This window comes from Motacilla alba, chromosome Z, assembly GCF_015832195.1.
Source record: "Motacilla alba alba isolate MOTALB_02 chromosome Z, Motacilla_alba_V1.0_pri, whole genome shotgun sequence".
In the NCBI taxonomy this organism is placed as follows: domain Eukaryota; kingdom Metazoa; phylum Chordata; class Aves; order Passeriformes; family Motacillidae; genus Motacilla; species Motacilla alba.
This window is the reverse complement of record NC_052046.1, coordinates 9,268,827-9,549,034: the sequence shown is the minus strand read 5'-3', so window position 1 is coordinate 9,549,034 and position 280,208 is coordinate 9,268,827. Positions and strand designations below refer to the sequence as shown.

The window sequence follows — 280,208 nt, the reverse complement described above, 5'->3', positions numbered from 1 at the left end:
ACCCCAGAGCCCTCGTGATTGGGTGGCATGCCCTGTCAGACCCGCCCACTTTCTCCGTTCTGAGTTCCTATTGGTCGCTGAGCTGTCACTCGAGTCAGGTCGCGCCCTGCGGGGGCAGGTACCCCGGAGAGCCAGGCCCTGCGCTCGCCCTGCCCCGCCGTGCGTCCCCCCGGCACCGCCCTGCCGCTTCCAGGGCCGCTCGCTGCACCGCCGCCTGTTGCCACATTTCTCCTCAGGGGGAAAAGCAAGGCACAGCTTTTCCCAGGAATATAGCTGGGACTCACGTTCTCTGAACGTCAGAGAAAGAGAAGCACAGTTCTTATCACTTGCTGTGCCTGTGTTGTGCCAAAGTAGAATGGAATGTGGAGATTGTTTACCCAAAAGTGAGCATGTTTTCTTCCCTGGCCAATCAAGGCCAAGAGTGTGTCTGTGTCGAGATTGTCTGCTGGCAATCTCGAGACAGTCAGAGAGGATCAGAGATGAGTGCAGTTGAGCTTGTGAGTGCATGGCACATTCAGTTGTAGATTTATAGAATAAAGTACTTCATCAGCCTTCTGAAGTCGGAGTCAGATGCCGTGTCATTTTTCTCTCCCCTCATTGAGGGGGTCGCCTTGTTTTGTGATACCCTCCAGTGCCACTCACTGCACCCCCGGCACCCTCCAGAGCCACTCACTGCACCTCACTGCAACCCCCTGCGCCTCCCACTGCACCTCCTGCACCCCCAGTGCCACTCACTGCCACCCCCTGCACCCTCCAGTGCCACTCACTGCACCCCCAGCACCCTCCAGAGCCACTCACTGCACCCCCTGCACCCTCCAGTGCCACTCATTGCACCTCACTGCAACCCCCTGCGCCTCCCACTGCACCTCCTGCACCCCCAGTGCCACTCACTGCCACCCCCTGTGCCCTCCAGTGCCACTCACTGCACCTCACTGCAACCTCTGCGCCCCTCGCTGCACCCCTGCATGGTTCACTGCCACCCCACACTTCCCCCCCACTGCCCCCTTCAATGCACCCCTCACTGCACCTCTCACTGCACCCCCCTGCGCCCCTCACTGCACCCCATTGCACACCCTTCCGTTGAAATCCCGGTTCCCAGTACCCCACATCTCCACTCGTACCTCCGGTGCTACCCCATGCACCCCCGACCTGCAGCCCCCAGGACAGCCGCTCCTGCCCCATCCCCAGTCCTCGCTGCAACACCACCCTCCTCAGCAGCCAGCCCCCTCCCGCAGCCCCTCACTGCCCTTCACCGCCTGAAGGCAGAGGGGACAGCCCACCCCACTGCCCCAGCAGCCAGGGCTGAAGGATTGCTGCTGTGGTGCCCCAGGGCTGGAGGGAGGAGGTGCAGACTCAAGTGAGGAGCATGGCAGAAGGGCAGGGAGCAGGCCAGGGTTGTTGGGGAGTGTGCTGGGACGACGGGGATCAGAGCAGGCTGACTGGGAGCACGACAGGATGTGGGGATACAACGGAGTTGGTATAGAAAGTAATCTTACCCCTAAGGAGTTGCAGCTGGGCTAATTATCAAAATGAGGAGAAGGCCTAACTTCAACGGGCCACAGCTGTAGCTAATGAGAACCACAAGAGCTATAAAAGAGTGGGCTGGTTTGTTAAGAGGATACTCCCCAAAGCAGGAAGGGAACTGGAGTCAGTCGGCTACCTGGTGAGGGAGGAAGGCTGTGCTCAGAGGAGCTGCTCACCAGAAAACACCAAATAGGTATGAAACTTTTGTAAGAAAGAGATAATAGTATAAAATTCCTGTTAAATATATGCATATATGACAACAACAGGACAATCAGTGGAATGATGGGGAACACAGCAGGTAAGTGTGGAGCATGGACAACCACAGCCCAGCCATTGCAACTTTACCTGTGCACGCAGCAGGGCCCAGGAAGGGAGATCCCACCTTCCTCTTCTCTTTGCCCACCCTGATAGGTCCCAGGAAGAGAAATCCGGGGCAGAGACGTTTGCAGGCAGTGGCCCCGTCACTGTGAGGCTTGGGGCCAGAGCTGCTGGCCAGCTGCCAGGTGGCTTCTGCTCCTGCTTGGGAGCACAGAGGATGTTTTGTATGCAGTGGTGGGAGCATCATGCCCACCAGAGCTGGCCCTGCTGCCAGCAGCCCCTGCAGACCCCAGCTCCCTGCCCACTGCATCAAGAGGCCTCTGAGCTTCTGTGGCATGCCTTTCTCTCCAACCCAGGGTACACAGCTAGTATGGAATGAGGGACAGTGCCAGGGGGGTCACAGGCCTTTCCAGAACTACCTGCCCATGTCTCTCCCCTGCTAAAGGATGTCTGGGCTGTGATGTTGTTGCTCACTGCTGCTGTGACACTTGCTGTCCCACTGCCACTTTGCTGTTGGGCCCTTTGACTGTGCCTCTGGTGTGTCTCCACAGCTTGGCCATACGTGGGGTGCTCCAGCCAGCTGGTGTGTGCACCTGGAAGCTCCTGGAAGACGGTGGGACAGGCAATGGGCCAGGGTGTGCAGTAGAAAGCGCAGGAGTTCAGGAACACCTGGTTGGGGAGCTACAGGGACATGTACTGCAACCTCACCCTGAAGGTTATGCACAGCATCCAGGCAGTGGTAACAGATCCATTGAAGGAACCCGTGGGTTTCGGGCTGTAAATCCCCCCGGCTAGCTTGGGATTTACGCCCGCACGGATCCTACATGGACGAAGTAAAGGACGAGAAGCGCTCTTTCCCCACGTGGTTCTGATGTCCTATTTATTAGCTGGAAGGGGACATCTGCATCGTAGGGTTTCCAGGTGAAGAAGAGAGAGAGAACTCCCAACTCAAGGGACATTTATACCCGCGGAATGGGAGGCGGGGACGGAAGGCCACCCCAGTGGGGAGGGGCAAAGGGAAAGGCTTTAAGGGACAAGACCACCTTATCTGAGGGATACACCATCTGAGGAAAGGGGGGAAACATTTGTATAACACAACACCCAGTGCAGTATCCAAATAACAATGTAGTGCATCACAACAATCCATCATCCGTCCATACATCCTCAAGACGGGATGACAGCTGCTTCAACGTGGACTGCTTGCCCACCTTCCTGGCTGGGCTTGATCTGGCATGGACTGGCCTCTACAGGGCCTCCCTCCTCTTCTAGCAGAAGAGGCAGGCCACCTGCCAGCCCTCCAGCACATGGCATCTGGCATGGCACAACCATTTTCCTGATGTCTACATGACGTACACTTCCTCTCCCTGGATGTGGCAGAGATTCTGGAGGCAGACAGCACATTGCCCCCTCAGCATGGAGGATGTACACAAACTGGTGAAGGTGGTGGGGTCCAGGCGAGTCAGTCCCTTCTCTAGGCACACGCAGCTACTGCTACCTAGTCTGCAGCTACTGCTACCTTAATGGTGATCCATGTACTGAAGCTGGAGGATGCCTCCTGGAGCAGGAGGGCCTCACCAGAGCACGAGGCAAGCCCACAGTACCAGCTGTGACAGCCCCAGATCGTCCCCTGGAAGAAACCTGCCAAGGACCTGGACACTAAGGGACAGTGGCTGCTGTACACGCTGCTTCCCCAGCACAGCATTGCCCACCCCAGCCTCTTTCCTTGGAGAAGGATGCAGCCTGGTTTCCTGGCCTCCACTCCTGGCAGGGGCCCTGCTCTGCTCCACAGACAGCAGCACATCTCCCAGGAGGGTGTGATGCCCACCCCAGGCGCTGCTGTAAAGGGTAGGCAAAGTACATCTGCCCCTGCTGTGTGGGTTGGGAGTTTCTCTGAGTCCGTAAAGAGCTGAGTTCCCCTCATGCTCATCTTGAAAGTAAGAAGGGGAACATTCCTCAGAGACGGGCAAAGAACTGGTCAGTTGCCATTGCTGGTAGAAAAGCTATTTTTAATTTTATTAAATGTCTCTCTAGTATAAACTTTCAAAATATCTGGAACCTCTGATATAAACATTTGTGCCACAGCTCTGTAGCGAAGCTGCTGCTCCTGGCGCCAGCGATGGTGGCACTCAGCGGGGGATGCACCTGGCATCAGGGGACAGCTGAAGCCCCTCTTTGTGAGCCAGGGATACTTGGGGAGCACCAGGAGAGCAGGGCACTCCAGAGCCACCTCCAAGAAGGGGCACCTGGGGCACACAGTGGCCAAGGGGGTGAGGATGGGTCTGTGGCTGGAGCAGGAGCTGGTGCAGGGTCTCGCCCACCTGGACGAGGCTGTGGGAGAGGAGCTGGAGGTAGGAGATGGTATCTCTGGCCAGGCTCTCCAGTAGTGCCTGCTGCTGCCGAGACGTCTGCAGGATCTGCACCAGCAGTTGCTGGACATTCTGGAGTAAGCCTGCCATGCCAGAGCCTGCAGTGAGAGAGGGGTCAGTGGCACCTGACCATGGCTCCGAGAGCACCCTGTGAGGCTGCTGTGAAACTGCAGGGAGCACCCACCATGCAGGCTTGTGTCTGATGCATCGTCACCTGCTCCTGGCTGCTCACTCATGGCTGCTGTCCCGTGGGAGCCTGTGGCTGCAGCAGCCAGTGGCAGCACTTCGTTTCCTCTTCCCATCCCCAGGGATGTTCCACCAGGAAAACCTGTCATAAAAGCTTGGCATGGAGCAAACAACAAGAGTGATGGAGACACCCAAGCCCCAGATTTAGCCTGACTATGACACAGAGGCCTGGGAAGGCACTGCCCCTGGGACCCTGGCAGGAAAGGATGGAGCTGTGCCCTGGAGCATGAGGACATGCTCAAAGCTGCAGACACTTACTGGCCTTTCCCTCAGCTCCTTCCAGCTTCAGGTCAGTGTGACAGCCTGGAAGGAGAGAAGGCACAGCCCGTGAGCTGCAGCCACCCCTTGTGCCAGGGCACACGAGCATGGTAGTGGGGCATGGTACTCACCCAGGAGGGAGAGGGGAAAGAAGCAGCAACTGGTGTCTGCAATGAGAACCATTTCAGACCCTGCTTGTGGGGCTGGGGGGGTTTACTGGGCTGAGCAGGGCAAGGAAAGCCTTACGTGGCATGGCAGGGGGTGTGGGTGGCACTCCAGCGATGCGTTCCCCACCAGCTGCTGGGAGAAAGCAGAGAGGAGAGATATGCCTTCTGAAGGGACCTGCTGGTGGATCACCACCAGCCTGGGGTCTGCCCGGCTTGCCCCGGCCAGCCCCTCAACCTGACATGCCCTAGCCACAGCTCCAGAGTGACCTGCAGGACCCCAAAGCACTTCAGAGCTAGGTACAAAAGCAGGAGTGATTCACCCACCACTGCAACGCAGCCACCTCGGGGCTGGAAGGCAGCAGCGGCGGTGCAGCAACGCTGCACAACACACTAGGACTGGAAGAGAAGGAGAATCCCACATCCACTTGAAACTGCAGGGGGAATTTGGGGAGACAGAAGGTAGTTCCCCAGTGTGGGAAGATGGCTGGGGTGCTGTTGCGTTCTCAATGCAAAAGCGTTGTTATCTTATTGCAAGAGTCCCATACCTTCTTGGTGATTTCTCATGGGTAATTCTTCTTCAACACTGCTCCTTCTTCCTCAAAGCCCAGACAGCAACTGGCTCTAGGTCCCAGTGCTCCCTGTCTTATAGGACTGTTCTTCCTTATTGGTTACAGCTGTGAGTCAAGCCTGTTTCTGATCTTGGATAACTGGCCAGGCTGCAACTCTCTGGGGGTAAAGCTGCTTTTTACACATTTCTTATACTCTATTCCCACCACAATTCCCCCCTTTCTTTTAATTACAAAGTTGCAGCATCTCTACAAAGGTATGTTTGAGTAAATTGATCTAACATCAGAAATCCTTATACTTATCAACAAATTGACAATTACATAATTTTATCAATAGCTATAGAACTTGAACAACATTGATCCAGTATCTATAAAGGTACTTATACTTGTGTAATATAAACTGTTACACTTATGCCTAATCAATGATTAATAGTTGCAATTCACAAACAAAGTGCACGTTTCATCAGCAAATACACCATACTGAATGATAGAGCTACTCTGTCTTCAGTTCACACTGCTGTTTTAATAATTCTCTTTTTTTTCTGGGTTTTTTTCCCTTTTTTTCCCCTTTTTTTTTCCCCTTCTTTTTTTTTTTCCCCTTCTTTTTTTTTTTTCCCCTTCTTTTTTTTTTTCCCCTTCTTTTTTTTTTTTCCCCTTCTTTTTTTTTTTTTCCCCTTCTTTTTTTTTTTTTCCCCTTCTTTTTTTTTTTTCCCCTTCTTTTTTTTTTTTCCCCTTCTTTTTTTTTTTTCCCCTTCTTTTTTTTTTTTCCCCTTCTTTTCTTTTTTTCCCCTTCTTTTTTTTTTCCCCTTCTTTTTTTTTCCCCTTTTATTAGTTGGTTGCTGCAAGCCTTTCTTGCCCTGCTCTGTTTTCCATGTAGATAAAATAATCTGTTCTTCACTCGATATATTATTTCTCATTGTGCTCCCAGTGGCTCACCTGTACCCCAGGTGTCAAAATTTGTCAGGTCCGGACCAGGCAGCTTTCCCTGCTGCTCTCAATGCTACACTGGGCTCCATCTCCAGCTGCACTTCCCCGCAGCCCAATCCCGAATCACATCAGGTTCCTGTGGAGATGGCCACTATACAATTTAGTATAGTGCTGTCTGTGCAGCTCTCTCGGTCACCGCAAGCCTCTCTTGCCTTGCTCTGTTTTCCATTAAAATAATTTATTCTTCACTTAATATCTTATTTTCTACTATGTCCCCAGCAGCTCACCTGCACCCCAGGTGTTGAAATTTATCAGGTCCAGACCAGGCAGCTTCCCCTGCTGCTCTCAATGCTATGCTGGCTCCATCTCTGCCTGCACCTTTCCCTGCAGCCCAATCCCGAATTACATCAGGTTCCTGTGGAGATGGCCACTATACAATTTTTGAGGGCTTCTCCAAGCTCAAGCAATCCGTCGGTCTCAGCCTCCTGCGCAGCTAGGATTACAGGCACGCACCACTGCACCCGGCTCCTTCGGATTCAGTGGCTATAGACGTTGTCTGCAGTTCTCCACCCAAATCACCATACGATCATATCCTTGCAACTCTCTCTACAGTTCTTTACCCAAATCACTATGGGATCACATCGGGGTCACCATTTGTTGCGTTGTTATCTTACTGCAAGAGTCCCATACCTTCTCGGTGATTTCTCATGGGTAGTTCTTCTTCAACACTGCTCCTTCTTCTTCAAAGCCCAGACAGCAACTGGCTCTAGGTCCCAGTGCTCCCAGTCTTATAGGACTGTTCTTCCTTATTGGTTATAGCTGTGAGTCAAGCCTGTTTCTGATCTTGGATAATTGGCCTGGCTGCAACTCTCTGGGGGTAAAGCTGCTTTTTACACATTTCTTATACTCTATTCCCACCACAGAGCGCCCACATGTAGGAATGTGCCCCCTGTGGGCAGAGTGACAGAACTATCCTCTGTTCCCCAAAAGGAAAAGAGCCTAGAATTTTCTCCCAGTGATCAGGTAAAAAAGTTACCTGACAGGACCTTTCAGACTTCACCTCAAATTTGGGGACAGCTAATTGGCCACAAGCCAAGAAGTCCCGCTTGGGCCATTTAGAAGAAAAAGAAGAGAACAAAGAAGCTAATCGCTTTTGTGAGGTGTGTTTACCAGGAGCAGAGACCTGTGAACCTGGCTCGGTTTTGTGTTTGTTATTTTGCCTTTTATTAAACCCTTTTTGTTCCTGATGCTGAACATAAGCCTCCTGCTCATTTATGCCTCCAGAAAGAGCTGAGCTACCTGGGGTATAACGTTTGGGTGTTGAGAGCTTATCAGATCGGCTCGAAACCCCAGGGCAAAACATTACACCCACACAAACCAGACTCAGGGATGTATCCTGCATCACCTCAGTGCCAAATCCCCAGCAGTGTGAGCAGTAGGGGTCTGCAGGTTATGCTTGTGGGTGGGCTGAAGGGCAGGGGAGCTGCAGGCAGCTCTGGCCCTCTCACACAGCCCAAACTCACCTGAAACGTTACTGGTGTTACTGGGCAAGTGAGGCGCCAGGAACTGCTGAAGGGAAGCGAGTCACATGCCCTGCAATGCCACCAGCCACAAGATCCCTGCTCTGTATCAGGGCCACTGCCCCTTCCAGACCTCTCGCCTCATGATCTGCCATAGGGCAGCCAGCAGCCTTGCCATGCCCTCAGCCTGGGACCCTCTCCTGCCCTATCCCAGCCATCCCCATCCCCACATGCTCTGGGGCTGGTTTGGAGCCAAAGCCGGCGGAGACAGAAGTCCAAACACACCCATTGTTGACCATCCCCGCCGAGGGACGTGTGATGGATCCCCTGATCCTCTTAGCCTCCCATTCCCACCATGCTGGCATGGGCTTGGGCTGGAGCTGCAGCCATGCAGTCGGCACAGCAGGGCCGCTCAGTACTTACGGCTCTCCGGCTCGTCCTTCACACGCTGCAGTATCGGTGACAGCATTGTGCTGGGGGTGTCCCCGCCAACGTCGTGCTCTGCAGAAGGAGGTGAAGGGGTGCAGAAAAGAGCTTCAGTAACTGGGGGAAGAGGGGTGTCCACCACCTCGCAGCCAGCACAAGCCCCACTCCAGCTGCCTGAGCCCACAGCTACCTGGTGGCTCTGGTGAGGATGGAGAGCGTGTGGCAGGGGCTGACCTTCGCCTTCCGAAGGGCAGCTTCACCGCAACTAGGGGAAAAGAAAGACCATGAACAGACCCTGGATGTCCACACAGCACTGGTGCTCTGTCACCGTGACATTATTATGAAAATCCTTTTGTCAGGATTTTCTTCTGAGAAGCTGAGAGGCCTCAGCTTCAAAATGTAAACAAATTACTATCTGCTACTGCGGAATGCAGCAGGTTCTTCCCTGATTGGTCGATGTTGGGTGTTTCTACTTAATAACCAATCAAGGATGCAGCTGGGTCAGACTCCCTGGTAGGTCACAAGACGTTGTTATTCATTCCTTTCCATTCCTGTCTCGCCTTCTGATGCATCTTTCTCTCTGTTCTTTGTAGTACAGTTTAAGTGTGGCATTTTTAATAAAATATATATCATAATATAATAAACCAGCCTTCTGAAACATGGAGTCAAGACTTCTCCGTCTCTTCCCCCGTCCTGGCTGCCCTGAGGACCACAGTGCTCCACCAGCACCCCACGTCCAGCCACCCTGCTAAGCCCACAAGCCCGTCCCCGGCACCCACGCGCCATCCTCCGCTCGCCAAAGACGGGCCGCCCGGCCGCCTCCCAGATCCTCTTCATGGCTCGGTAGTGCGGCGGCAGCCGGGGCGAGTGGAGTTCTGCCCTCCGGTAGGTCTCCCGCTCCGAGTGGAAAGCCTGCTTGAGCGCCTTCCACTTGGAGCGGCACTGGGCCACGCTGCGCCTGTAGCCGGCCGCCGCCAGGCCGTGGGAGATCTGCCGCCAGAGCGCCTCGTTGGACCGCGACGTGGAGGCCATGAGCAGCGCGGCCTCCCCCGACTCCACCACCAGCGACAGCAGCCTGCTGACCTCCTCCTGCGTCCAGGCTCGCCCGCGGGGCATGCTGCCGGCCGGGGCGGCGGTGCCGCGATCGCTCGGGCCCGGGCCGGCGGCGGGGCTCGGCCGTGCGCTCCCGGGGGCGGCACCGGGAGGATGCCCCGCCGGGAACCGCGCCGGGAGCTGCACGGGGAACCGCCGGGAGCCGGCCCGCGGGCTGCCCCGGGATCCGCGCCGGGCGGCGCCGGGAGCCGCGCCGAGCATGTGCGGCCCCGGCAGGAGCCATGGGAAACGTAGTCCTGGACGAGACAGCCTCCCGCCGCGACAGCCGGCAGCTCGGGGCGGCGCCGTTGTGTGCCCGCAGGCTCCCGGGGGTTCGGGGGACTCTGCCGCTCCCCCGGACGAGGGCACGGCTCGGGCGGCCATCGCGGCAGCCCTGGAGGCTGGGAACCCAACCCCCCCCCCCCCCCCCCCCCCCCCCCCCCCCCCCCCCCCATTTTCCAGGGCTGGGATGTGGGATGCAGCTGCAGCCCCATGCAAAAAGGACTTGTAAGCAAATAGCTCGTGTCCTTGCTTCTTGGAGAGAGGAGCAAGGGAATGTGTCCTTTGTCCCAAGGATTCCCAGTCTTCCCTTGCAGTCCCTAGGGCAGATCAGACCGAGAGAGACACACTTGTTCAACCTGGAGAAGAGAAGGTCCTGGGGAGACCTTGAGCAGCTTTCCAGTACCAGAAGAACTAAAGAGAGGTGGAGGGGGACTTTTTGCAACGGTGTGTCATGATAGGAGGAGGAGGAATGGCTTCAGACTGTCAGAAGGCAGGTTTAGCTTAGATATTCATCACAGAATCACAGAATTTACTGAGTTGGAAGGGACCCACTGGGATCATCAAAGTCCAACTCCTTGCACAAGATGCCTCCACCAATCCCCCTGTGTGCCTGAGAACATTGTCCAAATACTTCCTGAACTCTGTCAGACTTGGTGCTGTGATCACATCCATGGGGAGCTTGTTCCAGTGCCCAACCACCCTGTGGCTGAGAAACCTTTCCCTAATACCCAGCCTAAACCCTTCCTGACACCTGTCACTGGTCACCAGAGAGAAGAGATCAGCGTCTGCCCCTCTGCTTCCTCTTGTAGACTGTGATGAGGTCTCCCCTCAGTCTCCTTTTCTCCAGGCTTGAACAAACAAAGTGACCTCAGCTGCTTCCCATATGACCTTTCCTGCTTTAGGAAGAAATTATTGTGAAGGTCATGAGGCAACAGCACAGGTTGTCCAGGGAAGCTGTCGATGCCCCATTCCTGGAAGTGTTCGAAGTCAGGTTGGATGGGGCTCTGAACAACCTGGTCTAGTGGAGGGTGTCCCTGTCCTTGGCAGGAGGCTTGGAACGAGATGACCTTTAAGGTCCTTTACAGCTCCATGACGTGGCTGCCTCTAGCCCAGCCCTGGCTGCATGTTTGAGCCAGCAGCCATTCCCACTGCTTGCTCCCCAAAGTCAGGAGTGTGCGGTTCCCTCCTGTCGGGATGCCGGGAGGCTGGCCTCAGCAGGGCTGCCCCTCGCCCCAAGCGTGTGGCAGCCCCACGAGCCCCCCGGGTTTTGTGCCAGGTGGTGCCTCTGGGGACCCCACCAGGAAGTGACACTTTCCATTTTGCATCACGCGCGTCTGCGAAGCTGTGCTGGGAAAGGGCTGTTGCTGCCCCTGTGGGCTGCAGAGCAGGAGACCAGGGAAGGGATGGAAGAGGGTGTCTTGTATGCTGACCTGCGCTTTCCCTCCACACCAGGTAATGGCCCCCAACTCTCTCAGTGGGTTCCCTGCCCTCCTGCAGCCCCTTGCCTTCCCCAGAAACGTCCTCCCAGTCCTGCTCCCCCCACTCCCTCTTTCTGGGTATCCTCTCTCAGACGGCTCCTCTCCAGCTCTGTTGCAGACTGCCTGCTCTTGGGGTGGGGGTCAGGAGGGGCTCAAAGGCAGGGAATGTCCACTGCACCCCCATGCCCCAGCACAGACACTTCCCCTCTGCTCTCCCCACCAAATATTGCGTGCGGGGAGATGATTTCTAGGACAATCAAGCTGCTGCAAACGGGCTCCCCCCTACTTTTCCCAGGCTCTCCCACTGCCTCCTGACATCCCATCTGGGATTTACAGACACTTCCTGGCTCAAGGCTCCACATTGCTCCCTCCAAACTACCCCCTCCTCCCCACCCTGGTCTATGTGAACTCTTTTTCTCAGCTCCTCAGCAGCGAGTGCGCCTGCCCTGGTGCTGGGCAGCCCTCAGCCTGGGTCTCCTCTCCCTGATGCTCCTACTGGCACAGATCATCCTGGTCAGCCTGAGTTTCCACTGTAAGTACGAGCCATCCAGTGCCCAGATCTCTGCAGAGGGGGTCCTGGGCTCAGGGCTGGCCCCATAGCACTTGTGTTCTAACAGACTGAGCTGTAGCTTCCCCATGGAGCTGGGTGCTTCTGCCTGGGCTGAGGGCATCGTGGGTTCTGGGGCAAGCAGGAAAATTGGTGAGGCAAGACACCACCTACGTGGCTGGAAAAGGAAGCTGGGGCGACAGCGTGGGCTTGGGGAAAGCCACTCCATCAGACAGCAATGAAAGAAGGTGGGAGGGAGGGCACTGATACTGATACTGAAAGACAGCAGCACTTTCCCCGAAAGCCTGCTGCATGGAGGGCTCCCAAGCACTGCAAAATCTGCAAGGACCTTGGCAGGCTTGGTGTACCTAAAGCAGGGGTCACCTCACCCACAGCCATGAGGCTGCCCTGTGGGAGAGGACACTGGGTGTGCTGGGAGCAGGAGCCCAGAGTTGCTAGGACACAGCTGTGCTCTTCTGATGTAGATTTAGTGCAACAACAAACAAGCTGCACAGATGGTCTCTGGAGAATAGAGGAGAGCCCCAGCTATGGGAAACAGACACTGGAAGGTAAGAGAGCCTGGTGGGCTCCTGGGCAAGGTTTGGAGAGGGCCTTACTGCTGCTTTCAAGCAGCAAGATCTGTCCCTACTCGAGGATGTTTCCCTGAGCTCTATCCCTACATATTCCTTCACCTTTACTGCCTGTCCTCTGGCTTGTGGTGTGGAGAGCTGCCCCAGCACTGCTGAACAGGCTGAACTGCTGAGACCCCTTTAGAAAAGATGACCCCAGACAGCTCAGTGTTACCTGGGCACACCACCAGCACCAGGCTCATGGATGCCATGCATCCCTGTGCCAGATGACATCAGCTTCTGGTGCAGCTGAAACCTTATCTGAGCCACCAGCACTTTGTAAACTGTGTTTGTATCACCTCCCCAAACCTGCAGCTCCCTGCCCTGCTCAATGCCAGCATGTTCCTGTAACTAGCCCCTGTTCCCAGGGCTCTGGGATTGGAAAGTTGGAGCTCGGCTCACAAATGAGGGCAAATGCAGAGTGGTCTCCGTGGGGCAGACATATGAACGCGATGGGTTGGTCGGTGCCCTGACTGCCCGCTGTCACTCTTGTGGTCCCTGGGGCAGGGGGCTGGTGGCAGCCCTGGCCAGCTGCCCCGTCCCACCTGCTGTGTTCCTGGTGTGCAGGGCGATGCCAGTTTTGCCCAGTTGGCTGGCTCTGGGATGCGGGGCAGTGCTACTACTTCTCCTCTGCCAAAAAGAACTGGGAGCAGAGCAGAGAGGACTGCTGCTCCAGAGGGGCACAGCTGGTCACCATCCAAGCCAACACCACCCTGGTGAGTGCACCCAGCCTGGCCTGTCCAGCTCCCTGTGAGCACGGGGCTGTCCTGGTGGCCACCTCACGGTCCCGCAGGCAGCAGTCACCCACGCACAGCATTGCCTCAGCTTCCCGGCCCATGTGCCCAAAGCCTAGCACAGCCTCCAGGCAGGGAGCTGGCAATGCTGTGCCCATACAGCAGAGCCCCCATCACTGACCGTGTGGCTGGGCTGGATGTCGCCCCAGGGGGCTCATGTGGGTCCTCTCCTGTGCTAGGCATTCCTGGTGCGCACAGCGAACATGGACGCTTTTCATGTGGGGCTGAAGCAGGATGGCTTCAGGTCTGAGTGGAAGTGGCTGGATGGCACCACGCTGGAATGGTGAGGCTATCAGCTTGTTCCCAACTAGGTGTGCTGAAGGTCCATCATCAGGGCTCGGGGTGGTGATGGGGACAGGCATGCAGGGATGTGATCCATATTTTGGCCACCTCTTTTCTTCCCAAGACTGCATTGGGGCATTTATGGGAAGGGGCATTTTTAGCAGGAGCCTGACCCTTGTGCCCACGTGAGGGCCACCACGGGCATCTGCCTGTGTGAGGGACTGCAGGGGATTGTGCAAAAGCAGGGCTCCAGTTTGGTCAGTGCTCAGCCCTGCTAGGATTGACCTGGGGGTATTTTGTGAGTGATGGGGCTGGGGGCATCCGGGAATGTGTCTGTGCTCCATGGGGAGGGTGAACTTTGACCCCACAGCATCCCTGTGCAGTATCTGGTCCCTGGCTGCAGGAGCTGCTGATGGGACAGCCTCAGTTCTTCCTGCCCATCCCATCTCAGCCCACTTTCTTCCTCGCAGGATCTTCCCAGTCCAGCGCTACACCAGGTCTTTCCAGGCCTGTGGCAGGGTGTCCGGCTTGGGACTTTTAGGTGGTGCATGCACAGATGTCCTCAGATGGGTCTGCAAGCAGAGTGCAGCCACCGTGCAGTGGCTCCAGTCCTCGCCTCCTGCCTTCCTCTGGGGAAACACCACCTACAGCTGTGTGAGGCCCTGATGGCCTTGGTGACCCCCATCCTGTGCCACCGCCCTGTTCCCTGCCTGACCCCAGTGCACGGGCATCCCCAGGCTCCGCTGCCTTCTGGCCCAGACCTCTTTACCCAAGAGAACTCTGCACTTTGCCAATAAATTCCGCCAATAACTGCAGTTGGCTTTGGGGTGTGGGGGTGGTAGGATGGGGGTGCATCCTCTAGCTCTCAGACTTGGTTGCATCACTCACAAGTGGGAAATTGCATCCCATGGCCAGGAGCCGGCATTGAGCCAGCAGGAATCCAAGCATCCCCATGGCCCAAGGGCAGCGTTCAGCAGCAGCTCCTGTGCAGGCTGGCACAGGTCCCATGAAAGCTCTGCGCTTCTGATCGTGGTGGTTGCCTGGGGCTTTTCCTTCTTGGGTCGTGCTGCTGAGAGGTGACCCTTTGCCTCTGCAGTCCCATGGAGCACTTGGGCTGGGCAGCAGCTTAATTGCTGGTGCCTGCCCAGTCTGAAGAGGTTCCAGCAAACATCCTCACTTTATTTTGAGCTGGGTGATGTGCAAGAGCCTAAAAGGCCTGCTGGAACTTGATTGGGCGTTGTTTGGTCCCAGAGGCTGTTCTGGTTTCATTATAGACCACTGGGTTGTTCCAGCAGCCTGCAGCTCTGGCACAGACCCTGCTGGGACTCCCTCCCAGCACATGCAAAAGACCAAGCCCCCACAGGCAGTGCAGCCTGTCAGCCTGAGCAGGCTGGGAGGTAGAAGGTGATGCATGGGGAAGGGTAGCTCTGCTGTGGCCTGTACCCAGGGGCTTGGGCTCTTCACAACCTGGGGACCTGAACACAGAGGATGCTGAGCAGGAGGGAACTCATTCACCCCCCGCCCCCTAAAATTAGAACATATGCTGGAAAAAAAAAAAGACTTTTTGCAAATAAAGCAACTACTTCTGCTTTTCTGCATACGAAGGTGTCTCTCCACGCAGTATGGTCTTAGCCCCACTCTGCCACCTGACCGCAATGGAGAAGGACAGAGCTGGGTTCCTTCCTGGACTACTGCTGCTGGGCTGCCTGCATGGCCCAGAGTAGGGCCTACACTCCCCTGCAGTTTGCTGAGGCCCCCGCTCGCTGCCCCCATGTGCCCTGCAGACCCCAGTGAGGATGACATTCACTACAAGAAGCTGCTGCAGGGGCTGGTGCTGACAGTGGCCAGCCTGGGGAGAACCCAGCTGCGTTCACTGCCACAGGGATACCCCAGAACAGGGTAAGCGCTGGGTGATGGCAGTGGGACCATGGGGGGGTGCCCATGGGCACTCATCACCGGTTTCCCATGGAAGAGTCTCAGATGTCTCGTTCCACAAAGCCATTTATTCACAGCACAGTAACACAGAAACAGCTCAAGATGGTTCCTCTGAGGAGAGATGCCCAACAAAGGAACACCTGGGCTTTTATCCCCTCAATGTCTGCTTGTACTCAAGCCTTGCTTCTCCTCCTCTCCTCTGCCCCCTCTCTGTGTCCATCCACCTTGCTTTCATCATCCCTCTCCTTCATTATGCAAAAGGTCAGCAATTCCTAGCTCCTGCTGTGCCTCTCAGTGTCCATGTATCTGTCTGGCACCACTCATCTTCCTGCTCTTTGCTCTCCCTAAGGTCGGCCTCTTGCCTCGGGCCCCCACCCCGAGCTCAATCTGCTTTTCCATCTGCATCTCTAACTGTGCCTTGCAAGCCCAGCTGCCTGGAGCAGAGTGTCACGACGACATTTTTATGAAAATCCTTTGCTAGGATTTTCTTCTCCTGAGAAGCTGAGCAGCCTCAGGAAAGAAATGTAAACAATAACTACGTGCCGCTGTGGAATGCAACAGGTGCATCATTGATTGGTCCATCTTGGGTGTTTCTACTTAATAACCAATCAAAGATGCAGCTGGCTCAACTCTCTGGTCAGTCACGAACCTTTGTTACCATTCCATTCTTTCTCCTTTACTCACAAGCCTTCTGATAAAATCCTTTCTTCTCTTGTTTTAGTAGAGTTTTAATATAATATATATCATAAAATAATAAATCAAACCTTCTGAAACATGGAGTCAACATTCTCATCTCTTCCCTCATCCTGGAACCCCTATGAACGCCACCATAGCAGAGGTGTTCCTCAACAAGGGGACGTCTGTCGCCCTGTCTGGGCCTTCCAGCCCAGCTCTGCTCCCTTCCACTGGGGTGGTTTGGTGGAGGTAGGTAAGATGGTGTCATTGCTGTCCTTTTGAGGACTCTGTTAGTTTTCCTGGCTGCCCCTTGCCTCTGCCACTATTTGCTGCTGGCTCCCGTCTTGCCCTTTCTTACCCCGACATCACCTGTCCGGAGCTGAGCTTTGTTGTCCCGCCTCAACACCAGGAAGAAGATGCAGCAAACCTCCTGGGCATGTGACCATCCAGTGCGGATGGGGAAAGCCAGGCAGGATTTACGAAGGGCAGGCCACGCCTGTCTGACCTGCCTGCTGCTGTGGCAACAATGGGCTGTGCATAAGGGGAGAGCAATGGGGGACATTTATCATGAACCTTTCAGGTCTGGGACTTGGTTTTCCATGGTATCCTCACTGGCAAAGTGGGGATATATGAAGTCAGGAGTACAGGAGAGGAGGAGAAGAGCTTGGGTGGAAAACCTGAATGGTGTGAGGGCTGCAGTGGGTGTCAGTAACACCCTTTTTCCCCTGGCAGTCACTGAAGGGTTGATCCTGGGGTTTGTGCTCCTTGTAGCCTTCATCAGTGCACTAGATGGTGGGTAGGGGGTGGCCTCAGGCAGCTGGGGGGCAATACCAAACCAGTACTGTGTATGCTGGAGGGCAGGACTGGGGTACAGAGAGGCCTGGAGAAATGATTTGATGGGAGCCTGCTGATACTGGAGTGGGTAAAAGTGCAAATCCTGCAGCTGGCAAGAAAGAAGAAGCCACATATCAAGATGGGCAAGTAAGCAGCCATGCTGAACCAGCCCAGGGAAACCATGGACCAGAGGCTGGATGGGGTCTGCAGTGTGTCCTCGGAGTGGCAACTGCGGGGGAGGGGGGTGCGGGGCTGGAGCTCAGGGCTTTAGGAGCAGGGAGGATATCTGGACCCTCCAAGACAAGCCAGACACAGCAAGTCTTTGCTTTGCATGATAGCTGAGACTGTAGGGGACCCAGCCTTGCCATGCCATTGGGCTGGCTCCACCAGCCACCTTCTGTGGAAGCTCTCCTAGGAGCTGCCCTCTCAGTCTGAAGCCGTTTCCCCTTGTGCTTTTGCTACAAGCCCTTGTGTAAAGTCTCTCTCCAGATTTCTTGCAGCCATTTTTGGTTGTGGAAGGGCACAGTAAGTTTTCCCTGAAGCCTTCTCCTCTCCAGGCTGAACAATCCCAATCCTTCTCACAGCAGAGGTGCTCCATCCCTCTGATCATCTTGGTGGCCTCCCCTGGGCTCACTCCAGCAGGTCCCTGTCCCTCCTGTGCTGGGAGCCCAGGGCTGGGTGCAGTGCTCCAGGTGGGTCTCAGCAGAGCAGAGCAGAGGGGCAGAATCCCCTCCCTCCCCTGCTGCCCACGGGGCTCTGGATGCAGCCCAGGACACGTTTGGCTCTCTGGGCTGTGAGTGCCATGGCTGGGCCATGTGCAGCCTCTCACCCACAGCACCCCCAAGCCCTTCTGGGCAGGGCTGCTCTGGGGCTGTTCATGCCCAGGCTGGGCTGGTACCAGGGGTTGTCCCAGCCCAGCTGCAGCCCCAGCACTTGGCCTTGTTAAACCTCGTGATGCTCCCATGGGCCACTCCTTGAGCTTGTCTGGGACCCTCTGGATGGCATCCTGTCCTTCAGGTGTGTCAAACCACCTCAGCTTGGTGTTACCTGCAAACTTGGTGAAGGTGCAGTTGATCCCACTGTTCACATTGTTGACAAAAGTACTGAATAACATTGGTCCCAAGATGAATCCCTGAGGTCCAACATCATCACCAGGATCCAATGAGGACACAGAGCCATTGGCCACTATCTTCTGGATGGAGCTGTCCAACGTTATCCACTGAACAGTTCACCCGTTGAATCCATTTATCTGAAATTTAGCGGAGGACTGTGTTGAAGGCTTTACAGAAGTCCAGACAGATGACACGTGTTGCCACATTTCTCCTCACGGAGAAAAGCAAGGCACAGCTTTTCCCAGGAATATAGCTGGGACTCATGTTCTCTGAAAAACAGAGAAAGAGAAACACAGTTCTTATCACTTGCTGTGCCTGTGTTGTGCCAAAGTAGAATGGAATGTGGAGATTGTTTACCCAAAAGTGAGGATGTTTTCTTCCCTGGCCCTGTCAGGGCCAAGAGTGTGTCTGTGTTGGACTGTCTGCTGACAGTCACGGACAGTCAGCAAGAGTCATGGAAGAACGAGGATGAGTGCAGTTGTGAGCATGTGAGTGCATGGCAGATTCAATTGTAGATTTACAGAATAAAGTACTTCATCAGCCTTCTGAAGACAGAGTCAGATGCTGTGTCATTCTTCTCTCCCCTCGTCCGGGGCTGCCGTGATTTTTGTGATAGACACGTGCAGCCCTTCCCTTGTTCACTGATGCAATCACTCCACTGTAGAAGGCCGCTGGGTTGGTTGGGCAGGACTTGTGGTGAAGCCGTGCTGGCTGTCTCACGTCCAGCTTAGCAGAATGGTCGCCAACACATTCCCCTCTCTGCAGAAACACTGACTGAAACAGGGAGGGTCACCCTGGGGCCTGGACTGGATTCTCTCATCACCCTCCTTTGACAGATAAGGTCCCACCACATTCTTAAGGATCTTTCCCCCTTGGTGGGAGGGGTCTCCCTTTTCCCCCATGTTCCCAAGTCTCCCTAGTGCTCCTTCCTCTGTCCCACTGTCTTATCAGTGCACCTCCACATTTTCAGGACCACCCTAATTTGCAGTTCCACTGTGCTCCCTTTCTTTCCATGGTCTCAGGATTCCCACATTCACCTCCCACGATTTTAGGGCTCTTCATTGCCCTTGTTTTCCTCCCATGGTTTCAGAGTTTCCTCATTCATCCACCATGTTCTCAAAGCTCCCCAGCACTCCCCCACTTCCTATATGGTCTCTGGGCTTCCCAGCATTTTCTCATGGTGATAGCTCCACTGTCAGCACCCTTTCCAGGCAGGACCCAGGGCAGGTGATGGAGTCAGAAGAAAGGGCAGGACGAGAGCTGTCAATGCTGAGAGAAAGGGGCAGGCTGTAAATCCACAGGTCTCCCCAAAATGGACAGGTTGAGGACATGAGTGTGTCATCCTCAAGCTCCAAAAATATGCAAATAGCAGATCCTGCACCTCTGGCAGCCTTGGGATAACAAAGAAGGTGGGAGGTGGGCTCTGCACTGGAGACCCGAGTCAGAGATGCATTGGCCAGGCACACAGGCACATGCAGGGGCACAGTACAAAGCAGTATAATATGTGTTTGCATGAGTCTGGGAGAGGGGAATAAGGTCTATTTTCCATAATCCTTGTTTTAAAATAGAGACACTTTTCTGCAGCACTTTTGCGATGCAATTGAGGCAAAGCATGCACCGGGGACAGGATCTCAGGGTGCACACCCGGGTCCTGTTCCTGAGTCCAGTGATGGAGCTGGGGTGGCAGCAGTCAGTCCTTGGTCAGAAAAAGAGGTTGAGTCTCAGATGCAATGTTTAGCCTTGGGGATTTCTCACAGATCCAGGGCAAGGGATTGTCACACCGCTTATTCCACATTTCCCCGTTAACTACCGACCAGCAGTCAGTATGGTGTTTCCTAGGAAAGAGGGCACGTCTCAGGGCAGCAGTGACAACCCCCTCACCATGGACACCACTTCCCATAGATCCCGGTGCTGCTGGGGCAGGCAAGGCACCTGGCACAGAGATCAGCCTGAGGAAGTGTCACATTCCTCCTCCTGCTCTTCTTCTCTGCCACTTGGATATTTGGCACTGCACCCCACAGCTTGTCTCTACCCTCACCCCCCTCCCTTGGGGCACTGCTCATGGGAGTCCATCAACCCTTTTATTGAGGGGTGTCACAGGGGCAAAACAGCACCTCCCTAGTATGGCAAAAGGGCAGGTGCTTGTGCCAAGGACTCTTGCACTTACGAGAGGTGTTTGCTGTCCGTCCACATAGATCTCCTCTCTCCATAAAGAGGTCTTCCTCCAATCCAGTAGTGTGCCTTAGACGCATGCACAAAATACTAGGGGGGAGAGAGAAGCTGTCAGCCACCTGCTTCATGACCAGCACTTACCAGGGCTGGCTGTGCTTCTCCCGTCACACTGCCAGGATGGGAACCTGGGGCTCGTGGGGCCACCCTGGCACCGCCACAGATACTGCTGCAGCTGGCCCCGTGGGGCTCTGCCCAGCGCCTCCCTCCCGGGGTACCACAACCCCCCTGCTCTGTACCGGCACTGTCAGCGGTGTCCACTCATCCTGGACCAGCAGCTGAGCAAATCTCCTTTCACAATCTTCCTTGCTCTCCTCCCAGGTCTTGTTTATCACCGAGATGTAGAGACACTTGCTCTTGAAGAGTACCCAGCCCCGGGGGCAGCAATCTGAGGGCAGGGGCACAACTCAGGTGCTTATCCTTCTATGGATGCTTGAGGAGCTCAGCCTGGCTGAGTTCAGCCCCCGCATCTTCACAGCAACATCGCCTGTGCCCCAACTCCGTCACGCTCTACCTGTGTTCATGCAGGCACGCAGGCTGCTCACAGTCCTCTCGCTGGTGTTGAGCCTCCCCTGCACCACCTGCATCTCCTCCTGCAACACAGCCAGCTCCTGCTGGGCACGCCCCAGCTCGGCATTCCTGCTTTTCAGCTCCATCTGGCTGATGTTGCCCTCGCGCCACGCTCGCTGCAGCTCTTCCCTGGCCCATGCCAGCTCCAGTTGTGTCTGCTCCAGGCTCTGCTCCCGTGCCCTCAGCTCCTGTGACAGGCGGCCCTGCTCGGCCATGTGCTCACGGGAGGAGTCCTGCAGGCTGCGGGTGACCTGCCAGTCTGGGGACAGGGTGGGTGAGCTGGACATGAGCACGGGGCCCTGCCTGGGGCATGCCTCTTGCAAGGGAAAGTAGGGTAAGAGTATCTGGCTGCGGGTGGAGATTGTCCTGGGGGTTCCAGAGGGAAGGGAATGGAAGCCCCAATGCTGGCAGGTGGAGGGGAGACATTAGAAGGCAGTGAGGGACAGTGGGAAGACAAGGAGAATCAATTAGAAGGCTGTGGAAGGCAGTGGGAGGCAATGGGAAGGCAGTGGAAGGGAGTGTGAGGCAGTGGGAGGCAATGGGAAGCAGTAGGAAGAAAATGGGAAGGAAAAGGGAGACAGTGGGAAGCAATGGGAAGGCAGCAGAAGGTGGTGGGAATAAAATGGGGAGGCAGTGTGAGGCAGTGGGAGGAAGTGGAAGGAAGTGGGAGGCAGTGTAAGACAGTGGGAAGTCAGTGGGAGGGAGTGGGAGGTAGTGATGGGAAGGCAGGCAGAGGGATTAGGAGGCAATGGGAAGGAGTAGAAGGCAGTGGGAGGAAATGGGAGGCAATGGTTGGCAACAGGAGGCAGTGGGAGGACAATGGGAGGAAATGGGAGGCAGTGCTAGAGAGTGGGAGGCAGTGGGCGGGATTGGCAAGCAGCGGAAGGCAGTGAGATGGCAGTGGCTAGGCAGTGAGAAAACCGTGGGAGGCAGTGACAAGGAGTGGGAGGCAGTGGGAGGGATTGGCAGGTAGTGGGAAAACAGGGGCAAGACCACGGGAAAGGGCGGGAGGCAGTGGGAAGGCAATGGAAAGGCAATGGAAGGCCGTGGAAAAGACTAGGGGAGCCTAGTGGTAGGCAGTGGGAAAGGCAGTGGGAGGCAGCTCGTGGAGGCCATGCAAGAGCCCCGGACCCCAGCCCCAGGCACGCCTCCTCCCTGAGAGCCCCCCGCAGCCAGACCCTCGCCCAGCCCCACGCCCACTCGTGGTGCCGCCCTCCCGGCTGCCCCCACGCCGCGGTAGCCCCCGACTCACGGCAAGCCCCCAGGGCCACGACGGCCACCAGCAGCAGCAGCAGCAGCAGCAGGCTGGCTACAAGCAGCGCTGTGGGGACGCGCCATCGCCGGGTCCAGCGCCCTGCAAGAGAGGAGCAGCCTCAGGCATCATCCCGCGGGCATCGCGCCCCGGTCCCCTGCCACCGCCCCGCGGCAGCGGCTGCTGCCCGCTCCCACCTGCGCTGGGCGCTGCTGTCACCGGCCCCAGCGGCACGTTCTCGTACGGACTGTCGTCGTCGTCGGGCACGGTGGATGGGGGCCGCGCCGCAAACTTCAGGTCGGCATAGACCACACTCTGGGCCATGCCCCGGGCGTCCCCGCTGGCCCCGCGGGCTCTGCTCCGCTTGAAAGGGAAAATGCAGCTGGTTTCTGCAGAAGCAGAAGTGTGGTGAGGTGCGACGGAGGGCAGAGAACGACCTCGTCAGCGGCGTCCTGCCATTGGCCAGGCACCACCATTTCGCTCCCCTCCACCCCCCGAAACTGCTCAGTGTCCCCTGGGATGGCACTGGGGTAGTGCAGCTTGCGGCTGGAGCGTGGGGCAGAGCTGTAGGGCTCAGCCTACAGGGAATTCATCACATTTCCTAGGGCAGGGGAGAGCAGGCCTGGCTTCCAGCTGGGAACAGGTAGCTCTGCTGCTGACTCCATCCAGGATGGAGGTTCCCTCTTCTTGGTGCTCTGCTCCAGGATCTGAGCATCACTGCCCTAATGCCTAAAAGAGACTGCCACATTGCAGCATGAGCTTTCACTTCTGCTCTCATCATGGCCACATCTCTCTGCTCTGCCACCAAGTGCACTATGGAAAACCACATCCCAGACACCAAAGGGTCATGGTAAAGGGCCCCGTTACTCTCCCCTCATCCCCAGGCTAGTGCTTCCCAGCAGTAGGAAGTACATTGGGTGGTCCCCCAATAAATCCCACTGGCCTTTCCCCTGCATGTCCTCCCTGGGTCTGGGCCCCTGCATGCCCAGGCGGCCATGCTTCATTTTCTTCCAGGAGGTTGAGTAGAGGCTGCCCAACTTTTTAGCTTTCTAAACTTCCTTCCTGTCCCCTTTGAAGCTGGCTTTGATTTTTGCCTTTCTCCACTGAGGAAGAACTTCCCTTGCTCTTGCAGAGATGATGGACAGTGGCTATGTAACACTGTGCTCCCCCAGTACCACTGTGCACCTCCAGTGCTGTCCCAGGGACTGGCTGTGTTCAGATATGCCCATCTGGCCATCTGAAAGACAGTGGGAGGCAATGGCAAGGCAGTCGGTGGGTTGGAGGCATCCCTTCTGAAACCTGCCCTTCTCTGGATGCAGTTCAGTAGAGACCTCTAAGATGCTGAGGGCCTGGAGGGACCAAGAAGGTCTTGTAAATGCTGGGATTGTGGTCTTGGGAAGGGAAGGCAAAGGAAACATCACTGATTTTTGGCTGTTTTGGAGCAATGCCAAAGCTAGGGTCTTCTTTGGAAGGGACCAGGGAGGGCATGAGGGGTAGTGGAACAAAATACATCATGGGGAAATTCCCATTCTCGGAGGCTGGGAGGGGAAATCTCTATCTGTGAAGACCTCCAGCCCTCCATGGAGCTATCCACATGGCAATTTGCTTCTGTATCCAGGATTCCCCTGCTCTGCCCCAGCTCTCCCATGGCCAACGGATTTGGGTCCATCCTTTGCTCTGCCCCTGCTGTGACATCTGGCTGTGCTGCCCCCACCCTGCCCTGTGCCTGCGGGACCATGAGCACTTGTAGGGCGTGGGAGGAGACTGGCTGGTGTTTCTGGGACCAATGAGAGGGTGCTGGTCCCCGCAGCCGTGCCTCAATAGTCCCATCTGCTACAGCGCAGAGCAAACTTCTGCTTCTGCAGATGCTGGCTGCACTTCTGCTTTGCCCCTCTTGAGAGACGGCTCAATCTCCGGGAGCAGGCATATCTCAGAAAGGCGTCCCGAGGGCGGAGCGGGAGCCAGCGAGGCTCAGGGCTTGCCCAGCGCTCGCCCACATGGCCCAGCTTTATGCTGACCTGAGGTTTGCCAAAGTGATGGGGGGCCGGAGCATGGCCAGCCAGGCACTGGAGGCAGGTGAGAGCCCACAGACCCCGCCACGCTGTCCCTGCCATGCCCACCCCCACGGCCTCAGCTGCTCTCCCCTGCCTTCCTCCAACAGCCTTCGGCATGAACGAGGCAGAGAGCCCCTACGAGAGCACACAGCCAGCACTGGCAGGGCAGGATGGGGATGGAGCAGAGCCCAGCCCAGGTGAGTATCCAGCTGGATTTCCAGCAGACCCAGGGTGGTTCTGGGGTGGGTCGTGGGTGGTGTTTTGGGGTCTTCTCGCTCCCATCACCCATACCATGCCATCTGTGCTGTCATGCCACCCCTCTCCTGCCTGCATCCAGGAAGGAGGTCTGGGGCTGTCAGGTGTTTTCCAGCTTTTCAGGTGATGTCTGTTGTCTGTTGTCTGTTGTCGTGCAGGGTGCTGGTCCCGTCGGTGGTGCGTCCCTGTGGGTTTGCTGACAACTTGCCTGCTGCTGGTGGCCACTGTGGCCCTGGGGGCTTGCTGTGAGTTGGGGGACAGTGAACATTTGCAGCAGGCAGTGGTTGGGTCAGGGAGGCATCTGGCTGGGGTGGGCATGTGGGTGAATAGAGGCATGTTCATGCACACACTGCTGAGTCCCCGTGCCCTGTCTGCCACAAGCTGGCCTGTATCCCTCACACATCCCTCGCACCTCCTTTGCCTCCCATCATCCCTCTTCCTCACCTTACTTTCCATTTCTCCTCCTTTTCTTTCCCATCCTGGCATTATCCAACCTCATATCGCTGCACCCTCCCTGCCCTTAACCTGCTGTGTCTGCTCCTACTGCCCATCCTGTCTTGTCTTGCTCTCTCCTGCCAGATTCTGCCCAGCCCTTAACAGTACACTTCCCTGCTGAGTCCTTCCCTCCCATCTTTCCCATTCATTGTGGATAATTCCCTTCCTTGCCTTGCCCATCCCACCTGCCTTAAGCAGGGTCAGTCCCACATCTGAACTGTGCCACGCTCATGTCCAGCTCACCCACCCTGTCCCCAGACTGGCAGGTCACCCGCAGCCTGCAGGACTCCTCCCGTGAGCACATGGCCGAGCAGGGCCGCCTGTCGCAGGAGCTGAGGGTGCAGGAGCAGAGCCTGGAGCAGACACAACTGGAGCTGGCATGGGCCAGGGAAGAGCTGCAGCGAGCGTGGCGCGAGGGCAACATCAGCCAGATGGAGCTGGACAGACTGAACGTGGAGCTGCGTCGTGTCACCGGGGTCCTGGGCAGGACAGAGAGGGAGATGCAGGAGGTGCAGGGGAGGCTCAACACCAGCGAGAGCACTGTGGCCCTCCTGCGCTCCTGCACGGCTATAGGTAGGGTGGTGATGGAGCAGGGACAGGGTGCTCCAGGTGACTGGCACTGCTCAGCAGGTGCCAAGGGCCAAGAACTGGCTTCTTTGACCACATGGCGGGCACAGAGTGGTCCAAGAGCTGAAGCAATGCCTGGAGCAGACATTGAGATTGTGATGTCTGCTGGGAAGGTGTGGGGCTGTTCCTTGTTACCCCACCAGGGCATCTGTGGCTGAGCAAGACCTTCAGCTGTGCCCCTACCCACAGATTGCTGTCCTTCGGGCTGGCTGCTGTACAGGGGCAAGTGCCTCTTCATCTCCTCGGAGAAGAAGACATGGGAAGACAGCAGGGATGAGTGTGAGAAGACATATTCTCAGCTCCTGGTCACCAAATCCTGGAGTCGTTGGACTGTGCCGGTAGGGCGCTGGGGGAGCTGAGGGCAGGAGATGGTGTATTCAGCCATGAGGTGCCCAGATGGGCTAGCGCAGTTCTGAGGGCCCCCTGTCCTGCCAAAACATTGGAGGGTGCAAGGCTGTTCTCTGGAGCACATGGCTGGTGATAGACGTGGGATAGAAAGGCTCTGGCACCCCTGGATGTTTCCCAAGCTGGAGCAGGGCACATGGGCTCAAGAAACTCCAGCCCCAGGGACTCCCTGGGAGATGATCACCCTGCTGTGAAGTGTATAGTACTGCAGTACATGGGTGCTGTGGAATAAAACATGGAAAAGCACTTTTTCTTCTTCTCCAGACCTTCCTGAAGAATGCAGATGTCCCATACTGGATTGGATTGCAGAAGGGCAGTTTCCCCTGGTACGACTATGGCTGGCTGGAGGAAGAGGACCCAGAGAGTCAGGGAGATGCAGAGGCCTGGTTCTGGGTGGATGGCTCCCTTTACGAAAGGTACGTGGCAGCACTGCCTCTTCCCAAAACTCCTCTCCTCTGGCATGGCTCTAGGAATTGTTTTAAATCCCACCAGTACCCAGCTCCAGGCACAGGCTCTGGGAAACAAAGAGCATCAGAGCAGCAGGGACTGAGGGAAGGTGGGTGCAGTGGTGTGATGAGGTGCTTAGAGGACACGCAAATGGAAAGCCAAGACTAGGGGATGGGTAAAATGCAGGGCATGAGAAGGAGGGGGCAGCAAGAGTGGACAGCAGAAACCTCAAACTTTATTTGGGGCCTAGGCAGGGTGTTAGAGTGCCCGTCTATCTCCCACATGCCTTCTTGATTCCTCTCCAATGGGAGATCAAAGGAAGATCACAGCCTACCTGTCTGTGTAGAATCCTGGGCTCCTCCCTGCCACGTGCACCACCTCCTCAGCTCGCTGCGCTTCCTCTTGCAGTGTCTGAGAGCACTGGGGAGGAACAAACCTGTCTGGCCAGGTTCTGGGTACCTGGCCCTCCATCCTCAGCTCTGCTACGGGAGCTGTGCCCAGAGCAGACCCAGGGCTTGGGCCAGCTCCTCTGGTCATCCATGTGTCTTCAGGGAGGACCTGGCTCTCCCCAGCGCAGGCATGAACAGCCCCCCCCAGCAGCGAAGCTGAGAGGGAGGAGGCTAAAGGGGTGTCACAGGCACTGCAAACCTTTTACAGTGTTTCTCAGCCTGCCCGAGGAAGTGCAGGGATGTATCAGCTGAGCCTTCAGCCTGTGAAATCAGTAGGAGAGGACTGGGAGATCTCCCTTTGATTGCAGCCTCCAACCTCTCCTCTGCCAGTGTACAAAAGGCAGTTGTCAGCAGCCGCAGCTGCCTCAGCAGGGTTTGTAGAAAGAACATGTCAGTGCCTGATGTGTTGTTTGTTTCCCCATTCAGGCCGTGGCAGTCAAAATCGAATGGAACCTGTGCCATAATAAGCCGTGGGAGCATCAAACCCGCCCAATGCACTGGTCCCAGTGACCTGCACCTCTGGATCTGTGAGAAGGCAGCAGGGTCAAGCTTCCCTTTCAAGTGATACTGGCTGCTGGCCCCAGCACTGCTGTGGTGAGTCCTGCTGAGTCAGGGACACACGGGCTCTGTGGAGTGTGCCTGGAGGAAAGCAGGGAGCCCGCAGCTCTGCCTCCGGCATGTTGACTCCCTCTCCCATGGAAAGGGAGAGAAATGCAGTTACCTCCCTGTGCTGGATGGGGCCTGCCTCCATCCCTGTGCTGCCATGGGCACCCTGGGTCTGAGGTAGCTCAAGAGCTGAAGCTGTGGCTCAGCAAAGGGGCAAGATGGGGGAAAACCCTTGGCGAGGTTCTTTCCCAACCCTGTTGCATGTGATGGAGCCTGGGCAGCATCTCACCCTCACCTTCACCTCCACCCTCACCCTCCTCTGTCTTTCCCTTGCAGCCCCTGCACCCTGCACCACCTCTGCTCCAGCCTTGCTGTGTCCCTGCCCAGGATGTCCCATCCATTCCAGCCAACCACTTCCCTCCCACAGCCCGCTGCCCCTGGGCCACCCAGCCCTTCCCCCTGATGCCCAGCAGCATGGATGCCTCCAGCTGATGCGCTTTGGCTGAGTGGTAAAGGCTGCACAGCCGACCCCACACCTGCCGGGACACTTTGGGTCCTCCTGAGCACACGGCTGGTGGGCAGTGGGGAGCTCGGAATCGGCTGCAGAATGGATCAAGCACTGATACTCAGCGCTGGAGCCACGCCACATCCCCAGTATGGAGAGAGCCGAGGTGCTGGCATGTCAGGAGCAGGAGCTGGGGACAGCACGGCCCCACCCCCACAGTCCCCTCCCCACAGCAGGAATTTTCTGCCTGACCCCATTGCAGGAGCAGCTTGGCCATGACTTTCAGACAACCCAGCACTCACCGGCCTCGGCAAAGCCTCAGCACCTGAGGAGGGAAGCTGAGCTCGAACTGGCCGGTGCCTGTGCTGACGTTTGGGGGATATTTTTGCGCTAATTAGAAAGTAGAGCAATGACCTTTAGGGTCCCATGGTGTGATTGTGCCTTTCAAAAGCAAAAGTTAACTCAGGCACTTGTAGCAGGCTGACGCTTTGCAAGAGAACTCATCAGGACTTAAAATAGCTGCTACACGCGTGCACATGTCAAGATTAAGCAAAGCAGCCCTGATGTAACACTGCGGCCAGGTGAGAGCAGAGGAAGTTATGTTCAACCAGGCGAAAATGGTCTCGGTTTATGATAGGGTTGTGTGCCATATATGGTTGATGAACTGCTGTGTGAGTAAGCTTGCATGAAGAGCAAAAGGGTGTTACAGGCAGGCTTTTTGGAGGGGACACGTGTCATTCGTCTGTCTTGTCTGCTGGCTAAACCCACTTTATAGCAATAAAGAGACCTGGTTTGTCTGCTCTTTGTTTTCTTGTGCACCACAGCAAACACTGATTCAAGGGCATGAACCCAAAGAACCTAAATAATGGAAGGAAGTTTGTCTGAAGGCATGTCAGTCGAGATGGGTGCTTTAGGGGAGTTGAGATCTTGGGCTGAGCCAGGCTGGTTTGCAGTCCTGGAGGAGTTCCCCTCCTCCAGGAGAGTGCCCAGGCAAGACCATGCAACCTTCAGGGCCCACATCTTATGTGCATCCAAGAGACAGAACCAGCAGTTGGAGTTGCTGGGACATTCAGTTTTTAATGAACACTTTAAATAAGCTGGGTATATATTACTAGCAATTATTATTAATAATAATAAAAAACACAAAGAGTTCTGCATTCACCAGTGCATTGTGCAGGAGGGAGGAAAGCCGGCTCCCATCCTTGTCGGGGGCCAGGCAGCCTAGCTGTGCTGCCCACTGGCCCCATCCCCATGATGCCAGGATGGCATCCTGGCCCCTCTGCCAGCATCCTGCTCCCAAACCTGCATGCCAGGGAGATGTGAGGTGCTGTGCTGACTCAGCACCCAACCCTCAGCATCAGTCAGGCAGGGACAACCCCAGTGCTGGCAATCCTCCCCGTGCACTGCCCATGGGCATTGCCCCTCTAGGGTCCCCTGCCCTCTTCTCCCCATGTCAGGGACTGGCTGTGCTCCCGCTTGTGGACACACCTGGGTTCACCCACCAGCCCCCCAGGATCCCCAAAAACACACATACACACGCTGACCTCTCCACCCCAGCCCAATCCCTCTCACCCGCCTGGGTGCAGGGAACTCCCAGTTCTCCCAAGGTAGCAGGCTCATTGCATACCCCTCCGCAAGAGCCTGCAGAGGGGTGAGCCCTTGGGGAAAGGGGGTCCTGGATCCAGGGCTTGAGCCCCGTGGCCCCCGCGGGGGACCAGCCCTGCCGCTTGGGGCAGTGCTCAGGGCAGCAGTGTTATTGCACTTTGGTCCCCAGCAGAGACCCAGCCCACCTCCAGGGTTCCCTGCAGATCCCCAAGGCTGATCCTGGTGTGGTGGGTGCCCGAGTGCCTGGGCAGCGCCGCGGCAGCCACAGCACTTGGCACCATGGCCACTGGCAGCCACCACGTGCTGAGTGATGACAGACCGTGGGGATGTGCCAGGCTCCCGCACCGCCCAGTGCTGTGGCTGCAGAGGGGTGCAAGGGGCAGCTGGACTCAGCCCCACTCCCCAGGGTCCCCATCACTAGGACTGTGCCTCCGGCAGCTTCAGGCTGGGCTCAGCCAGCACTGGCCCCGGGGCCTTCTGGTGTTGGCCCCGATCATGGCAGATGAGGCTTTTGGCCTCGCAGTTGAGGTTCTGGTAGCGGGGCGGGCTGGGCGCTGGCCGGTGGCAGATGGAGGCAAAGCTGAAGCTGAAGGGACTCAGGCAGCAGCCAGGGCAGGGCAGCACTTCATCCTGCTCCAGCATGGCACCAGAGCTGTGCCCCGGCAGCATGGCCGAGCGCTCCGTCCGCTCCAGCGCTGCTGCACAGGAGATGCTGAGCTCAGAGAAGCCATGCTCCAGCCCACTGCCCCAGGCCAGAGGTTTGCTGACCATTACGTGGTTGTTGTTGATGAGGAGCCCGTTGGGGGCCCGCACATCTGGCTGCCAGGCCCGTGTGCCCGAGGACGCGGTGCGGATGAAGTTGCTGTTGAGGGGCAGCGGGGTGGGCTGCGGCGGCTCAGAGCTGTCAGGGCCGCAGTCCATCTGCTCCTCTGCCTTGGAGCTGGGAGTGGAGGCTCCTCCCCACGCTGGGGGAGGAAGGAGGGCAGGGGGCTGGGGGTCATCAGTGGGATGAGAGGACCCCATACCCAGCTCGAGGCCTCCCCGGTGGGGCAGCTCAGGAGAGGAGGGCAGAGAGTGGCACTTGCGGGGGCTGGTGGTGGGTGCTGAGAAGTCACACTGCACCTCCACGGCGGGCTCAGGCGTCACGGGGTTGCTGAGCTGCAGCGGGGCGGGGGGCGGCAGGTCGAAGGTGAGCGAGATGACCGACTTGCTCGGCGTATCAAAGAGCTTGATCTTCCCCCCCTTCAGGTCCTCACGCTGGGAGAATGGGTTGACACGGGGGGACGTCTCCTTGGACCTGGCCCCGCTGTAAGGCTCCAGAGGCCACAGCAGGGTGGGTGACTTGGAAGGGAACATGTCAGACTGGCTGCGGGACAGGCGCTGGTCTGGCTGCAGGTGCTGCGTGCCCAGCTCACGCAGGGGCGACTGCTCAGTGTGGCTGGCTGACCTCCTGGCCACCCCTGGGCATGGGCACAGGAGAGTGTCACCAGCAGCCAGCAGCTGCCCATGTGGGGTGCTACGGGCTGTCGGGCACCCAACAACGTAGGGGTGCACCCCAAGAGAGGAACAGGGATCAGCTCTATCCCGCAGACCTCACACACCCCAGTTTCCTTCTCCTACAGCTGATGGGGTGGGATGGGAAACCCCACACTCTCCCCTCTTTACACCCTGATATGGCCTGTCCCCGAGGCGCCCACGTACCACTGAGTGTGGCTGCAGTTCCAGATGCAGGCAGACTCTCCCCGATGCCGAACAGGGCGGTCCTGGCACCCTCGGTGCCCAGCTGGTGCTGCAGGATGCTTTCCAGGCACTGCGTGATTTCCAGGAATGAGGGGCGGGAGGTGGGCTCCATCTGTGGGCAGGAGGGATTCCCCATCAGGTCTGTGCCTCCTCAAGCACCCCAGGGAGCCCTGCACAGCAGAAGCAGCTCCCTGCTCGCCCTGTGAGCAGGCAAGGCAGCCTGTCCTGCCCGCCTGCCCTGGCTGGGAAGGGCACTCAGTGGAGGTGGGAGTCTCACACTGCAGCAGTGAAAAGCCAGCTGGAGGAAGGCCGCTGGGCAGTCAATTCCCACCATGGTGCGGAAAGTGGTGACGTCCAGACCAAAATCCTGCACCAGGGAAAGGAAGAAGAGTAAGGTTGGGTCTGCTGGGGCACCACAAGGCCCAGGGGACCCAACATGGGCTGAGTCCCTCCCCCCTGCACTGTCACAGAGGACTGTGGACCTGGAAGCACCCCAGCAGGGACACAGCAGGGGAGGACCCTGATGTCACCCCAAACTGGGCTAAGGTTGGGGGATACAAGGACACAGACACCGCTTCTGCTCTCTGCCTGAATCCAACTGCCCTGTTCTCCTTTTCAGGCTCACTACGGGTTCTGAGGTTACCGGCAGAGCCCATCCCTCCCTGGGCAGCAAATGGAACACAGCACCCCAGCCCTGAGATGTGGGACCAGTCCTGCACACGGGTCTCTGCCCAACACAGAATGTCCCCCCTTGTTTGATGAAGTGGTCCCACTCCAGTGCTGCTACCCACAGCTCCCTGTTCCCACCCCAGAGAGTCACCTCAGTGCGGGGCAGGTAGTCGGGGTCAGCTGGCACACGAGCGATGGTCTCACACAGGATGATGCCGTATGCAAACACATCGGCCTGCAGAGAGCAGGGAATCATCAGGGCGCCCTGCAGCCCCGCGGTGATGTGCCCACCACTCTGCAAGGCCACAGCCCTTCTCCTCCCTGCAGAGCCACACTGGGGCTCTGGCACCTTGTCACCAGAGGGATGCTCAATTCCTTCCCTCTAGGTGCACCCCAAGACTGCAAACTCTGCAAACCACTGGAAGCACAGGTCTGAGTAAAGCCCCACAGGGCAGCCTCACCTTCTCATTGTAGATCTCCCCACGCAGCACCTCGGGTGCCATCCAGTACGGGGAGCCCACCACAGCCAGTGGCTCCTTCTCGCTGCCCTCACTAGAAAACACAGTGGAATATCAGAGGCTGCCCAGTCCCTCAGAGGTGCAACCTCCCATCCTCCTGCTGCAGCGGCCCAGATCACCATCTCCATCTCCCTTCCTGAGCTAGGCCTCTTCCATGCACTCCACAAACTCATCTCTCCCCAGTCACACCAGTCCCTTCTCCATCCCCTCCTAGCCATTCCCAAACTGCTCCTGGAGTCCCCCCTGCCCGGGACTACCTCACCACCCCCACTCCTGTGGCAGCAGCTCTCTGGCCACAGAGAGCATTATCCTGGTAAAGGCTGTGAGAAGATCAGAGAAAATTCTTATCTTCACTTGCTGTTCCTGTTGTTGAGAACATGCAGAATGTGTTATGGAGATTTGTTTACCAAAGGGTGATTTCTTAATTGACCACTGGTGATGGTGTTTAGATTGAAGGACCAATTGGGTTCACCTGTATCGTGACTGTCTGGATAAGGGTGATGGGTTTCTTAATAAGTATAGTATAATAAAGTGATTGATCAGCCTTCTGAGAGTCATGGAGTCAATGCTAATTACTACCCCTTCAGGGACACCCTGCGGCGACACCATTCCTACACTTTTAGCTGCACCCCCATCGTCCATCCCTCTCCAGCTTCTGCTCTGAGTGGGCTCCAGGGATGGGGACGGACAGGTGGATGCTGCCCACGTACCTGTAGGTGGGGATCTTTTCTGCCAAGCCGAAGTCACCCACTACAGCTGTGTAGCCACTGGCCTCGCAGCGCACCAGGCAGTTCTGTGGGCACAGGAGGACTTGTCACACTAAGTGCACCAGCCCTACCTCCCCGGCCACTGGTTTCAGGATGCTCCAGCACAGCACAGCCTCCTGCTCCCCAGCCTGCCACACCTGGGGCAGCAAGGCAGCAACACAGGTATGGGACAACAAGGGCAATGCGGTGCCTTGGAACATCCCGTACCTTGGAGGTGAGGTCACGGTGGAAAATGCCCTTGGAGTGCAGGTAGCGTAGGCCATGGGCGATGTCGAGGGCCAGCTTGACACGCATGGACCAGGAGAGGGGCACAGGGCTGTCCAGCAGCTGCTCCAGGTTCCCACCGTTGATGTACTGGTGGGGAGAGCCAGGCCATCACATCACAGCATCCCTCTCCCCCATAACACTGGATGCCCATCTCTCATCCTAATGCATATTCCAACCAACCCACACCACAGCCTCCCAGTAGGCCTTGTCTGCACATGTCACAGGCCAAGAATGTGTCCCCATAGGCATCCCTTCCCCAGGCTTGCAGGAGCCCCGAGACTCACGGCCGTTGCCACACTCTTACCTCCGTCAGTGCATGCAGCTGTCCCTGGTGCACACACACCCCCATGAACCTGTGAGACAGAGGGGACCTGAGGGTGGCTGCGGCAGGGAACAGCCCCAAGAGCTTATCCAGGATCAGCAGTAGCTCCAAACCCCCAGGCTAGGGAAAGGGGGGGGCGCTGGCAGTGGGGAAGAAGGTCCTACCTGAGGATGTTGGGGTGCGAGAGGCGGTTCATCAGCTGCACCTCCCGCAGCATGTTGCCCCGGTTGCTGGTCAGCTTGTTCATCTTCAGCACCATGATCTGCCCCGACTGGCGGTGCCGCACCTGGAGGGGATGCAGGGAAGGCTGAGCCCCATGCACCTCTGCAGCCCCCATGCAGACCCGGCTTCACCCGGCTCCCACCCAACCCCAGGGACCACTAGGGCTAGGGGGGCACTCTCCCCACATCTCTAAGCACTCACAGTACTGATGACACACAGCCCCATCCTTCCTGGGGCACCCTGCTTGTTATGCTCCCTCCACCACGCTACACTGCCCTGAACTCCTGAGAGGCAACAACAGCTCCCATAGCTGTGAGCCCAGCCCCACTGTAAGAACAGGCAGGTACACGATTGGGGAGCATCAGGGAGGACTTGTTTTGGGTCAGCACCACCCAGCCAGACCCTACCAGCATGGGGTGGAGAAAAGAGGGGGTACACTGCCCCTCGGAACCAGCTCTAGGTGTGGCCAGCTGTAGTGCTTGGCCCTAGTTTGGCAGGGCATGGAGCCTGGATGAGCTGTATATTTAGCCAGCCCCAGCCCGACACTGTCATGCGATCTGGGGGCCTGGTCTCCCGCCAAGAACAGCAGCTGGAGCATGGCCAAGCACGGACACTCCGTCCATCTGCAGTTCCCTGGCATGTGCAGGGCAAGGGAAGAGCATGGGATGCCCTGACCTAACACTGTTATGGGGGGACCAAACCAGTGCTGAGGGTCCCCTCCTGAGCAGGTGCTGGGGGTGGGATGCCACCCCTGCCTCGGAGCAGCAGCTGCCCAGGGAGGACAACGCAGTGGATCCCAGCTGCCCCTCAGTACACACGGAGCTGTGCACGGAGGCGCAGGCATTCCTCAGCGCTGCCGTCAGCTCCCTGCTCTTCTCCTTTTTAGTCAATGCTGGTTGAGGCTGCTGAGCTGGTGCCAGCCCCTGGCCAGCCCCACAACACCCCCACAACACCCCTCACATCAGGGATTGCCTTCCCAGGAAAAACACAGGGGGTTTGCTGGAGGCAGGATGTCCAGCAACCCCGTGCTGCTCACAGCTTGGCCCTTGTCCCCACCTCAACAGAGGGAGGCTGGCATGCTGCCCCCTCCAGGGCTCTCCTCTCACCCCATGGCCGGCACTGCTCCTGAGGTGCATGCCATGATGGGGATCTATCCAGCAGAAACCACCCAGGGGATGGGGCAGCAGCACATCCCTTCAAAAGGCCCTGGGGAAAATGAGTGCTCTATGAAGGTCCCTCTACATGTCTGTGTGCACTGATGCCAAACCAGTCCCAGTCAGAGTGGAAGTAAGAGGCAATAACTGTGCCGTGCCACCATCAGCTCACTGAGCTCATGGAGAGGCTTTGAATAATTCAGCAGACACCTGCCTGTGGGCATCCCACTCCAGTTACACCTGCGTCACCTCCAGCCAGCCCCAGACAGCCAGCTGGCACTCCTGACCCACCGACAGGGGCCACGTGACAGCAGAGCTCAGAATGGACCCTGGATGAGTGGGAAGGGGACACCCCGGACACCTGCCACCACAGCCCCCTATCCTGGCACCCCACCGTGCTGCAGGGAGAAGGGAGGGTGGATTTCCCCACACCTCCTCCTTGCTGAGTACTGGACATACTGAGCTCCGGGCTCGGGGAGAGCCTGTCCCAGGGTGAAACTGCAGTACCTGCTGTGGGGAGTACCCAGAGCACTCCCTCTAATGGGGCTCCAAGTCCTTCCTGTGCTCACTACCCTGCTCACCACACCACTGTCCAGCAGCATCTGGAACTGCTGCCAATGCCATCCTGGTGCCCTCAGACTCCTTGGTCACACCTGGACCAAGGGCAGGGGACAACCCCCACCACCCCATCCACTGCTGTCTTTCCTCTACCCCATCCCTGTCGGTGGGGCAGCTGAGGGCAGCACCAGAAACAGAAACTGGGCTCTCAGTGCAGGCTTTAAGGAGGTAGCCTGTGAGACCAAAGCAGGGTGGGCACAGTCTCCCTTGGTCCCTCCAGCTCCCCATGGAGCTGAGGGTTGAGGAGGGCAGAGCCTGGACAAGGCCAGCAGGATCCACAGCCTTGCCAAGCCTCTGGTACTGGGTGCTGCCCCGCAAAAGCTATCATTCCTGACCCAGCTCTCCTGGTGGCTGTGCTTCCTTCCCTTCCCACGCCATGTGGGGCTGGCAGGACTGGCTCGGTCAGTCTGGCTGGCACCAGCAGCTGCCAGACAGCAGGACCGGGCTCAGTGGCGCAGGCAGGCTCATGCCCGCTGGGATGGCTGGAGGCGGCAAGGCTCGGGCGCCACGCGCCCACGTCAGGAATGCTGTGCGGCATGCACAATACTGGCACTTGGTGGCCATGTGCCGTAGGGCTGGCCAGCTCCCTGCCAGCAGTTGCAGCCCGGCATCAGGGAGCAGCATCTGGTGGGCACCAGCTCAGCCCCACACGGTTGGGAGGTACCCGTGGCTTAATTCCTCATTAAAAAGCCACCTGCCATTGGAATAGGCTGAGTGAGGTCTGAGTGCAGTCACATGGGGTTGGACACCTTAAGCTTGGAGGAGAGGCAGCCTGGGAGGGAAGGTCTTGCGAAAGCTGCTTCTTCAGGAATTATCCCAGGGATCCCAGGAGCTCCTGGCCAGTACAGCCCTGCCCCAATGACTTTCCATGACTCCATCCCCATGGGGCATGATGTCCTTGAGGTTGTCCAGTGAGCTCACTTGTGAGGCCTCGTTCTGCCATCTCCCCTGCAAAAGGAGCCCATACCTGGGACAGCTCAAGGGCAGCCCATACACAGGACAGCAGGGAAGGAGTTACGCTCCCTTTCCATGACTCCCACAGGCACTGTCCAGTTTACCCAGTCTGTCCATGTGCTAGCACCAGCCCAGCAGCCTGGCCACCCCGTGACACAGACCCAGCAGCACAGAGCATCAGCCATGACTGCAGGGGGCTTGCAGCCTCCCACTATGGAGGTTTTCTTCCTCACCGACATCCAGAGAAGGCAGCAGGCAGCACAACCTCCTCGGGCAGGAAGGTGTCCCCTCTCGCCTCCCTCATGCACTCCGGCATGGTGCCCAGGAATCCCAGCGCATTCCCTGGAGCTGAGCTCAGCTGGGCAGCCGTGTGGGGCTGCAGGGGGAGGGCAAGCCACTTGTCTCCCCCGCCCCAGGAAACAGGCAAGCCCTCACCGATGCTCCCTGGCATGCCACATGGCTGGTCCATCGGGCACTTAGGGGGTACCGCGGGTGAGCCAGGGTGCCGGGGCATGTTGGTCCCCATCCCATCTGCCACCAGCACACAGGGCTGGGGGATGGGCCGGGCTGGCGGCAGCCCCAGCCTGGGCACAAGGGATCTGAGCTCTTTTAACAGCGGAAATTAGAGTCTTATTTAAAGAGCATGCTAATCAGAGCAAGCAGACGGCCTGCTCCCTCCCCACAGCCGGCACTCCCGTCTAGACATGGGGCAAAGCTCCCTGACATCTCCCCATCCGGAGGTCTCAGCAGCCATCCCCCCTGCAGCCTGCACTGGGGACGGCCTGGCACACAGCCCCACTCTCTGCATATTCCCGTGCCCCCTGCCCGACACAGGCAAGGCGCAGTCACACAGGGACACCATCCCGCACCCGTCGCTCCAGAGAGTTCTGCGGGGAAGACAGGAGACAGCAAGGGAGCTAGCAATGCCACTGGTAACCCCACAGCCATGCACAACAACTGCATCTGAGCTCTCAGGAATCCCAATAACACAACTGGGTGGGACTGGAAAGCGTGCTCATCAAATGGAAAAGGCAGAATCAGTCAAGGCAGACTTTCTCTGAGGATGAGACAAAGCACCTGCTCCTGGAGGGTGTTTGAGCATCAGCAACCCCCACCTCCTGTTCTCCCGGGAGCAGCACTGTGGGCACAGCAGGAGCCGGGGCAGTGCCAGTGTTACACAGTGGTGGCAGATCACTGCCTGGCCTAACTGGCAAGCCTGGAGCATGCCCTGTGATAGAGCAGGAGAGGGGCTGGCAGGTCTCCAGCTGGTCAGCACAAAACGTTTCCTGTGCCCAGGACTCCCATGCTGCAACTGCGGGGCCAGGGCTGCTCCCAGCCTTGCCATGGCTGGCTGACCTTGGCTAATTCACTTCCTCCCTGCTTGCCTTAGTTTGCCCATCAGTGTCACGCTGCTTCATTCTGCTCTTTAAAACAAGGCAAGGTCCCTGACGAAGGGCAGCAGATAAGAGGAAGGGACTTGCTCCATTATTTGCACCAGAAAATTGGAAGTAGATAGAAAACCCCAAAGGCTGGTGGGGAAGCAAGCAGAGACAGCCAAGTGACAGTGATGACAAAACCCTCTCCTGAGCTATGCCCGTGCTAGGAGCTGCTAAACCACACAAATACACACACACACAAAATGACATGGAAATGGGGTGCTGGACAGAGCACATCATAGAGCTGCACCCTGGGAGATGGCATTTCCAAGAGGATGTGCAACATCAGGGCATGAGGTTGAGATTCAGATGAGTGAAAGCCTCTGGATACAGCCCCAAGGATGCTGACCACAGCCCCAGTGTCTGCTACAGATAGCACATGGGAAAGTAAGAGATGGATTTGGGGAAGAGATGCAACAGTGGTTTAAGGGCTGGAGAAAATGCCTGGCACAAACAGATCTGGCTCAATCTGCTCAGTCAATTGGAAATAGAGAGGTGGCTTCCTGCAATGTCTGTGTGTCTGAGAAAATGGGGGGGGCTAGTGCCTCTGAAATTGCACAGGGAAAGGCAATGAGAACCAGCTGCTCCAGAGGGAAAACAGCCCTGCTCTGCAGCACAGTGGGGGATCCGCTATGAACAAGCGCCATGAAAAAGAGCAGCTTCTTGTCACTGGTGTCTCCTGTTTGCTCTGGACAGGTTTTCTGAGAGAGGTGCTTGACTGGAGGGGCTAGCTTGGGACACCAGCGCTTGGACACACTGAGCCTTTTGGTTTTAATGCTGAGAAGACAGTCAGATGCTTGTCAGCACCCTGCCTGGCCCTAGCTCAGCTCCACACCTGTTACCTGTGCAGGGGCAGAGATGTCAAGGTCCCCTCCCTGTCCCCTTCACCCACCAAGGCTGGAATGACATACGGCTCAGGAGCCACACAGAGCAGGCAGATCCAAGTGCCCACAGCCTTGGAAAGCTACAGAAGGAACAAGGGAGGTGGGAGGAAAATGGGTCCTGGGCTGCCCTGCCAAGCTCGGTCCTCCTTGCAAGCTCTGGCGGCCAAACCCCAGCTCAGATCCTGGGTTTACCCCACCATCCTGCTGAGCTCTTGGACTCAATCCACCGCACGAGCACAAAGCCCCATCTGGCCCCCTCCCATCCCTGCTTCCTTGCCACCATGCACACATGTCGACCACTGATCCTGATCCCCTTCCCACCCCTCAACCTTTGCCAATCCCCCAAATCCTACGCGCCAGTGGCCTCGCAAGAACCTGAACAATGCATGGGAGAAGGAGCATTTTGTGGCTCCTGCAGAGACTGGGAAAACAAACAGCAAGGCAAGAAGAGGCTGTGGCCTCGCTGAGACACGGGAGCATCCATTATTAAAGAGCCATATCCACGCCTGACATTATTAAATGCCTCCCTCTGCTCCAAGGTGCTGTTGTGCACTCCAAGCCAGAGATCAATAGCAGAAACCCAGCCAGCAGGGAGGTCATGGCTCCACTGGGAGCTCCAGGAGGGAGCAGGGAGGAGAGGGATCTCTCTGCACATTCTCCATGCACATTCTCCATGGCCCCTCACAGGACACCTCTTTTGTGGCTGAAGAGGAAACAGGTCTTGGGGTCCCCCTGCTGAGTGGGGAATGGTGTCAGGGCTGCAGAGGGACCCCAGGGTACTGCCAGGATGTGAATGCCCGAATGGCTGTGCTGCCTGTGACCTCAGTGACTGTGGTGGCAGGTAGCGGGGAGTGTGCCCAGCCCTAAGCTGCTCTTTGAGGGATATGAAGGCAGCATATCACCACTTAAGGGCAGTGCTAGCCCAGTGGCTTATGGTACCTTCAGTGATGCCGAGGCTCAAAACAACACATGCACACACCTCCCCTCTGCCAGGAGAGGTGGTGGTGACACCGAGGCACAGCCCTTCATCCCCAGCAGCAGTGCACTGGCCTGGCAGGATATTGCCACCGTGCACCTCTGCCTCGCTGCTGGAGACCCTGAGCTCCCCACCAGCACTCACACACCCCCATCCTGGGCACGGGCCACACACAGGCATCCCCACCCTGGCAGTCCCAGAGAGGATGGAGGACAAAGGCAGCCCTGGGGGCTCAGCCAGGAGTCAGCCTCCTGCTCTTCAACGGCATCACACCCCTGTCCCACGGTCAAACATCTTCGTGGGGGTCCCGAGGGGAATCCTGCACATCACCTGCTCAGCAGGCCCGGCAACGCCGGACATCACCTTGGAGTGGCTAGGAACGCCACCTGGACTCCCTGCCACAGGCGCACCCCGGGCGGGCTCGGTTGTCCAGCCTTTTGACAGGGGTCCCCGGGGCTCGGCTGCCCGCCACCCGGCCCCCCGCGCAACCCACGGCGCGGCGCTCGGAGCGCTCAGCCTCCCCGGCTGTAAACAGAGCCGGCGCTCCCCTCCCCCTGCTCGGGGGGATGGAGGCACGACGCCCCGGCCGGGACGGGGCGAGCGGCGGCGTCCCCACGTCCGCTCCGCACGGCACCGCCTCGAAGAGCCCCCAGCCTCGCCCGGCTGCCGGGGCCGGAGGGGGGGATCACAGTCCCCAGCCCAGGGCGCGGCCGGGGCTGCGCTGTTGCCGCGGTCCCGGGGGACGTCCGATCCCGGCGGGATGCCCCGCGGCCCGCCATCCCCGCTCCCGCCCCGCACACCTTGAAGACCTCGGAGAAGAAGCCGGCCCCGATCTTCTCGCAGTAGAAGTCGTCGATGCGCGCCAGGGTGGAGACGGCGCTGCGCAGCGCCCGGTACGAGGAGGGCCGCAGCCGCCCGCAGCCCGGCCACGGCCCCGCCGCCTCCCCCTCGCCCTCCCCGGGCCGCCGCGGCAGCTTCTCCCACTCCATGTCGGTCCCGCCGAGCACCCCCAGCGCCATTCACATCCCCGCCGGGGCAGCCGCGCGGCCGGGGCGCCGCCGCTCTCCCGGCCCCCGGGGCGATGCTAGCGGCGGCGGCGGCGGCGGCGGCGGCGCGGGGCGGGCGGCGCTCCGGGGCGCTCCGCGCTCATGGCCCGGCGCCGGCGCCCCCCCGACCCCTGCCGCGGCCCGGCGCTGCGCCTCCGCCGCCCCGAGCGCTGGCACCGGCGGGGCGGGGCTGGGGCGGGGACAGCCCTTAACTCCTTGGGACCCGCCGGCGTCGCCGCCGTGCCCGGCAGGAGACCCCCCCCCCTCCACCGCCCCGCCCCGCCCCGGCGGGCAGCGCGGGGTCCCGCACGCCCCGATGTCCTCGTCCACTGGCACCGGGCTCCGGTGGGTGCCGAGAGGGCGTCTCCCTACGCGCCAGAGTGCGCTGGGAGGCCCTGAGATCCCGGGGCAGAGCTTGGGCACACCCCACGGACACAGGGCTTTGACTGTCCCCAGCCCCTGGATGCGCCTTACAGGCGTGGGAGTCTTCCTCTCCTGGGTCCCACCTGGATGCACATTGTAGGTGCGGGACTTCCTTTCTTCCCTGGGCCCTGCCGGGATTCCCGTTTAGCTACGGGACTCCCTTTGTCTTCGTAGCACCCAGTTCCTGATAGACAGACAAAAGGCACGGAGATCTGATCTGATCTCCCCATATATCCAGCCCCACCCTCTACAGTGTCATGGGACCAGTTCCCCCATACAAGTAGGTGTTGGCAGTTTGAGCCCCATTGGTACAGGCTTGGTTGGATCTCTGCCCCTTGGATCAGGGGCTCTGATTCTCTCCGTGCACCCAGCCTGGGTGGTGTCCCAGAGGCAGCAAATCTGTCCTCCGGAGGAGCAGGCAAGAGCAGCCTCTCAGTGACAGCATGCCCTGTGCCTGCTGCACCCTTTCACCTTCCTTGTTTTCCTGAGCTCTTCCACTTCTCCCTGGTTTCCTTCTGCTTGCTGCTCCCCCACCTCAGGCCTTTTGCTCTGAAGCTGATCTGTCCTGTCCTTCCTGCCCAGGGACTTTCTGCAGCTGGATCTGCCCTTGCTCAGTCCCACACATTTTGCTGACACTCTCCTTGGCATCCACCTGCCTGTGCTGGCCCAGCCCTGCCCCGGCCTCCTCTCTGGGTGCTGCCACAGCCCTGACTCTGCAGCTCCCCTCAACCAGCTTTTTTCCTGTGTGATAAGGCTGGCTGCACATGCCCTGCACCACTCCAGCTGATTTTCCTGCTGGGAAAAGCAGCCACATAGAGTATTTCTTGGTGTGGCTTTTTTTTTTTTTTTTTTTTTTTTTTTTTTTTTTTTTTTTTTGCCATCACTCTTCTCCAGGTGCCACCAAGCACAACAAAAACACCTTGGACCATGAGCTCGGTTTTATTCCTTATCTCAGGAGGGAGAATAACCCTGTGGGCTTGAGCAGGGAACTGAGCCTCCCATTTATTTATAATAGGAACAGTGCCCTGCCCTCCCCCTAGGAATTCATGGTATTCCTGCTCTTCCAGGCCTGCAGAGGGAGTGGGTTTCTTGCAGGGCAAGTTTCCTTCATGTCGGGAGGCAGAGCCTGGGGACAGGGCTCTGCTAGTCCCTGTCTCGTGGGGTCTGAGCCATCCTTCTCCTCACCAGTACCACTCCAGCCTGCCAGGATGTTGGATAGCATGTGCCAGGGAGGCTTTTGCAGCCATGGGGTGGAGTGCTGTGCTACAGGCCATATTCTTACATTTCCTCAGCCTCACATGTCAGTCCTGCTGACAACAGCCTGACAAAATGACAGGAGCAGCTCCATGGATAAGAGGAGAGAACAGCATCTGCCTGTGGGGACAGGAGGCTGTGGTCTGTGCCCTCCTGCCTTGGGGTCCAGCTGTGGCTGCTTAGAGGGGTGGCAGTGGGTGCCTACCTGGGCTCAGCCCTGGTGCCTGAAATGTGAGCCCAATGCCCAGCTCCTCAGTGGTGTGGGACGCTGCTCAGAGGAGCACAGCCAGCTCACCTGGGGCAACAAGGAGAGCCTCTCCCTTCCACTTGAGTGCAGCAGATTCCTGATGGTCAAGGCACTGCAACAGGGATGGGGAGGCCTGATGAGGCATCTTGATGACAGAAACCCAGGACCACTGCCTGATCAGAGCTCCTGCTGCTCACAAGTGACTGGGTTTACATCCAATTAAGTTGTAATGGATAAATTAAAGCCCTGGAGATGGCTCTGACTGTGGAAATTGCTGCTGCAGGATTTGCAGTCCCTTCTCTCATCAGCACTGGTAACTCTACTGTGCTATTTCCATCACGCTCTGCTCCTGCCTGGCACAGCAGGGCTGAGCTGAGACAAGGCTAAAAGTCTCCAGTGCCCCAAATCCCTCCCGTGGTGCAGGCAAGTACACTAAGCAGCTGGGTGCAAAGTCAGGCTGGGCTGAGCCTGCAGCAAACCCTGAATTAAGCTCCTCAATCCCTGGTGAGGAAAAGCAGGAAGGAGGTCTCCCTGGGTGTACTCTGCTCACGTGGATCTGCAGGGGAGAGAGGAGGGGGGCTTTGTCCTCCTTGCCCTTCTCTTCTTGGGCTCTACATCCTTCCTCTCCTGCAGGGAAAAGGCTCAGGGCTTAGTAAACATCTTCACCCTGCCTACTGGGAATGGTGCATCACCCAGGCAGAGCAGGGGTGGGAGCTTTCAAACAGCCTATGGAGGCTGGAGCTGTAGAAGTGCAGAGTTATCCTGTAAGGATCAGGGCACGCTACAGGTATGGGCTGGCCAGGCTCTGTGCAGGGCAGTGAGGGATGCTCTCCACACAGGAAACCTGGTCCTTGCTGCACTCCCACCTCTATTCCACAACAGCACTGTGGCACTGGGGTCCTTGCAGGACAGCTCTGATTGGGATGAACAGTAATAATCCACCCTGACCAAAGCCTTGCCCTGCTCCGAGCCCCAGAGCCAGAACTTGAGCAGTCCCCTCCTCTGCACCCATGTGCAGGAGCACGTCCATACCTGAGACTCCTTCTCTGCAAATGCTCTGGAAAATCAATGGCTGCTGCTGCCAGGGGTGTGCTGCCAGAGCAGGCACAAGGCTAAAGTGCATGAGGGTTTTCCAGCCTGGAGAGGCTGTGCAGACACAGGGGTGAGCAGGACAAAGAGCACTGGCTGGCTCAAATTACTCCCTTTGGTGCTTGTCTCCAGAATGTGTGTGCAGCCTCTTGGTCCCAAGTTTCCTCTTTCCTTCTGTGCCAGGAGATCTCTGCTCTTTTCCCACACTACCACACATCACCCTGCAGATCTCCACCCCCAAGTCCTGTATGTTCCCCAGCTCCCTGTTTATGTGACAGCTGCTCTCTGAAAAACATCTCATGCTTCTGCCCTGTAGGAAATAGGAGATGAGGGCCCAGCAGGGGCCATTTGAGGGTGATAGGAGCCTGGTCAGTTTGAGGAGCCCAGGATAGATGGGAGAAGGTCTCAGCCCCAGCCTGGTGATGTCCAGTGGCACCCAGTCCAGTGATGTAGCAGGATTACATTTGCCAGTGCTCTGTGTGCTGCTGAGCCCGGCAGGGCCATGCATGTTCCACACCCAGCACCATGGCTGCAGGGTGCAGCAGCCCTCATCCAGATGCCAGCAGGGACTGGCAAGGTCCCTGCTGTGCAAGCACATTGCTGTGCCCCCTTTTCCTCCCTGTCACTCCAGATGCAAAGCCATTGAGGGGTTGTGTGCAGCATGAAGACTGCAAATATTTGTTGTGTCATTAATATTCTTCCAGCATAGTCAGCACAGCACCTGGCAGCATTTGCTTGCTGCCTTCTGTTATCTCCTCGATGCTTCTCATGCCTGGGTGCCAGTGCTGTGACATCCATGAAGACAGAATTCACATCCATCCCTGTCTCTTAGTGCTGGACAGTGATTTCAGCTCCCTGCTCTGCTTCTCCTCAAGCAAACACCAGTGCCTGTGCCTGGGGGGCACTGATGCCTGAACCCAGCTGAGTGTGTGCCTGCTGGAAGCTCCATGGGGGCAGTGAAATTGAAAACATTGAGAACACTGATAAAAGAAAGCCAGCCATCACGTCTGAAAGGAGGGACAGGCATCTCTGGCTGTGTAACCTGGGGTGACGTGACGTGCGGCCATGTGAGCACAACTGCACAGAATCAGAGAGTGGTTTGTGTTGGAAAAGACCTTAAAGATCATCTTGTTCCAATCCCTCTGCCATGGGCAGGAACACCTTGCACTAAACCAGGTTGCTCAAAGTCCTGTCCAACCGGGCCTCGAACACTGCCAAGGCTGGAACATCCACAGCTCTGGGCAACCTGTTTCGGTGCCTCACCATCCTCACAGAGAAAATTATTTTCCTAATATCTAATCTAAACTTACTCTTTTTGAGTTTGAAGCCACTCCCCCTTGTCCTATCACTTCACAGTTCCTAATGAAGTCCCCCTCTAATTTCCCTGTAGGGCACCCTTTAAGATACTGGAAGGTTGCTATGAGGTGTCCACACAACCTCCTCTTGAACCTTGAGCATCCCCAGCTTTCTCAGCCTGTCTTCACAGGGGAGATGCTCTAGATCCCTTATTAGCTCCAAAGCCCTTTTCTTGACTTGCTCCAACAGTTCCAAGTCCACATTCTTGCAGTGATTAAGCACTACAGGGACCTTCACCGATCCCCAGCAGCCAGTCACCTCTTGCCGGGCAGGGACAATGCTACCATCTCCAGCATTACCCACCCTGCTCCTGAACCAGCCTGAACACCTTATCTCACAATACCTGGCCATGCTCCCATCCTTCAACACTGCCCAGCAGATAACAGGGCTTTTCCTTGTCCTCTTGACCTGGGCCTAGGAAATGTGGCTCTCAACAGCTCCATGCTCATCCCACGAGGTTTTGTCAGCCTTTCTCCATCTCCTGCATCTTGCCAAGCAATTAGTAACACTCCCCAAGGACTTTGCAGCACACATGAAGGGCTTATGGTTCTGCTAGATGTGAGGCAGGAGCACAGATGGCAAGAACCTGGTCTGGATGCAGTGCTGGGACAAGTGGGGCCATACTAGAGTGGGCTGGCCTCAGACCAGGTGGTGCCTGTGACACACAGCACCAGTCGCAGGAGAGCAAGTGTCCTGTTTTCATCTGGGATAGAGTTCATTTTCTCCCTAGTAGCTGATTCGGTGCTGTGATTTGGATTCAGATGAGAATAATGCTGATAACACGCTGGTGTTTCAGCTGTTGCTCAGCAGTGTTTACCCTGACTCAAGCACTGGTCAGCTTCCCATGCTCTGGCAGGGAGCAGGTGCACAAGAAGCCAGGAGGGGGCATGACCAGGAGATATTCCATGCCATAGAGCACCATGCCTGGGAGTTGCTGATAACTGCTGGGTAACAATAAGTGGGTGGTGAGCAAGTGTGTTGTGCCTCATTTAATTCACTCTGGTTTTATCCTTCTCTTTTTAATTACAATTATAATTTTTAATTTCTATTATTATTAATAACAACAACAACAACAGCAACAGCAACAACAATATTGTTTAAATTACTAAATTGCTCTTATGTCTACCCACAACTTTTTTTCCCCTCCTGAATTTTATTCCCACCATGGCAGAGTGAGTGAGGATCTGTGCAATACTGAGTTGCCAGCTGCAGTTAAACTGTGACATCAGGGCAGCCAGAGCCTTCATCCGTGGTTCATCACTGCCCTTTGATCTGTATGGCTTGATGTTGCTGCAGGGAGGAACTCAGAAGCAGCACAGCAATGTCTAGGGAAAGTCTGGTGAGGGCATGCATAGCTCAGCACAGTGCCTGCCAGAGACCCTAGAGAACATACCCACACGCACAATTCATCCTAGAGATCCTGACACTAACAAACCAGCATCCTCCTGCTTCCCCTGGCTTCCTTACCCATCTCAGAACTCACAAAAACAAAACCTTCTGGGGGAAAGCAATGCTGGAGAACCATTCCCCCTTGAGCACTGAGCTTCTACTTGAGAAGGACGCATCCCACCCCAGCCCCATCAGTGTGAGTGAGAGAGATGCTCCCAGTCTCTTCTGCTCTCCTGACCCTAGGTAGAGATGGTGAAGCCCTGCTTATTCTCCAAGATCCCTGAGCAAGAGGTGGGTGCTCCCCACCCTTGAGCCAGTGGTCAGTCAGGCTACACCTCTCTGAGTAACTCCTCGGCCGGCCCATGGTCCTGTAATCATCCACGCCATGGAATTTTGTTTCCTGACACAGCTACGGCTTGGACTAAATAGGGCAGGTTAAAGGGAGGTCACTGCTCAGATTATTCACAAGAGAAAATATGGACATAGCCACCTCCAGGTAGATAATTTATCTATGTCTGTTGCCTTCCTGTTTGGCTTCCCTTCTCTGTGCCAGGGCACAGGAGAGCAGTGTGAGCATGCTGTACTCTAGATGCCCGTGGGAGCCCTTCACCTTGAGGTCACCATTGCCACAGCCACGTGTGGGCAGTGATGCTGTGTCCAGGTGTTGCAGGAGCTGGAAAGCAAAGGATCAGTTCCCTGTACACTAGAAAACTGGGAGCTCCCTGTGACTGCAGGTACATCCTAGCCCTTTCCCATGTCCTTGTGCCCTTTCCAGGCAGGGCAGGCTAGGCAGCACAGGCTGGAGCATGGCCTCCCAGTGTGGGGAGGGAAGGCAGCTGTGCTGTGTTTGTCGTGGAAGCTGTCACTTGGAGCCAATTCAATCAGAGCTCTTTATTGGTTCCCCCAGCTGTTGAAAATCTCATTATGTTTAGCGAGCTCTGTGAGCAGCCCTGCCAGCCTTCCTTGCGTCCTGTCTTCTTCCATGAGTCCAGGCACCCTGGCTGCTGAGGAAGGGCATCAGCACACTCTGTGGGGCCTGGGATGAAAAACCTGCACCCCAGCATATTTAGATGGATCTGGCATGGGCAAGGTGTACTGGGATTTTCCATGAAGACAAAGGCAAGGGAAAGGGGTGTATGTTGTTCTAAGTGGGGACATCTCAACAGCATGACAGCAAGTGCACAGGGCTACCCACGGACAGCAGCCTTGTACTCCACAGTGGGTCAAAAAAGGTGAAAGAGGGTGGGTCCTGCTTGGCTCTCTTAGTGTCAAATGTGAGGCTGATGGTCCCAGGTCAGTAGCATGATAAGCAGAGGATACTTGAGCCAGGACAAATAGCAGCAGGTGGGATACGTGCTGGCTCCAGCACAAGGCAGAGCTGAGACAAATGGTGCAGGGTTTTGATCCTGCTGTGTCCTGCATGCTGGAGCCTGGTTCCATTAATGCCTCTGATTACCCTGACCTCATTTCTGTCCACCTGTGTCATGGGTGGCTGGTCACCCCGCCCTGCGGAGCCCTTGATCTATAGTGGCTGATTGCACCAGGCCTGGACTGACTGGTCGCTGGGGGGTAATTACAAGAGACGCACGGTACTGCAGGCTGTGGGTGAGCCAAGTGTGTCACCACCAGCCCAGCGCCTGAGATGTAAGGCACAGCACGATGCATGGCAGTCCCTTCCCTATGGGTCATTCAGGAGCATCTCTGTGGATGCCCTGTAGCCTGGGCTCTCCCAAAAAGGGATCATAAAAGGCATTATGCATGTTTCTGCTGGCTGAAGGGGCACAGAGTTCCCCACAGGAGGTTGTGGCATGAGACAGAACCTTCCCTTTTCCCCCAGGTCTGCTGTGATGCTGCTGTAGTCTGCTCAGTATCTTGACCTAGGACTGATCTTGGGCTGTGGCTTTATGCACATATTTATACAACAAAGGGCAGCTGATCTCTAAGCTCTGGGCACTGTTCCACCCACACCACTTACACTGACTTACCAGGACACAGTGCCCTCTTTTCTCCTCTCCCCACCTGCCCAGCTCTGTGGAGGATCATTCCATGCCAGGCTTTGGCCAGGGGCTGAGTGCTGGGGAAGACAGCAGGCTCCTGGGGCTTCTGCAGGGCCATGCACTGAGGAAAGGAGTGAGCAGGGGCCCAGCCAAGACCTTGGCTTTCCAGTATCCCATGCGTGAAGGAAGCTGCTTTGGGGAGCTATAGCATTCTACTGACGGCACCTGCAAAGCCAGGACATGGAGAGGCATCCCAGGATAGGTCAGGTAGGAGCTGTCCTAGCTTGGGGTCCCACTGGCAGCAGTGATGCCTCCTCCAGTGCACCATGGGGGCAGCACCTGGCAGGATGACGGGACTGTGAAGACCACAGAATACCAGATAACACCACCAGGTGGGCCACTTTATGCCCTCCGCCTTGACAGTGGCTTCATTTCACTGGAGAAACCACAGTTTAACATTTTCTTCCCTTTTTGTATGGTTCCTTTTGAGATCACTTCTCTCTTCCCAGATACCTGATTGTCATATGTGGTTTCTCAGGATTTGCTTTTCCTTGGAAGGTGTACAGGCTGAGAACTGTAAAAAGGGGAAGTCCAAGCCCTTTGTTTAATGGGATAGAAGGAGAGACCCCAGTCTCCACCAAATACTCCATCAGTTCTCCAGGAAAGAGAACTGTGATGACTGGGGTCAGCACGCGGGGTGTGACATTTGAATGGGAGCAATGCAGAGAGGCTTGAGTAGTGAAGGAGGTGCAGGGTGAAGGGTTTGTCAAGGAGACAGAGAGCTGCTCGGGCAGCTGGAGAGACCACTGGCACAATATGCCACCCATGATGGAGAGCAGATGGTGGGAATAAAGGGTGTATAAAGCATGAGAGCAGATCAGGAGCTCTGATCTTGGTGCATAGAGTCTTTAGGCAGCAGGGTTTGGGGGGAAGCTAGTCTGACCTGAGATACTGGCCCAAATCTTAAAATTCCCACCTCCTGGGTATAGCCACATTCCCCGTTCAAGAACCAAGGTGGGATGTGTTGAAGATGGTTCTGGGGATGGAAACAGGAATGGCTGGGCCAGATGTGGAACTGCTTGGATGCCAGAGCTGGAAACCCTATTTCTGAGCACATCTTCCTCAAACAAAAATGTAGCATCCAACTCCCCCCCGCCCCCCGCCATTCTCCTGCCTCCCAGCCTTACTCCACTCTGCTCCCAGCTGTGAACTGCTTATGTCCAATTTTATGTGCTAAAAATAGCTTTCTGGGCAGTCAGCAAATGCACAGCCAAATGGGAGATGTTGGCAGTCTGAGCATGAAGAGGATTTGAGGTGTATTTAGGGTTGGTGTGGGCTGCAGCACCAGGCCAGGAGGGCCTGGATGGCCTGGGCAGTGGGCTTGTAGATTTCCAGGGGGATTTTAAACATGGTGGCAGTGCCAGGGCAGAGTCTTGCCTAGCTTGACTGTGTGCTTCTGGGGAGAAGGCATATGCAAGTGGACTCAGAAAGGTGGGGAGATGCTCCTTGTGGAAAGCAGTCAGCAGGTCCTGCTCCCTCCCCTGGGAAGAGGCGATATAGCAGTCATAGCAAAGGGATTGTCCAACCCTCAGGGCCTACCCCTGCTCTGCCCAGCACCCAGAATGCCTTCCTGGGAACCCTGCAACATGCTGGGCTCTCCCCTGTCATGGCTCTACTCTCAGCACACCTATCTTGGATCAGACCTGGCAGCTTCTCAAGCCACCATAGGAGCAGAGGTGGTAGCCTTGTGCTGGCCTTTGTAGCCTTGCATGACCAGTTGCACAAGAGGGAGTCCCTGTCCCTGCCACTGTCACCAACTGGGTGACAACAAAGGTGCCCCTGTGGCACCCCTCTCTCAGGTCAACAAAGCTCCCTACAGACTGCCAAGATATTTTACAGGGTCCAAGGCAGAGCATGATAACTGATCATGACCAGGCTGTCACTTGTCAGGATCAGGGCTGATCCCTCTACACCCCAGCACTGCTGGGGCTCCCCTTCCCCTCCTTCTGCCCATAGATCTGGGGTTCTGCTCCCAGCTCTGCAGGTGAGCTGTAGGGTTTCAGATGTCTGTGTTCTATCCTCATTTTGAGAAAGGGGCTGGACGGTTCCTAGTTTCAGGGTGGCATGGAGTGTGAGCCATTGTCTTGTTGATGGCACTGCAAGATCCCTGTGTGGAAGGAGATTTGGGTCTGGTGGGGTTGGGAAAGTTGCTGGAGTGGTGAGGAAGAACCCACAGTGGGGTTCAGTACTGGGTTCTGGCTGGATCCTGTAGGCATTTTCCAGTTCTCCCTGCTAGAAGATGCTCTAGGTTCTGGCAGCACAGGCTGCAGCCCTGATTGAGGCAGACTCTGCATCCTGGAGAGGGACCAGCACCATGTGGGGACCCAGACCACCAGGTCACACAGGGTCATGTGCTTGTGCTGTGCAGGGAACAGACCCCTTCCTGGCTTTCCCAGGGATGGATCTGACTGGACTACCTTCCTCAGGCCTGAGCCTGACCCAGCAGCTTTGGGTTGACATCCCAGCCTGGCTGTAGCCCACCCCGCTCATCTGACCATCATCTGACACCACCATCTATAGGTACAACCCACAACGGGCTCCCTTGAAACAGGTGTGAGATAGGGAGGAGAATAAGATCCTAATATACTGCTGCTGTTTGTGAGTTCTGACACAGTAATAGACTTTACCATAGGGGAACATGGTGGCTGTGTTAGCAGTGCTTTCCACGAAGCCTGATTCTCAAAAGCCACAGCTACTTCTCCTTTTCCTTGTGGTTTTGTGGATGGTTTTGAGCCCCCAGTGCTCTTCTCTATCAGAAGTAAATCTGATTGTAAATTTCAGGTGATTTGGGTTTTTCCCTCTTCAATCTGAAAGCTTGAGTCCTGGCAGTTCTTTGACAACTGAATGGGCCTTCAGGAAACAGCCCATCAATCACATTTGCAATGATATTGAATTCAATGCATATGGCTGAGTGTGCTGGCTTTCAGAATTTCTTCAGCATTTTTCTAATGGATGCTATACACAAAGAAAATAACAAATCTCAAAACAATGATAAATTTCTAAAGAGGGAGAGACCAAACACAGATTTCCAGGCCTCAGGACAGGGGAAAAGAAATAAACTCATCACGGGTAATAGGAAGCCTGTTGTACCACTTGTGAATTTTTGAAGCTCAGCTGCTTAATTCCATTGGTTTTGCTTCTTTCCCATACCAAAGAGAGTCAGTGAGAGGTATCAGTGTCTGATGCTGGGATTTTTTCAGGACAAGACCCAGTGAGTGCTGGCTGTGGCCATTCTCCTGCACAGGAACAAGAAAAACCTGGTTCTCAAAGGACAGGGATCCACCAAGGAAACAAGAAGGATGTAACTCAGTGCTGCTGTTCCTCTTGCTGAATGCTTTCTAGAAGACTTCACCCATTAACCTCACAACAGCTGCATGTGACACAGCTGGACTTGATGTTCCCAAATGGACCTTAGGAGACATCTAGTTTCCAGAAAGCCCTCAGTGTTGCTGGTTTACTGGGATATTACAGATAGATACACCAAGCACTGTCCTGAGGATGGTGGTTCCTGGGAAAGGAACTGCCAGGGAACTCAGGGCCAACGAGTTCCAGCTGAGTGGTGAAAAAACCCCGGGTGACAGCACCCATTCCCAGAACACTGAGGGTTGCACTGTAAGGCAATTGTGCTTGTCTATCTAGGAAAACACAGAGAGAGAGACTCTGTAAAGCACAGAGTTAAAGGAGAATGGCCTAGGAGAGCTGCAACAGCACAGAGAGTCAGGACTCATGGAAAGTTTAAGTTGTGCAAGAATTTGTGAGCTGAAAAGGGGCTCAAGAGAAGAGCTTGGTGACATCTGCAGGAACAGGAGACTGGGGGAGTGTGAGTGTGCCCCAAATGAAGACCAAATTTAGAGAATTTCCCTAATTTAGGGAATTCTCTCTCGTAGCCAAAGACCCTACGTGACCTCAACAGTAACAAGACAACCTCCATCCATCTCCAAGGAGAGCCTTTTATCCCCACACTGTCCACACTGTCCTTGCTGGGTGCTTCCCATCCTAAAAGGCACTGACAAAGAGCAGCTTAGAGCAGGAAAGGAGAAGAAAGGAGATGAGAACACTTCCAGGTTGAGGAGCTTGTCTGATCTGGAAACTCTACTGATGGGATTCAACAGCAAGAATGTTGCAGCTGGATCAGTTCAAGGTAATAAGAAGAGAGATTTTTGGAAGTACTTAAGATACGTAGATATGGTACTTAGGAACATGTTTTAGTGGTGGGCTTATTGTGCTGGCTTGGTGGTTAGACTTGATCATCATAGAAGTGTTTTCCAACATAAATTATTCAAGGATTTGAAAGAAAATGATGCATGCAGCCTAGGGTGGCCTTGCACATGTTAATCAGGGATGTGTTCCTCAACATCCTCCACTGGATCTGGAAGGAGAGAGGCGAGAGACAGACCTGGGAAGGTTTTGGAGGTGCTTGTTTTGGAGCAGGGCTATGGGAGTCTGAGGTAGCCAGGAAAAAGACTGGACTAAGACACCTGGGAGACTGCATCGAGCCTGTACCCACTGTCTGTGGGAAGATGTGTGAGAATCAACACTGAGGCTGGTGGGACGCTCTCTTTTCAAAGAGGAAGCTTCTTGCACCACATGTGACTCCCCTGTGGGGCTGTCTTGGGGAGCTCTTCGGTGCGAGCACCTCTCCTGCGCGGGGCTGCACAGACACCTTTCCTGAGCGGCCCATGCTGAGTCCAGCCCAGGAAATTCATGCCAGCATGGCCCTGCCAGTGCTGGCCCTGACATTCTTCCCAGCCCTTGCTCCTCTGCTGCTGGCACGGGGACAGATACACCACGGTCCCGTGACTCCGTGGGTACATCAGGAAGCAGGTAAGAGCGGATTGTGCCTCTCTCTTACAAAAATGGTTTTGCTGCTCCTCTACCTGCGTATTTACTACATGGCCTTACCCTGCTCAGCCCAAAGCTGAGGCTGTGGGAGGGCTGGAGCTGGTACCTCTATATGCCTGAGACACTCAGGCATCCCTCATGTTGTGGTGGGACAAAGCTCTATTTAGCATGGAGGGCAGCAAGCTTCAGTGAGCTGGGAAACTTCCATGAGCAGGGGACTTGCAGTGTCCCTCTAGGAAGTGGGTAGTGTTGCTGGGAGCAGGAGGTGGCCGGGTCTTGTTATGCAGCAGACAGATGAATCCAGAGCAATCAAAGCAGTGATGGCCTTTCTGGGCAGCTCAAGCAGCACCCCTGTCACAGGCAAAGATGGTGTTCATCAAAGATGTGATCTGTGAGCTCTGTAAGCTGGGATGCCTACTCTCTCCCATAGTCCCTGGGGTGGAGGGAGCTGTATTTTGGTGGGATTGTTCACATCAAGAGGCTTGTTCTATTCTTTCTCTATGCCAGCAGGGTTAGGGGCAGCTCCTGGGTCTCTGCTAGGCTCTTCCTGTAAAGAATGTGGGCTTTCCTGTGGTGATTATCTGCCGTGCCTGGGCTTGCTGGTACCTGTTGAGGTTCCCATGGGGTACAGCATGGCTAGGGGACCTGAGCTGTGAGTATTCTCTCTGCAGGGAAGTGGCTAGCCAAGTCATCAGATGGGTTGTGAGTCATGCTGCCTATCACTGGTGGCTCAAGGGATTCTGCCCTTCCAGCAGTGGGCAGCTCTCAGCTTTCCAGGGCAGGATAGAACCTCTTCTCTCCTAGTCCATACTCATATCTGGGACTGTCCCAAAAGGATCCTGGATGTCACTCTCGGGCAGGGTGTGTGTTACTTCAGGGTGTTTAATGGAAGGAGGGGTGAAGGTGTGTGAGGGGGATGCCTGATGAGGCTGGGACCAATTCAAGGGTTTCATGTCTGTCAGGTAGTTTTCTATCAGTAAAGTGTGTGCTCTGAGGGCACTGGGAGAGACACTGTTGAGGGGGAAGAATTTTCATGTATGCACTATGTGGTCTAAAAGGATGGGGCTGGTGACCACTGTCCTTTGGGGTGGAGAGCTGGGAAGAGGGTTGCCATGATGGTGTGGAAACCTGCTGCAAGAAAAGGGAAGTGGTGAGTGCTGGCTGGAGGGAAGTGGGCAGCTGTAGCTAAGAGAGATGTTTTATCCTCCTCCAGGGAAGGCCAGCTCCATGCCCACTGCCTCCTCATGGACTTGTTTCGCACTGAGTGAGCAAGTCTAGGTGACATGTCTGCCAGGGCAGGACAAGGCAGACTCACTTTGGGTGAAGTGCAGAGGCTAGGCTGAGCGCATTGAGTAGGGTGTGAGCTTTGTGGCCACTGGTGTGAACTTCGGTGGTCTGAGGGGCAGACTCTAGTTGAAAGCTTCTTTCCCCCAGTGTGGAAAAAGCTGATTAATACACAGAGTCAAGGTATTTGATTTATTTACAGTTCTGCACAGAAAAGTGTGCTAGGTGGCAAATCCACACAGCCAGCACACCGAGGCAGACAAAAGCAGGTATACTGACAGAGACACAATCTTCTTACTGAAGTCACTGCTTGCCTGCATTACTATGACTCATCGTTTCCCTTCTTCACTGTAAAAGCACAGCGTTCCAAGAAATAATGGTACATGCTAGGAGAGTGGTGGTCTTTTTGAGAGAAAGAAGCAAATGAACTGAGAACGTGAGATTTTTTTACTACAATTACGACCAAGGATTCATCACTAGAGGGATGAATAATGTAACAAAACTTGTCAAAACTGGGTGTTTTCTAGCTCACAGGTAAACATCCTGGATGAGAAGGATGTTATTTTTTTTTGTTTTTTCCCCTTTCAAGGACTTAGACGATTCATTTTCTGCCTGCCTCATTCCTGTGGTTACTGCTTCTACTGCAGAATTGCTTGGTTCTTTCTCTTGTTATCTGCAACTTTACTCCTGTTATTCATCATTGCTGCTGGCAGTCACTTCAAGGGACCAAGCTGTGGAGTCTGGTATGGCAGCAGAGACTCCCTGGGCCTGGTGCACTCCCTCAGCCCCTGCATTTGTGGGAGAGAGCAGCATCCCCCAGGCTGCTGGACCCCCCTGGCTGGGGTGTCTCCACAGCAGCAGGTGGGCAGGATAACCTTGTGGATAAGCCTCCTGCACTGCCCCTCAGGGTGTGGGGAGGGATCAAGCATCTGGGGGATGGGGCTCATCCTGGGAGGTGCCATCTCTGCCACCCCTCTGAAGAGAGAGGGATTGGCACCCCTCCAGATGCAGCTCCCTCATCCTCATGGATGCTGCTGGAGCCCGGTGACCCTCAGGCTCTGCCTCCTGGCCTTTGCACACAGGAAAATGTAAACTCCCCTCCAACTGGGACTCCAAACTGCGGTTTGCTCCGAGGAAGAGCGACTATGCCTTGGACGAAGTGGTGCAGCTCAGCTGTGCTGGGGAGTTTTCGCCATCTGTCGCAGAGATTCAATGCATTTCCAGAGGGGACGAGATCCTGTGGAATGAGACTGCCACCTGCAAGGGTAAGCACAGCCCTGCACCAGCCTGACCCAGGGTCCTGAGCTGGTGGCAGACCCTCTGTGACCTGCTCATGCAGATGCCAGTGCAGGAATAGCAGGCCTGGATGCCCTGGCTTTCCCCCATGGCCTGGCACTGACAAGGCACTTTTTGTCTCAGCACCTTGCTGTAGGCACCTGCTGGGGGGTCTGTGCTCCTGGGGGGAGGAATCCCTCCCAGCCAGCATCTCCTGCCTCAGCATGAAGTAGGAATAGCTGCAGAGGTTCGGCTTTTCCCCTGGAAAGCTTCTCTAGGGTTTGGGTTGTCTCTGGTATGGGAGGCTGTTACTGCAGCATGGCTCACCTGTGCATGAGTGAGACAAGAAAATGGGGGCTCAGACACCCCATGGAAGGGGCAGAATCCAAGGGAGGCTTGTGAGTCCTGGAGATGGGGTGATGAGGAGGCCTGTGTGCTTGGAGAGTGCCTGGGCACATGGCACTTTTATGTGTCAGGGTGAATAGCCAGAGTCATGAGAGACCTGTCCCAAGCCTTCTCTCCAAACCTCCCAAAAGCACACCTCACCCAATTTTACCTCTGACAGAAAGATGCCAAAGGCCTGCTTGGTGGGACCCCAGACTCCAGCTGGCACCAGCCCGTGACAGTTACACAGAGAATGAAGAAGTGACTCTGAAATGCAACAATGGTTTCCAGCCGTCCTTCACCCATGTCAAATGTGCAAACAGGGTTCAGCCGTTGAAATATTCTGTATCTCTAAAGGAAGACGTGTGGCTGGGGAGAAACAGCAGTGGTGTGTGGATTCAAGTTCAGGGGAACATAGTGTGCATTGGTAAGCAGGGTGTCAGGAAGTGCTTCCTACCAAACTCCGTGGTCAATTTCTGTCCCATTCATCCATCTCTGAGCTTCCATCATCGCTATGGCCAGGGTTGCAATTCTGATGCCATGTTGGGGCCACTTGGATCTCAGGCATTTGATACCTGAGACCATTCCTCTACTGAATTCTGGCACATCCTTATCCACCACCTGCCTGGACAGGCCCCAGCCCCAGCTGACACTCACCCAATGACAAAAGCCCCATCCCAACTGGCCTTACCAAGGGGTCCCATCATAGCAGATGGATGTGCCACCTTCCCTCTCCTTTCATTGGCTAGAGGGACTGCTGGGGATTGCTGAGGCCTCACCACATACCCTGCTCCTCCTTGAAACCTCCCAGCCCAACTAACATGCACTTTCACTCTGCCAGAAACATGCCAAAAACCCCACTGGGACTTCAGACTCCAGCTGGCACCAGACCAACAGAGTTACAGGAAGAATGAAGAAGTGATTCTGAGCTGTCCCAAGGGTTTCCAGCCACCCTTCACCCATGTCAAATGTACAGGAAAAGTTCTGTCTGTTATCAATGGAAAACCTATACACAGAGAAGCTTGGACTGGAAAGGACAGTGGAGGCAATGTAATCAACATTCAGCCCACATTCAGGGTACAGTGCTTTGGTAAGGAGGCATCAGGAGCATTCCTACTGCCCTGCTCTGCCCTCCCTGAGCAGGGAAGTCAGCCTCTGGGGGCACAGGAAGCTTCTGACTCTGTGCTGCCTGGGGAAATGGCAGGTGCTGCTGAAGACAGTGTCAAGGCAGCTCCTGAGTCTGCTCTGTGCCAGCCCTAGGGTTCCAGGGGTGCCCTGGTGGGGAGATGGCTGATGCCAGCTTTAGTCCCTGAGAGTCCTGGCAGGAGGGAGTTTTGGTACAAAGGTCTCTACCTGGATACCGAAGTAGCCATTTTGGCAGTAACCAGCACTGCCCATGGCGCAGGAGGTCAGGGACCACTCAGGGCTTCAGGCTGTGTTCACAGGGGGCTGGGTGGTGTGTGGGAGACACAGGTCTCCCTAAGGGCTTCTGGCAAGAGTATGTGCTGAAAAGTCAGGGCTACAGTGTTGTAGGTCTGACAGGTGTTTGTGGCACAGGGGACAAGGGTAAAAGCGTATCCCTTTCCTTGTGTGCTGGTTGCCCCTCCCTGTCCTGGCTGCATGCTATCACTGCAGAGTCAGCTTTGGGGCTCAGACTTTATGCCTTCTCAGGAGGAATCAGGGTGTTGCCATCCTGCCTGAGGGACAAACAGGGCACCAGAGCCTCTGGGCAGGCTCTGTGCACAGTACAAACCCCTCTTGGCTTCCCCTCAGACCCTGACTCCAGCTCCTCCTAGCCTTTCCCAGGAGACATCGGGGAAGAAGTTTGGAGTCCTTCCTGTCCTCATCCTCTTGCCAAGAATTGATGTGGAAGGGCTGCTCAGTGCAGTGTCCTGGAGGTCACCTCTTGCTCTGATGGGCCAGGGAAGGGGATGCCCTGCTCCATGCCCTGCAGAGCCGCACTGCCCAGCTAACACTTTCCCATCTTGTTGTTGCAGAGAAATGCCAGAAGCCCCAGTGGGACTCCAGGTTTTCCTTTAACAAAGAACAGGGGACCTTCAACCCAAATGAAGTGGTGAAGATGTGGTGCCCTGAGGGGTACTGGCCTCCACCCATGGAGATCAAATGTGTGACATTGAAGCTAAGGGATGGTTCTGTGATTCCTCGTAGTCACTGGATAGGGAGGAGTGACACAGACACCTGGCACCTTTTGGAAGGCAACTTGACCTGTGTGGGTAAGTGAGCAAGCCAGACACTCTCCCAGTGCTCTCAGTCTGTGCTCCCCAGGCATGGGGAGCAATTCTGCATGTGTGCCACAGTGTCAGTGCACTGTGCTTGGGGTGGTCAGGGCATGGCAGAGAAATCCAGAGAAAATTCTGGATTCATCCCAGGTTTATGTCTGTGCTGTTGGCAACTCTGGCATGTGTAGTCTGGGAGAAGGCACAATGGCTTTGTCTACTCTGTGCTGGGGACAGGCAAGTGAGGGAATGGTGGGGTTGAGGGAGTTTGATGTCAAGGCTTGGATGGGGAGGGAGGGAATGATCCTCTTGGAATGTTCCCTTCACAGATGTCCTCCAGGTTGTCCCTGAGACCCTGGAGGTTTCCAGCACCAGCATCAAACTGAACTGGACCTGCAGACTCCCTCGTATGTGCCAGCATGTTCGGGCCATGTGCCGGCTGGAGCGGCATACCTCCTCAAACTGTGAGGCTGAGGAGGTGAAGGTAGAGGAGATACTACAAGGCCAGGAGGGAACTTTCACCTGCTCCCCTCTGCAGCCCTTCACTGTCTACAGTGTCACCATCTCCCTGCTGCCTAGCACAATCCTGTACACACGGCTCATCACGACAAAGGAAATGGGTGTGTTTATGTGAAATGTCAGGATGCCCTTCACCCTGAAGCTCAGCCAGAGCATCTGCTGTGATGCTCCTGGGATCAGAGCTGCTTGCAGCCTGTGGGGATCTGGCGAAGGGGCTGTGCAGGGCCCTACAGCAGGGCCTTCCCCCTCCTCACCATGCCATTTTGGCTGCAGAGGCACAAGCAGCCTTTGTGAGGGACAAATAATTGCTATCCAGGCATGATCCAGTTCTTCTGTGCTTCTAGTGCCAGACAAGCCAGAGAAGCTGTGGATGGATCCCAGCACAGGGTCCCTCAGGTGGAAGGCGCTGCCATCCTGCAAAGGGAAGATCACTGGATACCAGGTACTGGGAGTCCGTGGAGTGCCCGTGGTCCCCCTCACCTTGCCTGGAGCTCTGTGCAGACAGCCTTAGGAGAGGTGGGAACCCTCCTTGGCCAGGGCCCACAGGCTGTACCCTGCTGGTGTTCCTGGTAGGGCTAGGTCCCCTCTCGTGCCCAGCCAGCAGTAGCAGCCTTTCTCCGCAGAGCTGCCCAGTGCAGAAGCAGGATGTTGGTGCTACTGTCTAGCAGCTCCCTGTCCTTCCTCCAGCTGAACATCACCACCATGAGAGCAGAGGACGGCACCTTCCTTGAATTCAGTCAGGTGTTGGTGAACCAGTCTGTCTCTGAGTATGTGCCACCTCATCAGACAGCTGGCAGCAAATACCTGGTGACCGTGCAGGGCCTGACGGCTGCTGGGGCTGGGGCTGCATCACAACTGGAATTCCAAACCTACGTCCTGGGTAATGGTTGCTCTGTCCTGTGTCTGGTTGGGATGGCCTCTCAAGGGGTGAGTGCTGAGTCTGGAGCAGCTTCCAGACCTATGTGTCCACCCACCCTGTCCCAGCTCAGACAGGGGCAGGGAGTGTGGGCACCTGGCTCAGCATGAAGGGCATGAAGCTGGGGGTGTTCTTCCTTGAAGGCTTTCATTGGCAGGTCTGCAGAGGGGCTGCACTGCTTCAGCCACTCTTTGTGCCTTCGATACCAGACCTGCCCCCTCTACTCTTCCACTGAAGAAGGTGACACCCATCCCTGCATTTGGGTGCACAGGTGGCTCCAGGTCAGAGAGCACTAGGGCTGCTGAGCCTGGGTCTGTGTCCTCCTGCTGTGTGTGGGATGGCAGAGCAGGCTGCCAGGCCCTCCAGCTGGGGCCATGGGACAGGGCCCTGTGCTCCAGAGCCTCCCTCTGCCCTGCCCAAGCAGATGTGCAGGCAGGGGAAGGCTTGCCGCCTGTCCCTGCAGCAACCAGGGCAGCAGGGTCTGGACACGCTGTTCTACATGTGCAGACACCCATCAGCAAGGCTGGGGCCACTGCTGGTGCACGGCCCAGGCTGTGGCACCCACTGCTCTCTGTGTGTTAGTTTCAGGGCAGCCTCTGGGCCCTTGGCCTGGGTCAGCAGTCACTGTAGTGGTGGTGGTGGTGGTGTTGATCCCCTTGTCTGCCGGGATCATCTGGTTCCTGCTGTTCAGGTGAGTTGCAGGAGACCGGGAGTCTCGGTTCTGTCTCAGGCCATGCTGTGCTGTGGGGTGGGTGGGGATAGAGAGGGTTCCCCAGCTGCTCCCACCCTTCTCTGGGTGCAGAGGGTGCAGCTGGCTGGTCCTAACACAAATTTGCTCTAGGGCTCCTAGGTGGGGCTCTAAGTGTCTTCTTCAGGGCTGGGATGGGGCTGTGTGTGCTGAGAGACCCTCTCCCCTTGTTGCTGGTGCAGCCGCCACTGCTGTCCCCTGGGGTGTAGGTGGGCGATGCCTGCCATGGCAGAGGGAGGGTGTGCAGAACCCTCCATGCCACTGCTGCTGGGTTCAGCAGGGTCTGGCCCATGTCAGCCTCTCCCTGACTCAGGACTGCCCTTTGCCTTCCTAGAAAAAAGAAGGCCTTGCCCAGCAAAGCCGAGGAGGATCAGTACACAGGTAGGATCCCCAGCACAGAGGGGACAGTAGGGCTGGAGGTGGGAGGGGAGCAGGTGTCAGGAGGGCCTAGTGGCATTCTGAGGTAGCTCCAGGCAGCCCAGCTGGCTTTGGCTGACCTGTCAGAGCAATGTGTCCCACATCTATTCCCAGCTGGTACCTTGCTCAGTAGCCTCTTCCAGCAGCTCCTGGTGGGGGTGTCCCTGAGGTGCCAGTGAGGGTTGGGAACTGCTCCTCCTCCTCACTCTCTCTGGGGTAGGCAGCAGCTCTTCCCAGCCCTGCTGTCCTGATGGTGTGCATCCCAGGATGATCTGCTGCCCTCAGTGACACTGCCTGCCTGAGGCTGCCCTGCTCCTTCTCCCATAGCCCCCAGGTCCCTCACGCTGTTTCTGTCCTCTTGTCTCCCCAGAGCTCCAGCCCTATGAGAATGTACATGGGGATAATTACTGCGTGATTGAGACTTTTATTGAGAAGGATGCAGGTAGGAAATGGGTTGTCCTGCCTGTGACCCCACATGGCCCAGAGAGAGCGGGGACTGCCAGCTCTGATATCTGGGCTCCTCATGTTGCTGAGGGCATGCAGTAGCCTCTGCCCTGGGTTCTCTTGTTCTCCTCAGGTAAGTATGGCCAGGCTGGAGAGCCAATTCCCCAGCCCCTGCCTGTTCATGAGAGTCAGCAGTGAGGAAGAAGAGCAGCTGGAGTGGACATCTGAGGCACTTCACTTCTCGAGGCTTGGTCCTCCACCACCAGAAGCATGAATTATCTCATGAGTTATTGCTTCCCCCCATAATTTTCGTCTTCATCAAGTTCCAGAATCCTCTGCCACAGCACAGGAGCAGCTTAAGGCATGGGATGACCTCCTCATGACAGCAAGGATATGTCCTGGTAGTTCTCCAGTGCTCTGGCATAGCCATCTCACCAGCATCTTGGTGTCTGCAAATGTTCCCTGAGAATGGAGGAGCTCACAACTCCTCTTTCCAGCCTGTGTCCTTGTATCCATCTAGACCTGTCCTCTGCTTGAGTTTGGCCTAGCTGTGCTGCCCTGGCCACTGCGCTGCTGAAAAAAACAATAAATTGTTCTGGTTTGCAGGGGCTGCCTGGCCCACTAAAACTCCCACCTTGTCATGAATCCTCCTTGTTTTGTGTATGAAAGCCTTGACCCCATGAATCTTCATGGAGGAGCTTGGAGTAGCTTTTTCAGCCCCTGGCAGCTCCAAGGAAGCACACCTGAGGTGCTGCATGCTCCCAGTGCAATCCTTTGGGTGACTGCTTTCCCTCCTCCCCATTCTTTAGGTAACACCATCTCCACTTGCATAGTTGGACCTCTGTGTTGGTCTGTGTCCTCCTCTGTTGGTTCTCATCTCCCATTTTGTGAGGTGCAGCTGGCACTGGCCCTCTTGGGACATCTGTGTCTTGCAGCCTTTGGGATCTGCTGGCTCTTGGCTGCTGCTGCTGGCCCATCTCCTCCAACAGCCACTGTCTCCCACCCCGTGGGGTGCCAGTGCCCAGTGCAGCCTGGATGCTGAGTCCAAAGGCTCTCCTTGATGAGGGCTGCACTCCTGGCAAATGGGGCAACCAACCTCTCTTTTCTCCAGCTCTGTGTGTTGCCTGTGATGATTCCATCTCTTTCTCCTGCCCTTGGGCACAGAGGCTCTCCTGAGCTCCCTGGACTCAGGTGTGACAAGCTGGTTCTGGTTGTGCTTTTTACAGCCCTGAACACAGAGCTGTCATGGCTTTTTGCTTCAGTGTTATCTCTCTCCCCTGTCAAACCTGCCAATACCCAGTGCAGCCTGAAGGCTGAGGGGCAGCCTGAAGGCTCTCCTTGTGGAGGAGTACACTGTCAGAACGTAGAGCAATTCACCTCTCTCTTCTCCAGCTTCTTTACAGCCTGGCATGACTTGCATGTTCTGGTAAAGGCATGTTTTGACAGTTCTTCATACAAGCTGTCTGCCTATCAGCTCAGTACCTGCAACTGGCCCCTTGCACCAAAATATCTCCTTCCCGTGAACTGCTGCTGGTGTGACGTGTGCCTTGATGGAGCAGCTCTTTGTGAGTGTTGGGCAGAGAGAGGAAGAGAAATTCAACACTGTGTGGGTGCTGCTGGTTGAGAAAGGGGAGTGAGCAGGCTTGGGATAGGGGAGAACAGTTGCAACCTCCTTGGCTATCCTGCTTCCCACTCCATCCCCCCCTCCCTAGTCATGCCCTTAGCTGTCAGCCTCATGACTCCAGCTGCTCTGTCCAGACAGTCAGTAAAGGCTTGTGGTTTGGACAGGGCTACCTGCTGCCCCCAGCTCCTGCCTAGTCACTTCACTGCCCTTATGAGGTGCTGTTCCCTGAGCTAACTGCACCTTGTTGAGGGGAGCCACGAGCAGAGCACCCTTTACCCCGGGCAGGAGTGTGTCCTGTGCATGTGCCGCAAGCAAAGCTGAGGGACAAGTATGGTCTCTGTGCCTCTGCAGCCCCTCATGTCTGAACACCCAGCCTTCTGAAATCCGAGACATCCAAAGTGGATGGGAGGTTCTGGGGGAAGAGAAAAGCGGTGGCTGCTGATGAGCAAGAGGCATGGTTTAGTACGTGCTGTGTGCTGTGAGTGTTTTCTCAAGCACACAGCTGGCACTGTAGGGCAGCATGTCCTGCACACTTGGGGACAGAGGAGAGTGCTGCCAGGCTGAGAGGGAGCAGGAGAAGGAGGCAGTTGAGGACAGAGAAGCGGGGAAGGATGAGAGAGGGTGTGGGTTGAGTGTTTCTTTCAGGAGGGCCACAGACTGTTTCAGGCATTGAAGTACTCCTTGCAGTTCATGTCCCCACTCCTATCCGTGCTCTGACCAAGCCTTTATGTAGTTTCTCAAAGGTCCTCCATCTCCTGTCATCATTGAGGGGAAGTGACTCATCACCCCTCTAAAACCCACGCAGTGTCAGGAAGCACTTGAATATTACCTCAGTAACAGGAGTAACACTTCTTGAATGCCCTGGTAACTAGGCAGGTTTTGGGAGGAAACTCTGGGATCTTGTGACAAAGTTCCTTCTGTTGAGTCCCAGAGCCTGGATGCTCCTGGGGCAAAAGATATCAAAAGGCAGAAGTGCTGACAGTGATGGGAGTTTCCCTACCCAAAAAGGAAGCCTCTTGCATCTCATGAGGAGATGTGTCTGTTTCCTTCCTGCGGTTGCAAGCCCTGCTGTCAAATACGGATGCCTGGGCTCAGAGGCGGCAAGTGGGGCTGAGATTTCAGTCCAGCCTGGGGACTTCACGCTGAGATGGCCCCACAGTCACTGCCTCTGAGGTTTCTCCTGGCCCTTGCATCTCTACTGTCAGCACATGGCCAGGAAGAATTTTTGAACATCCAGATAGTGCCCCAGGGAACAGGTAAGAAGTGGCTCTTCCTCTTGGAAGCTTCTGCTGCCTTTCCTCCTCTATGTTGGATATTCATCCTCACTGCCTGCAGCCCTGGGCTGGAACCCAGACAGACCCCTGCGGGCTGTCAGCTGGGGCAGCCTCTGTCTGCCCCAGGGACAGGAGCGACAATGCAGAGTACACTGGGGTTCTGCGGGACAGACAGGACCGGGCTGGATGTGCAGTGATGGGTCATGCCCTCCAGAAAAGCAGTTTGCCAATCATTCCCTGGAGTCAGTGGGCATGAAATGGGCATCAATTCAGACACTGTGAATTAGAGGAAGGGTTTTCAGGGAGGTGTCACTTTCTGTACACATCCTATCCCCAGGTGTGCCTGAGGGACACTGTGCCTGCTGAGGGCAGTGCAAGAAGGAGCTTGCTGCTCCTTTGCCGGACGGATGGATCAGGGCAGGATCAGTGGCTGGCTGCCTGAGCATGGTGGGGTCATGGCCATGTGCCAGGGGGACAAAGCTGCTGGTTGTGGTGCTTAGCTGGGCATCTCTGGTCTTCTGCCATCAGGGATGTTTGAGAGCAAAGCCTCTGCACAAGAGGCTTGTCACAGCATTTCCCTTTGTGGCAAAGTTGGTCTGCACCTTGTGAGATCCCTTGTGTGCCCCTTTGGCAGAAGGCAGATTGTATTTTAAACCCCTTCAGGGCTCATAAACCCTCTTGCAGAGGCTTGAACAGGCAAGGGCTCCTTCCAGAAGCCAGCATCCTTCTCTGTAGGAATCACTGCCACAAAGCCTCCCCCTGTAGCATTGGACAAACTGCTGGGACCAGCTGCTCAGCTACGGCCTACTGAGCCTGGAGCATGGTGAATTTGGTGAGGAGGTGATGAGAAGAAGGAAGGGTTGTGTCAGGAACAAGGGGCAGGGGCAGGTAAAACAGGAGATGTGAATGCACAAGGCACTGCTCAGCCCCTGTCCCCCTGCCCAGCGGTGTGGGGCAGGAGGAGAGCAGCCAAGGCACCAAGTGAGGGAGAACAGGGAGCTCCAGAGTGTAACAGGGGCCTGGCTGATCCCTGTGGCAGGGATGAGCCGTGGCTGAAGGGCTCTGCATGCCAGCAGGAGTGCTGGTGCCATGGCCCAGCAAGTGCCACCTGAGCTGGGCTGGGTGACAGGCCTGCATGAGAGGCTGGAGGGAGTCCCCTGGTGCAGGGGTGAGTGTCCTGGGAATGTCCCTGCTCTGGGCTTTGGAGGAGGGAATATGGTGCCCATGGACACAAGTGTGAATGGGGCAGGTTCATGGATGAGTGATCCTTCACAATTTCCAGGCATTGGGAAAGGCCCTTCCCAACAAGGCTTGTCCTTAGGTCACATCCCAGCAGATGGATGTGTCACCTTCCCTCTCTCTTCATTGCCTGGAGGGGTTGCTGGGGGTTTGTCTCTCACCACTCACTCATATCTCATCACCTCCAGCCCATCTAACACCCACTTTCACCTCTGACAGAAATGTGCCAAAGGCCCTCGTGGGACTCCAGACTCCAGCTGGCACCAGACCAGGTGAATTACAAGAAGAATGAAGAAGTGATGCTGAGCTGTCCTGAAGGTTTCCAGCCATCCTTCACCCATGTCAAATGTTCGAGTGAAGTCCAGTCCTTCTCTGGTGGGAAACCTGTATACAGAGAGGTCTGGAATGTAAGAAACTCGCGAGGTGCCTGGGTCCGCATTCGGTCCAGCGTGGAGTGCATTGGTAAGGAAGGGATCAGGAGCCCTTTTGGCTGCATTGCTCCGCCCTTCCTGAGCAGGGAAATCAGGGTGTGGGGCACAGGAGGTTTTGGGCTCTGTGCTGCCCAGGGAAATTGCAGGTGTCAAGTCCAGCCTGCAGGTCACCACTGGAGGTGTTGGTGATAAGGGTCTCCCTGAGGGCTTCTGGCAAGACAATGTGCACAAAGGAAAAAAGCATGGGAGAGGAATTTGTGGTGGAGTTTGTGGCCAGCACATGGCACCAGTTGGAGCAGTAACAGAGGGCTTTGCTGTCTGTGTCCTCTCAGACAGTGAGGCTGTGAGTACCACAGCTTGTTCCATGTCAGTTGGGCCCCTCCAGGTTCTGTGGCATGGTGGGTACAGGCTTAGCACTCTCTTCTCATAGTTTAGGGCATTCCAGTTCCCTCCAAGGAAGAACAGAGCTGTTCCTGATGGACGGTAGAGAATCTGGGATGCACAGACACCTCAGTTTGGGATGAATGGGGAAAATTTCTTGAGCAGTAATTGTCCACTCGTTTGCCCACATTCATTCCTGTTCAATTCCTCCTGCTCCCCTTTGAGAGGGCTGCAGTGACCACCTTCAGTCTCACTTTCCCTCCTCCCGTGCTGGCTGATGAGCAAGGTTGTCTGACTGCAGAATCCCTGCATGACTGGGGTGGGAAGGGAATAAAGTGACCTTCTGGCAATCTTTCCTTCACAGAAGTGCTCCAGGTTGACCATAAGACCTTTGAGATTTCCAGCACCAGCATCCAGCTGAAATGGACCTGCAGGTTCCCTGATGCCTGCCACGGCATGAGGGCCATGTGCCGGCTGGCAGCACCTTCCTCCCCTCCCTGTGAGGCTGAGGAGGTGAACGGAGAGCAGATGTTACATGGCCAGGAGGGAACTTTCACCTGCTCCCCTCTGCAGCCCTTCACTGAGTACATTGTCACCATTGACTTGCCCCCCAACACAACCCTGTTCTCATGGTTGTTCATGACACGGGAAACAGGTACGTGCACAGAAATATCAGAGACAAGGAGCAGTGCAGAGCTGTGTCACAGAGTGGACAGATGTTCCCCTCACCTGTCAGCTCAGCCTGATCATTTGCTCTGTGCAGGGATGTGCCTGGTTTCAGAGCTGCTTGGGTCCTGTGGAGCTCTGGGGAAGGGGCTGGGAGAGCCCTGAGCAGGGCACAGCCCGTTCTCATTGTCCCACTGCACACCACACTGCCGTGCTTCCCACTGCTGCAGCACACGCAGTCTTTGCAGGGGACAAACCCTTTGCAGGGAGTCCCTTTGCGGCCTGTCCCTTGGCCAGGAGCTGCTGCAGCCTCCTGTGGCCTCAGCCCCTGCCCATGGCCCTGCGTGTGACCCCACTGTCTGTGCTTGCAGTGCCGGACCAACCGCAGCAGCTGTGGCTGGATGCCGACAGGGGCTCTCTCAGGTGGAGCGCGCTGCCCTCCTGCAACGGGGAGATCATCGGATACCAGGTACCGAGGCACCGGGGCAGACCCTCACCTCCCGGCCTGCAGCTCTCTGCAGGCACACTGGGAGGTGTGGGTGAGGGACAGCTGGGATGAGCCGCAGTTCCCAGCCAGTAAATATCTGGCTTTGATGAGCACAAGCATTTTCTGTGCCATTCTCAACATTCTTCATGCTGTGGAGATGCCCAGCAAGGTGTGAGGGCTCCATGTCCTCTGGGCTTACTTCCTGGGTCTGCTCTGCTTTGGGTTTGGCAGGCTTTTGGAGGCTGTTGTGCAACACATGGTGACGTGTCTTCTAGGGTGGCATCCCAGGGTTTCCTGTGCCTCTTGTGTACTTGTTTCTCGTTCCTGCCACAGAAAAACTTGTGGTTTGAGTAATCCTCTGAAAGTCCCTCCTGAAAGCCCCTTCTCCTGCGCCGTTCTGTTGAGTTTTCCTCAGTGCATGGCTAGAAGCATCTCCTCTGTCTCTGGATTTGGGACACATTCCACAGCAAAACCCTGCGCTCCAGCAGTGGGACAGGGTGTGTGTGTGCTGGTGACATTGTTCTCAGAATGCTCTAGGTTCCTCTCTGAGGACAGGTCTCCACAGTATGACAGGGACCTTTCAAGCTGTTTCTTAGCTCTGTCCTGGAGAAACTGTCCGACAAGCTCTTGACAATGCTGTGAGCCTGTTCAGCTGGTTCCCTGCCCCCAGACACCATGAAATAATGAATGCTCTTGAAAAGAATAATTTTATTCCACTTTCATTTGTCTACACTTTTGCATAAACCCAGAATATATTTCTGTAAAGACAGCAAGTGAGAATGGACAGGGATCTCATGAAAAATTCAGATGATGCAGGGGCAAATGGGGACCCTTCATCTCTATTACTCATGGAAACTTTAGTCGTTCTCCTTTTCTCTTGAGAAAGCCTTCAGAGCCCAGCTTTACACAAGAGAAAAGAGAAGTTTAGATTACTCTGGGGGAGGATGTCGCCACAGTGCCTCTGGTGTTGCAATACACCTGGAGTGACCTGTCCTCGGGCTCAGTGCATCTCTCTGCAGCCCTTCAAACGAGCAGCCTCCTCTTCCCCTCTCAGAGGCTCAGGCCTTTGCTCACAGAGGGTGCTGCTCACACATCCTCGGTGTCGGCTCCAGATTCCTCCTCTCCTCTTCTCTGTTGTGAGCTCCCCGCATGGGGCTGAGGCTCCCGCCCGTTCCTGTCCGGAGCCTTGCCCAGGCACAGGGGGCAGGCACGGGAAGGGCAGGCTGGCAGGGACGCCGGCAGCTGCGGGCACCTTGCCAGCGGGCAGGCGGGAGCCGCTGCGTCCCAGCTGCGTCTCCTGTCCGCAGCTGAGCATCACAGCCAGGAACGCCGGGGACAGCAGCGTGCTGGAGAGCGAGCGGCTGCGGCTCAATGGCTCCGTCACCGAGCACCGGCTGCCGGAGCACGGCCCCGGCAGCAGCTACGCCGTGATGATCCAGGGACTGACGGCTGCCGGAGCCGGGGCCGCGCTGCTCAGGGAGTTTCACAGCAACAGCAGCTCCGGTGAGCTTTGCTGGGGGGCCGCGCCAGGAGCCCGGGCGCAAACGAGCCCCGCTCGGCAGCCTGCGCTGCCCGGGGCCGTCCGTGCTGCCCGCCCGGGCCTGCCGACGCTCGTTCCCCGGCTGCTCCCCTGCAGACACCCCGCGGCCGCAGGGCATCGGCTGCCGCAGCGCCCGCGACGTGGCCCCATCGCAAGGGACGGCCGTGCTCCCCCTGCGCCCCATCGCCCGCGGCTCTGAGGCCGCCAGGTGAGCGCAGCCCCGCGCCTCTGCAGCCCCGCCGTGGCTCTCCCCGCGCCGGCGCTGGCCCGCAGACGCCTCCCTCGCCCCGGCGCCCGCGCCCCGTCCCAGCGCCTCTGGGCCCCGCAGGGAGCACCAGCTGATCGTGGCCACGACGCGCGACGCCTCGCTGGTCGAGAGCATCTGCTCGGGGCAGCCGCGCCTCTCCAATGGCAGCGTGTACCTGGCCGCTGTTCTCAACCTCACCGCCCCCACGGACTTCGTGCTGGGCGACGGCAGCCGCGGGCAGGGCCGGCACAACGCTGCGCTCAGCCCGGGCCGGGACTACACGGCCCTTCTGCGCCTCGTCCGCCTCGGCCCGCAGGTACCCATCGCGGGGCTCCTGCTCGCTGCCCGGCTGCCGCCCGGGCCTGGGCCCCTCGCTGCCTCTGCGCCGCCTGGGAGGCCGCGCTCCTGGCCCGTGCCTCGGCACCGCGCTGTCCCTGGGCTCCTGGGCCGCAGCCGAGTCGCTCGCTGGCCCTGGCTGGGGACCTGTGCCTCCAGCCGGGCTAGCGCCGCAGGAGTGGCCTGAGCTCTCCCTCCTGTCTCCTCCAACAGGCAGAGAAGTTCACCTGTGTCTGCTACAGCTTCTCTGTCGGTAAGTGTCTCCTTGCTCATGGTGCCCAAGCCTCTCTCCTGCTGTTCCCTTTTGCCAGCCTGGCAGCTTCCCTGGATGTGAGCTGGCCCAGCACAAGAGCCTTGGGTCTCACGTGGAACAGAGCCAGATCCCCACACACGGGGTGATCCTCTCTCCCAGAAGAAACTGCAGCCAGGACACAGGCGTACACACTTGTACATAGCCTTTGCCATTCCTGGGGCCATTGCCAGCAGGAAACCGGGCTATGGCACTCACCCCTGCCTCTGTGTTTGTTGCAGGCCAGACTGTGGGCCAGTGGCATTGGATTGTGATTGGACTGGTTGTGCTGCTGGCAGTCCTCCTTGTGGTTGCAGTCATCCTGTGGCTTGTGCACTCCAGGTGAGTAGGGAGGGGACAGGTTCAGCAGGTACATACAATGCCAGTTTCTTACCCAGGACTGCCCTTTGCCTCTCCAGGAAAAGGAAGTACTTGCCCAACAAAACTAAGGAGGATAATTAAAAGGTAGGAAAATGCAATTCTGCAGACAACCATCACAGAGGGGACTATTGGGCTGTGGGGTAGATGGGATGAGAGCAGCAATCTCCCAGGAGAACCTGAGTTTCAGGAGAAGCAGCGGTTTGTACACTGCACTCCTGATTTGCCTTAGCTGGGGACAATCAGGATGGCTCTGCCCACTGAGCCCCACATGGAGGCAGAGCCTGCTCCCTGGCAGTGCTCCCTGCCTGGAGCACAGACAGGGTGAGCAAAGACGAGCATCCCGAAGGCTCAGGTCTTGGAGTGACCCATGTCTGTGCCACTCTCCTTGGGGATCTGCAGGGAAGGGTCTGAGGAGGGCCAGGCTGAGGGGCTGCTGCTCTCACCTCAGCACTGACAGCACCTCTGGGGCCCTGTGCTTGGGCACAGCTGGGATGGAGGGGTTGGGCTGTGGCAGGCACTGCCGTGTGCTCCAGCCTGTCTCTGACACGGAGTGCCCTTTTTCTCCACAGGTAAAGCTGGCTAAGCTGGAGATCAGGCACTTCAGCCCCAGCCAGGACCATGGAGACATCCAGAGCAGTGAGGACGTGGAGAAAATGGGAAGGATAATCCCAGCCCAGAGCTGATGGCTGCCATGTCCCCTGGCTCTCCTGTGACTGAGACCAGCATGGGGATCCCATGAAATTCATCCAATTCAGCAGGGCAAGAGGAAAACAGAAGGCCCTGGAGGGCTGAGCTTTTTCATTTTCAGCCCCTTCACCGCCCAGGGTTTGCTTACTGCTTTTCTAAGGCCTTTGAATCTGGCTTTCTGTAATCCTTTTTTCCAGGCTTTGCTTTCATTTTTGCTTTCCTGGAGGCAGCACTGAAATGCCAGATTTCCCAGTCCTAAACTCATGCTCAGGTTGATGGCATTCTCCTGCTGTCCTTTGGGTTCCCAGCCCTTCTGCCCTCTGCTTTGTGACTCTGCCTGTTCTGTCGACAACAAATAAAGGCTTATGGTTTGCAGGGGCTGCCTGTCGCACACAGCTTCTGCCTGGTCCCCTCATTGCCCCTGTGGGGTGATATTTCCCTGCAGGGAGCTGACTGGGCCTTGTTGAGGGGAGCCATGAGCAGGGCTGCTGTGATCCTGTATTCCCCTAGTGCTGCCTGACAGCTTTTCTGACCTACTGAGCTGAGCAGGACAGCTCTAATGGGAGTTTGGAGCAGATGTGTGGTGGGAATCCATCAAGGGCGATGGCCCTCCACACACATTTTGGCCAAGAATGTATTCTGTGCCCACGCTGTGGTATCTCTGTGCTTTCAGCTCCCTTGTTGCCCCTGTACCAGGTCAAACCTGGAAGAAAAGCAAAGATCAGGGGTCACCACCACCCTGGCCTTTATTGGTGAGACACAGGACAGAAAGCCATGGGGTTACTCCTGGTTCCGGAGTCTCCTGCCTTTGTGCAGCAAAGACAGAACCTGTTTCTATGGTGCTGTTTGAAACACATCCAGCATATTCATGCGGAGACAGCGTAACCTGGGATTACCATGGTGCAGCACAGGCTGATGAGGGAGCCTCTGTGGAGCTGGTAGGGCACTGGCACCTGGAGCAGCACCAGGAAGATGCAGCCCCAGGAAGAGATTGTGTGGGGTTTGAAGGACAAGTTTAGCCCTGCAGGACCACAGCTTGTCCCACTCTTGGCTCTTGTTGACTTTGGGCTTTGTGCTTCTCCCAAAGTAGGACACATATCCTGTGCTCCTGAGCACCATGGATCTTACAGCAGTTTGAGACTTCTCTGACCAAACACAATGTGGGTGTTGGTGCTACCCCACTTTCCTTGGGGTACCTGAGGGGACAAGGGAACCTGGATGGGACAGCTGTTCTCTTCATCGGGAAGCATAGGTGAAGTCCTGGTGCCTGTGCTCTGGTCTGCATACTCAGGCTGTGATTCCAGAGAAGTTCCTTCACAAATGCTGGGCAGAGGCTCAGGTTCCCATTTCAAGGCCTGGCCAAAATTTGGAGACAGTCTAGCCTGTGTTCTCCAGCCACAAAGGAGGCTTGGGGTGATTTTTCAGGAGAGTGAAGCATCTTGGGGTCATGCACATCCCTTTTTCTCCCTCTTGCTTCCACTGTTACTGATGAAGGGCTGTGCAGGGAGCAGAAGTCCCATCTAGAGACAGGCTGTGGTCATGGCCCTACTTGAAATTCCCATAGGTTTCAAATGAATTCAAATAACTGAGGGCTAGTTCATAGCAGAGCCCATACTGTTCCTGTGGATAAAAGGATGCACATGAGACTCTGGTGGACCAGCACCTGCAGTGGCCTGTCAGCACTGGTCTCCAGCAACTTCCTGACACACAGCATGCCAGACACAGCTGCAGTCCACCCTCCTCCTCCCAGCTGAGCCCACCTTCCCCAGCTGAGGAATCCAGCCATGTGCTCCAGGAGCTGCAAGGATGGGCTACACCAGCACTGGAGCCAGCTGGTTTTGGCAGGAGAGCCAACATCCATGACACAAAGTGTTAAGCAGCCAGGTGGACCAGAAAAGGGACCACTCATCATGCAGGATGCTTTGGTGCCCCTTCGGTTCTGCAGAACCTGCCCCTGAGGGAGTGGCTATGTCCCTGCAGCAGAAAATGGAGCTTTCAAAGATCTCATTGGCACCTGGCCTCAGGATGAGCTGAGCACAGAGGGGCAGCTACTGGGGCAATGCAAGATATGGCTCTTGTTGTGGTGCTGCCATCCCAGCTGGGTTTGAAGTCAGCACCTACCACATTTCTAATGAACTGTCTCCGCCTCCTCTTCAGCATCCTCACAGCCTGGGACACATCCACCATGCCCTCGCTTTGGATCTGCTCACACAGGAAACTAGCAGCACAGAAGATCCCACTCCGGCTGGCTCCGTCCCTGTGGAGGAGGGCAAGGGGAGCTTCATTTGCTCTGGGATGGCAGGTGGCAGGACTGAGCCTCAGAGGTGTCCCCCTAGCCCCCCACACTGTCAGGATGATCTTGGCCACAGATCCCACACCCAACCAGCCTCCACAGGGAAGCCTTTCCTCCCTCAACCTAGCTGAATTCATATCCACGCATCCACCCGAGATGGAACCATGACCAATGTCACTGACCCAGCCTGAGCTGTGTCCAGCTCTGTGCCATGGCTGCTCCTCCAGGAGACATCACTCACCAGCAGGTGACAAGGATATGTCCATCCTGGCTCTGCCGATGGTGCGTCTCCACCTTCCCTAGCAGGCTGATGATGGTGTCAGGGTGTGGGGGAAGGTGCTGCTGCATGGGCCAGTCCGTCAGTTGATGTAACCGGATTTCCACTGCAGATTTCTTGGGCTAGCGGGGAAGAAAGACAGTGGGCTGGGCAGAGCAGAGACCTGTTGGCTTTGTGGAGGGAAGGGGAGGAACAGTGCATGCCAGTCCTGCCTCAGCTGTGCACACTGGATCAAGGGAGCAGCCCCACAGTGGGACATGCCACTCCAGACTTTGCTCTTCTGCACCAAGTGCTCTGAGAGCAACAGACAGACAGAGCATAAGAGAAGAGCTGAGCACCAGGTGCAGTTCACACTGACACTGGTCCTGTGTCCAGCTGCCTGCAATAATTCCCCTTCCATGAACCACTGAGATGCACAAACTCCATCCACAGCTGCTGTCCTCCAGTTGGAAAGGCACACAAAAACACCTCTGAGTTCTACCTCTGCCTGCAGCCTCCCTTTCTTGGGATTAACCTCTCTGCCGAGGCAAAAGACTCTGCTCTGGCCAGTGCCCTGCCAGGACCCCACCAGATCCCTCTGCCATCTCCAGCTGTGACTTTGACCCCAAATTAACGCCTATTGACAGCTGCTCCTCCCAGCTCGTGCAAAGATTCTTCTCAAAGGAGTTTGCCAGCTCTGAGCAAAGGGCCCACCTGCTGCCTGTTGCTGAGGACAAGCGTCCAGGTGGTGAAGCCAGCCCCAGGCTCCTCTGAGATCAGCTGGACGTGGAAGCGGCCATAGTCATCTTCGCCCTGGCTGGGCCAGAACTGCACGTATGTCTGGGGGAGGGCGAGAGGTGCATGATCACACATGGCCCCCGCCTGCCCGCAGGGCAGGGCTCGGCCCCTCCCATGGGTGGGCTCATACCAGCCCCTCGCCCATAAGCCGCATGCCCACGGCTCTACCAGACACTTGATGGGGAGCAACCCAGTGCTGCAGCCAGAGGACAACACTCCACCAGAGGGGACACCTGGGTAGGGGTCAACACGACCCGAGGGATGCTCGTTTGCAGTGAGACCGAGGACAGACCCCTGCTGTGGAGCTCTGCTGCTGGGACTGTCCTCAGGGCTCTCCCAGCTTGTGGAGCCCCACAGGTTTGCGGTAGGTCCTGGTGCAAGCAGGGCTCTTGTGGTAAGACCCTTGCAGGGCCAAAGGCAGGAATCACACCGCTCGGCCCCACAGGGAACCAGGAGAGGGGAGAGCTGTCCGAGCTTGGGCTGCTGACCTTGTCCAGCTCCTGGAGTTGATTCAGCACAACTACCGATGTGCAAGTGTAATCCCAGACCAGAGCCCAGAAATCCACCAGCGTGGTGGGGAAAGGCAGCTGTGTGATGATGATTCTCTCCTCCTCGGTGTACGTCTGCAAAAGACACGACGATGCCTGTGGAGAGAGCGTCCCTCAACCCCCGAGAGCCCTTGCCACAGCGGGAGCGGCTCCCTGCTGAGATGGAGGAGGCACAGGCCACCGCAGCCCTGCTCAGAGCAGCTCATGCCAGCGCCCCGCTCCCTCTCAGCCCATCGCCGCCGGGCGCAGCTCGCAGCAGGCTGTGCCGGCGCACGGTGCCGCGCTGCCTGCGCGGGCAGGGCTCGCCGATCGCGATCGCGGGGGCCATCTCCTGGCAGCAGGGCCAGCAGTCTCCGTGCAGCAGCCCCAGGCCTGGGACGCCTCCCCCGGGCGGGCTGCTCTGCCCCGGCTGGAGCAGGGCCGCGCAGGAGGCGCCCGGCTGCCCGAGCAGCTCCCGCTCCCGCGGCGGCCGGAGCCTTACGCTGGCGAACACGGCGTTGATGTAAGCTGGCGAGCCGTCTGCGTTCACCGAGGACATCAGGATGGGCCGGCAGGAGTCCGCTGCAGAGGCAAGGAGCACAGGGGGGAAACGATGGCTCGTTCTCTCCCTGCACAGAGGCGGGGGGCTTTCCCTGCAACAGGGACAGCCAACATAGCTCCCTGCAGCATGGGATGGAGAGGACTGAACGGACAGGTACCACCACACCCACGGCTGTGACAGCTCAGGGCACCCTGAGCTGAGGGATGCCCAAAACCCTGTGGCCGGGGGCACAGCAGATCCACCCTCCTCATTGCTCCCTGATGTGCCTCATCTGAGCTTCTTCTCTGGGGAAGTTTAGACCAGGGACATATTTATCCCAGGTGTACCTCATGCTCCTCCAATGGGCTCAGAAGGAATCAGCCTAATCTGTATTTGTTATCTACTAACCAGAATACAACGCCTGGACCGTGAGCCAAACCTGCCATTGTCATGTGCTGGGGAGGGAAGCAGCAGGAAAGCATCGTTCCCCCCATGCTGCTGTCAGGCTCTGGGTTTAGAGCAAGAGGCTGCCCAGCCCTGCCCGTGTTACCTGGCAAGATCCCTGGCTTGCGGTTCTTGGGTTGGTTTCTAGGTTTCTCTGCTTCTCTGCATGGCAGGAGCTGGAACAACTCAGAAAATCTCTGCAGGGCCTGTAGAGATGATGTGCCCAAGTCAGTCCTGCCTGTCAGCAACTCACCTTCTTGGGCCACTGCAGAGAAATGATCCCCATCTCCATCGCACTGCTGGGGAGGGGCGCAGGGAGGGCGCTGGCATCACAGATGAGCCCTCACAGCACCAGTGCGCCGTCTCCTGCTGGTACCTTGAACTCCTTCTCCAGGACCCTGTTGCAGCCTGAGGTCTCATCTTCTCGAAGGGAGTGGACAAGGCTGGCGATGCTCTCCACTGGCACCCCGGTGTTGCCGCAGAGCAAGCCTTCGAGGAGCGCCTCGTACAGGAAGCTGTACTGCTCCTGCGGGAGGACACGGGTCAGCTGCACAGTCTGGAGCCAGTCCAGGAGGAGCTCTGGAACTCCAGATCACCAGCTGTCCTCAAACTGTGCCAGAAGTGAAGCCAGGTTCATCCTTCACCTTCCTGCTGCGGATCCCTGAGGCCAGACACTTCTCATTGCAGGCAGCCCTGCTTTGGGACACAGCCAGCAACTCCAGGCACCCAGACAAGATCATCTTCCTGAGGTTGAGTGCTCCCTCTCAGACCTGACCCTGCTCTGGGCAAGGCAGCCCGGAAAACCTGCGGACCATTTAGACCCTGTACAAGAGGCTGGTTGGGCCAGCCCAACCTGGTTTTCCCTGAAGGAGCCCAGCACTAAGCAGATCATGGGGACATAGTCCCTAGGCCAGGACACTGCTGCCCAGGAGCTGCCAGGAGGGCAGGCATCCTGAAAGCCAGAGGGACAGGTGGACTCTCATTCGTTAGCCTTGCCTACAAGACAGCCCTTGTGTGGCAGGGTGACCAATACATACAAATGCTGCTGATACCTCAGAGAGTCTCAAGGAAATGCCGATTCCAACTAGCGCTGGACACAGCACTGAGAAAAGATCCTTCAGTCTCCATCACAGGGTAGCCCTAGTCCCTGTGGCTAGATCAGGAACAGCATGGCTAATGTGGCTTTGCACATCCCTGGGAAGAGTGGTGTTGACAGCAAAGGGTTAAAAGCAGAAGAATGGTTTTTCATTCAGGAGGAGCATGGTGGATTGTCTCAAGTGGCTTTACAGCTGGGAATACCAAGGTCTGGAAAACGGCAGTGTGAGAAATCCTATATATTGTGTATAAACAGCCTACTGCTGTTTATCCTTGGTCTGCTTTGGGGAGCAGAATCCATGTAGAGGGAACGCTGGTGTTTAAAGAGACCTGGAGGCCATTGCCATGAACATGGTGAGCTCTCTGTTTTGGGAGAGATCAAAGACCAGAGATGACAAAGACACAGAGGAGATCACTGCCCAGCTGGTCAACTACACATGCACAGGCCATTGTTAAATGGGTGAAAAGAGCAGCCCCACTGTCCCCCGGGACGGACTGAGCCTGATGGTGCTGGAGTGTTCCCACGTGTTCCCCGTGGCATCCTCCAGCTAGGCAGGTAATGAAATAAATTTACTCTTGGCATTTCAGCCATGGTTTTGTGGTTGTTCTGGCCACCCGCCTGTGCCGACTCCCACAGGTGGGCATTGGATCTGCAGCCCGAGGTGTGGAGGCAGCAAATTCCTCACCTTGGTCTGCACCATGCTGACCCGCTGCTCCCGCAACTGCTGCACGCAGCGAAACACATCCACCTTCCCCTCAGCCTTGCCCATCTTCAGGAGGAAGTCCAGGGCGATGAAGGTGCCTGTGCGCCCGATGCCTGCGCTGGGGACACGGGAACGCGCGGGTCAGCGCTGCCCCTGCCGCCTGTGCCCCAGCACCCAAACGCCCCCAGCGCGGCACCTGCAGTGCACCAGCACGGGGCCCGCAGGCGTTTCCAGCACCCTCTTGTTCACCGCCTCCACCAAGCACAGCAGCTGGGACGGGTTTCTGGGCACCCCGTGGTCCGGCCACAGCAGGTAGTGAAACTGCTCCACGGCTCTTGGGAGAGCACAGCCTGCCTGCAAAAAGGGAGACACGGCTGGCAACAGGCAGCTGGAAGCGACCAGGAAACTTGTGTCAAGTGATTGCATGCCAACAAGGAGGCAGCAGTGGAGAAATCCACTTGAGAGGGCCACCAGCACAGAGTGCTCCCTCCAGCACCACACCATAAGAACTGCTCCACTCCAGCTCCTCAGACAGTAAAGGGCAGATTCACCCATCACACAGACACGCACTTCATTTTGTCCTCTGCTTCACCGTGAAGCAGTGAACGCAAAGCAGGAAAAGCAGCTCGTGCCCCAGAGGGAAATGATACAAATCACAGCTTAGGGTAGCTCCAGAGTCATCAAAAAGCCCTGGCTTGCCCAGAAAAGATATACCCTAAGGCTGTAACTACAGTAGTGTTAATGTAGTCATTGTTACCAGCCCGTTGTGATTTTCCCTAAACGTCACGTTCACTTGGCATGAACTAATGCTGCATCTTACAATCAGGTGCTCTTGGAGCTTCACATTTCAGCTCCATATTGCTCTGGCCAAGACAAGAAATGACAGGAATATGCGTAACTGCAATTTCTTTCTATTGTACCTGTTTTCCCTCCTTGCAACTCCTTGCGTTTCTGCCCTTTGTCAGATGTGTAACTTCAGCAGGAGCACACATCTTGGAAAATGACCTCATGTAGGCTATCTTAAACCATAAACGATATGCCCAGGTTTAGGGCTGTGAGTGACCAAGGAGCTTCAGTGTGGACCTTGTGCACATTGATTCAGGTGACAGGCAGGCACCTGTCCCATCACCCGGCATGTGCAGAGATTCCATTCCATTCCATTCCATTCCATTCCATTCCATTCCATTCCATACCCTTTATCTGCTTTTATAGCCTTTGTAATCATCTCACCCAAGCCCTCAAGAATCTGCAATATTCCCATGTGCAACATCAGTCCAGACTCCTCTGGGGTGACCACTGGAGCTGACTGAGTGCCTTTGCCTGGCACAGAAACCTGGGACTGATGCCCTGGCATGGATTCCATTTATAGCAACCTGCTAACATTGCTCCTTTTTGTGCTGGAGGCCAGGCTCCCCACAGGGTGCACATCTGACAGCTCCCACCAGCTGCTGGAACCCAAACACACCCTGTATTCCCACCTCAGCTCCATGCCAGACTGAAGCCCAGTCACAAACCAGAACACCTCACAAGTCCTTCTGAAATCTGTGCTGGGAGAGGAGGAAACCCAGCTGTCATTAATAGCTGGTCCTGACAGAAGGCCTAAAAACTGTGGTTTTATACAAGAAATTAGAGACAGCAAGATTGCAAAAGGGTCATGGAGCTGAAAGAAAAAGAAGGCAGTGCTAACACTTGCGGAGTTTCCCTCTCCAATGAGGAAGCTTCTTGCACCATATGTGATTTCTCTGCGTGCCCGTTTCCTTTCCGTGCTCGCACCACTCACAATCAGATGAGTGTGCAGTGAGGCAGCCGGGGTAGCTGAGACCTCAAGCCTGCCCTGGGAGCAGAGGCAAACATGGCCCTGCAATGGATGTTTCTCCTGCTCCTCACACCTGTGCTGGAAGCACAAAATCGTGGTAAGCCCTATCCCAACCATTATGGAAAACCCCAGGGAAAAGGTAAGCAGTGCTCCCTCCTCTGTCCCCAAGAGAAGGTTTTACTGTGCTCCTTTTGCACAGCCCCTGTGCAACTTTATGGCGTGCAGGACACAGCAGCTCTATCTAGGAAGTCTGGGGCACAAGTCCACCAGCTGGGCTGTGGTTAGGCAGAGATTTGTTTGGGGATGGAGGACAGGAAAGCTTGGGGTGCTGGGAGAGCCTCTGCAGAGTCTGTAGTGTTCCTCCATGGAGCTGGGAATACAAGGTGTCCATCTGTCCTGGCACAGTGCCAGGGTACCATGTCCTCACCACAGAGGAGATGGGTGCTGGTGCCCGACCAAGACATGGAGAGCCATGAGCTGAGCCCCTGGGTGTCTAGGAGAGTCTGGGGACAGGACTTATCATATCCTGGGATTGCTCTTGAATGCCCTCCTTTGGTGCTGGAAGGATCAGGGCACCCCCAGGGTTCTGCTGGGCTCCTCCTTCCCTGGCTGCACACTTTGATGCCGGCAGAGTCAGTGGGAATGTGCAGGCTCACATGTTGTCTGTCCTCCCAGGAGGCTGCACTGTCTGGCAATTGAGCTGTGGGTACAGGAACTGTGACCTTGCATTGTCCTGTATCTGTCTTGGAGTATTTGTCTAAACTCATTTTCTTGGAGCTAGGTGATAAAAATCATTAAACTTGGAGCTAGGTGATAAAAATCATTAAACTAGCATCTAATCCTGTCATCCCGGTCCACGGTGGGGTTGTATCTGGGTGGATGCAGGCTAGAGAAAGCAGCTGATCTAGTGGCTGTGACAGAGTACAGGGAATGGCATCAGAAACTTTAATGCTGATGTGAAGTGACACCAGGCTCTGTACTATGTGAGAGGTGTCACAGGAGCCTGTTTCCTGGGAAAATGTGTGTGGTTGCAGAGAGTGTGAGCACAGCACACGGTCACGCAAAAAACAAGGGCTAAAACTGCAACAGAGGATATTCTCCTGCCCAGAGTGTCTTCCCATTGCCCAGATCCCTGCTGCAGCTGTTCTCCCAGGCCAGCATGTGCAACCATGGCTTTCCTGTTTGTTTTCAAGGTGCACACTAAGACCAGGATCTGTCTGTGTCGTGTACAGTGCGATGCTGCAGGGTCCTGTAGGCCTGCAGACTCTTGTCACCCTCTGCAGATCTCAGTCACCCAGCCATGCCCAGAGGAGTCTGGCACTGCCCGTGACACAGATGATATTGCTGAGTTTGCACCTTGGTGCTTGTGAAAAGAGGAACCAAGACAAAAACATGTGGTGGCCACACCCAGCAGTGTGAGCTGCCCCGCCTGCATCCTCAGCATGTGGGCTCATCCCATCCTGGCACCTCTGCTGAGCTCCAACCTGATGGATCAGGGTCCTTCTCTTGCAGAGGCACAGGGCAAGGAAGATGGCTCAAGTGACGCAGGAGGGTCTCTCCCATCTGTGCTAGGCAGGAATGCACTGACAGTGGCAGTGGGGCAGGGTAAAGCTGTTGGACAGAGAGAGGGAACAATAGGGAGGGATCCCTGAGCACCTCCCACACCCCTGGCAGATACAGGTTACAACCCGTTGTGCATAGTGTCACAGAGAACACTGCAGGGAACAGCAGTGCAGCAACAGGCACAGGATGTGGTTTGCACATGTGGTTGGCCCTGCTGCTCAGCTCAGCCCATCATGGGGACACTGTGTACTGAGCAGGGTGCATTGTGTCGTTGTCCTATTGTCACCTTATTGTCTTGCTGTGCTGCTCTCACAGGGAGTTTTTTCTCCCTGAAAACCATACTTGTCTAGACCTCTCCTCCCCTTACAGCCCCACTGCACATGGAAGGCAGGTGGGGAAGCTTCTAGGGCACATTTTCTATGCAAAGACTCTGGCATACAAGCTGGCTCTGACCCCTTTCTCATCAGCCTTGCTTGACACTGTGTGGGGATCTAGTGGCAGCTGACAAGATGTTCTAACGAGGAGTGCAGCTGCAATGACCAGGGGGTGGGAGGATCGTACCTGAAACTAAGCTGCAGCCAATCTGAAAGGTTTTGTGTCAGCTGAATTCCAAACAGGGCTTAGAGTAGATCCTATGGGAAACATTGACTGCCAAGAGGTACTGCAGAGGAGTGCCTGTGGCGTGGCATCCTAGCGGTGGTGAACTGTGTGCTCCACCATGCTTCCACTTCCCATCACCAGAGCATAGATTCAGGAAACACAAATTTTGCCTCCTTTCCTTAGACATGTGTCAGATGTCCCTTAGCACCTGGTGGACCGATACAGGATAAAGTGCCACCATTTCCCAGCTCTTCTCACAATGCCTTGTTCAGTCACTTGCTTTGCCACCCCTTTTTCTGGGTCTCTCTGCTCCATCACTCTTAAAGACCCGCTCAGCAGCTTTGGTTTGTAGTGAGGAGTACAGAGATGCTCTAAGACCCGTGTTTGTGTTTGCAGTGCCTTGCAATACAACTCTCCACTGGTGGAAAGAGTGGCTGCTTTTCTTAGCTCCTCTCAGCAAGCACATGGCATCAAACACAGCAAGACTGCAGTGCACTTTGCTGTCACCTCTCTCAGCTGCTGAGCTGCCCTGCCAGAAGGGTTGAACTTCGCCTACTGCTTCTTAGATTTCACCTTGTCCTTTCCTCTTTGTGTGTGAGATAATATAGTGTAAGAAAGGACACCTTCTGCTGTTAAGCAAAGGGCTGAACCCAGCAGCCTGACCTGAATTATCAGCAGAGCTGTTTCTCCTTTCCCCTTCTGGCCCATGCTGGGCCTTTGTTTAGCCTGCCAGGCTCATAACTCCTTGCAGCAGGGACAGGCAGTCCAGACATTTCCAAAAAAGGCTTTCTATATTCATGGATAATAAACAATACCAGAGAGGAGAGGATTCATTTAATAGCATCAACTAGGAAAAAAACCCAAACCAGTAAATATCTGCCTTTGGAGGCAAATAGACCACCCTTTTGTTACCACTCCTGTCTCAGGCATTCAGTATTTCCCATTTCACAGTGAGCACACATTGCACGTTACAGAAGGTGCCTATTTGGTCACATCAAGTCTATATTTTCCTTGCTGAAATTTCACTTGACTCAGCCTCCTTCCTCTAGCTGGGGCAGAGAGCCTGTGGGTGGCTCTCTGTGTACCACTGTGCAGGGTAAAAAACAGTGTCTGAGAACTCTTCCATTACTCTCCCAGTTGCTGTTAATCCCTACAAGGTTGGAACCTGAGAGTTTCTTTCCCCTTTCTGTCTGAGCACTCTCTCCTTTAGTATGCCAGCCCCACAAATACATCCAACTGCTTTGCACTGGTGGGGAGCTCCATCTCTCCAGAGGAGGTCCCTTGACAGCTTCCCATGGACACCTCCAAAGTACACAAAAAGCCACCCTGGGTTAGAGCACAGGGTCCTTTGCTCCAAGGTGCCAATTTCCCACAGCAATTTTTATGGAAGTATTTGGAAAGGAGGGTAAGGAGCATGAGGACAGAGGTGTCCCTCTCAGCCTGTGCATCCTGAGTGCACCCAGCAGCCATGGATTGGTTTCTCCCAATGAGCCTCAGGTGATAATTGCATGCCTAACAGGCTTGGAGTTATTGGAGATGTGAGGCCGAGCTGGATTGTAACCAACAATGTCCTTGAGACGAAAGCAGGCACGGACTGAAAGTGTCTTCTCTTCCCCATTCTGCAGGGAAGCTGAGCTTTCTAGGCTTTACCCTCAAACAATCATCAGAAATGCCACAAGGAGGGACTCTGAGCAGCTGTATATGCCTGGGTGCAGATGGGGTCAGTGCTGTGACAGGGTGTTCAGCTCCTCTGCAGCAGTAGGAATGTGGGCAGGAGGCAAGCCCTGGAGGGGCTGGGGGCTGTGATGTTTGGGCACTGCTGGCAGGCTGCTTTGTGTGCACGAGGTAAATAGGCTTTGGCAGTCCCTCAGGCTGCCCTGCTGGTGTACACTGCCCCTCGCAAGGCAAGCAAGTTTTTTTTTTGCCATACCCATCCCTCTGTTAGACACTGTTAACTCCCAGGATAATTTCTGAGGCTGGTGCATTCCACCATACAGAGTGGTACTCTCCAGTCACTGGATTCTTGGAGTATGGGAATGAGCTGTGGGCTCTGCCTGCCTTTTCTGATCTCTCCCAGCCAGCCCCTGGGCTCTACTCAGCATGGTCCATGCCCAGCTTGGATCTGGGTGCTGTATCAGCCTCTGGCTGCCCCCGAGCACAACAGGAGCACATCTGGCAGGTCAAAGGGCACAGGGGAGCCCGGGAGGAATTTAAAAAGTGGGGCCAAATGACCACCTCCATTCCCAAATTCAGAGAGATGCTGTAAGACCCATGTTTTGTTCTCAGAGGCTTACAGTGCAACTCTCTAATGCAACTGGAAAAACAGTGGTTTTCTCTGTGGAAACAGTGGTTGCTTTTCTTAGCTTCTTTCAGCAAGCACATGGCATCAAACACAGCTGAGAGAGCTTGGGAAGCAAAGGATGAGTCACAGAGAATCCCCCTGGTGCTTGCAAGGGGCCCTGTGGGCTGAGAAGAAGCAAGGAGGAAGCAAGATGGTTTGCCTGCAGGAGTGCTCTCCTGTGTAGTCTTTGTGTCCAAAGGGCAGACACACTGCTGGCACACATGTGGTCTTTGCAGAAGCACATTTCACATGCCTACCCTTGCCTGAGGCTGTGCTGGATTGTGCACTGCACCCCAGCAGCATCCCACCATTCCAGCTCAGCAGGCACTGACAGGAACACTGAGGAAACCCTGGATCAAGTCTGCACGTCTGTGGAGGCCTTTTTATCTGAAACAAAGACAACAGAGAAGAGGCTAATGTCCCTGCAAAGGATTAAGTCTGATAAGTGCCCAGATCTAAGAAAAATGATCAGCCGGAGTCCTGGTGAAGGTGGACACCTAGTCAGAAATGTGTGGCTGTTATGCCAGCTCAGTTTGTGCAATCCCTTCACACCAGCCCAGGAGTCTTACACAGCACCTTGTAAGGTGTTTTCTTGTGCCCATAACCAAGGAAAAGTAAACTGAGTTGCAGGGGGCAAAAGAAGGGGCTGGCATAATGAAGACCATCCTGCTGTAGGAAAAGACCAGGTTTGAGACCATCTGAGGCACGTGAAGGGGCACTAATCCACCTGATCAGATGCATGTGTGGGTCCTGAGGGTGGAGGAAGTGGCAAAGACACTATCCATCACAGCTGAGAAGTTGTAGCTGGCAACTTCCAGTAAAGCTCCCATGGATGGTAAAAGGAGAAGCACAGCCCCTTTTCAGAAAGGGGAAATGAGGGAGACCCAGGGAACTACAGGCCAGTCAGTCTCCCTTTGGTGCTGGGCAAGATAATGGAGCAGTTCCTGCTGGAAATTATTCTGAGGCACATGGAAGTCATTTGTGATGGCTTCAAAAGATCAAATAATATCTGAGTAATTTGTTGGCCTTCTATGGTGAAGTGACAGCATTTGTGGATAAGGGAGGAGTGATTGACATCATCCACCTGGACTTGTGCAAGGCATTTGACACTGTCCTTCATGACACCCTTGTCTTCAAACTGGGAAGGTGTGGATTTGATGGATGGACCACTCCATGGGGGAGGAGTTAGCTGCAACACTCAAAGTGTTGCAGTCAGTATTTTGATATCCACTGGCACAGGATGCCCAGTGAAGCTGTGATTGCTCCATCCCTGAAAGTGTTCCAGGCTAGACTGTGGATGGCTTTGGACAACCTGGTGTAGTGGAAGGTGTCCCTGTGCATGAGAGGAGGGCTGGAACTAAGTGATCTTCCTTGGGAACCTTCTGGCCCAAGCCCTTCTATGCTTTTATGAAAAACTAAATGAGTCATAAGTGCCTGTAAACAATATTTAGCATAACGCTCAATTAGCCTCATTTCAGTTGTTCAGAAGTAGCACCTTTTAGTAGAAGGAAAAAGTACAAACTTTAAACAAAGACTAGTTCTCATTTTTGCTAAAGTAAGTCTGCTTTATATTACACCTCTAAAGCAGCAACCATGAGGTGTGGCTTTTTCACCTTACCCGTGGCCACTGCAAAGGAAGCCTGGCAAGTCTAGAGAGATTCATTCACAGTTACTTCAGCAGTAAGAGCTTTGCTCTATGAAAAGACTCAGGGAGAGCTGCAAGCAAAGCAGAACTCTGTTGTGCACCTGCATTCACCCTTGCCAGCACAGCATCCATGTTTGTGGAAAGACACTGTCCCAGATACCTCTTGAAATCTGCACCTGTGTCAGCAGAGTGCCTGCAAAGGAGAATTTCTCTTTTCCTCCTGGTTTCCTGCCCAGCAGCTAGCCATGTGTGGTGCTGCCAGTAGGTTTTGGGTGCTGAGGAAGCTGTCACAGCTACCAGTAGGCGTGGAACAGTTACAAAGGAAAAATGGTGAGGCCCCCTCACACTGAAGTCAAGAGTGGGGCCATGTGGGAGAGACCAGCCATGCTCGTGAGCAGTCACAGCCCCTTCAGCTCCTAAGGCTGCCTCCACTGCAGAGTTTCCATGCCCTCAAACTGCTTCTTGCATCAGGCCAAGCCTCACATGGCTCTTTTCAAGCAACTTTCTTCACAGTTCTGTGGCACCTCTAGGATCAAAGAAAACCCATCAGTGAAGAATCTTCCTAGAGGCACAATTCAGGGCCCTGAAATGCAAATTAAAACATGGGAAATGCTTTCATGAGTAGCTCTCACCTGACTAAATTACTTGATGCTCAGTTTGCCAGTCTGGGGATATTTTTTTTTTCCCACTTATTTGTCAGGGGTTTCATTCTGTCTGGGGAGGTGCAGCTATTGTGGTTCGCTACTGCATGAGGTCTGCAGAGCTCTCCTGCTTTCCTGGGGAGTCCTGAAGCCACTTGGGTGTTGTAGGAAGCACTGCAAACTCTCTGTGCCTGCCTGACTGCACCCTGCTAACACTGGACAAAGACTGGGTAGCTACAGCTAAATTGATATGGTAGAGGAACACTCACAGAGAGTTACAATTGTTATGTGAGAAGTGGGGTCTGGTCAGATAGAGACCCAAATGCAGATCCATGCAGAGAGGCAGCAGCACTCCTGTCTAGAATTTAATGAAAAAAAATGAAGATTTACTTCAATCAATTGCCCAATCTACAAGTTGCAAAACACAACCAAATGTGCAGCTGTTGAAATACCTACATGCTGTTAAGCCCCTTCACCCCACTCAGATGAGGGGGTGTCACTTGGGTGAGGATGGCAGGGATATGGAACAGGAGGGAGCTGCTCCTAGGAGCCAGCAGATAATTGTGAGAGAGACAGAGCAGAGGAAATAACAAGTGTAACATCCAGACCAAAAGCAAAGTGGCAACTTGAATGGGATTTTGCTGCAAACAAGTGGGCCTGTGGGTGTGAGCAGAGTCCAGCAGAGTCTGGTGCACTCCCACAGCCCCTGCATTTGTGGGAGAGAGCAGCATCCCCCAGGCTGCTGGACCCCCCTGGCTGGGGTGTCTCCACAGCAGCAGGTGGGCAGGATAACCTTGTGGATAACCCTCCTGCACTGCCCCTCAGGGTGTGGGGAGGGATCAAGCATCTGGGGGATGGGGCTCATCCTGGGAGGTGCCATCTCTGCCACCCCTCTGAAGAGAGAGGGATTGGCACCCCTCCAGATGCAGCTCCCTCATCCTCATGGATGCTGCTGGAGCCCGGTGACCCTCAGGCTCTGCCTCCTGGCCTTTGCACACAGGAAAATGTAAACTCCCCTCCAACTGGGACTCCAAACTGCGGTTTGCTCCGAGGAAGAGCGACTATGCCTTGAACGAAGTGGTGCAGCTCAGCTGTGCTGGGAAGATTCCTGGAAAGTTTGTCCCATCTGTCGCAGAGATTCAATGCATTTCCCGAGGGGACGAGATCCTGTGGAATGAGACTGCCACCTGCAAGGGTAAGCACAGCCCTGCACCAGCCTGACCCAGGGTCCTGAGCTGGTGGCAGACCCTCTGTGACCTGCTCATGCAGATGCCAGTGCAGGAATGGCAGGCCTGGATGCCCTGGCTTTCCCCCATGGCCTGGCACTGACAAGGCTCTTTTTGTCTCAGCACCTTGCTGTAGGCACCTGCTGGGGGGTCTGTGCTCCTGGGAGGGGTTCAAAGGCAGGAACAAGGCTCCCTGCACTGGGGGCCACATTGAGCCTTCCAACAATGGCTGGGTGTATGGCCAAGGTGGTGGGAGCAGATGGAACTCTGTGTGAAGCCTGGGAAGGAATTCAGTCCCTGCCCAGCCTTTTCCAAATGGAGCCTGAGTTGGGAAGCCTGCAAGACTCTAGTAGGCATGGATGGCACTGCTCTTGGGGTGGTCTGCTGCCACCAAGAACTCTGTTCTCGGCTGCAAGAGAGGGATCACCAGTTGAATGTGGTGACCAAAGGAGATGGGCCCTGTCCAAATCAGAGCGAGCGATATCCCAGCAGACCACTTCCCATCCTGCTTACATGAGCTCCTTATCCTCTCCTCTGTGCAGAGAGATGCCCACAGCCCCAGTGGGACTCACAGCTCCAGTTTAACCCAGACCAGAGATTTTACTGGGTCACTGAAGAGGTGTCACTGAGCTGCTTTGTGAACGACGCTCCTCCCCTTGCTATGATCAGATGTGCAAACTGGAAGGGTGTTTGGGAGGTGTTGGACATTTCGGGAAAATGGCAGAGGCTGGCACAGAAGCTGATCTGCACCACGGGTAAGTTGGGAAGCAGTAGGTCTCCCCTGCCATGTGCACTCTGCACTGTGGAGGGGACCTGGACATCCTGCTGTGTCTGTGAGACACCTTGGGCACAGCTCAGAGTCAGGTCCCAGTTGGGAGCAGTCTCCAAGGTGGAGAGGGTTAGAAGCCTTCAGCGTGGGACAGGTTTTCTCCATCCCTGCATCTGCCAGTCTATTCCTGAGTTGTATGTCACAGGGAAGTCAGAGGGGATCCTGATCCTCAATTTTCACCTCTCTCCCAGTGTCCTGTATCACCTCCTTGCCCAGGCACATGCTCTTTTTCTGCTCTTGAGGGTCCTTGGGTTTCCTCATGGTGTTGAATGCTGTCATTAACCACAGCTCATCATGGAAAAGCCTTGGTCCCTCTTCTGCCTGAGCATTTCCTTGCTGAGAAAGACTCTCACACTTTCTCCCTGACAGCAAAATGCCCAAAACCTCAGTGGGATGCAAGACTTCAGTTTTTGGAGGACAAAACTGAATACCCACAGAATAGAGAACTGACACTGACCTGCCCCGAAGGCCTTGAGCCCTCCTTCCCTGAGGTCAAATGTACAAAGGGAATTCAGGGAGTGAGTTCTGGAAAGCCAGTCTATGTGGATGCCTGGTGGGGCAGGAGCAGCGCAGGTGCCTGGACGCGCATTGAGGAGGCTGTCCTGTGTATGGGTAAGTGAGGCTGCAGCAGCTCTCCTGGGTCTCCCCTCTGCCCTCCCCCTGCCTGGGGCTGTGTTGCCTGTGCAAACTGCTGGAGAGGACAGCGCAGCCAGGAGACAACAGACCAGGCAGAACCAGCTGGGCAAGCTGAAATCCCCTGCAGTGCTGCCTGAGCAGGACAAGTCTGGGGCTCCCAGCCGGGTGCCCAGGCCAGGGGCAGGATCCAAGGCTGCCCCCCAGGTGCCCATGGAAGTTACAGGAGCTTTGTGTGCCTCCAGGGGCCACCCTGGAATGCACAGGTTTGCTTGTTCCCCTGCTGGCCCATGGATAAGGGACCTGGGGGACATCTCCTGATCCTGCAGGGGTTGGAGCAGAGGGGAATGAAGGGAGCCCTGAGGATGCTCAGCCCTTGGCACTGGGACAGGAGGCTGTATTGGATGCACCTGGGGGAGGAGCAATGCCATCCATCAGGAGATGGAGATGCAGAGCTGTCCCTGGCAGAGACACAGCTGTGCTCAGTGGGGCATGGCAGTACATGGCAGTGCTCAGGAGAGATGCACAGGGAGAGATAGGATGGGAATCTCCCTGCTTGGGGCTGTGGGAGGTAGATAGGAGTGTTCACAGAGAGAAGTGGGTAGATAGGGGCAGGTTCATGGATGAGTGATCCTTCACATTTTAAAAGCACAAGGAAAGGCCCTTCCCAACAAGGCTTGTCCTCAGGACACATCCCAGCAGATGGATGTGTCACCTTCCCTCTCCCTTCATTGTCTGGAGGGGTTGCTGGGATTTCTCTCCCACCACTCACCCAGACCCATTTCATCACCACCACCTAAAAAACTTTCACCTCTGACAGAAATGTGCCAAAGGCCCCTGTGGGACTCCAGACTCCAGCTGGCACCAGACCAGGAGAACTATAAGAAGAATGAGAAAGTGATGCTGAGCTGCCCTGAGGGTTTCCAGCCACCCTTCACTGAAGTCCAGTGTCAGACTCAGTTCCAGTATGATGTTTATGGGACACGTGTGTATGAAGAATTTTGGCTTGGAAGAGCCTCCAGAGATGCCTGGGTCCCCATTGTGTCCAGTGTGGTATGCATTGGTAAGGGAGGGACTTGGAGCAGGATAATCCTCTGCGGGGGGAGATCCTGAGAACATCTCTGAGGGGGGGCAGCAGGGGAAGGCCAGGGTTTTTCCTTGGGCCCAGCACTGTGAGGATGGAAGCTGTGGAAGCAGCTCCTGCTTCCAGGCCAGGAGGAAATGGCTCCAGTTGTGCTCTCCCCTGGCACCAAAGGATGGCTGCAGCCACACAGCTCAGAGGGTTTGAGGGAGGCAGCATCCCTGTGCTGCTCCCTCTGAGCTGTGGTGCAGCCCAGCTGCAGACACACCCTCCTGGCAGCCCTCTGTCCTCCCCAAGATGTCCTGATGTTTGACTGAACAGGGGCAGTTGTGTCACTGGAGAAATTCACCCAGTGGCTGACATTCGGTTTCCCAGTGCACCATGACCCCAAACTCCTCCTGCTCCCCTTTGAGAGGGCTGCAGTGACCACCTTCACTCTCCCTTTCCATCCAACCGGGCTGGGGTGGCACAGGGACAAAGCTGCTGGCTGTGGTGCTCAGCTGGGCATCTCTGGTCTTCTGCCATCAGGGATGTTTGAGAGCAAAGCCTCTGCACAAGGGGCTTGTCACAGCATTTCCCTTTGTGGCAAAGTTGGTCTGCACCTTGTGAGATCCCTTGTGTGCCCCTTTGGCAGAAGGCAGATTGTATTTTAAACCCCTTCAGGCCTCACAAACCCTCTTGCAGAGGCTTGAACAGGCAAGGGCTCCTTCCAGAAGCCAGCATCCTTCTCTGTAGGAATCACTGCCACAAAGACTCCCCCTGTAGCATTGGACAAACTGCTGGGACCAGCTGCTCAGCTACGGCCTACTGAGCCTGGAGCATGGTGAATTTGGTGAGGAGGTGATGAGAAGAAGGAAGGGTTGTGTCAGGAACAAGGGGCAGGGGCAGGTAAAACAGGAGATGTGAATGCACAAGGCACTGCTCAGCCCCTGTCCCCCTGCCCAGCGGTGTGGGGCAGGAGGAGAGCAGCCAAGGCACCGAGTGAGGGAGAACAGGGAGATACAGAGTGTAACAAGGGCCTGGCTGATCCCTGTGGCAGGGATGAGCCGTGGCTGAAGGGCTCTGCATGCCAGCAGGAGTGCTGGTGCCATGGCCCAGCAAGTGCCACCTGAGCTGGGCTGGGTGACAGGCCTGCATGAGAGGCTGGAGGGAGTCCCCTGGTGCAGGGGTGAGTGTCCTGGGAATGTCCCTGCTCTGAGCTTTGGAGGAGGGAATATGGTGCCCATGGACACAAGTGTGAATGGGGCAGGTTCATGGGTGAGTGATCCTTCACAATTTCCAGGCATTGAGAAAGGCCCTTCCCAACAAGGCTTGTCCTTAGGTCACATCCCAGCAGATGGATGTGTCACCTTCCCTGTCCCTTCATTGCCTGGAGGGGTTGCTGGGATTTCTCTCCCACCACTCACCCAGACCCACTGCATCATCTCATCTCCAGCCCATCTAACACCCACTTTCACCTCTGATAGAAGGGTGCCAAAGGCCCCTGTGGGACTCCAGACTCCAGCTGGCACCAGACCAGGAGAACTATAAGAAGAATGAGAAAGTGATGCTGAGCTGCCCTGAGGGTTTCCAGCCACCCTTCACTGAAGTCCAGTGTCAGACTCAGTTCCAGTATGATGTTTATGGGACACCTGTGTACAAAGAATTTTGGCTTGGAAGAGACTCCAAGGGTGCCTGGGACGCCATTCAGTCCCATGTGGAATGCATTGGTAAGGGAGGTACTTGGAGCAGGATAATCCTCTGTGGGATGAGATCCTGAGAACATCTCTGAGGGGGGGCAGCAGGGGAAGGCCAGGGTTTTCCCTTGGGCCCAGCACTGTGAGGATGGAAGCTGTGGAAGCAGCTCCTGCTTCCAGGCCAGGAGGAAATGGCTCCAGTTGTGCTCTCCCCTGGCACCAAAGGATGGCTGCAGCCACACAGCTCAGAGGGTTTGAGGGAGGCAGCATCCCTGTGCTGCTCCCTCTGAGCTGTGGTGCAGCCCAGCTGCAGACACACCCTCCTGGCTGCCCTCTGTCCTCCCCAAGATGTCCTGGTGTTTGACTGAACAGGGGCGGTTGTGTCACTGGAGAAATTCACCCAATGGCTGACATTCGGTTTCTTAGTGCACCATGACCCCAAACTCCTCCTGCTCCCCTTTGAGAGGGCTGCAGTGACCACCTTCACTCTCCCTTTCCATCCAACCGGGCTGGGGTGGCACAGGGACAAAGCTGCTGGCTGTGGTGCTCAGCTGGGCATCTCTGGTCTTCTGCCATCAGGGATGTTTGAGAGCAAAGCCTCTGCACAAGGGGCTTGTCACAGCATTTCCCTTTGTGGCAAAGTTGGTCTGCACCTTGTGAGATCCCTTGTGTGCCCCTTTGGCAGAAGGCAGATTGTATTTTAAACCCCTTCAGGCCTCACAAACCCTCTTGCAGAGGCTTGAACAGGCAAGGGCTCCTTCCAGAAGCCAGCATCCTTCTCTGTAGGAATCACTGCCACAAAGCCTCCCCCTGTAGCATTGGACAAACTGCTGGGACCAGCTGCTCAGCTACGGCCTACTGAGCCTGGAGCATGGTGAATTTGGTGAGGAGGTGATGAGAAGAAGGAAGGGTTGTGTCAGGAACAAGGGGCAGGGGCAGGTAAAACAGGAGATGTGAATGCACAAGGCACTGCTCAGCCCCTGTCCCCCTGCCCAGCGGTGTGGGGCAGGAGGAGAGCAGCCAAGGCACCGAGTGAGGGAGAACAGGGAGATACAGAGTGTAACAAGGGCCTGGCTGATCCCTGTGGCAGGGATGAGCCGTGGCTGAAGGGCTCTGCATGCCAGCAGGAGTGCTGGTGCCATGGCCCAGCAAGTGCCACCTGAGCTGGGCTGGGTGACAGGCCTGCATGAGAGGCTGGAGGGAGTCCCCTGGTGCAGGGGTGAGTGTCCTGGGAATGTCCCTGCTCTGGGCTTTGGAGGAGGGAATATGGTGCCCATGGACACAAGTGTGAATGGGGCAGGTTCATGGATGAGTGATCCTTCACAATTTCCAGGCATTGGGAAAGGCCCTTCCCAACAAGGCTTGTCCTCAGGTCACATCCCAGCAGATGGATGTGTCACCTTCCCTCTCTCTTCATTGCCTGAAGGGGTTGCTGGGATTTCTCTCCCACCACTCACCCAGACCCACTTCATCATCTCATCATCTCCAGCCCATCTAACACCCACTTTCACCTCTGACAGAAACGTGCCAAAGGCCCTCGAGGGACTCCAGACTACAGCTGGCACCAGACCAGGAGAACTATAAGAAGAATGAAGAAGTGATGCTGAGCTGCCCTGAAGGTTTCCAGCCACCCTTCACTGAAGTCCAGTGTCAGACTCAGTTCCAGTATGATGTTTATGGGACACCTGTGTACAAAGAATTTTGGCATGGAAGAGACTCCAAAGGTGCCTGGGTCCCCATTGTGTCCCGTGTGGAATGCACTGGTAAGGGAGGGACTTGGAGCAGGATAATCCTCTGTGGGATGAGATCCTGAGAACATCTCTGTGGGGGGGCAGCATGGGAAGGCCAGGGTTTTTCCTTGGGCCCAGCACTGTGAGGATGGAAGCTGTGGAAGCAGCTCCTGCTTCCAGGCCAGGAGGAAATGGCTCCTGTTGTGCTCTCCCCTGGCACCAAAGGATGGCTGCAGCCACACAGCTCAGAGGGTTTGAGGGAGGCAGCATCCCTGTGCTGCTCCCTCTGAGCTGTGGTGCAGCCCAGCTGCAGACACTCTCTCCTGGCTGCCCTCTGTCCTCCCCAAGATGTCCTGATGTTTGACTGAACAGGGGTGGTTGTGTCACTGGAGAAATTCACCCAATGGCTGACATTCGGTTTCCCAATGCACCATGACCCCAGACTCCTCCTGCTCCTCTTTGAGAGGGCTGCAGTGACCACCTTCACTCTCCCTTTCCCTCCTACCATGCTGGCTGATGAGCAAGGTTGTCTGACTGCAGAATCCCTGCATGACTGGGGTAGGAAGGGAATAAATTGACCTTCTGGCAAACTTTCCTTCACAGAAGTGCTCCAGGTTGACCATAAGACCTTTGAGATTTCCAGCACCAGCATCCAGCTGAAATGGACCTGCAGGTTCCCTGATGCCTGCCACGGCATGAGGGCCATGTGCCGGCTGGCAGCACCTTCCTCCCCTCCCTGTGAGGCTGAGGAGGTGAACGGAGAGCAGATGTTACATGGCCAGGAGGGAACTTTCACCTGCTCCCCTCTGCAGCCCTTCACTGAGTACATTGTCACCATTGACTTGCCCCCCAACACAACCCTGTTCTCATGGTTGTTCATGACACGGGAAACAGGTACGTGCACAGAAATATCAGAGACAAGGAGCAGTGCAGAGCTGTGTCACAGGGTGGATAGATGTTCCCCTCACCTGTCAGCTCAGCCTGATCATTTGCTCTGTGCAGGGATGTGCCTGGGATCAGAGCTGCTTGGGTCCTGTGGAGCTCTGGGGAAGGGGCTGGGAGAGCCCTGAGCAGGGCACAGCCCGTTCTCATTGTCCCACTGCACACCACACTGCCGTGCTTCCCACTGCTGCAGCACACGCAGCCTTTGCAGGGGACAAACCCTTTGCAGGGAGTCCCTTTGCGGCCTGTCCCTTGGCCAGGAGCTGCTGCAGCCTCCTGTGGCCTCAGCCCCTGCCCATGGCCCTGCGTGTGACCCCACTGTCTGTGCTTGCAGTGCCGGACCAACCGCAGCAGCTGTGGCTGGATGCCGACAGGGGCTCTCTCAGGTGGAGCGCGCTGCCCTCCTGCAACGGGGAGATCATCGGATACCAGGTACCGAGGCACCGGGGCAGACCCTCACCTCCCGGCCTCCAGCTCTCTGCAGGCACACTGGGAGGTGTGGGTGAGGGACAGCTGGGATGAGCCGCAGTTCCCAGCCAGTAAATATCTGGCTTTGATGAGCACAAGCATTTTCTGTGTCATTCTCAACATTCTTCATGCTGTGGAGATGCCCAGCAAGGTGTGAGGGCTCCGTGTCCTCTGGGCTTACTTCCTGGGTCTGCTCTGCTTTGGGTTTGGCAGGCTTTTGGAGGCTGTTGTGCAACACATGGTGACGTGTCTTCTAGGGTGGCATCCCAGGGTTTCCTGTGCCTCTTGTGTACTTGTTTCTCGTTCCTGCCACAGAAAAACTTGTGGTTTGAGTAATCCTCTGAAAGTCCCTCCTGAAAGCCCCTTCTCCTGCGCCGTTCTGTTGAGTTTTCCTCAGTGCATGGCTAGAAGCATCTCCTCTGTCTCTGGATTTGGGACACATTCCACAGCAAAACCCTGCGCTCCAGCAGTGGGACAGGGTGTGTGTGCTGGTGACATTGTTCTCAGAATGCTCTAGGTTCCTCTCTGAGGACAGGTCTCCACAGTATGACAGGGACCTTTCAAGCTGTTTCTTAGCTCTGTCCTGGAGAAACTGTCCGACAAGCTCTTGACAATGCTGTGAGCCTGTTCAGCTGGTTCCCTGCCCCCAGACACCATGAAATAATGAATGCTCTTGAAAAGAATAATTTTATTCCACTTTCATTTGTCTACACTTTTGCATAAACCCAGAATATATTTCTGTAAAGACAGCAAGTGAGAATGGACAGGGATCTCATGAAAAATTCAGATGATGCATGGGCAAATGGGGACCCTTCATCTCTATTACTCATGGAAACTTTAGTCGTTCTCCTTTTCTCTTGAGAAAGCCTTCAGAGCCCAGCTTTACACAAGAGAAAAGAGAAGTTTAGATTACTCTGGGGGAGGATGTCGCCACAGTGCCTCTGGTGTTGCAATACACCTGGAGTGACCTGTCCTCGGGCTCAGTGCATCTCTCTGCAGCCCTTCAAACGAGCAGCCTCCTCTTCCCCTCTCAGAGGCTCAGGCCTTTGCTCACAGAGGGTGCTGCTCACACATCCTCGGTGTCGGCTCCAGATTCCTCCCCTCCTCTTCTCTGTTGTGAGCTCCCCGCATGGGGCTGAGGCTCCCGCCCGTTCCTGTCCGGAGCCTTGCCCAGGCACAGGGGGCAGGCACGGGAAGGGCAGGCTGGCAGGGACGCCGGCAGCTGCGGGCACCTTGCCAGCGGGCAGGCGGGAGCCGCTGCGTCCCAGCTGCGTCTCCTGTCCGCAGCTGAGCATCACAGCCAGGCACGCCGGGGACAGCAGCGTGCTGGAGAGCGAGCGGCTGCGGCTCAATGGCTCCGTCACCGAGCACCGGCTGCCGGAGCACGGCCCCGGCAGCAGCTACGCCGTGATGATCCAGGGACTGACGGCTGCCGGAGCCGGGGCCGCGCTGCTCAGGGAGTTTCACAGCAACAGCAGCTCCGGTGAGCTTTGCTGGGGGGCCGCGCCAGGAGCCCGGGCGCAGACGAGCCCCGCTCGGCAGCCTGCGCTGCCCGGGGCCGTCCGTGCTGCCCGCCCGGGCCTGCCGACGCTCGTTCCCCGGCTGCTCCCCTGCAGACACCCCGCGGCCGCAGGGCATCGGCTGCCGCAGCGCCCGCGACGTGGCCCCATCGCAAGGGACGGCCGTGCTCCCCCTGCGCCCCATCGCCCGCGGCTCTGAGGCCGCCAGGTGAGCGCAGCCCCGCGCCTCTGCAGCCCCGCCGTGGCTCTCCCCGCGCCGGCGCTGGCCCGCAGACGCCTCCCTCGCCCCGGCGCCCGCGCCCCGTCCCAGCGCCTCTGGGCCCCGCAGGGAGCACCAGCTGATCGTGGCCACGACGCGCGACGCCTCGCTGGTCGAGAGCATCTGCTCGGGGCAGCCGCGCCTCTCCAATGGCAGCGTGTACCTGGCCGCTGTTCTCAACCTCACCGCCCCCACGGACTTCGTGCTGGGCGACGGCAGCCGCGGGCAGGGCCGGCACAACGCTGCGCTCAGCCCGGGCCGGGACTACACGGCCCTTCTGCGCCTCGTCCGCCTCGGCCCGCAGGTACCCATCGCGGGGCTCCTGCTCGCTGCCCGGCTGCCGCCCGGGCCTGGGCCCCTCGCTGCCTCTGCGCCGCCTGGGAGGCCGCGCTCCTGGCCCGTGCCTCGGCACCGCGCTGTCCCTGGGCTCCTGGGCCGCAGCCGAGTCGCTCGCTGGCCCTGGCTGGGGACCTGTGCCTCCAGCCGGGCTAGCGCCGCAGGAGTGGCCTGAGCTCTCCCTCCTGTCTCCTCCAACAGGCAGAGAAGTTCACCTGTGTCTGCTACAGCTTCTCTGTCGGTAAGTGTCTCCTTGCTCATGGTGCCCAAGCCTCTCTCCTGCTGTTCCCTTTTGCCAGCCTGGCAGCTTCCCTGGATGTGAGCTGGCCCAGAGCAGATGTTGTGGAGTATTGCCATACTTTGGTCTTCATTGAAGTTCTCTATATTTTGAGGCTATCTGTGGTAGTTGGGCTTTGGACATCCTCAGGACTCTTGGGTAGGTGGGGGCCCCGTGGCCGCTGGAAATTGCACATCATCCCTGCCATCACAACATATTTAGTCCTAGTCCCAGTAGTCCCCTGGTGTATTTGCAACCCATCAATGTAGATTTCTTACTTGGCAGTGTCTGGGGCCTTCAGGGACACAGGTTTCTCAGTGGAGGGTATTACACCAAGGAAGCACCTGCTTTTTCTGCCCCAGCTCAGCTTTTCTCTAATGCAAAGCCTGGGGTGGAAGACAAGAGAAGTTGCTTTTCTCTCCATGTCCCTGTGGGATGTCCCAATTCCTGGTTCAGGCTGTGCAGGAGCCTGAGCCTGGGCTGTGCTGCTTGCAGGGCAGGAGCCGTCGTCTCTGCTGTACAGCAAGCCAGTGGTTATGACAGTAGCACTGACTGTTGCATTCCTGGCACTGGGGATTTTGCTGCTTTTTGTGGTCTTCAGGTCAGTATGTGCATCACCTCTCTTGCCCTCTGTGAGGCATTCAGCAGCTTGCAGTGGCAGGGAGTGTCCAAGTGGAGCCCGAGATGAGGCAGGGTGGTTAGACTGGCAACAGCTTCTCTGTCTCTCTCTTCTGCTGGTCTGTGCACCTGACTTGCTGTTTTGCAGGCTAAAGTGCAACAGTTCAAGAGGCTCAGAGAACAGCAGCACTATACCCCTGAGAGGATGTCAAAAAGGTGAAGTATGAGCAAGGGCCCTGTGTGCCTTGTCTGGACAGGCAGGATGATTGCAGGTTCCACAAGTTCCTTGCAGGAACCACCTGATCAGAACTGGCTGGCACAGGGAAAGGGACTCCTCCCAGGAGAAGGAACCTGTGTGGGGAGGGACAGTCTAAGGTTTGGAGAAGTTCTGGCTGCTGCAATGCCATCTCAGTCCCAGCTGCAGAGTTCCAGGACTGGCCAGTTTACCACCAGTTGGATACTTAAGTCCTGTCCTTGTGGTCTCTGCAGATGTCTGCAAGCCAAACACACAGATCCCGGTGGAGGAACTGCTGGAGGCTCTGAAGATGTTTAAGAGGGAAGAAATAGAGGCAGAACAGACAGATGATGAATCAGTCAACAGGCATGGTGCTGGGCTTCTTAGAGAATATCAGGTCTGGTTTAGCTTTGCTTTCCCACCTGGCTGCACTGCCCACTCCTCAGCCCTTCCCTGGATGTGATGCAGTTGGCCTTGGCCAGCCCCAGAATATATCCCAATGCTGAGTGGGCTTGTTTTCTTCCTCTGCAGCAACTGTCCTCCACTTTGTTGCACCCCTGCAATGCTGGAAAGGAGCTCTGTAATCAAAACAAGAACCGCTACAAGAGCATCATCCCATGTAAGCAGAGCTCTCCAGAGACTGGCTCAGGCTCTTGGAGCTGGCTGGGGTAGCACAGGATGCTAGGCTGGTGTAGGTGCCCCTCCAGCACTTCAGAAATACTGAGCTACTCATCTCATCCTCCATGGCCACTAAAACCCAGAAACATTTCTGGCCCCACTCTTTTATATCCTGTTGGAGTATCCTTGTTCTGCTCTTCAAATCTTCCTGCAAACTTAATCAAACATCATATTCCTGTTCCTGATGAACACTGCCTAGTCATTGCTGAACACTGTCACGTCCCATCCAGAGGCAGGTATTTGTGGGAAAGTGGAAGGAGTGACCTAATTTCTTCCAAACTTTAAAGCTCCTCTGGGCCGCACATGGTGTGTACATTTGGCCATTTCATAATCTTCCTTAAAACTCCATTGCACTTCCTGCTGTACCATGTCACCCTTTGTCTCATCAGCTGTTCTTTAACCCTGAACATGTCCTGAGGCCTGGGGTGCTGCTGAGGAGACAACAGACAATTACAGACGTTAATAAATTATGCCTTCCCCCTTAATCAGTCTCTTTGTTGCTGCCCTAAAGCATCAGTCCACCTCCCTTCTCTTTCAGATGATCACTGCCGTGTGGTGCTGCAGTCCTCTGACAGCGGGAATGGCTACATCAATGCCAGCTATGTGGATGTAGGTAGTGAGGAATTGTTACCCTGGGAAGGGTAGGAGAGGTGCCTGGCAGGAGGACAGTCCTGCTCACATGGGGGGCCCTGAGGTCTGGCACTTTCTGCCCTAAAGTTTGGGGTGTTGCTTCCCCTGAATCCCCACTGAGCTGCCTGGACTACTCTGGGTTTGTGTGCAGCTCTCACCTCAAAAAAATGGGACCCATGTGAAGGGACAGGAACTGAGTTGCAGCCCCTGGGTACCCACTGTCTGTGCTGGCCAGGAGAGGTGCTGTGGGACACACTGTGCTGAGAGTTCTGGGCTTCGGTGCCTGGGGGATGGATCCTTTATTTCATTCCCTGTTAAACATTTAACTCATGTGATCAGAGCTGTTTGAATCTCTCCCCTGCAGACCTACCGAAGTCCACGCTTCTTCATTGCAGCTCAAGGTAGGTGCTCCCAAACCTCATCCTCAGGAGATGCCATTCACTACCCTGAGCAATCTGGAAATGGGGAACTGGAATAGCAGCCAGGGAGCTGTGAATGGCTCACTTCAAGTCCCTGTATCTCCAGGGTGTCTGGGGTTGTTCAGTTCTCTCTGAACAGTTGTTACAGGTGCTACAGGGCATGGAAGGTCTCAGTGGTAGCTTGGCAGCAGCTGGAGCTGGTGTCTGCACTGCCCAGTATGAGGACATGGTCCTTCCATGCACAAGCCTGGTTTGTTCCCTTTGGCAGCTTGCATGACAGGAACAATCCTGCAAGTGCCTGACATGCCTGCGCCCAGTGCACTCAGATACAGTCTCCTCCCACTAATGCAAAGCCTGGATGGGTTTGTCTGCTCTTTGCAGAGTGCAATGAGAAGCTCTTGGCTTCTGCAGAGCTCCAGAAATGCTCCTTGGAAAATAGGGCCCCAAATGTGGGAACAGCTGACAATCATCCCAAGGGTCTGCATGCGGGAGCCCCTAAAGCAGCAGTGAATCCCTTACATGGGCTCATCTTCTCTCCCTTCTCCTTGTCCTAATTTCTAACATGGTGATGAAGCTGATGTGGCCAGCACCCCCTTCAGGTGCTGATGTCCCCTGGCTGTGCCTCTGTGTCTAGGCAGAGGAAAGCCTGGGAATGTCCAAAAATGTGTCCATGGCTTGGAAACTTGCATTGCGCTCTCCTCTTCCTTCCCAAGGTCCCTTGGCTGGGACAGTGGTGGATTTCTGGCACATGGTCTGGCAGGAGAAGACCTCAGTCATTGTGATGCTGACAGGCTTAGTGGAGCAGAACAAGGTAGAGAAAACCTCTCAGCCCGTGCTCACCTTGGGCATTGCCAGAGCCCAGGCTTCCACGCCTGCTGTGCTCCCAGTGCAGCTGTCAGTGGGGGCAGGGAGCAACACTGCACCCCTGCAAGGCTCTCCTTGTGAGTTTTCCTGTGCCCAGAGATCTCACTGCTGTTGACAGATCAAGTGTGAGCAGTATTGGCCAGAGCAAGAGCAGGTCTACGGTGACTTCACTGTGACACTCAACAACACCTGGACCAGCACAGGCCTTGTCAAACGCATCTTCAGCCTGCAGAAGGTAAGCCAGGCATGGAGCTGAGGTGGGAATGCAGGGTGTGTTTGGGTTCCAGCAGCTGGTGGGAGCTGTCAGATGTGCACCCTGTGGGGAGCCTGGCCTCCAGCATAAAAAGGTGCAATGTTAGCAGGTTGCTATAAATGGAATCCATGCCAGGGCATCAGTCCCAGGTTTCTGTGCCAGGCAAAGGCAGTCAATCAGCTCCAGTGGTCACCCCAGAGGAGTCTGGACTGATGTTGCACGTGGGAATATTGTAGATTCTTGAGGGCTTGGGTGAGATGATTACAAAGGCTATAAAAGCAGATAAAGGGAATGGAATGGAATGGAATGGAATGGAATGGAATGGAATCTCTGCACATGCCGGGTGATGGGACAGGTGCCTGCCTGTCACCTGAATCAATGTGCACAAGGTCCACACTGAAGCTCCTTGGTCACTCACAGCCCTAAACCTGGGCACATCGTTTATGGTTTAAGATAGCCTACATGAGGTCATTTTCCAAGATGTGTGCTCCTGCTGAAGTTACACATCAGACAAAGGGCAGAAACGCAAGGAGTTGCAAGGAGGGAAAACAGGTACAATAGAAAGAAATTGCAGTTACACATATTCCTGTCATTTCTTGTCTTGGCCAGAGCAATATGGAGCTGAAATGTGAAGCTCCAAGAGCACCTGATGGTAAGATGCAGCATTAGTTCATGCCAAGTGAATGTGATGTTTAGGGAAAATCACAACGGGCTGGTAACAATGACTACATTAACACTACTGTAGTAACAGCCTTAGGGTATATCTTTTCTGGGCAAGCCAGGGCTTTTTGATGACTCTGGAGCTACCCTAAGCTGTGATTTGTATCATTTCCCTCTGGGGCACGAGCTGCTTTTCCTGCTTTGCGTTCACTGCTTCACGGTGAAGCAGAGGACAAAATGAAGTGCGTGTCTGTGTGATGGGTGAATCTGCCCTTTACTGTCTGAGGAGCTGGAGTGGAGCAGTCCTTATGGTGTGGTGCTGGAGGGAGCACTCTGTGCTGGTGGCCCTCTCAAGTGGATTTCTCCACTGCTGCCTCCTTGTTGGCATGCAATCACTTGACACAAGTTTCCTGGTCGCTTCCAGCTGCCTGTTGCCAGCCGTGTCTCCCTTTTTGCAGGCAGGCTGTGCTCTCCCAAGAGCCGTGGAGCAGTTTCACTACCTGCTGTGGCCGGACCACGGGGTGCCCAGAAACCCGTCCCAGCTGCTGTGCTTGGTGGAGGTGGTGAACAAGAGGGTGCTGGAAACGCCTGCGGGCCCCGTGCTGGTGCACTGCAGGTGCCGCGCTGGGGGCGTTTGGGTGCTGGGGCACAGGCGGCAGGGGCAGCGCTGACCCGCGCGTTCCCGTGTCCCCAGCGCAGGCATCGGGCGCACAGGCACCTTCATCGCCCTGGACTTCCTCCTGAAGATGGGCAAGGCTGAGGGGAAGGTGGATGTGTTTCGCTGCGTGCAGCAGCTGCGGGAGCAGCGGGTCAGCATGGTGCAGACCAAGGTGAGGAATTTGCTGCCTCCACACCTCGGGCTGCAGATCCAATGCCCACCTGTGGGAGTCGGCACAGGCGGGTGGCCAGAACAACCACAAAACCATGGCTGAAATGCCAAGAGTAAATTTATTTCATTACCTGCCTAGCTGGAGGATGCCACGGGGAACAAGTGGGAACACACCAGCACCATCAGGCTCAGTCCGTCCCGGGGGACAGTGGGGCTGCTCTTTTCACCCATTTAACAATGGCCTGTGCATGTGTAGTTGACCAGCTGGGCAGTGATCTCCTCTGTGTCTTTGTCATCTCTGGTCTTTGATCTCTCCCAAAACAGAGAGCTCATCATGTTCATGGCAATGGCCTCCAGGTCTCTATAAACACCAGCGTTCCCTCTACATGGATTCTGCTCCCCAAAGCAGACCGAGGATAAACAGCAGTAGGCTGCTTATACACAATATATAGGATTTCTCACATTGCCATTTCCAGACCTTGGTATTCCCAGCTGTAAAGCCACTTGAGACAATCCACCATGCTCCTCCTGAATGAAAAACCATTCTTCTGCTTTTAACCCTTTGCTGTCAACACCACTCTTCCCAGGGATGTGCAAAGCCACATTAGCCATGCTGTTCCTGATCTAGCCATAGGGACTAGGGCTACCCTGTGATGGAGACTGAAGGATCTTTTCTCGGTGCTGTGTCCAGTGCTAGTTGAAATCTGCATTTCCTTGAGACTCTCTGAGGTATCAGCAGCATTTGTATGTATTGGTCACCCTGCCACACAAGGGCTGTCTTGTAGGCAAGGCTAACGAATGAGAGTCCACCTGTCCCTCTGGCTTTCAGGATGCCTGCCCTCCTGGCAGCTCCTGGGCAGCAGTGTCCTGGCCTAGGGACTATGTCCCCGTGATCTGCTTAGTGCTGGGCTCCTTCAGGGAAAACCAGGTTGGGCTGGCCCAACCAGCCTCTTGTACAGGGTCTAAATGGTCCGCAGGTTTTCCGGGCTGCCTTGCCCAGAGCAGGGTCAGGTCTGAGAGGGAGCACTAAACCTCAGGAAGATGATCTTGTCTGGGTGCCTGGAGTTGCTGGCTGTGTCCCAAAGCAGGGCTGCCTGCAATGAGAAGTGTCTGGCCTCAGGGATCCGCAGCAGGAAGGTGAAGGATGAACCTGGCTTCACTTCTGGCACAGTTTGAGGACAGCTGGTGATCTGGAGTTCCAGAGCTCCTCCTGGACTGGCTCCAGACTGTGCAGCTGACCTGTGTCCTCCTGCAGGAGCAGTACAGCTTCCTGTACGAGGCGCTCCTCGAAGGCTTGCTCTGCGGCAACACCGGGGTGCCAGTGGAGAGCATCGCCAGCCTCGTCCACTCCCTTCGAGAAGATGAGACCTCAGGCTGCAACAGGGTCCTGGAGAAGGAGTTCAAGGTACCAGCAGGAGACGGCGCACTGGTGCTGTGAGGGCTCATCTGTGATGCCAGCGCCCTCTCTGCGCCCCTCCCCAGCAGTGGGATGGAGATGGGGATCATTTCTCTGCAGTGGCCCAAGAAGGTGAGTTGCTGACAGGCAGGACTGACTTGGGCACATCATCTCTACAGGCCCTGCAGAGATTTTCTGAGTTGTTCCAGCTCCTGCCATGCAGAGAAGCAGAGAAACCTAGAAACCAACCCAAGAACCGCAAGCCAGGGATCTTGCCAGGTAACACGGGCAGGGCTGGGCAGCCTCTTGCTCTAAACCCAGAGCCTGACAGCAGCATGGGGGGAACGATGCTTTCCTGCTGCTTCCCTCCCCAGCACATGACACTGGCAGGTTCGGCTCACGGTCCAGGCATTGTATTCTGGTTAGTAGATAACAAATACAGATTAGGCTGATTCCTTCTGAGCCCGTTGGAGGTGCATGAGGTACACCTGGGATAAATATGTCCCTGGTCTAAACTTCCCCAGAGAAGAAGCTCAGATGAGGCACATAGGGAGCAATGAGGAGGGTGGATCTGCTGTGCCCCCGGCCACAGGGTTTTGGGCATCCCTCAGCTCAAGGTGCCCTGAGCTGTCACAGCCGTGGGTGTGGTGGTACCTGTCCGTTCAATCCTCTCCATCCCATGCTGCAGGGAGCTATGTTGGCTGTCCCTGTTGCAGGGAAAGCATCCCGCCTCTCTGTAGGGAGAGAACGAGCCATCGTTTCCCCCCTGTGCTCCTTGCCTCTGCAGCGGACTCCTGCCGGCCCATCCTGATGTCCTCGGTGAACGCAGACGGCTCGCCAGCTTACATCAACGCCGTGTTCGCCAGCGTAAGGCTCCGGCCGCCGCGGGAGCGGGAGCTGCTCGGGCAGCCGGGCGCCTCCTGCGCGGCCCTGCTCCAGCCGGGGCAGAGCAGCCCGCCCGGGGGAGGCGTCCCAGGCCTGGGGCTGCTGCACGGAGACTGCTGGCCCTGCTGCCAGGAGATGGCCCCCGCGATCGCGATCGGCGAGCCCTGCCTGCGCAGGCAGCGCGGCACCGTGCGCCGGCACAGCCTGCTGCGAGCTGCGCCCGGCGGCGATGGGCTGAGAGGGAGCGGGGCGCTGGCATGAGCTGCTCTGAGCAGGGCTGCGGTGGCCTGTGCCTCCTCCATCTCAGCAGGGAGCCGCTCCCGCTGTGGCAAGGGCTCTCGGGGAATGAGGGACGCTCTCTCCACAGGCATCGTCGTGTCTTTTGCAGACGTACACCGAGGAGGAGAGAATCATCATCACACAGCTGCCTTTCCCCACCACGCTGGTGGATTTCTGGGCTCTGGTCTGGGATTACACTTGCACATCGGTAGTTGTGCTGAATCAACTCCAGGAGCTGGACAAGGTCAGCAGCCCAAGCTCGGACAGCTCTCCCCTCTCCTGGTTCCCTGTGGGGCCGAGCGGTGTGATTCCTGCCTTTGGCCCTGCAAGGGTCTTACCACGAGAGCCCTGCTTGCACCAGGACCTACCGCAAACCTGTGGGGCTCCACAAGCTGGGAGAGCCCTGAGGACAGTCCCAGCAGCAGAGCTCCACAGCAGGGGTCTGTCCTCGGTCTCACTGCAAACGAGCATCCCTCGGGTCGTGTTGACCCCTACCCAGGTGTCCCCTCTGATGGAGTGTTGTCCTCTGGCTGCAGCACTGGGTTGGTGCCCAGCAAGTGTCTGGTAGAGCCGTGGGCATGCGGCTTATGGGCGAGGGGCTGGTATGAGCCCACCCATGGGAGGGGCCGAGCCCTGCCCTGCGGGCAGGCGGGAGCCATGTGTGATCATGCACCTCTCGCCCTCCCCCAGACATACGTGCAGTTCTGGCCCAGCCAGGGTGAAGATGACTATGGCCGCTTCCACGTCCAGCTGATCTCAGAGGAGCCTGGGGCTGGCTTCACCACCTGGACACTTGTCCTCAGCAACAGGCAGCAGGTGGGCCCTTTGCTCAGAGCTGGCAAACTCCTTTGAGAAGAATCTTTGCACGAGCTGGGAGGAGCAGCTGTCAATAGGCTTTAATTTGGGGTCAAAGTCACAGCTGGAGATGGCAGAGGGATCTGGTGGGGTCCTGGCAGGGCACTGGCCAGAGCAGAGTCTTTTGCCTCGGCAGAGAGGTTAATCCCAAGAAAGGGAGGCTGCAGGCAGAGGTAGAACTCAGAGGTGTTTTTGTGTGCCTTTCCAACTGGAGGACAGCAGCTGTGGATGGAGTTTGTGCATCTCAGTGGTTCATGGAAGGGGAATTATTGCAGGCAGCTGGACACAGGACCGGTGTCAGTGTGAACTGCACCTGGTACTCAGCTCTTCTCTTATGCTCTGTCTGTCTGTTGCTCTCAGAGCACTTGGTGCAGAAGAGCAAAGTCTGGAGTGGCATGTCCCACTGTGGGGCTGCTCCCTTGATCCAGTGTGCACAGCTGAGGCAGGACTGGCATGCACTGTTCCTCCCCTTCCCTCCACAAAGCCAACAGGTCTCTGCTCTGCCCAGCCCACTGTCTTTCTTCCCCGCTAGCCCAAGAAATCTGCAGTGGAAATCCGGTTACATCAACTGACGGACTGGCCCATGCAGCAGCACCTTCCCCCACACCCTGACACCATCATCAGCCTGCTAGGGAAGGTGGAGACGCACCATCGGCAGAGCCAGGATGGACATATCCTTGTCACCTGCTGGTGAGTGATGTCTCCTGGAGGAGCAGCCATGGCACAGAGCTGGACACAGCTCAGGCTGGGTCAGCGATGTTGGTCACGGTTCCATCTCGGGTGGACGTGTGGATATGAATTCAGCTAGGTTGAGGGAGGAAAGGCTTCTCGGTGGAGGCTGGTTGGGTGTGGGATCTGTGGCCAAGATCATCCTGGTAGTGTGGGGGGCTAGGGGGACACCTCTGAGGCTCAGTCCTGCCACCTGCCATCCCAGAGCAAATGAAGCTCCCCTTGCCCTCCTCCACAGGGACGGAGCCAGCCGGAGTGGGATCTTCTGTGCTGCTAGTTTCCTGTGTGAGCAGATCCAAAGCGAGGGCATGGTGGATGTGTCCCAGGCTGTGAGGATGCTGAAGAGGAGGCGGAGACAGTTCATTAGAAATGTGGTAGGTGCTGACTTCAAACCCAGCTGGGATGGCAGCACCACAACAAGAGCCATATCTTGCATTGCCCCAGTAGCTGCCCCTCTGTGCTCAGCTCATCCTGAGGCCAGGTGCCAATGAGATCTTTGAAAGCTCCATTTTCTGCTGCAGGGACATAGCCACTCCCTCAGTGGCAGGTTCTGCAGAACTGAAGGGGCACCAAAGCATCCTGCATGATGAGTGGTCCCTTTTCTGGTCCACCTGGCTGCTTAACACTTTGTGTCATGGATGTTGGCTCTCCTGCCAAAACCAGCTGGCTCCAGTGCTGGTGTAGCCCATCCTTGCAGCTCCTGGAGCACATGGCAGGATTCCTCAGCTGGGGAAGGTGGGCTCAGCTGGGAGGAGGAGGGTGGACTGCAGCTGTGTCTGGCATGCTGTGTGTCAGGAAGTTGCTGGAGACCAGTGCTGACAGGCCACTGCAGGTGCTGGTCCACCAGAGTCTCATGTGCATCCTTTTATCCACAGGAACAGTATGGGCTCTGCTATGAACTAGCCCTCAGTTATTTGAATTCATTTGAAACCTATGGGAATTTCAAGTAGGGCCATGACCACAGCCTGTCTCTAGATGGGACTTCTGCTCCCTGCACAGCCCTTCATCAGTAACAGTGGAAGCAAGAGGGAGAAAAAGGGATGTGCATGACCCCAAGATGCTTCACTCTCCTGAAAAACCACCCCAAGGGTCCTTTGTGGCTTGAGAACACAGGCTAGACTGTCTCCAAATTTTGGCCAGGCCTTGAAATGGGAACCTGAGCCTCTGCCCAGCATTTGTGAAGGAACTTCTCTGGAATCACAGCCTGAGTATGCAGACCAGAGCACAGGCACCAGGACTTCACCTATGCTTCCCGATGAAGAGAACAGCTGTCCCATCCAGGTTCCCTTGTCCCCTCAGGTACCCCAAGGAAAGTGGGATAGCACCAACACCCACATTGTGTTTGGTCAGAGAAGTCTCAAACTGCTGTAAGATCCATGGTGCTCAGGAGCACAGGATATGTGTCCTACTTTGGGAGAAGCACGAAGCCCAAAGTCAACAAGAGCCAAGAGTGGGACAAGCCGTGGTCCTGCAGGGCTAAACTGGTCCTTCAAACCCCACACAATCTCTTCCTGGGGCTGCATCTTCCTGGTGCTGCTCCAGGTGCCAGTGCCCTACCAGCTCCACAGAGGCTCCCTCATCAGCCTGTGCTGCACCATGGTAATCCCAGGTTACGCTGTCTCCGCATGAATATGCTGGATGTGTTTCAAACAGCACCATAGAAACAGGTTCTGTCTTTGCTGCACAAAGGCAGAAGACTCCGGAACCAGGAGTGACCCCATGGCTTTCTGTCCTGTGTCTCACCAATAAAGGCCAGGGTGGTGGTGACCCGTGATCTTTGCTTTTCTTCCAGGTTTGACCTGGTACAGGGGCAACAAGGGAGCTGAAAGCACAGAGATACCACAGCGTGGGCACAGAATACATTCTTGGCCAAAATGTGTGTGGAGGGCCATCGCCCTTGATGGGTTCCCACCACACATCTGCTTCAAACTCCCATTAGAGCTGTCCTGCTCAGCTCAGTAGGTCAGAAAAGCTGTCAGGCAGCACTAGGGGAATACAGGATCACAGCAGCCCTGCTCATGGCTCCCCTCAACAAGGCCCAGTTAGCTCCCTGCAGGGAAATATCACCCCACAGGGGCAATGAGGGGACCAGGCAGAAGCTGTGTGGGACAGGCAGCCCCTGCAAACCATAAGCCTTTATTTGTTGTCGACAGAACAGGCAGAGTCACAAAGCAGAGGGCAGAAGGGCTGGGAACCCAAAGGACAGCAGGAGAATGCCATCAACCTGAGCATGAGTTTAGGACTGGGAAATCTGGCATTTCAGTGCTGCCTCCAGGAAAGCAAAAATGAAAGCAAAGCCTGGAAAAAAGGATTACAGAAAGCCAGATTCAAAGGCCTTAGAAAAGCAGTAAGCAAACCCTGGGCGGTGAAGGGGCTGAAAATGAAAAAGCTCAGCCCTCCAGGGCCTTCTGTTTTCCTCTTGCCCTGCTGAATTGGATGAATTTCATGGGATCCCCATGCTGGTCTCAGTCACAGGAGAGCCAGGGGACATGGCAGCCATCAGCTCTGGGCTGGGATTATCCTTCCCATTTTCTCCACGTCCTCACTGCTCTGGATGTCTCCATGGTCCTGGCTGGGGCTGAAGTGCCTGATCTCCAGCTTAGCCAGCTTTACCTGTGGAGAAAAAGGGCACTCCGTGTCAGAGACAGGCTGGAGCACACGGCAGTGCCTGCCACAGCCCAACCCCTCCATCCCAGCTGTGCCCAAGCACAGGGCCCCAGAGGTGCTGTCAGTGCTGAGGTGAGAGCAGCAGCCCCTCAGCCTGGCCCTCCTCAGACCCTTCCCTGCAGATCCCCAAGGAGGGTGGCACAGACATGGGTCACTCCAAGACCTGAGCCTTCGGGATGCTCGTCTTTGCTCACCCTGTCTGTGCTCCAGGCACGGAGCACTGCCAGGGAGCAGGCTCTGCCTCCATGTGGGGCTCAGTGGGCAGAGCCATCCTGATTGTCCCCAGCTAAGGCAAATCAGGAGTGCAGTGTACAAACTGCTGCTTCTCCTGAAACTCAGGTTCTCCTGGGAGATTGCTGCTCTCATCCCACCTGCCGCACAGCCCAATAGTCCCCTCTGTGATGGTTGTCTGCACAATTGCATTTTCCTACCTTTTAATTATCCTCCTTAGTTTTGTTGGGCAAGTACTTCCTTTTCCTGGAGAGGCAAAGGGCAGTCCTGGGTAAGAAACTGGCATTGTGTATGTACCAGCTGACCCTGTCCCCCTTGTACCTGCTGAACCTGTCCCCTCCCTACTCACCTGGAGTGCACAAGCCACAGGATGACTGCAACCACAAGGCGGTCTACAAACAGCACAACCACTCCAGTCACAATCCAATGCCACTGGCCCACAGTCTGGCCTGCAACACAGAGGCAGGGGTGAGTGCCATAGCCCAGTTTCCTGCTGGCAATGGCCCCAGGAATGGCAAAGGCTATGTGCAAGTGTGTACGCCTGTGTCCTGGCTGCGGTTTCTTCTGGGAGAGAGGATCACCCCATGTGTGGGGATCTGGCTCTGTTCCACGTGAGACCCAAAAGCTCTTGTGCTGGGCCAGCTCACATCCAGGGAAGCTGCCAGGCTGGCAAAAGGGAACAGCAGGAGAGAGGCTTGGGCACCATGAGCAAGGAGACACTTACCGACAGAGAAGCTGTAGCAGACACAGGTGAACTTCTCTGCCTGTTGGAGGAGACAGGAGGGAGAGCTCAGGCCACTCCTGCGGCGCTAGCCGGGCTGGAGGCACAGGTCCCCAGCCAGGGCCAGCGAGCGACTCAGCTGCGGCCCAGGAGCCCAGGGACAGCGCGGTGCCGAGGCACGGGCCAGGAGCGCGGCCTCCCAGGCGGCGCAGAGGCAGCGAGGGGCCCAGGCCCGGGCGGCAGCCGGGCAGCGAGCAGGAGCCCCGCGATGGGTACCTGCGGGCCGAGGCGGACGAGGCGCAGAAGGGCCGTGTAGTCCCGGCCCGGGCTGAGCGCAGCGTTGTGCCGGCCCTGCCCGCGGCTGCCGTCGCCCAGCACGAAGTCCGTGGGGGCGGTGAGGTTGAGAACAGCGGCCAGGTACACGCTGCCATTGGAGAGGCGCGGCTGCCCCGAGCAGATGCTCTCGACCAGCGAGGCGTCGCGCGTCGTGGCCACGATCAGCTGGTGCTCCCTGCGGGGCCCAGAGGCGCTGGGACGGGGCGCGGGCGCCGGGGCGAGGGAGGCGTCTGCGGGCCAGCGCCGGCGCGGGGAGAGCCACGGCGGGGCTGCAGAGGCGCGGGGCTGCGCTCACCTGGCGGCCTCAGAGCCGCGGGCGATGGGGCGCAGGGGGAGCACGGCCGTCCCTTGCGATGGGGCCACGTCGCGGGCGCTGCGGCAGCCGATGCCCTGCGGCCGCGGGGTGTCTGCAGGGGAGCAGCCGGGGAACGAGCGTCGGCAGGCCCGGGCGGGCAGCACGGACGGCCCCGGGCAGCGCAGGCTGCCGAGCGGGGCTCGTCTGCGCCCGGGCTCCTGGCGCGGCCCCCCAGCAAAGCTCACCGGAGCTGCTGTTGCTGTGAAACTCCCTGAGCAGCGCGGCTCCGGCTCCGGCAGCCGTCAGTCCCTGGATCATCACCGCGTAGCTGCTGCCGGGGCCGTGCTCCGGCAGCCGGTGCTCGGTGACGGAGCCATTGAGCCGCAGCCGCTCGCTCTCCAGCACGCTGCTGTCCCCGGCGTGCCTGGCTGTGATGCTCAGCTGCGGACAGGAGACGCAGCTGGGACGCAGCGGCTCCCGCCTGCCCGCTGGCAAGGTGCCCGCAGCTGCCGGCGTCCCTGCCAGCCTGCCCTTCCCGTGCCTGCCCCCTGTGCCTGGGCAAGGCTCCGGACAGGAACGGGCGGGAGCCTCAGCCCCATGCGGGGAGCTCACAACAGAGAAGAGGAGGGGAGGAATCTGGAGCCGACACCGAGGATGTGTGAGCAGCACCCTCTGTGAGCAAAGGCCTGAGCCTCTGAGAGGGGAAGAGGGAGGCTGCTCGTTTGAAGGGCTGCAGAGAGATGCACTGAGCCCGGGGACAGGCCTTGCAATATCACAGGCACTGTGGTGACGTGCTCCGTAAGAGGAGCCCTGAGCTTCTCAATCCTCCTGTATTTCTTCACGGCTGTCCCTTGCCCACACCTCCCAGTGTGCCTGCAGAGAGCTGCAGGCCGGGAGGTGAGGGTCTGCCCCGGTGCCTCGGTACCTGGTATCCGATGATCTCCCCGTTGCAGGAGGGCAGCGCGCTCCACCTGAGAGAGCCCCTGTCGGCATCCAGCCACAGCTGCTGCGGTTGGTCCGGCACTGCAAGCACAGACAGTGGGGTCACACGCAGGGCCATGGGCAGGGGCTGAGGCCACAGGAGGCTGCAGCAGCTCCTGGCCAAGGGACAGGCCGCAAAGGGACTCCCTGCAAAGGGTTTGTCCCCTGCAAAGGCTGCGTGTGCTGCAGCAGTGGGAAGCACGGCAGTGTGGTGTGCAGTGGGACAATGAGAACGGGCTGTGCCCTGCTCAGGGCTCTCCCAGCCCCTTCCCCAGAGCTCCACAGGACCCAAGCAGCTCTGATCCCAGGCACATCCCTGCACAGAGCAAATGATCAGGCTGAGCTGACAGGTGAGGGGAACATCTATCCACCCTGTGACACAGCTCTGCACTGCTCCTTGTCTCTGATATTTCTGTGCACGTACCTGTTTCCCGTGTCATGAACAACCATGAGAACAGGGTTGTGTTGGGGGGCAAGTCAATGGTGACAATGTATTCAGTGAAGGGCTGCAGAGGGGAGCAGGTGAAAGTTCCCTCCTGGCCATGTAACATCTGCTCTCCGTTCACCTCCTCAGCCTCACAGGGAGGGGAGGAAGGTGCTGCCAGCCGGCACATGGCCCTCATGCCGTGGCAGGCATCAGGGAACCTGCAGGTCCATTTCAGCTGGATGCTGGTGCTGGAAATCTCAAGGGTCTTATGGTCAACCTGGAGCACTTCTGTGAAGGAAAGATTGCCAGAAGGTCAATTTATTCCCTTCCCACCCCAGTCATGCAGGGATTCTGCAGTCAGACAACCTTGCTCATCAGCCAGCATGGTAGGAGGGAAAGGGAGAGTGAAGGTGGTCACTGCAGCCCTCTCAAAGAGGAGCAGGAGGAGTCTGGGGTCATGGTGCACTGGGAAACCGAATGTCAACCATTGGGTGAATTTCTCCAGTGACACAACTGCCCCTGTTCAGTCAAACATCAGGACATCTTGGGGAGGACAGAGGGCTGCCGGGAGGGTGTGTCTGCAGCTGGGCTGCACTACAGCTCAGAGGGAGCAGCACAGGGATGCTGCCTCCCTCAAACCCTCTGAGCTGTGTGGCTGCAGCCATCCTTTGGTGCCAGGGGAGAGCACAACAGGAGCCATTTCCTCCTGGCCTGGAAGCAGGAGCTGCTTCCACAGCTTCCATCCTCACAGTGCTGGGCCCAAGAAAAAACCCTGGCCTTCCCCTGCTGCCCCCCTCAGAGATGTTCTCAGGATCTCCCCCCGCAGAGGATTATCCTGCTCCAAGTCCCTCCCTTACCAATGCATTCCACACTGGACACAATGGGGACCCAGGCACCTTTGGAGTCTCTTCCAAGCCAAAATTCTTTGTACACAGGTGTCCCATAAACATCATACTGGAACTGAGTCTGACACTGGACTTCAGTGAAGGGTGGCTGGAAACCCTCAGGGCAGCTCAGCATCACTTTCTCATTCTTCTTATAGTTCTCCTGGTCTGGTGCCAGCTGGAGTCTGGAGTCCCTCGAGGGCCTTTTGCACCCTTCTATCAGAGGTGAAAGTGGGTGTTATTTGGGCTGGAGATGATGAGATGATGAAGTGGGTCTGGGTGAGTGGTAGGAGAGAAATCCCAGGAACCCCTCCAGGCAATGAAGGGAGAGGGAAGGTGACACATCCATCTGCTGGGATGTGACCTGAGGACAAGCCTTGTTGGGAAGGGCCTTTCCCAATGCCTGGAAATTGTGAAGGATCACTCACCCATGAACCTGCCCCATTCACACTTGTGTCCATGGGCACCATATTCCCTCCTCCAAAGCCCAGAGCAGGGACATTCCCAGGACACTCACCCCTGCACCAGGGGACTCCCTCCAGCCTCTCATGCAGGCCTGTCACCCAGCCCAGCTCAGGTGGCACTTGCTGGGCCATGGCACCAGCACTCCTGCTGGCATGCAGAGCCCTTCAGCCACGGCTCATCCCTGCCACAGGGATCAGCCAGGCCCTTGTTACACTCTGTATCTCCCTGTTCTCCCTCACTCGGTGCCTTGGCTGCTCTCCTCCTGCCCCACACCGCTGGGCAGGGGGACAGGGGCTGAGCAGTGCCTTGTGCATTCACATCTCCTGTTTTACCTGCCCCTGCCCCTTGTTCCTGACACAACCCTTCCTTCTTCTCATCACCTCCTCACCAAATTCACCATGCTCCAGGCTCAGTAGGCCGTAGCTGAGCAGCTGGTCCCAGCAGTTTGTCCAATGCTACAGGGGGAGTCTTTGTGGCAGTGATTCCTACAGAGAAGGATGCTGGCTTCTGGAAGGAGCCCTTGCCTGTTCAAGCCTCTGCAAGAGGGTTTGTGAGGCCTGAAGGGGTTTAAAATACAATCTGCCTTCTGCCAAAGGGGCACACAAGGGATCTCACAAGGTGCAGACCAACTTTGCCACAAAGGGAAATGCTGTGACAAGCCCCTTGTGCAGAGGCTTTGCTCTCAAACATCCCTGATGGCAGAAGACCAGAGATGCCCAGCTGAGCACCACAGCCAGCAGCTTTGTCCCTGTGCCACCCCAGCCCGGTTGGATGGAAAGGGAGAGTGAAGGTGGTCACTGCAGCCCTCTCAAAGGGGAGCAGGAGGAGTTTGGGGTCATGGTGCACTAAGAAACCGAATGTCAGCCATTGGGTGAATTTCTCCAGTGACACAACCGCCCCTGTTCAGTCAAACACCAGGACATCTTGGGGAGGACAGAGGGCAGCCAGGAGGGTGTGTCTGCAGCTGGGCTGCACCACAGCTCAGAGGGAGCAGCACAGGGATGCTGCCTCCCTCAAACCCTCTGAGCTGTGTGGCTGCAGCCATCCTTTGGTGCCAGGGGAGAGCACAACTGGAGCCATTTCCTCCTGGCCTGGAAGCAGGAGCTGCATCCACAGCTTCCATCCTCACAGTGCTGGGCCCAAGAAAAAACCCTGGCCTTCCCCTGCTGCCCCCCCTCAGAGATGTTCTCAGGATCTCATCCCACAGAGGATTATCCTGCTCCAAGTCCCTCCCTTACCAATGCATTCCACATGGGACTGAATGGGGACCCAGGCACCCTTGGAGTCTCTTCCAAGCCAAAATTCTTTGTACACACGTGTCCCATAAACATCATACTGGAACTGAGTCTGACACTGGACTTCAGTGAAGGGTGGCTGGAAACCCTCAGGGCAGCTCAGCATCACTTTCTCATTCTTCTTATAGTTCTCCAGGTCTGGTGCCAGCTGGAGTCTGGAGTCCCACAGGGGCCTTTGGCACATTTCTGTCAGAGGTGAAAGTTTTTTAGGTGGAGGTGATGAAATGGGTCTGGGTGAGTGGTGGGAGAGAAATCCCAGGAACCCCTCCAGGCAATGAAGGGAGAGGGAAGGTGACACATCCATCTGCTGGGATGTGACCTGAGGACAAGCCTTGTTGGGAAGGGCCTTTCCTTGTGCTTTTAAAATGTGAAGGATCACTCATCCATGAACCTGCCCCTATCCACCCACTTCTCTCTGTGAACACTCCTATCTACCTCCCACAGCCCCAAGCAAGGAGATTCCCATCCTATCTCTCCCTGTGCATCTCTCCTGAGCACTGCCATGTACTGCCATGCCCCACTGAGCACAGCTGTGTCTCTGCCAGGGACAGCTCTGCATCTCCATCTCCTGATGGATGGCATTGCTCCTCCCCCAGGTGCATCCAATACAGCCTCCTGTCCCAGTGCCAAGGGCTGAGCATCCTCAGGGCTCCCTTCATTCCCCTCTGCTCCAACCCCTGCAGGATCAGGAGATGTCCCCCAGGTCCCTTATCCATGGGCCAGCAGGGGAACAAGCAAACCTGTGCATTCCAGGGTGGCCCCTGGAGGCACACAAAGCTCCTGTAACTTCCATGGGCACCTGGGGGGCAGCCTTGGATCCTGCCCCTGGCCTGGGCACCCGGCTGGGAGCCCCAGACTTGTCCTGCTCAGGCAGCACTGCAGGGGATTTCAGCTTGCCCAGCTGGTTCTGCCTGGTCTGTTGTCTCCTGGCTGCGCTGTCCTCTCCAGCAGTTTGCACAGGCAACACAGCCCCAGGCAGGGGGAGGGCAGAGGGGAGACCCAGGAGAGCTGCTGCAGCCTCACTTACCCATACACAGGACAGCCTCCTCAATGCGCGTCCAGGCACCTGCGCTGCTCCTGCCCCACCAGGCATCCACATAGACTGGCTTTCCAGAACTCACTCCCTGAATTCCCTTTGTACATTTGACCTCAGGGAAGGAGGGCTCAAGGCCTTCGGGGCAGGTCAGTGTCAGTTCTCTATTCTGTGGGTATTCAGATTTGTCCTCCAAAAACTGAAGTCTTGCATCCCACTGAGGTTTTGGGCATTTTGCTGTCAGGGAGAAAGTGTGAGAGTCTTTCTCAGCAAGGAAATGCTCAGGCAGAAGAGGGACCAAGGCTTTTCCATGATGAGCTGTGGTTAATGACAGCATTCAACACCATGAGGAAACCCAAGGACCCTCAAGAGCAGAAAAAGAGCATGTGCCTGGGCAAGGAGGTGATACAGGACACTGGGAGAGAGGTGAAAATTGAGGATCAGGATCCCCTCTGACTTCCCTGTGACATACAACTCAGGAATAGACTGGCAGATGCAGGGATGGAGAAAACCTGTCCCACGCTGAAGGCTTCTAACCCTCTCCACCTTGGAGACTGCTCCCAACTGGGACCTGACTCTGAGCTGTGCCCAAGGTGTCTCACAGACACAGCAGGATGTCCAGGTCCCCTCCACAGTGCAGAGTGCACATGGCAGGGGAGACCTACTGCTTCCCAACTTACCCGTGGTGCAGATCAGCTTCTGTGCCAGCCTCTGCCATTTTCCCGAAATGTCCAACACCTCCCAAACACCCTTCCAGTTTGCACATCTGATCATAGCAAGGGGAGGAGCGTCGTTCACAAAGCAGCTCAGTGACACCTCTTCAGTGACCCAGTAAAATCTCTGGTCTGGGTTAAACTGGAGCTGTGAGTCCCACTGGGGCTGTGGGCATCTCTCTGCACAGAGGAGAGGATAAGGAGCTCATGTAAGCAGGTTGGGAAGTGGTCTGCTGGGATATCGCTTGCTCTGATTTGGACAGGGCCCATCTCCTTTGGTCACCACATTCAACTGGTGATCCCTCTCTTGCAGTCGAGAACAGAGTTCTTGATGGCAGCAGACCACCCCAAGAGCAGTGCCATCCATGCCTACTAGAGTCTTGCAGGCTTCCCAACTCAGGCTCCATTTGGAAAAGGCTGGGCAGGGACTGAATTCCTTCCCAGGCTTCACACAGAGTTCCATCTGCTCCCACCACCTTGGCCATACACCCAGCCATTGTTGGAAGGCTCAATGTGGCCCCCAGTGCAGGGAGCCTTGTTCCTGCCTTTGAACCCCTCCCAGGAGCACAGACCCCCAGCAGGTGCCTACAGCAAGGTGCTGAGACAAAAAGAGCCTTGTCAGTGCCAGGCCATGGGGGAAAGCCAGGGCATCCAGGCCTGCCATTCCTGCACTGGCATCTGCATGAGCAGGTGTCCTAGGGTGACGTTATGATGCTTGTATCCCCATTTGTGTGTTCTGTTTATGCTGGATATTATGTTCTGTGCCTTCAAGACTGGCTCTGAAGAGTGAATATTTTGTTTTGGGTTTTGTTATCAGCCCGCTCCCCCACGGCTGGCGGGACACAGAGACAGGGAGTACATAGTGCGGCTTTTGCTTTTTGCTGTGCTTTTTGCTTTGCTCTTGCTCTGGCTTCTGCTTGCTCCTGCTTCGCTCTTGCTTTTGCTTTTGCTTCTGCTCATTAGCTAGTTTAGCTAAGCAGTCCAATTTTTTTCTCTGGACTTTTTTTTTTCTTTTTCCCTTTTTTTTTTCTTTTTTTTCCTTCCCTTTTTGGAACTACTTGAACCTGCTCTGGACTGGGACCTGGAAACACCGAGAGCTTGCACCTCGTGGATTGTAGCAGCCATCTCCAGCACCAGAGGGACTGACAACAGAGCAACCACCCCCCAAGAGAGACTTTCTGAATTTGTCATCCTTTTCAGAGTGGTGAAGGAGTGTTATCATCTGGTATTGTTCATTCTGTGTGCTGGGGGTGCTGTGCCTGTTAAATAAACAGGTTCCTTCCACTTCTCTCCGAGGAATCCTTCCCGAACCGGTTGGAGGGAGGGGCTGTGTGGGTTTGCTTTCTGGAGGGGCCTCCTTTTGCAGGTTTTCTCCCAAATTTGCCCTAAACTAGGACAGCAGGTCACAGAGGGTCTGCCACCAGCTCAGGACCCTGGGTCAGGGTGGTGCAGGGCTGTGCTTACCCTTGCAGGTGGCAGTCTCATTCCACAGGATCTCGTCCCCTCTGGAAATGCATTGAATCTCTGTGACAGATGGGACAAACTTCCCAGGAATCTTCCCAGCACAGCTGAGCTGCACCACTTCGTCCAAGGCATAGTCGCTCTTCCTCGGAGTAAACCACAGTTTGGAGTCCCAGTTGGAGGGGAGTTTACATTTTCCTGTGTGCAAAGGCCAGAAGGCAGAGCCTGAGGGTCACCGGGCTCCAGCAGCATCCATGAGGATGAGGGAGCTGCATCTGGAGGGGTGCCAATCCCTCTCTCTTCAGAGGGGTGGCAGAGATGGCACCTCCCAGGATGAGCCCCATCCCCCAGATGCTTGATCCCTCCCCACACCCTGAGGGGCAGTGCAGGAGGGTTATCCACAGGGTTATCCTGCCCACCTGCTGCTGTGGAGACACCCCAGCCAGGGGGGTCCAGCAGCCTGGGGGATGCTGCTCTCTCCCACAAATGCAGGGGCTGTGGGAGTGCACCAGACTCTGCTGGCACCACTCATTGGCATTCCTGTCATTCTGCTGGACAGGATCTGTTAAACAGTTGTTTGCAGCAAAATCCCATTCAAGTTGCCACTTTGCTTTTGGTCTGGATGTTACACTTGTTATTTCCTCTGCTCTGTCCCTCTCACAATTATCTGCTGGCTCCTAGGAGCAGCTCCCTCCTGTTCCATATCCCTGCCATCCTCACCCAAGTGACACCGCCTCATCTGAGTGGGCAGAATGGACTTAAAATCACGTAGGTATTTCACCAGCTGCACATTTGGTTCTGTTTTGCAACTTGTAGATTGGGCAGTTGATTGAAGTAAATCTCCATATTCGTTTTCAATAAATTCTAGACAGGAGTGCTGCTGCCTCTCTGCATGGATCTGCATTTGGGTCTCTACCCTCTGACCAGACCCCACTTTTCACATAACAATTGTAACTCTCTGTGAGTGTTCCTCTACCATATCAATTTAGCTGTAGCTACCCAATCTTTGTCCAGTGTTAGCAGGGCACAGTCAGGCAGGCACAGAGAGTTTGCAGTGCTTCCTACAACACCCAAGTGGCTTCAGGACTCCCCAGGAAAGCAGGAGAGCTCTGCAGACCTCATGCAGTAGCGGACCTCAACAGCTGCACCTCCCCAGACAGAATGAAACCCCTGACAAATAAGTGGGGAAAAAATATCCCCAGACTGGCAAACTGAGCATCAAGTAATCTAGTCAGGTGAGAGCTACTCATGAAAGCATTTCCCGTGTTTTAATTTGCATTTCAGGGCCCTGAATTGTGCCTCTAGGAAGATTCTTCACTGATGGGTATTCTTTGATCCTAGAGGTGCCACAGAACTGTGAAGAAAGTTGCTTGAAAAGAGCCATATGAGGCTTGGCCTGAAGCAAGAAGCAGTTTGAGGGCATGGAAACTCTGCAGTGGAGGCAGCCTTAGGAGCTGAAGGGGCTGTGACTGCTCACGAGCATGGCTGGTCTCTCCCACATGGCCCCACTCTTGACTTCAGTGCGAGGGGGCCTCACCATTTTTCCTTTTTAACTGTTCCACGCCTCCTGGTAGCTGTGACAGCTCTCACAGTATTCAAAACTATTAAATAAGGGAGACAAGATCTACCTTCCAGGGATGACGGACATTGGAGTAGACATCACCATCATCGTCCGCTCTGAGTGGCCCCTGGACTGGAAATTGGTACATGTGAATAGAGTGCTCTCTGGGATTGGTGGTGCTGCCACCACCATGAAGAGCAATACAACCATCCTAATTGAGGGACCTGAGGGTGGGATGGCTGTGATAGAACCGGTCATGGTATAGGCTCCCATTATCATATGGGGCAGGGACCTATTATCTCAATGGGGGGCAAGGCTAGAGGCCCCTTCAACACCACAGGATTTCTAGTTGCGGCCACTGTGGAGCGCACCACTCCACCACTCACCTGGACGACCAGCAAACTGGTGTGGGTGGACTAGTGGCCCCTCCCAGCTGAAAAGCTGAAAGTGTTCGAGACCCTCATGCAGGAGCAGTTGTGCAAGGGCCACATCGTACCAACCAACAGCCTTGGAGCACCCCTTTGCCCTTGTTATCAAAAACCTCGGCAAGGACAGGTAGCTCCTGCACAACCTCAGAAAGATCAATGAGGTCACTGAAGATATGGGTCCCCTGCAGCCCAGCCTGCCCTCACCCTCAGTGCTCCCCAGGCATTGGAGGTTGGCAGTCATTAAAGACTGTTTTTTAACATCCCACTCCACCCTAGAGGTGCCCCGCAGTTTGCCTTCTCAGCCCCTCCCTTGAACAGGCAAGCCCCCTGAAAAGATGCCACTAGAGGATACTCCCCCAAGGCATGAACTCTCCGTCTTTGTGCCAGTGGTTTGTCACCCACATTGTCTCACCTGTCAGAACAAAGTTTCCAGATGCCATTGTCCTCCACTACATGGACAACATTCTGATTTGTACCCAGACGGACACATATTTAGATATTATGCTCAAAAAGACCCTCCATGCCATCGAGGAGGCAGGATTTGAAATTGCAATGGAAAAGATTCAGTGCACCTGCCCGTAGACCTACGTTGGACTCCAAATTGGCGAGCGGGCCATCGTACCCCAGCAGCTCACCATCAAAGATGACCCAAAGACCCTGAGGGATTTTCACCAGCTCTGCAGGAGCATCAGCTGGGTCCATCCACTGGTGGGGATCATGACCTTGAGGTGAGAGGACCTTGAGATGCTTTTCAACCTTCTGTGAAGCTGCGAGGACCTCAACTCATGGCGCACCGTCACTCCGGAGGCCAAGGTAGCAATCCAAAAGGTATTGAGCAACGAGATCCAAAGCATTGACCATGAGACAGGCCCACCGTGCAGACCCTAGCTGCCTTTTTGTTTTGAAGTTTTGGGTGAGTCACCCAAATTCCATGGATTAATTTTCAATGGAACCCCACTTTGAAGAACTAACTTCTAATTATAGAGTGGGTGCTCCAATCCCACCAACCAATTAAAACCATTACAACACCCCAAGACCTGCTGGCTTGGCTCATCACAAAGGCCAGGCCATGCCTCTAGACCCTGGCGGGGGAAGATTTCACATGCATATACCTACTGTTGACAGTAAAAGATCTGGATACTTTGTTCCAGACGAATGAGAACCTCCAGTTCACTCTTGACAGCTACCCAGGTCAAATTTCATCTCATTTCCCAAAACACAAACTTTTTAATTCGACCATTAATCTGGTTTCAAAATCATTAAAAAAGTAGAACTCCTCTGAAGGCACTAACTGATGGCTCAGATGGATCCCACAAGTCAGTTACGAGTTGAAAGAACCCAGACACTTAGGAGTAGGAGTCTGGTGTCCGAATTGTTCAGGGATCCCCACAGTCTACAGAATTAGTAGCCGTTGTCAGGGCCTTTGAGAAGTTCAAGCAGCCTCTAAATCTGGTCACAGATTCAGCCTGTGTTGATGGGGTAGCTGAGAGAGCTGAACATTTTTTGTTAAAGGAGGTCTCCAATCCAAATTTACACAACTTGCTCTCAAAGCTAGTTTATCTACTCTCCCACCGAGAGCCACCATACCGTATTATGCATGTGAGATCACACACCGACCTCCCAGGTCTGGTTGCCAAGGGTAATCAGAGGGCTGATGCTCTGGCCATGGCTGTACAAACTACTTTCCTTGATATATTCAACCAAGCGAAGCTGAGCCATCAATTTTTTCATCAGAATGTTCCAGCCCTTATTCAAATGTTTAAAGTTTCACAAGATCAAGCCAGGGCAATGGATGGCTTGTGCCCCAATTGCCAAGATTTTAACCTGCTTTCTATGGGAGCCAGAGTTAACCCCAACAGCCTTGAAAGTCTGCAGTTGAGGCAGACTGATGTCACCCACTGTGCTCCCTTTGGGAGACTCAAGTACATTCTTGTGTCCATCGACACATTCCCTGGGGCTGTGTTCACCTCGGCTCATGCAGGAGAGAAGCTAAAAGATGTCATCAAACACTTCCTCCTTGCATTTTCCACCTTGGTCAGGAAAATAAAAACTGACAATGGCCCTGCTTCCGCCTCCCTCAAATTCCAACAGTTTTTGCCCAGTGAGGGGTGAAGCACACCACCATCAAGCAGGTCCTTGATCAGCAGCATGTGGGAGGTTGAAACCCTATCAAGCATTGAATGATTGAGGCTCTTTATGTTATCAATTTTCTTAAGAATTCATTTGCAGAGCCAAATCCCCCCCACTGTCAGGCACTTCTCATATAATACCAGAGCTCAGCTCATAGAGAAGCCACCTGTGCTAATCAAGGACCCCAAAACCAAACGAATAATAGGCCCTTTCCCATTAATAACTAGGGGGAGAGGGTGTGCCTGTGTGTCCACAGGATCAGGCCCAAAGTGGATCACCCAGCTGTTTTACGTTGGAAATGGGTGTGTGTATTGTATTCCTGTCAGTAAAGTAGTTGTCGTCTGTTAATTGGGCAGTTTTCTTTATCTCTTCCACAACCAATCCTCCCTCCGGGGAGATATCTTCTGTTAATGGGCCATTGAGTGTCACTGCATGACTGATAAAATTACATCATCCCCTTGGGAGAAGCTCTGCCCAGAGGGAGGAGCCAAACATTCCTAACTGGATATAATCAGACATTTGGAAGACCACAGGCAGCATTTTCCACTGAATTCCCAGAGGAGACCAGGCTCATCTACACCACCACTGGATCTTCAGAGGAAGACTACACCCTTTCTACAGGATCACTGCTTCAACAGAACCACATCTGTCCCTTCAGGAAGACTGTAGCGACCATTTAATTGGATTGCTACCAACACTCTGACCAACAGGGTGTCAGGTCATATTCTGACTCTGTCAGTGTTGTTTTTTATTGCATTGTTTATTTTATTTTTAAAATTTTCTTCCCTAATAAAGAACTGTTATTCCTGATCCCATATCTTTGCCTGAGAGCCCGTTAATTTCAAAATTATAATAATTTGGAAGGAGAGGGTTTACATTTTCCACTTCAGGAGAGGCTCCCGCCTTCCTCAGCAGCCACCTGTCTTTTCAAACCAAGACACTGGCAAAAACATCAAGCCATATCTAGAGTCACCAGTCACAGCACCCAGAAGAACTCCAGAAGACCCAGAAAAAGAAGATACAGACCAGACACATACAGCCTGGAGAAGGAGAAAGAGAAGAAAGAAAAGAACCAGATGCTCCACAGACCCGACTTCTGATATCAGCTCTGCCTCACCTGAACTACTGGATTTTCCATATGGGATAAGTTATATCCCATCTTAAGATCTTGTTACTTTTTAACTTTCTTTTCTTTCATGATACTTCTATTTTATGCAATCTTCTAATTTGCTGCACTAGTTTCACTTCCCTCACATCCCTCTAACATAAAAACAGAAAAAAGGGTGGAGTGTTGTGGGAAGAAGACAATAGAAGTTACAAAGTTACGTATTTCCCTAGTTACCAGTTTCCTTTTCAAACTCACAGGAAGAACTCATCTTTCCTAGGACGTGACCATGAGTTACCAACTACTCACCACCACATTCTGGATGTTCCTCACCCTACCACCAGTGACCACATGGATCGTCCCACAGTTGGCCCAAAACATCTGGGTCACGCTGGCAACGACCCTCCAAAAAGACAGTTTGTGTCTGTCCATGGACAACGTGGAAAATCCACTGACAACATGCCTAAGCAGCCATAGATTTTCTACTGCTGGCACATGGACACGGCTGCCAAGACTTCGCCAGGATGTGCTATTTTAACTTATCCTCACATTCAAGGTTGATCCAAGCGAGCATCCACAGGCTGAAAGAGCTCATAGAAAATGTCAAGACTGAGAAAAGCACTGATGGACTTACTGAACTCTTTGAAAGATGGGGACTCACAGGATGGGTTTCATCCTTTGTCAAGGAATTGTTTTGGGTTTTAATTATGATTGTTGTGCTAGTTAGGTTCCTCTGTTTTATTAAGTGTCTGCAGAGGTCCATGGGAGAAGCCTTTTTGATTAAACAAGAAGGGGGAGTTGTGGAGGCCTGTGAGCCCTTTGGGAAAAGGCTAGCGGCAATGCCCTGGAGGCATCCCCTGTAGTTAGGGGGAGACAGAAGGTTTCCCCCACAGTGCTCTGCAGCACTATGCTAATTTACCGCAGTTCTGTATTCCCCATTGGCCTGTTGGCCGTCCCTACCCCTTTTAGCCCTACATGATCTTTTTCTGGAATATTCCCCACTCCCTGTTTCCCCACTGGTTAATGTAACCCTGCCTGTCCACCCTGGCACTCCCTATTGGCTCCTGCCCTTTGTACCACCCCTATGTTCTCAGTTGATTTGTCCTGATGCTTTGCTCCACCTCCTCTTTTGCATATTTAAACCCTGGACCCTGCACTGTCCGTTGTCTTCTGTCCCTGGACTCCTTCAGTGCCAGACCTTAATAAACCCTTGCTGGAACCCCATATAGAAGATCCTCCCGTGTCTCACCTGCCTGCTAGCTGTGGTGTACTTGAGTGCTTGAGAGTGTGAATGTCATGTGCCTGCCCAAACCTTGTCCATCTGAGGACACTTGTGGGGAAGGTAGCGGCACTGACCACCTCACCTCACTGCTACACACACATGTGCCAGCAGTGTGTCTGCCCTTCGGACACAAAGACTACACAGGAGAGCACTCCTGCAGGCAAACCATCTTGCTTCCTCCTTGCTTCTTCTCAGCCCACAGGGCCTCTTGCAAGCACCAGGGCAATTCCTGTCCTCTGTGACTCATCCTTTGCTTCCCAAGCTCTCTCAGCTGTGTTTGATGCCATGTGCTTGCTGAAAGAAGCTAAGAAAAGCAACCACTGTTTCCACAGAGAAAACCACTGTTTTTCCAGTTGCATTGGAGAGTTGCACTGTAAGCCTCTGAGAACAAAACATGGGTCTTACAGCATCTCTCTGAATTTGGGAATGGAGGTGGTCATTTGGCCCCACTTTTTAAATTCCTCCCGGGCTCCCCTGTGCCCTTTGACCTGCCAGATGTGCTCCTGTTGTGCTCAGGGGCAGCCAGAGGCTGATACAGCACCCAGATCCAAGCTGGGCATGGACCATGCTGAGCAGAGCCCAAGGGCTGGCTGGGAGAGATCAGAAAAGGCAGGCAGAGCCCACAGCTCATTCCCATACTCCAAGAATCCAGTGACTGGAGAATACCACTACAGCGGAATACGACAGCTAGAGGAAGGAGGCTGAGTCAAGTGAAATTTCAGCAAGGAAAATATAGACTTGATGTGACCAAATAGGCACCTTCTGTAACGTGCAATGTGTGCTCACTGTGAAATGGGAAATACTGAATGCCTGAGACAGGAGTGGTAACTAAAGGGTGGTCTATTTGCCTCCAAAGGCAGATATTTACTGTTTTGGGTTTTTTTCCTAGTTGATGCTATTAAATGAATCCTCTCCTCTCTGGTATTGTTTATTATCCATGAATATAGAAAGCCTTTTTTGGAAATGTCTGGACTGTCTGTCCCTGCTGCAAGGAGTTATGAGCCTGGCAGGCTAAACAAAGGCCCAGCATGGGCCAGAAGGGGAAAGGAGAAACAGCTCTGCTGATAATTCAGGTCAGGCTGCTGGGTTCAGCCCTTTGCTTAACAGCAGAAGGTGTCCTTTCTTACACTATATTATCTCACACACAAAGAGGAAAGGACAAGGTGAAATCTAAGAAGCAGTAGGCGAAGTTCAACCCTTCTGGCAGGGCAGCTCAGCAGCTGAGAGAGGTGACAGCAAAGTGCACTGCAGTCTTGCTGTGTTTGATGCCATGTGCTTGCTGAGAGGAGCTAAGAAAAGCAGCCACTCTTTCCACCAGTGGAGAGTTGTATTGCAAGGCACTGCAAACACAAACACGGGTCTTAGAGCATCTCTGTACTCCTCACTACAAACCAAAGCTGCTGAGCGGGTCTTTAAGAGTGATGGAGCTCTGGGGATGTTCTGCTTGGGAGTCATGGCAGGGAAAGGAGTGGCAAAGTAAGTGACTGAACAAGGCATTGTGAGAAGAGCTGGGAAATGGTGGCACTTTAACCTGTACTGATCCACCAGATGCTAAAGGACATCTGACACGTGTCTAAGGAAAGGAGGCAAAATTTGTGTTTCCTCTATCAACCAGCCACACTTGCAAACCACATCCCGTGCCTGTTGCTGCACTGCTGTTCCCTGCAGTGTTCTCTGTGACACTATGCACAACGGGTTGTAACCTGTATCTGCCAGGGGTGTGGGAGGTGCTCAGGGATCCCTCCCTATTGTTCCCTCTCTCTGTCCAACAGCTTTACCCTGCCCCACTGCCACTGTCAGTGCATTCCTGCCTAGCACAGATGGGAGAGACCCTCCTGCGTCACTCGAGCCATCTTCCTTGCCCTGTGCCTCTGCAGGAGAAGGATCCTGATCCATCAGGTTGGAGCTCAGCAGAGGTGCCAGGATGGGATGAGCCCACATGCTGAGGATGCAGGCGGGGCAGCTCACACTGCTGGGTGTGGTCACCACATGTTTTTGTCTTGGTTCCTCTTTTCACAAGCACCAAGGTGCAAACTCAGCAATATCATCTGTGTCACGGGCAGTGCCAGACTCCTCTGGGCATGGCTGGGTGACTGAGATCTGCAAAGGGTGACAAGAGTCTGCAGGCCTACAGGACCCTGCAGCATCGCACTGTACACGACACAGACAGATCCTGGTCTTAGTGTGCACCTTGAAAACAAACAGGAAAGCCATGGTTGCACATGCTGGCCTGGGAGAACAGCTGCAGCAGGGATCTGGGCAATGGGAAGACACTCTGGGCAGGAGAATATCCTCTGTTGCAGTTTTAGCCCTTGTTTTTTGCGTGACCGTGTGCTGTGCTTACACTCTCTGCAACCACACACATTTTCCCAGGAAACAGGCTCCCATGACACCTCTCACATAGTACAGAGCCTGGTGTCACTTCACATCAGCATTAAAGTTTCTGATGCCATTCCCTGTACTCTGTCACAGCCACTAGATCAGCTGCTTTCTCTAGCCTGCATCCACCCAGATACAACCCCACCGTGGACCGGGATGACAGGATTAGATGCTAGTTTAATGATTTTTATCACCTAGCTCCAAGTTTAATGATTTTTATCACCTAGCTCCAAGAAAATGAGTTTAGACAAATACTCCAAGACAGATACAGGACAATGCAAGGTCACAGTTCCTGTACCCACAGCTCAATTGCCAGACAGTGCAGCCTCCTGGGAGGACAGACAACATGTGAGCCTGCACATTCCCACTGACTCTGCCGGCATCAAAGTGTGCAGCCAGGGAAGGAGGAGCCCAGCAGAACCCTGGGGGTGCCCTGATCCTTCCAGCACCAAGGGAGGGCATTCAAGAGCAATCCCAGGATATGATAAGTCCTGTCCCCAGACTCTCCTAGACACCCAGGGGCTCAGCTCATGGCTCTCCATGTCTTGGTCGGGCACCAGCACCCATCTCCTCTGTGGTGAGGACATGGTACCCTGGCACTGTGCCAGGACAGATGGACACCTTGTATTTCCAGCTCCATGGAGGAACACTACAGACTCTGCAGAGGCTCTCCCAGCACCCCAAGCTTTCCTGTCCTCCATCCCTAAACAAATCTCTGCCTAACCATAGCCCAGCTGGTGGACTTGTGCCCCAGTGTGGACGTCAGACTTCCCAGATAGAGCTGCTGTATCCTGCACGCCATAAAGTTGCACAGAGGCTCTGCAAAAGGAGCACAGTAAAACCTTCTCTTGGGGACAGAGGAGGGAGCACTGCTTACCTCTTCCCTGGGGTTTTCCATAATGGTTGGGATAGGGCTTACCACGATTTTGTGCTGCCAGCACAGGTGTGAGGAGCAGGAGAAACATCCATTGCAGGGCCATGTTTGCCTCTGCTCCCAGGGCAGGCTTGAGGTCTCAGCTACCCCGGCTGCCTCACTGCACACTCATCTGATTGTGAGTGGTGCGAGCACGGAAAGGAAACGGGCACGCAGAGAAATCACATATGGTGCAAGAAGCTTCCTCATTGGAGAGGGAAACTCCGCAAGTGTTAGCACTGCCTTCTTTTTCTTTCAGCTCCATGACCCTTTTGCAATCTTGCTGTCTCTAATTTCTTGTCTAAAACCACAGTTTTTAGGCCTTCTGTCAGGACCAGCTATTAACGACAGCTGGGTTTCCTCCTCTCCCAGCACAGATTTCAGAAGGACTTGTGAGGTGTTTTGGTTTGTGACTGGGCTTTAGCAGGAAGATGTGCCTTCCATACTCAGATATTCAAGCAGAGACTACACCAGGACAATCCTCATCATTTTACTGCCACGATAATGATTGTGATAAAAGGGACTTCTGAAGGGCACAGATGGTCTTACTTACCTGGTAGTGTGTGCCATGAATGGGAAAGCCACAGTTTTGGCAGGAGTGGTTGCTGCTCAGGGCTGGCCTGAGACCACATGTTTTGGTGAAAGGGGACAAGAGACCTGGAGGCCTCAAGCTCAACTGCTGTGGCACATTGTGTTTTCAAATCTTGGTGGGAGTAGGAATGATCATGAAGGAGTTGGAGGCCAGCACAGGCAGCGGGGCAGAAAAGGGACTGCTGGTAAGGCTGTCTGTGCAGTTGGAGACTGATGGCACTGGCCATATCAGCAGACCCAACCATCAGAGGAGGTCCAGGGCAGGAGCAGATGAATTTGTGTTTCTTCAGCCACCTTGCTGGATGTGCCTGGCCTGCATCTCAACTGAAACACAGAACCAAGAGAAAAACAAGCCTTCAAGTCTTCTCTGAGGCTTCACAGCCAGGCTGCATTCCACTGTGATGGTTCTCCTCTGTTGTGCTCCTCAGCAAGGACTGGTGCTTGCACACCTGGGGTCAGGCTCTGCTTTCTGCTGATTTGCACACTCTGCAACACCTTTATTCAGCAGCGCTAAGCAGGCCAGTTCAGGGTGGCCCTCTCCAAATATATTCCTCCCAGCCATGCCCAAAAACTAACCCTAAGCCAATTATGGTAGAATTCTTGTTTTCTTCTTTTTCTGCCAATATAGGAGCTGCCTGGGGGCAGATACTCCTGCAGTCTTTTACCTCTCAGGGAAAGAGCAGGAGACTGCCCAGCCACATTCCCTCCAAGGCTCAGAAAACCAGTCTCCCTTGTCTATGTTTCACCTCTTCCTGCAACAAAGCTGGCAGGGCCAGGAGTCCCCATGTCCATGAGCCTGCCTTTCTATTTCCTTTGCTCAAATATGAAGCTCAACCATAGGGAGTTCACTGTACTCAAACATATTTGCCCTGGAAAAGGTGTACTGGGGCTGCAAGTGCACAGACAGGACCCTGGCATGGCAGCAGGGCACAGCCTGGGATGTACTTGGGAGGTAGGTGTGCTCTGTCTCAGGTATCTGGCAGGTTTGGGGAGTGGAGGGAAGCAACTGCTGCTCTGCCTTCAGCAACAGCAGCAACTCAGAGGTGTCACCTCTCCTTGCCCCTTTGTGTGTCTGGGCCTTTCAAGAAAAAAATTAAAGAGCTGTGAAAGCAAACGGTGTCAGTAGGAATAGGTTGGAAGGTCTTTGCAAAAGGAGTAGGAGAATTCCATAACTTAAAAAAGTCTAAAAAAATCACATCCCTGGTCCCACTCTGCAACATTCCCAATAGAACAATGGCTCTCAGCTCCTATGTTACCAGTATCTGGCATCTCTGAAAATCCTTCATGGCCCCACATGAAACCTCAAAAGCCATGGACGAGGCAAGTTGTCAGGAAACTTTCTAATTCTTCACACTTGCCCTTGCTCCACATCACAAAAATTCAGCCTTGAGTTTAACCCAGGCTCTGGCAGGGAGGATGGAGGGGTATTGCAAATCAGTTCTGCTTTCTCCAGAGGGTCCAACGTCTTCTGGTCCCACCAGGCAAACTGAAAGCCACACAGACAGCTGCATCCAGCAGGTCTGGCTCAGCAGGAAGCATGGGCAGGCTGGATCTCAGTAGGTGTAGGCAAGGAGCTGTGTCCTGCTGCAGTGCCAGGGTCTAGGCATGCTGCAATGCCAGGATCTGGGCATGCTGCCAGGAGTGTGCCCAATTTCAGTACAAACCTTGCTGGGCTCTGGCACTGGAGCCATTTTTGCAGCAATCGTGTCACCCCAGGGGCGTCACTCTGCTGTGAAGACATGCTCTCCTGTCTACCCTACAGACACTGTAGCAGATCTGGAGTTCTTGAAGTGTTTGCATAAAGGGCTGCTGGCTGCTTCTACAGGCTGTTCTTTGATCACTCTTTTGTTTGCCCTATCAAGAATTTATGTCTTATCTCTCTGATACTATTTTTGTCCTCTAGACATGACTTCTTTTTGAAGGAGCCTCTCTGTTTTGAATAACCTCTGGCCCTGGTTGTTATTCCTGCTGCTTCATCTCTACTTTTTGATACCAGGAGCTCTGAAAGGCTGCCTTAACTCTTTGCAGGATTGCTGGACACTGTGACTGTGCTGCTTTATCTGTTTCCTCATTTCCACATATTTCCCCTTTTTGATGCAGATTAAGATATGCCTGGACTTCTCAGTCTTTGGTAATTATGCAATGTCATGACAACAAAGCATGGTGTGGCTGTCACCAGCAGGCAGCCCTTTCCTGGGAACATGTTTGGCCCATATTTCCTGCAGAGAGCTCAGTTTCCCATCTTCCTCCCAGTCTTGTGGTGCATGTGGAAAGCCACACACTGACATCTTGCTTGCCCCTGCCTGGTGTTGCAAACCAGTCATAAGAGGGCTTGAAGACCAACAGCAGTAGCACTATACCCTGCTCATTTCTTTCATTTGGGATTTCTGTTCCCAGAGGTGTATCCATGGTGCAAAGAGGTCTGCATCTCTCCTCTGAAGCAGTGGCCCCATCACTGGGGCCATGCCTTGGAGAATCACAGAATCACAGAATGAGCTGAGCTGGAAAGGACCCACATGGATTATTGGGTCCAAATTATTTCTGTGCATAGGACTTCTGCAGGAGTCACACCATATGCCTGAGGGCACTGTCCAAACTTCTTGAGCTCTGTCAGGCTTGGCGGTGTGTCCACATCTCTGGGGAACCTGTTCCAGTGCCCAACCACCCTCTGGGTGAAGAACCTTTTCCTAATACCCAGCCTAAATCTCTCCTGACACCACTGCAGGCCGTTCCCTCAGGTCCTGTCACTGGGCACTGCAGAGAAGAAGCTGGTGTCTGAAAGGTCTCGGCCTGCAGCTGGAAGTCAGTGCTTGCACCCATACATGATCCTCCCCTGCATGACGCTCTCCAGGAGCGGCATCTGGCTTGCCAGCCCTCCCCTGACATGGAACACACACAGCTGCTGGCACCAGACTGGCCCTTGTCCCACGAGCGTCCCAGCCAGGGAAAAGGGCCCTGGGCCGTGAAGGCCGTTCGTGGGCAATGCCGCCACTGCAGTTCACTCAGAGGGGGCCTTGTGGGCTTCTGTGAACAGCTGGAGGCACTGAGGCAGAGAGGGAGTCAGAGAAGGGCTCAGGGGGGAAGTCAGTGTGTCAGGAGCCAATTTCAGTGCCGAGCCCCAGGATGGGGCCACAAAAGCAGCACTGTCCTTCCTCCAGCTGGACAGGGCCTCAGCCCTCCTGGCCTGCTGCCGCAAGTCTGGTTGCACTGACCAGGGACCTGGGAAGTGGCTCCTGGGACTTCGGGCTGGGACAGAGGCAGTGCAGGGAGCTGGCCCGTCCACAGGCCAGGCTGCAGCTGGGCTGACCCAAAAGCTGGATGTTCAGCTGTTTACAGCTCACACACAGCTCTCAGGGATTAATATGAGCTTGTACTTGGTGTTATGACCCCAAACTAGTGGCCACAAATATGACAAAGTCACCTGCATGCCCATCCCCAGCCTGGCAGCCCCTGCCCATCATGGTGCAGCTGCTGAATGGAAACTTGTGGGATTTCAAATGTTCAAGGATGGGGCCGGACTGGATGGGCCTTGGAGCAACTTGTTCTGGTGAGTGGCATCCCTGCCGACAGTAGAAGGGGTGGAAGTAGATGATCTTTAATGTCTCTTCAAACCCAAACCATTCTTTGATTCTGTTATTTGTGTATGTGTGTGTCACTGCCCTCTGCACACTTACAGTCTGAGTATGGGATCTGGCTGCCAGGAAGGACATGGGAAGGAAGGGCATTCCCTTCTATCTTCCAGTATGTATCCGGCCATTGCATCGGACACAAGCATTCCAGAGTTCCTTCAGCACTGACACCCAGGGTCCATGGTCAGCGCCTTTGACCTGAGGATGAGCCAGGCCCTGATGACCTGGGCAGAAAAGGTCCAAGAAGACCTGTCAGGAACCCCTAGCACTTGACACCAGCAGGTCCCCCCCTGTCAGCTGGCACATATCCCTCAGATTGTCTTGCCTATCTAGACTCCTATCTGGACTCTCTAAGTCTGCTCCAGCCCTGCTGTCACCCCACGACTTTATTCCGGCCAGCACTGGGTCCCACAGTCATGTGGGTCATCTCCCCCAGCTTCTGTACCATGCAGAGCAGATTCCTGTTCCATGAAACTGTGCTCCTTTTTGCTTCCCACATGAGGAACCTCTGCTCCCAGGGTTCACCCACAGAGCCCAGCCCTTTGCTAAGACCTGCTTTGATATCTGAAAGGAGGCCAGGAGCAACTTTGCTGAGCAGCAGTTCAGTGATACCTGCAAGGAGAAGAGGACACTGCTGCTGCTCAGGTGTCATGAGACTGACAGGACTGACTGCATCTTGGTGCTGCACCAGAGCTGCCCCTGGCCTGGCTCTGCACCTCAAGACATATGAGGGGCCTGGACCAGCCGTAAGCCCAGAAAGCAGGAGCCCCCATGATGAGTATCTATGGACACCCAGTGTCTCTTCTTCCTGCTTAGCATGACCCCAACAGAATTCATAGGCCCATGTCCCCATGAGGATCCTACAGTTGACCTTCCAGGACCAGGCCACCAGCAGGGCCACCCAGTCACAGCTCCAGTACTGACCCATACTGTCCTAATGTCCCATACACATTGCTGTGTAGTTTTAGCCTTGCAGGATTCATGGGCTTTGCGCCTTGTGGCCAGTTCCTTGTTGCCATTGGCTATCTGATTGCCACCAACCTGGATCTGCTTGACTTCAGCCAGATGACCCCAAAGAAGACTTCAGCAGCTGCAGGTTCCACAGCAGCAATCCCAAATCCACCCCGTGACACTGTAACACCACCCTCTGTGCCTCCTCTGCATCCAAGGCTACCCCAGCAGCAAGTACCCAGGGAGCGGCTCAGTGTCAGTACCCACAATGCAGGCAGCTGGAAATCTCCTTTCCTGCCCCAGGGCTGACTCAGCACCCTGGGGGAGCTGTTTGCCAGCACATTGTCTCCTTCCTCCTTTGGGCCAGCCAGTGCACACAGGGAGAGCAGCCTGGCTCTATGGAACTTGTAAACAGCCCTGGCCATTGCCCCCTCCGAGAGCTTAATCAAAGCAGCTCATGTACTGGCCCTGTGCAGCTCCCAGCCAGAAGAGGGGTTTATGCTGCTTCAGTTGTGGATTTTTTTCAGCAGTTTTTGTGCACTGTACATCATTTGTCCACATGGATGTAACAAACTCCAGAATGGTGTTCTTGCAGCGAAGCCTGGAGTCACAAGCAGAATTCTTCCCTTCTCCTTTTGAGCTGCTGAGGGGTAAAGAGAAGTGGCTCCTGGGGTTCATAGTGGACTTGAAGGCCCAATGTTTGTTTTGAGTCTAAGTTTAGAATCTCTGGAGTCCTTCCTTGTGAGTGACCCACAGCCACTGAAACTCATGGCCAGGTTGTCCCAGACTATGGGTCCCAGCCCACAACCCCTCCTTTACCTTCCCATGACCCAGGAGAAGCAGATTCCTGTCTGAAGCCACTTGGGTGGCTGCAAGCAATGCAAACAGTGCTGCCTCTCCAAGACATCATCTGTAGTGCCCACTCCCCCCACCCCTCAGGTCTGAACTGGCAGGTCTGACTGCTGGGGGCAACCTATGTCCTCCTGAAGGTCTGGTGTAGGCTGTTGTGAATGCAGGAGGAAGCCTGCAGTACAGTGTCCCGGCACAGGGAACCCCACAGACCCTTCACAGGCATGTACTGAAATGATAAGTCTTGGTAGCAGGGAGCTCAATCAGCACCTTTTTTATTAATATGCATCATAAATAAAGAAATAAATAAAGGCGAGACACCTCATTCTAACAGGGAGATACAAATTAAATATGGTGCAACATCCGCTAAGCGATGTACAAGCAGGAGGTAACCTAGCAAGACCAGGGCCCCTTGCCATGGTGAAGCCAGCCCAGGCACGATGCTGTGAACAGCGTCAAGCCGGCCATGGCACCAAATACTGGCATGGCCTTTCATTAACACTGTTCCCCACCTGACAGGCAGGTGAAGATCCCCACTACAGCAGGCGGCATGAACATGGCAAGGAAGGGGTTGACTGGCATTGCCTCTACCAAGGACCCCAGGACCTCCAGTATCCCCTTGTGTTTGTGCACAACACTTATCCCCCCCACCCCATGGCACTGCTCAGCAAGACCAGAAACCCTGTGCCAAAGGGAGCACCACCCCTCCCTCCCCAGGCTCCCCAGCTCCCTCTAGGAGCACCTCCAATCTACTTGCTGAGAGCACTGCCCCCAAATCCCCAGCCCAGACAGGGACCCTGCCCTCATTCCCTCCCCTCCAGCACCCTCCACTGAGCATCCCAGGGCTTCCCAGGCACCGGTTCCCTGCTCAGTGTGGAGGGCACACGGCCTCCCCCCAGAGCACCCATCTCTGCACAGGGTGGCACTACCCATCCTGGACCTACATAACACTGAACAACCCCGTGTCTTCCTCACAACCCCTCACACCCCTTTGCTTCACACTCACACACATACCCCGTCCCCCTCCCCTGGCTGTGGCCACGCACAGCCCCAGCCCTGCAGTGTGGCACTGCCAGGACACTTGTCCCGGTACAACCCACCAGGAACCACTACAGCACACTAGGACAGGGATGCTCCAGTGTGAGGTAGCCTACCTTGCAGTGCCCCAATAAACACAAACCATCAGCTCAGCCTCGCAGGGCCCCTGCCAATGCAGGGTGCTCCCACCCCTTCAGCTGAGGATGCCGGGGACGATGGAGGCTGCAGACTGCACTGCCACCCCCAGGCAGGGGCGGCCAGCATCCTGCACCCTCCAGCATCCAACAGCGGGGCAGTGCTTCCCTGGCAGGGACTGCCTGGGTTCCTGTAATGTACAAGTCCATGGCCTGTGGGTGCTTCAGTCAGTGTGGGGCGGAGGGGGGAGTCAGGCGGTCCCTGGTGTGGCTGCATGCATGGCGATGCCTGGCAATACGAGGTGCAGCTCGCAGAAGACCCCGGGGGGCTAAGTTAGCCTTTGGCAGCTGCACAAGGAGGAGCAAGAAGGAACCACCTACGGTTACTGTATTTTGTAATGGCAGGAAAGGTAAGAAACTAGCAAGAAGCTGTGTTTGTTCTTCTGGCAGGGTAGGCTACCCCAGAGGAACCTCAGCAGCCCAGGGAACTGTGCTTGGCCTCCTAAACGTGTCAATAGTCCTCGTCCTCAGGGTGGGTGACGTACATGATGGGCACCAGTCCCTTCTCAGAACCAAGGCTGCACTGCAGCCAGTCACCATCCACCTTGGAGATGACCTGCAGAATATCCCCTTTGTTGAAGCTCAGTTGTCCTGCCTCAGTGGCAATGTGATGGCAAAGGGCTTTCACCTCACTGCAGGCAGAAGGAAAGTAGGGTTAGCTCACCTCAGGACACCCACCCCACCCAGGGACCACCACAGCCCAGGGGGCAAGGAAAACATCCCCTGCTTCCCTCCCCAGCCAGGCTCCCAGCTGCCCCCCCCAGCTTCCCATCACCTGCAGATTGCAGAGCTGTGGTGGATTGATGCACAAGCTGCATCACTGCCCCAAACCATAATCTGGTCCATGACTATAAAGGGGGCCAGGCAAACTGCAACAGGTAGACCCATGCCACCCTCAACCTAACACATTCCAGCACCTGCAGGATTGTCCACTTGGTGTGACTCACCAGGTAGGGTGAGGAGACATCCCCTGGACTGGTCGTGCCACAGCAGGTGCCTCAGGTGGTTCTGGATGGGGAGGGTCTGGCTCTGGGGCTGCTTCACGCCACATGCTAGCCCCAACTGTCTGGGCCACCAGCTGGAAGACGGACTTGTCCAAGCTCAGCCAGCCAGAGGGCAACCTGGAAGGAGCAGACAGAAACAGTCAGTGGCAGGAAAGTGCACCCAGGGAAACAGAGCAGGTGCTCTCATGGCAAGGTCACGCCTTAGAGGTTGGGCTTCATGCACTAAGTACACTGCTAGGCAGTCACCCAGGTCTCCAGGCAGGGAGGGCTCAGATGTAACACCACAGCCTGGACTGGGAAGGACATTTTCAATGGTCATTTTCGGGAGCAGTAAGGATGTACAGAGGGAGAGGCAGTGTAGAGAGGTCTCAGCTACTGGAGGCAACTTCATCCTTCCCCCACACCTTTTGTAAGCAACACAGATGGCTCTGTGTTCTGTTCTCAACATGTGGTTTTGGGAGGGATGGGGTGATAATGGGACCATGTAGCAGGGCTTAGATGCCAAGGCAGTGACAGAGCTCAGGCAGAAGAGGAAACCCTATGAGATAGACTGAGCAAGGGTACGGGAGGAATTAAGACAGGCTGCCAGGACTGAGCAGGGTTACAGACCCTTGATGTACTGTCATGGTGTAGCCCAGCGGTCAGCTCATAGTCTGGCTTCCATCTGTACTGCCATACTCCAGGTTAACCAGCCCGTCTCAGCCCCAAACCACCCCTGCCCTTACCTGTTTGGTTGTCTGGGCTCTTTTTGTACCTTCCTGGACCCAAACAAGTGTCCCCACTTGATGGGCTGGCTGCCCTCTGATGCACTGGTGCTGCTGTCTTCTTGGGGGGCTGCTGCTGCTCCCACTTTTTGCTGAGCCTCCTTCTCCTTGCTGCGCTTTAGCTCTGTAAGCACAGAGTCTGGGGGGCTGCCCATCCAGAAGGGCCAGCTCCGTTCCTTCACCTCTTCACTGACCACTACCTGCTGGGGCTTTTCCAAGGGCTCTTCCACAGCTTCAGGACTTGGCTTGCTGGCTGCCTTGGGCCTCTCCTCCAAGGTGCCCTCAGCAATGGGACAAGCCTCTGCACCCTCCACCACTCCTTCTCGGGGAGGTGGTGCCTTGTGGGTCTCCACTGACCTGGGTGCAGGATTCAAAGCCGCTTTCTTCTTCTCAGAGCGGATGAACTTTGAGCCTTCGGCTGAACTCTCGATGTAAATCTGAGAGGTCTGCATGAGCTGGTACCACCAGCCTGCCTGTTTGTCCTTCTTCCCCTCCCACGTGTTCTCTCGCATCTTGCTCTGCTCTTCCTCCCTGTCACCTTCTCCGCAGGAGGCGCCCACTCCCTTGACCCTCTTCTCACTCACAACTTGCTGTGGGCTGTGCCCTGGTGAGATGTCACCATCCCTGGCACCCCCTTGGCATGTTTCAGGGGCGGTGCTGCAGCCATCAGGATCCTCACTGTTGCCCCGGGTCCGCATCAGCTGCAGGGTGGAGTGCACAGAAAGCAGCAGGTCCTGCTTCACACGCAGCAGCTCCTTTTGCTGCTGCTGCTCTTTGCCCATCTGCATCAGGTGGTGCTCAAAGAGGAGGTCTAGGTTGAAGGGCAGCAGGGAGAGGGGCTGGAGTAGGAGCAGGAGCTCCTCAAAAAGAGGCTGGCAGACACTGTGAGACAGGCACAAGAAGCCCACTGGTTGATAGTGTGCCAGGATGATGTCTGTAGGAAAAAAACCCATTAATTAGAGGAGATGCTCTTGCCACCATTGCCAAGCCACCACAAAGCTGCTGAAGCTATGTGGAAAGGAGATGCACACCAGTTTTTGGTCACAGTGTGAGACTCAGGCCTGGGTCAGGGAGCACCAGATGCTCTGTGATCTCTCAGCAAACTGGCCCAGACAGAGATTTCCAGATATACCTGCAGCCAGGACTTGCCTGATAGACTATCAGCCCTGATGACCTCTGCCACCAAATGCCATGGAAGAAAGATGGGAATAACCTGACAGCCCCAGCTTTTGCTCACACTTCCAGGTCTTAATGATGGTCTAATAGATGGCTGTCTTTTGCTTCAGAAAGCCAGAATAAGCACAGACCCTATTCTATTCTATTCTATTCTATTCTATTCTATTCTATTCTATTCTATTCTATTCTATTCTATTCTATTCTATTCTATTCTATTCTGTTCTATTCTACTATAAAACAGATACATCCAGTAAAATCTGCTTTTTGTATGTCAGGTTTTCCTTTCCATTTCTTCCTATTTTCCATGCCTAAAAAGTTTCAGGTAAGTGTGCACATCTCCAGGCATACAAAACTCTCAGGCACTGGGCAGGGAACATAGAAATTTGGGGAGGTATGTATCTGATCTCCTGCAGATAGATTGAGGGATCTGCACTGAAAGCCTTGGGTACTAGCTGCGGGTGGGAAGGAGAACGGAAGTCCAGGTTCAGGTGCAAGGAGCTGCATGATGCTTGGACTTCCACCTGGGATTTCCCTGCTACATTGAGACTGTGTAATAGCTTAGTCCTTCACCTCAGGCCAGAGAAGAGCAGCCCAAGCTGAAAGAGCAACAAGAGAAACACATTTCCATCCCATGCTCTGTTTCTGTGCAGAGTTTGGCTCCCACTGCAGCCCACAGCCTTCAGGCTCTTACCTTCATGGTTATAAAGGTGGTTGAACCAAAACTCCAAGGACCGGATACTGCAGGAATGGAAAATCAGCAGAGTAAGAAAGAAACAGTGAAAATCTATTAATCCCATCTATCCTCACTGTTCTGCCACAAGAAGTGTGGCTGGAAAAGGGCATTTACAAAGCATGAGCTTGCGAGCCTCAGGGAAAGGACAGTGGCTTGGTCCCATCAGCATGCCCTGATCACAGACACCCAGCCTGTCACTGAACATCTACACTGCTTTATGTGTGCAACTGCAACCATGAACAACCATGTTTGCAGCAAGATTCCTCACTGTTCTGCTCCTATGTCCTTGATAGAGCTTTGTTCTGCTGAGAAGAGGCTGCTGTGGAAGAGGCAAATGATCTACAAAACTAAGACCAGTGCTGGTGGCTCAGCCCAAAATATGCCAGTGGGGGAGAAGGGGGTCACCCTGTGTGGGGAGAGCAGAGCAGAACTTGTTCCAGCCTGGAGGAATTCTACAACATCTGGACGTCTTGGGAACTCAGTTGCCACAGCCAGAGCTCTTGCTGACCACCAGAGAGGAGCAGGGAAACACCATCCTAGCAGTGCTAATCCCTTCACCCACAAAAGCATATCACTACCTTCCTCTGTTAAACACAGCAGAGTGTCCACATTCCTTATGCAAACTAGAAGGGCCAGTCTGAGTCCTGGACCAGGGCAATTTCTCCTTCAGAGCCTCATACCTTAAGATCCACTGCAGCTCCAGGAAACAGTGGTTTAAAGAGTAACTCATACATGTATTATGTCTAACCTCATATGAAGTTGGACAGAGTTTTCTCACCTGATGTTTTGGGGCTAAAACAGACTGACCCAGTTCTTCACTTGGCTACAGCCACTCATCCTCACTCCTGACCTGGAAGGAGTTCTCTGAGGCTTACAACTTCTTCCTTCCCTAGCCTGCTTCTGGGAAGTGGCTTCCCAGATTTTTAAGTTTTTTTCATGGTCAACTGTGCCTGCCTGCAGTAAAGGAACAACAGCTGCTGCCAGCCCTGGATAGGGATGTGCAGCCACCCCAGGGGTCCTGCTTACTTGAGGAGGCCAAAGATGAACGCGTTGAACCGCATGGTGTGGTTGGTGAGCTCTGTGTACTGGCTGATCTTGCTGTAGAGGCTGTGCAGCAACTTTGTAGAGGGCCCTGTAGAGAGAAACAAATTGTTTAGATTAGCTGCAGTGAGCAGAGCCAAAACTGCATCACAGGATGGAGCATCAAGCAAGACGGGCATTGTCTGGGTGTCCATGTCTGTGTGTGCACTGTCTCTGCACCATGCCAGCATGAGCTCACTCCACACCAACACTTAAGACTACACATGGAAGATGGGCTGTGATCCATCCCAGACCACCACTCCAAAACTCTGGGAGAGTTTCATTCCCACAAGGACCTGCCTCCCACACTTCACTTACAATCACAGCCACTGGCTCAAAATCAGCGTGAAAAGAGAATATTGTGGTGTGGGCTTATAATTTGGGGTGTCTGCAATCATAGAGATAACTGCAGAGCTGAAGGTTTGCCATAGTCAGGCTATGAGGCTTCCCAGTATGATGTAGAAACCATCAAATGTGGAACTAATTTTGTTGGGCTTTTTTCTCCTTTTTTTTTATTGGTTTGGCCTGTTATGGGAAAATTTGCAGATTTCAGGGGAAATGACAATAAATACTTGGGAAGAATAGTGCAGTGTCCCTCCCTTCTTGCAAGAGATGGTACGTGTGCACCCTGTTCCAAGCAGGAAAATGGGTGTTTTGCACTCCCATCCTTAGAGCTAACCTTCCCCAGCACCTCCCAACCACAACTACCACAGGCACTGCTGCACAACATCCATACCTAGCTGTGTGGATGCCTCCACCACGCTCCAGGGGATGTTCCTCCTCTGGCCAATGATCATGTCCAGGACGTAAGCCTTGAGCCCATCACTCAGAATGTCCCGGACAGCTGGACACAGGTATTTCAGGATGAGATGCCCCACATTGGGGCTCACGGAGCTGTTCCCAAGTTTGGCCTAATGGACAACAGGCAACAGGGAGAGTGTTGCTAACTGTGTTCAAGGTATAGATGCATGGAAACAGTTCAGTCTCACTACAGACACCCAGCAAGCAACATACAGGCAGCTCCTTGAACATACAGGGTCTTTGCTTTCACTCCTGATGCTTCATACACCGGTTCTGGATTGCTCTCTGCAAGCTCTTCCCCAGGCTGGGAAGAGGCAGTAACTTGAAAAAAGAACATCCCAGACTGGGAAGAGGATATCCCAAGTAGAAAGGATGCCTGGCTCTCCCAAGAGGGATAACAAGGCTCTCCTGCTGGAGGAAGAAAAGAGCTGGGGATATTCCTGCTGCTGCAGATTTTCTTGTAGCTGATTTTGGATTAGGAAGCACCAACCCACATAGAACTACCAGCATTGAGGGGTTATGGAACACTTAACTCAGTGACATGTCGAACTCCAACTCCTAGAGATTACTGTAAATAAACAGGTAAGGGCAAAATGGATGGCCAGAGCTCAGACCGAGGTGAAGAGAAGGCATGTAAGAGCCCAGCACCAGCAGAGCAGGGACACGTTCTGCTGCTTACAGTCTTTCAGCTGCCAAGGGGTCTATCCAAATGGGTCAGGCAACAGTGCTCAGGGCACAGATTTTACCAGCTCAGCTGGAATTATACTGACCAGTTGGCACAGGTTCACAAAAGCCCTGAACTGAAACTGAACTTGGCTCAGGAATAATCCCGTCAGATCCACTGAGCACGGCAGCAGCAGGGATGGATGCTGCCTTTTGACAGGTAAATGCTCAGCCCCTGCGGCACTGATGTATAAAAAACCCCGAGGTTAAAACCACAGCATTGCCTGATAAGCAAAGTAATGGGGGAATGTTGCAATTATTCCAAAAACCTACTCTGCAAGTATTGGAAATTCACAGTGAAGCCCTAAAAAGCCATGGGAATCTCAATAGCTCCAGTTATGTTGCACAGCAATCTCTGCATCAGCAACAGCCGTAATTAGGACAAAATTACACTGGGCTCTGAGATAAGACTGAATGGTTTTGGAATCTGTCCTAGTCAGGTTTCTCCTTGGGGATGGCATGCCCGGGGAGCCGTCATGTCCAAATAGTGTCACATTGCTGCCCAGAGCTGCCTGACTGAAGCCAAGCATTCAGCACTGAGAGGAGGCACCACAAACATGCTGGGTGTCACAGGACTGCAAACAATGCCTGGTACAAACACAAGCAAAATTGCTCTGCTGCTGTGTTATTCCAGAAACGGGGGATGAGGGAGCACAGGCCAAAGACAGCCAGCCCCAGGGAAACCTAGATGAACTTCTGTGTTATTCCAGAAATTGGAAATGAGGGGAGAATGGGCCTAAGACAGCCAGCCCTTTAGATGTACTGTAAATACTCTAATGTATTCATGGTAAGGCTACCATGGGTGTGACCAACTGCCCTAGATGGGTGAAGTCTGATGCACTTTTTCATCATTATTAAAATGACATGGTATCTCATATTAAAATGTGAAATCCTGAGGGATGGGGAACACTGCACTGTACCCTGGCACCAGTGCCAGACCAGAGTCATAGGACATGTGAAGGAGGGAGACACATCTCTTCACTGTGTGAGAAAAAAGAGCTGCATCAGACCAGAAGGGCAGCTGGTCTGGTGTTTTTTCTTATAAAGAGCCATAGTTAGTACATAAAGAAAGTGTTAAACAAGAACAAACATATATAATACTTGCCCTTTATACTTTCACAGCCTACAACTACTTCCAACTCAAGAGTCTAAGCTGGACATTATTCCTATGTGTTTAATAAACATAATTTCCCTGTGTTTTTCTGATCTTCCTTTAAATACATCTACTTACTGCATCATGCAGCAGGAATTGTAATAGATTTACTATCTGCTGCATGATGTGCCATCACCTTTGTTTGATTTGTTCTTGGTACTCCTGCCTTTGTTAGATAACCTGTAGTTTTTGACTGGAAGAGAATGGAGAGGCAGTCTTGCTCGGTACTCTCCATGCTACCCAAAATGGAGGTGGATGCAAGACATACCTTCACCCCTGGATCCCTGCTGGTTCCAAAGTGAGCCACAATCAGGTCAACAGCAGTGTTGATAGCCTTCACAAGACCTAGTGGAAAACAACAGGTCAAAGAACTGCTTGAGGGGCTGCTGGGATGGACTCTGACAAAACACTCCTGGAAGTAATCAGACAGGGCACTGCAAGCCCATGTCTACACACAAGCCCTTTCTGCCAGAAGAGATGCAGAGACTCTCCTAAATCCTCACTAAAACTCTGCCTGCTCACCCACCTATCAGACTGCCAGTAGGAAAATCTGTCAATATTCCCAAGGGACAGGGACCAGCACCTCCACACCCCATGCCCTGAGGCAGCAGACATGGGATCTGAGGCAATGTGTCTTTTGCTGCCTTGATGCTACAGGATGGCGGGGCAGAAGCCTTGTATTTGGCAGGTTATGTCATGACTTTCAGTAACAAGCCAGTGGTGTATAATCTGTCACCTGCACCAGGATAATGTGAGAACAGAACTGAAACAGAAGGGAAAGCTGCCATCTGGTAATCATGAGCACATAGCTGGCAAAGGCATGGGAACCTTTCTGCACTTCCCTTGCGTCTGAAATGATTAACAGCTGTCAAGTCCTGCCAGCCCTGCCTCTAGCATGAATCCCACCACAGCCCTATCTCATCCTGCTCTGGAGTCTTTTCTCCTGCCTTTTTACATAATTGATACAATTTTATACTACTTATGTAGGACTGAACAGACTTTTAACCTAAATTACAAAATCTCAGCACATCTGCAACATCACACAGATACACACAGGTCTACCTTTGTACACAGAGCCTGGGGGGGCAGCATGCCCTGCCTTAGGGTCACACATGCCTGTCTGCTCTCTCTGCCCATTCCTGTGCACCTAAGATCCTTTCTAATCATGTTTGCTGGGAGAAACAGCTCAAGCACACTCCATGGCACATTACATGGTCCACCAGAGATATATGGACTCACCCTTCTTCTGCAGCAAGTCGATGGAGATGGACTCTGTGTTACCATCTGGGGAGAGGCAGAACTCAGCAGGAGGTTTCTCCGCTAGCGAGAAGTAGTCAGGGAAAAAGTCATTGTAGGTAAGCTGGAGTTGCCTCATAGACTGTCCTGCATGAATAAGACAGAAGGGACAAGAATCAGCCCCAGTCCCACACACCAAAACAGCAGTTTTCATGCCACCTGTCCTCTGCTGGGACGGTGAGGCTATAGGCTTGTTGCTACCCCAGCAGTGGTTTGCACTGTGTGCCTGCACAACTGATCCCCATGGCCTACCCAACACCACCTCCAGCTTGACTGGGGGCCCACAGGCTCTGGAAGATGCTGTGGGAGCTTCACTCTCACGGGCTAGGGCTAAGGGAAACCTTGCTGCACCAGACTCCCCACGCTGCTGCAAGCAGGGTCAGAAGTCAGCACAGAGAAAATAATTTCTTGTTGCACACAGGCATCCACAGACAACAACCTGCATGTTGGTTGCCTGTTCTCTGAGATGGCCTCTGTTTCCAAGGGGTGACATACATAGGAGTTCTCCCATGTGCTTGACTTCCACCTGTTTGACTCTGTGCTATGCATTTTCCCTTGAAGAAAGATGGAGAAACTGTCTGGGTTGGCAGAGTGAGGTATAAGGCTTTGAGGAACTCCCTCCAAGGCTTGAGGTTAGCCTGTAGAATGCTCTTCCTCCCACAGACAGAACACACTGTTCTCGCTGCAGGAGTGTTGGAGGTTCAGTCAAAAGCAGCCTGCCCCTGTCAGCCCCTCCTGCACAGGTTTTGGAGGACAGGGAAGACCTTAAGGGCAAAGCCTGGAGAAGACAGAGTCCTGTGAAGGTCTTTAGTGTTGTCAGCTGCCTCATGAAATCTACAGTTCAGCACCCAGCACATTGTCAGGGCTGGGGCAGAGGATGGTCAGGCACCATGGGGCACAGATATGAGATCTCCAAGGGCCCAAACTCCTGTGTGAGACAAACTACAAGCTAACCACAATCCAGGAGCAGTTACTGAGGTCTAAGTGGGCTCTTGGGCCATTCACTTTGCCCTTCAACCCAGCTCAGAGCTGGACCTGACTGCTCTCACCTCATGGAGAAGGAAAGCTCCACAAAGATTTGAACCTGTGAAGCAATTTTCACCTTCCTCTTGAACCCTTCAGCCTCACTGCGAAGAGATGTATTATCACTCCTGCTCTGAGCAGGCAGAGCAGTGATGAATCCAAGCTTAACCTGAGCCTCAAGGAAACTGAGCCTGAGTCCCAAAGTCACCTCCCAAGACCCCCCAGCAGAAAGGTGGTGCGCACCGTTCAGCTTGCAGTGGAAATGGCTGGTGCTGAGAGCGCCAGGGAGCTCAAAGATGGGGTTGGCCCGGTTCAGCCGAGGCTCTTGCTGCCTCCTGTCCAGGCTGCCCGCTAAGCTGGGCAGCCCTGAAACGCGGTCCAGACCCAGGGGGTTCCTCCGCCTGTACTCCCGCCACTTCAGCGCTTGGGGGGAGAGGTGGTTCGCTGGGATGCCGCAGGCAGTGAGCACCAGACAGGATGACGAGAGCACATGGGAGGATGCGGAAGGGAAACGGGAAGGGAGAGTAAGAGAAAGATGGAGGACAGAGAAAGAGAGACAGCACATTACTCAGAGGTCCAGCAGCATTTCAGGACATTAGCACACGCACATGGAGACAGGTGGATGCCACTGCCTGGCAAAGCAGGGCAGGAGCTTGGGTGCCCTTGTGGCTGCAGGGACAGAGGCAGCAGGTTTGGGGTGCAAGCACCTGGCATGGCGTGGTGTAAGACCAGCAGCCCACACTGCCCTCTCTGGAGACACAGTGTAAGAGTTGGGACTGGAGGGACATGCTCTTATTGCAGGTCTTCCTGCAGCATCCAGACACAATTTTATCCTGGTCTGTGGCTATAGGAAATGGTGGCACTATAGGAAGCAGACATAGCTACAGGGAGCTGTAGATGCTGCAGACTAGCAGGTCCTGGAGGATGGGTACCTACCATTGACAGGCCGTATTCCCATGCTGCTCAGGGGACCAGAGCTGCTGGTCTCACTGCCACTTCTCCAGTGTGAATCTGCATGGCCTCCTACTCTGCTCATGGACATGCCACCCACTGAGAGGGGTGGGAGGGATCCACTGTGGAGTCGGTATTCAGAGAGTGGTGGGCTTGGCTCAAGCGGGGCCTCCTTCTTGGGAATCAGCTTGGGGTTCTCCTTTTGCCTCAGGGTGTCAGCTTTGGTGGCTTTGGAGGGCTGCATGGCGCTGACAGCAGGAGATGACCTCGTGGGAAGCAGGTTAGCAGAGATGGGACAGGACCTGCTTCTGGGCGGCTGGCTGTCTTCAGCTCTCTCAACGGTGGGTGAGGAAGAGGAGTCCACGCTTTGGAAGAAAGGCACGTTGCATCGCACAGGGGAGTAACTGCCCAGCGGGGATGGACGGGTTGTTTCGGGGCCAGGCTTCTTGATGCCCCCATCACCGCGCGAGGCAGCTCCGTCTGCTGCGCGCTGGGTCACAAGCGTGCCATGGGCTTGGCTCCCCGCCACTGCTGCCTGCTCTGCCGAGGTGGCCAAGGCTGAGGACTGGGAACTGGAGATCTGCTGGCTGGCAGGCCGGTTGCTGGACAAGCTGTAGAGCTGGGAAAGACTGGAGGCAAAATGGCTGTGCAGGGCACGTGCCTTGGGTGGCTTGCTGAAATGGTGCTGAAAAACAAAGGGCTGGATGGGCAGAGTTGTGGGACGCTGGTCCTTGCTGTAGCGTACCACAGGCTTGCTGTCTGTGCCACCACCTTCAGGGAGAGAAAGGGGAAGAAAGTGTGAGGAATGAGCAGATCAACAATCATCCTCAGCCAAACAGAATACAGGCAGAAGGGAATGTACTCTCTGTTGTAGGAGGAAGAGGATGAGCTAGAGGCCAGTTACAGAGTGGTCCAACTCTGAACTGGTTACACACATCAAGAGCTGGCAAGATAAAAGATATGTGGCCCCAAGTGCAGAGTTCCAGACGTTTGGAAGAGCACAGCACTGTACCAGGACCTTGTCTGTCCTGGTAGGGTCACCAGCTTCACATCCTTTCCCAATCTCTTGCCCCCTGGACAGCACAAAGCCATGGGAGCAGGTGCCTGCCCTTGATCTGCCTCTGCCCAAGCAGTACCACAAAGTCAAGGCCCAACACTTTGTAGTAGAGTCAGATTTCTCATCCCAAAGGACTGTCCCCTCCCACATGCACTGTGGACTTGCACAGCCCAGCACAAGCATTACATGCAATAGCACTGCAGCTCTGCATCCTGCATCTCAATATATTGGTGCTGTTGCAAAGGCTGCCTGCTTCCCTTTCTCCCTCTTCTTTTCCCTGTAACTGCCCCCACTTTGGAACACAGAGCTTCCTTCATCCTTCATGCCTCTACCAGACCTAAACAGGACATTCCCAACATTCCACCTCCAACCCTGGAAACTGCCAGTCTGTTCCAGCAAATGATGTGCTAGATGTCCTGAGGGAGTGTGGTGGGCTGATCTACATGCCTCCAGCTCCTGACGGAGCCACAAAATCCTGAGGGACGCATCTGAAGTGTGACACACTGTGCATTCAGTGCAAAACCTACACAGCACTGGGTGCATACGTGGGGCTGACTGAGATCCCGGTGTACCCGCTGCCTGTGGGGTAGTCCAAACCTTTCTCCCTGTAGCCAGCTTTTAGTTGGGCTTGCTTTCCCTCTAGCCCCTCTCAGAGCCTCTAGGCTTGCATGCTGCTCTGGGCAGGAGCACAGCAGAAATGCCTTCGTCTCCAGCTGCAGGCAGGAGCTTCCTGCACAGCCCTGATGCCTGCCTTGCTGTCACAGCGCAGAAGGAGGGACCCGACTGGCATGGTGGGCAGCAACTGCTGGGATATACTACCCTGAAAGCTCCTGTCTGCCCCCTCCTCCCTGAGCAAGGCCTGCTCCTTCCAAGCCCTCCCTCTGAAGCTAAGAGGGCTGTTGCCATGCTGCTCTCTCCCAGCAGAGATCTGCCTTCACTGCTGTCCCACACCAAGCAAACATCCAAGGCTCAATAAACAAACAGGACAATAACTAAAACCTTTTGCTTCAAAGGCCAAAATCTCTCCCACCCCTGCCATGGCAATAAACCACATGTTCTCACCTCCTGCTAGAGATTTTCAGAACATTAAGTGCAGACAGTCTGTTAAGGCACAACAATTTTTTGACATAGCAGGGGCTATTTACTGCAGTGATCTGGTTAGAGGCATTTTAGAAGGGTTTTACCTGTGAAGCAGGTATAATATCTGCCTAGGGCAGAGACAGAGGTCTCCCACAGTGCTGGAGAAATGGCCATACTTCCAATGGGAATGTCATCCAGCTTCCTCATGAGAAAAAGTGACAGCAATATCAAGGTGGAATACAACTCACCTATTACAGGCTTCCCCACAGAGGTAACTGTGACAGAGGCTCCCCCTGGGAACCTTTGCTGCAATCCACAGCACTGTGGGGGATTTGACCAGGACATTCCAGCAGAGACATAGAGATTAGACTCTGCGGGACTCACACTGCTAAGTCCTAGCAGAAATTGTGTGAGCTTCCAGGACCTGCATGGAAAGGATACTGCTGGCTATTCCTCTTCCCCTTCCACCTCTGCCCCACATAACTCCAAAAAAGAAAGGCTGTGACTATGACTCTGCTGAGCATTTTAACATCTCTGTCTTAGGAGCTAAGGGTAGGTGATTCTCATGGACAGGCACAGTAAATACCCTGGAAGGGATACAACCCTTCAAGCTTCATAGACTCTCTCATTAGTAATAGCATGTCCTTGCTGACACCACATGTGAGAACAAACCCTCAGGAGGCTTTACAAATACAAGGACAAGACACTTGCCCTGATACGAGACGGAAAGGCTTCTGTGACAAAGCACAGCAAGGCTTTGTCTCAGGGACTGGCAGACCAGGAACCAAACTGCCCCAACACTGGTCTCTCCTCACCATGCAGGTTTCCCTCCTGCTCCCCTCATTTCCCAACGAGCTGCCTTCCTTTCTACTTCTCCCTTCTCCCTAGTTTGGCTCCTTACCGTCTGCTCGGGCTCTAACATCTTTTTGTCCGTGGCCACTGGCAGAGCCACCCGAGAAGCTGGCATCTGCCTCCGTCAGCAGGGAGAGAGAGGCTTGCTCACCTGCCCCATGCCCACTGGGGACCTTCTCACTGGAGACGGAGTCTTTGGTGGAACACAAAGCCTGGCTGTCGCCAAAAGCATGATTCAAACAGAAGCCCTCGCAGCTCCGGTTCAGGCCATGGATGAAGGGCATGGGTGGAAGACTCTGGCTGCGCCGAGCTCTTTCTTCAAGGAAGGTTGGGCAATCCCGCTGAGTCTCAGGGATAGGAGAGAACTCCAGGGAAGAATCACCACTGGAGCGGTGCGGTGGGGAGGTGCCGTTCTTTTTCCGTCCTTTAGCCAGTTCAGCGAAAGATGTCACCCTCTTGGGGGGAGAGCTCTGAATGGGTATTGCTGGACTTTCACTCAGCTTGACTGGGCAGCTCACCATGCGCTCCAAGGAGCCCAGCCTGCTGCCAGGACTCCTGTCCAGGTTCTGATCGTAGCTCCTGGAGCGCTGCCGGCTTGTGTTGAGGTTCGGTGGTGACACATTGACATAGACCTGACCCTCAATCATGTTCTGGCTGGATTCTCCCTTTGGCTCCTCTTCACTGCACTCTACATTGCTTTCTTGTCTCAGGTCAGGCCTTCTGAATAGATAGTATTCTGTGGGCTGGGCTGGGCTACCCTTAGTTTGATCTTCTGAGCAGCTAGTTATGGAAGATCCCGCAGGGCTGGGGGATGACTGGGAAGACAAGTCACACGTGACTAACTTATAGTAATTCTGAGTAGCCACAACAAGCCGTGCTTGGCTCTGGAAGCAGGCAGTGAGGTCTGAGCTCTCCGATGTGCAAGGCTCACAGTGGAGGTGGTAGGAATTGCAGTTAGCATCAAGGACAGGTGAGGAGGAGTGTTGACACCCACACACCTTCCCTGAACTTTCTGGGTTATGCGACTCGCAAGACATCTTGGATTCAGTGGGTGATGAGTGTAAATCCAGGTAAAAAGCTCCTGTGTCTGAGTGGCTGCAGAAGGAAGAGTCACAGGACAGGTTAGCTGAATTCAGGTTGGATTGGGGCTGACCATTCATTTTGTTGTAGAGAGCACTGAAGTTCACCAGGACCCCATCAGAACTGTTGCAAGAAGAGTCGCTGATGTAGCCCATCTGTTGGTCAATCACTTCAGACTGACTTGATGAACTGTAGCAGCGACAGTGCTGGATCTCTGAGCTGGAACAACTGCATGTCCTGTGCAGGGCATCCTGATTCCTCAGTGGTTCACCCATGTTCTGGTTCCACTCCTGGTCACCACTGTCGAAGGAGAAGTTGGAGGAGCTGCCGCGATGGCAGCTGCATTCATCCAGCTCCATGCGTTCCGAGGCCTGATGGCACCTGTTTGCATTGTTTCTCTTCTGGATGTCATCACTGCTGAGTTTGTCCTCTTGCCCATCCACCACACCAGACCGGCTGGCCATGTTCCAGGATTTCACAATGTGGTTGGAATCGTGGAGGTGGAAAGGGGGCAAGGCCAGATCCTGCAGATGGAAGGGAGGCTTGCCATCAACGAGTGAGTTGTGAAGGTGGAAAGATTTTTGACCCAAGTCATCCCCAAAAATACTGAGGTCTTCACCCTCACTCAGCAGGAAAGGGTTGTGTCGCTTACTGACACTAGGGACAATCAGATCCCTTGCTTTCCTTTCTTTGTGATCTGAGGCCTCTGCTGAGGTTTCAGAGGTCTGGAGAAAGCTGCTGTACACCAAGGAGTCAGTCTGTGAGAGGTCTCTGTCTGGAAGGGCAGAGGTCCGTGTGATGCTGAGCTCTGGCTGGCAGAAGGGGTTGGTCCTTTTGCTCACGGAGCAGCACTGTCTATCGGGGACCTGGCAATGCACCAGGGGAATGTGATGGACAATCAGCGTCTCACCAGTCAGTTTGGGTGGACTATCCATGGTGAGGAATACTCTTCAGGGCATCAGTGAAGCTGGTACCACCCATGAACAGGTAGGGCTGCACATGAGAGGCAGGGAGGACACTTCTCATGAGGGAATTCAGATACCTACAGAGAGACAAAATCACAAAGGAAGTCACCTCTCAGGAAAGGCAGTGGCTATTTAAAGCATCCTTGGTTTGACTGAGGATTTCATGTGTTGACAGGGATCAAATGGACTAGTTCCTTGTCAGCACAAGTCCCTGAGCATGAGGTCCTTCTTCTGGGAAACAAGCCATCACTAAGTAAAACAAACATGTCACCCTCCATGCAGGCTCCTGGGACAACACTTGTGGTTTCACCTGACACCTCTCAAAGATATCTGAAGAGAGTAACTGATTTCAGTCAAGAAGCCAAAGGGCTGTACAGGATTTGGGCCAAACAAAGACCTCACTGCAGATGGCACTGTGTGCTCACAGGAAAATTGCACAGGGTCTGAAGTGAAGCACTGCACTCTGGTGAGAGCAGCCTATCTTCTCACACTGGATTGAACATCTTTGCTTCCTTTTAGGTACATTGAACTTTCCTTCAAGAACCAAACATGGCAAAGTCTTGCAACAGACACACACAAATGTCCAGGAAGAGACTGAAAAGCAGGAGCAGACTGGAACATAAAAACAGCAACAGTCATTCCTTTCCAAAATCCAGGAGCCTCCATGAGATCCTGCACCCTTTTAATGCTGCGAGGGGGACAAAAATATGCCAAAATAGGCAACTACTTATGTACTAAAGGATCTCCCCAGTGAAAAGGTGTGGATGACCTCAGCAGAACCATGGAGAGCCACTGACATTGGTCAAATAGGTCCCATACAGCACACTGACTTTTGCTGACCTTTGGCTGATGGTGAAACCTCAGCTCAAACTGGTCCCTACTGCGGTCTGGGAGGGGATCATATCTCTCTGCCACATTATCTGTGTCATTTACCTGCTTATTACCTGCTGCACTTCACAACAGTGTGACTGCCACAGTCCCAGGAGCCATACAGGCAGGGCACTGCACAGGCAGGGCACTAAGAGCCCCATTCTCCCTGTGTTCGCAAAATAGTAGGTTCTTACAGAGCCAGAGGAATAACAAACTGGTTTGGGCTGAAGGGACCTTAAAGAAGATCTTGTTCCAACCCTCAAAGGACCAGGCTGCTCAAAGCCCCATCCAAAGTGGCCTTGAGCACTCCCAAGGATGGGGCAATTTCTGAGTAACCTGTTCCAGTGCTTCTCCACCCTCATGGTAAAGAATTTTTTCCTAATATCTAATCTAAACATGCCATCTTTCAGTTGAAAGCTTTTCCCCCTTGTCCCATCACTCTCTGCTCATGTCAAAAGCCTGTCATCTTTCTTGTAGATGTTCACCAGTGTTTGACATGGGAGAACAAAGGACAAACCCAGTTCTCCCACCTCACCTAACCCCAAGGTCCAGCCTACAAGCACCTCCAGCACAAGTCTGGAGGGGGTTTTCTCTCTTGCCTTCTCTTCTACAGATCGAATAATCCAACACGGACAAGTGCATCAGCAGGAAACTAAGGCAGCAAAGAGAGGGAGAAACCACAAAAGACAGCAGTGATCCAGGATGAGTGATTAAAAAGAGAGAGATTAAAAAGTGAGAGATTATAAAATGACCTAATGTTCTCACAGATCAACCACTCGTTCTGAAAACCTTGGCCCAAGCACCCTCAGTCAGCATTACACATCCCGTAACTCATCTAGGCATCCCCAGTGATCACTGCACCTTGAAAATCGCATTCTGGGATCCTGGGATTGCTCTGGACTCTGGGGCCTCCACCACTGACTTTCAGACTCCAGAAAGTGGTATTCACAGTGGCTTTTGCCAACCTTACCTCAGCATTTGTTACTGTGGGGTGATAATGGATTTGGAGCAGAGCTGCAAAGGCACATGGGAGCACAGGAGGGAAAGTGAGAAATGTGGGTTAAATGAAGTTAGAACAAGAGTATGAGCAATGAGACAGCTACACAGAAACATCAGGAACTTCACTTTTTTCAAGGTGTAAGAATAGCAATTAGAAGATGATAAAAATGATCAAAAGAAATACTTTCCTCCCACGCACAGTAGTGTTTCTCACAGACATAGGATGATGCTGGCAGGAAATAAAACCACAAAGACAGACACAGATTTAATGTTTGCAGTAAACATCCAATAATGCAAAAGTTAATGCTAACACCAATGTCAGAGAACAGACAGGCCTTCTGGTAGATGCTACCAGAGACTTACATGCCCGGAACACTCACCTACATGTCTGCTTCTCTTGGGATATTTCACCCAGGTTTAGGCTCTGAGAAAGAGAGGACCACTTGGACCAGGTGGTGGACATCCAACTGGACTATTAATTGTACAACCCTAAACTCCCCTCACCTGCAGTCTCCCTAAAACATCTATTAGCCTTTATGCCTCTTTCAGGGGTGTAAAAAGCCTTTAGCTTACAAGCCGAAGTCTTACAAGCCTTTGGCTCCTTTCCCACAGCTGCTGCCACAGAGGTTGATGTCTACTCAGCTCAGATCCTGGGGGGCAGATTTTCTTCGTCAAGGACTCCTGAGACCCCATTGCTCATGATCCACTGTGGATAACAGCAGCTCCTGACCCTGAGAGCGAGCGCACACACACACACAAACACACGAACACAGAAAGACACACACACACAAACACACGAACACACACACACACACAAACACACAAACACACAAAGACACACACACAAACACACAAACACACAAACACACACATGAACACACACACACACACATACACACACACACACAAAAACACACACAAACACACACACACACTCTTGCTGGAGGGGTGTTCCTGCCTCAATTTGGACCCTATGCACCACTGATGGCACAGCAGGAGCTCTGAGTTTATCTGAGTTTATTTCTATTGCACTCAGCAGAAGCTTATCCTGTCTTTCTGCTCCCACCTCACAAGCATTTTGGGTAAAATGCTGGTCTCCCAGTGCCTATCTACTCATGTAGCCCACCCCACCTTTGTTATGGCTCTTGTGTCTGATTGTAATGCTCAGATCACATCTCTCCACCAGGCTTTGCTGTATTTTAAGTGCTGCCACAATGCAAGCACCTGAAAAGCATCATTTTGAAGATACAGACCGTGATGGCAGTGCATTTCATTGCTGAAGCACCAGGTCTTTGCTGCCTCTGGGAAATGGCTGCTTCGAGCAGGCTCCCAGCACCAGCACCCATCTGCTGACAGGCCCCGCTGAGCAGCACACAATTCACGTCAGCACAGGAGCTGCTGTGGGAGGACTGGCTTGCACAGACACACTTTGACATTTGACGGCAAAATGTCAGAGCTGACACGCAGCCATTTCCCATCTGTCTCTGTGGTGCTCTGGCTGCAACACGAGGCTCTACCCAGCTCTCTGGCTCCAGCAGCAGCACAGGCTCCCCAGAGGGCTGTGATTCACTGCCCACCAAAGACCCTGCAGCAGACAGATGCCCATTCTGCCTGCACCCACGACCTGCTCCCAGTGCCAGGCTCCGAGGTGCAGGATCACAGGTGACGTGCAGACAGCTCCCGCCAGAAGACATTCTGATGGCTTCTCTAGGGATAGGCATGACATTTTGTACCATGGCTACTCCTTTTCCCTCCCTTGCAACCTCTCCTGGCTTCCTCTGGACTTAGGAGTGCAGAGAGGTTGGCAATAGCACTGCCAGCACAGGGATAGTTCAGTTCCCAACACCAGAGCATCCTTCCTGGCTGCACCATTAGTTGACCATTCCTTATTCTGGAAGACTGCAGAAGTATCCTTCCTCTTCCTACTCAGGGTCTGCTACACTGGGATTGATGTTGGGGAATAAAATGCAGCAAGCAGACCAGTTTCAGATTTTGCTGGTATTGATCAGGTCTTTGTAAAGCCCTCACTTCCCTTTTGCAACAGGAAATTTACAGATGTGGATAGGCAGCTCATATCTGAGCATTTTTTGCCAAATCAGTTCATTCCTCTTATTGTTGTCCTGAATCCTGCTCAATGCTACAAACACAAGAGCAAACGCAGCAACCAGCACTGATTCCTGCCTAGAACAGGGTGTTAATAGCAGTACAAGGCAGGCAGGCATGCAGGGAGCACCATGACTCTAGACACGCCTGTACATCAGCCATTTTATTTTCAAATGTTAGAATTCTTGCCTTCTCCATACTGACACCATCTGCTGCAACATGGCAGATATGCATTGTTTATTCAGGGAGCTCCTCCTTGAGGTGCTAAGGGTCACCCAGAGAAGGTGTGGGCCACATTGTGGATGCTTCATTCCAAACAGGATAATACAGAGGAGGGAAAACAGCTTTTTGTGATACACTTGCATTTGGTATGGGATTGCTCATGAATGATTGTACCCCCATGGAAATAAACACACACAACAAAAACTCCTTAGCTGCAGCAAGGCTCTAGGTAAAAAGCAGGTGAGTGCTGAGCAGCAAAGGATGGCTCAGCACTGATCTGAGAGCTGCCTATCAGGTCACGAGCTTTAGAGAGGAGGCTGCATGCTGCCGGTAACAGGAGCATGCAGAATCCCTTGGGCTCTGCGCGCCATGCCTTTTAAGTCCTTGCTGACCACTACACAGAGGCCCTCAAATCCCTCTCTTGACACACCCCTAAGACTGAGGACACTGCTCATTTAAAAATGGTTGGTGCAGCTTCATGGCTCCTCAGCCTCGGGTACCAAGCCCTGCCTCTGCAACACTGCTGAGAAGATGCAGAAGCCACCAGACCTGGCTGCAATTGCCTCCAGGGACTGACGAGTTATGTGTGGTGGCTGCACACCTCCAGGCATACTCTGATACTTGTTATGGCTCCACCCACGATTTTGGAGTTCTAGAGCTGAACCCTTAATACCCTGCTCTGCTCAGAGCTGTCCCCTGCACAGACATGGGGCGACAGGGTTCAGCTCACAGTAACACAGGCTTCCTCATAAAATGTAATGCATTGGAGGAGGCAGGAAGAGATATGAGAGATAAATGTGATTTTAATGTAAAAAGACTGTACATAGAGCACAGAGAATGAGGATGCAAGCGCAACATCATCAGAACTGTCAGCTGGAGGCAATGCTGGCTTTTTGGAGGATGGCTTTTCTGAACGGATTATTGTTTCTACAAACCTCAGTCACTTCATCCATGAAATTGAGTGTCCAAAGGAAAACTTTAACTGTGAGGGTTATTGCTGACTCCTTCTGTATGGCTATGGTTTCACTGCCATCACCACCTTCCTCAGGCAGACCAAAATTCATCATGTCATTCAAGGGTGACATATGCAAAAGCAGGGTTAAAAGCTAGGCGTTCATTTCATAGAAGAAGCAGAAAAAATTATTTTGTATTAGAGCTGCTTGTTCTTTGAGGGTTGTTCCATGTGAACCCCTGACTCCTACAGTGCATTTGCATTAACATGCCTGAAGAAACCTCACAGCCCTACAAAACAAGCACCAGTAGGAATGCTGCAAAAAGCAATGGTTTGTGTGATCTTGCAGACAAGGCACAATACAGACACCTCCTTTTTGCTACATGGGGAGAGATATTTTCAGTTTACTCCCTGTATGTCTACCTCCAGGCAAAAGGGCTGGGAGATTGATCTAAACTGAAAACCACCCTTCAAACAGTGTGGGGGATCTCAGGGCTCACTGCCTCCAACACCAATACTGCAGCTCATCCCAGCCCCAGCTCTGCCACTACAAAAGCTGCCAGAAAGTACTGGATGGTTTTAAACAAAAATTTATTAGGAAGATTCCAGAAAACTGGAGGGCATTCAGGGAGCAGCATCAGAGAAGAGGATAAGTGGTTCAGGGTGAGTGGCCTGGGGATGGGTCTGAATCTTGGGAATGTGTAAGCAGAGGGAGGAGGTGAGGAAGCCTGTAAATTCTTGCAGGATGAGTCTATTTAGTGATATTTGTTTGGACACCTGTTTTTTTTCTTGCCAGCTAATACATCTCTATCAAATTCACACCTTCATTAAGTGCTTTATTAAATCATCCAGTGAGTTTAGTGGAAAAAAAAAAAGGTGTAAAAGGAAATGTTTATTGTTTAACTCATCCTAAACCTCCAGCTCTCCTTCTCTGCCTCAGGGGACAGGGAGCATAGTCAGGGCGCTCTGCATCCTCCCAGGGTGAATATTCCAGCACTTTATCTTTAAAGGGAGGTGCAGAAAAATAGAAAGACTAAATACTTCCTAAACTTCCGCCTCTGCTCAGGCTGATTCCTCTTGTGATGCTGTGCAGTGATTCCTGAAAAGACCACTTCCCTTTTCTTTCCACAAAGCCCTGCCTTGGCCAGGGCTTTTTCCAGTGGTTTCCAGGACAGCCTGACTAAGCCCATGATTAATGTATCATTACATCTCAGAACTATATGGGATTATGATGTGTTCCAAATGGAAACCACAGCACGTGACAGTCAGTCACAGCCCTTGTGCTGCTGGCAGAAAGGAGCTGCATGGGCCAGAGGTTACCAGCACACACAAAACTAAGCAATGGGTGTAGTGTGTGTATTGCTGATGATGACACAAGCAGTGTGAGGCAGGTATTGCCTCCCAGCCAGACGACAAGAAGCCCCAGCTGGTCAGTGCATTTAGAATTACACAAGACATCAGAAACAACTCAAGCAGCAGATCTATACCAGCTAACACAGGAGCCAGGACAGTGACTGAACCAGTTTCTCCCATTTCTGTGCTCCCTTGCTCCGTGACTCATCATCTGGCATGCGGCACTCGGCAAGAGCCATTTACAGGCCATGACTCAGAGCATCCACTGAGGTGCTCTGGGATGGAACCTGCTCCTCCTCCTCCTCCCGGCCCCAGCCCCCAGCACATATGCTCCTAATTACTTTATGCAAATCCGCAGAGAAGAAAAAGATTGATGTTTCTAGCTGTTCATATCACACAGAAATCGCTAATGAATTAAACTGCAGATACAGTAAATCCTTTCTTATCAGAGACTCTCAAGTAGCAGCAGCAGTAGCAGCAGGAGGGACTATGCTTGCATAGCATCTTTTTGCCTGAGCACTCCGAAAGCTTCCTGAAGATCTAACAACAGCAGAAATCACACAATTCCATTTTGAAGGGCAGATCTGACTGGGTGCTAGAGCCTGGGTTTTGCAGGGTCACCAGAGCACTCAGGAACCCACAGAGAACGAAAGAAATCCTGTAAGCATGTGAAATTTTTGGGTGCACTCACTATTCAAAGATGCCAAGACTACCCCTCCCTAACTGCACAGCTTTGGTCAGGCCTTAGTGATCCTGACCTAATGGGTGGCTTCCCTGTCCACGGCAAGGGGGTTAGAACAGGATGACTTTCAAGGTCCCTTCCAACCTAAGCCATGGTATGCTTCCATGATTTGTGCAAAGCAGGGCTGCCAGCTGGTTGCCTCACCAATGTGCTCCTTCTACTGACCTGCCCAGCTGAGGACCCCACAAACCAGCAGCTGCAGCTGAGTGGTGACAAAACCACAGCCATCAGCTGTGGGTGAACCTGAGTCAAAGCCAGCAGAAATCTGGAATGAAGGTTTTTCCACTGCCTTCTATGCCTGGGAGCTGTGAGCTCAAAACTCTCCACCACAACAGCCACAGCAGGCAGGGAATGGAGTGCTTGGCTGAGCTTGGTTTCAGGAATCAAGGCCAGCTCCCTGACCTGTGCCTGCACAGGGTGGCAAAACTAAGTCTGTCATAGGGCTACATGCAATGGTGAATGGGCAGCTGTTCTTATTCAGGTGTCCACAGCAGGGTGAAGGCTCCTGAGATGATATAAAGAAGTGGAGAGAACACGATAGTCTCAACAGCACTGGAGATTTCTGGGCTTTCTGAGGATCTATAGCATCCCTATAATTAGAATCACAGAATCATAGAATATGCTGAATTAGAAGAGACCCATCAGGATTATCAAGTCCAACTCCTGGCCCTGCATAGAGCACCCCAAGAATCACACCACTGCAGAGAGAAAAGGTTTGAAAGAGGAAAATTTAGTGAGGAGGAAAAACAGAGTTGTTTTCACTCAAGACCACCTGGCAGCTGTGGGATGCTAAGACTATTCAGTGTGGGAAATTTCATGTATTGTGTTTGCTTTGTGTTGTTTTCTGTCTATCTTGAGAAATGGAACTTCTGTAGGAGACAACAGAATGCTGTCAGTGATTTAAACCTTGTTCTTCACACACTTGGGTCTCCCTGCTGGGAGAAAGAGAGATAAGAAGCTTGGATGTTACAGAAAGCACAGAATTGTGAAGCACTGCACACGGGCCAGGCCCTTCGAGATGCGGAGGCCCAGGAACAGGTCCGTGTACTTTTGGACCCTGCTAAGATGGAGTGAGCTTAGCAGGGTATGTGCCCACATCTGTTTTTGAAAACTTTCCAGCCAGCCAGGTGATGGGATAAATCTACTCTTTGCACTTCAGCTGTGGATTGTGGTCACCTTGGTCACTTGCATCTATCAGTTCACACAACCCTGCACCACGCTTTGGAAAGACCTCTCAAAGAGAAGTGACATATCACTTGCATTGGATTTTCTTCCCTAACCCTTACTGGAATCTGGCCTCAGGCAACATAGTGCTGGCCAGACCATGGCAAAGCAGATGACCTACTTATCCAAAGCTTATGGGAGGATAATTTCAGGAGCAGTCTTCATCTGCACAAAAAAAAGCACACAAGGCCAGCTCTACTTCAAGCAGTCCTATGTCTTCTACCACCTTCATGACTTGGGGAAAAAGGACAAGCCAAGTCCTAAAATGGACAAAGAAAGTCTGTCTTCACTGTGAAGAAGGTCTAGCTGCAGTACAGCTCAGCACATCCATACAGACTCCAGCCACTCTGTGGCTGCATATCTTCCCTACTGCTCCCTTTCTGTGCAGATTAAAACCAGCATTGCACTTCTGTTCAGACTATGCACTGCAGGAATCACAGCTGCAAAACAATGCCTTCAAGAGCAAGAACTCTCCCTGCAAGACAAAAGCATTAGTGACCACTTGAAAAAGCCTGACAAATAAAGAACTCAGCCTTAGGATTACTCTGTAAAAAGAGGCTGTAAAATTATGTTTACTGTCTCTTCAGCCCAGAGCGCCACATATGTAGGAATCACTCTCAAGTGAAAAACAAACATTTCTGGGATGGCGGTATACACATTTTCAACCTCATGCAGCTCAACAGCAGAAACAGAACAGACAGCAAAAGTGGCTACAGGGGAGTCAAGTAAAACCACAGCCAGGCCAAGCTCTTGAAATAACAAAAAATCACCCCACAAGCCACAGTAAATAAAGCAGCTAGAAATGTCAAAAAGTGCCAGCAGGATTATTTTCAGACTGGAACACAGCAGCGCTGCAATGGTTTGCTGCCACATCCCAGTGAACAGGAGAAGCAGTGCAGGTATGGCATTACCTAGGAGTGATGGATCTGCCAGGCAGCCTGAATGCCTGCATCTGCAAAGCTGTATTAAATGATGCAATCCTACACGAAATTTAATGCACACTGCGTGCAAACAAATCAGGAGCACCAAAATCAGGCACAAACAGAACACATCCCAGCAGCAGCCTGCTTTTACTCGATGTTCCTTTTCTACACTGCACATCTAAATGGTTTTTCAATCAGCAGCTGTGACCAACAGCTGACTCCTGCTAAGGCTGCAGGAGACTTTAACCCTTCCTAGCCCTAGGCTGTTCTACCAAGACCTGAAGAAATGCCTGGATACACAGCAAGACATTTTCCTGCGTCTCTTTGCAGGAATACACAATGGTCTGGAGGCTGGCAATTCCCTGATTTGGGGATGATAGCATTGTACAAAGCAAAAAAGCTCAGTAGCCCAATAAAAGCAGCATCTGAGGAGTTAATACATAAAATTTATCCTGCCTTTCATACATAAAATTTATCCTGCCTTCTGATGGACATTAAGACCATATATAATATAGATGTTGATATTATATTATTATATTTACATATTTATATTATATTATATATATTATTATATTTACACGAATATATATATAATAATACATAGAAATACATTATATAGATAATATATTAATACATGCATATATATGATAATAACATTGATACCTAAATGCTTTCAGACCACAGGCTGGATTTTACAATCCCTTGAAGGCAGCTGGAGGACTAGCACTCATATTTGAAAATGGAAATTGCCTGATTACTGTTAAGATCATGCATATCTTGACCCTATTTTTGGCCAGGTAGCTGAACAAACAGGTCCTCTGCAGTCATGTCTGAATCTCATTGCAGCAGAGTTAAGTGTGGGTAAAAATAAAAAAGGCAGAATTATTCCTGCGATGTTGAGACAAGAAGTGTCTGATGTAGGAACAAATCCTTGGGCCATTGTGAGACTACCCAGTCACAAGCAGCCTCCTTCATTTGGGAGTAGTTTATATTGCAGAGCAGGTTTCATAATCTGCCCATCGAAATTTGCAAGACTATACAATCATCCCTCTGTGTCCCTTTTGTTTTTTGGAATTTTTGCAAATTTTTAGAGCTTGCAACTTCCTGAACCAGTGCCTTCTACTCCAATTTATACGCCACACTAGTAGTAATCAGTCAGTACTTTTGAACATAGGGATATTTAACTACATAACTTGTCCTTGGGCTAGGGCAGGGAGAGGATCATATTTTCTACTCAATTTGCCAACCTTCAATGCCAAGATTTCTGTTCTGCTCAAGAACAAGAATATTCCCAGATCCTTGGTCTGATTACCACCCACTCTCCAAGTGTCCTCCTGATGTGTGGGTGTGTTTGTAGGTTCACATGGCTGGCAGCAAGGCAGAACTCAAGAGATTCTGGATGAAACCACAACATCAGTTTATATAACAGAATATTTTCCATGCAGCAAAACTAACAAAAGGCAAGCCAGAATCTTAATAAAATACTTACGAAGCAGACCAGGCACTCCTAATGATTACACATACTTTCCTTCTGAGAGGGAAACATATCCCTTGTAGGGGCTGGCAACCCAAACCAAGCTCAGTTTGTAAAGCTCTATTCAGGACAGTTTATTTTAGGATATCACTCCACAAGACAGCTCATGTGCTAATTAGGCTTGGAATGACTGGGCTCAACAGAGCATTAAGGGTAAACTAAATCTGATAACCCTGGATTAACCAAGGTCTTCTGCTGATGTTGGGCCACACAGACCTATTGACTAGGAAAAAAAAAAAAAAAAAGAGGGCAAGCAGGGATGATCCTTGACTCTGTACTGGGAGAGCAGTCAGAGTTCCAGGAGACCCATCAAGTCTACTGAAAGGATGACCAGGTTGGATGGGGCTTTGAGCAACCTGGTCTAGTGGAAAGTGTCCCTGTCCTTGAAGGGGCGTGGAATGAGATGGGAACTCCAAGGTCCTTTCCAACCCAAACTATCCTATGATTTTGTGAGCAGTCTGCTTTTAATCACCTCAAGGGTGTTTTAGAGAACTGAGGAGACACTTTAAGACTGCAGGCTCACAGATCTTTGCAGACAGGACATGTTCACATTTGAACATCTTCGTTCTTGAAGCTGTTGCATCCTTTCTGGACCATTAGCACATGTAGCTGAGACAAACATTTGCCTGTGTTAAGCCCTTGCACTGAGATGGGCCTTAACAAAACCACAAGGTTTTAAAGCTCTGCAACTTTTGAACACGTACTATAAATACACTGGGTAGTCTTATTCACAAGAATGCCAAGCCATTTGGGAATACTGCTGGGCTTTGAAGTTTGAAAGCAAGATTCACGGACTAATTAATCACAGTATGTGAAAAGTATTCATATTATCAGTTTCAAAAAATCCTCCTTAATTTCCTGGAATGCTTTCACATTACAATCAGGGCACCTCATAAATCACTATTTTCTTTTTCTAGATTGTTCAGTATTTCATATCACAAACCCCAGAGTTTCCCATTTACCACAAGTAACTTCCATTTTTTCCATCTGCCCTCTTAGGAACATTTTCCAGGAACTTTTTCAGTTTCCTAGGCAGTTTCTCAATTCCCTCCAGCTATGCATTCATGCTTCTCAACCGGGGTGACTAATTTCACACAGTTTTCCAATTGGCAGTGGGATTAGAAGCAGTAAAATAATCTTCCATTCCATTTCTTATGTACATTAACATCCATATGTATGTGCCTGCCAGTTAACGTCCCCTATGACCAGGGTGACAATCAGTTACTTTTTGCAGTTTAATAACAACAGTTTAATGAGCTGGAATGCATTTAATCAGTTTAATAATTTGGAATCTGACAAAGTGTACTTTCGTGACTATCTTCTCTTACACATGCTTATGTAACTTACTATCAAGCTAAAAAATGTCAAGATTTACAACAAGACTAGCCTAGGAGAAATTGGAGGATTTTTTTAAACATACCTGTTCTCTGAGGAAAGCAGTTGGTTTTTCCTTGTCTCTGGAGCTGGGTTTTGGAGCTTGCTCTCTCAGGCTGCATAAATTCTCAGCATGTCAACATGAAATTTCTCTTTGAGGTCCCTCAAGAGGTAAAAGGGTCCTCGAAGTCTTACTGGGGTCTGGGCTGACGGATATGTCTCCATAGTGAATTTGCCTCTCTAAAGCAGTGAGGTCTAGTGGTCTGCACCCTTGAAAGAACGTTCCCCTTTCATTTTGATGGGCCGGCCAAGAGATTGTTGTGGTTTTTCTTTTCAACTTCAACTCATGCCAAGGGGAAAGCAGGAACAAGGCACTGGACCAAAATCCTGGCTGTTGAACGTGCTCTGGTACAGAGCAGAATCACTCCTCAGTGCCTCTGGGACAATTACAAATGCATCATTTCAGTTCAGGGAGTTTCTCTACCTTGGGGTACCAAATGTCACCAGCACAAAGCCTGGGAGAGGTCAGGATTATGGAAACATTCTATGGAGTCTCTGAAACTTTTGCAAAGTCACCGAGAAAACTGGAGATTACAGAAACCTCAGTGGATCCAAAATGACTCCCAGCGTCTCAACCAGATACGGCCAAGCAAAAATTGAATGGCTGTGGCTGGAGCACTGCCACCTTTGTGCATTAACCACCCCCATGCTACTGCCTGTCAGTGCCAGGACACACCTGTTTTCTTGCAGTTTCCCCCCTCCTCCTCTCCTGTTGTGCTACAAACTGGCTAGCCCTCCTCATCAGGGTCAGGGATGCCTGAGGTCACCCTGTGCTCCACGCTGCCTCACCTCTCCTCGGACGAAGTGCTCCATTGAAACCAACCACTCTGAGGAGCACGTGGGAACAAATAAGCTGTGAGGTTTACTGTAATAAGCAGTCACCACCTTCAGAGTGCTTTATACAGTAATTATAAATAGCAAGAGCCTATGGAAATGAAAATGAGGGATATGACAAGGGTCTGAAAGTGGAGGAGACGTCTGTGTAGGAACAATGCTCTCCTCAACAACATTCCGAGCATTACAACCTGCAGTTGGAGGACATATCTCAGCAGCAGAGTAAGTCAGATGCCACTGACAGTGGACAAGTGAGAACAGCTTGTTGCCAGTAGGAAATGGCTAAGTGCAGATACATGCTGAAATCCTCTTGCTGGTTTTCTGAAGGGAGCTACAATCACTGCTCAGGATAAGACACACTTGAGCAAGAAACCCCTTAGAAGCCACAGCAACTCACAGGAGACCAAGTGATGAAGGAGAGGTCAACCAGGGTAAGCCTAACCCCAGGCAGATGTGTCATTCCAGGTATCAATCATCAGAATGAATTAGGCTGAGCCAAGGAAGATACACTGTGTGGGTCATCTTGGGACCAGAGATAAGAGAAATTTACTCCTCTCACTGGATCTTCTCCTTGTGTGGGCTTATCATTTTGCCACCTGAGTTACTGGAAAAGGTTTGAGGGTGGGACTACAGGGGAAAACACCAAGTAAGCAAACATTGTAATGAACCTGCCTGCTAAGAGCAGAAAATTGTGCTAGCACAATAATCAAGACAGGTCATTCTCCCTGCTAAGAAGGGCATCTGGGAGTACAGCTATGCCATCTGAGCTTACACAGGGGCTTACAAGTGACAATGCAGCCTGAGGCACACACCCCTGCTCTTTGCCATGGGAACACCAGAGAGGGACCAAAAGAAGTTATCTTGCTAAACAACCCAGGTGAATTGGGCCTACAGGCAAAAAGAGGCAAAGCAGCCATGGGGCTGGTCCTGCACCAGTGCAGGCAGACCATAACAGGGAAGAATGAGCACACTGAAAGCATTTAGGGCATGTTCTTCCAGAAGCAATGGCAGCTACTCTGAGTTCATAAAGAATAAGCTGATGTTCTGGAGTCAAACTGATGAGATTAGTATAAGTTGGGTAGGGAGCAAGGACTCTAGTCTGAGGTAACAGAAGGTCTGAGGAAAGTGTCAGCTGAAAACCTGGTATTTGCTAAGGTTTTCCATACAGGATCTAATTGAGTATGTTTTCCCTACAACTCTCAGAGCAGAAACTCCCTTCTTCCCAAAAGGAATTGCTAGCATTCATATACTGTGAGATATCTCTGACACTGTCCCCAAAAGCCTAACAGGGCAGTGACACTTGCTCTCTGCTTCCAGAGAGCATTTTGTGTTGGAGCAGAGAGTGGCAGCTTGGTGGCAAGGCCAGTTTCTTATCACCTGCCAAGGGTACAAAGCATTGCTAATATGACTCAAATATTGATTATTTATCACTCAAAGGTACTGCCAGCCCCACAGCCTCAGCACTGCCCAAAAACCAACACACGGTCTCTCTTCCAGGAGTCCAAAATCAGAACTTAAGCATGAGCAAGAAGTTGCCATCAGCCACATTCTGGCCACTCACCGACATTACAGCTCTGCCTTCCCCCTCCATCCCATTTACAGCAGTTAACTAACACAGCAGGTTTTGGTTGGATTTTTTATCCCACTACCTGTAAATTTAGCAACCATCAGCCTTGCCCAGTAAAAAGTACTTAGCATGTGTCTGAGGGGTAGAAAAAAATACTGTCTACATGATCCTGGGGCTGCAACACAACCGTGGTAAGGAGACAAAGAGCTTGTGGGCCAGCCTGCTTTTGTGCTCAACACGTGTCCTTGCTTTGACCCATTTTTTTTTCAGAAAATAAATATTAAAATAATTTTCAAATAAAATAAATATTAAAATAATTTTCATCAAGAGAGAAAACTGAACCAGAATCAGAGACCACAGGTATTTTGACAGCCTATTTCTTTCTTATTGGAGAGTAAGCAACTTTGAGATGAGTGTGAGGGCATGCAGGGAAACCTTCTTGACAGATAATAACAATCATGGCAAATCCCTGCTAAGGCTCATTACCAATACAGCTGTCATTGATCATTTTACCCCCTGCCAGCCAAGCTCTCTCAGTTTCTTCAAGCCTTATCCTGCAGACTCTCACACAGCTGGAATGTCTTGGTGAGCTTCTGGCTCTTTTGGGCTTGGACTGGCCAGCCAGAAGCACTTTATCCACATCAGAACACTGCCCATGAAGCAGCAGAGGTCGAAGACAAGTGAGGCTCTCCACCCCTGGTCAGATTCCAATGGTTTCCACAAGCATGAGGACAAAATCTTGTCCAGTATGGGCCTTGATTCCACAGCTGACAGGAAGGTACCTCCAATCCTCCACCACTCAAGTACCAGCAGAGATCTCCACATCTCCTTACTTTGAATTTACTTTTTTGGGTTCAACTATCAGAACCTTGCCTACTGAGATGAATTTTCACCCAGCACCCATGATACAGAAGTTGCTTTGGATTGAACATCTCAAGCTGACCCAGTTTATATGAAACAGAATGGTAAAAAGCAAACAGAGATGTAATGAAACCTTTTTAATTTTTAAAGAGCAGATCTCTGGCGCGTCAGAGGAAACAATTACAATGCCAACAAGAACAAACAGCTTGGAGAAGTACTGCAGAAAATACTTTGAATTTAAGTAAAAAAAACCCAAACCCTAGACTCATCAAGAAAGATGAGGTGATTAGAACAGAAAGGCTTCTGATCAACCTGAATGAGTAACCACACCAAGAAGGATATTAGTGGTAAGAAAAACAGCACCTTCAGTGTTGTTTTGGCAAAACAAATATTGAAGCTGCAGCAATGACGGGTTGGATAATACAGGGCAAAGAAGGTGCAGAAAAGGAAATGAGCTTTTGACTGGAAACAAATTCAAAAAGATGAAAGCACTCAAGTCAGAAGAACAGGATATTCTTGATCCCAGAACAATGAAAGAATAGCTGGTTGATCACAGCTGGCAACTGCACTATTGATAAAAATATCCATTAGAAAAGAGAGGAAGAAGGTGAAACCATGTGGCTGACAAATATTAAAGGTAAAAGTCTTTAACTGTTCTGCAAAGGCAGGGGAAGTGACCCATGTTAGATTTAACAACCTGCCCTTACTATTATGTAAGTCTTTCAGAAAACACTAGAAAAGAAAAATAAGACAGGGAAATAAATTAAAAACAGGGCAAGGCACAAGAAGGGGTTGCAAAAGTCAGAGTATTGTCTGGGTATCAGGAACCACACCAGAGCGAGATCTTGACTCACCAGGAACATCAGACTGGAAGAAAATGAAGATGTCTGGGACTAAAAATTTGTTCTTTGCTCACACAGCCTCAGACACCTGACAGGCAGTAATGGAGCTGTGGGCAGGCCATTCCTGAATTCACAGCATATTCTCCTGGGCCACCTGCACTTTCTGCAATGCAGGTCCAGGTCCCTTGTATCTAGAGATCCAGCTGCACTTTATCTTCATCATCTGCATTGATGCAGTGAGGAAGACACAGTACTGTGGATGATTTCAGTCAGCTGCAGTCACCAGAAGCTCTTGCCCATCTTTCAAGTGTCTCAAGGCAGAGATTATCTGTGCACTCCCACTGCTTAACAGATGTTCTTGTAAGAGTGGTACCTACTAGCCAGGCACAGCGTGTATGCCTTGGGGACATTCCCACCCCACACAGAGGAGGCTGCTTCACCTTCTTTTTGTTCCTTTAAGCAAGCATTGTACACACAAACCATAGATACGTGAGTTTTCTTCCACACGCTATGCAGGTATGTGTGTCCTGGTGTCCTGTACATTCTGTTGCACATCCTGTCCTCCAGCCCACGATGTGCTGCACACAGTCACGCTGTTGTTACCCACCACCCATCTCCTATAACAACCTCCTGCTCTGCAGCAGCAAACCCAGTCTGGTGCACACCTGCAGGAGACATCCTGCTCCCTGCTCCCATCAGGAGCCTGAAAGAGACAGATTCTGGGAAACACAGAGAGGTTTTTCCCAGGTCCAAGAGCAAGACAGGGGTGAGAAAGAGCTGCAGTTCAGGAAGCCTTATGTTGCTTCCAGGACATTGCCATCAATCTGCAAGAAGGCAACATGCCACTTTGAGATTTTGCTGGAAGCCCTCTCTTCCTCACCTGGCAGCCTGCACTGAAACTCTGGGTTTGCCTTCATCACCAAGTATAAAGGCTGTGGAGCCTTGTTACTCCATAGGGATGGAGAGGAAGCAACTGAATGAGAACCTGCAGCATCAAAATGGTTCCTCAGGAGAACTACTGCAGAAAAAGCTGTGCTGAGGATCACCCCCACCCCCACAAACCCTGCAGGGCTGCACACAGCACTGAGCATCTCGGGGAACACAGTGAGAGGCTGGAGAATGACAACAGAAACAACACATTTGCATTCCCTGACAATGGCAACCCTGAATCTCCCCTCTGTGTGCTCTCCCACTGGTCTCTGACCCAAACCTCCTGCTCCCCCAGCTCTGCAATGCCTCTCATCTGCCTCTTTCCACGGTTCCTCTGCAGCTCTGCTAAACATCTACCATTTTATCTACATTTTTCCTGTGATCCTGTTGGTCTTTATAGGCCTAAAAAGCCTTTTGTGAATTATTCTTGGGTCACTGGCAAATAGGAAAAAATTTCTGTAAATAGGTATGACCTGCCAAACTCACTCTTTAGCAACACTGGTATAAAAGGCTGCAGGTGTGTGGAGATAAAAAGACAGATCTCCATCTCCCTTGTACTCCAGTACACCTTTATGACACCCATCAATCTGCACCTTGTTTATGTTACTCTGTGACTCCCATTTACTTCAGATTCGCCCAAAATCCTGCAATTGCAATCCGAAATGAGAAAAAGCTCAGCATTTTCTGTAACTCCGAAAGACTGGATCTGCTATTCTATTATCTCCTTTTGTTATGACATTCCCATTTGCACATTCCCCTACAGCCACGTCACTTTAACACATATACCAAAAGCCCAGTCTTTTATACTTTTGCTTTATTGTTCTCACTGTCATACTGAACATTGCCCCTGCAGCATCTATATCCTTACCCACATATATCCTTTTCTTTGTTCAAGCCCTTCTCCTATTTGCAGAGGCAATTTAATGGAAGGATTTGTGCAGAGGGTGGGGGAGGGAGGAAGAAAAAAGGAAGGCAGGGAGGGAAAAGAGGGATTTGGCTATAACAAGACCATGTAATTAAGCTCCAGTAACCGGTACCCAGCCTGGACCCCTCATTTCAGTAATTAAAAGCAGTAATTCCTCCATTCCTAGATAACCTTTCTCATCTGATCTGTGAAAAGAGGCAGGGAGAATGCATCCATTTACACAGCCAGCACAGACACACCCTGGCAACACAAAGGACTCCAGCCTGCACAGAGCCCGTGTACCGCTCAGCAGAAGGACAGCGTTTTACATGTCATGATATTTACCCTAATGCCTTTTGAACAAATGATTTACCAGTATTTAGGGGAGGGAAAAAAAGAAGGAAAAAAATAAAAAGCCAAAAAAAAGAAGGCAAAAGCCACAGTGACAGCAACCTTTCCTCTGTCTGAGCCCTTTGTCTCTGTCTTTTCATGGAAGCGCTGTCTGTCAAAACAGCTTTTGAGCTGCACAGCAGCATCACCGCCAGGGATGCACGGAGAGCATGGTAGCTGGCGGGACCACAACAATCCGTGCGGGCTCGGCTGTCATGGCAGGCACAATGGAGAGCTGTGCGGAGGCACTGCCAGGGCGAAGCACGACTCGCCTCTGCACAGCCAGCCCCGGACATGACAACTGCTATTTCACAGCTACAATGGACAAACACACATTCTGCGCAGCAGCCACAGCCTCCTCGCTCGCTCACAGCCATGACAGCCACAGCCAGCTCCAAAGCAATGCAGCCTCTGAAGAGACAAAGCAACCCTAAAATCCTTAAGCTTCATCGGCTAGCTGGCATCCTCCGCAAAAACAAACCGGTCACCGAGCGGCCTGGAAACCAACAGCACAGCTGACACCCACCCCGATAATTCATCCATCTCACCTTTGCACAGATCCTGCGTCCCCCGTCTCCTGTCAGCGAACACACTCTGCTCCAGCACTCCTGAGCGCTCAGATTCCAGAAGGCTCCGTGCTCTCTCACCAGGATGCTGTGGGAAACACAGAGTCAATTTTTTTTTCTAATTTTTTTTTCTTCACAGCTGCATCCCTGGCAATGCAGAGGGTCTGCGCAATCACATCTCCGATGCTCCTGCCGCTGCTGCTGCTGCTGTGACGTTGCTGCGTGTGAAGGAGCAAGCATGCCCACAGCACCGCCACTTCAGCTCGCAATCAGTCCCCATGGAACCTCAGACAAGGCAGGGGATGGGAGGGAGCAGAAAAGGAGGGGATGATGGAGGATTGATTCTTACAGGAACAGGGAAATCAGGTAGGCAGCATTAGGAGAAATAAAAAGAGCGAAGCCTCTGCCATAAAACAGAGCTGTAGCATCCTATTTCGTGATGAGACTGGATTTTGGATGTTGTGTGCTTGCAGGCTGCCTGATCTTTTCACCCTGTCTTTGCAAAGGAAAGCAAAAGGAACTGGAGTGTTCCTACTGTTGATAAAGGCAGCTAGAACCCTTGGAGATAAAATGGCAGTCTGCAAAGCAATGCAGAGGAGGAGGAGGAGGATGGGAAGACTACAAGAAGCTTCCTGAAGCTTCTTTAAATTTCTGTAGTGCCTTGCCCGAGACAGCTTCATCTGCAGTGTATACAGCATTCCTGAAACGCAGCCACCTCCAGAGCAAGACACAACCACCACCACTTCCCACAGTGGTGAACCCACCTGGCAGGGGCAGGATGTCTGCAGTCCCTGCTCTCACAGGCGACCTCAAATCAAGGTCCCACCAACTCTTAGCTGCAGGTTATGATTAAAGCCCATGACCTGGGCTAGATCCCAGCATCTTGCAACCCACAGCAGATCTTCCTACCTGAAACAGGGGGTCACCACCTGCAAAGCTCAGGCTCTCTTGCTATCTGGAATGATTTTTCCATATCTGCCTTTCCAGAGGCAGCTGGTGAGAAGAGGTGATAGATCTTGCTCCATAGGCAGAGTAGTGCAGCTCCTGACAGGGTACAGTAGCTGTGCAAGGGACAAATGTGACTACTTTTGCTTTTCTACCTGCTGGGGCACAACCACACACCCCAGAAACTTAGCTGTACTCTGCCCTGTCCCAGGGCAGATATTTCTAGCACTGGAGCAGCATCCATCCTGGAGGGACCACTCACATTACTGCCCTTTCTCATCCAGCCCCGTGCCTACAGCCCCGTGCAGAGCCAAGCACAGCCCAGAAATTGAGCACCCATGCTGGAAAAAGCAAAACCTGTGAGCCCCAACCTCCTAAATTGAGGCTCTGTGGGAAGTGAGCAGATCAAAGCAAGGCAGAGAAGGGGTAAAATTGTTACATTGACACAAAATTCTAAGAAATTAAGAACTGCCACATGGCTGAATACTTTTTACTTTATGCCATGATGTACCCAAAGCAGCAAACAAGTAACACAAGTACAACAACCCAGACAATATAAAACTTTACAGAAGCTTCTGCCTCTGGAGAGGTCAAATAAAAAAAAGCTATGACATAAAAAGCTATGACAGAAAAATGTTAGACTTATTACTGGAAGTGGCTGCCAATTTTCTCAGATCCAAGAATACGATGAACTTTTAAAATGTCTCTTCAAGAAACATTTAAATCAGATTTCTGTCAGAAAACTACGGGGCTGGGGTGTGGTTCCTACCAAGGGCTTCAGAGGCAGGAGTCCAGGATTCCCCCAGCGCAGAGACCATTCTACTGGGAAAAGAGAAAGTGCCTTGGGCTGTAGGCTGTGCAGGCTGTTTGCAGTGCACTGGAGCCAGCATCACAGATGCAGCTCCGCTACTCACCTCCAAACCACAGTGAATGATCCTTCCACCACTCCCAGAGGTCAGGCTCCACAGGCCAGGTCCTTCCCAAGTGTTGGTCCTATCAGCAGCACTTTCTGCTCCCCAGCCCACTGCCTGCCTTTCCTGGGAGAGAAATGCTTGGGACCCACTCCACCAGCTGGTACTGTTCAAGAGGCAGGGACAAGCCCCCAGGAGGATGCAGGAGTGAGGGACCTACCTCCATGCCTGGCCATTACAGCAAGAAAGCCAGTCCTGGCAGGCTCTGCTCCAGCCAAGCTGCTGTAAATGAGACTATTTACTTGTCACCCTGATTTTCTAAGACTTTGCTAAGCCTTCTGATGTTTGCATTCTTGTAACGAACTTTCTCACACACAGTTCTGTAAACAACTTATGTTCTGCATTCTTTCATGGAGGAGGAGAGAATTGATGGACTCTTGGTCTGTCCAGTGTCATTGGAGAGGTGGCACTGTCACCCTCCAATCCACTGTCACTTTTGGAAAACTATAAATGTTGGAGTCAGAAAATAAAGATCCCTCTTTTGTTCACCTGGAGAGCAGCAGTGTCCGTGTCGTCTTTTCGTGTTGTATTACGACATTTACTGTGCTCCCATTAACGTGCAGCCCCAGGACCCCCGCATGGCCAGTGCCATTGTACTGTCAGTGTTAATTAAGGCAGCCTCAAGCAGACATCTCTGGCCCCTTCAGCTGGGACAGTCAGGGAGCAACAGCGAGGAAAGAGACGGAGAATTTCAGCTGTGGAGCTCTGTGCAGAACAAGGAGCATTTGTTACCCAGGAGACTTGTTCCCACAGCAGAGAGGAGAATGGAAACTATTTCAGTGCCCTCCCCAGTCCTCCACAAGCATTGCCAATGCTGACGCCAGGAGGTATAAATGCTGGCAGGCTGAGTGCTTGCCTTCATCCCTGCCCCTGCCACAGGACACTGCCATTAACCAATTCACTGACAGCAATGCCTGTCTGGTGTAGCAGACACACACACCAGAGCAGATGGAGTCGAGGGGTATTTTCTTTAAAATCAGACACACCAGTGAAGCAGACAAGGGGTTCCTGAAGAAACACTCCTATTTACATATCTGTTCCCAAGATAAATGTGTGTACCCTCCTCCCAAAATACATTCTGCATGTTTCCCAGATCTCAAACTCACATGGCCTCGACCCTCTGCAGCACACACCCCTCTGCCGCATCTCCCTCCCCAGTCTGCCTCACTCAGCAACAGCGCCAGGAACTGACAGCCTGTCCCAAAGCTTTGCAGGCAGCAAGAGATCTCAGGTACTAATTAATAAGGAAGAACAAAGCTCTTCCTTGCAGACTGTCTTCTAGGAGATGACTTCTATTTGATCACAGAGATGAGTCAGTGCAAGAAGGGGAGCATGGCTGACTCCACAGTGTCATGCAAGGAGGAATCAGGGATTCTGCCGGCTAGTGACTTTATTCCTTGGAGAATGAAGGTGAGAGAGACGGAGGTGTCAAGACATGCCTGCTCCTACAGTAACAGGGGTTCCCATCTTGCTTCACCTGGGCAGGCAGGGATAGGTGCTTCTCACAGACTCCAGCACTCTGGTGTAGGTAGCTTGGCAGAAGAAAATTCCTTAATAAGCAATATCAGTCTCACTATGCACAAGCATCCCAGGTGTCAGGCAGGATTTCTGCAATCTCGCCTCCTCGGCGCATGTTCCAGGGCTGTCAGAATTGAAGGCACCACACAATCTCCCACCTGTGCAGTCCAGTAAGGAAGCACATCCTCCTCCCAGTCCCGGGCTGCAGCAAAGCTGACCACTCTGGGGGAGCCACAGGTGTTGCACTCAGACTGGAAGTGAGCTGTACATGTACCTGGAGTTCTTGCTGACAAGAGCTAGGTCACAAATAGATCAACTGGGTGTTAGAAAGCCCAACACATTTCAGTCTTGGGCTTGGGCTTCTTCCTTCATATACTATGCAGGAATTGGCTGGTAAAGTCAGCACATGCCCACGTACAACAAGAACCCATTCCATTTTTGCCACAATTGTGCAGTAAAATCACCCACCAGCTGACCCAGCCTCCCACCTATTTGCTGCAAAGCTGCTCCAGTGATGCATGAACTGGAAACAGCTCAGTCCCAGATTTCAGTCAGCTGTCTGGGCTGTAACTTTGACACTATGCTAGGACAGGTCTTTAATCATCTCTCACCATCAGGTGTGCAGCACAACCTGCCCACCCTTGAAACTGCCAGGCAGCCCCAGCTGCTGCCTCCAGCTTACAGCTGTACCCCAGCAAAGGGAGCTGTCTGCCACCTCCTCCTAAAGGGAGGGCATTTTGACCAATCCCTCAGTACCTTCAGTGTGTCCATGCCGCTTGAGCAAACAGAAGGTGGTACAAGCAACAGCAAGCTCTCCATCACAGCAGAAAACCTGTGCCTCACTATCTGCACATGCAACAGCAGGAACATGCCTAGAATACACATTCTGGCCACATTTGTAGCATGGCCACAGGGACATCTTCACTCTTTCCTATGTGCTGGACCACTCAGGAGCAAGGTGAATGCAGCTTGTTCTTTCCACCCTGCTTACCCATTGTTTGTAGCAGAAATGTAAATCACATGGCAACCCCACCCAGCACCAACACCATCCAGGCTGTTTGGGAAATGCCAGAGAGAGGGATGTTGGTCAGAGTTGAACTAAGAGCATGGGTCTGCTCAACTGGAGCAAGGGGGAACCAGAAAACAGGAGCCAAAACAAAAGCAGATGACGAACCTTCACCATAAAGGAAAACTAAAATAATTCTGCATTCCTTCAAGTCCTGTGCTTCAAGGTCAAACAACATCTCTCTGACATATAGAGATCAATGCAGGCTGATCGTTATTGACATACCCTCGGCATCTTTTCTGTTCAGTGGGAACAGATACAGGAACTTTTAAATGAGGGGTCAAAAATCCAAGCAGACTGATAAAAACATATGTTAGCACAGCGGAAATGCTTGCCCTCAGCCCTCCCATTTCCCTGGGGGATCACAAAGCGATCCACACTGAGACTGCTTTCCAAGGGGAACTGAGGACAGAGGCACAGGAGTCTGTGAGGTTTTGCAGGTCAAAGACACATTCTCAACATCCGAATTCACCATCCCACCATGATGACCCTGTGCCCCAGTGAGCCCTGCCCACTGCCCACAACAGCAGTACTGATTTCTTCAGGGCTAGCAACCCAAGGCAGGAGGCACACCTCCAAATGAGGAAATGGCTTCAAAGGAGAAAGTTGTTGCTGTTTTTTTTTTAAATGTTGGACATTCCTTGTTCCTTGCTGTCTTCTAACAGAATTAATTCCCCAAGCTCAGTCCTCTGTTATTTGCGAACATTCTCTGAACTTCCAGCTTATCTTTATCCATGCACAGCTCACCCCCATTCACTCATGTTCCAAAAATGAGCTTTAATGTCAGCATTTATCCAGCCTGTGTTTAAAGTCATATCATTTGAGTTCTCTAATCACTTCACATTAGGTAGGCTTTTCATTCCTTTGATCATACCCATATTCCTTCTCTGGACCCAACCCATTCTGCACATAGCCTTCAGAGAGTGACTGGAAATGCTCACAGTCTTCCAAGAAAGGTCTCCCATGCCTTAATGTACTAAAATTTCCCCATGTCTGCTAGAAATGCTTTGTCCAATGTGTCACATTGAATGACATGTACCTTTTCCATGGCTGCATCATGTTAGATGCTCACAATTATCTTGTACATCACTCTGAGACCCTGAGTTTTCCCTCCACTGCCACTTTCCCCCAGTGAGTTTCCAGACAGAGCTGAACTTTTTTGTTGCTCATTTCTCAGGAACACAGCCACGCAATTTTGAACCATCCAGTTCCCACTGTACTGTTCCTTAAGGAATAATCCCAGCTCTTCCTGCTGAGTAACACTGAACAGCCTCTGATGATGCTTCCTTAGCTTTGTGTCTTTAGGAAATATCACCATTGAAGTCTTACTTCTTTGGAGCACAGAGCATTATTTCATGTATTCACAGCTTCCATTTTGAGGCTGATCTCCACTAACAACTTCCCTTCAGAGCAGTAGTTCCTCTTTCAACATTCCTGTTATCTTCCTCTAGTCTGCTTACTGCCTCTTAGTTCTCAAAGGGTACTATGAATAGAAGAATTACACATGGATTAAAGGCAGGCAAGACAAGCACTTGAGAAATCCATTTCAGGTTATTAAACAAACCAAATACTAGCAAACGTCCCGGAACAAATAGACAGGATATAGTACTTTGTGTCTTGCTCCCACTCTTTGCTGACCATCTGCAACCACTTCTATAAAAATCATACTGGGCAAGGTGGTTCCTCCATCCCAATCACCATCTGAATTCCCAACTTCCACTACTGAGGTCAAATCCTTCCTAGTGCTGGCAATTGATGCTTCACTGCCCAGGAACAGAGGCCCTCACAAGCTCCATAAAAAGTCACAACTCCCAGATAGGGCTAGTGCTGGCACGGCTCTGCACAGGGCTGGGCTCAGTTCCACATACCTCCACACTACTGAGGCTTCTTTGGGAAAACTAAACCCTGCCCACAACCAGCTGCCTGTTTCCAGTCCTTTCCAGCTCAGGATTCCAGTATGTTTGCACCCCAAAGGAGGCTGGGGTAACAGGGAAATGTGAATCACTTGGAATTCTGTGTGAAAGGGAGAAATGACCCTACAAACCAACTCTTAGTGCGCACCTTCTACTCCTAATACTTAAGTACTGCCCAAGCAAGAGCACAAAAAAGTAGCTGAATGTTTCTAGACATAGGGAAATCAGAACACAAACAGCAGAGCAGCTCCTGGATCATGTCTGAAGGCTCAGCTTTGATCTAATAAACCAGGCTCATACAGCTGCACAGAAAATCTTGAATTAAAGCAAAGCCTGGACATAACTGATCTAGACTGAGGCTTCAGGGTGTTTTAAGTAGGAGCTCAGCTCTAAGAACAAAGCTGTTTCTTCAAACACTCACACAGATATTGATGCTACATTTACCGGGAATATAAACCCTCGCCAGTCAAAACCTTGGCAAAAGAAGCAGAAAGGGTATTATTAAAAATAAAAAAAAAAAAGCCTTTTAATCTGGCAAACAACTGCCTGGAATCACTCTGAGCAGCCATGGTAACAGTGGATATTAAGGTGTTAATGGCTTCACTCCTATTAAAATTACTTTTCAATGCTGCCCCCAAAGCACCATTTACCTAAATAACTAGTTTCACAATAACTTAATGGTTCCCCACTGCCATGAGGAAAGCCTTAAGTTGCCACATAACATAATACACTGGGGCTGGTGAACTTGGCACCCACAGCACTGCTGCATTCTGACCTCAAATAAAAATTATGTACTTCCAACAAAGCAGATGAAAAGCTGCAGGGCTGAGCTGAATCTGCAGCCCTGAAATGGTTTACTGTGTACACAGCACGCACTGCTCGAGGATAGTGACTGCTTATGGTTCCCATGATGTGCAGCAAAGTGACATTCCCTTCCCACTCCAGGGGCATGGCTGGGCTGACTCAAAGTCAGGGTGACTGCACTGCACACGAGGCTCAGCTCACAGCAACAGCAATGGAAGGGATGAAGCAGAGAAAGGGCAAGCAGAAGAGAAAAAAACATCACTGTTGGATGCACAAGAGGCCACATCCAAGAATGGAAAAAACCCTCCTGCCCTCTTGCTCAAAGACTGAGTCATAAACATTTCAGTTTTCCAAGGCAACAGTAAGTATGAAAACTGTTCTGGATTTCCCTGCCCAGGGCAGGGAGGTTGGAACTAAGTGATCTTTGTAAGGTCCCTTCCAACCCAAACCATTTTATGACCATGTGATTCACACAGAAAACCCTCATTAACATCACTCTGCATGTGCCAAACTCCTTCCCTCCCATCCCCGTCCTGAGCAACAGCAAAAGTCAAACAGAGACATCCATGAACTCGCCGCAAAGAACAGAAAGTTCCCAACAGACTTCCCAGCTCTCAAACATTCCCACTCCACTTTGCAAGGAAGCCCAGACAGTACAAAACCACTTTATTAGAGACACATGATATCAGTTATGGTTGTTTATACTGATTTTCCCTCTAAGTTTGTCCAGTTACCACCCAAACTGGACACACAGTGCTGCTCTGCACTGTTACCTGCCCCAGCTATTTTAGTGGGAAATAGAGCAATGTCTTGGCAGTTGCAAAGCACTCTGTGATTGAAAGATTCATTCCATCCTCACCTATCAGCAGCAACAGAACAGCACAATATTGGCAGGCACAGGGCTCCAGAGCTATACAATTGACTGCCTGGCCGCCTGAGCACCCACATCCCAGCAGGCACCTAAAAAAGCTGCAAAGGGGAGAGGGAACAGGACCACTGAAAACTTCTCAAGACCCTGTCCACCACTTGTACATTAACCTGCTGGCTCTCAGATGGAGCAGTTGTCTTTTACTCTTCACCTCTGCTGTCTACTGTTAGCTGAAGGGATAAGGCCTATACACAAACAGCACATTGGCGTAAATTATAGCCCCTACCATAGCACTTCACACAGCACAGACTGCACATCCCCACCTTTAATCACTGCGCATCACTTGCTCATTCAGAAGGGATCTGTGGTAACTGCAGATCACAGCCAGAGCTTGAGCAATAGTGGCATTTCGCCTTGAAGCAGGCAAACAATATGTAGGGCTGTATGAATAGGCATGTCTTGCATGTGCAAGACTTGGAGTCATCCTTCCCCTCTGCCCACACTGGCACACAGCTCATGGACGTATCCTAAATGGACAAACTGCAGAGAGCTTGACGACAACATGGAAAAAAAGGACAGAAAGGGGTAAACTGCAAAGCAAGTAGGTTAGTTCTCAGGGGAAAACCAGGGGGTGCATTAAAGCAGCTCCAAACTGTGTAAAAGGCTGCTGCCAAGAGCAAGTGGGCAAGCTGCTCTTAACATCCTCAACAACAAGAAGAGGATCCCTGAGAGCCACACAGGGGAAATGAGGTTAGACATCAGGTATAACAGATAAAACTAACCATTCACTATTCCACCAAAAAAGCATAACAGTCAGGAAGTAAATTTGTTTTCTTAAAATTTTCCATGGTCTTGTGTATCTCAGAAGCTCTTTGCTTTACTTATTTAGAGGTATGCACACCTGTTAATCTTCACAGGCCCTTACTGTTAAAAAATGGGAACAATATATTTTTCCAACTTTACTACAAAACAAATGTCCATGTTACAGTCTTGGTCAACTCACAGCATCAGGAAATATCAATAGAAGGAAGAGATTGAACTGCTAAAATGAAGGATGTAGCAGGTAATGTCCTGATCAATGGGAGCTTCCAGAGACTAAATAAAGAAACCCAAGGAATGGCATAGCCCAGGTCCACTGTGCCTGCTCAGGGAGACGTGATTATTACATGGCTTTTGGAGGTCTTACTGTCTTGTGACTTCTGTTTGACTCACAGAAACAGGAAGCCTCTAATGCAGGATTAAAAGCTGAGAGCAATTTATTCCGTGAGACAGAATACCTGGAGAAACACAAACACGCTCCTGGAAAGACACAGCAAACACACAGGTGCAGCTGCGAGTAGAACAGCATCCTGTGCCAGCTGATCTGGCTGGTAATCCACCTGGCTGTTAAAAACATACTCCAGGTGTATCCTTTCCCTACGTAGAATATGCTCTGTGTGAGCTATCAACCAGTGGATTCATCCCTGTTCATCCAGCAAAGAGACCTTTTCCTCAAGAATTCAGTCCTCTTGGAGACGATCCTTGATCACAGCTGAGAACCCTTCTAAATTTCTCTCTGGTTATTATTAACATCCTCCCATCTACCAGGGCAAGCTGTCATGGATCATCAGTCAGCTGTATTCAAGGTCTCCATGTCAGGTCAGCCCATGATTAAGCAACCTTGTGGCTGAATGTGCTTATTGGTGTACATTTAATTAACACAAAGAGTCTTAACTCACACCTCCCAGCTGCTGTGCAAGTTGTGCAAGGTCTACCTCCTCCAAAAGTCATGTTCAAACAACAGGCAGCCATACCATATACAGACAGGCACACAGAGCCAGAAATGGGAAATTTGTTGTCTGTGGGCAATGATTTCACTCAGGTTGGAGAAGGACCCACAGTGAAGGAAATGCTATAGGGATAAAGGGGATCTGTGTGGGGGAGGAAATCGTGACCTGTTCTTTAAAATAGAAAATAAAAGCTGGCAGAGGCAGCAGTGGTGAAACAGGCCACAAAGGCAAAGCAGGTCACAGGAGATGGCTGACAAACGTGCCAAGCTTGGATTGTGTCGGGCAGACCGAAATAGGGCTCAGCCTCCTGTGAGGCAGATGAAAGAGCTGGGGCAGACCGCTCTACACGTTCCCCATGGAGACATCTTATTGTAAAAATCATGGGCGACCCCGGGCCCCGGACGAGGGGAGAGAAAAATGACGAGGCATCTGACTCCATCTTCAGAAGGCTGATGAAGTACTTTATTCTGTAAATCTACAATTGAATCTGCCATGCACTCACATGCTCACAACTGCACAGCCTGCACTCTCGCTGACTCTTGCTGACTGTGTGTGATAGCCCGCAGACAGTCTGGACACAGACACACTCTTGGCCTTGATTGGCCAGGGAAGAAAACATCCTCACTTTGGGTAAACAATCTCCACATTCCATTCTACTTTGGCACAAGACAGGCACAGCAAGTGATAAGAACTGTGTTTCTCTTACTCTGTTTTTCAGAGAATGTGAGTCCCAGCTATATTCCTGGGAAAAGCTTTGCCTTGCTTTTCTCCATGAGGAGAAATGTGGCAACAATATCTCAGTACCTCAGGAACTCCTGGAATCCCTGGTGTGTGGCTCTGGCACCGCAGAGACTACCAGAGAATAGTCTAGAAGGCTATTCTAGATAGAAGAGCCAATAGAAAACTATCAAAAAACATCCAGCAAAGAGGTGCTTAAGGACAAGAAACAAGACAAGACACAGAAGACACATTCCAGTCACAGGAACAAGAGCATGCCAGGGTGGAAAGAGTCCTAAAAGAGCCCTCAGGAGCTCTGTAATATACGATGATACACAGAGCCTTGGCTGAGGCCTAGTAATAAGCAGCCACCATGGTGACTCAGAGAGCTCTTTGTTGGCTGGACATGGGAGAGCAGCAGGAAGGAACAGAATAACTGAGGAGCAGGAAGCCCCTGATGAAGGACTGATTGCCCAGAGCACGTTCCTGGAGAAACAGAAACATGCTTTTCATCTCCATGACGTACTTCCATGTCCGGATAATTCTGAAGTCCGTGCTTTCAATACGTGCTTAAGAAAGCACTCCACCCTGTGCACACACCCAGCCTGTGGCTCTCGACACACAGCATGGAAAAGAGAAGACCAGCCAAAAGGTGAGAGGGCAAGAATGATGGAGCACTGGAGATACAACAGTACAAGCCAGAAGCCAATCATCTGCTCTGCTCTCTCACTAGCTCTCAATGCAACAGCCAGGGAAAATGCTTGGTCATGATGTTTGAACAGGACCTGCTCTCCATCCCTGGGAACATCTGCCAAAATTAGCAATCCCATATCAGAGGAGGTGAAGCATAGTGTCCAACAGCACTTGTAACCTTTTCAGCAATTTTCACATGCCTGCTGCTTTCATAGCAACCTTCTCTTTCACCTTAAAATAAATGCAGCCCTTCTGAAATTGCTCAAAGAATACAGAACCACAGAATCATTGAGGTTGGAAAAGATCTCCAAGATAATCAAGTCCAGCTGTAACCACCCAGCCCTTCCTCTACAAAGCCAGAAACTGGAACTGATGTATCTGGGCATGAAATGTGAGGCAATGAGCTACAAAGGGGGATAAATGCTATAATCCTGAATTCCAGCATCTGAAAGAGATGTGTCTCTGTCCTTGATACTGCTGCTGTCAACTCAGAGCAAACAGGTGAGCCCCAGCTTTGCCCCTGTGTTTGCATCCAGAGAACATCTCACCTCTCCTCCTGTGTGTGAGGCTTCATGTATTAAGCTGTGTAATTAGGCAATGGGTGCTCTACTCCCACAGGGGCTTCTACATTCCATATGAGACCAGGCCAGAGTGGAGCCACATCATCCATCTGCAAGAGGCATTAGCTCCGTCTTCAGACAGGGCTTCTTTGAGCATGAACCCCTCAAGAAGCCTTTTGCAAGCTCTGGGCTTCACACACCGAGCACAAAGACTAAGGGAGGTCTGCTGCCTTCCAGTGAGGTCTCCTGCTTTCCAGCACACAGCATGATGCTGCTGCAGCTTGATAGTAGCTGAACTGCATAACCAGCAAGGAACCTGACCAACAACAAGCAAAACTCAGCCTGAGGGGAACAAACCACAGCTCCAGTTCCACACTGGCATGGTGCATCCTGCACTGGCTGCACAGCTCAAGAAGCGTGGCTCCCCACGTATTTCTGTTGTGTGGGCCAACTCTCAGTTATAGACACCAACTACACCATGAAAAGTGAAAAAATTTGGGATAATGTTTATGTTTATATGGATGCCAAGAATGTCCAGAGCTACAGCCATAATGCAACACAGTTAAACTGATCTTCAGCTACCAGTCCTCAGGACAAACCTAACCCAGAACCAGAATGCCTCCATATCCCATTCTACAGCCCAAGACTTTCTAATGAGGCAGCAAGCTCTGGCCACCAGCAGGGACCTGGCAGCAGGCTAGATTAAAGCTAGATTAAATTTCCCGTACCTCTCATTAGACCCAGTGATAATACTCCGAACACACAGGGAAAGCCCAGTGGCAAATAACTGAATTAGAAGTGAAAGTCTCACACCTTCTGGGAGACCAGTAGATCTGCTGAAGCTGGGGGTCACAGTCCTTTGTGGTCAGCAGGACAGCAAGAGGATGAAAATACGGGAAGCTGTTCTGAACCCCCTCCTGCTGCCCCCCACCAAGGGTCCAATGCTGCTCTCTATGGAAGATTCCCAACACTTTGGCTGAAATGACGCCAGCACTTGGGCAGGGCTTGGTGTTATTTTTAACACTTGCTCACATAACTCTTTGGATGAATCCTGGGAAGAGCTTGTCACCAAAATAGTACACTGTGGGCACTATTTATACACCCACTGGCAGCATCGCAGGATAAGCTAGAGCACCCCTTTATCCTCCTCACAGGGATATAGCGGGGCCCTAAAACATGGTTTGCTGTTTGGGGTAGTCCTCAGAAGTGAGCCATCACCTGCAGGAGGCCTGGTATCCCTGTCCGTCCTGCTGAGGAGACAGACACTTGTCCATATGGGAGGGAAGCCCAGGTACATTAGGCTCGGGGAAGATGGATGGCTGAGTGCACATCCCAGCTGCTGGGGACTAAAAAGGGAACAGTTGTGCCTAAACACAGAAAATGCTGATGACTTCTTATTTTATCTCTCTTTGGCTGCTGCAGGGAAATCCAGCAGGGATTTGGTTTCTTGGTCATCACATCTTTGCCCGATGTGGGAAAAGCAAAGGTGTGCAGTGGTGGGGGCAGGTGCCCTAAATGTCAGCAAGGTTCACTGGAAAGGAGGCACCAGGCTAACAAGACTTACTGCCTTTTATCCCTAGGGACAGCAGCAGCTTCAGGCCTTTCCATATAAAAACAGCGTGCCCTGAAGCACTAAAGGAAAAAAAAAATCAAAAGCAAACCACCCTTTTGTGACTATGCAAGGAAAAGAGGCTCTTCCTCTGTCTGATTTTCTGGTTTAAAAATAACTTCTCTAAAGCCATTCTCGAGCCTATTGAACTTCCTTGATTTTTGTCTTCAGTGAGTTTCTCCTCCCGCCCCCTTTCTCCCAAGACACATCAGACTGCTCTCTACTTTCACATGTCCTAGAGAAGCAGGTGACATGACCTGAAGAACATGCACAGGATGCTGCATGAGAACAGACAAGACAGAGAAAAGAAGGCTCCATCTTGAAGCAGAAAAGTTTGATTTTTTTCAGTATGTAGGTAAAAAAAAAAACAACAAAACAACTATATACACATCTCCTTTCCCTGCAAGAGAGGCTACAGCCTGAGCAGCATACTGGCTGTCTATCAGAGCTACAGAACAATGCAAAATAAACCCACTAATTGATACATGCTGTAAAGGCAGGGGCAGGACTGGTCACATTATTTGGTCATTAATGGTCACATTACTTTTAGCAGAACAAACGGAAGGGATCAGCTCCTACCTTGCCAGATACAACCACCCCAGGATGTGGGCTCAGCTCATCGCAGCTGGAAGCCGAGTGTTAGGAGCACTGGCATGAGAGCCACAGGAGGAACACAGCATGCAGAGCCAGCGATAATCCAAAGCAAAACCAGCTTGTCCCCGTGCCGGCTCAGGGATCAGCGAGCTGTGCTGCGGGGAGTCTCCGCCGGCTGCTCCCCTGTGGATGCAGGATGGCGGGCAACAAGCAAGATGACAAGGCACTTCTTCCAGACAGGAGCTGGCTGAGGAATTCCTGCTGCTGCCAGCCACCTGCCCGCCGTCAGGCACAGCGGTGCCAGGGTCTCACTCAGAGAGCATGTGGGCAGGAGAGAGGAGCGAGGGCGAGGGCCAGATTGCTAATGAAAGCCTCAGTGTAAATACAGATGCGCACAGGAGAGGGCTATGGCAGAAATGCAGCTCGTGTTACAGAGAGCCATTTACAGCAGGCGCAGAAAGCGGGGAGAGTGTGGCAGGGTTGTGTGGGATGGATCCACTGCCTGCCTGCCTGGATGGGAGCGGGAGGGAGGGCAACTGCCTGCCAGGGGAAGCATGGAGTGAAGTGACCACTCGCAAGGGGAGACCTCCCCAATTCCACATTCTCCATCAGATCCTAGGGTCCACATGCAGTATGTGCTAGCAGTAATGCAAATCGTTCCAACTTCCCATCCTGCACCCCAGCTGGCACATCCCCAGCCCCATGCCTTCTCTGGTGTAGACTGCCACAGCAGCCCACCACGCCAGGAGAAAGGCTGATTGGAGCACTGCTCCATTCACCTGCTCGGACCCACTCCTGTTGTCCAGGCCTTCTCCCCAGGCTCCAGGTCTCCACATCTTTGACACTTACCTGCCTCTCCCCATTTCAATGTCTTTGCTATCTCCTGCCAAGATTCTTCTTTCCCTGCCATCTCAGGGTAATTTATAAGCTCTACTGCAGCTGGATCAGCAAATATGGAACATGGGGAACAGGGACTAGGTTGGCATCACAGACTATTCTGAATTGGAAAGGACCCACAAGGACCATCAAGTCCAACCCTTAAGTGAATGTCCCGTTCAGGGGTCAAACCCGCAACCTTGCATTACAAGCACCATGCTCTAACCAACTGAGCTCGTCTCATGGTTAAGATGCAAGGTGTCAAAGGGTTCAGGGTCTTTTGCTCCGCTGTGCCTTCAACTAGAATCAGCAGCAGAGGAGATATTTGCAGGCTTCATGCACTGCCCATTTAACAAGCCTTGGAAGATCTTAGGGAGAGGCTGGGAAGGAGCTGTTTCAGGACATTTCATACCCCAGCAGGCACTGCCTATAAGCCCTGTGCCAGGCAGGCATACAGCTCACACCAGTGACCTCTGAGTGAAGCTGGCAATGAAGAACAGGAGTTCCTGTAGTTCTCAAGCAACCATGGTCTATAAGGATGTGGGGAATCTCCAGCTCAGCAGTGTAAAACCTCAAGACCACTTCCCTGCTCAGTGCCTCAGTTTCCCCCTTTGAAAAACAAGGATTATAACACTTACCAAGCTGCTGTGGATGCTGCAAAGTTAACTTCGTCATGGGATGCTGGAGCCCGTGAACAGGAATGAGCATTCTGTGGGACTCTCTTCCCACCCATACAGCAGAGATTCCTTGTGGCTTCCCTCAACATACAAGCTACTGCTTGCAGCTTTCTTCACCCTCACCACAGCAGGTACCCTGCAAAGACAGGGATCCCCATTACCCCCAAAAGCAGGAGCATCAATCCCTCTACCAACTGCGCCCAGGCCATTTGCCAGGCAGGAATGCAGTGCACCAGCCCAGCCCCAGCCGAGCTGTCAAAGCAACGGAAGGGCTGAGGCTGCACTGCTCTGGAATTCCAGAAACGCACAAACACCCTGTCAGCCTGCACCAGGAATGACTCCTCCCTGCCCCAGACCAGGCTGAATCACTGGAAATACCAAAACAACAATGAGGTCACGTTCCCTGAACAAAGAACTGGAGCCAGATATAGCTGCATGGAGCAGTGTGCTAAAAGGGGACTCGGTGTAGGGGCTGAAGGCTCTGGCAGACAGGCACCATGGGCATTTGTCTCGTTTAAAAACAGCTCGGGGCTGCCAGGAGACTTTTTTTCTTCTAGGGAACAGAGAACTGGCTTTAAAACTCTATCCTTCCCGCTGAAAGAGGCACAAACATTCTAATGTTTATGAGTTCAAGGAACAAGGCAGAAGTAAAATTATGACTGGATTCTGAGTCCAGTGTTCCCAAAATCTCACTGTGATATGATGATCAGGCTTAACCAGTGAAGAATCCGCTTGCAGCAAACTGAATGGCAGATAAAAGATAGTATGTCCATTACTGCTTTTTGCTTTTGCTCCAGCCTCAGCCAGCTTTCACCAAAAAAACCAAACTAAACCAAACCAAACCAAACCAAACCAAACCAAACCAAACCAAACCAAACCAAAACCAAAACAAAACCACCAAAAAACAAACCAAACAAACCAAAATGCCAGAAACATTGATTTGGTAAGTTTTCAACAGGATGAGCAGCAAGTAAGGGTGGCTTCTGTTAATGCTTCAAAAATGAGAACTTCTGTTAATGCTTCAAAAATGAGACTTTTCAAGGATTTACAGTTCCAAACTTTCACAGTTCTCTGTGGAGAGAGACTGGAGACATTTTGCTATTTAGACTGCGAAGGAAATTGCAACATAAGACTTGGAAAGTATAAAGGAATTCACACTAGAATTTGCAATAGCCTGTTCTTTCCCCTTTCCGTAGGACAAGACATTTGGATGGATAACAACACCACCCACAGTTATGTGAATAAGAAGCTCTAAGAATCCAGACTGTGCTCCATAAGAGGCTCTTAAGAACCCAGACTTTGCTCCATCAGGGCACAAACCATACCTTAATCATAAGCCAAGAGGGAAAAAAGATAGGACTGGACATCTGTTGCCAAGCATGTCACCTGCCTGGTAGGGCAGTGCTCACTGGGCGGGCACACCCTGCAACAACCACAGCAGCGCCAGGCACACCCAGCCAGCCAATGGGCCGTGCCTGCATTGGTCCCCTTCTCTTGAAACTCCATCCAGATTTACTAATAAAAGTGATAAGAAAATCTGTGGTGAGCTGTGCATGACTCCCACAGGAGAGCTGTGAGAGCAGAGGTACTCAAAACCAAATCGGTTCATTTTCACCCCACTGTTCCAGCACGCTCTGGTTACCAGAACCACCTGAGAGGGTTACACCACAAATTCTTCGGGTCTACTGCCCTATCCCTAACAATGTGGCACTGGCACATAAAAATCACAAAGATTTCACTGAGTGCAATCAGAGTGATCTCCCCTAAGGACACATTTTTCCAGCCTGCAACAATCAGGAACTCCTAGAGCTGGAGGTCACACACTGACCATCACGTTTCAGAGACACTGAAACACATCTCTGCCATTGAGGTGTCTGGTTCCTTTAGGAATCTGTGTGTATTTTCAGTCCTCATGCCATCTCGTAGCAACATGTTCTACAAATCAACTGTGTTGAAAAAGGACTTCCTCAGCCTCCTGTGTAATAAATTATTTTTCTGGATGCACTTCCTCTGTGCTGTGAGAAATAGCAAAGTTTATTAAGGTCAGTCTTTACTCAACTTCTCCCTGCTGAATCCTATATTACAGACGTTTTTGCTTTCCCAGTATCATCTCCTTTTGCTTGTTTAATCTCTCTTCCTACAGAAGCTATCCTAGTCCCTTAATCATCCCCATTCCACTTTTCTCTATGATTTCCAGGTCTACATTACTCTTTCTGAATGAGGGTGACCAGCTGGTATGTGATACCCAGATGCAGGCACATGTGTATCTAGTATACAAGAATATATATCAGCAAATTTTGTTTCCAGTGTTTTTTGGCTACAGCTGAACATTTAGCTGATGTGCTCAGATAACAATCCACAGTGACTCCAAACAGCTTGTTGTGGGCAGGGAGAAACTGTTTCCAGATCACCATTACATGCGGCATTTATCAGCATGATCTCCCATTTGCTGTTTCACCAAGCTAATGGTTCTGCAAGGTGCTGCTGTAATTCCTCAAGAAGTTCTCAAACCAACCACCCTGACCAACTTAGAATCACTAGAAAATTATAGTCTTTACTATGTTTTGTAAACCACAGCTAGATGTGATGCAGAGGCACCCCTGGGACCAGGCACTGCAGGTACCAGAGCTGTGATGACCTGCAAAGCACAGCATTTGACAAGGAGTGCTCCAAGCACAGTGACCAGGAATGCTACAAAACCTTTTAGGTCCCTTCCAACCCAAACCATTCTACATTTCCGGGCTACCAGGAACCTGTTAAGAAAATAAAGCTTTAATTGAAAATATGATTCAGCACCATCATCATTCTGCCAAGGATCCCTGAAAGAGCCTGCAGTGTTGGGTGGCTCATCCACGGCTCCACAGAGGACTCAGGTGGAAGTGCAGAGTCCACATCAATGCTTAAGGACTACGAATATGCTCACCAAACACTCACCCCAGGCACAAGAGATGTGAATTGTGGAAACCATAATTTCCAGTCCAGGCAAACACAAACAAAAATGAGGAGACTGAGTGTGATAGATGAGTAATGCAATGACTGACTCTCACAATTAACAGACAAATATCATGTATAGAGGTTAAGAAAACTTTTACAGATTTATAGTTATGTTTTACCCCCTAGAGTTGTTATCAAGGGATAGCTGGGGTTTGGGACATTTGAGAGGGTCGGAGGGTTGACTTGTCACTAAGGTGACATCTGACCTCCAATCAGGATTTGAGGAAGTAAACTCCACCACTGGACTGCAAAGAAGAAGTCGATGGACAGAATTTTATGAGGGGCAAAAGGGTTAAAAGACGAAACCTCCATTGTGTGGGTGAGCCCATGGTGGGAAAAATCCTTTGCTCCTGGTGCTGTAATATTTTCTCTATTCAGTCTTCTGTTGTATTTTTGATAAGGTTTAACAAACATTTCTAAATTTATGAAAAGTGAGTAGCTTTTCATAAATTCATAAAGACCTATAGCCAGCAAACCTCATTAAACACCCTGCTATGAGTCCAGGGCTTTGGTGAGGAGCTGGGAATTTAAGTATTCAGTGGAAGGCAGATTACATAAGGAAAAAAAGAACTAGGGGTAGCCAGCCTCCCTGTACATCTGGGAGGGACACTACAAGCAGAAAAACTCCTCACAACCAAGTTTACCCTGAAGCACTCCAAGATGAATTGGCAAACCAGCAGGTTCTGACACCTGGCCCAGCTGCAGCAGAGGTTACCACAGGAAAGAGCATCAGGCAGCTACAACTACATACAGTAACTTCATTTCATATATTCCCAGAGCTCAAAGCCCAGGAATTGAGTGAAAAGGGTGAAGGAGCACTTCATCTATCCCTCATCTGTTTTGTTCAAAATACTGCTCACACTCCCAGAAGGGACACAGAAATTAGATTTTAATAAACCATAAGCCCTATGCAATCTCATGGTTTGGGACATTACATTCTCCCACTCACATTAAAAAAAAACCAAACAAACGATTGCTGGACAGTGTCCATTGAACACTGCCCTGTCAACAGATGCATTGATCCATCCAAAAGGCAACACAACGAAGACACTGAGTAAGGAAAATGCAGGATACCAGGCAGCCTGTGCAGGAAAATGTGTCAGACAGCATCTGCTGCCACAGCAAAAACTGAAACAGAAGCAGAACTGCAGAGAGACTGCTGCACAGCCACAAACCAGGCTTGCACCTTCTGAATATTCTACGATCCCTTATCCACACCCTGAAGGTTTTTGAGGGATAACTGCCAGGAGGTAAGGAAGCCTCTGAAGCAGCTGCTCTAGGTGTTCCTGTCTAAGACGAAACGATGCAAACCCACTGCTGCCAGCAAAAGGTCACCAGACTGGAACCTTGCCCAGCAGCTTCTACAAAGCACACTAACTAGGAGACTTTCAGACTGCAATTTTTCAACATGAGAGTACAAATTAGTTTTCTAAATACAGACCTGTTCTCTTCATGGAATGAATGGCCTGGATGCCCGCAGGGCTGATGGAGGCTAGCACTTGATGACACAAAAGCCTTCAGTTTAAAATCCAGGGCAGCTACTGACTCCCTGAGTCACCTTGGTGTGCATTCTTCAGGCCCCAGCTCCCTGGTGAACGAGGAAATATTAAAGCTCCCTGCCACTCCGAGGAGCCAGAATGCTCTAAAGCTTAAAAGATCTCAGGATCCCTGCCATAAATCCCAAAGTTAAGGGAGGCAAACAGGATTGCTCATTATGCACAAAAGCCAGGCCTCTTCTATGAAGTGCCTGATTTGGATGTGGAGGCAGGATGCAGCCAGTAACAAAAACATCGGACTTCCCTGGAGATACACTGCTCAGATCAGACGGTGCTTTGTTTGTGGGGTGACGTGTGGGGCTGGTGATGGCACCTGCAGGCCTGGCACTCACGTCTGAGAACAGCTGCTGTCACAGTGCACACAAGGAATTCAGCAGCACAGCCCTCACCAGGACACACACAGCTCCCACAGCCAGGCACGATGCTCACAGAGAACCTACAAAAAGCAAGCAGTTGGGTCATATGTTTTCCTAATTCAGAGGAAGCCTGGCCCAGCTCCGATATCCCACAACATCTCCTGGTGTTGAGAGTGGGGGTTGGAAAAGCTGAGATCCATTTATAGCCGAAAAGTCTAGCAGAGGGCTCAGCACTGGGTGGAAAAGCAGGAGCTGACAGCTCCGCACAGTCAGCTCCACCCAGCTGGAGAGGAGAGGCAGGCTGGGGAAAGAGACAGGGGTATGGAAATCTCTTTCCTTCAATCTGGGAGTGATGGGAGAGAGGTGGCTTCCCTACAGCACCAGGAAGAGAAAAAACAAGCTCTACTTCTAAATGCATTATAAGAAGCAGGGCAGCAGAAGACTAGCTTTGGAAAAACTGAAGAGTAGCTGTGCTGCAGATACGGCCAAAAGCACTCAGAGGTCAAGCCCAGGCTGCAGGGCTCTGCGCTCTTCTTCTGAGCCCTTCATCACATCCAGCCCCGCAGCAACACAGACCTTTATCACAGGGACAGGGCTGTCTGGGAGCTGTGGCTGGGATCTCAGCCCCATGCTTACTGTTGGGAGAAATGGCAGCTCCCTCGCTCCAGCATGTTTACATCAGCCAACATATTAGCAGATGTAGCAGAATGTCCTTGCCAGCCCTCATGGAAAAAGCTTGGCCCTGAGGACAAGGCACCAGTTTAAAGCATCAGCATGTGCAGACTTATTCTCTGATGACTTCAGCTCCTCCCCATGTTGTTAGGCACAAGAGGAGAGGTATTTATGCAGCTAACCTAATTTAGCTAACAGTTGTGAATATTCATAATAAAATTAGGAAAAAGAACCACTAAAACTGTGTTAAAGAACACAGAGATGATGAGGCTGTAAGAAAAGCAAACACAGTCCTAGGCGAGGCAGTGAAATACCAGAGCTATTGTACAGGCACGGATAAAAGAAGCATCATGCAAAAAAAATTCTCGTCACCCACATTTAAAAATTATAAACTCAAATGAACAGGTGCAGAAAGGGCCCGAGGGAAACAAAAAACCCATCAAACAAGAAGAAACTTAAGAGCCTGGCTTGTTTAGCCTAGGCAAATGTAGGCAGAGAGCGGATAGGATTGCTGTCTAAATATATCACAGGAGACAAACAAAACTGCTGAAGCAAAAGTATAAAGCTGGCATGACAACAAGAGAATAAATGCAGTGAACATATTTAGGTTGAAAATTATAGAGAGAGAAAAATCAGCCCTTAGGACAGGAACCTTTCTAACTGGAATACCTGGATTTAGGAAAAATTTTATCAGAGGTCTCATGGGGTTAGAGGATACCGTGCATGTGCCCACAGATATCCAAGAGGGCCTTTATGCTCCTGTTTTTGTTCCAGCTGGTAATTATCATGGGTCATTACTGAGATGTCTCCATTCATTCATACAACAGACTTTGCTGAGTGTCCAACTGGGGAGCCCAGGGCAAGCATGCAGTGCTCCTCTGCACTCCCATTTCCTAAGAGCTGCTCACGAGTAAGGACTTCCAGGCTACACGTCAGTGGGAGAGAGTTGTGTGGATGCACACGGGCAGAGTGAGAGCTACCAGCCAGCCTGGAATGCAGGTGATGCAGTTAGCCATGGAAAACACCCTTGAGGTGCCTCTGGCCAAACGCACCTGCTGCCCCATGGTATTAGGGACAGAGATTGCTCACTGTCACCCTGTGTGGGTTCAGGAGAGAGAGATGTTCTAAGCTCTCTTCTGTTGCAGTGAAAGACAGGGAAACATGTAATCGCTGGTTATCAAAGAATCACAGAATTGTTTGCATTGGAAGGGATCTTAAAGACCACCTTGTTCCTTCCCCCCGCCATGGGCAGGGACACCCTGCACCAGACCAGGCTGTTCAGAGCCCCAACCTGGCCTTGAGCACTCCCAAGGATGGGGCACCTACAGCTCCTCTGGGCTTCCTGACCTAGTGCCTCAACACCATCAGAGCATTATCATTCTTGACCCCCAAACTGTAGTCCAGCAGGGTGGCAAGTATAGGCACAACAGCAAAACAATGTTCAAACTGCGAATATTTATATTATGGAATAATGAGGAAAAAAGGGAGAGGGCGAAAACAAAATCCAAAATCTATTTCAGGGATTATTTTTTGACACATCTATGAAACACCAGAACTTCACAAAAGACGAAATTATAATTTTCAGACACGGCACAGACGATGACACACGGTTTGACCTCCCCCGGGGAGCCAAGCGCAGCACCGCGCACACGAGAAGCAGCGACCCCGCTCCTCCCCGCACTATTCCCGCACAATCCCCGCACTGTCCCCGCGCTGTCCCGCCCGCCCTGCCACCGTCCCTTACCGATCGCCCGCATCGCTCCGCTGTTTACAGCCGCTCCGCGGGGCGGGCTCTCGACGCTGCCCGCCCCCACCGGGTCCTCCGCCTAAGGATGTCTGACGTTTCCTCTAAGTTTCCTCTTAAAACATCCCAGCCAGGATGGAAAATTTCGGGAATTTGTGTGCTTCCCGCGTCAGGATACCGGATGAAAAGGGTTGCAGTCTCAGATCTGTTGTCCCACAGGCCGTCCCCCCACCCCGTGCACTTCTACATATAAACTTGTTACATCAATTAACAGAGTGCCAAGGAATCTATCATCCCAATATTCTCTTTTTATTAAAAAAAACCAAACAATTATTTTACAAAATCAGGAGTGATGTAGGACAGACATCACTGCCAGCTGATGTGTTTCAAATGCTGATTGTGTCAAACCACTGAAAGAATTGTATCTGGTGCAAGCTCACCAACAGCTTTATTATCCCCTACATGTTGTAGCCAACATTTTCAAATCCCCTTTTAGCCAGAAGGTGAGTACTCTGCACGTAAACCATATGAGAGGAGAGGCACAGTGTCAGATTTTCCTTGCTCTGTCAGCAAGGTCTGCCTCTGCTGCTCTGCAATATATTCTGCTGCATCAGATGCCAGGAACAGCTTTGATAGGACTTTCAATCCACAGACTAGTCTGGGTATCGTGGGCATGTCTGCTTATCTGCACAAATTCTCCTTTTTCCCCTAACCCCAGGGAGACTGACTGTGAAAAACATAATCCTCATCAGAAAGCCATGATTGTCTCTGCAAAGTGAATGGTAAATCAGGGGGAGGTGACAAGCATTAACCACCACGGTGGTTTCCTCAGCCAGAGTGCAGGCTCTCACTTTACTTAGGTGTCTCCTAACAGGGGAGATCACCAGATAATTTACTCCTTCCCTAGCAAGCAGCTCCTAGACACTGAAGTCTGGACCCAGTCCCAGCTCCACTTTTGCACTGGCCGTGCTGAAATTTAATACACACTTTGCAACAAGCCTCCCCAAGAAGCAGGTGCAACAGACTAGTATGGTTGGTTGGTTTTGGTTTTTGTTTTTTTCTTTCCTGCACTGAGTTAAAACACAGGTAGATGAAACCTTCTATTAGAGCTTAAACAATCCCATGCAGTAACTGCTGAAACTGGGACCACAGGCAGCAGGGTGTTCCATGAAATGGGGACATGGCTGGCCTCTTGCCATCATACACTGCCTCCTGACAGCTCAGAGACTCACAACAGAGTCTCATAAATATCAACTGCTTACTGCACAAAAAAAAATCCAATTCAAATTAAGGAAGGAGTCTAAATTTGTATAATGGAGCTGAAAAAAACCCCAACCTCAACAAAAAACAAAAACAAACAAACAAAAAAAAAAAAAAAAACAAAAAAACCCCACCCCCATAACAACAGCCAGAGGCTTAGTCCTCAGCACAAAAAAAAGCTGCATTTAGACAGCTCAGCAGTGCTGGCAGGACAGACTCTCACGCTGCCACGCTGGCCTTCCACCCAGTAACCCTGCTGATTATGGAGTTGGTGTGACAAAACAGCGAGCAAATCCCAGTCCCTCAAGATCACCACGTCTTTAGCTGTGTCTGTGCATTTTAGGTCCCTCTGCTGGCAGTCAGACTGGTAGGATTTTTTTCAGCTCTCTACTACCCATGTTTGATAGATAACCTGTTCCCAAGTAAAATTTGAGCCAGCATAGAGAAACACTGCAGCCACGAAACACTGCAGAGACTCCTGAGGCCTCACTAAGTTCCTCTGAATCGTGGCCACTCTGCTGATCAGGGAGGGTGAGGGAGCACCAGGCCATGCTTCATCCCTTACACTGAATGCCAGCACCAGTGGAGCCAGGGCTATTTCAGCTGCTGGCCATGAAACAGCTTTTCTGGCTTCAATAATTCTGTTGTGATCACCATCAAGACAGATGTGCACACACCTCATTCTTTTAAGGGGGGCAGATGCCTCGTGCTGGCAGCTCAGGTGAGCTCTAACCATGGCACGGGCTTTTCAGGGGCCAGATTTCATGGTTTGATCCATAAGGAACCCTGAGCGCCTTCTGCTCTTTTATTTTAAGTCTAAATGAAATGGCTGGTGCCCAGTTACAAAACTTGAGAGAGTTCTGAGGACAATAATCCTTTACAAGAGCAGATTTGCAACCCAGAAAAATCAGGGCAGGCTGATGACTTTCAGCTCCTGGTCCCTTGACCTGCTGAGAGTTTCTCTGAGCTTGCAGCACTTCCTGATGGCAGATGTGGGAAGAGGGTGGTGTTTGGGTACTGGCCATCTCTTGAGAAAGTGGATCACAGTCAAAAGCTACAAAATCACACATGTTACAAAGGTTGTGGATTTGTGGGTTGTGTGGCTGGACCTAAGGCACACCTGGGGTTAATACTGTCACCCCAGTAATACGGCCCAGAGTGGATTCATGAAGAAAAATAGAAGGCACATGACTGAGAAAGACATTGCCAATTCAACCTTTTCCTCAGACTGAAATTCTCTTTGCTCTGAGGTATATAGTTAGAGGGAGAAAAAAATATTAGCATTATGAACAATCTCAGGGAGCAGAGATGCCTCCCACAGCACGCTCTCTCTTGTGCCAGGGAGGCTCTCTGGGATACCATGCAACTCCACACTCCAACTCACCCTGCCCGCCTTCCCCAGCAGCAGCACACATCTCTGGAGAAGAAACTAAAATCAGAGAGTGCATGTGGGTGAAAGGAAAGCCCCAAGTCCTTCATTTGGCAGCCCGGAGGGCAGAGCTCTGGGCAGCCGCTGGCTCGGTGCCTTGCAAGCAGCACAGCCTCCTCTCCTGACAGCCCTTTGCTTTGGTTTGCTTTGTTAATTTTTAAGGGGAACGGAGTGGGGGGAAGGGGGGGTGTGTGTCTTTTTCTTCTCTCCTTTTTTTTTCCTTTGTTACAATCCTTTGTGTTTATATTTGTCACTGTTGGGTGAAAATGTTCCCGTTGTGGCAAAAGGTGATTTTGGCCTCATGTTCCTCCCAGACATGATGAGTGCTCCAAAGCCGTGCTGGTGGGAGAAGGCGTAGCCAGAGCGGCGGGTGCTGGTCCGGCGCAGGCGTCGCTTGGGAGAGGGTGGAGGGGGCCGCTTTTTGGCTTCCTTGATCTTCAGCAGGACCTGGGAATCAGAAAAGAAGGCGGAAAAAGTGGAAGGTGCATCATTATTAACAAGCACAGTGGAAGAGGAGCAGAGAAAGGGAAACAAAAGCAGGGATCCAAAGACAAAAATGAGGAAAGGGCATCTTCTATTCTACTCTAAAAGGTGTTAATGGGAGTATCATCTGTAAGTCATGGGAAGGAATGATTTCCATGTATTCCCCACATCTCTGCAATGCCATGGTTGTGGTATGACTGTAGGACTTTCAGTCAAATCACCCACAATGTGAAAGTCATCTCAACAAGTCACAATACCAGAAAATAAATAAACGTTTAAGGATTGGCATATTCAATATGGTAAACAGACTACTAAAGGGAGTTTCTGATACATAAAAGCTTTTTATGATTACAGTGATGAATGTTACAGAATTATAGAATCGGAGAGTGGCTTGGGTTGGAAAGGACCTTGAGGATCATCTCATTCCAACCCCGCTGCCACTGTATCAGGTATATCAATACCCCATGCAACCTGGACTTGAATGCTTACAGATAATAGATAGATAATATCTATAATATTATAGATATTATTAGATAATATCTAATACGGATAATAGAGAGATTCCTGCATTCCTTGGCAGATGGGAAATAAATACTGCACTTTATTTGCAGGTAGTGGGCTTTCTGCTCCCAGGTGGCCCCTGAGTTAATCTGCTGTCATGAACCTTTTCAGGAGGTCTAATGCAGGAGAGCCTGCAGCTCAACAGAACCCCCAGCTGCCAGACTCCTGTGCCTCTTGCTTGGCACAATGGCAGTGGCAGGTGCTTGGCCTGTCTAAACATCAGGCCTGTCTGCTGCCAGCTGGGGGACTCCGTAGAGCTGGAAAGCTGGAAAGCTGGAAACCCACTCCTCTCCTGTGACCATTCACTTCCAAGAGGAGGCAGAGAAGTAATTTTATGCTACAGAGAGAGGGGGATGCTCAGCCTCAGCAGTGAGGCTGGGATTGTGGGTGACAGCTGTGTTCGACTTCTGCTCAGCTGGGGTAAACTCAGCCCATTTTTACACTCCCTAGTTGCCTCCAACTGAGTCCCAACACCAGAGAAGACTACCCAGCAGTCTTCTCTAACACCTGCATACCCTCACTGTAGGAGCTGAGAATTCCCCTAACATGTTCTCCTACAGTTGTAAAGAACCTGTGGAGCTCCACAGACATCCCGAGGATGACCATGGAGAGCAACAACTGCGGTGCCTTCCCCTGGGGCTGTGCTCTGACCCCGATTATTCTCAGCTGCTCGGCGCAGGGAGAGGAAGGAAGCACGAGGTGGCAGCAGCATTCAGCAAATGCTCCTGTTTGGAAGCGAGCCCGGAGAGCTCTGCATGTGCTGATGTTCTTGAGGGGTGCCTGGGCTGCAGTGAGCAGTGCATTCCCTGCCCACTCCATCACTGCCTGCCTCTCCTTGCCCTGGTGCCCTCATCTTCATATTCCCGGGGATGGGAGGGAAGCTGGTTCCAGAGGGGACATATAGCCATTGGCTACAAAAAGTAAATTGTGAAATAAATTTTAAAAATCCCCAGCAAACATATATTCCCAAGTGAAGGGTGAAAACCTGGGGTCTGCCACGCTAAAAACTACACAGAGTCAGGGCAGGAGGAACATGCCTCTCCTTTGCCACTGAGCCACAGCGCTTAAACCCTGCACCTAAAAATAGTGCAGCTTTTCTGCCTCAGAGCAGTCTAATCCACATCTAAATAATCTCAGCCTTGGTCCCAGCTGCAGATGGTTTGAGCCGTGCCAAACCCCAGATTCAATCCTCCTTCTCTGGGGAGTCAGGGACAGACGGATGGCAGCAGTTGCACCAACACGGACACACACCCCAGGTGATGCCAAGCCCATGCAATGTGGCTCCACGGTGAGCCTAGGCCATGGTAAGCAGGATTTCTGGTTTAATAAGGTATCTCCTTACTTTGTCGCTGGGAGTTGGCTTTAACTGAGCCTTCAGGAATCGAAAGCCAACCACCGGCAGCACGCAGAGGGTGATGCTGAGGAAGATGGCCAGCCACACGTTTGGTTGGCTGAGGGTATTACGAGCCGTACCTGGAAAACAAACGCATGATTAAAACTGTAAAAGCAGCAGCTCCCACCAGTATTCCCTGTTGCTCTCTGTGATTTCAGAGCACCTGGCAAACAGACCAAAATACAAGGCAGACATCGTCTCCAACAGTGAAATCAACTGCTGTAGAGAGAACTGCAAAGCCAGAGTCATTGTCTGAGATGAGGAAAGAAAAATGCAATGTCCAGACATAATTGCAGCAACAACCCAGGTGGACAAGGGTGTCAGAGTGAGTCTTTTCTCTCTGTGAAGAGTCAAATCACAGCAAAGGATTGATATAAACGTTCAGGAGACCTTAAGCAGTAGCCCAGGACTCCAGTGCAAAAGGAAGAATAATCCTTTCTTGCTTCCCAGCACCATTTCCTAAAGGATATGGAGTACTGGCTCTGCCCAGCAGGCGATGGGAATCACAGCCCTTTGTGAGAGGAGCATGTGCTGCTCTGGGGATCTGCACAGACAGTGTAGCCTAATGGGAGTATTGGCAGCACCACTGCCACGTGGTGGCATGCCACTGACACCTCCTTTGAAACCAAAGCGCTCACTTCTGGCTTTTAGAAAATTGAGGGAATGCAAAATAGAACAAACAGTCTGCAAAACCCTCATTACAGGGCTTAATGATGCTGGTGTTGGCAGTATATTTGCTGAATATTTTCTTTCCAGTTGGCCAAATTCTGCTGTAGTACAACTTCACTGAAATTTAAGTAAACAAGTTGTCTTAGTCCAGACTAGAAACACTTTCCTTAAAAATGGTTTCAAACTGGGACCTTATTAAGTAGCCCTCAACATTATGGCTTCTTTGACCAATAACAGAACAGCAGATGAGATACCCCTGGCAAGTGAGTTAGAATCATCATAGAATCCTCAAGGTGGGAAGATCATCCAGTCACCTGATCCTCAAGATCATCCAATCCAACTGTCCACCAGCCCTGGGCAACTGAACAGACATTCTGACTTCTCTCACCCAGCATTTTTGATTCTTAAAGCCATCTCAAACTGGATGTGATCATCTGCTTGAAAAATATGTTGCAACAACTAACCTGCATCTCAGATATTTCTAAGCCCCTTGCTGTTGCAGTGAAGATAGACAAAAGAAGTTTTTACTGAAAAAGTCAGTAAAAAATGAAGGCACTGATTAATACAAAAATTTGAGACTTGAAATAAAAAGTGTTGGGATTTCATAAGTAGAGACTCAAAACAATGTTGCATCTATATTGACTATGGATGCACAGAGCTATTAAAAACATCAGAATTACTTTGAATTACTTGGCTTACATGTAAGCACATGTTCTTCCTGGTCAAATTCTCAGGAGGTGGACTCATTTTTTTATCCTTCATTTTTTGCATGTGTTCAGAAATCTGTTATGTAAAATAACTACAAAGACCTGGTCACCACTGGTATATTTGTTGTTGGGGATTTTGCCATTTAACCTGGCAGAAGGCTCACCATAATCACATGGCATTTTTCTCATGTCTTACTGGATGCCTTCCTATACCAAAATGTTAACTTATTTACAAAGATCACACATCTACATATAAGATGCTCCTATATAGCTGTAAAAATTGGATATCTGGAACCCAAATATAGAAGAGCAACAGAAAGCTCCATCTAGCTCGTTAGGTTTATTTAAAGGACCATTCACATGACTGTATGGGAATCTTACACAAGGAAGGGACACACATTCACCTGGATGGATGGGATCAAAATAAATCCCATCAATTGTCAGAAATATCCAGGCATTTCTTGCAGAAAAGGCAACCAGTATATCCTGAAATATACATAGAGATACTTGGAAGCTTTAAGCCCTGCAGTATGTCCATTCTGAGTGCAATACAGATTTGTCCCAAGGCTTACCAATGAAGGGAAAGGAGGCTGTGAAGATCAGGTACATGCCGTCACTGTACATGGTGAAGGTGATAGCAAAATAAACAGAAAGGCTGCCCCAGATGAAGAACTGGTTGACAACTGTCCAGTAAGAGGTGTCCAAGCCAATCTGAAAGAACAGAGCAATGCAGCTATTGTCAGTGCCTTCCTGATTTAGCAGATCTGTGCTGAACATAGCTTGTCCTCTGCTTTGTACATCTCCCCCTGAGAATGCTGTTCATTCAAGCCCCAAGAAATAACAAGTCACAAATCATAAGATTCTCAGAAACCATGGAAGGCAACATTACTACATTTATCCTGTTGTTGCCCTCTTCTCAAGCATTCACTAGTGGCCAGTCCTGGAGACAGGATATTAAGGGACTTCAAAGATCATCCTGTTCCAATCCCACTGCCTTAGGCAAGGACACCTTCCACTCGACCAGGTTGCTCAGAGCCCCATCCATCCTGACCTTGAACACTTCCAGGGATAGGGCATCCACAGCTTCTCAGGGCAACTTGTTCCTGTGCCTCAACACCCTCACAGGGAAGAATTTGTTCCTAGTGTCTTACTAAACCCACTCTCATTTCAAAGCCAGTAACTCTTCTTCTGTTACTACATGCCCGTGTCAATAGTCCTTCCCCAGCTGTCTTTTGGCCCCTGGTAAATTATGCAAGGCTGCAGTGAGGTCTCCCTGGAGCCTCCTCTTCTCTAGACTGAACAACGCCTCAGCCTCCTTAGCAGAGGTGCTCCAGCCCTCTGATCAACTTCGTGGCTCTCCTCTGGACTTGTTCCATCAGGCCCTCATCCTTCTTATGCTGAGGGCCCCAGAGCTGAGCACAGTAAGTTCAAACAAGTCAGGCTTTATTTCCCTACTCCTTAGCTGTGATGTAGCACTGAAAGTTAGGAGAACAAGCCTGCAAAGACTTCAAACAGCAGGAACTATTATCCAGGGAAGTGTGATTGATTGGTTTTCTTTTAAGAAATCTCTCTCATCCTGATGGTACCATCTGAATTTTCTACCACCAAGTCTTAGCTATTTCTTCCAGCAAGTTCAGGCTGCGTCACACATACATCATGCACTGGGCCAGGCTGCAGAGACATCTCCATAATGGAGAACCTATAAATAACTGCCTGATGGCAGACAGACAGTCCTGTGCTTCAAACCCTTCCCATAAAACTAGATCACCTCCTTCTCTATTCCCTGCCTTAACTAATTTGTCTGTTATGACTGCAATCTTCCCAAGGCAAAGACTCTTCTTTCCTGTCACCCTGATCTTTTATAACATATAGATCTCCTGTTCTGTTGAACTGAGGAGTCTAATCTGGTGTCAAGAGACTTTTTTTTTGCAAGAATGCACAGTGGAGTAGCAAATGCAATGCTGTCAATAGTCCTCCAGATGCTGCTCTCATGAAACAACTAATTCCTAAAAATACTACCTGGGATGCCTTACCTGTACAGACACCACAATCAGTAAGCAGGTCTGGGCCATCAGAGCAAAGGACTGGTAGTCAGCAATGGCCTTCCCATCACTTCTCATTGTATTGTACATGGCCCCATAGGGGATGAAGAAGAGGATGAGGGAACTGTAGATCCCTTGCAACATGCACTTGACAAACACCACCTTGTTAAAGTAGAGGTTTTGCTGGCCAGGCACATATAGCTGAGGGAACAGCATGCTCCAGCGATCATCCACATCCTGAAAGCAGAGAGGAGACAGTCAGATTTGCTGGCAGCTACCCAACCAAAGACACAGACCCAGATAGGGCTGCCATGTCCCTGTGACATGCATTTCCACAAGAAAAGGCCTAGCACACAATTCACCTAGTTGTGCTTACTGGCATGGCACATCCCAAGGTCACCTGGGCATATTTTCCATAATGTATGTTACCTTTTTTGTGCTAAAAAAAATTTGGCAGCTGATAAAAAAGGAAAGAATATACACTTCATCTAAAGCAGACTGCATGGTCTGTTCTCCAGAGAATTGACTGGAAGCTAAGGGTTAGAAAATATCTCCCCACACAGGCAAGGCTGTCTGACTTGGATCCCTTAAGTGTCCAGAGCAGAGCACTGAACCACTGGAAAGTAGCCAATGCCTCTTCATTTAACTTGTAAAATGCATGTAGGAGCAGCTTTATTGCTCCTTTGTCTTGTCAAACAGTAACAGTGAGGTTGAAATTTGTGTGAGATTACCACAGAAAGAACTCACTAGAAAAGCTGGACTTGCGAAATCTGGTTTCAAAGATCCAGTTAATTGATTGTTTTGTCTGGTCATTAGGAAGTCACTTGCCAGGCTTCAGGAACACAGGTAGTAGGGTATGACTGCTCCAGGGGTGGGTTGCTATGGTACCTCGTGCTGAAGGCAGCAGCCTAACCCAAAAATCTCATCACACACTGAAACCTACAGGCCAAATCAGGGTAATCATATTTATCTCAACTCCCTGTTCCTCATAGGACTTAAACCCAAATCATATGACTAGGAGGGAATATACCTTCTGTCTGGTACATTTTTTTTTTTTTTTCTGATTTAAGTTCTCTTTGTCAGATTATTATTTCAGGGGTTACCACAGTATGTAGCCAAAAGGTCAGCTGCTTTTGCTTCATGGAACCAGCTCAAAATACCTGGACACAAAACCCCTACGAATAAAATCCCCAAAGTGATGACAGAAACAGTACCTGATCAAAGAGACTCATTCCTAGCACTGGGAGAGAGGTGTATACCAAATTGTAAAGTGTAATGAACCACTCATCATAGACAGTCTGGGGGAAAAAAACAACAAAGCAAGTGAAGTTAGCAAAAGGTTGTGCTTTCCATTTCTTTGAAAGTATATGCAATTACTTGCTGCAACACCTTGGTTTGAGTTGCTACTGAGACAAAAGGGATGAGATGACTCAAACTCAGCATCCCTAAAGAGGGGAAGGATCACATTATGCCAGCCCAGCCTGCTGAGCTGTAGCCAGAGCAGGATCCCTCTGCACCACCCTGCACCCCTAGCCCCTGGATATCTGCACTCCCCACACCTGTGTTTGGTTGGAGGCTGGTTTGCCATGAACCAACACCAGTTTTTTCATTCTGGATGTGTTTCTCTGGCAAGCTCCTGATGCCCACAGGCATCTCAGGTTAAACTGCTTGCTCCAAATATGGCAACAGCACAAACATAGATCTTACAAGATCTGCACCAAACTCTAATCTGTGTCATCAGCTGATGGTTGCAATCACTTTGAATACTTTTGAAAATCCTGCAAGTGATATATGATGTGCTTCATAATGCACCTAAATGCCAGAGAAGGCTTATACTGGATATTAGGAAAAAAGTCTTCATTGAAAGGGTGGTCAGTGTTTAAAAAATGTGGATGTGGCACTGGGGAACGTGGTTTAGTGGTGAACGTGGCAGTGCTGGGTTCATGGTTGGACTCGATGATCTAGGAGGTATTTTCTAACCATAATGATTATATGATTTTACAATATATATATTCTGTCTCCAGGCATCCGTCCTCCAGGAGCAACAATGGAGGCAGCAATATCTGCTTTATACCCATGTGGCTAAAGAAGGTAGATCTGAGTTTGTTCTGTTTGGTGGGAGGATGGCTTTGTTTATTTCCTTGAAAATATTTCCTGATACTTCACTTGAAAACGCTACATGTAGACTTACAGAGCAGTTTGGGTTGGAAGAGTACTGTAAAATTCATCTAAACCAACCTCCCTCCCATCAGCACAGACATCTTCAACTAGGGCAGGTTGCTCAGGGACCCATCCAACCTGACCTGGAATTTTTCTGGGAAGGGGGCATCAATCACCTCTCTGGGCAACTTCTGTCAGTGTTTTACAAACTTCATTGCAAAAAACTTCTTCATTGTATCAATCTAAGCTTAGTTTAAAATCATGACCCTTTGTCGTATTGCAATAGGCCCTGCTAAGAAGTTACTCTGCAGCTCTCCTGTAGCACTTTTAGGTACTAAAAGGTGCTCTAAGATCTCCCTGAAGCTTTCTCATCTGCCAGCTGAGCCAGCCCTCCACCCTCAGTCTTCACAGCAGAGGTGCTGCCCTCTGACCATCTCCACATCCCTGATGAAACCGAAGCCGCACCTACCTGTGCTGAGAAGCCAGAGAAGAAGCCATACCAGAAATGCACCAAGGTGAAGGCAAAATTCTTGTAGAAGAAGTACTTGAGGAACTTGCACATGCGGATGTAGGACCAGCGTCCGTGGACCAGGAGCAGGCGCTGCAGGTAGCGGAACTGCGCGAAGGAGAAGTCGCTGGACAGGACAGCCTGCATCCCCTCCTGGCCACTGATGCCGACCCCGATGTGGGCAGCTGCAACAAGAAGGTCGTTGGTTCTCATTATACTGAGAATTTTCACTGCCCCATTTTTAAAATGAATTATCCAGCACTGAACACCGTGTTAATTCCCTCACGGCCTTCATAGAAAGTTAGAATGAAAAAAAAAAAAAAAATTGGTGCTCTAATTCTTTCAGCAGCACTGAAATGATTTTGGCTCTGTGATACATTTCCCATAAGTAGTCTTTTATGATTTGAATGAAATTATAGGTCCAGTGACAGTTTATGTTTTTTTTCTGAATGCTTTCCTGCAGCACAAATACTGTTGTTTATAACAGCTGCTATTATGAAACAATAATTTTAATTTATATTGACATGTGACTTTTATTTAACATGCATGCATGTCCTTTCAGGAGCCTTAAAACATCATCCCAGACAGGCAAAACCTTTAAATAATTTTAAACTTTCTCAGACACTGTGCTAAAAGGAAGACTGTAGCCTTTTTATGTTTCCTAGGTTTTATTAGTTTAATCAAATAATAAGATAGAAGAGTCTAGTAACTTGCATTTATTAAACATGGACATAAGTTTAAGGTGACAGCTAATTATACAGCTTTAACTAATTAATACAATCTTAATGGCTGAAGGTTGGTTAGATTCAGATGTTTCCACTGAACTGAATTGATAAAATCCCATAGTCTCAATCCTCTTGTGTGGGGGAGTGGATTAGTTTCTAATTATTATGTACACTTTAACTTTCTTCTCCTTTCTTTGCTGACTGCCTGACTTATCTCCCTTGAAGCTCTCTACTTAGCCTTTTCTTTCTTAATTAAGAGGCTCCAGTTAATCAATTCTTGCAAATTAACACAAGGAATATTAGCAATAGGTCTGTCTGAATAATCTTAATTTAATTATACCTAGTTAAGACTTTTTTTCATAAATTCACTGAGGTAATGCAGCATCAAATGATGCTTAAGGATGGAGAGGCCTGGAAGCCTACCATCTGTAACTCAAGGGAGACAATTAACAAACAGTCCTGACACAAATAAATGCTGAAAAAAGCACCCCCACATTATATTATACAGAATATTTACAGGCACAAAGATTTTATTTCTGATTTGAGTCAGGCCCTCTATGATCTGAACTGTTTGTTATATACATTGCCCTTGTGATGGTGGCCGTGCAGACACACTGATTGACACATCTTTTCATAGAATCATAGAGCCATTTAGGTTGAAAAGGACCTGTAATATCATCAAGACCAGCCATTTTGTCTGCTCTAAGGTAGAAACAAAAAAATAGGCACTCAGTGCAACCTTAGCTCAGGTTGGAGCCCAGTGTGACCCACAAGGCAGGACACAACCTGTAGAGAGAGTGCTCTGTAGAGATCTGCCAAAATCTGGGACACAGACACGTGTTTCTGCAAAGAGGGTGGTACAGGAGGCACTTAGATGTGTGCTGCTGCTGCTAGCCTACCTCACAGAGCAAATACCTCTTTGAGTCAGTCTGCTAGAGCATGCTGGCTGTCGGCCATCACTCACTTTTGATCATACTGACATCATTGGCACCGTCTCCGATGGCCAGGGTCACAGCCTTCTTGAACTTCTTCACCAGCTCCACCACCTGGGCCTTCTGCAGGGGAGTCACCCGGCAGCAGATCACCACTTTGCACATGCAGGCAGTTCTCACCAGCTCCAGCTCCAGGTTCCCTTCCAGCGCGTAAGCCTGGAAAGGAGGAAAGGGAGCGCTCAGGGCAGGCTCGCAGCAACTCCTGGCCTGAGAAAGAGGGTGCAGCGAGCTGGCCACGACAGCTGAGCCAGGCCCTTACACCAATGTGGGTGAATCCGTCCACCCGGTCACAGGGAGCATCCACACTGCACATCACACTGTGCACCCTACACCTACTAGCTTGCACTTTGGGTGCACCACATCTGGATATGCACCACAGCTGGGTATGCACCACATCTGGGTATGAAAAACAGCGGGGCATGCACAGGACCTGCTCTGGCTGATGTGACCTGACAGAGGGCAGAAGTGTCAAACACTAAAAGCAGGAAGCTGCTGCAGGGCCTGAGACAGCCTTGTGTATCTCCATGTGAGAGAGTCTCTGCTCATCTCTCTTGGATTACTATTTAAGCTCTGGGAGATAAATAGGAAAGATTTCAATTTGTTAAGTGCCTAATTAAAAAAAAAAAAGGTAAAAAGTTAAGCTCAGGTGGGCATGACACAGGAAACCACAAAACTAAGGAGAAGGCTGCTTTGCTCTGAGTGATGACCTTTTAAATCAGTCAGCTGTGTTATTTCTATTTGAGAAGCACTGAGATAATTGGATGTCTAGTCACCCCTCCAGCTCTGCATGAGGAGGAGGGGGCAGTGTGAGCTTTTCAAATTTCTTTCAGATCATGCTTTATGGCTCTGTTCTTTGTTGTCTCTTTTTAGTAGACGTGTACGGAAGGAATCTACAAGGCTCACTCCTGCTCAGGGCCATTACAGCAGGGCCCACGGCCTTGTCTGTGTAAGGCAGACAGTTGTTAGGCCACATATTCTTTCTTTCTGAAACAGAGAGCTGTGAGTCACCAGTGTCCCCTTTTTCCTCTGTCATGGCAGCAGGCCTGCTCAACAAGAGACCTTTTCATAGTTGAGCCCGAGTACTGCTGGTCAGTGCAGTCAGAGATGGCTTTTGCTTCAATATCCTTGCTGCACAGCACCAGCAAAATGCTACCACTTTGTATATTAATGGTGCAGCTGCAGCTGCATACAAATAAAGTGGCATGATGATGCCATTAAGGATGCTGACAATTTTCTGTTCACTGCTTTCTTCAGGCAACGCCAGATGTGTGCATCTGCCCTCTACAGGCAGGGATAGAGCACTGGGCAGGTGCTGTGTGTGGGACAGTATCTCACCATTGTTCAAGCTCATAGAAATAAATGAATGACATCTAGATTTGTCTGCACTGTCCTTGTGGTCCCCACCGAGGAGAAAGCCATGTTTCACCAAATCTTGGTGAAACTCATTGTGTCTACTGTGTGGACTGGCTGCTCCCACACAGCCCAGATTGTGTGGGACATATCCCCTTGCCAGGATGTAGGTTAGTGTGTGTTTTTCCAGGAATATAAAGAAAGCTTTGCCGTCACTGCCGGAGGTGTTCAGCTAGCACAGCACTCAGGGTCTGCACTGCAAGCTGAAGAGATGGAGTAGGAACAGGCAAGGGGCTTCCAGCTGATGTCCATGCAATGCATGTGGACCAAACCTGACAGATCTCTTGTCTGCTTTGCAGTGGGAATCCAGGAATTATGGCCCTGGAGTTCAAGGGGAAGTGACTGTAAAAGAGGGAGAAAGGGTACTTAACAACCTAGGCACTGTCTGACAGTGTTTGGGGTCTAAACACATGGCATATGAGCCAAAAGCAGAGAAAGGTGAGATTTTCTTTATTTTCTGGGCTGGTGTAGAGCTGGAAGTGAAAATTTCTGGGCTGTCATTAAGAAAGGTAGCAAACACAGGGAACAAAAGCACCTTATTTCTGAGAGGCAGCACCTCCGAGAACTTTCTAAATATGTCTATTTGCTATGTCTGTTTGCTTTCACTGAGGTCTGGGAAAGTAAAATACAACAGATGAATAAACCTGATATAAATTAAGTGTTCCTTGCAGACATGTTTGAATTGATCTAAGTTGTTTCTTCTTTCCTCAAACTGGTTCTAAAAAAATTTCCTAATAATTTATTGCAGAGTTTCACTATTCTCACCAGGAAGACATTTCACCCAGAACTCTCTTATCTCAGTTTAATTCCATTACTTTGTTTACCTGTAATGATTTTGAAGAGTATTACCAAGACTGATCAGTATTCTCCAGGCTCAGAAATCCCAGCTGACTCAGTTTCCCCCTATGCTTTCCAGATTATTCCTGACTCAGACTCTCCCAGTCTGGTGTTACCTGCTCTCTTTCTAAGCAGTTAATGCAAACACTGAGCATCAAATGATGGGGATAACCCTCTGCAGATGACAGCTAACTGTTGCTTTAGATCAACAGTGAGGCCTTCAGAGCCATGCTTCCCGAGCAGTCTTTAATCTGTCACTTAGCAATTTCATCTAGAGTGTATGGCTTCAGTTTGCTTGGAAGAACATTGTGGGAGAGAGTATCAATATATTAGTTAAGTCATAATATCTATATCCTATAAATTAAGCATATCTGTTTTTAGCTGTATTTAGTAGAATATGTCCTTGGCATTGAAACCCACGTCTCATGTTATCTTCTTGCTCCAAACACAAACCTTGTTATTTTTCTAGTATGTTTCCAGAAATTAAATATAATGTAGCTACTCTATCCCTCTTGTTCACCAAAGATCAAGGCCAACTGTTCTCTGTTCCTGAAACATCTTCTGAAACACTGTCTGTCACCTTTGATGTCTCTGATAAACACTGAATCTAGTCTTCAATAAGGGGGAGAAAACCCCTTGTCCTCTAGGCATTTTTCTGACTTCCAGTATGTCTTGCAGTAAGTTTTTCAGGGAATCCATCCCTAGCAAGGCTCTGAACCTTCCTTACCAGGCTGTGGCCAGTGATAACCAGACCGTACACCCCATTTGCTTGCTCATCAGGTATAATTATTTGCTTTTTCGAAGATTTTTCAAACTGAATGTTGATTTCATCACTGTCCAGAAAGGAGTCTGGCTTCATCTTTTTTCTTGCATTCCTAAAAAAAAAAAAAAAAGAAGAAGCCAGGATTATAATGAAAATCTGAAAACTTTGCAAATATATATCTACGTTTTGTAAGAGCAACTTTAGGAATACAAAAATCAATGCTTCCCTTTGATAGTTCAGTCCAATTTCTATTGTATCCCTATAACAATATGCATTGCTTAGCTACTGCTGTCTGCACAGATCATCCCCATCTCGGAAACTCTAACAAGTGTTGCTAAACTTATGCTGATTTTAAGTCAAACAAACCATGGGAGTGCAATGATGGATGGTATCCCAAAAGACATCCATTTTTCTGTGCAGGTTGTCTGGAAGCCATCTACTCCAAGAGAAAAGGACTGGAAACCTTTCCCATTTTCCACCTTTACCTAAGAACCTGTGTCTACGGAGGAGGTGAGGAAGGTGAATTCTCATGTACTGCCAAAAAGGTATCCAGACAAAAGACATACCCAGACAAAGGACAGCAATGTGAATAAATGGCAAGAGCAGTACAGTAACAGCATAGCTCAAACCTGGAGCCAAAGCCTTTGTAGCTCAGGATTACTTGCTGGTCAATTTCAGCTGATACTTCCTATCTGACTCTGCTTTTAAAGGTATAAACCTTTATTTAATTTGAGCTCTTGGATCAAGAAGCTTCAGCATTTACTCTCAGAGGAGATTTCTACATTGTGTTTTGCTTCTGGATCTTCCAGGGAGGCAGCTCTCCCTTATCTAAAGGAGAGCTGAATGAACTGCAACAAGGAAAGCTGACAGGGAAAAAGAAGGTGGAATGATACAAAACACAAATAGTGCTAGTGCACAGCACTGAAACTGTTTTTCAGCCATTTACCTCAGCTCATTCAGTACGTCATCAGATGTGCTGCCTTCGATAATGAAAACTTCTTCCATGTCATCATTCAGCAAGTTGCAGGAGTAACCAATATTCATTGCTGTCTCTGGGAAAGATAAACCAGGAAGATAATCCATCTCAGCAGCCCCAAATTCACCCTCTTCTGTGGCCTTTTTGTTCACATGACAAGATCTCTCTTTCTGACTCAAAAGAGATTGGAGCATTTCAGAATCAACAGTAGAAGAGCCAGGAGAGTCACTTTGATGGATGTAGCAGCAAATTCAACTTCACAAGACCACAGGAAAAAAATAACTCTACCAAAATGAAAAAGCTTAAAATACCCTTTGATCAACTTATTTGGAGCAACAAAAAAACATTTCATGCTGATTCAAAATTTTTTTCAGGATTTTTAACTTGCCCTCTCCCTGCTTCCAGAAAAGCCCCAAACCACAGCTCTGGGAAAAAAAAATGACATTTTGTCCATAAAATTCTGGAAAAGATATTTTGGTATTTTATAGCAAAACTATTGCATTTGGAACATGACAAAATGAAGTGTTTCATTTTTTGCAAAAATCCTCTGCTCATGTCTTGGATGAAATTATTTGCAAACACTTTTGACCCACCCAAAACACCATTGTTTCAGTGAAAATACTAGATCTCCAAAAGAATTCACTGGAGTCTATTTGCTGTTCTTTCTACTTCCAAAAGCCTATGTTTCCTCTATTTCTATTTGGGATGATAAGAGCCAGAAACAAGCTGAAATGCACCCAACATCCACTTAAACATTAAAGTTTCTGGAAAGCAGGACAAGGTTTTTTTCCACCTTCTTCTCCTGAATGATCAACTGGATGAAGGTGATACCTTTTCACAGATATCACCTGTGAAGTCCTTTTCACAATCCTTTTCACAGTCCTTATGTCAGGGACTATGGGATGCTTACTGTCACCTCCCCAAAGGCACAGGATGCTGCCTTCACCCTGCTTCCACTCTCATGACAGAAATGAAGGACAGGCACCAGCTAGTCATCTGGTCTAACTCCAGTTAACTGAAATTTTGCGTAGCTAGCAATGAAGCAAAGCTGTGTAAGTTTGTCTTCTCTGCAGTTTTCAAAGAATGAGAACACAGGTCCTAGCAGAGCCACCCCACCAGTGGAGGAGAAGAGAAGCAACCAAAGCTGTAGTGCCTTTACCTTGCTTATCTCCAGTGAGAACCCATATCTTGATGTTGGCTTTGGCAAGAGTCTCAATTGTCTGTGGGACCCCATCTTGTAGCTTGTCCTCTATGGCTGTGGCACCTAGCAGCTTAACAGAAATGGCAGGGAGCTAGTTAAGTCCTCCCAGTGCTACCAAAGGAGAAAGCATTAAACCTAATTATTTAAGCAAACACAAAGGAAATCCCCAGGAATAAGGTTGTGCTGATTGTCATTCTTCCTCAGCAAATTTACTGTACAGAGTACAGCCCTGATCCTGCAGATGTTCTAGGCTCTAATCTCCCCAGGCTCTGATGGATTATGCATATGCATGAAATTATTTGCAAGAATGTTTGCAGAGCTACAGGTCTGTGTTGTTCCATGTGTTCCCTTCACAGCAGATAGAGCTTTAATAGAGGGATAAAACCACTCTGGACCTGTGTCCCCAACCCTCCTCTGGTGTGGAACTTGATCCCAGCTGTGCTGTACTGCAGACGTCACATGGCTGCTAAACATCTTCTCTAGCCCTTAAAAGACCTGTGCCCACCCCTGGTCCACACCATCACACAGCTACACCACCAACTGCTCAGGACACAAACCTTCATTATTTTTAAGTTACTGCTTTTTCTGATGTTTGAAGGTAGGTAGTGGCTTTAACCTGTTGTCAAAGAGATATGGAGGTTTCACTGCTACCTCAGGTTTCACAGCTACCACCGACCTCCTGCTGCTTGGACACTAAATTCAGAGGTTGGCTTTAAGCCTGGGATCCCTTTTGGCATCCTGAGATGTCCATCATACCTCAGCTATAAGCCTTATCAATGTAGGTGACAGCTCTGAGGGAACTTCTCTACAGCATCCTCAAAACTGTACAATCCCTGTTTTGCGGTAGTTCCTGATCCAGCTAGACAGACCATGCAGTTTCCAAAGGCCACCCTTTCCCCAGCTCACGCTTGTTTCTTCCCTGAGCACTGCTGGCATTCTGGGCATACAGCTAATGGAAGGAGCAAAGGTGTCTGCCAGGATTTCTGGGGTTTCAAGAAAGCACTGCCACGAGTGCAAAAGCTGGATTGCTCTCTTCAGATCACACACATGCTTTTCATTCATTATTCATGGCACTGAGATACAGGCAAATCCTCCAGGGCATTTGAAAACTGTAACAACACTTAGGGAGAGAAGAATGACCCAAAGATCACAGTTTAGCTCAATTTCAAATTGACACAAACATATTCATGGATATCATCTACCCATCCTGCCCAGGAGTGGAAGAACAAAGGAGACACTCTCATGGGCCCTGGAAATTATTCACTGCCTGCCATTTCAAAGGCTGGAAAATAAATAGATCAGCTATTTGCACATACAAAGGATAGCTATGAAATATTTGTGTCCACGTCATCTCCTGCAGGCTCTGGTATGTCACTTCATCACGAGAAAGCTACTCTGACACCCACGTGAGTTAAAATAAAACCATTCCCTTGAACTGGTGGCTGACACCCCAGTTATGGGCTCCTGATGGAGGTGCCAGTGAACACCCAGGGCTGCCGTGTTTTGACCTGCTCCTGTCACACAGCCCACTGTTGCAGAGCTGTTAGCAGAGCGGTATTTACCAAAGTCATTCTGAGCTGTTTATTGACAAACCACCACCCTCGCTGCCTCCCCCAGAGCCTGGCCCAGATTCCCTGAATTACCAACCATTAGGTCTTTTTCAATCTCTTCATACAACTCCGACAGTTTGTCTTCCCGTCCTTCCAAGGCAGTGCTTGCTTCATGGTGGCGCCTGATCCAATCCTGAAAGTAGTCTTCCTCCAAGCTCTTATAGGCCACCACGAGTGTCCTCAGGCCTTCTCCAGCAAACTCCTGCAAGACAGTGGTGAGACAGAGGATCCAAGGTCCAAGAAGAGCAGTCTGGTCACCTAGGCTTACAAAGGACCTTTACAAATCGGACTGGTAAAAGCATCTTGGTAAATTTTCTGGAGGAAAGGTGAAAAAATGACACTTTAGGTCACAAATGTTGGGGTATTTTTAAATAGCTATTCAAGACCACTTTATCAGTACCATTCATGGTCCTTATGAAAAAAAAAAAACAACTCAAAAGGGCTTTTCTACTTTCTGGCTCTAAAGCTTTGCACTAACCAGGCATTTGTTTCTCAGGCTTGTATTTCTCAACAAGACATCCAGAACAGTGAGACCTAAATAAACACTGAACACAGCCTTAAATTTTGGACATGGGTTCAAGATTTTTAGGGTATGAATTCTGGCTGAAATGCACAGCATGAGCACAGCTAGTCATGGCATCTTAGCAAGTCCTTGTAACTGTGCTTTCTGATGGACAACATGGAGCTCAGTGTTTGCTGGAACAGTAAAGATCTGTTTGGGAAATGCATCTCTGGGAGGTTTTTCCCCAGGCTCGAAGTAAAGGTGCATCAGAAACAAATTACAGGTCTTCTAAATGTCCTGCATTGGATTTGCCATCTTTGTCCATATTACAGAATCACAGAATGATAGAATGTCTTGGGTTGGCAGGGACCTTAAAGATAATCTCATTTCAACCCCACTGCTATGGGCGGGGACACTTTTCATGAGACCAGGTTGCTCAGAGCCCCATCCAACTCAGCCTTGAACACTTCCAGGGATGGAGCACCCACAGCTTCTCTGTTCCAGTGTCTCATCACCCTCACAGTAAAGAAATTCTTCCTAATAATTAATCTAAATCTTCCATCTTTCAGTTTAAAGCCATTAACCCTTGTTTTATCACTACATGCCCTTGTAAAAAGTCCTTCTCCAGCACTCTTGTAGCCCCTTTAGGTACTGGAAGGTGTTATAAGGTCTCCCTGGAGCCTTCTCTTCTCCAGGCTGAAAAAACCCAAATCTCCCAGGTACAGGAGAGGTGCTCCAGCCCTTTGATCACCTTCATAGCCATAGACTCATGCCCATGTCCCCCTTTTGCTGAGGATACGAGAGCTGGACAGTGTCCCAGGTGAGGTCTCACAAGAGCAGAGCAGAAGGACAGAATCACGTCCCTTGATCTCCTGACTGTCCTGGAGCAGTTCACATGGCACCTGGTTTTCATGTCTGGGCAACTAATTTGAGACCTAAGGCCATAGACACTAATTTGTTTCTCTATTCCATAACTTAAAATTGGTGCTTAAGTGCTGTTCCTAAAATCCGGTTGTTTTTTTTTTTCCTGAAGACAAAGTATGCTGGAGAAAATGAAAATATCAAATGCAGAGATGTTGTTGGGAAGGAAGCTCTTACATTCAGGTGTTCTGTGGTCTCCTCTTTGAGAGAGTTGCAGGATGGATGAAGCAGTTCATAAAGAATGGTGTCAGCCCCCTTGCAGTACAAAGTCAAGTCACCTTCTGGACTCCGCACTGTGAGGAAGAGGAAAAGAAATGCTACAAATCCCAGACTGAGTCTTTTGCAGTACAAAGCCCTTCCATCAAAACCAAGGACAGTTTCTACAGGTGTCTGAATTTCCCCAAGTTTTGGCAAACTCCCAGGAATCAAGACAAGTTCTGCTTAGAAAAGGGAGTGCATTGGTCTGAGCAGACACTACATTGTCCCTACAGGCAGAACTTCACTAAAAAGTGAAGAACAACTTGTTTTTAGGGAACTGGTCCTACTTCTCCTATTTTCCTACCAGTAAACTGTAACTACAATTACAATATTCATGAAATATTAGAGTAAGTTGGAGTGTTAATAAAGGCTGCAAAAACTTTATTGAACAATTTCTCCATTTTTTGTTTGGGAAAAATTGGATATTTGTTCAGTGGAAAAAACTTGTTTTCTCATTTGTTCTTGCTTTCTCCTGTCCCACTTCCTCAAATTTCACTGAAAATTTAAAAGCTGATTAGAAGAAAGGCCTTTCCTGCATTGTAATGAAGGGAGCAAGGTATTTGTAAAGCTAAGTGTCTTTGGGAGGCTGGCTTGCATCACTGTGGTACAGATGTTGAGACTTAGCCCACCTGCCTCCTTTAAGTATTTTTCTGGCACTGTTGCTGTGTAATTATAAAGCCAAGGCAGCCTATCTCAAGTCCTCAGAAATAAATGTTATTCCAAGCACATTGCAAAGGAGGTCTCCTAGAAAAATTCTGCATCATAGCAGAATGAGGGACAGCTCGAGAACCTAAGAAGTCAGGAAGGGAAGAGAGCAGCAAAGGGAACATACCAATCACAGACATTCGCTTGCGAACATTGTTGAAATCAAGAATAGCCAGAAGTTTGTAGACTTTTGTTTCTCCCATTTCCACAACAGTGATGGTCTCTGGTGTGCGAGCCCGGAACACAAATCCAAAGTTTCTGGCAGCAGTGACTAGGGCTCCCTCATCAGGAGATTGTGCTTGATACACCAAGTTACCTGACATGCAAGAAAAAAATGTAATGTGGCTTTTGACCTATTTCTGAGATTAAAAAAAATTTACAGAATCTAAGATATAATAGAGCAGTTATCCCTTTGCTTTTCAGTCTATTCACAGAGGTGCAGCACTAAAAAGCACCTTATGTCCACACATCTCCATCACATCCCACCGACCCATCCTCCAGGACAGTGCAAGAGGCCCCCTGGATTCTTTTGGGGATTTTAATCACTCTGGAATCTAACATCTCACTGAGAGGACAAGTTCCTTGGGTTTAGCCCTTTCTCGTCAGATCTGCATGTATTTTTCTGATCAGTATTTTCACTTTAAACCTGTCAATTAATTCTAGCCTTTAAAGCATGGCTTTCATCCTGTCTAGGATTTGAACAGGCTGACCTAGTAGCTGTGGGAACACTGGATGAGAGGAGCTAATGAGTCTCCAGTGGATAGGTATTCTGTATTCTTTGCTTTTTGGAGCTAGGGGCAGAGAAGAGAGAGAGCAGGGCAAGCCTCTGCCACCTCAGGGAAGCTGTGGCACCTGCAATTTCCGCACTCCAGAGATGTGGTGTTTGCAGTAGTGTCAGCTCCACCACAGGAACACTCAGGGAGTGGAGGCCCTGGTCCTTTCTCTTCCCGTGTGGCATCTCCAAAGACACTGATTTATGTGTCGCCATACACTACAGAAAATCACCAGGGAGCCAAAAGGACCAATAACAGCTTCTGTGGAGAGAAGACATGCTGTGGTGCGAGTGAACATAACCACTCATTCCAGTGCCCTCAGCAGTCCTCACCTTCCTTCTTCTCCTCTGGCATCACCGTGTGGCAAAGTGAGAGCAGCCGGAAGAACCTGTGCGTTGGGACGTCGTTCAGCTTCACGGCTTCAACCAGGCTGTGGTCATAGAAGGCAAACTTTGGGTCTGCTAATGGGTTGTATGAGAAATCAACCTTCTCTGTGTTCTGAAAAAAACATGGCTTGGTGTTATTTGTTGAGCTCTCACATGGCTATACACCAATTCCTGCCCAACACTGCCCCTGTCTCCCCCTCACGTTTACAAAGGACCCCATCCTGCAGGGCTGGCTGCTTGTGACACAGATCGGTGGATTTAGCAAGTGGGAGGTCATGAAAGATATTTAATCATAGGACAGGACAGGCACTAGATGTGCCTTTCAGAGCAGCACTCAGGCTAAGAACCAATTAGCTAAACTGCCTCTCTGAGCAGCAGCTAATGTTCCAACAGGAGCCCTGCCAGTGGATGCCTACAGCAAAGAAGTGCCTGCCTTCAGCACATGCCTGCTTGGAAGCATCATGCTCATGATGTCAAAAGCTGCCTGTGACAGTGGAATGCAGGAGCCCAGTTTAAAACAGTTCAAAAGCCTGTCTTATCCACCATGTTCTTCCAAAGCCAGAAAAAAATTCTGATATGGAAAAAATAGGACAGACAGGTGAAGTAAAGGTTAAACTCCACAGGCACTACCCATTTTGTCAAAAAACAAGGAGCCCCAAGCGGAGTGGAACACACTGGAGAAATGTCCAGAAGCTTACCACATGGTGTGTCATGGAGTAATGGACTGCCAAGCCTGCCTTGGACAATTCTGACTCCCACCCCATCCCTGATGAGCTCAGAGTTTCCAGGATGGGAATCATCCTTTTGACCTCTGCACACTGACATTTAGCACTCAGTCCAAGAGCACACACCGACCCCTCCCACACTCGTCTGTGCAGCAAGGTCCAGGCACAGCAACACTGTGGGTGTGTGGGCAGCAGGACTCTGCTCCAGAGAGTGTCACCAGCAGCAGGGTGGGGTGGACAGCTGGCAGGAGTCCAGTGTGTGTTACCAAGCAAGGCTGATGGAGAGAGGGCAGGCTGGAGGCACAGTGCTCTGCACAGTCTGTTTCAGCAGGCAATTTAAGTTCTAAATGGATTGGAAATGAATCATTGGAATGAGGAGTGGGATTTTCATCATCATCTTGCTGTTTGTTATCTGGTTACTATGTACAGCTTTCAGACATTTTTGAAATGAAGATGTGTGTGTTTGTGTCTGCAAGCAGAGGCTAAACAAAAATGTAAAAATGACACATTTTCACACTTTCTGAAGTGTGGACATCAGAGGAATTTGACAGTGACCTCGCTATTGGTGTGACCTGCACTTACTAATTCCTTGTAAAGCTTCAATTAACTGACAAGGTTAGTAAAATTCACCAATGTCCAAGTCTCCAACAAACACCTATAGTCAAGTGTTCAAGAGAAGCTGTGCATGTACCAGGATGTCAGGTGAAGCAGAGAGGACAATGAGCTGTTCCCAATCTGCAGGTTAAACCCAGGCTTACTGGAAAGGAACTTAACTCTGGGAATTCTCTGACATCCGGAGGAACACACATCTCTGTTTTGAGCATCAACTCCTGCAGGGTCAAAAGCATAACCTGTGCAGGGTTCTGTCCACTGGTACTTATCCAGGCCCACTGAAAGCACAGATCCTGATAGCACTTGAGCACTTACCTCATTTATTTCTATCCTTTGCCCAGACATATCATACACATCACCTGCAAGCAAGAAGGATGAAATTATAGCCACAAACTGCGGATAAGTGCAGTCTCTGAGCCACAAAATTGAGTGAAGTGTTTCTAAGTTAGAATCTATTTTAAAAGTTTCAGTACATTGACATGGGCACTAATGACTGATGATGCATAACAATCAGTTTCTACGTTGACATGAAAAATCTGGAGACTGATAGATGTTTGAAACACAAAGTAGTTACCATAAAAGTGACTGGGTTTTGAGTAAAGAAGACTTGTCTTGAGCTGAACACAGAGAGAATAGGGTTTCTAGTGCTAGACAGGAAATTAAAGTGCTTCCATGGAATGACTTCTCTTGTGCCTTCTCTTTCAAAATCCAGCTCCTGGATCCCACTATTTGCAGCAGTCCCTGGACACCCACAGAGAAGGAGTTTTCAAAGCCCATTTTCCCCACATCTAGGTAGCAAGGCTGCTCTGTTGATTCTCCCTGGATGGATTATCTGGTCATAAGAATTGAAGACAAGTTATCTCCAAGAAATATTATTAGAACTTCTGCCTGGAGAAAGTTTCACTAGGAAGGTCTGGACTGTCCCAAGGCCAGCCAGTCCCAACATTTCATTGAAATAAGATCAAAATGCAATTAATTACAGGAATGATTGACTCATGTTTGCACCAGCAATGTCAACTGTGACCAAAGTCAATTGTACTGCTGGTATGCCTTCATAAAGGCCCCAGCAGTGGGGGCTAAATAACAATAAACATCTCTCCTGAGAATCTATGCATCAGCTGATTCCCTGGGAACCATGGCCAAGAGGCTTTTGTGCATCTCCTTCTCTTAAGCTTCCAGAGGAGAGCAGAACTAAATCATCCTTTCTGGCATTGCTTTCCAGAATGCCCCTGAGCAGCAGAGAAGCACTGTTATAGGAAGAAGCTAAATATTTAGAAAACTACAGGCAATAGATTGTTTGCCTTCTTTGCATGTGTTTCCTATTCATTTCTTGAACCCTTACCCTTTATCTATGTTGGCGGTGACATGCACTTCAGAAAAGTCAACTAAGGGCACTTGATAGGAGAGATTTCAAACTCCTCATTAGCAGTACTAGTGTTAGATATCATAGCAACACTGTTTGAGATAAAGTGGTCTCCATATATGCACAGATTAATAGGAAGAAATATCTTCTTTTATTAGGTCAGCTGATACCACTGAGAAAAGATGCAAACTTTCTGGCACATTAGTGCATCAGCAGGTCTGACACAGGCAAAGCAAGCATCCATATACAAATAAGCAGTGACTAATTTCTCTGGAGCATCTAATGATGTTAATCAATTAGGCAGTTTAGAAAGTGCTAGCACCTCTTGAGCAGTATGAAGAAAACTGCCTGGGGCCATAGCATGAAAAAGCCTTTTAAATCAAAAACTTCTAGGATCTAACAGAGCTAACAACTCATGTCTCCCATTTTTCCAACTCCCTACAAACTTTTCTTTCTTCTGGTAGCTGAAGAATGTCAGGTGTAAAGACAAAGACCAGGTCATTGACTACTCCATCTACCCGAAAAGGATGTGGGAAATCACTGCTTATGACATGAGAAATTGCTGAGAAACGACAGGATGAGAAGCTGACAAAATGAGCAGATGAGCCCCATGAGAGATGGCTGATTTCATAAGTGATTAGGAGGGAGTGAGTCATGTGAGTTACATGTTATATTTTGCAAGGTTAATGATGCCTGGCTAACCATGCCAATCATACCATAAAAAGCTGTGATTACCTAACTAGTGATATCAGAAAAAAAAAAAAAAAACAAACTAAAAATGAAAACAAATTTGAGTACAGATGTTGTAAATCTGGGACAAATGAAGTGAAACTAATACTGTTGGGGCAGTAGTGGGGCAGAAAGGGGGAGATAAAAGAGTGAGAAGAAGGGGGAAACAATTAATACATGGCAAACAATGCAATCAGGCTGTCCAGACATCCCTGATGGGTAGCCTTACACTTGGTCACTGCAGCTCCTTACATGGCATTCTCTTCTGGATATCAGATTTAGTCTCTGTGGATGAAGAGGCACACAGTGTAGAAAACCCAGAGAGTGAGACAAACATACCATAGGATTTGCCATTGATGGAGCACTTGTTGAAACACATGATGTTCTGGGTGAGAGTTCCTGTTTTGTCTGAGAAGATGTACTTGATCTGCCCCAGCTCTTCGTTGAGTGTAGTGGTTCGAGCCTGAGCGGGCGTGTCATTCAGCGGGTAATACATTTTGCGGTCCCAGTCGATGTAGAAACTGTTACCCAAACGTATAATCTCCACACTGATGAAACAGAAACAAAAGATGATGGAATATTTATTAGCTTAAGGGACAAGCTCTTTATCTTCAACACCACCATTATCAACTGCAATTAGAAAACAACTCTGAAGGTAATGACAGGTTGAACTCATCTGTCCATAGGTGGCCTGTGGTAAGGGATGCTGAAGCAAGTCCCACTGAAATGATCTGCTAAGTTTACAGCAAACTCATTTCCTTTGTTTATAAAGCAGTACTTTATAAAAGTATTTGGAAAGTTTCAGAAGTTTTTGGACTGAGAAGCGAGGCAGGAGCAGCGGGTTTCAGTTAGTGCCGTTTCCGGAGACGGTTTCCAGCAGAGCTGTGGGCTGAGCTGAGCCCAGTGGCACGGGATGAGCACAGCCATGTCTCCAACAACAGAGAGCTCCACACCAAGAGAGCCATTGTGCCACTCAGTACAACCAAAAGAGTGGCATCAGCTTGCAGATGACATGAATTTTCACCTTGCTGGGTGACATACTGGACAGGAATGGAATTCATTCCTCATGTTTACCCACACAAAAGAGAGTCTCAGTAACAAAGCTGACTGAAGGTAGCTACAATGGTAAATTAAACAGAGCTTTGCAGTCTCTACCCCAGCCCCAAGTTTTGAGAGTATCACAGACATATTGCCTACATGTCACTCCCATTTGTCTATCACCAATAACCAACACAGCTCTGCATTGTCTGGGAAGACAGAACACTCTCAACTGCTCATATAGCACCAAGTACTTGAACCTGGTTGCACCTACTTACCTGGCAATCCTCACACAGTCCTGAAGCCACCTCGAAGAACAGGCCATTCATTCACTGTTAGCAAGATGCTAATGGTGGCAGGCTTCCAGCCCTGCTCCTATAGTATCCTGCACACCTACACCTCCCCTTTAACTGCAAAATCATCCTCTCCTCTTCCAGGGCTCACTGCTGTCCCCACTGACAATACCTGACAATACCTTCTGGAGGCAGCAGAAGCAAGAAAAGCCTCACTGTGGTTGTGTAGGAGGCTCCATGATGGGGCTGTGTTAGGTTTTAAGGAAAATGTTGCTCCCAGTTAAGGCAAAAGCTAAATCTCTCCTAAGATCAAAAGTGAAAGGAGCTTCTGGCACATACCTGACGTAGAGTGAAATAGGTACCACTGTGTTTAGAATGATCACGTATGACCAGAACATGAGGAAGCCAGAGTAGGAGGCAGAGTTGACGCCCTCTGCCCAGGGCAGATAGACCTGGAAGTAGTAGCCCTTATCATGCTCCCAGATACCATTGCCAATGGCTAGGATGAGACACATCAGTGCTAAAAATGCAAAGATCTGGAAAAAAAAAAAAAAAAAAGCAAAAAACAAACCAAACAAATCAAAACCAAACAAAATGTATTGCGTTTTAGAAAGAAGGAATTTATTATGCCCAGGTTAATCAGAAGACCCTAATGGGACAGGGTTGGATAGCCTGAATCACAGGAAAATGTGCCTAAGGATGAGGAGGGAAAACCAGCAAAATTATGATACTTTTACCTCAAGGACAAAGCTACACAGTGCAGAGCCTGGCAACTTGGAATTAAAAGTCCTCAAACAGCTGGGGATTTAAATCCCAAGCAGACATATCAACTAGGGCGGTTACAGCAGTCTGCTATACAGCAAATCTCATTAGAGGAGAGTTGAGCTGAGGGTCCTCAAACATATTCTGGCTGCACACTTGGGAATACAAACTGCCTGAAGGAATTTACTTGGCCATTTGCCAGATCTATCACAGTCTTCCTCAAAAATTTCTGAAAGACTAAGGATAATCCAGCAGCATACAATCTGGAATTTAGCACTGGATATTATTCTGATGGTTAGAGGAGAGTTAACTGCTTTGTCAAAGCTAATGGTTGCCTCAGTATTTGCTCTCACAATTTGACTACATTTCCTTTGAGCAAACAAAAAGCAACACCAATCAGTGATGCATATCCTTGGGCTTTAAAGAAGCCTGTTTCCTGAAGTCTAAAGTAACCAGGGCAACAGCAACAGGGAAGTGAATGTCAAATTGTGAAACCTTACTGAAGATTGGGGCTTGCTCAGGAACACTATATAACAGACACAAAAACATTACATAGATCATAAAGCATTTTTTGATTAAAAAAAGACAAGACTGTAGCAATACATTTATTTGGAAAATAAGACAAAAAGAACAGTAAGAAATAAATTTAACAGAAATTAATACAAACTGCAAGGAATTACAGAACTGTGAATATCCAACAGTAATAAAGAATCAAGAAAAGAAAAAAATGAAGTCATAAACAGTTGTGTGAAAAGAAAATGTGTTAACAGACAGTCCTCCAAGAGGAAAGAGAAAGGAAGAAGAAGGACTTATCTGCCCTATGGTAGATGAAAAAGATTATGTTCACTGACACAGAGCACTGTATGGCTCTACCTGTTAATAAGCATTTTCAATGCAGCAAGCCCATCTAATTCAAAGATGGAAGCTTAGAGGATAGTTTTTAACAATGTTTCAAAAAATGGGAAGACCCACCGTCTTGGAATCCTGCTAATATAATTACAATATTTGTAAGGTAGAAATGGTGATGGTGGGGGATATAAACTGCAGTTAACTTGTCATCCTTCCTGGACAAATGATGAGAATATAATTCTCTTGGCACGGTCTTTTCCAAACATTTGACATAAAACAACCAATATAATAATAAAAAAGTGAAGATATGGCGACAACAGGCTGCACAAAAGAGCAATTAAAAATCATCTTTTGCAAGGATAATCATTAGGGAGGAAATATCAGTAAGTCGTACCATTATGTAAAGGCCACACAGCAACAATCACATTAAAACAGTAATCAACCTTTTTAAAAAACAGTAATTGAGGGACAGATATAGAAACAATGATGGTAAAGCTAATATTTGTACTGCTGAGGTAATCTGTGGGAGGAAGAAAGATACTTCTGTGGAGCAATATGAATCACTTGGTGAAAAGTTCATGCCTGATCAACTCAAGTTTTAATATCAAAAAGCCACAAAAGGGAACTGCAGTGAGAAAAGGTGGCAGACTGAGTTTCAGAGGACACATTTATTTCACACATGAGTAGTAGCTTTTCTATTTAATTGTGCGAAGCCAAATAAATTGCTCAGCTTGTGAAATGGAGACAATATTGCTTACTGGTAAGGAATGTGGTGCAGTGTTTTTAAACCTCTGTGAACCAGAAATTAAACATACTTCAATCTGTGCTATTTTAATTATAAAGACTTAAGGGTATTTGAGAGGCATGACCCACCTCACTGCCCCAGAGGTTAAAAATTATCCATTTGAAGAATATCACAGTCCCTGTAGGAATTTCAATGTGTGATTCAGCAATAGAAATATATGTGGGTCAAGACAGGAGCTGAGTTTTCCCAAGGTGTCCCTGCCCATGGCTGGGGTGCTGGAACAAGATGATCTTTGGGGTCCCTTCCAACTCAAACCACTCTGATTCTATACCACAGCAGCTCTTGCCTACAGCTGCATTTGATTTATGTACATTTTGTTTTCTGTGCACTGGGCATGTCAATGCTCTCACAACCCCACTCCTGTGCAACACTTGTGCTTGCACAAAGCTCAGTAATATTCTGTTTGATCTGAAGCAAATGGAAAGGACCAAGCCATTAAAAGCAGCCCTCAAGATTAATTTCTATGTGCAGAAACAACTGTGTGCAGGGTGTTGCAATTGCAACCACAGCCCTGAAGAGAACAATAAGAAAAATCATTGCTTGTGCATGCTCATGGAGCTTTCCAGCATGAATATCATCCCTCCCTGGTTCCTGCCCATACATTGACTGCTAAAGATCCTCCTGGTAAGAGTTTTGTAAAGAGGAAGTGACTTTTGACTTCAAGACAAATATTGACTGTTGGACTGTGAACTAAAACAGTTTCAGTTTCTTGATTGGTACTTTGAGTTCGGCTCTGGGATTTGAAGCAGTCAGTTGTTTAAGAGATGAATGTGAGAGCTCTCTTTCTCTGAAAATTTGCTCCCCCTAGCCTGCTAAAAACCAACTTTTGGAGAAAAAAGCATTTCTGGAGCTGGCAAGTGCATCCCCAGTGGAGGAACGTTAACTTCTCTCTCAGATCGATGAGAAACACCTCCAAATGTGACAAAACAGTTATGACTGCCATCTGGGAAGGTTTGCTTCTGATTAACCCCTGTTGGGGCAGACCAGGGCAACATTTAACAGGCACTCCCTTGGCGAGCCTGCTTAAACACTGCTTTGTGCCTGGAAGTGTTATGGGCAAACAAACACAAAATAGCTTTGCCAGTGTTAACGTGGAGTAAGTTTCACTACATTCAAATTACCTATTTATAGTAAGTCGTGGCTGCTTTGTATTCTCCAACTCAAGAGCACAATATACTGCCTGTTTTTATGACCACACTCTGTAACCTTTGACCACCCAGTGAGCTGGAAAAACCCAGTGCCATATCCCCTTAGGTGTGCAAAGAGTCTGGTGTTTAATGTATGACAGAGCTTTACTTAGACACCAAAATTTTAGGTTCCTTAAAAATGTGTAAAGGAGACAAACACACCCTTGGCTCCTCCAGCGCCCGAGAACTCAGGCAGAGGCTGATGCAATCGGCTGCAACTTGCTCAGTTTTTTTTAAACAGAGCCAGGAGGTAAATTAATCTCATTTGTTTTTATAAAGAGAGGCCAAACAGATTGAAAGTCCTGGGTGGGACCCTTGGTTTGTGAAAGGAGATTTAGCAAATCTTAATTGAACATTAAATTCTAGATTCCTGGCTCAGTTCACCTCTGCTCTGTTTCTGTGCCCTGTGGATCCCTCCACATCCCATTCTCATCTCCAGTCACAGCACAGCAGAGCACCTATCAATATGTGAAATTCTTCAACTGCTTGAAAAATTATGAATGTAAGAGGCCCAAACTTTGGTTTTGCTATCCACTTAAGGGGAGAAAGGGAAGAAAAACATTGAGGGAAACAAGCTGATGATAACTAAGCTTGATAAACCAAGATCTTCCTGTGGTAGAGATTGGTGCAAGATTATTAAAATTAAGGGCATATCCTTACTGTACACAAAGCAAGGCCTCAAGAGGAATTGAAGTTAATCCTGGAGGGGCTCTCTGTGCTGTGGCACTTCTGGGCATCCCTGGGCTCACCTAAAGGACTTTGGGGATCCAAAGAAAAAAGCCAGGAATACAGAAGCTGGGATTAAATGTGGAGGTTGGAGGGTGGTGCCACCCTGGAGACATTTGTGCTCTAAGCCCCTGTGCTGAGGAGGCATGAAGTCAAAGAGGGCAGGGAGAGCTCAGGACAGCCTTGCTGTAATGCACAGACTTCTGTTGGATGCCTCCCCCAGGGCTTGTTCCAGTGCCTGGGAATGGATCCTGTCCCCAGCTGGCTGCTAGGGTGATCTGGAGAGTAAGGGTAGTAGGGAAGAAGCAGGAAGAGTGAGCACTGACCACCAGACCTTCCCAGTGTCATAAACTGAAGGTGATGCAGCATGCATGGGAAAGCATGACAAATTTGCACTCAAATGAAATAAAATCTGAAATGAAAGACCTTTTCTTCAAGCAACATTGATTAAAGTAGTCAGAGTGTATGTCTTCCTTTCCTGAGTGGCTTTGAACTCAAGCGGTAAAATCTTGAGAAAGTCTGTGAAAGAATCACTATTTCTGCCTGGAAGTATTTGCCGTTTGTTAAAACCCTGATGAGCTTTACCCTCAAATTCGATCTGTTTTTCAATCTGAGAACAGTGCCTGCTATGTAAGATTAGTGTTCTCAAGTTTCCAGCTGCTTAAAACACCAGTTTCTGAGCATTAATGAGACCGTGTCTAATAATTTACCCTAATGTGTTAAGTCAGGAGCTGGCATCATGTAAATTAGCAAACTCAATTACCAAGTCCTTTCTAGATACCACCAGAGATGCCAAGAAATCGGGAGGAAGAGAGAGAACTGCTAATGTTTATTTAAATTGAAAATGACAAAATTACTAGAAGGAAAAAAGGGCTTTGCAGTCTTCAAAATATTTCTCATGCAAAAATGCAGAGGAGAAAAGGGAGAGCAGGGTAAATGACAAGCTCAGAAGGAACGTCCTTAATTCTGTCAATGTAATGGCCTTGCTTTGCAAGATGGGCTGGCAGAGGCACGGCAGAACTCAGGCTACTAATAAATTATGATGTACTTTTTCTTTTTATCATTAGTCACTTCTGATATTCCCCTGTTTGTGTGGACAGAGAGGTGGAGCATCTGGAAATTATGAACACATCTGAAGAAAGGAAGACACATTAATCAGACTTACCACCAGCACAAGGACATTCATGAGCCGATCGATGCTTGTTCGCTTAAAAGTTGTTTTTCCGCTGTTCTGCATGAGTTTCGTGTCTGGCCCTAGAGATGAAGCACAGTTGTTAATTTTAGTAATAAAGCTTAGCTGTTCTAAAGCTGATTCCCTCTGGGGCCCCACTGTGCTTTTCAGCATAAATAACCATCACAGCTCTCATGAAGTCAGGTACACATGGTTTAGAATGCTAGTGGGAAATTTGGGCAGAAACAGGTTAAGTCATTTGTCTGAGATTATATAGAGAGAGTCACATAAAACCACTAAATCTGGGCTTTGACTCAACTCTTTTCTTTTAACATTCAACCCTTCCTTTCAGGTTTAATTACTTTTCACTGCATATTTGGTATTACTATGTTATTGGTGACATATTATGTATTATTTCACATGTCTAGAGGAGTATAGAAACAATAGAAGGACTATGCTCATGAAAAGCATATATCTAATCAATAATATTATTGATGACCCTGATATTCCAATGTGGATGTAAATCACATAGAAATGATACAGAGTGTTTATTTCAATACACTTGAGAGAATTCTTAACCAAATGTAATTGTTACATTCTTTCTTAGTCATTGATCAAAACTCCCCTCCTGTACTTTGCTGTGTGGATTTCTGAAACAAGAAAGTTATTTCTTCTTGTACCTGGTAGAAACATAAATACTTGATTCCTTTGTGCATGCTGGGTGTGATGTATCCCCATGCTAGTGCTGCTGGGCTCTGCAATCAGCATGTCAGTCTTTTTACCTACCAGCATAAATAACGAGCCCAAAGCACCACTCTGTGTTCCTGATAGTACAGCCTCTCAGCAACATCTTCTCATTGTCCAGGGCATATTTCTCTCCCCAGAGAGAAAGAGTTCCTGTGAATTTATCCAGTTTGTTGTTTGGTGCCTCACATCTGACTTCTCCTGTAAAAAAATGTAAAAGCAAAAATGGAAATCTTGGTCCAGAAACATGTCATCAATACTGCATTCCCAGCTGTTCCTCAGAGAGACAATATTTCACACCCTAGTTACAGCCAACTCCTAACCATGTCATTCCCATTCTATATCTTATATTTCCTGATGTTCTGGGATGTTGCTCCCTCCCCATATTCATCTTATAATTGAAGGGACCACAGTGAACTTGGATTTATCCAATTCTTTGAACACGGCAATTTTTTATTGGTAGAGTACAAAACAAAGTTTCCATAGCTTCTATGTGGGTGAGAAGAAATGTTGAACCAGCAACATACTTTTAATTCATTCACAGCAAGTTCATAGTGGTAGGATGTCACTGGATAACTTTAGCTGAAAATGCTGACATCGCTTTTTTTCCTATTTCATTTTCCCTCAAACTGCAGGAGCCCAAGCGAATAGAATCATAGCCTAAAGGCTGCAGAAGAGTAATTAACTGAGGTGTCTTTGTTCACTGATTTTTAATTTCATCTGTTTTATAACTCAAGTCTCAGGAGCACATACAAACATATCACTACCTTCTTTGGCCACTGAGAAGACACTGTAAGTGATTGGAGTGTCTATTTCCATGCATTATATTTATTTCTTGTAATAAAATGTGTTCAGATACCTCAGTATAAAAATGACTATTTAATTCAACTGCTGCACCTGACATTTAAAGATTCAAAGCAGAGCCCTGTGGATGCATTGAGAACTGGAAAATACAAATATGCCTTACTGAAAGGCAATCTAAGAGTTCAGTCTGTTCACTTAATCAGCAGTTATTTTCATCACAGGCTATAAATACCTACTAAAATACTAGCATTTGCAGAGAGTACAGTTCTAGATGCTCTCACATTTACACACCAGGCTCAAGAGACTGGAAACAAAAACCAGAGAAGGCCAGAAGAAAAGTACAGCTTTAAGTGTCATGATCATCTTCACCACTACAGATTTAAAATCAAACATTATGCAAATGATCAAAAAAGCAGCTCCAATCTAGGGCAGACAAACCATCAGACATGTAAGATTGAATAATTAGGAAATTCAGTGACACATGTGGCATGGGAATTCATACTAACCATTGTGTTGCTCTTCTATTTTATCATCTGGTTAGGCCACAAGGACCAGACCTGTGCCCCATCATTTCTGAAAGTCTCTTGTAACCAGGCCCATCTCACTGCCACCCTCATAAACACCTTGAAAAGCACAAATGAAACAGGGTCTTTGCACTGGAACCTCAAACAGCACAATGCAAAGCAAATCCAGGGAATGGTCTCCTACCAGGAACACATGCCTGCTGTGGGACAATGCTCCTGTGAGCACCTTGGGTGTCCGCATCTGCTTTCCCATAAGCAAGTGGGTCTGGGCTTATGACATGATGATTTTGAGATCAGAAGGGATTCATCCAAATGAGACTGACCACAAAAGAGTGAGAAGCTCTTAAATTCACCCCCAGGGCAGCTGCTTTGAGCCCAGTAGCTCTGCAACTGAAGGACCACAGACAGGCACCATGCCTCCTGGACCCCTTGCCCAGTAACAGCAATAAACAGCTGAAATACATTTCAGCTGAAAGGGTTAAGTACTGCCAAGTCAACTGTGATAAGCAGAGGATAACTCTAGTAGAAAAGTATTGTTGCCTTTCTGGTCTCCCAGTTCCCCAAATCAAACAAAGAAATTCAGTGTTTTGCAAGCATCCTCCTTATCTGAACCATCAAACAAACATAATAACTCACATTAAGCATTCCACTGAGTGCCTGTATTAGCTGCACAACCCTGTCCTCTCTTCCTGTCTTAAAAAGTAATTAGATAAAGAGTTACATAAATATTTAAATAATTCTACTGAGGTTTGCTAAGGGAAATGCAAGGCTGGGCCTGATTCCAGGCACTCTTCCCAGTACACTTTCAAATATAAATCATCCTGGGAAACATTTTATTCATTTCAAGTATTGTGAAGAGGCCACTTTTATTTACAACATAAGTAAAATAGATATTTAGAGAATAAATAAATATGCAATAAGAAAATTCTCAATTTTCCAAAATATTTTCAAATGTTTTTTTCATTAAGCACTTCTAAGAACAGAGTGTCCTTAGATAACCATCACACTAAGCATGCTTGAAAGATTATCTAAGATTAAGATTTTGCTTACAAATTGATAGACATTTCAGCCTGCTCAGGAAAATAATTAAGGCATGCCACTCCAATTATTAACATTAAGCATCTAACTGTACATGTAAAAACATATTTCTCAAGACCAAAAACACCCAGAACTTCAGCCATCATTTCAAAGAAATCCTGATGTACTGAGCTGACACTTGGCAAAACCCACACATATTGTTGCATAAAAGCCTCAACAAAGAAGGCAAAAGAAACTCTACCAGAGACAATCTCAGCTATGCTCTTTGCCACATCCCCACCACTTGTCCTGGAACCATCTACTTAATTCAAAACCTTTATTTTTCCTAAAATTATTTTCCCTCTGTATCTAAAAGTATTTCCTGAGAGCCTGTAATCCTTAAGGCATTCCAAGGACAGCAGCACTCATTTCATCCCATTCCATAATAACTCCTCCTGTAATCTTGACATAAAATCTAAGCCAGCAGAGCACTGCAAAACGTGACTAACACCACTTGGTCAGTTCCCTCATCTTCTCTCCCCAGACAGATGCTGTGTGAGGATGGAGTATTCTGGGTTTGACAGGTCTAGCTCCTTTCTCTGTATGTGCTGCTAAGTATTCTCTGGTATCCAGTGACAGGACACATGGGAATGGTTGAAGTTGCACCAGAAGAGGTTCAGACTGGACCTCTTAGGAATTATTTCTTTACTGAGAGGGTGACCACTCACTGGAACAGGCTTCCTAGAGAGGTGATTGATGCCCCCAGCCTGTCAGGTTTGAGAGGCAATTTGACAGTGCCCTTAAAAACTACTTAAAGTAAAAAAATACTAAAAGTAAAAAACTACTTAAGGTAAAAAATACTTTAATTTTTTGTCAGCCCTGAAGTGGTCAGGCAGTTGGACTAGATGATCATTGTAGATCCCTTCCAATTAAAACATTCTATTCTGTTCTATTCTATTCTATTCTATTCTATTCTATTCTATTCTAATCTTGTATTTGAAGCTGAAAACAGTGCTGAGAAAGGACACATTTCTTGTTGAGCCCATCTATATTGCTTGCCTTTACAGATTTTAAAACTCAGTCTTTATTGTTGCATTGAGAGAGAAAAGGAATGGCTTCAGGGTGAGGCTTCAGGCTGGGAAGGAGTTGCCTGTCCTGTGTGCACAGTTAGTCCTCAGGTCTGTGTGGTGTCTGGGAAGTGCCACTTCCAGAAGATAAGTGTAATCAGTGCATCAGCATTGCTACATCAGTGTGAAGACACAGTGTGAAAATGTTTTGAGACCAGAACTAAGCATAAGGTTTTGGGAAAGCAGTTTCCATCTTGCAGTTATGTGAACCCTTGTGCTGGCTTTCAAGGTGGGTGGTCTCGGCTTGTGCAGATAGACACAAAAGAAAAGTGTCATGCACAAGAACTGCCACCAAGGCAGAGTCAGATTATAGTCATGCATGGCACCAAGACCTGCATGCAAAGAAGGACCTTTTCCTTTACATGTGGTGTTGATACCTGTTGTACAGACTGCAGAGTGCCTGTTCTGTTTTGCTGGCACTGTTTGCAGAGAAGACCTAGCAGGGGGCAGTGGACAGCTTGGAAAGAAGAGTCCCAACCACTCTCTGTAATTTGGGCAAATCATCTGTAAAGTGGATTTTCCATTTATACTCACCATTGAACTCAGTCAGCTTCTGAAGATCTTCTCCAAGCTCTGCAGTGACTGTCAGTGCTTGCTTCACCTTCAGGTTTGTTTCACTGTGGTCAACAATATAAGAAAAAAACATGAACTGAAAGTCGTGTGTGAACTGAAAACTCTCCTTAAAAATCCCTTCTGCTCTTGAGGACAGTCTTCTTCCTTAGCCATCTCAGCTGCACTGACAGGCATTCAGAGGAATTCTGAGCATGGTACCAAAGGTGAGGTGTCTCTGTCTTCTTAACTTCACCACAGAGCAGCGCCCTCTCTACCCTGTCACTCATGACACATTTAAACCCAAGGTATCTAAGCATATATGAGAGCTCTGAATCTTTTCTCCCATGGTATTCTGATCTGGAAGATTACTTCAGTCCTGGGACTAGCTAGCTGGGGAGCTGGAAATGCAATGTCAAAAGAATACTTCATTTGTTCAGGGTCTCTTAGAAGTGGCACTAGCATGTATGAAAACTACAAACCCATTTTAAGCAGAAATCAGATGGGGAAAGTCCAGAAGGCGTCTGTAGGGTCTTGGGAGAGACACAATTTCTTAGAATCTCTGGTCTTGCTTAGTCACTCAGACTGTTGCTAGTTCTGGGCAATGCATAAAAAGTAATGCAAACTGGGTCATAAAGATGAGTCAGCTCCAGTTTATTCCAATTAATACAAGTTGCAGCCCTCTGATTTTCTGGCCAGTTGTGTCCTGGAGTGGGCAGCATTTGGAAGCCTTTGCTGTGTGCTTGCATCGATATTAATCTACAGCAGACTAAAGGAGATTACCAGAGTTATTAGTTACGAATATTTCACCAAGATAATCTGTCTCAAGGAAAATACTAGAGGAGAAAAAAGCAACAGCTTCTGACGGGGATATTGCAGGGACATGTGTCTAACTAATTCTCAGTGTTAGAAGAACTGTCACTGAAAAGTAAAGTCCCCTCCTCACATGACATTTGCACTCAAGAAGCAAAAGTATCCACCAGAAGACTTTATTTTCAAGATACCTACCCAAAGTTTATTCTAAAAGTTATGAAACTCTTGCCACCAAAGCTATGGCAGGTATGTCTCACTCAGGGTCACCAGGAATGTGGCTTTGCTGTGGTGGCAGTGGTTGCACGCCAGGGCCAGGCTCACTTACCCGTCCAGCTCAGCTGTCTCGATGTACGTCAGGCTATGTGGCTCACTGCTCGACAGCAACAGGAGATCAGCCTGAGCACAGATAGACAGACAGACTTGGCATGAATTCACACAGTCAGCAGACATTGCGAAGCACTGCTGCTTGTGGTTACTGCCACATCATCACTATGACTGATTTTCTTGTGAGTGATAAGAGTGACAGAGATTAGCTGTGATCAGGATAGAGACAAATGGTACTCACTGTCACAAAGTTGTTGTTTTCTAGTTTTATTATATCCCCCACTTGGACATTCATCCATTTTTGCTCCTTTAACCTGCAAGGAAATCTCTAGTAAGTAAGTACGTACAGCAAATGCCTCTTGAAAAAGTGGGGAACTTAGCTCTGCTCCTGGGGTGACTGTAGGTGCTATCAGGAGTTGGGAGCAGGGCCAGCCATGATGTGTCCTGATCCATACTAAGCTGCAGGGCCACCATAGTACAAAAAAAAGCAGTAAAAATCAATAAAAGCACTGTTTGGGCTGACCCACACTGGGATGAGACCAAGTCCCACAACAGCAGTACAGTGCATGTGCACTATCCTTGTCCTTGTCTCTGCAGTGACTACTCCCTTCCTTCCTTTTCTTAAAGGGCCACATTGCCTCAAAATACCCTCTCTGCTTTGTGTGAGAGACTTAATCTGGGAAAACTGCAGATTGTGTAAGGTTTTCTGAGTGGTGCTAAGGGCAAGAGTAACCAGCTTTCAGGAAGACCAGGGCAGGCGCTTTGGCTGTGCTCTTGACTGTCTGAGCCATGTCTGTAGTGGTCTCCACAGCACCAAGCCAGATGTGCACACAGGAAGCCAGCTAAACTGCAAGCACCAACACAGCCAAGACAGCTGTATATGAAAATTCTAGAGGTAAGAAAGATCAGTCTCAAAACAGGACTGGGAGCTCAAGCTTAAACTCAGTTTGATCTTGCTTATTGAGTGTTAGTTAGAGCTGGACAGGATCTGTGGTTTCCAGATTTTGAAAAAGGCAAAACATTATAAAATTTCTGTGTCAAAATTTGTTTCCTAGACACAGTAACTAATACACAGTAAACTAAGAAACTGGTTTACTTAGCAGAGAGCACAAAAACTATGTCCCTGTTCTTCAGTTTCCACTTATATTTTTAACTGTTTGATCATCTATTGGAGTTTACACAACATACTGCTATCTAGAGTGTGGAAAAAAGTCACAAAATACTTCCCAGCTGTCTACAGCTGTGTCCTATGCATAGTTGGACTCCACGGAGCTGCAAACACATCTGTCTGCCATGAAAGCCAAAGCCTCTGCTATTTTTTCTGCAGGAAAGAACTAGCAGTACAATGTCCAAAGCACGCAGCTGAAATGTTTTGGGTACATCTAAGCCAGAAGTGCTACACACACTCAAAGTATAATGAAGTATATGAAGGAGATATTCCAGCTTCTTAATTCGAAATATCTTGTTGATAATGCCTAGTTTTGCTTAACGCAAAATAAATGCTATGAATATAAATGAACACAGAAGATAGCTTTGCATATTACTTGTGGGGTAAGGAGTAAAGTAATACAAGACTCTGAAATTCTTACTTAAACAAAAACACCGAGGAACAGAGAGAGAGTTTAGTTTTTGTCAGCACAAGGTCACAGCCATAATGTCTGCACAGATTCTGGTACTGTGTCTAGGGTTCATTAATCAGACACATAGTACAAAACTGCATGATGAACTAGTGGTGTGAAACACAATTCAATTTTAAATTGTTTAGTGATCCTTGAGAACCACACACACACAAAAAAAATCAAAAATATTTACTAATAAAATGCTTTTCCCTGTGAGAACTACAGCAAAAAAGGACTTACATGCCATTGATCAGGACCTGGACTGGGCGGTTGTTGACGTGTTTGTCGCTTTTGTGTCGATTCTGAAAATTGGATTAGAAGGTTAAAAGGCATTTCCAGGAAACCAAACACACAGGAGCTGTAGGCAGTTCATTAACATTTTGGGTTTCCACCCAGCTGGCTGAATGGGTCAGGCAGATTAGGGTCACAACTGAGTCAGTGTCCAGCACATGTTTATGGCAGTGACACAGAGCATAACCAGACTGCAAAGGGCAAAAGGCAACACCAGGCTTGCTCTTGGAGAGAAGAAGGAGGGTAGAGCCTTACATATCACTTTAGCACAGCCCTGATTCAGCTGGCATTGCTCCCACCCACCTCAGTCTGTAAACACCAGAGAAATTCATTCCTCTGCTCTCATACAGAAAGTGGCCACTGATGTTCTGCCATTGCTCCCTTGAACATCAAAATCATTTTAATAATGAGAGAAAATCAGATGCTAAACTCATCTCTAATATCACTCTGTGAAGTCAATTGGGCTTTTGACCATTAGCTCTGATGACAGCAGACTTTGGCCAAAGCTGAGCAAGTTTGAAAAATCACAAGTGGGTTGAGCACTTGCTTCCTACCAATTTCTTTTTCCACCTACATTGTACTAGATGACAGAGGATGAGCTCTCCGAAGTGGAAGCCTAAGAAAATATTTCTATGCCTGCATCCAGACATATCTATGAGTGATCACATTTTCAGACATGCTGAGCAGTTTCAGAGAAAGTCAATGGAGCTGTTGGGCTCTGTTCAGCAATTTGGAAATTCTAGCTCTGGTTTCAGTAACAAACTATAGATTTTGGGGATTTAATTTCAGGCCCCATCTGAGTGCCTGCCACCAGATGAGTTTAAGCAGTTTATTTCAGTTACTGTGCTGAAGAATCACAGGCCAGCTCCAAAGTACTGGTCAGAAATACAGATCTTACAAAATCATCAATGGCATCCTTGACTCCTGATACAGCCAGCACCAGCACCAGGGGCACCACTGTTGTAAACCAGGCCAGTGAGGAAATCTGAGGAATCAACTGTAGGAAGAAAAGATCTGAGTTAAGACATTTTCTGCCAGTTCAGAAAACCACTGCTTCCTAATCAAGCTGCAGACAACATTTTTCTGTGATACCTGAATATAGAATAAAGACAGAAATGTAGCTCCATCACCCTATATGCGGCCTGCCCCCCTCCAAAGGTGGGAGAGCCAGGAAACGCATGTTTTCCTTCCAAAACAAGCTGTAATTTAAGTTAGAAAAATTGAGTTGTCAGAAAGAGTAGTGGGTTGCTCTTTATTGTTGTTTGCAGTATTAGGATTGCCAAATCCCCAGGGTATTTGGCAACTTTGGAAGTACTGACATGTGAGGGACTCAAGAGCTATCTGAGCAAAAACCAGCTGTGAAGAGCCCACAAAAGCTTCTGTTGTTTGTTTCAGTAACTTCTCACATTTTGCTGAAATAAATTTTGCATCAGCGGACAATGCAAGTTGTTGCCAGGGCTGACCTTGCTCTCCCAAGAGCAGCTCAGCTACTTTTGTTTCCTACATCTTTAACAGTGAGAGGACCATAGAATTGAAGGTGATTCTGTTAGGCTGTCAGTCAAGCAGAGGGAGATGTCTCACCCCACACAGCTAGAAGCGCATCTAGAAGCACAGCACTAGGGATGGAAGCCATGTGAAACCAGCATTAGTTTGTCCCTCTGTTTGGATCTGGGAAGTGTCAACTCCATGTGCATGTGAAGCTGACATTTATACATTTATGCACTGTCATAGCCCAGATCCTACAGGCATCATAGCCCTGCTCAGCTGTACAGGCTGCAACTGCTGCTTTCTCACCTCCCTTAGAAAATGCATGTCCCACTGGTCTGTGACAAAGGCGGGGGAGACAGAGTTCACACAGCCTGCCCATCACATCCACTCTTGATGCAGGAATAGTCCCACAGGGATGGAGTGAGGAATATGTAGACTAATGCCTGCCCTCTTTAGGCTACCTTGATGTAAAGAAAAAGCTGTGTGCTTTTATATATAGTCAACCCTAGATGGCCTAGCAAAACACACAGTGGAATAATTTAAGGCAAATACTTTGAAATACTATGAATTTGACAAACAGCTAGAGTGCAGCACAACAACACAGGAACTGTGCTCTCAGCTCAGCTGAAAAGGCACCTTCTCTTGAATAATATAGATGCCCTGTAATTTAAAAAATTCATTCCCTGCCAAAATGATCATATGTGGTTTGCTGAAGGCTTAACCACATTTCACCTATGCTTTTTTGAGCTGAAATTGTAAAAAAAGTAAGCATTTGAAACGGGTTATTTTGCAAATTTGTGTGCAGTGAAATGATCAACTTTAAAACATTAAGCTTGAAACATAATCAAAATTATACCCTTCTTTTGATAACATGTATTCTGATATGACTCAACAACGGCAGAGTACACAGCAAAGTGCAAAGGGGCAGAAATCCTGATATCAATTTATCCGGTGCGTTCAGCTTTCAGGGTATCATTAGCAGCAGTGATGAGCAAAGTGCAACACAATGCCATTGCAATCCACAGGGTTCGATAGTGCTGCCAGTGTCTGACACACTCCATACTGGACACCTTCCTCACCCTGGAGAAGGGAGCAGCAATATCCAGCTTTATGCAAACTAGCCAAAACCTTGAGCCTTCCTGATGTTAACTCCTTCCTTCCCAGGGAAACACCACAGGTTGCAAATGTGGTGCCCTTCTTGCTGTTTTCCTTTGTGACTGCCTGTGGAATTCACCTTAAAATCTATGGGTAAGAGACAACTTGGCTTTATAAACAGGATGAATAAGTAATACAAATCTGAGGACAGCCAGGGGCACTCAGAGGTAGACACAAAGAGATAGTAGGGCAGGGTGTGAAAAAGTTGCACAATTTGTCGAAAACTAATTAACTTTTTTCCTTCATTTAGTTCAAACCCTCATATCCAAAGGTAAAAGAGAAAATTGCTTTTTTCTGCCCTACTTTCTATGTACTGTAAGATTTTACTAAGATGCTAATTCACACCAGGACTATAGCTTGCACTTCATTACACCTGTCAAACATAGACTGGCTCTGATAACAGAGAACAATCTGCTGGAAACAGCACAGTGATTTCATACCTGCAAAATCAGCAAGAAAAGGAAGTAGGCATTGGCTATTCGCTGAAACTGCTCAAACAGGTTGAGAGGCAGGAAAGTGAAGAAATTGTATTTCGATGTTTTAATTGAATTATTCTGTAGGGAAAAAAAATGAAAATAAGGATTGGTAAAACAGGAAACAAAATTCAGCACAACACATTTCAACTGTGTATTACTTGCTTATATTTAGCAATAGCATTGTTCCCAACATCAGCTCAAAAAGCATTTCCTTTTCCCCCTCACAATCATGCCAAGTCAGGATAAACAGAGAATTCCTCTTGGAATGGGTGAAAACATGATGCTTGGCTTATGCCAATGCTGCTTCAGGTAGATAAACTTGTATGTTGTTGCTCACAACATCTTCCATTTATTAATAATCTTCTTACTTACACAGTGCACAAAGAAAATTGAGAACTGTAACCAGAAGACAACAATTTTTCTGTTAGCATCTACAAAGCAGGGATGGAAAACACTTGCCAGGTCAACCATCCATAACTTGTCTGATGCTTTGAAATACCCATTGGCTGCACAATCCTACTGGAGGTATATGTCCTCCCAGGAGCAGAATATGACATTATTATTACCATTTTCAGCTCATTCAGCAAACTTTCAGCTCAGCAGCTTCAACAGCTGTCTTGTTTCTATTCCACAAAAATCACTTAGATATGGTGTTGTGCAAACAGTCACTAATACAAGAACTCACTATTTCAGTAAGTGAGCTGCAGCTCTGTTCCCTATTTCCAGTTTCCTTTTCTAATATCAGATGGCCCCTCCAGCCACAAGAAGCGGTTACTCCCCAGTCTGTCTTTTGCAAACCACAGAAAGATCTAAGCTTGATATTGCAGAATGGGGTATTTTCTTCTCCAAAAATGCGAGCAGTCTAGTCCAATATGTGCCACCAGCCAGACAGGCTCAAGGCATCCTACTGACCCACCAGCTGCTGCTGTCCCTTTAGTTTTCAGGTGTGCTGAAAACTTTTTATATGATGTTTAACAGGGCCTGGTCCAGGTTAAGTTCTGGAAGGATGAATCCCCTCTACTGTGAGAACATCCCAAATTTTTCCCCCTAGAAAAAATTTCTCTCCAGACAATGCCCATTAACCCCCTTCCAGGGAACCTAAGGTGTGACAGCACAAGGAGGCAGATATGAAGCACACCTGAATTCCATAATGAATATGCTGGTTTAGCAGCAGAGAAAATGGTGATTGCAGTATTTGTAATAGCCTTTAGATACTGCTAAGCTGGTGGGAGGACAGAAGCTACTAAGTATGAATCACAACCCAATTCTTATCCATGCATTAATCTGGGATCTCGACATCTACACTGACATGCATCAGCAAGTTTCCAGCACTAAACCAATTATTTCAGGTTACCACTGAAAGGTATGTGTGGGGGAAGCTATTCCATTTTTGGCAGTTACTGGATTTCTCTACCTTCAGACACACAGTACAGCGTATGCTCTTCAGCATAGAAATCATGTTTTATCCCTTGGACAAGCCAAATGAGTAAATCTCTAAAAGGGCAGAAATTAAAACAGCCTTCATAGACGAGCTAGCCAAATCCTCCTCTTGACTGCACTCCAGCAAGAAAATATATTTATCAGTGATCATCGTATATACAACATTGCCTCTCTCCTGGTACCATGCAGCTACCAAGTGTGGTTAACTCTGTCTATGCCATGACGTATAGTTCAATTTGGTTTATTTCAAAATCCTCACCCGTGGGGTATGTGTCGTGGACAGGCTCCATGGACACTGCTGAAACAGAAGCAATGGAAAAACAGCATCTTCTGCAAACCCAGCATACTAGGAACTAAATTGCTTGACAAGACTGTGTCCATCAGGCACAAAGTCTAGCAGATTTTTTTAATAAAAGCTGGATCTAAATAAAGAAATCCGCCCACTATTCTGAGGACAAGTATTATGACCAGTTACTTAAAGAAAAAATAGAAGATTGTGGCTGCAGGAAAAAGTAAATGCAGGGGACTTGACCTTTGTGCGTCAACAGATTTCAGAGGGTTGCATATAACATGGGAAAAACTACTCAGTAAACACTCAGATAAAGTTTATAGATCTTTGCCTGCAAAAATCTCAGAAGGGAATAAGAAAAGAATGGGAGTGGTTTATTTCAATTCCTGCCTTCTATTTCTGTCCATTAATTACGTCAGGAAAATCATTGAATGAACCACAGCCATTCATTTTATTTCCTATTGCCATTAGGCATGGTAAAAACCCCAGACATAACAGCTTCCACATGCTTAACTGCAGGAATCTGGATAATCAGTGCTTTCTCCATAGTTGTTCAGGATCATTATATTGTTGGGCACATACTGTCTTTTGGGACACTAGGGCACTTTAGACTTGAGGATAAGTACAGGGAGTATTATCACGGATCTTCTCATTATTCTAGAATCCATAATTAAAATTAATCACCAGGAAAAAAAAACTTGTAATTACTATAAATATTTCTAATTAAACACATAACTTGTTCATGGACCCAGGGGCTAAAGGCATATCAATAGCAAATTATAATGACAAACTAGAGAAAACTTCAGCCTTTCCAAATCAAAACTCTGCATTTTCACATCACAGATACAGCTGAAGCACTATGCAAGGTATCATATAATCAAAGAAATATAGAATGGTTTTGGTTGGAAGTGATCATAAGACCATCTCATTCCAACTATCCCTACCAAGGGCAGGGACACCTCCCACCAGACTAGGTTGCTCCAACCTGGCTTTGAACACTTCCAGGCATGGGGCACCCACATCTTCTCTGGGCAACTTGTGCCAGTGTCTCAACATCCTGACAGTAAAGAATTTCTTCCCAGTATCTAATCTAAACCCACCCTCAGTTTGAAGCCATTCCTTTGCCCTGTCTGCTACATGCCCTAGTAAAAAGTCCCTCTCCGTCATTCTTATAGGCTCCCTTCAGGTACTGGAAGGCCACAGCTAGGTCACCCTGAAGCCTTCTCTTCTGCAGGCTGAGCTAACCCAATTCTCTCAGGTATCGATTATGTTTTCAGGCAATACTACAGGGCTGTGTGCTTTGACAGCTCAGGCTCTTGGCCAGTTACAGGGAAACCTCAGTTGGCCTGTGTTCTTGACCTTATCCTATTCTGTGATGCTTAACATCATCAAACCCTGTCACTCTTTAGAGCTGGACCGGAGCCTGACTCTGGGGTGGGAGGGGTGCTACAGGAGCCTGCATCACTGCGGTGCATAAATAGTCCACATGCAGCCACCATTCCACAAGCAATGCATCTAATACATCATCTGCCTCACTGTGCCCACACTCTGCCTTCAGTGGGGGAGACTCCCATAGAGAAAAAGTCATGGAGAGGAATAAGCTTTATAACAGCAATTAGGTATTGAGAGGCCTTACTGAAACTTCTGGTTTTCCTATAGATGCATAAAAACCAACAGCTAAGAAGAGCAGTTCCATGTGCTAAGCACAAAGATGGGGATGGGGAGCTTTACATTTACTCCCTGATCTGCCCTAGACTTCTGGTTGTGCGAGGGCAGTCCCTGCATGCACCTGTGTCCTAAATGAGCAGGTCTGAGCGTGGTTTACCCACAGTCAGCCTGGAGCTCTCCAGATGCGAAGCTTGACACCAGAGCAATGTTGTCTGTGGGTGAGGGATTATTCTCATCTGCTCTTTTCAGGGGCTAGATTCACACCTCCTGGAGGTGTGACTCCACCAAAATGCTGTCCCTAAGAATAGTGCTCATCTCTCCACAGTTATACAAGTCCAGATCTGGCGGATGAGCTGTTACTTTGGGGGTGTTTTCAGAAGCCCGCCTGTGACGTCCAACAGCAAGCAGAACTCAGCAGATGGCTCCTACCTTAGATTGCTGAGCAAACAAATCATCTCCTTGCCATAAAAGTCACTGGAAATAAGAGACACTGATGCTTTTGTGGCTAGATTACAGGGGCTAAAGTGTATGGCAAGGTACTGACCCTCTGAATTTACACCCCTGGCTCAGTGACATAATAGTTCCCAGCAGCTGGACAACCTAGCCCCAAGTAAATTTTAGCAAGACCTTGGTGACCCCACAGGGAGGTGTTATGCCACATCACTTGGCAATGCTGTTGGTGCTTGTGTAGCACAGACCAGTGGAACAGCTGAGCAGCAGAAATGTCTTTTCCAGGTGTTTTGGTAAAGCCTTGCCAAGGAGGTGGCAGAAGTGCAATTCCATGTTCCTCTGTTTAACTGCAGCAGTGCCATTGGAAAGAACACAGAAGCCATAAGCAGAAATCTGACCACAGGGCTGTGAATGTGCTCATGAAAATTTTTAATAAACTCGTGTAACAGTGCATAATGTGCCACCAAGGGTTTGTTTTCACAGGGATTATGGAACAGTCAGACCAGATCAGTTTTAAGACTCCCAAGTTCACTGACTTGTTCCTGATGGTAGGCAGCAGCCCCAGCTCAACAGAAGACTGATAAAGGCCAAAAGGATGTGGTGGTGTTAATCTGGTCCCTGTAAAAGTCTCTGTAAAAAAGTAAACTCCCAGGAGTAACAGACTGGCCAAACACTAGAAATAAAAATGCCAATTTCAAGAGCACAGCTCTCTTTTCTTCTCTTTTCTTATCTTCCCCCCCATTTTTCTTTTCTTTAAGCAGAAAAAGGATAGGAATGTCTTACATATGCAACCCCTTGACCCTCTCTTGACAGCACTAATGAAGTGAGTTCCAGGATCTCATCACATGTTAGGTATGCCATGAAAATCTGTAGGAAAGCATGATCACTTGTTGTGTTTTCCTATGTTGTTCCTTCAGTCTGGTGTCACCCCATTACTGAGCAGTTAATCATCAGTGTGGTGAATGTCCTTGTCATGGTGGTGCAAAGGATGACACAGGGCTGGCATGGCTTGATAACCTCATGCCATTGCTCACAGACAAGCCAAGCACAATAACCTAAAGGTCTTGTGTCTTAGGCATCCCTTTGACAACATTGTGCTCTCCTCTGGCTCAGCTCAGTACCTGAAGTTGCTGCCTGTCAGGAAGGAGGAAAGAAGGGGAGGACAGATCACTGCTGAGTGGTGCAAAGGAGACAAACTCCAAACCACTGTTTTATTTTCATTATGGCCTCACACAACAAGACTCCCAACCAGTGCAGTAGGAGTATTCTCTCCATAAGCCTTAATCTGATGAAGAGTGGAAGACTTGATCCAAAGGAGTCTATGGACTTCACTGAAGACCACATCTGGCACAGCTCAATCTTTATGTGCTTCTCAGGGGCCTGATATGCCTTGAGGACCTTGGCCTCACCTGGTGTGTCCAGCCACAACCCCTGTCCAGAGCTCAGGAGTTCACTTAAGCTCAGCCAGGAGCCTTCTATCCTCACTTGAGCTATGTTGTAGAAGTTCCCATCTCCAGACTGTCATATGTCCTTGTTTCCCTGATATATCTATCCAGTTCTACTTCCTTGATGGACCTTGGACCTCTGGTATGGATTTGTCTTCAGCCCTCTCTCTCATCACTTCTCTCTGGGCTCCCTAAGAGGGCCCTGGACCTGGTTCATCACCTAACCTTGTCTGAATGGTCAGGATGGACCCCATCACCAGCATCCTGCCCTGTCCCTGCCTGCCAGATGCTACAGGACTGCACCCTGGTCAGTGAGAGCTCTGCCTGAGCTAGGATCACCTCCACCTCCAGCTTGCCCCTTGCTCTGGCTGCTCCCTGACAGCGCCTCAAGTGCTCTTTAGATGGACCCAACTTACACCTAACTAAAGAGCAGTGGAGGTTGCTATTCCTTCAGGGACTACAGAGACCACTTTTCACTTCATCAGACCACACTCCCTTTCACCTTGAGGGACACTGGGAGACATTTGCACGTTGAGACAGGAAGAGAAGGCAGCTGGTGCCACAACCCTGACCATGCTGATAAGGTCCTTGAGGATCACCCGCCAGGCAGCCTTCTGAGATCAAAGCATGCAAGCAGAGGAGGTGGAGCAGAGTCTGAGCCACTACCAGAGCTCCCTGCTCTCCAATTAAATTTCAAACAGATAGGAGCCCAGCTGCTAATCCAGCCCAGGCAATGTGTATTGGCTGTAGGAAGTTATATACATCCCTCCCATTTCACTAGAGACTTCATCAGGTGACCCGAGTCCAAGCAGCCCCCTTGCTGCTGGTCCTGATGAAAGAATGCTGGCTTGACCCTGGGTCCTGATCCAAGATGAAATTTGTCATTGACTCACAGGCCTTGCATTTCCTTTCCTATTGTCTGAAAGCCAATTTCAAAGTTGTTTTCGCAGCCCTTCATGACGTCCCAGTGCAGCTGTGCTAAATTCCAATGTGAAAGCAAAGAATTAAAAAAGGAACTAGGATCAGATCAAACACTAAAAATCTTCAGAAGAGATTTTCCTCTCCAGAGGGTTGATGGAGAGCCCATCACGGTGGACACACAGAGGCTGTCCCCCCTGTAGCTCTGTTGGGGTGAGTGCAGACAGATTAGGTTGATTAAAGTCCTTAAATCTTGCTATACCACATCTGCCTCCCTGCTTTCCACTTTATTTCAGTCTTTACACAGAACAAACCTCTTTCTGAATTCAGGAAGGATCTTTCTGTCTGCATTGTGAATAAACACATGATTAGGACTTGACTTTTCATTTTTACTGACCTATATTGAGCCCTTTTCTGTGCTGCTCTAAGTGCCTTTTCATGCCACTCATTCACACTTTGTTTCTGAGTCATTCCAAACTAATTTTGTGAGCTGGTGGGTAGTGATCATACCTTCACACTCAGCCCTTCCAGTTAACTGCACAGCACTTTGTTTTAAAGTTTGTTTAATTTTTCTAAGCCTTCTGCTCAACTACTGTGGCCTCATGGCTGGAGAAGTGTGGCAGGCAGGGACACACAGCAGTTTAGCATCTCCTGTATTTTCTGACAGCCTGGGGAGGGGAATTTGCCCTCTGAAGTCTCCTGCAAGTTGTAGAGTGATGGGAGGTGGACATGCCCTTGCATGCAGTGGCAGACATGGCTTTCCAAGGTGCAGTCCCAGGTTCCTGTAAAGCTGGTTTGAGCAATTCGGGAGTCTTGCTTCATACCAGGAGGGCCACCTTTCAGCAGCTGCCAGAGCTGATGTCAGACTCCACACACAAGAGAGTTTTCAAGTCTTTATCAGTTCGTCTCTTCTCCCTTCACAGATACCCTGGAGACTTTGCACCGGCAAGGGACAAAGTCCCACCAGGAATAGGGATATTCAGGGATAACACACCCACCTCTGGTTGTACTTTCCCACCTCCCCGTTCTTGCTGTGATAAAGAGGGACAAAACACCTCTGTACCTTTGATCTATGCCTACATAATAGAAACTGCCCGTTTAGTGAAAGGCTGAAATCTTCACAGCAGGTGGGACAGAAAGCCTGGCAGCAGCAGTAAATCAATACGAAACATCTAGGGTTGCATTTCCCCTTCTTTTTCCTTATTGGCTTTCCTCAGCAACTGCCTCACCCTAAAGAAACATTTACCGCCTCACCTAGCTTTGTTGCAAGAACCTGTTCTATAGGTTTTATGGCTAATGTGGCCTTAAGTTACCAAGAAATCTGAAACTCAGTCCTGTAACTTTCACTGTCTAAAATACTTTTAAAGCTTTGTTATATTGGTGGGTTTCTTTTGGATCTTAGCAGTCCTGTCCCCCTGAACCACATCCTAGTGCTTAGCAGAGCAACCCCACCATGATGAGACAAATCTGAATGTGAGGAAGGTACCCAAATTTAACCCTTGCCTGGAAGAGCTAACTTTCAGGAGCACCATAGATATGTTATGGGAGAATGCCAGGAGACTATCTCCCTTTTTGTCATTTCCACATTCATCAGCAATCTACAGCATGGGATGTGATGTAAGTTATGAGCAAGTTTAGTTCTCTTCATACACCATAGTAACGTGGAGTTAATAAATTGAACTTTTGTGAGGACTTACTGGAATTAAGCAGCCCAGGACATGATGTGCAGCCCTCTACAGTTATGTTAGTTCTTGCACCACCACCTAAAGTCTGCTAGCACCTCACCATCCACTAGCAACTTCAAGGCTTGGCTCTTTTTGGGCAGTTTCCTGGATTTCCCGAGCCTCAGTCTACACAGGACTCCAGAAATCATGACCCATAGCTAAAATGAGGTGCATGATTACCAAAACTCACTGCCACGTGGTAACACATTATACTGAGCTGGCTTTTTGGCTGCCTTCACTTTATCACCTAATCACAGACTTACCCGAAATTCAGAAGTGTTCTCAAAGTTGTCTACTTAATTGTGGCTATTTGCAAATCCTTGGGCACAATCAAGCAATCAGCTGGGAAGCACTGTCATGCAAAGTCAGTTTTCTGAATGGCTTTTCACAGAATTAGGCATGGAACCAGAAGAGTTGCTTGTTCTCTCTACCCTGACACACCTGCCCATCTCCCTCTTACTTTCTTGTCCCACTACTGCACATTACAACCATTCAGTGGAAGATGACAAAACCGTACGTAGTGACAATAACCATTGCAGCACGCTACTGACAGGTTGTGTGCAAATCAAGTTCATTTCCCCAGTCTCAAATCACCAGTTTTGATAAGACATTCATGCTGCATAGTACTTCACATATATTAACTGCTATGCATTTCATATTCAGGACACATGCAGCAGCTCTGGACTCTGAGACTCTCTAACCCATGTCCATGGCTGAAAAGCAACCGCTGAACACAATCATGTTGCCATCAGTCAAACCTGCTGGCAAGTCATACTGTCCCAGTCACAAGAAATTAGTGTGTTCTAAAATGCTTCATTTTTTCACCTCTTGCCAAGAAAATACTTGTGATGTTCCTAAACCAAAACATGATTCAAAGAGCTCCCGAGTAACTGAATGATTAATTTCACCACTGGAATTCAGATATTCAAAGGACAAAAATTCACAAAATTCACTTTGGTATTAATTGGCAGCTGCAAACACTTAGAAAGACTGCAGCTTCAGGGTGGCCTCGAAGAGGGGATGCCCCTGCAGGCAGGGCAGATCTAGAGGCTGAGCTAGCCCTCCTCTGCACACAGCATCAGAAAATGGTCCACAAGCTTTGGAAATGAAGTTGCCCGAGGGGCTCCCTGGCCAATTAGCCTTGCAGCCCTGGGACACAGCCAGCCTGTGTCGAGGTGCACTTTGGAATCACAGATTTCATGGCACAAAGTGAACCTAAGTAAGACTGTTAGGAATCTCGCAGAAAAGGTGGCAGAAAGCCATAAGGGCCAGATTCAAAACCTTCCTGACAGAGATGATTTCACTGCAAAAGCTGAGGAACTGACACATTTCCTTTCATGTTTTACTTTAAATGGAGACAAATTTCCACAGAAAACTCCCCCCATGTTCTGCTATTGAAAGGCCTTGGAGCCTGATCCTGAAAACTCTTTGACTCTCAAATAATTTTCGGTAAGTGTGCAAAGTCACTGTGTCATGCTTTTCCAGAGCTGGATCTCCTTCAGCTGCCCATTTTTCAGGCTGACTTAGCAGCGATCCACCTCTGTTGGTTCATCTGGCTTGTGTTTGCCTGGTTTGCAGAGCTATAGCTGGCATGCAGTTCTGTTCATCTCTTTGAAACAACACTTGAGACATGAAACAGATGCAGCTACATCTGCATGAAACAACATACACTGGTTACTTACAGCATATTCAAACTGCAGATTAAAATCCCGGTTGTTTGCTTGAAGTTGTCTCTCTTCCTCTGCAAAGAAAAGGAAACACATCAATCATGCTTGAGGGTAAGCAGAGTCAATACAGATGTGATCAAAGCATCAAAAAGTGCAAGCAGAGCTGGTAGAAGGGAGTGAGTGACACAGTGAATCAGAGTCCCATGTCAGAGACCTGGGGTGGCTGGTGACACTGATGGAGCTGCACTGTGGACTGGTACCATGGCACTCTTAACACCACGGAACAAAGTCTCCTCCACGCACCACTCGCTGCAATGCCAGTGCCTGGTCAGGTTGTTCACCTTCTGGGTAGGAGTTCCCCCTTACTAGTGGTGTTCAGTCTTCCTGCCCTGCTCCTTCTCTTCCCCCTGAAGTCTCTGGAGCTTTTGCCATCAGCCTACAGCTGGTCCTCTTCTTCCAGTACAAGTGCATCTCTGAGCATCATCCTACTGGTAGGACATCATCACCAGAGCTATCATGAAATCAAAAATTACTGGAAGGATATCAAAAAGTCATCAAAACTGTCCTTTACCTCAAAGCAGGGGCTTGCCTCTCTTCCCCAAAAATGACATAGAAAGCTCCAGCAACCGCTGTTCTTCAATTGTCTATTCCAGGACTGAAGTCTCCTTACACCCCTAGGGTGGTTTTCTCCTGCATTATCTAACATAAAACTCATTACTTCAATTTCAAGGGGTTTTATCTTCTCCCAGGAGGGTCAAAAGTGGTCTTCTGCTTTCCCTAAGTTCCTTGTGCTACTTGCCAAGGATGCAGAGAGTTGAGGGAGGGGATTGTCCCACTCTGCTCTGCACTGGTGCCGCCCTACCTTGAGTCCTGTGTGCAATTTTAGGCACCACAGTGTACAAAAAGGTATAAAAGCTATTAGAAAGAGACCAAAGGAGGGTCATGTGGATGGTGCAGGAACTTGAGGGGAAGCCATATGAGGAACACCTGAGGTCACTTTGTCTGTCCAGCCTGGAGAGGAGTAGACTGAGGGGAGACCCCATCACCGTCCACAACTTCCTCGGGAGGGGAAGAGGAGAGGCAGACACTGATCTCCCCTCTGGGTGCCCAGTGACAGGACAGAGGGAATGGCCTGAAGCTGTGTCAAGGGAAGTTTAGGTTGGATATCAGGAAAAGGTTCTTCACCCAGAGGGTGGTTGGGCACTGCAACAGCTCCCCAGGGAAATGGTCACAGCAGCAAGCCTGACAGAGTTAGAGAAACATTGGACAATGTTCTCAGGCACGAGGTATGGTTCTTGGGGCTGTTCCATGCAGGGATTCTGTGATTCTGTGATTCCAAGTTCACTACATACTGAAGGCTGTTATGCCTTACACTAGCCTTCCCAAGGGTAAGCACCTCCTGTTTCTTCAGTCACTTCTTATGCATTAATCCATCAGAAGGAGCATCACCCTTGGTGCTCTCCAGTGGGCTTCCCAGCTAGTTCAGCCCGTTCTGGATGGATGCCCAAAATGGGCCATGGTTTGCAGCTGAGGCCTTACCAAAGCTGGCCAGGCTTTCCTTGCAGAAAATGCACATTGTGCATAAGAATTCACCCAGGAGTAATTTAAATTAACATCCTTATGCACCACCAGTACACACAGAGGATGGCTCCCCAGAATGATCCACTTTGGCAGATCCTTTCTGGCAGAGCCAGATGCCTCATCAGGCAATGCAAATCTTTCATTTGTCCTTGCTGAACTGCATCCAAATTCTTTCAGACTATTTCTCCAAGGAGTCAATTCCAATCCTATCTTTCAGTGTGCTTGTAGCTCTTGCCAGCGTGGTGCCATTCACAGATGTACTAAGTGTGTTCTTTACTCTGTCAGCCAAGATGTAGAAGTAAATATTGAATACCAGACTCAGGATGGGATATACCCCTGATGAATCTTTCAAGTTTCCTTATCAGTCATCAATATCTATTGTTGATGTCTTCTTTTTTTTTTTTTTCTGAAAAATCTAGCACTCACTGTTTTGTGATTTTATCTCAAGCATGTGCCTCCAGTTTACTTGTAAAAATGCCACAAGTGACAGTCAAGATACATGGCAGCTATCTGAAGCTTTTTCAATAGCCCTCCAGCTACCACTAAAACAGAATTAATTTTGGTTTAATGCAGTTTTTCAGGACAGCTGACTGTTAATCATCTCTTCCCCACACACACACTCCTAGTTACTTTGAAGTGGTTTGCTGTATTGTTTTAACCTTCACTCAAGTGAAGCCAATACATCTATAATTGCTCAGCTTTTCTTTTTTCCCTGTGCTTGCTCTCTTCCCAGTCTTCTGAACTTAGCCTGCCTGTGAGCCAGACTCTCAAAGGCAGAACTGCTCCAGGGCATGCTTTACCTTACCCAGTCAACCCATTCTCTCTCTATTCCAGCCCAAAACCGATCCCTTTCTCTCTGCTTTTGGCAAGTATTATGTTAGATATCTAGAAGGAAAAAAAGAAAAAAAAAACAAAAAAAGAAAAAAACAAAAACAAAAAAAAAAAAACCAAAAAAAAACAAAAAAAAAAAACCACCACCACAAAAAACTCCTCTGATTTCTTAGCTTTATTTGCTAGGCTTTTTTCCACTGAGCCTCCCCAGAGACCCCAACTCTTACAGAACAACTTTTATTGCCCTTTATGTCCTTGATAGCCTTTTCTCACTTTGAGCCTTTGCCACACAGTTTGTGCTGGATAAAACAAACTGTTTTGCACCTTCTAGAGGCATCCTTCCTTTGTCTGAAGCAAATGGAGCGCTTCTGATTTCACCATTTCACTCATCCTTCTGAGCCTTTCTCTGAAAGGTGATAACTTATACATGTGCCCTTAATATCAATTAATAATATATGTGCCCTTAATATCAATTAATAATATATGTCCCCTTAATATCAATTATTTAAGGAAACGACAGCTCTGTCTAATTCTCCCCCCACACTAGGATTCCTTCCCATGAGGTCTCAGCTATTAGTTCCTCGTATTTATTGAAGGTTTCCTTCTTGAAGTCAATGTTAAACAATTTGATACTGTCACTTTTTCCTAAGTATCATCACATCATTTCATAACTATCCATATTTACACTCTCTCCAGCTTTCAGAGGACCAGCCAGCTCCTCCTATTCCCTCCCTTTTGGAGGGAATCACTTCTGAAACAACCTCCTTTCCTCTCCAAAAAGTTACCCACCTCTGCACCAAAACTCTGTGCCAGCTGAGTAGGTCGTGTTCCTCTACACTTCTCTCCAGCTCTGCCTCTGCATAGATGGAATTCTTCATTTACCACCATATCCTGCCTCTCAGAAAACTGTATTTTCTTTTTTTTTTTCTTTTTTCCTTTTTTTCTTTTTTAAAATTTTTCCATAAAAGACTGCCCTTCTTGGTTTTCTATGCCTGTGTTCATTACCTTGTAGCATTACTAAGAGATCTGCAATTTGCTCATCTCTTTCTTAAAGCTGCATTTCAGACCACATAGTCATGAAAGGAAAACATCTGTTAACCATACAGAGTTAGTTTTATTTTCTGCTAATATTCCAGCCTCATGAGTTAACACAGCACGTGTCTATTACACCTATTAAATGATGTGTTAAGATATCTAGTTCTTCTTGCTTGCTCACTCTTGCATTAGCAAGCACCTAAGCTGTTCAATGCATTGAAGTGCTAGCCTTCCTCCTTTTCCTTCAATGACCCTGTAAATACACAGGGTCCCTGAGTTTTAAACCCTTTTTCAGATCACCATTTTTTGGTCTGTAGGCTATTTTCATCAAGTCCTCTAATCACTAATGTAAAACAGTGTTAGCAGGCAAATGTGCTTTTCTTCTTCTTTAGGCACATCTAACAGTATAAGTCATTTTGAAATCAGCTGCCATCTGCCCCAAATGGATGATTCAGATCAACCACAGCAGCTTCATTCAATACCCTCAAAGTGCTTAGTCCTTCACTGCTTTCCTCAGACAAATTTTTCTTATCTTCACAATGGGGAGAACAATGTACCAAGAGATCAGACTCACTTATCTGGTGTCCCAGAGGAAAACAGAAGCAGAGCTCAAGAGGTTCAGACTTGCTGGGCTTCAACTATTGTGTTGTGTGCTCCTTCAGGAATTTTCCTGAGAACAACTGGTATTCTTAAAGCCGATGAAAGATAAAGGTATTTGTGAAAAACAGAACTTCCCAACACTTGCCTGTTTCCTGCCATACAGTAAGTGCAACCCTTATCCCCTCCTCAGGAGCTCCAAGTCTAGTACTGGAAGAAGTGCCACAGAAAAGATAAATGGTATTAATGTAAATAGGAATAGATGACAAAGCTATGGAGAGCCTCGGGTGTCGGCAGCTCTGAGTCTTTAGTGGCTTTCTGTTCTGTATGCAGAAGTGGAAATCCAAGTGCTGCAGGCAACAGTTGAACATGCCCTGAGCTCCTTTGCTCTTTCCAGGGCACACTGAGGGAGCAAGAAGCCATCCCCTTTCTCAGGTTGCCCCCAGGGTGTTCACAGCCAGGGAAGAGGCACTTGACACATGGATTTGAACTCAAGAGTCTCAAATGCGCCTAGAAAAAAGCTGACACATGCATGTGCCCCAGGTGGGCAAGGAAGCCTCTCAGAACAGTGAGAGATGTACTCTCCAAGTGGCTTTTATGTGAGAAACATTAATGGTAGCAAATGGCTTGGGGATGGCAAGGAAACATGAGGCAGTGGGACATGAAACAGAACAGAAATGAGAATCAAGGCACTGCATTCCCACACAGCACATAAGGGCAGGTTTCCTGTGATAACCCTTTCTTAAGGCCCCAGGTAAATGTGAACCTGGTTCAAAACTGAATGGAGCCTTTGCCTGCCACAGCCATCCATCTCTCTCAGAGGCAGTGTCCCTAAAGGTCAAAATATGAGGCTAATTCCTAGTGGCGAGAATTTAATTTTTCCTGATGGGTAACAGCCAATATCTTAGGCTAAATCAAGATAAACCACAATAAATTTCAGGGGAGCCTCATCCAGCAGCATCAGCAAGGAGAACTTCCTGTCCTCTGGCTACACCAAGGGAGAACCACTGTGACCACATGCACAGGGCAACACTGCCTCAGTGGCTTTTACCAGCTGAGGAAAGTGAGGTCCCACAGCTGTGCCTCCAAATCCAGTAGTTCTCAACCACTGCAGACCACGCGACTCTCATTTGTGTCTGGAACAGTCTGGACAGAAATGACGTCTCTTAGATGATCACAATAAACAAAAAATTTAAAAAAGTCAAGCATTACACCAGCTTTGCCTGGAAACCATAACTCAGGGTTTTTTGGATGTAGATCCAAGCATGCATGTCTTATCATGCCCTGTTGATTCTGAAAGCAATGAGGAAAAGGGGAGGGTGAAAGCTGTACGGATATCAGATGAGAAGTTTTTCATTTCTTGAAACGTTTTAATATATCTCTAAGTAAATCAAATGTTCTGCTTCTGCAAATTGCATTCACTGGAAAGAAGGAATGGTATTTGTGCTCCAAGTTATCATTTCACTGCCACTGAAAACTATTTTAAATTATTCATCAGTGGAAACTCGGCGTACATAAATATGGCTTAGTGCCCAGTTCTTGGTCTAACCACTGAGACCAAGTCACTGGGAAAGTGCCTATTTTCTCAGGCAGACAGTTTTAGAAGCTAAACCTCAGAATAACATCTGTATTTAATAAAATTAAACCTATGCCAAAAAATCAGCTATAAATGTAACTGGCCAGCCCACCAGCTTTCTTACTTTAGGACTGCTGCATGGAAAAGTCCTGCAAAAGGTTAGATTCAAGATCTGGTCAGACAGCCTGGAAATTTGTTTCTGGTTTATGCTAAGGAGCATATGCCAAGAGAAGTGCTTTCAACAGGGTATTGGAAAAGTTTTGTAGATATTGGGTCTTGCGGCTCCGAGAAATGGGAGGTTAAGATCTGCCTGGTTTTGCCAAGTCCTATACAAACTAGACACTGATGCTTCGTGCACGAAATGAACACAGCCCAATTAGGGGAGTGCCTGACAACAGAACAGAGACAGCATAAACTCTGTAAAAATAATAATCTCTCCTCCACCCTTTAAACAAGTGACCTCAAGAGCAAAAACTCTGCCCTGGACCAGCTATAAAGAATGGCATCCAGGAGCTGGACTCATCTCCCCAGCTTCCCTTATAGAGTGGTTCTTAGCAAAGCTATTATCAAGCTGTGAAATCTGTAACAGATTGTTGTGGTTCCAAGGGAACTGACCCTACTGGGACTGTAATTCAGGTCTCTACTGCAACACGCTGTAAGAGGTCTCAGAAGACCCCCTCTAGTCACATCTTGTGATGTGTCTCCTGCCACCTCCTCCTTGTCCCATATCCCTCCTAACTTTTGTTGTCCCTTCTTTTGGGCACCTCATCATCACTGTGTGGCCCAGCTTCTAGTATCACCTCTCAACTATGGCCACCTCACACCCAGCATCCAGGAGATCAGCCACCTCTTAACAGACAGACAAGTCCTGGCCCTGATTTTTGGTCTTTGCCGGACTGCTCCTCTATGTGCACAAGAGACTGAAAACTCTTGTGCCATAGTGAGTCATTACCTCTATCCTCCCCTCAAAGAACCTGAGAATTACAGTCTCCACTCAAAGGCAAGACTCCACTCCATGGGAGAGGGCAAGTCATCATATACTGTGTTAGGCAACCAAAATCTTTTTCTCCTAGGAGATTATTGTACAAGTTAATAGCTAAAATCTCCTTGCACCTTTAAGCAATAATTGCCCCTTTTTGCAATCATTTGATGTGAAATAACTGTGCAACAAGTGTCTTGATTTTCAGGTGCTGTATCTGGGTAGAGTCCCTGTCACTGGGGTAAAGACAATGGGATTATTTCTTACAGCACTGATACCACAGAATTTCACATTCATAACACAGCACTGCCTTTCTGGGATCAGAGCTGCAACAAGTGAACTTCATCCAAAACCAAAGCCAGGGATCTTTATGCCAAAGGTTCATCTTCATCACCAAAGGATGCATGGGTGAAGCAAAGAGCCATATGGCAGGTCTGAAAGTCATAGTGGTTAAATACCTGTATTTCACAACTAGTCTGGGACACAGACATTTGCCGGACCCTCATTTACCTGAGTGCCACCCTCACGCTGTAACCTGAGCGGTGCCGTGCACCTGCTGCTCTGCAGCACGAAACCAAAGCCCATCCCTGCCCTGAACTGCAGCCAGAGCCTGGCAGGGCTCAGCGAGCATGGCTGGGGCAGCAGCAGCAGTGAGAAACCAGTGGGGTGGAAATGGGGAGAGGGAGGTCAGAGCCAAGCCCAGTTCAGAGCAGGAACACGTTCAGCTGCCTAACAAACAAATGTGGTTTTTTACTGACTCACAGGAGGGGCTCTCCTGGACTCCATGCTACAAACCCACACATTTTTAACGTGCAGATGCCTCCTCTTCTGTGCAGACTCTCTGGCTGCTCTGGCTGGAGAGGATTTATGCTGGCAATCACATGCATTTTCATCTCAGAAATGGAGTGGACTGTGCTGAGTGTGAGGCATTTAATTAAGAAAAAGCATACATCATGACCTTACAGGGACACCATTATCAATGGGCTTAGCCCTCTTTCATCCTTCCTGTCCCTCCATAATTAAATAAATATATTTATTATGTCTTTTTGCCTCAAAAAACCAAGAATCCTCCTTCCTCCTGAAGAAATAAAATGGGTAAAACATTCCATATATCCCTGGTATAGAAAGCCAAAATATTTTGCTACTGGAATCACTAACAGAGAGAGCCCACTTTGGTGATGTACCGACCTCCTCCATTATCATACAGCAGATGAAAGGTCTGAAATAAAAAGCCGTGAGGGTGAACTGGAAATATTTCTGCCTCAGGTCTAGTGAATTTTTAACATCAACATAAAGTTCAATAGTAGACCCTGCCCCTTTCTAAAAGCAGCATTTTCTATTATCACCATAAGAAAAGAGAAAAGAAAAGATATCTCCAAAAGGATGCCCCAGATTTGTACAGCATGTGCAACATTTGTGGTCAAATAGTACTCTTGAGACACAGGTGGAAGAAGTGTTGGATAACCTTAAACCTTAAAATATTCTTATGTAGGTTTTTCTAGGAAGGGACATAGGTTGACTCATCTCTTTCCTTTTCCCATCTCCTGCAATAACACCAGTTGTGGTTTTCCTTCCTTTCCCACTCCTGGCAATATCTCAGCCACCTGCTCTGGCTCTGGGCAGAGGTGGGGACTCATCATGTCTCAAAAATGCCTGGTAGCAAATTAATCCTCAAGAATCATCTATGTCTTTTCATATTTGTTTCAGTCCACTTCAGAATGAAATATACATTTTTCAAATATATTAGCAGTATAAATTGTCTTTTCTTCATTTTGAAAAACTGATTTTCCCCCCTCCACAGTTGGTTTAGAATTTTATATCACTCTGTGTCCTGGTTTTATTTCTGGTAATAGTTCACAATATTTTGACTAATATTAGCATGCAAAAAAAAAAAAAAAAAAAAACCAAAAAAAAACAAACAAAACACCACCAGCTTTTTTTAGTCTTTTTTTTTTTTTTAATTTTAAAAACTACTCTAACAGTGACTGGCTGGCACATGTAATTTCCTTTACTAGAAAACAGTATCTCTTAGACATGCTGGTAAATACCACAGCTTAACACAATTGCACACGTTGTTAATAACAGCAATGCACAGTGATAGGAAGTGATGCAAAAAATCATAAAAATAAATACAGCTCCAAAACGAACTTTGAGAAGATTTTCAATTCACAATTATTTCCCTCATGGGAAATTATGTAAAAATAAATACATTTTTCATACTCAATGTCTATTGTGGTGAGATACTTCCTATCGGATGGGAATGGGGATCCCAGAAGGCAGCAGAGCTAGATGTCCCATAGCGCCAGTCATGGGCTGCCTTCCTCAGGAGCTGCCAAGCTCTGCCCAGAGCCTGACTGCTCCAAGCCCAGCTGCCTTGGTGAGCAGCAAGAAGGAAAACCCAGGGGAGCTTTCCAAAAGCCCTATCTCAATTTATAACCTTCTTCCTCCTCTCACAGTGCCCTGAGGCTGGGCTTATGAAGCTGCAGTAATGACTGCTCTTCTGTCTGTGTAGATGAATTCTCCCTGCTCTCTATTCCCATTTTTTGATGGACAGTACCTGCCTATCCCTGTCCTCCAGGTACGAAGCTCCAGTGCTGAACTAAACCACCATGGGAGGAAGCCAGCGAACAGAGATGTTCCGCATCTATCTATCTATCTATCTATCTATCTATCTATCTATCTATCTATCTATCTATCTACAGTTATCACAGGGCACCAGTTATGGGGATTTTAAAGGAATTTTGAATGAGTTAGAGATGAGACCTCTGAGTTGTTTTTGATTGTGTTATTTATTTTTTTATGCTCTACATAGACAGGAAGGGTGAATTCAGCTCACATCTTTACTACATGATTCAGAAGGTCACAAAACCCTCAGTTACAGACCTTTTAAGGATTTTTTGACCAATAAAACACTACCAACAGGGATATTTATGTTTTTGACCCAATCCTTAAATATTTCATCTTATGGACTCATGCTACAGTGTAAGCTTTCTTAGCTAATCATGTTATGATACACAAACCTACAGTACTGCATTCTAAACTTCTTGTTTACATTTGTAAGTACTTTTTTTCCCTACATCTTGAACTCTAAACTTTCTTCTTCTTAACGTAACGTGTCTCTGCTTTTAACTATAAATCCACATTCTCGCTTCTAATACTCAAGTTTAGAAGCCTCTTCCAAGGTCTCAGATCAACTCTTGTGTTTAATTACAAGCTTTAGCTTACAGGCCCAAAGTTCTAAGAATTCCTTGCATTTCAGATTCCAACAATCAGCCATCTTCAACCTTCCACGTGTTCAATGAACTAGAAGTGCCCCCCTTCCTCTCCATTCCACCCATGCTCACTATAGGTTAAACCTCAGTGTAAAAGATCTCAGGCACCTTTTCCATAGAAACACCTCTGCTGCTTATCTAAGAGGTGTATACTTCTCTGCTTCAGCTGGAACAGCTTCACCAGCATTATCCAGCAACTGGTCTCCTCCAGGCATCTTTGTGTGTCAACATGAGCTGCGTTTTAGTTACACTCCTGATAAACTTCTATAAAGAACTTGAGACTATAAAAAGCTGACCCTTATCTCCAAGAAATTTAAGACCATGTAACCTGTCCTCTTAAACTAAACCTATCATATTTCACCTGCACCTCCGCTCATGTGGAAACCATGCCTTGCTGGGGAGATATGCTGGATCTCATGGGAGCAATCCTTATCCCAGGTATAGCAGCTGATATCTGAGGTAAAACATTCCCTCCAATTAAAGTCATATCATGGCTCTTCAGCAAGGTTAAACATCATCCACCTTTGTTTTTGGAACAGAAATTTGGTCTTTCCACAAGCTGTACTGCTCCCCCAAGATGAGCACATGGGATGTTCCCTGTGGGAGGGCCTTGTCTGCTCTCAGGCAGCACAGTCCTTTGGACTTTTACAAACACAAAGATTTATAAATTCTTGGATTAAAATAGCACTTCAACACTGGCATTCTCAATAACATTCTAATTAACACGTCTAGTTAAATGTTTGCAAGGAGCAATCATAGCTTTGGGGCTGCAAGGCAAAATAATTAAAAACACCAGAGGAGGAGAAAACACTCTCAGCTTCCTGCTATGGAAGCTCCTCATTCCCTGATCACCTCTGCTTCCTTTATCCTCTGAACTTTTTCCAGTTTGCCTTCATTGGTTTTGAACTAATGATTGGATGTGAGAAGAAATTATTCTTCCTAATAAAATACAGGGTTTATATCTAGGAAGATCTGAGTTTCTCAAATATTTGTTTGAGGGTGGGGGAGCTGAACGCCTCCCTGCTAAAGCCCAGGCCTGGGCCCAGGCAAAACACAAGACTTTCCTAATATAGCAACAGAATCTTTTTGATAATCTGAACAGCTACAACATTACAAGTGGGCGTGCCCTGAGTGGACCGTGGCTCACAGACAAACCTGTGCTCCCTCATCTGAAAGGCCAAGATGGGGTAAAAAATATCTGTGGCTGGCAGAGATCCTTCCCTGGGAGCAATCACAACCTCCTCTCCTGGGACTGTCAGAGAAGCAAACGGATGCCCCTGTCCTAACACCAGGGCTCACACTCTGCCCTGGTCCAGGAAGGGGAAATAGCAGCACAATTGCAAAAATAAACCCCTGGGAAAAAGCTGTTCAGTCCTCTGAGCTCGGAGAGGTTGGAAAAGAATTTCTTGTCAAAATACAAGTAGGGCAGTAATTCCACATTCATCAAATACAGAGAGGAACACCCTGAAGGGAAAGGCTAGAGACTTTCCCTCTTCACCATGTCTGCAGACCTGGATCCCCAACCAGAGACTGCACACTGGGTCTCTCAGGGTGCACACACGGATGTGCTCTCAGGGTGCATGTCTCTAATTTACTCTTCTTCCTGTTTCTGATTGGAGGGATTAGCTGGGCTTTTGCCATCATAAAATAGAATCATACAATTGTTTAGATTGAAAAAGATCTCCAAGATGGGCAAATCCAACTGTTTACCCAGCACCGCCAACTCCATCACTAAACCATGTCCTTAAATGCCACATCAACACATCTGTTAAAAGCACCTCCAGAGATGGTGACTCCACCACTGCCATGGGCTGCCTGTTCCTATATTGACAACCCTTTCTGTGAAGAAATTTTTCCTAATATCCAATCAAAATTTCTCCTGAAGTATTAAGGCCATTTCTTCTTGTCCTGTTGCTTGTTACCTGGGAGAAGAGACTGACGCTTACCGAACTAGATTTTCCTTTCAGGTACTTTTAGAAAACAATGAGGTCTCCTCTGAGCCTCCTTTTCTCCAGGTTAAACACTCCCCAGCTCCCACAGCTGCTCTTTATAAGACTTGTGCTCTAGACCCTTCACCAGCTTCTTTTCCCTTCTCTGGACATGCTCCAGAACCTCAAAGCCTTTCCTGTGAGGGGCTCAAAATTGAACACAGAATTTGAGATGCACCAGTATATTTCATCATCCAAATCTGCATTGGACCTTTGCAATGTGCATTGCTCATCCACCCACTCCCGCAAAGGACTCCTGTAAAAAAAAACCACCAAAACCCAACTTCCCCAAGGCAGTCATGTGTCACGACAATGCACAAACTCTGTAGCTGGTCCTGTTGCAGATGTGCCCCCATTCACTGGCACCCAGTCTGCAGCACTCCTCCAAGGAAGTATGAAATGCAGGAAAAGGAAAGAAAGTGTATCTTCCCCCATCTGCTCTGAATCAGACACGCTCCAAAACAGGAGCTCAGGGACTTGCACGTGTGCTGTATTTACATTCCTTTGCTCCCATGACGATGGCATTACCAGACCACACTCACCTTTCAATTTCTTCTTTCCAAATTTTAATCCAAATAGAGACATCCCAAAACTTTATTTTAGTCCAACTCCATGGAACTTCTGCAAGAGAAAAGAGAAAGCAATTCACACCACACAGAGCAGCACATACAGGTCATTCTATGCCAAATAAATGGGGGAAACAAATTTCTAAGCACTGTGGCCAGCAGCCAAGTTTATCATCTAGAATGCATTAAAATTAAAAACAATCTTAGGTTTTCAGATTGCACTGCATCAATGGGCTCCCTTACCTGGGACATGCTGTTCAATTCATCACCTGACATGGCACAAAGAAGGGGCCAGTGGAGAAGAGACTGAAAAGGACATTCCCACTACATTGGTGCTATATGAAAATGAGAAATACACACCCAGAGCCTGTACTTGAGGTACAGAGGAACTGCGTGTCTACCCAGAGCAAGACCAGCCTCCTTGAAGAGGAGGAAGCAGCGGGAAGCACTGGTTTCCTGTAAATCTGCTGCTGCTCAACACTGTTTGTCCATTGCTGGTCATCCTGCATGTTTGGAGCAGACCACAATAAAATTTCTCCTCCACTGTCTGCAAACTGCCTGGCCCAGAAGCGAAGGCCAGGCACCAGAAATGCATTTAAGGCCCTGAATATATCCTGATAGGCAGAGGTAATAGAGCATTAAAAAAAAAAAAAAATCACATTGAAACTGGCTGGTATTGAAATTTTCAGTGTCCTAATCATCAGACAAGTTTATTTAAAGGATCTGAAGGTGATGATGCTGACAACCTAGAGGATCTGTGAACATGAGAAAAGCTGGCATTGCTCTGTGACCAGGAGCCTGAATCAACAGGAACACTGTAGCAGTTGCTTAAGTGGTCAGTGAGGCAAGCTGAGACACTTGAGAGAGTCACAGTCTCTCTAGAACGAGTTTTCTAGGTTACAGAATGTAGTTTTTCAATTTATCCTATGCTATCTGTGCAGAGCAAGGGTGCCTAAGGAGACAGGAATATGTTGTATTTTGGAAACATGCACATGCAAACACAGCCTGTGCAAACACTGCCCAAATACAAGCCAGATACAGCGCCACCAGTGTGAGCTTGGACTTCATGTGTTTGCAGAAAAAAAAAGGTAAGCTTTAAGGAAAACTCTACAATCCTACATATGTTAAACTTGTGCTCCAGATGCTCCAGCAAAGCTATATTTAGCAGCTGCAATTGCGTGCATCTGAATTCAGTGAGGGGTTTGGGAGCCTCTCTGTGCCCACTCTACTTGGAAGATGTCCTTTCTCTATTCACTCCTCCAATTGTTTCTGCTCATCATGACAAATGCTTTGGTACCACCTCTCCCCAGAACTTCTCTGCCCATGAAGCCAAGGCACTTAAAATGTGCAATGTCACAACCTAAAGCTTTCTTGACCCTGCTGACCAAACTTACTTTCCATCCCTGACCTCAGTCTATCACTTTCAACATATTTCTTCCAAATAGAATTACTATTATGTCTTACAAAACCCTACTAACAAGGACAGAGAGTTCCCCATAAGATAGTGGGAAGAGTGAGGCACTCCCCACACACATAGAGGTAAAGACCTCAGATTTCCTGAAGCACCAGGAGTCACAGATCTGATAATCACTGATCTGGTAATCCAGGCAGCACAAGGATGTCTGTAATCAAAATATTGATGATTACGTGATCCATATGAACGCTGGATGTTGCTGTATTTGCAAAACATTTCAGGAAAACAAAAGTCACTCCTCACTGTCAGCACAAATATGCAAAAGGTTAACTGGTTATAATCATCATATTGATGATTACATGACCCATATGAACCTTGGATCTTCATGTATTTTCCAAACTTTTTAGAAAAACAATCCCCAGCTACCAAACCTCTCCCAGCTGTGTACTCAATTGACAAGGCATATAATTTCAGCAGAGGATGAAAAAAGGATGTTTATATTTTTTGGGGAGCAGAGAAGTGAAGGTGGTTATAAGCTTTCTTTTATCAGTAATAACATGAAACAAACAATAGACTTTCACATCTTCCAAACAAAAACCTGAAACTTCCTTCAGCTCTGACACATGGCTTTTGTTAATTACTGTGATTCTTTGAACTCTGGTTTCTGGTGGGACTGCAGCATGACAAGAAGACTGAAACAATACAGCGTTTTGATGTGGAAAGCATGTAGTTCCCACACCTTCTCAGTGCATTAAATCAAGATTGCATGCATAGTACGTCTTCATTCAGCAGTACATTTAAGTTACCATCATGGCAGCACAAATACCCTTATAGGCTTTCAATTCCCACAAAACTTTGCCTTTTAGGGCAGACATGGGAGATAACTTTGCCACATCCATTTGTACCAATTACCTCTCCAATACATCATTGCCACCACACAGACTTGGCATACCTGCTCACTTAGTTAAATCCCAGGAGTTATGTATGAATCCTTCCCAAGCTGACCTGATCCTCTAGGCAAAACTCAGTTCCTGACTTGCCCAAACCACAATGTCATTTGAAAATGTGTCAGTATTCAATGGGCACACAGATGACGGCATTAAGGGCTGGACACACCCCTATTGCATTGAGGTGTACCCTTTATTTTCATAATATTGCAAATATCTGCCTTTACTGCTTTGTTATTGACTCACACATCTAATCCCCATACTTCTTTACAGAGGAAAGCCACTCTCACGAGGGCTGTAGCTTCTGTGCAAGGCTGCCTGCTCACACCCCCTCTGTGACAGTACCCTGTCACACTTCCAGGTATCTCTTTTCAGTCTGAGAGTTCAATGACCACTGGCTGCCAGTGTGAAAAGAAATACAAGCAAGTAATGGTGAAGCTGTCCCCTTTGGGGGAGCAGCAGGTACTGCTCCCGTTTGTCTCACTTATCACAGCCTGTGCAGACAGATGTGCTCTCTCGGCTGACCTTGGCTCTTCCTGCCTTTCAGCCCCAGGGTTTTTTCCTTGGGTTATTTTTGACTCTCAATCCTACCTGCGTGGTCCATCATCTTTGCATTTGTATTTATCAATGACGTCCCTCAGGGTATTTTTTTCCCCTATAGATTTCATGTGTAATCAAAATTCATGCCCCTGTTCAGTTTTCTTTATTTTCTTATTTTTTAAATCTGAGATTCAGTTTCCATTCCAAACTTGCAATGATGGATCATCAGCCCCTTATCACTCACATCTATTTTTAATTACAGTTTTAATTTCTCTTTATGCTTTCCAGGGAAAAAAAATAAGAAGTTATCAGGCAAAAAAGGTTATCTCATATTTCTTTTGTTGTCTGGCATTAAGTACTTCTCAAATTTTGGTCGGACAATTTCATAGCCTCCTTTTCCTGAATTAATTAAAAACCCATAAACACACAAAAACATTCTACAGTCAGAAAAAAAGCAATTTCCTGTTTGTGCTAATTCTCCCTGGCACCAGCTATGGTCAGGCAAAGTGAAGTGCTGCTTCAGTTGCTTTCCACAGTCTGTGTCAGCCCTTCTGGACTCTGTTGTTCCATTTTCCACTTGATTATTTTTGGATTTTCTTCATTTCTTTTTACCCCAGGTACGCTGCGTTGTCAGTAATCAACTGGGGCTCAGAGTATTTGAGCACTCATGCAGGTCCAAACCCCTCAGCTTAACAGGATATGTGTTGCTTCCTCATGTTTTCAGGACCTACAGCAGAAATTATTTAAAGTTCAAATTCCCACTTCTTACAGGGAATTGGGGGTATAAGCTACAAATAAATTTTCCCCTCTCACCACAGAAAACTGTGATGAGAAAACAGAAAACTACAGGGCTCTGTGCACTCTGCTGCTCACACATCTGCAAAGACAATCCACCTGCTTTATGGCTACTGACAGTTTGATCAAGGGCTGTGGGTGTTTCAATAGCCACAATGAGAAGCTGCTTTGACAGGTCTTGAATAGGGAAGTGATGTTCCCTCACAAACCAAATTCTGCCTCATTTAAGAGAGGTAGAAGTGAGGTGGGTCAAGGTAATCCCAAATACAGGCTGAGCAGAGAATGGTTTGAAAGCAGACCAGAGGAGAAGGGCTTGAGGATGCTGATGGGTGAGAGGCTCAACATGAGCTGGCTGTGTGCACTCAGCCCAGAGAGCCAAACGTGTCCTGGGCTGCATCCAGAGCCCCGTGGGCAGCAGGGGAGGGAGGGGATTCTGCCCCTCTGCTCTGCTCTGCTGGACCCACCTGGAGCACTGCGTCCAGCCCTGGGCTCCCAGCACGGGAGGGACAGGGAGCTGCTGCAGAGGGTCCAGAGAAGGCCACCAAGGTGATCAGCAGCTATGCTGTGGAGACAGGCTGAGAGAGTGGGGGTTGTTTAGTCTGGAGAAGAGAAGGCTTTGGTGGGATCTTAGAGTAAATTTCAGTACTTAGGCTACAAGAGAGCTTGAGAGGAACTTTCAGCAAGGCATGTATTGCCAGGACAAGGGTGAATGGCTTCAAACTGAAAGAAAGTTGGGTTATAATAGATATTAGGAAGAAATTCTTTACTGGGAGGGTGATGAGACACTGGCACAGCTGCCCAGAGAAGCTGTGGGTACCCCATCCCTGGAAATGCTCAAGGCCAAGCTGGATGGGGCTCTGAGCAACAGGGACTAGTGAAAGGTGTTCCTTCCCATGGCAGAGGAGTTGGAACAGGATGATCTTAAAGATCCCTTCCAACCCAAACCATTCCACAATTCAATGATTTTTCTTGAGGATTCAAATGCAACTGCAAAACTCCTCCTGCATGAGGGGCAAGTTGCAATGAGCTACAACATGTGGGCTTTGCAAAGGTTCACTGAGGGCTGTACTGCAAACTAGAGGAGGAGGAGGGAGGCATTTTCCACCACATTTGAGTGGCAAAATGACAAAAGACATGGCACAAGCTGGATGAATGCAGAGCAGGTGTTGTGGATGGAAAACATGTCTAGTTTCTTGGCCCTGTTTCTCTGGACAAATCTATATGATACATCAGATTCAGTGATAAATATGAATTAGAATATACTTGGTGCCTCTGTTCCTATCACTTCATTCCCAGACTCTGTGAAATGATCCATGTTAAATACAATCATTTTTGGAAGGGTTATTTTAATCCAGATCATGAGGTGTAGTTCAGTACGTACTGAAATTCCTGCCCAAGCAGTGGTCATATCAGATCTGAGGGGGCAGTGAATTGTGCTGAAGTAGGAGAAGCAAGCCCCTAGAAATGAGGAGAATTAGTCAGAAGAACAAGATTTCTCCAATCAGTTTTGCCACCAAATATCCTGTGGTATGTATACACGCAAAAAAACTTGAGACAACCCTGTGCAGGTACAAATTCAGAAAACATATCATGCCTCCACTCACCTTTTCAGGTCAGGTCAGTTTTTGCACAAAAGTTTGGGGTTTTTTTTAATTTCTGTTTAGATGATATAATAATCACAAATACCCACTGATCTTAGAATTCTATTATTTTTCATGATAAAGTACTAAATTTCCAACCAGTAACTCAACGAATGAGAAAGTAGATCCCAGGCACTGAGCATCATGACAAAAAAGGTTGAAAACTTCTTTTCACCACTCATTGCTCTTGGTGGAGTAATGATGTTAAATACGAGATCTCAGTCCCTAAATTTTGAACATGTATCACTTTACGCTGGATTTGGAGGCACATCTGAGAAAATACTAAGGATTTAAAATACATCAGGTCCTCAACCTCCCTGTTTTATCCATGCCCTTGTTGCCACCAGTCATATGCTGGGGCTGGACAGTCACAATCACTCACAGGTATTGCAAAAGGAGGACATCCCAGTGCAGTGTTTGCCAAGGCTCTGGTAGGAGCAGCATTAAGGCCTGGCCCACCTGGCACAAACTGACCTTCCCATGTGCCACACAAAGATCTATTTGCCAAGGGGCCCCTCTGAACTGAACCTGTACTAGCTGTTTCAGTCAAATCTGTCACATTTTGGTTCCAAAGAGAATAATGCATTTGTTTTTCCTTACCAAAAGCAGACACAAAAATTTCAGCCATTAGAAGCAATTAGTATTAATCATCTTTCAGCACTGAACTACGTTACTATTTGCATTTCTCCACCCCTCCTTACATCCTCTTGTGTTTGAATACCTCAAGAGCAAAACAGGGAATAGCATGTGTTGTACCACTCCCTGCTTTGCAAACACAGAAAGTGAGCTGCAGAGTGGACAACCAAAACGTGTGTTTTGAATCCCAAAACTATTCTTTTTTCAGGACTGAAACCAGATTTGGCACAATTAAAATCTGGAGTAAGTATAAGGCACTGTAAGTGGTCACTCCTGCCATCAGGGTTTACAAAAATAGTGTAGGCTCTGGTTTAAATCTACTGACTCAGTGAGAAGAGTTTGAAAGTATCCCTGAAACCTCCCGGCTTTTTCCACACCTGAAGAGGTATCGTGGATGAGGTGAGCCAGCCCTACAGCTATTTTCTGGTGCTGTTCCAATCTATATATACAGAAACCCATGAAATTCTGCGTTCCCACCCCTACACTCCAATGTGCCAATGCAATTAGCTGTAATTGCTGGGAAACAGGCTCAGTCTGTTATCTGCCACGTCTTAAAGTAATGATCCAACATCCTCCATCTGTCTTCATTAAAACACTCTTTAAACTGACACCAGGATGGCAGTCAAAAAAAACTGCATTCAGCTCCTCTGGGTAAGTTAGTTGCGACGACGCTCAAGTTACGGATCAACAGCTGTGGCGGAGCGGGTTCCCAAAGAGAAACGCAGTCTGATCCCTCTGAAACAAACAATAGCAGCTTCCCCGGGCGGCTGCTGCTGCTCCTGCCGCTGCCGCCGCCGCCGCTGCTGCTTGGGATCACGCACAGCTCAGCTCACTCCACCCAGACGCCTCTCAGCTCGCCCGTAGGAAAAGCTCAACCCCGAGCGCTTTGGTTAAACTTCGCGAAACTCTTGGGTTCTGAAAAAAAACCCCACAAGTTTCTGTCCCCCCACCCCGAAAATGGCAGGAAAAACAAGAGAGCGGAAGGAAAGCGTTAAATCTTACCCTTGAAGGCTCGTAAAAGTCACAGCAACAAAGTTGCTGCCCTCCATAGCACTCCGGTACACTCCTCTCTTCTCATTTACACGCAGCTTTATCCCCTCCCAAGACCGACGGCTTCGCTCGCAGTGGCAGCGCCAGGACATTCACCTAAGGACGCAAAGCCTTATCTGCGCCGTGAGATGGGCATCGCGTGTCCTCTCCGACACCCTTAAAATCCGCCGCTGACTCGCTCTGACATACAATGTCCCGGCAACTACACTTACTCCAAGTTCCCTACTTCTTACTTCAGTCACTGGGCTTGGCTCCTTGCCAAATTCTTTTTTTTTTTTTTTTTTTTTTTTTTTTTCTTTTCCTCCCCTTTTCTTTTTTTATATTCTGTTTCCTGTAGGGAGAGAGAGTGTAATAGCTCCCTTAAAAATAAAATGTTTCCGTGCTACAAACTGTGAAGGAGTAAAGCAGAAAAGCACAGCACCTAGGCTTGGGGAACCCAAATTAACTCCAGAAGCAACAGCTGCTTGCTTTACCTACCTCTTGCCAACGCGGAAGCTTTCAAAAAGTAAGCAAGCAAGTAAAAGAGTCCAACATATCAAATTTCTTTCAAAAAGGATGAACTTGGTAAGGGATCCATTTCTTAGCAGCAGCCCCTCTCTCTGTCTGTAACAACAGAGTTGATCAGGACTCCCTTAACCCAGAGACACAGTCCTACAAGCTGATCCCAAGGCTCCACCTCACCCACTTTCCAAAGTTGTGAGTAGAAAAACTCTGCAGAGAAAAGCCTCATAGAGCACAATTGCATAACTCAGCCACAGAGCTTCCTCCAGCCAGCCAGAGGATTGCTTCGGCGCCGAATTGCTTGCTCATCCCGAGAGCATGACCTTCCCTTGTCTTCTGGAACACCTGCCTGACCACACTGTGGTCACAGGGACCCTCCTCACCAGAACCCCCCGGCACTCTCATGAGCCTTCCAACCTTCCCACCCCATTTTTCTACTTCAATAAACAAAACATTCACTTTTTTCCCCAAGTTGTGGGACCTTTCACAATACAGTACCCTCCTATATGCCAGTCCCCTGGCATTTTACCTTCCAGCTGCTCTAATCTTCCAGACCAAAATTGGAGCAACTACAACTTTAATCCACTTCTAGCTTCTCTATACCTGTGAATTGGAATTATTTTTAAAGCACCATATTCTTTACATAATCATGTTGACAGTAATGCCTGCCAGGAACATCTCCATGTAGTGTGACAACACAAGAAACTTTAGCATTTCTATGTGTACTTGTGTCTGAGTTTTCCTACAGGGAAATTCATGAACACTGTTAAAATTAATTTCATACCTACCCACTTGAATGCATTAATCAGCTGATTAATTGTAGTAACACAAAAGTCAAGGCTTTGCCAAAGAGTATTTTCTACAAAATGAAATCTTCTGTAGTCAAGAGGATAGGTACGGAGGACTCTGGAAGCTGCAGTGGTAGTGCTCCAGTACTGGTCATGAAGGTTGAGAAACAGAGTGGCAATGAAGAGGACACTCTTAACACCATAAGCAATTTCTGAAAGATGAAAAAGAGTCTGTGCCCTTTGCTATGACTTCAGGGATATTCCAAGCTACACCAATTTGAGACAATGCTCGCTGAATTGGCTTCCTAGTTTGAACATACATACGAACAGCCAACACGGGACGTGGCACATAGGACTGATCTCCTGAAGATTCAGGTCATTTTCAGATTACTATGACCTTGACAGCATCTAACTGGAGAAGAAATTCCCTTTGCACTAGCCATTTTTCATTTTCTTGCCACCCACACCTCATTCCAACAGCAGCAGCCCAAACATCACATTTTTTCCTGCAAGCAAAAGTACAAGGATCTGGATTAATTTTGGTCCTTCTACATATTTGGAGAACCCCTTGGTTTTACCTCATTCTGGAGTTTTCCTCCTTCTTATAATTTTCATCTGTTTTTCTTCATGACATTTTAATATGTTAGTTGATTACGAGTCATTCTACCTACTCCTTTCTTCGCTGCTGTCTTTATACTTGCTTGTTACCACTTTGGCCTCAGCCACAATAATTTCTTCTTTCCTAGAGTCACGTTTGTCTCCTTCCTTTGACACACAAGTGTAACCAACCATAAAGTCACCCAGCCTTGGGTCTTGTTTAGACTTCAAAATAGCTAAGAGTTTAGAAAGCTGTTTTATGATTTTTCTTGGCACTGAAAATCCATCTCACATACATTGGACATGACTTTTTCCCTCAGCTATGCTTTTCTTGTGGACTCCAGTGAACCTCCTCACGCAGGGAAGCTTAACACACATGGAAGCACTCAGAAGAGCAGGAGTGACTCAAGGTTATGAACTCAACTCTGAGTTCCCTTGTCCTTGCCTTACACTTTGCTCCCTGGATAGCATCTTCACAATCGCCACACGATTTGTATCCTCCTCTGCAGATTTCCAAACATGTCAGGGAGCACTGCTGCCTGCAGAGGCACTATTCAAAATTTCAGTTCCTGTATAAATGCTATGTGTCTGAGTGTCCCCTGAAGCCAGCATGGTTTGGGCAGAGATTCAGCTGGACAGATGCAGCAGGGCAGCAGTCACTTGCCATGATCCACAGTGGTGGGAAGAAGTAAAATCTGTAGTTTTTCTGGTAAAAGAGCTGTCTCCTTGGCCAAACAGCCTTCTCCATACCATGCCCCTTCACCTTTGAATCCTCCACGTTCCCAATGCCCACTAGTCACAGAGGGCTAACTGGGGTGGGATGGATTTAAATTCATGCCATTAAGACCTTATCCAGTGAGTCTATCTGGGAAAGCGACTACAGTCCTTCAGCCTCTGCAGCATTTCAACTTTGATCAAGATGCAAAACAGAAGCCTCACTAACATTGTTTTAAAGGGTGCTCTCAGCCTACTCTCCAGATTAGATTTGGTCTTCCTTCAAACAGCAGAGCTGACAGAGCAGAGGATCATCTCAGGAGCACCCAGAACCCAAACATGTCTGGTGACCTAGTAACATTTTGAATGTCTTAACATGCCCTTGAGTAACTGGAGCAAACTAGAGGATAGGAGAGAAACAAAAGAGAAGCACACCCTGGAGCATCCCACAGTGTAGATTTAAACAAAATGCCAGTCCTTGAGAGAATCTCTTCCTATGATATGCAATTTTGAAAATTACTGATGCTCATCTTGATGCTTTCCCAATGATCCAATATATTTCAAAAGGAGCACTGATGGTCTTTGCTTTCCCTTACTCTCTTGTAGCTGCACTCTGCCCCTCCTGAACTGCAAGGTCTGAATCTTGACCTGCTCTGCCACGGCTGGCACTACTCTGCAGATGAGTGATGGTACCACTCTCCAATGAGCCACGCTGGGCTTATCCCCCAAGCCCAGAGCCAATGCAATCTCCAGGGATCACTTCCACCCTCCCAACCTCATCTCCATCTCCCAGAACAGCACAAGTGCATTGCTCAGTTCCTAACCATCCCAGTCACTGTTCCAGAAAAACCTTTCTGCACGACTCTGGAGGGCTTCCTCACAAACCCCCAAGGGTTAGCCTTAGATGACTGAATCGCCTCCCACAGCCTGTGCTTCCCTTGTCTCAACTTTCCCCACTAGTCCTGACCAGTGAGGAGCACCTTGTGTAGGGGAGGGATAAGTAGCCCACTTCACTGTGGGGACACCTGAAACATCTGTTATGAACACCTGCAATGGGTCCAAGGGGTCAGATGGCTTTCCAACGAGAGACTTTCTATATCTTCTTGTCCAAAATCACAATAGGATGCATGAGAAATACAGGACTGAAAGGAACAAATCAGGACATTATTGTCCACTCCTTGGCTATGAGAGAACTGTTTTAAAAATAGACTGTAAGGAGAACAACCAAGTCGTAAATTGCTGTAGTCCAGGAAACACCAGCACAATCATAAGGTGAATAACAAAAGACCAAGAACTACAAAATAAGCTATACAAAGCCATACAAAGTGCAGGGTCCTTGATATCTGTGGGGGATCCTACCGGTAGAATGCACACCACAACTCTGCAGAGGAAGGGAAAACTAAATCCTACATGTTGTTGTTACCATGACCTGCCTGTGGGTGGAAAATGAAATAGGAGAGGAAGGTAATGTCATGAAGAGACCAGTTGTTCTAGAGCTGTTCTTGCCTTTTGGGAGCTACTCTGCTCAACTCGTTTTATCACTCCTCCAAGGATTTCCAAATTAACCCAATTTGAAGGGATGCTCTGGATTCCTACCTTTGCATCCATCTCTCTGGATATAATCTGAGGTGCAGCTCTAGCACTGCAGGTTCATACAGAAGTATTCCCAAATCTCTCCAAAAGCTGTGAGCTGTCCCAGTACACACCACATGGAAACAGTCAGAAAATAGCTTCTGTGAATGTGTGTGGAATAACCTGAGTCATACTGATCAGGATACTGTAGTGTGCCACTTCACCTTCAGCAGGGAAGGATGAGTGTTTGGCTAGAGATGCCTTTTCTCCACCAGTGCCCCTTGCCCAGTATTCCAAGCCCTTAACAAACAATGGCCAGCTAAGGAAAATAATGAGAAATTAAAAAAAAAAAACAAACCAAACAAACAAACAAAACCAACAAAAAAACAAAAAAAACCAAACAAAAAACACCCCCAAAAAACCAACCAACCAAACAAAAAAAACCAAAACAAACCAAAAAACCACCAGACTCTTGTCTTTAAAAAGAAAGCAACAACTTGTTTTGGCAACTGTTGATCTCATCTTCCTGGCACCAACCCCTGAAGATGTGATACCATCTGATGTTTTAAAAAAGAAATTGAAATAATGTCTCTTAGGTGTCGCCTTTGCAGCCCTTAGGAGATGGAGCATTGCCAAAAACGTTTTGGTCAAAAAAACAGGGATTCAGATGCTCAGATTACACTGAAGAGCAGAAAAAAAAAGGCAGAAGAAAATAAATTCTGCAGGGAGCAAGGCCCAAGGCTACTTCATTTCTGAGTCCTGTTCACACCAGATTTGGGATCTTATGTTTACAAACTCCCTCCTGGCCAAAAATTTCACTGCTCTGGAAGGGAAGATGCTGTTGCAAGGAGAGAAGTCTCCTAGGTACCTGAAATATTCTCTGTGATCCTGTGAGAAACTGAGTGATTTGATGGGCACAGATATTGGAGGGAGCTGATGGAGATCCTCCTGTCTCAGTATTACATTCCTGCAATAAAAATCTGTGTCTTTGCCTTTGCCCATGACACTGCATGTGCCCGGCTGCACTGGCAAAACTTGGGATTAATCAGCTGCCGCAGCAAACCCCAGAAGTGTCCACACTGCGTTTAACATATATTTCCTAATCACCACCAGTGCAAAAGAGGGGAATCCCAGGGGGATGCCTGGGAGGGCTCGTTAAAAGCTAATCATACAACTGTGAATAGAAAAAAAAAATCAATAGCTGAGGGCAAAGTAGCAGCCCAGCTCGTTAGAGCCCCTGAGGACCCTGTCCTTTGTAACAGGGGTGTTGCACAAGGCCCATGGCTGCTATTGGTAAGGCAGCAGCTGCCACAAACACAGATGCCGTGTGTGGTGACACTTCAGATGCTGTCACTTGTCCACTCCTCAGATACACATCAAAAAACCCAGCTCAAACCACTGAGGAATTAGGATACCCCTCAGGAGGACTCCGTGGTGGAACACACAGAAGAAATCCATCCCATGCCAAGTCTCCACATTTTACAGAGACTTCCCACAATCTTCCACACTTTTCTGCATGGCATATGGGTGGAAAGGATGGGAAGTCCCTGGATCTGCATGGAGTAGATGGCTTCTGCATTCCGTACAGCATCAGCCAAGGGATCTGGGATTTATTTCTTTAAGTTCTTCATGGTTTCATTACATGTTGCTCTAAAGGTCAATCATCCATTCCATGAAAGACGTGGTGATGTTCTGAGAGAATTCCTGTGAGTAGCATGTCACATCTGTTATGCTCATAAGCATTTTAACCGTAATTCCAAATTGAACATAATGTATGCATGTATATCTCTACTGTGTCTTTTGCAGGTTACAATTATATCTATCCTGCCAGGAAAAATATGGAGGCAACTTGCTGCCTGCCACAAAATTACTCCTAGTATCAAATTATCTTTTTAAATTTTTTTTTCTGGTATTATTTACTGAATTATGTGTCCGAGGCTTGGCTAGATTAGCCTGCTGGAAGGTGTTCTGTCCATGGCAGGGGGTTGGAGCAAAGATGATCTTTAAGGTTCCTTCAAGCCAAATCACTCTACAATTATATAATTAGGACTTTATTATGTTATTATAGTTTTTGGTGGCTAGATTGTGATAAGCTGGCCCACTTCAGAGAGGACCTTGGGGCTGACCAAGTGATGTTCACTTTAGAGATGTGCAGTAGGACCAGCATTGCATAGAACCATGATCCCAAAAGGGAATGTGAGCACACAGGAGTATAATACGGTAGTGCTACAATAATTTGTAATGCTGATGACTAAGACTGAGTTGGCTTCTTGACCTGTTAGAACTCAAGTTCTGTGAACTTTCAGAAGAACAAGGAAGCCCCTGCCTGGTGGCAAAGGAGGATGCTCTGGGAAAAAAAATAGCCATCATATAAAACAAGGCCAAGGGAGCCCAATATATTGACAAGAGAGAACTTGGCTCCCCTCTGGAACATGAAACTTCAGGTAATTAAGCAAAGATCTAAAATATCTGTGCTAACACAATATTACATAAATAAGCACAAAACAATTTATTTCCCTGGATATTCCCCCAACAAAACTGCATGACATTTTAATCAACAGTTTGCACTTGAATTGCAGCAGCACCTTGGCAGTAAACAAGCCGTATATATCCACAGCTGTGCCAGCATGGCCACAGCACATGCCAGATCCCAGCACTGCCAGCCTTTGCTTTTATTCAGTGCAAGTTTAATTTATGTTTTATTGTTCTGGCATCTGTTCTCCAGGTATTTAACAGAAGTGCACGCTCCTTTGCACTTGCTTGGCTGGGAGCAAAGACATGTATTATTCCTATCTCCATGCACACGGACAATCAGTGTTTAGACAGTGGATTCCTCTTTGTTGTGCATGTGAATCCCTCTGCAGCCTTATGAAGGAGAGGAACAACCTGATGGGTGCCTGGGGCCTTCAGGACGTGATGGTAGAGTGAAGGAGGACATGCTCTTCACCCAGCAGCTCAGGAGAACCCGAAGGAGACAGCAGCAGCTAAGCCAGTGAGAAGTGTGCAGCGCACACAGCCACAAGGATGTGGGTGTGTAACTCATTTGAGGTTAATCACTGCCATTTCTTGTGTTGGGATATGATGCAGTATCACAGAAGATCCCTTTAAAAACAAGGAGATGCAGGAAAAGAAGAGGTAGGTATTTAAACACCGTATTCCCAGTGTTACCATTTGTCATACCCCTTCTGATTTTCATGTGCTGATTAAGGATTGAATAAGTTGTGGGCCCCTTAAGGAGGGACAGCATTTCCTGTTCGTGATAGAGTAATCAAGGTTTTGTTGGTGTATCTCCAGAAGGCAATGACACAGCCTCAAACTGGTAATGTGCTATATGAAGATACACAACAAAAAAAAACCCCCCACATTATCAAAAGACTCTGGGACTAAAGGGAATGAAGTATGCTTTCAACAGTACTGTGCAGCACCAAAGGCCTAGTCAGGAGAAATAAAGAAGGTAGTTTTCTTAATAAGGAAGTAAAAAAACCCACAAAACCCATGACCCTTTGTCTTGGTGTGGCACTGAAGCATAAAAGTTCAACCATTTTTGATGCCTCCTCCCCACAAGAAGATAGATAATCTTTAGATAATCACAGGATATCCAAGCTTAAAATAATAGAAAGAGAGGTGGAAACTGCATGAGGATTAGTGCAGACAATGAGAAACTGTGCTCTTAAGCAAAATCTCCGGGGTGTGTTTTGTTATTTTAGGTTCTTTTTGTGCTGTGTTCCACTATTTCCAAATTTGCATTTTTAACTTTCTTAGCAGCCTCTTAACGCATAAAGAACACTGGAGAGGGACTTTAGACAAAATCATGCAGTGATAGAACAAGTGGGAATGGCTTTAAGTTGGAAGAGAGTAGGTTTAGATTAGATATTAGGAAGAATTATTATTGTGATAAGACGCTAGCACAGGCTGCCCAGAGAAGCTGTGGATGTCCCATCCCTGCAAGTGTTCAAAGCCAGGCTGGATGGGGCTTGAACAACCTGGTCTGGTGGAAGTTGTGCCTGCCCCTGGTAGGGGACCTGGAAATATATGGTTTTACTGTCCCTTCCAGTCTAAACCATTCTGTGATTCTATGATTATAACCTTGAATCTTGGCAAAAAACTAACATGTTCCTCATTCCAGATGTGTCACATCTCAAAAGCAGAGCTCTGCAATGCTCTGCCTGTGGCCCAGCTCCACACTGGGCTGCTGGTATCCCACGTGCCCAGCTGCCCATGTAGCTCCTTAGGCCGGTTTGACAGCAAATATTCACAGGGCTTAAGTTAAGCAGAAATGTCTTCTGAGGACTTTTAGTATCTGGCCAAGTTCCCTGGGTGAAGCCAAGTACTAGAAAACACATGTAATCCCTATAGACTTTGTAAAGATGGTGTAATCAGAACAGAATAAATGCTCTGTGTCAGCAAATGAAAGTCATAATGTCTCTTAGAAAAGCACAATTGGATTAGCTCTGGGGATGAGAGTGGTACAGAGATGTAAACAGGTCAGACAGAGGTCTGAGTGTTTCTGTGGATGCCATCTGCTTAACAGGTGGTGTCTGCCCAGGCAAGGACTTGAATTTTTTCCAATCACATTGCTGTTTTGGCCATAGGAGGAAAAAACAGCATTAAATACAAAGGGGATAGTCAAAGGCAGTGTCCCAAGTGAGTTTGCAGAGCATATTTGGGAAGAGTGTATTTACACTAGTCCGGCAAAAAAATGCTGAGAAAAAAATGCTTATTGTAAACCAAATAAAGAAAAGCACATTTGCCATCCAGTCAACCTGCAGTACAGCTTTGCAGCAAGGGTTGATCAGAAATGGAACTGGTGACAACCCAGAGAATGACCGTCTCCGGCAAGCACACAAAGTGAAAAGTAATGTCTGGTGTCCAGCTGTAGCTGGGAAATCTCTCTAGTGTGTGGTGAAGTTGTGCTTCACACAGCTATACCTTGAGATTCCCAAAAATGCCTGGGACATGAGACAATCATTCCAGTGAGGCAAGAAATTTAAATAGACCTAAGTGTATATTGCTTCATTAATCAATATCTGATGTAGTGGAAAATTTTGGGATGAATGCTTTCTTGGAAACTTGTTTCAGCAGCTGATCTTGCAAGTGTTCTACAATTTTGTTCAGATTTTTGGTTTTTGTTTCAAGTCTTTTGCTTGTTAATGAAACAAGAAGAGGCCTCCATGGAGGCTCTACATCACATGAAGAGGAAGAGTCAAAGAAAAAAGGAATGCATTTATGTAGCTGTGAAGGCCAGGCAGCAGAGGCAAAAGAATTCACTTTAGGAGGGAACCAAGATGAAGAGAAACAGCCCTGGAATTAGAGATAAATTTAAAGACAAACCAAATTGCTCGATGGAAACAGTAGTAAGGAAAAACACTGAAAACCAGTGAATTAAATGCAGGATGCCTGTGTGTTTGCAGGCAGTGGACCCTGGAGATTCCTGAAAGGTACCTGAGAAGTCTGACACAGGCATTGAGGCATCAACTGATGATGCAGCAGGTAGAGCTGAAGAGGATGTTAACTGGACTAGTCATGGTTTGCAGTCCCACAAATAAATAGATATAAATCAGCATTAGATTCAGTTTATGCTCACATAACAGCTCCTACAAATTCAGCAGCTCAGGAAGAGCTGCACTTCAGTTTGGGTGGCCTTGCTGTGGAGGAGCAGCCTTTAGGATTCAGCCATCCCAACCAGTGCAAAGACAGAGCCCTCGGGGGAAAAGCACTCAGAGGACACGGCTCGAAGGGTGGAGGGGTCTAGAAGACAAGGCAGAGCAATCCTAATTGGAATGCAAGACATCACTCTCTTGCAAACATGCATAAATTAAGCAAAACTATTCTTCTGACTCCCCTCTCACCTGTACCTTTTGTACTCTTGTAAAGCCAAATCTGTACGTTTAAGATGGGAAGGTAAACAAAGTCTTGTTTGTCCAAGAAGTGAAATGGCAGGTAGGGAATGCATTGGCAGCATTTCACAAGACAACAAGAGTATAAATTGCACACTGCAACGCTTACTGAAGGGCAGGGGAAAGCAAGTGGAGATCTAAATATTAAATTTGTGAGTGTGTAATCCAGGTTCTCACTAAAACTGCAACCAGCAGTAGTTGCACATCCCAGTAAACTCAGACCCACCGGAGCAAGGGAGCTGGAAGGAAGTAAAGGATTCAAGAGTAACACTGAATCACCTATGGAGGCGGGCAGGGAGCTGCACAGGCCCCTGGAGTGAGTCAGAGGAAGGGAAAAAGGAGTCTTGTTTATCTATGGATCACAGCCCTGTCTGCAACCCTTTCACTGCTCCTGCTTAGAGTATTGCATTGGGAGCACTGGCAAAATCAGAACATTCCACCTTTGAATTTAAAATCACCTTTAAATATTTAAATATACATATAGAATAGGTATAGGTCTACAGACTGTAGAGCAGAACTCACCTCTGACTTTTCCTGCTGCATCAGTGTCAGGTACTCAGGTAGGTTTTCCTCCTTACCTCTACACCACTTTACACGTGTGCAGGAACCTAACCCTGCTCCTCCTGCAGCCAGTGCTGAGCACATGAAAACATTTATGGGTCCCAGACTGGACCCATGAGTGTAAGGGGCTGGACTGATACCCAGACTAAACACTGCCAATCTAATCGTGTGGAAGGTGAGTCCAGAGTGTCCCTCTAGCACAGACAGCCGACTGCCTGGTCATAACCCAGGGATCTGTCTTTTCTGATAGAGAAGAGCTATTCCCAGTGAAACTTTTAGCATTGTTTCCTGGCTGATTTGAGGAGAGCTATACTGTTACCAAACAGCATGATTTACTGTGATACCAGAAAATTAGCCTACACCTTTGTTTACTTCCTTCCAGTGATCTTTGTTTTGCTTAGACCTGTAATAGTGACTTTCAGTAATGCAAAACTTCGTGTAGGTGATGAATAAACCAACACCTAGAACCAGAGCTAAAGTGCACTAAGTCACACATTTGACTAAATAGAGATCCACGGGGAGCTTTTATCACTAAGAAAAATAAGCCATCCACCAAAAAGGAAGTAAACAGTTACTTCAATACTGTGAATTGCAGTGTTACCTTCCTCTGATGCTTTGCAACCAAGTTAATGCTGAGAAATAAAGAGAGTCCCTCTGGTCACCAGTAATATGGCCTTAACCTTTGCTTTCAATGCTGTTTTGGAAGTAATTTAATATTTGCAGAGTTAGGTATCACTGCAAATTTGCTTTACCTAAAACAAAAAGATTCCCTCCCCCAAGGCCTCATTTAGCAAAATCACCTTCTGGCTTTCATGGGATTTCTTTTGCAGGTGTCAGGATGCCTGAATAATCATGGGCAGAGAGAGAAGAGCAGTGCTTTGTGGTGAAAATCATTCCTCAGTACATGCTAAAGTGTCTTACTGCTGGGATGTGAGTAAAAACAGTGCCAGATGTGAGGAAACATTGGAGGACTTAATCTATCAGATGGGCAAGGATTTGGGGGGAATGGGTGATCTTTCTCAGTAGTGCAGAAGATACTTTGGATGTGTTACCTCTGGCAAAAACTTCGCAAAGTCTTCGGGCATCCACGAGTTGACTTTGCAGTGTGTCGCATACTGGCTTAATGAAACAAAAATAACTATGCTAAGAAAAGACTGTCCAGGAGAAATCACTGTCCTGTGGTTTCTATATAAGGGTCTTAAACAAGTGCTGCAAATGCTTCATCCCGGTCTCATACTCTCCAGTTATAAAGGCAGTGACACCATTTATCACTTAGTACAGGACAGGCCAGAAAACAACTTGCTAATTGGCTCATCTACCAGTTTGAGAGAGAGCATATGCCCTCCAGAGACAGTCAGTTGCAATGCAAACCCCTTCATGATGGAAGCCTGTGTTTTGCATCTTTATTGTTAAATTAAAATGCAATTGCCAATAACGATGATAGGGAAACTCAGAGCACCTTTCTCAGAGAAGGAGAAGCCCAGTTCTCGCTTCAGAAATTTACAAAGAGAGAGAAGAGGGGCCTGGACCAAAGCCAATAAATGAACATGTGCTTTCCCACCGACTCTGGAGAGCTTTACCAAAGCCACACTGCAGTGGTCCCAGCTTGCTCTAGCTTTTAGTGTTGCTGACACACCGGGGCTGGCATTACAAACAGAAAACTTTGACACCAGGCTCATTATTGAGAAGTAACATTCCCAGATGGAGTAATAATCCAGTATGCAAAATGAAAAAAAAAAAAAAAAAAAAGCCACAAAAGCTGAAGTGCTGAAGTCTGGGCTTCTGTGCAAGTTTTTACATTTTTCTCTTAGGAGAAGAAATAAAGAAATTGTCCTACCTGGCTGTTCTGTGTCTCGTGTTCAACCTGGAGGTGTCTGTCACAACGAACAGAAGGGATTGTTTTCAGCACCATGCAAAGAGCCGCAGTTTGTTTAAGCTCGCTGGACACAGGCTTCTCCCCAGCTGGGAGGTGAGGCTGGCGAGGGAACACCACGCTTCCCGGGATGCAAACCCGTGCAGGGGCAGGCTGAGCGCTACCCAGGAGTTACAGGATGTCTGGGTGCGTTCCGTGTCCTCGATAAGGACTGCCAGGGGAAAGGCAAAGTTCCCGGGGCTGTGGGTGGAACGTGGCACCGTGTAGCACTGAGTAAATAAAAACCGAGTGATCCTTGGACTCAGGTGTGACACCAGGTATTACAAAGGTTTATACACCATAGGCAGGACTCTGGATTTCATCTCAGAGAAATGCAGCCTGAACACCCGGTGGTACTCCCTGCTTGCAGCTCAGGCAACGGCGAGACCTCCAGCTCAGCTTTTGGCAGTCGGCGGATTTGTCTTCTTGGACAGCACCCGGAGAATTTCAGTCACAAAATATGCTCTTTCTTACAGGTCAGACATCTCACTGCCTCCTATAAGGACGTATAAAATGCATGCAACTTCTGTGGGATAGTTGCTTGTTTGAGGAGTTTATGGTGCCAAGTACTACGGGATCCTGATTCGTGTTTCTGGATTCCATGGTTATGAGGAAAAACCACG

General features: G+C 50.3%; 11 protein-coding genes and 1 long non-coding RNA gene across 32 annotated transcripts; 4 read left to right on the top strand and 8 right to left on the bottom strand.

The window, feature by feature from the left end:
• Positions 1-2,745: 2,745 nt before the first annotated feature.
• LOC119696004 lies at positions 2,746-9,814 on the bottom strand. 3 transcript variants are annotated; one of them, XM_038125431.1, is made up of 8 exons: positions 9,098-9,814; positions 8,509-8,583; positions 8,316-8,393; positions 4,959-5,012; positions 4,844-4,879; positions 4,713-4,757; positions 4,393-4,536; positions 2,746-4,291 (listed from the first exon to the last, which is right to left on the bottom strand). In XM_038125431.1, the coding sequence occupies exons 1-8, from the start codon at positions 9,792-9,794 to the stop codon at positions 3,969-3,971; spliced, it is 1,452 nt and encodes a 483-aa protein (XP_037981359.1). In that variant the 5' UTR covers positions 9,795-9,814; the 3' UTR covers positions 2,746-3,968. The 3 variants fall into 3 exon arrangements, with proteins under 3 accessions (XP_037981359.1, XP_037981357.1, XP_037981358.1); XM_038125429.1 differs by having other exon boundaries at positions 2,749-4,306; XM_038125430.1 differs by having other exon boundaries at positions 2,749-4,306; positions 4,959-5,009.
• A 1,032-nt stretch (positions 9,815-10,846) lies between these two features.
• LOC119696176 (killer cell lectin-like receptor subfamily G member 1) lies at positions 10,847-17,224 on the top strand. 3 transcript variants are annotated; one of them, XM_038125851.1, is made up of 7 exons: positions 10,847-11,144; positions 11,592-11,702; positions 12,203-12,286; positions 12,914-13,062; positions 13,320-13,423; positions 15,028-15,321; positions 15,707-17,224. In XM_038125851.1, exons 1-7 carry the CDS (start codon positions 11,096-11,098, stop codon positions 15,822-15,824), a joined length of 909 nt encoding a protein of 302 aa, XP_037981779.1. In that variant the 5' UTR covers positions 10,847-11,095; the 3' UTR covers positions 15,825-17,224. The 3 variants fall into 3 exon arrangements, with proteins under 3 accessions (XP_037981779.1, XP_037981778.1, XP_037981780.1); XM_038125850.1 differs by having other exon boundaries at positions 15,435-15,839; XM_038125852.1 differs by lacking the exons at positions 15,028-15,321; positions 15,707-17,224 and adding an exon at positions 13,893-15,008.
• Positions 17,225-18,299: 1,075 nt separating this feature from the next.
• LOC119695610 (B-cell differentiation antigen CD72-like) lies at positions 18,300-22,415 on the bottom strand. Its single transcript, XM_038124461.1, has 6 exons — positions 22,227-22,415; positions 22,030-22,131; positions 20,722-21,036; positions 20,447-20,595; positions 20,146-20,240; positions 18,300-19,813 (listed from the first exon to the last, which is right to left on the bottom strand). Exons 1-6 carry the CDS (start codon positions 22,351-22,353, stop codon positions 19,669-19,671), a joined length of 933 nt encoding a protein of 310 aa, XP_037980389.1. The 5' UTR covers positions 22,354-22,415; the 3' UTR covers positions 18,300-19,668.
• Positions 22,416-23,769: 1,354 nt separating this feature from the next.
• Positions 23,770-28,789, top strand: LOC119695934 (B-cell differentiation antigen CD72-like). Its single transcript, XM_038125243.1, has 8 exons — positions 23,770-24,105; positions 24,191-24,280; positions 24,497-24,583; positions 25,092-25,406; positions 25,650-25,798; positions 26,130-26,281; positions 27,188-27,355; positions 27,704-28,789. Exons 1-7 carry the CDS (start codon positions 24,027-24,029, stop codon positions 27,324-27,326), a joined length of 1,011 nt encoding a protein of 336 aa, XP_037981171.1. The 5' UTR covers positions 23,770-24,026; the 3' UTR covers positions 27,327-27,355; positions 27,704-28,789.
• Positions 28,790-28,929: 140 nt separating this feature from the next.
• Positions 28,930-41,348, bottom strand: TESK1 (testis associated actin remodelling kinase 1). The gene is made up of 10 exons (XM_038125242.1): positions 40,805-41,348; positions 33,925-34,046; positions 33,743-33,791; positions 33,379-33,525; positions 33,115-33,197; positions 32,348-32,438; positions 32,038-32,121; positions 31,495-31,584; positions 31,179-31,329; positions 28,930-30,937 (listed from the first exon to the last, which is right to left on the bottom strand). Exons 1-10 carry the CDS (start codon positions 41,021-41,023, stop codon positions 29,895-29,897), a joined length of 2,079 nt encoding a protein of 692 aa, XP_037981170.1. The 5' UTR covers positions 41,024-41,348; the 3' UTR covers positions 28,930-29,894.
• A 12,214-nt stretch (positions 41,349-53,562) lies between these two features.
• On the top strand, positions 53,563-108,851 carry LOC119695597 (receptor-type tyrosine-protein phosphatase T-like). 5 transcript variants are annotated; one of them, XM_038124438.1, is made up of 29 exons: positions 53,563-53,689; positions 56,074-56,256; positions 88,546-88,758; positions 89,202-89,444; positions 93,743-93,985; positions 94,556-94,846; positions 95,229-95,326; positions 96,650-96,845; positions 96,979-97,090; positions 97,211-97,445; positions 97,679-97,718; positions 98,250-98,355; positions 98,521-98,588; positions 98,862-99,004; positions 99,139-99,226; positions 99,824-99,894; positions 100,280-100,316; positions 101,048-101,145; positions 101,317-101,433; positions 102,570-102,727; positions 102,806-102,941; positions 104,196-104,345; positions 104,516-104,615; positions 105,124-105,203; positions 105,610-105,744; positions 106,191-106,316; positions 106,888-107,045; positions 107,323-107,458; positions 107,960-108,851. In XM_038124438.1, the coding sequence occupies exons 1-29, from the start codon at positions 53,578-53,580 to the stop codon at positions 108,032-108,034; spliced, it is 3,948 nt and encodes a 1,315-aa protein (XP_037980366.1). In that variant the 5' UTR covers positions 53,563-53,577; the 3' UTR covers positions 108,035-108,851. The 5 variants fall into 5 exon arrangements, with proteins under 5 accessions (XP_037980366.1, XP_037980369.1, XP_037980368.1 ...); XM_038124440.1 differs by lacking the exons at positions 53,563-53,689; positions 56,074-56,256 and adding exons at positions 79,923-80,084; positions 87,778-87,972; XM_038124439.1 differs by lacking the exons at positions 53,563-53,689; positions 56,074-56,256 and adding exons at positions 80,000-80,126; positions 87,778-87,972.
• LOC119695598 lies at positions 64,448-71,901 on the top strand. Of its 2 annotated transcripts, none has more exons than XM_038124444.1 (11): positions 64,448-64,811; positions 66,288-66,530; positions 67,245-67,535; positions 67,918-68,015; positions 69,341-69,536; positions 69,670-69,781; positions 69,902-70,136; positions 70,370-70,409; positions 70,688-70,787; positions 70,844-70,910; positions 71,396-71,901. In XM_038124444.1, the coding sequence occupies exons 1-10, from the start codon at positions 64,703-64,705 to the stop codon at positions 70,905-70,907; spliced, it is 1,488 nt and encodes a 495-aa protein (XP_037980372.1). In that variant the 5' UTR covers positions 64,448-64,702; the 3' UTR covers positions 70,908-70,910; positions 71,396-71,901. The 2 variants fall into 2 exon arrangements, with proteins under 2 accessions (XP_037980372.1, XP_037980373.1); XM_038124445.1 differs by having other exon boundaries at positions 64,461-64,811; positions 70,865-70,910.
• LOC119695599 (receptor-type tyrosine-protein phosphatase alpha-like) lies at positions 72,242-77,104 on the bottom strand. Its single transcript, XM_038124446.1, has 8 exons — positions 76,749-77,104; positions 76,479-76,578; positions 75,890-75,969; positions 75,349-75,483; positions 74,777-74,902; positions 74,048-74,205; positions 73,635-73,770; positions 72,242-73,133 (listed from the first exon to the last, which is right to left on the bottom strand). Exons 3-8 carry the CDS (start codon positions 75,944-75,946, stop codon positions 73,059-73,061), a joined length of 687 nt encoding a protein of 228 aa, XP_037980374.1. The 5' UTR covers positions 75,947-75,969; positions 76,479-76,578; positions 76,749-77,104; the 3' UTR covers positions 72,242-73,058.
• A 333-nt stretch (positions 108,852-109,184) lies between the features above and the next one.
• LOC119695600 lies at positions 109,185-110,370 on the bottom strand. The gene is made up of 3 exons (XR_005255254.1): positions 110,332-110,370; positions 110,183-110,228; positions 109,185-109,697 (listed from the first exon to the last, which is right to left on the bottom strand). It is a non-coding gene; the product is annotated as an uncharacterized LOC119695600 (long non-coding RNA).
• Positions 110,371-110,372: 2 nt separating this feature from the next.
• Positions 110,373-128,747, bottom strand: LOC119695529 (the record flags this gene model as incomplete). Its single annotated transcript, XM_038124235.1, has 13 exons — positions 128,398-128,747; positions 118,597-118,791; positions 117,100-117,312; positions 116,414-116,656; positions 115,330-115,572; positions 113,600-113,842; positions 112,740-113,030; positions 112,260-112,357; positions 111,580-111,775; positions 111,335-111,446; positions 110,980-111,214; positions 110,707-110,746; positions 110,373-110,431 (listed from the first exon to the last, which is right to left on the bottom strand). Coding segments are annotated over exons 1-13 (2,229 nt in total), but the record flags the coding sequence as incomplete, so codon positions are not given.
• A 5,922-nt stretch (positions 128,748-134,669) lies between these two features.
• On the bottom strand, positions 134,670-193,686 carry RUSC2 (RUN and SH3 domain containing 2). Of its 9 annotated transcripts, none has more exons than XM_038123363.1 (14): positions 193,534-193,686; positions 186,173-186,347; positions 170,614-170,719; positions 149,386-151,458; positions 146,333-147,118; positions 145,640-145,840; positions 144,317-144,460; positions 143,346-143,422; positions 141,137-141,311; positions 140,347-140,452; positions 139,279-139,325; positions 137,373-138,345; positions 136,591-136,764; positions 134,670-136,275 (listed from the first exon to the last, which is right to left on the bottom strand). In XM_038123363.1, exons 4-14 carry the CDS (start codon positions 151,349-151,351, stop codon positions 136,095-136,097), a joined length of 4,830 nt encoding a protein of 1,609 aa, XP_037979291.1. In that variant the 5' UTR covers positions 151,352-151,458; positions 170,614-170,719; positions 186,173-186,347; positions 193,534-193,686; the 3' UTR covers positions 134,670-136,094. The 9 variants fall into 9 exon arrangements, with proteins under 9 accessions (XP_037979291.1, XP_037979292.1, XP_037979295.1 ...); XM_038123364.1 differs by lacking the exon at positions 193,534-193,686 and adding an exon at positions 190,647-191,181; XM_038123367.1 differs by lacking the exon at positions 186,173-186,347.
• A 135-nt stretch (positions 193,687-193,821) lies between these two features.
• Positions 193,822-279,757, bottom strand: LOC119695265 (phospholipid-transporting ATPase ID-like). 4 transcript variants are annotated; one of them, XM_038123373.1, is made up of 28 exons: positions 279,511-279,757; positions 259,998-260,076; positions 247,612-247,670; positions 237,960-238,073; positions 235,775-235,873; positions 234,826-234,887; positions 233,208-233,280; positions 232,968-233,038; positions 231,815-231,897; positions 227,851-228,009; positions 227,059-227,147; positions 221,904-222,100; positions 220,573-220,781; positions 218,457-218,500; positions 216,751-216,916; positions 215,773-215,961; positions 214,860-214,975; positions 213,297-213,461; positions 211,608-211,719; positions 210,419-210,524; positions 209,437-209,584; positions 206,435-206,618; positions 204,707-204,930; positions 203,292-203,375; positions 202,069-202,314; positions 200,608-200,746; positions 198,609-198,739; positions 193,822-196,669 (listed from the first exon to the last, which is right to left on the bottom strand). In XM_038123373.1, exons 2-28 carry the CDS (start codon positions 260,038-260,040, stop codon positions 196,448-196,450), a joined length of 3,534 nt encoding a protein of 1,177 aa, XP_037979301.1. In that variant the 5' UTR covers positions 260,041-260,076; positions 279,511-279,757; the 3' UTR covers positions 193,822-196,447. The 4 variants fall into 4 exon arrangements, with proteins under 4 accessions (XP_037979301.1, XP_037979302.1, XP_037979300.1 ...); XM_038123374.1 differs by lacking the exon at positions 279,511-279,757 and adding an exon at positions 267,521-267,738; XM_038123372.1 differs by lacking the exon at positions 279,511-279,757 and adding an exon at positions 266,996-267,326.
• Positions 279,758-280,208: the final 451 nt, after the last annotated feature.

Coding starts and splice junctions, on each gene's coding strand:
- LOC119695598 (XM_038124444.1), top strand. CDS start 64,703: ATGGCCCCACAGTCACTGCCTCTGAGGTTTCTCCTGGCCCTTGCATCT. Junction 68,016..69,340: donor GGGAGATCATCGGATACCAG/GTACCGAGGCAC, acceptor TCCTGTCCGCAG/CTGAGCATCACAGCCAGGAA. Junction 69,782..69,901: donor CGCGGCTCTGAGGCCGCCAG/GTGAGCGCAGCC, acceptor TGGGCCCCGCAG/GGAGCACCAGCTGATCGTGG.
- RUSC2 (XM_038123363.1), bottom strand. CDS start 151,351: ATGGATAGTCCACCCAAACTGACTGGTGAGACGCTGATTGTCCATCAC. Junction 139,326..140,346: donor TTCATCTTTGGCCTCCTCAA/GTAAGCAGGACC, acceptor CCATTCCTGCAG/TATCCGGTCCTTGGAGTTTT. Junction 138,346..139,278: donor CCACCTTTATAACCATGAAG/GTAAGAGCCTGA, acceptor TTTTTCCTACAG/ACATCATCCTGGCACACTAT.
- LOC119695934 (XM_038125243.1), top strand. CDS start 24,027: ATGGCCCAGCTTTATGCTGACCTGAGGTTTGCCAAAGTGATGGGGGGC. Junction 24,106..24,190: donor CAGCCAGGCACTGGAGGCAG/GTGAGAGCCCAC, acceptor TTCCTCCAACAG/CCTTCGGCATGAACGAGGCA. Junction 26,282..27,187: donor GATGGCTCCCTTTACGAAAG/GTACGTGGCAGC, acceptor TTCCCCATTCAG/GCCGTGGCAGTCAAAATCGA.
- LOC119696004 (XM_038125429.1), bottom strand. CDS start 9,794: ATGGCCGCCCGAGCCGTGCCCTCGTCCGGGGGAGCGGCAGAGTCCCCC. Junction 4,880..4,958: donor CACACCCCCTGCCATGCCAC/GTAAGGCTTTCC, acceptor TTCTCATTGCAG/ACACCAGTTGCTGCTTCTTT. Junction 4,307..4,392: donor ATCAGACACAAGCCTGCATG/GTGGGTGCTCCC, acceptor CTCTCACTGCAG/GCTCTGGCATGGCAGGCTTA.
- LOC119695610 (XM_038124461.1), bottom strand. CDS start 22,353: ATGGCCCAGAGTGTGGTCTATGCCGACCTGAAGTTTGCGGCGCGGCCC. Junction 20,241..20,446: donor GGACACCGCTGACAGTGCCG/GTACAGAGCAGG, acceptor TCTCCCCCCTAG/TATTTTGTGCATGCGTCTAA. Junction 19,814..20,145: donor ACGGACAGCAAACACCTCTC/GTAAGTGCAAGA, acceptor CCTCTTTCCTAG/GAAACACCATACTGACTGCT.
- TESK1 (XM_038125242.1), bottom strand. CDS start 41,023: ATGGCGCTGGGGGTGCTCGGCGGGACCGACATGGAGTGGGAGAAGCTG. Junction 34,047..40,804: donor TCTTCTCCGAGGTCTTCAAG/GTGTGCGGGGCG, acceptor CATCCCCTCCAG/GTGCGGCACCGCCAGTCGGG. Junction 32,439..33,114: donor GAAAAGATCCCCACCTACAG/GTACGTGGGCAG, acceptor TGTGTTTTCTAG/TGAGGGCAGCGAGAAGGAGC.
- LOC119695599 (XM_038124446.1), bottom strand. CDS start 75,946: ATGTCCTCGGTGAACGCAGACGGCTCGCCAGCTTACATCAACGCCGTG. Junction 74,206..74,776: donor TCCTCAGCAACAGGCAGCAG/GTGGGCCCTTTG, acceptor CTTCCCCGCTAG/CCCAAGAAATCTGCAGTGGA. Junction 73,771..74,047: donor CATATCCTTGTCACCTGCTG/GTGAGTGATGTC, acceptor CCTCCTCCACAG/GGACGGAGCCAGCCGGAGTG.
- LOC119695597 (XM_038124439.1), top strand. CDS start 80,024: ATGGCCCTGCAATGGATGTTTCTCCTGCTCCTCACACCTGTGCTGGAA. Junction 102,728..102,805: donor CCCGTGCTGGTGCACTGCAG/GTGCCGCGCTGG, acceptor CCGTGTCCCCAG/CGCAGGCATCGGGCGCACAG. Junction 107,459..107,959: donor GACAGTTCATTAGAAATGTG/GTAGGTGCTGAC, acceptor TTTTATCCACAG/GAACAGTATGGGCTCTGCTA.
- LOC119695265 (XM_038123373.1), bottom strand. CDS start 260,040: ATGTCTCTATTTGGATTAAAATTTGGAAAGAAGAAATTGAAAG. Junction 200,747..202,068: donor TGATTGTGGTGTCTGTACAG/GTAAGGCATCCC, acceptor CTGTTCTTTCAG/ATTGGCTTGGACACCTCTTA. Junction 196,670..198,608: donor AGCCAACTCCCAGCGACAAA/GTAAGGAGATAC, acceptor TCTGATTCCCAG/GTCCTGCTGAAGATCAAGGA.
- LOC119696176 (XM_038125850.1), top strand. CDS start 11,096: ATGGAAGAGGGTGTCTTGTATGCTGACCTGCGCTTTCCCTCCACACCA. Junction 11,703..12,202: donor GGTCAGCCTGAGTTTCCACT/GTAAGTACGAGC, acceptor CTTCTGATGTAG/ATTTAGTGCAACAACAAACA. Junction 12,287..12,913: donor TGGGAAACAGACACTGGAAG/GTAAGAGAGCCT, acceptor CCTGGTGTGCAG/GGCGATGCCAGTTTTGCCCA.